The sequence below is a fragment of the Castor canadensis genome, chromosome 9 (assembly GCF_047511655.1).
Source record: "Castor canadensis chromosome 9, mCasCan1.hap1v2, whole genome shotgun sequence".
Classification (NCBI taxonomy): domain Eukaryota; kingdom Metazoa; phylum Chordata; class Mammalia; order Rodentia; family Castoridae; genus Castor; species Castor canadensis.
The window spans coordinates 52418762-52674296 of NC_133394.1; the positions used below are offsets into that span (position 1 = coordinate 52418762).

General features: G+C 38.2%; 1 protein-coding gene and 1 pseudogene across 2 annotated transcripts; one reads left to right on the forward strand and one right to left on the reverse strand.

Annotated features, from left to right (window-relative positions):
* Nucleotides 1-17157: 17157 nt before the first annotated feature.
* Nucleotides 17158-204200, reverse strand: Synpo2 (synaptopodin 2). 2 transcript variants are annotated; one of them, XM_074041625.1, is made up of 5 exons: nt 203893-204200; nt 53881-54032; nt 49650-50458; nt 45188-47370; nt 17158-20869 (listed from the first exon to the last, which is right to left on the reverse strand). In XM_074041625.1, exons 1-5 carry the CDS (start codon nt 203995-203997, stop codon nt 20330-20332), a joined length of 3789 nt encoding a protein of 1262 aa, XP_073897726.1. In that variant the 5' UTR covers nt 203998-204200; the 3' UTR covers nt 17158-20329. The 2 variants fall into 2 exon arrangements, with proteins under 2 accessions (XP_073897726.1, XP_073897727.1); XM_074041626.1 differs by lacking the exon at nt 203893-204200 and adding an exon at nt 170602-170761.
* On the forward strand, nt 84682-109562 carry LOC141411030 (signal peptidase complex subunit 2 pseudogene; annotated as a pseudogene).
* Nucleotides 204201-255535: the final 51335 nt, after the last annotated feature.

Below are 255535 nucleotides of genomic sequence, written 5' to 3' on the forward strand. Positions count from 1 at the left end.
ATTCTGCTTGTTTTTGAAAATCCATAATAATTAAACTCTTGTGAATTTCTGCTTGTCATCATCCTGTTGAAAGACTCACATCATTCTTCAGCTTGAACTATTTGTGTGGGTCTAACACACTAGCAATTTCCTGATTATAGAGCTGCTTTAGTTAGTGTGAGTTACTATTGTAGTCAACTCTGGCATTTTCTGTTTTACACTTTTAGAAGCACACATTATTATACATCTTCCATTACGATGTTCTTCTTCATTTTATGTTTCTGAACTTGGGGAGAATTTCAGAATGGAGATAATCATATAGTGCCACATAAAACCATCCTTCAATCACCAATGACATCACCTCTGTCTGTAAAACAGGAAGGGAGGAGAGAGGTTAACATGGGCCATGTCTGGAACAATGCTGGCTCCAGTCTCAAATCAAGCACCTTAAGGATGGAAATGGACTCCATAATACAACAACATTAATGTTTGGAAATGGCATTGTACCAAAAGTAGGCTAAGATTGGCATTTTAAATCTAGCAGATGGTAGTTTACAAAAACTCTATAATCAGTTCTCAGAAGAAAGCCCACAGTGTTGAAGGGAAAGAGAACTTGATCTCATTCTGGGTTTTTAAAACTCGTTTGTATTTCATTGCTTTGTCTCTAGGTTCCTTTTTAGTTTTAATTGTGTGTGAATTTTGAAAACCTACCAAAGATATTCCCATCTTAGATATTAATCTTTGAAAAATAATTTTTGGTACCAAAGCATTTTTGTGGAATTTTTAATTTTAAGTACTTTGAAGTCAAGATTCAAGATTATTTAACAAAGAATAAATTCTTAGATTACATTGCAGAAAAAGAACCTAACCATTCACTTCTCTGAGACCATATTACTTCATCTCCCAAATGCCAAAACAAAAGACTGCTATTTCTGCACTCAGCCTCAGTCAACTAGAAGATAAATGCTCCAAAAACTGTAACTGTATCTATTACTGCTGGTGGGAAGATTGTGCTCAGTGAGCCATCATTTTCCTAAAACCAGACAAGCAGGACTTGAGGGTCACTCAGCATACTTCTCAGTTTTACTGAAAGAGTTTTAAAGAGGCAGCAGCTGGAAGTTACAGTGTGTATTTGAGGTGGAGAGGGTGGAGAGGTGAGAAGAGGAAGCCCAGTGACAGAGAAGGGTAGCAGTGATGGGGATGGAAGGGACCCTTTGGGGATATTCTGTTTTTTTATTTCTTTTTTTTTTTTGGCAGTACTGAACTCAGGTCCTCATACTTGCTAGGCAGGCACTCTACCATTTGAGCCGCTTTGCCAGCCCTGTAGGGGGATATTATGATGTTGACCAATTTATTACAGAGTGTTCTTGGAGGCAAAACATGCCCATCTTTTTATAGAGAGATTATTTTTTATGTTTTATTTTTAATTGATACATAATAATTGTACAGTTTCATGGGGTACAAGATGGCATTTCATATACATATACAATATGCACTGGTCAAGTCAGGATAATAAGCATACTATTCCTTAAACATTATTTCTTTGTGGTGACAACATTCAAGTCTTTTCTTCTAGCTATCTTGAAATATACAATATATGTTATAGCTAATTATAGTCACCCTCTGGTCCAGTGGAACACCAAAACTCATTCCTCCTATATCTAATTATATCACTGTACCCCAAGCCAACCTCTCCCTGTCCCTCCTGTCCCCACTCTGGTAACCACTATTCTGTTCTCAACTTCTGAGAAAGTTGATTTCATGTGGAAAAGTTTGACAGCCTTTTGCATCCTCCCTTCTCCTGTCCAACCCTCTAAAAACTGTCCTTGTAGTGTTTCCAGAGTGAGCTTCTTATGACACAGACTTGATCTTGCCAATCCTTACATAAAATCCTTTAATGGATCCTCATGGCTGCCCTATAGCAGAGTTAGGCAAACACTATGGCCGCTGGGTTAAATTTCGCTGAACGTTGTTCTTTTACAGATGGTGAGTTACAATAGTTTTTACATTTTTAAGTGATTGGAAAAAAGTCAGGACTTGAGAAAATTATATAAAATTCCAATTTCCATGTCCGTGCTGGGAATGGAACCCCAGGCCTCAAGTGCTGTCACACTGAGCTGTACTCTTTATTGAGTCATATTAAGTGGAACTGAAATCCAGTGGTTCCCTAAGCCTATAGTATTCATTATCTGGCTCTCTACATAAAAAGCTTACCTGGTCCTGAGAAATAAAACCTGTTGCTTTTTGATTCATACATTATTAGGCAGTTATAACACAGAGCCACCTGAAGTTTGTCAGTACTTCACTGTAGGAAGTGGCCTTCTTCTAAGCTATATTCACCTCTACCTCTACTCAGCCTTTAAGATGCTGCCACAAATTATTCCAGGAAGCTTCTATGAGGAAGCTTCCACACACCTATCCTCTCACCCTAAAGGTTAGATGCTTTTTGGCTGTGTTCTCGTGATACTCGGTGCATAATCCTAGCAAGTTCTTGCCTCATTATATTGTACCCTCTCTTGGAATTGTAAGCACCTTGGGGACATAAGTCACATTTCATTCACTAAAATATTCCTGGCATTAAACACTCCCTATGGCACCCCATAAATAAATAATAAAAGATTGTTGACTGACTGAGTCAATGAATGAATCCACCTCCCCCTGACAGTAGGCTGCCACCAGAAGGGTGTTGTGTGCCTTGTCAAAAGTAGGAGACTCTAAAACTGGGTGCCAGTGGCTTACACCTATAATCCTAGCTACTTGGGAGGCTGAGATCAGGAAATTTAAGGCCAGGGGAGAGGGGTGTTAGTGAGACTACAATAGCTGGGTGCATTGGCATGTGCTTGTCATCCCAAGCTACATAGGAAGCTGAGATAGAGAGATCAAGGCTAGCCTGGGCAAAAAAAGTTCAAGAGACCACCCCCTGCATATCAACAGGAAAAAGCTGGGCATACTGGTGTGCACCTGCCATCCTAGATACAGTGTGAATCATGAAATAGGACGATCATGGTCCACATAAAATAGGATCACGGTCCAGGCTGACCTGGGCAAAAAGTGAGACCCTATCTTAAAAAATAACCAGAGAAAAAGGGCTGGAGGCAAGTGGCAGAGCACCTGCCTAGCAAGCATGAAGCCCTGAATTCAAACCCCTGTACCACCAAAAAAAAAAAAAAAAAAAAAAGGGAGACTCTAGAAGAATTATAAGTATCTATTTAGTGGTATTCCATTCTCCTTCCTAAACTTGGTGTAGAGTGTATAACCATAGACTATGGTGAGTAAATTTATATTAACTTTCTACATAGGCAAAGGATTTAAGTTTACTGTCACCTGAAGTCCAACTCTACGTATGTTCTCTGTGCAAGGAAAAAAGCCTAGAGCAAGAACAGAATGTTCCATTCATTGTTATACCTGCTGACCATTCATGCTGATAAACCTTCCTGTTTGTCTTAGAGAAACTTAAAAATCAGAGTGATCTTTAATTTTGATGTCTTCACCAAATCCACAAGATTAAAAGCAAATCTTGTCATGGATAACATCAAATAATAATAACTAAGAAAATGCTAAGTTTGGATAGTTTATCCCTAAAGGGAGATTTCCTAAAGTAAATGAAATGCACATTTCATGGAAATATTTGCTGCACAAATATGAAGGTCTTCATGGTAGCAAAAATGTGTGCTTTGTACTAATGACTAAAATTCACTTTCTTGGACTAGGGGTGTGGCTCAAGTGGTAGAGTGCCTGCCTAGCAAGTACAAGGCCCTGAGTTCAAATTCCAGTACTGATATAAAATAAAAAATAATTTTCTTTTTCCTCCCCACTACACCCCATTCACCACACCAACATTTTTTTTAATCTTGGAATTACCCACTTTAAATGTGCTTTGTTTTCAGAATAATTCATGCTATGGTTTGAATGTTTGCTTGCCTCCAAAATTCATGGTAAAACTTAATCCCTAATATAACAGTATTAAGAGGCAAGACCTTTTAGAGATGATTAGGCTGTGAGGCTCTACACTCATGCATTGGATTAGTGCCTCATAAAAGAATTTGAAAGGGTAAATTCATCCTTTCTACCACTTCTTGTGTGTGGACACAGCAAGAAGTGCCATCTGAGAAGCAGGGAGCAGCCCTTACCAAATCTGTCAGTCCTTTGATCTGGGACTTCTCAGCTTCCACACTGTGAGAAAATAAATGTCTGTTCCTTATAAATTACCACATCCCAAAAATTTTGACATAGCAGCAAGCAAAAATGGACTAAGACAATTCCTTGGCAGGTTAATGATAAAAATATATGATAAATTCATATGAGACTTATTTTTGAGAAAAAAATATTGTAAAAAGTAAAAGCTAAATTTATTTCTTGAGCGAAATAGCTGTAGATTTTCTTCATACTTTTGATTTTCTTTTCTATATGATAGCATTTGAGATCTTGAATAGTTAATTTTTATTTATTTCTCAGTGTCTTCCTTTTTATGAAAAATGAGAAATTCAGATATGTTGCTTATTCAAATATACTGTGAAAGAACCAATTGAGTTTCCATTACAGATGTAAGATTTTAAAACACCATAGCCTGGGCTGGGGGCATGGTTGAAGTAGTAGTGAAAGGAATAGGAGGTCTCAGCGGGCCCCAACCCCCTTGTTGGAGAAACCAGTACCAAACATCCCATGTAGATAAGATAAGCAATGCGGCAGGGCTCAGTTAGGGCATATAGAATGTGGGGAATGTGAGCGGGGGGTACATGCAAGATGTGAAGTACGTGCAAGATGTGAGGTACGCGCAAGATGTGCTCTGCCTGCTTGCCCAATGTTGATAACGAAAATATGCATGCCACCGCGGTCTATATAAGATTTCCCCTAAAGAGGCTCAGGGTCGTGTTTTCCTAACCGGTCCTGTGTGTCCGTGTGGGAGCTCGACCCTGGCTAGCCAGCCCAATAAACTCTGCTTTGTTGATTGCATTCATGCCTGGCTCTCTGTCTCTCGGGGGAATAGGATTCCGGGTCCTAACATTTGGAGGCCCCAGCGAGATTTCATTTTCTCGAGAGACAGAACCTGCCTGCGAGAAAGCAGGGGCGATCCCAAGTCCTAGGCATTGGGAGGGGATCCCAGACCCTCATTTGGAGGAACTTGAGTGTTCCATTTGGGCCGCGGCGGGGATTCGGCCAATCCCCAGGGAGATTCATTCTGGGAATCTCGCAAGGAGGACCACAGGGTCCTATTGGGAGAGGCTTTCCTCTCATTTGGGCTCGAGCATTTTAGGAACCCTGGCGCCAGGTGAAGAACTAATTGAGCTAGTCGACCGACCACCCGTCAAGTGGACGCCTTTCAGCCTGATATCCCAGTTGGACGGTGAGGAGGTTGAATGGGGTGCGCACCAGTGTGAGAGAAGGACCGGTCCGAGCGAGTGCTGGAGAGTGTTGTGTGTGTGTGGAATTATTGTTGCCTTTACCCTTTTTGTTCTATCTCTCTTGGTGTTTGAGTCTCCTTCCACAATGGGACAGGGACAAACAACCCCAAAGTCTCTGATCCTTTCTCACTTTCCAGAAGTTAAAGAAAGGGCCTTAAATGCGGGTCTGGTCATCAAGAAAGGTAAGTTCGACACCTTTTGTTCTGCAGAGTGGCCCACCTTTGGAGTCGGGTGGCCCATTCAAGGTTCCCTCTCCCTAGACCTGATCACTAAGGTTAAAGCAGTCATTTTTCAGCCAGACAATCGAGGCCATCCAGACCAAGTTCCTTACATTTTGGTTTGGGAGGATCTGGTGAGGAACCCTCCCCCTTGGTTAACAGTTTTTCTGACCCACCCCTCCAGTTCGGCCCCCGGGGCTAAAACCCCAGTCGCGCCCGCCTTGGTCATAAAGGAGGAAGAAAAACTTCCTCTTCCCACCTTGACCGGTCCTCAAATTAGGGCATCTCCTTCACCATCTCCGGTCTTACCAGAGAGTTCCCCCCTTTACCCATCCCTCGCAGGGGCAGAGGAAGATCGGCCGCCTCCATACGTGACTCCCCCTGGCCAAGCCAGTGCCCTGGAGGAGGAAATTTCCTCATCCTCCTCAACAGGACTGGCAGCAGGAGGAGGAATGGGTCGAAGACTTCGCCCCCGAGGGATCCGGGAAAGGGAGGGGGAAGACGGGCCCCCCTCATCAACACAGGGGGAGGAAACTGTCCCTACACTTCCAGTCCGGATGGTGGGCCAAGGGGGACCAGGAGGAGGGCAACAGTTTCAGTACTGGCCCTTCTCCTCCAGTGATCTATATCACTGGAGGACGCAGAACCCGCCCTTTTCTGAAGACCCCAAGTGTCTCATAGATCTCTTGGAGTCCATCATGCATACACACCGTCCCACTTGGGATGACTGTCATCAGCTGCTCAATACTCTTTTTACGACGGAGGAACGAGAGCGCATCCTCAACGAAGCAAGAAAGAACGTCTTGGGGGATAATGGGAGACCCACAACTCTCCAACCGGCCATAGACGAGGCTTTTCCCCTACACCACCCTGATTGGGATTTCGGGACCGCAGAAGGTAGGGAGCGTCTTCGGATCTACCGCCAGACTCTTATGGCCGGTCTCCGAGCGGCCGCCAGAAGGCCCACCAATTTTGCAAAAGTGAAAGCAGTCATTCAAAGGGAAAACGAAAGCCCAGCCGGTTTCTTAGAGCGCCTCTATGAGGCATACCGTCAGTACACCCCTATTGACCCTGAGGCATACCGTCAGTACACCCCTATTGACCCACACCGGTCTGCTGTGGTACTCTCATTCATTAATCAGGCAGCTCCAGACATTAGGAGAAAACTCAATAAACAGGAAAACTTAGGGGAGATGACTATAAGGGAAATGCTGCAGGTAGCGGAAAAGGTCTTTACCGCTAGGGAAACTCCAGAAGAAAGGGAGGAAAGACAGAGAAAGGAAGACAGGGAGGCCCAGGAGAAATTGAGAAAGGAGGACCGGGAGTTCCAGGCTAAGGAAAACCGAAAGCAACAGAGAGAAATGGCTCGTATTTTCCTAGCGGGTGTCCGGGACCAACCCAGGGGAGGGGGCCACGCCAGGACCCCGGATAAGGAACACTGTTTTTACTGTAAGGAAACGGGGCATTGGAAGAGAGAATGTCCTAAGTTAAAGGGAAGAAGAGGGTTTGGAAGGAGACCGGGGGAAAACAGGGAAAGGGAACGAGCAGTAGAGCAGGCCAGAGTCCTCCTAGCCGGAGAAGAGGACTGAAGGAGACGGGGCTCAGACCCCCTCCCCGAGTCCTGGGTAACAATGCATGTGGAGGGGAAGCTGATGGGGTTCATGGTGGATACCGGCGCCCAATATTCGGTTTTAAACAAGGCACATGGACCTTTGAACAAGGCATGAACAAGTGTTGTTCAGGGGGCCACTGGTACGCAGTTATGTACATGGACTACCAAAAGAAAGGTGAACTTAGGAAAACACCAGGTCACACACTCCTTCTTGGTCGTCCCTGAGAGCCCCGCTCCCCTGCTCGGACGGGACCTACTCACCAAAATAGGGGCCCATATCCATTTTGAACCAGATGGAATAATTGTGACTGATCGAGAAGGGAGCCCGATTCATGTCTTGTCCCTATCATTGGCTGACGAGCATCGTCTGTTTGAGAGTCAACAGGAACCAGGAGGGGACATGACTCATTGGGTAAAAAGATTTCCCACGGCCTGGGCAGAGACTGCGGGAACCGGCCTCGCCAAACACCTCCCACCCGTAGTTATACAATTGAAGGCTTCTGCTCTCCCCATTCGGGTGAAACAGTATCCTATGCCTGAGGAGGCCCGAAGAGGCATAGCCCCTCATATCCACAGGCTAATAAAGGAAGGAGTACTGCGGCCTTGTCAGTCTGCCTGGAATACTCCTCTGCTCCCCGTCCGAAAGCCGGGAAGCGGGGACTATAGGCCTGTGCAAGACCTACGAAAGGTAAACGAGCGGACGGAGGACATTCATCCCACCGTTCCAAATCCCTATACCTTGCTCAGCCACCTACCCCCCTTGCAAGTATGGTATACAACCCTTGATTTGAAAGAAGCTTTCTTCAGCATTCCATTGTCAGAAATTAGTCAGCCGCTATTTGCTTTCGAATGGCAAGAAGATGGGGGCCAATCCGGACAGCTCACTTGGACCAGACTGCCGCAAGGATTTAAAAACTCTCCCACCCTGTTTAATGAGGCCCTGAGCCAGGACCTGGAACCTTTTCGTCGGAGCCACCCACGAGTCACTCTATTACAGTATGTTGATGACTTACTGCTAGCGGCAGAAACCCGAGAGGAGTGCATCAAGGCTACTGAACACTGCTAACGGAATTAGGTGAGCTGGGGTATCGGGCAAGTGCCAAGAAAACTCACATCTGTAAAAGGTCAGTGACATATTTGGGTTATCGGATTGCAGATGGGGCAAGATGGCTGACTGATGCCATGAAACAGACTATTCTGGCTATCCCATCCCCGACATCCACTAGGGGGGTGAGAGAATTCCTGGGCTCCGCGGGGTTCTGTAGACTCTGGATTCCAGGATTTGCGGAAATAGCCAGACCCCTATATGAGGCCACCAAAGAAGCTCCAGATTGGAGTTGGGGAGAGAGAGAACAACAGGCCTTTGATCAGCTAAAAGACGCTCTTTTGCAGGCCCCTGCCTTAGCCTTGCCAGATCCTACAAGACCATTCACTCTGTTTGTAGATGAGAAAAAGGGGGTAGCCAAAGGAGTCTTGACCCAACAGCTAGGTCCCTGGAAGAGACCAGTGGCATACTTTTCCAAGAAATTAGACGCAGTAGCGGCAGGATGGCCCCCCTGCCTCCGCATCATAGCGGCCATTGCCGTGCTGGTGAGAGAAGCCGATAAACTAACCTTTGGACAGGCCCTCTGGGTAACGGCCCCTCACCCGGTGGAGGGAATCCTTAAACAACCCCCTGGGAAATGGATGACGAATGCCAGGCTCACCCACTACCAGGGGCTCTTGTTGGATTCCCCTCGGATCACATTCACAGATCCCGTAATCCTGAACCCTGCCACCTTGTTGCCTAACCCGGAACTGCAGACACCTGTCCATAACTGCAAAGAATTCCTCTCCGAAGTTACACAGGTACGGGCTGACCTAAAGGATACCCCCCTGTCCGGCTGCAAATTAAACTGGTACACGGATGGAAGCAGTTTTTTCCAAGATGGAGCCCGAAGGGCAGGGGCAGCTGTAGTCGACCAAGAAGGAAATACGGTATGGAGCAGTGCCCTCCCACCCGGAACATCAGCCCAAAAAGTGGAATTAATTGCCTTGGCAGAGGCCCTGGAGAGGGCAAAAGGAAAGCGAGTCAATATCTACACCGATAGCCGCTATGCTTTCGGTACCATCCATGTCCACGGGGCCATCTATCGTGAAAGAGGATTCCGCACAGCAGAAGGAAAACATCTAAAGAACCTAGCCAAAGTCCAGCGTCTGTTAATGGCAGTGGAAAAACCGAAGGCAGTGGCAGTGATGTATGTCCCAGGCCACCAGTCTGCCAAGACGCCGGAAGCTGTCGGTAACAACAGAGCAGATCAAGAAGCAAAGAGAGTAGCAATGGTGAGTCCTCCCACGGAGACAGGGCAACCTTCCACGGTTGCGGCTATAGACGTGCCGGTCCCAGAGCTCCCTCCGCTACCCCCCCGACCAGAATACTCCACAGAGGATTTCACTTGGATGAGAGCCCACTCCCCCTTTAGAGAAGGGGAAGACGGATGGAAAAGCGACTTGGAAGGCAAGTTAATTCTGCCTGAAAAACTTGGACGATTCCTGTTGGCTAACTTACATAAGTCCACCCATTTGGGGCGGAGAAAATTACTAGACTTGTTGACATCTGCGCAGCTCCGATTTCCGAACCAGACCATAGCAGTCCGCCAAATTGTGGAAGATTGTGCCAGCTGCACAATCATGAAACCAGGACGAAGGGAGGGGCACCATACAGGTACTCAGGAACGGGGGAGGGCTCCGGGAAGAAGTTGGAAAGTGGATTTTACTGAGGTAAAACCGGGAAAGTTTGGGTACAAATATTTGCTGGTATTCATAGATACCTTTTCAGGCTGGGTGAAGGCTTTTCCTACAAAGAAGGAGACAAGTCAGGTAGTGGCAAAGGCTTTGCTAGAGGAAATCATACCCAGATATGGGGTGCCCGAGGCAATTGGGTCAGATAACGGTCCGGCTTTTGTTAGTAAGGTCCTGCAGGGACTAGCCCAGACTATGGGGGCCAATTGGAAGCTACATTGTGAATATAACCCCCAGAGCTCAGGGCAAGTAGAAAGGATGAATAGGACACTAAAGGAGACTTTAGCCAAATTGGCCCTGGAGACTGGCGGTGATTGGGTGACGCTCCTTCCCTTGGCCATCTTCCGAGTCCGGAACTCCCCTTATGTCCATGGGCTAACTCCCTTTGAGATCCTGTATGGGGCTCCACCCCCCATCATTCAGAGGACCTTAAGCCCAGAACTAGGTGATCTGGCCCCAAATTACCTGACCATGTTGCAGGCTTTAGCTAAAGTGCAACAACGGATTTGGCCCTTAATTCAAGCATACCACGCTGTTAAGAGGGACCCGGCTCCGGAACATGGCATAGTCCCGGGTGACATGGTATGGGTTAAAAGGCATCAGTCCAAAACCCTAGAGCCTAGATGGAAAGGACCTTATGTTGTACTGTTTACTACCCCTACCGCCCTCAAGGTCGACGGGATTGCAGCATGGGTACACCATTCCCATGTAAGACGGGCTCACCCTCCGGAGAAAAAACAGGAAAATTGGTCCGCACGGAAGCATCCAACAAACCCACTCAAGCTCCGGCTGATACGGGATGCTCCGAAAAACGAGAACACTCCAGATGCTCCGCAGCCCTCCTAGAATGGGATTATCACCTGGGTCCACTACACCCACATCAGACCGGCAGATCCGGTAGCTATGAAGAAAGGCTTCCTGCCAACAAGAAGGGTGTCCCACCACAAGGAAAATTTTTTCAAACTCAAACTTCATACTGGACCTCGGTAACTTTATTCCTTTTTCTAACCCTGTCCACCACTTGCTGGGGGCATACAAATCCACATCAACCTTTTAACCTGACCTGGATGATTGTAGATGTATCCACAGGAGACATTCTTAACCAGACCTCCAAGGTGACCCCTCCCAGCACCTGGTTCCCAGAATTATACTTTGACTTAAGGGCCTTATTCACTGGCAGGGGACAATAGGATTTGCGCCAAAGTTACTTCTATGTCTGCCCCGCTCCCCAACCCAACCACAGAAAAAAATGTGGAGGAATCGCAGACTATTATTGTAAGTCATGGGGTTGTGAGAGCTCAGGGGATATATGGTGGCCACCCCCCAAACAGGGGGACCTTATTCAATTAAGTAGAGTCTCTCAATCTGGCATTACATACCACCAACCTAGACCTATAAATAAGGGATGCCCAACTCCCCCCAATTGTAATCCCATTATGATAAATTTCACTGATTTAGGAAAAAAGGCAACGAATTGGGAATTGGGTAAATCCTGGGGAGTCAGACTCTACAAAACAAATCATCCAGGAGCCCTTTTTACTTTGCGGCGTGTGCAACAACCAGTCTCTACTCTAACAATAGGCCCTAATAAGGTACTTTGGCCACCCTATGTAAAGCTACCTCCCCGACCTTCCACAGCTCATCACCTTCCCTCAACCATAGCCCAGGCTAATGTTACAACTCCAAGACCATCAGAAACCAGCCCTCCCCTGGTGAGGCCCAGTCTCATGACCAGATCTAAAGACCCCCTCTGGGAGCTAGTGGGTGCTGCCTTCCTGACGTTAAACCACACCAACCCTAACATGACTAACTCCTGTTGGTTATGTTATGATGTGAGGCCCCCATTCTATGAGGCAATAGGGCTAAACACCACTCACGATACCTCATCTGAGGAAAACCCTACTCAATGTTCCTGGGGAGACCGTAAGAGAGGTCTGACCATACAGCAGGTAAGCAGCCAAGGAACCTGCTTAGGAAAAGTGCCAAAGAACAGACGGGACTTATGTACTGTTATTAACGCCAGTTCTACCTGGGAAAATGCTATTAAATGGGTAATTCCAAAGGACAATGGGTGGTGGCTATGCTCGCGGTCTGGACTCACCCCGTGCCTATCAACTAAGGTGTTTAACAGCTCTAAAGAATTCTGTGTTATAGTGACTGTGCTGCCCCGCATCCTCTATCATTCGGAAGAGAGTCTATATTCATACTAGAATACAAAAATGGTTGAAAAAAGGAAAAAGAGAGAACCTATTTCCACAGTAACTATTGCTACCCTACTCAGCCTAGGGTTAGCGGGAGCAGGAACCGGCATAGCTTCTTTGGCCACCCAGTAGAAAGGGATGTCTTCGCTGCGTGCAGCCATAGACGAAGATATAGAGAGAATAGAAACCTCCATTAGCCACCTAGAAAAATCCCTCACTTCCCTGTCTGAGGTAGTACTTCAAAACCGACGAGGTCTGGACTTGTTGTTCCTCCAAAAGGGGGGACTATGTGTTGCTCTAGGGGAAGAATGTTGTTTTTACGCTGACCATACCGGAGTTGTTCGTGACTCCATGTCTAAACTTCGAAAGAGCCTGGAACAAAGAAAACGAGAAAGAGAGGCCAGGGAAAGCTGGTTCGAGTCTTGGTTTAACCAGTCCCCATGGTTGGCTACCCTTTTATCTGCATTGGCAGGGCCAATAATAATCATCCTATTACTTGTTACCATAGGACCCTGGATTCTAAACCGACTTATGACTTTTGTCAAAAGTCGAATTAATACTATCCAACTTCTGGTCCTCCGCCAACAATATCAGGCTCTTCATCCCCTTGAGAATGATTCCTCAATTTAGGCCGTAAGAAAAGGGGGGAATGAAAGGAATAGGAGGTCTCAGCGGGCCCCAACCCCCTTGTTGGAGAAACCAGTACCAAACATCCCATGTAGATAAGATAAGCAATGCGGCAGGGCTCAGTTAGGGCATATAGAATGTGGGGAATGTGAGCGGGGGGTACATGCAAGATGTGAAGTACGTGCAAGATGTGAGGTACGCGCAAGATGTGTTCTGCCTGCTTGCCCAATGTTGATAACGAAAATATGCATGCCACCGCGGTCTATATAAGATTTCCCCTAAAGAGGCTCAGGGTCGTGTTTTCCTAACCGGTCCTGTGTGTCCGTGTGGGAGCTCGACCCTGGCTAGCCAGCCCAATAAACTCTGCTTTGTTGATTGCATTCACGCCTGGCTCTCTGTCTCTTGGGGGAATAGGATTCCGGGTCCTAACAGTAGAACACCTGCCTAGCAAGTGTGAGGCCTTGAGTTCAAAAACTCTAGTACTTCCAAAAAAATGCAACACCATAACCAGAAAACACTGCAGGTTATGAAACTTCTGCCACCTTTTTTGGTATTTTCCTTATCACATTCATGCTGGACACGGTCTTTGGTTTATTTCTGCGTTTAATTTGGGTTGTTTTATCACAAAAGCAGAATAAATTTTCCTCATTTTACTCCTCTACTATCAACTTTAAAAAAAGGATAGGGAATTTATTTTCTTAATAATCCTAACCATAGTTACTAAAGAAACAGAAACTCACAGAGATCATCTGAATTCAGGGGTAAAGAGGTATTTAAGTAATACAAAAACAAATAATTTCAGGGTTCACAACATGGTGCTCTGAAGTAAGATGATGTGGTGTGCTGAGTGCTTGGAACTGAAGGATATTAGAAAGGCCTCAGAAGCAGGACCTTTCTAATCTATTGCCATACTGACTCCTGCTATTCTCTGATCCTGGAAGGGAGTCATGGAAACCAGATAATGAGAAAGTCAAAGAAACTAGGACCCCGCCCTCCTCAAGTAAGCTTTAAAACCAACCTCAGAAGGTCACTCCCTTCTCCCTTGGAGTCTGATTCCAGAGGGGTCCTGCTTTCTAATAGAAACGCTGTATTAAGAAATGTTACTCAGATAGGCCTTGCTGTTTCTCCTTAGTCTCTTACCCTTATTGTTCAACAATCTAAGCATTAAAAATTTGGGTCTTTGAGTCTTCATCTCTGAAAGCTTCTATGTCATATAAAACTTTGATTAAATGAGTCTGTTCAGTTTTCTCTTGTTAAATTCTCTCTTGTTGTTTGAGTGTCAGTGTGACATTTACGATGGGTGAGGAAAAGTAATATCACACTTTCCAGCCTCTTCAGTGACACATTATGGAAAAATACCTATTCCCCTTTCATTTTAATTCATTTATTCACTTTTAAACTCTTATTCTTCTTTGCCCTTTGTACTGGTCTTGCAGAAAATGATGATATAAATGAGATATAGATCAATAAGAAAAACTACCAAGCCAACCTCTTGAAATGAGGCTGGTACTGATGGGTCAGAGATCAACTCTGCAGACTCCCTCAGGGTTTTGGAGGTTTTTGTTTATTTATTTCATTTGTTTTTGAGCCAGGCTCTCACCATGCAGCACAGGCTGACCTCAAACTCTTGATCCTCCTGCCTCAGCCTCCTGAATGCTAGTATCACAGGCATGCCATGCCCTACCCAGCCTTGTGCTTTAGTTTTCTACATTGCTTTAGTAATGGTTGCTCCATCCAAGTGAGGGCAGGGACAGTATAAGGATGGCACTCTACTTCCAACCTGTGCACTGGAGCCATCCCTGTGTTGAGGAAAACCCCCTGAGGGATAGGCTTGCAGCTCAATTGTCTACATGAATAATGTTTTTTAGCCAAGGTGCTATGGAAGAAAGGCTGTGCAGAAGATCCCTTGATCCCTCTGTCTGCTCAAACTGATGTAGGAAAGCCTCCTCAGGGAGAGTTTGGCCTAAGATTGCACCTTTGCCTACATATAATCTATTCTAATTTGTTTGGCAAGTTAGGGCAAATTTCACACTCATATTATCATGGTGTGGTGGTCCTGCTCTTACAGCTTTTCACACTTTCAAGTAAGAAACATGAACTGTGAAGCACTGTGGAGGTGAGTCAAGCTTTTTCATCTTGGGGAGGTGGGGGTAGAAGCAAGTTTATGAAAGAAGGTGATAGGAAAGTCAAGGTGAACAAGGGTTCAATATAGCCAATCTTCTCTATGGCTGTAGAGAGGGAAAAAGATGTCAAAGCAAGACACATGGGAAACATTTCCTTTTTAGATACCCTTCATAAAATCTCTTGATTTTTATAAGGGACAGGGATTGCCAGATCCTTTCTAGAAATACAAACTGTCATGTTTTATAAGGCTATAAATAATGAAATGCCCTTTCATGGAAAAAACACTTTACTAAATTGGAGAAGTCACAGATCTTGTAATTTTCCAGAACTGAGAAGGAAGCACTTTGTATTAAATAATTCTGTTATTATAAGTACTAGAGCAATTGGCTAGTCTTGAGGTGTTTCTGTTTCTGAGGATGGAACTTTCCTTGCCCCTGGTCTTCCTGTTAGCTCCACATGGAAATGATGTAGATACCTGCCAACCCATTCTGTGCTTTCTTTCATTCTAACAGCTACCTCTCAGTGTGCTTGAAATTTGTAGTATAGTAAGCAATAGGGGCTTTTTGTATAGCCTTAGCATCTTAAAGCATGCTAAGTGGACCCTCCACCACTAAGCTACATCCCAGCCTACTATTTCTGAAGTCATTTAAATCTTTAAAAACACTCTTTGTTCTTGAAGTATGTTTTCAAATGGTGGCCTTTTGAAAAAAATTTTTTTAACCAAAATACCAAAAATAGTCTCATAGAATTTCCAAAAAAAAACAGTGTTGAAAAGCTGTGCTATATGATACTAATTGGCCAGGGACCTTATATTCTTGCCGATAGTTTTAATATTCTGTAGAAAAAGATAAAGTCATTTAAAATAAAGTTTTACATAAACTAATGACTCCAGTTTAACCTACATCAGTCTTGTGCCAAATAACTGGAAGTATTAGAATGCCAAAACATGGCAGATTAGAGTGAGAGTCTAGTGGTTTTAGAAATTCACCAACATGTTTTCAAGTCCAGTTTTAGCAAAGAGCCTCTCTAAGTCAGTTTAGCACACCCCATGGGTCAGCAACGGTTCAATCTCTGGTCAGAAGGTTTCCAAATTCTTTGTGTCCCACATGGAAGCATCCAGGCAGGACACATGGATTTAGTGAAGTTTTTTAAAAGTTAGGGAAGGGAATTCCAAAAGGCCATTGGGTAGAGGGGCAGGTGGAAGCCAGAAGCAGAGAGAAATTCTTTCTTTTTTCCTGGTGCCTTTAAAACTCAAGCTAACCTATGAGAAGGGAAGAACCTGGTGATTCCTCACCAACCATAGTCAATGAGTGGGGAGGGGCATGTGTGGTCCCTGGGCCAGGTGGGGATGGTTTGAATTGTCCCTGAGCTAGGGTGTGAATAACCTACACACATTTACAATTTAAAAACGGATTCAGAGACTACCAGGGCTCAAGCCTGTAATCCCAGCAACTCAGGAGGCAGTGATTAGAGGATCGTGGTTAAAAGCCAGCTTGGGCAAATAATTCATGAGACCCTATCTTGAAAAACCCAATCCAAAGAAGGGCTGGCAGAGTGGCTCAAGTGGTAAGAACACCTACTGAGCAAGCATGAGGCTCTGAGTTCAAACCTCAGTGCTTCCAAAAAAAAAAAAAAAAGGCTAAGAGAAAGAAATACAGTATCAAGTCATATAAATTCTAAGAGTCCTGAAATATCTCTAAGTTTAGCCTGCCTCACCCCCATTCTAGTTACCTGATCAGGCCCCTCATTTTCCCACATCCTCCAGAAGATACTTGATCACCCTGGCCTGTCTTTAGCAAGAATCCTGTTAGGTTGATTTAGCCAGAATTCCATTCTTCATTGCCCCCATATTGCCTCTTAGTAATTTTCCACCACTTATCTCACTGTTCCTTGACTCTAAATTTTCACTTGCCCATACTACATTTGGAGTTGGGCCCAATCTCCCTCCACCATGGCAAGACCCACCAGGTAGTGTCATGTACACCTACCACATGGTTCTGAATAAAGTCTTCCTTATAATCCTTTAATAAGTAGCACTGAATATTTTTTTTTCTTTAACAATAGTTAAAATGTTGCCATGCCATATGAAATCCTTGTGATGTGATATGAACAATTAAATTTAAAAGTATGTAGTAAAGAGGAGTAAATCTTCTTTGGAATAAAGAGTAATTCAAGACCATTTTTTATAATGAAAAATGAAAAGGCTCCTCAACTTGATTTTCAAGTAATGTTTATTACTAATATAATTTTCATTTTTAGTATGCATCTTTCCAATACAGTCTTTTGGGATAAACAGAAGTGGAAGCATCTCTCTAACTAGCAGGAAAACACAGTCTTTTTTTTAATAGAAAAGTGTGAACCATGTAGTAGTTATTTCTACCTTGAGTAGAAGTCAATTGTGGAAATCTACCTTTTCTTAAAAAACAATTATCTTTGTAATTCCTATTTATTATAGCTAAGTCTATTTGATACAATTTTTAATCCAGAGTCTTAAATCATTAATACAGATATATGACTAAGTCCTAATAAGGTAATCGTTTCCACAGTGTGCAATGGTGCCAAAACATGAGACATAGTCAGAGGTAAATGGACTAGAACCTGTTCATCCATAAAACTCAAAATACAAGACAAAAGTTCACACTTTCTGTACATGCAATGAGAGAAAATGCCAAATTAGTGTCTCTGTGACTGACACAATCTACTTTTAGTGCAGGTTTTTTCATACACAGGAAAGCACAAAACTCAACCTATGTGATTGCTTCTAATTGAAAAATGTGATATGCATTTACAAAGCAACAACTTTTCTCTACAAGTGCTATTATTTAGAAGATAAGATCGACTCCCTTTATTTTTGTGAAAACAAAAGTGACCTAAATCTTCTCACCTGTAAGAATCAGATCTGAGTGTGGCAGGTGTCCTGTCTCAACCATTAGATTGATTGTAAGCTTATCATTTTCAAGTAGACAGGAGAAAAATATCCACAGTACACTTGGTGATGATATAACAATGGCACTTTTGCTTTTTAGAATATTATCTGTAAAGTATAACTTCTTGGACTATTGATTTTTTATAAAAACGTACGATGTTTACTACCATGCCCTTGTGAATAAAACATGTGGAATTTTCCTGCCATGTATTATCTTTATGTTTAAAATAAATTTGGGTAGGTCAATACAAATGATAATCTTGATATAGTACAAGCAAAGAAGGAGAGGTGTGTTCTATAATGACATCTATGCTTAAAACATGTGCTTCTATTTTGGGTCTAGTGAATTTTAGTAAATAATATAATGTGTATCAACTGATGGAAATAATGACTAGCACTAGTTTTAAAAAGCAACACAGTACAATAGGGTACAAGCAAATAAAGTCTCTACTGCTAAATCCCCTGTCTCTTAAAACATTCCAACACAGAATGATTTGACCTCTATAATAAATTTTGAACCAGTAAGGATTTTATGTGAGGGATTCTTAAGACCTTGCTGATGAACTAACCCATACACCAGACATTATTTTTTAAGATTCTGCAAAAAATCTTGGAAGCCAGTAATTACATCTTACACTTTGAGAGAATTAACAGTATATCAATTTAAGATAATTTAACAATAAAGCCTTAGAAAGTATTCATGTTTTTCTGTTTTGAATAACTAAATAAATTAACATCTGGGCTCTTTCTATCCCTAATAGAAATTCTTGTGATTTCTTCTATTTTTTTTTTTTGTACTTCCAAGGTACAAAAAAATCACTGTAGTTTTTAAAAAAGTTTTATTCTATGAAAGATACCATCATAATGATGAGACTATCATAATGATAAGATGAAGAGTTAACAAAATAAAGCAAAATCATCACATCTTAAAAGCTAAGAAAGTTTTGAATGCTCGAGAATTTTTAAAATTTAAAAATATTTTTCATACTTTCTTATGAGATAAACTACTTTGAATTTCCTTGTATCTAACATTTTGTGGGTCTGGCAGTAAGAAACAGGTCTGAGTGTTTCATGGTCATGCTTAACAAGGCCTGGGGCCATGGGATGAATGAAGCAGCAGTTTAAATTCCTTTGAACACCCTAATGACAACTTTCTAGAAGAGCACCACTTGCTGCATAAGCTCCTTTGGCATGTTTTTGGTAACCAAGAAAATGATCATGAGCTACAGTTGCACAATAACCAGCATATTCATCTACCATTTCCTTAATCCATGAGTACTTTTTTCTTCACATCAACCCTCACACAATGTAACACATAACATAAAACCTGCCTCCCAGAAATTCCTTTTGGGACTTTTATTGATACATGTAATGACACTAATTACCTAATCCACTCCTAAACTTAATCTGATACTTATGTGATGAACAACCAAAACTAACAATGAATCAAAGTTCATTCTACTAAAATAGCAGGTTCTTACAATATCAGAGTTGTCAAGGATCTAAGAGATTAGATAATGCAATTTTCTCATTTGACAAATGAAGACAACTAAACCCAAAGTCTAGTCCTGTCTCTGGCTGCTGGCTTTAAATAGATCAGAAATAAATCCTATACCTAAATCTTTCTGTTTCCACATATAATACCATTTACTCCAAAAGTCCATCTGAGTTGTATAATAGTCTTATTCTTATGTATTTCTTTCTTTCATTCTTTCTCTTTTTGGTGGTACTGGGGTTTGAACTCAGGGCCTCACACTTGCTAGGCAAGTGCTTCTTCACTTGAGCCACAGCCTCAACACTCATGTAAATTTCTTTCTAAGAACTTTTGTATTTCAATTCTTTAGAAATATCAGAATTAGACTTAAAGTGTTTCAGTAGATATTTAAAATAACACCAAAGAATTATTATTTTTTAAATATAATTGGTACACTTGGTATATTCTCATTAGAATTCCCCTAATGTTGACTAGGGGCATGGCTCAAGTGGTAGAGCACTTCCCTGCAAGCTCCAGATAATGAGTTCAGACCCCAGTACTACAAAAATTTTTTTTCACTAATTTTGTATTTCTTGCTATGTAGCTAATGATATTTACCACAACATAGTTCAATAATTCCTTCCGGGATTAAGGCACATATTTAAAAATACTTGGTTTCACTTTAGTTAAGCAGTTTAGTTGCATAGATACCCTTTATAAATTGAATTAAGATTTTGAATTCCATGTAAGTGCCAGAACATCAGTGCAGAAAACAAATTATTTCTTCTAAGAAATTCTCTACTCATTAGAAGACAAGAAAGTGATTCTCACTCATATACATACATACACACACAAACTCAGATAAATGACCTATGAGAGTCTACCAAGACCAAAAGTGGGTTTAAATCTATTAGGAAAGTAAAGAATCCAAAACAACATTTAAAAGAAGAAAAAAATAGTTGTCTCAAATCACTTCTTCTAAATTTCATGTTTGGCGTTTCCATCCCCTTGGGTGCAGGTTATATTTGTAATCACCTACTGGAAGACAGTAATCAGACCTGGTCTCTATGGGCATTATTTCAGAATCATTTCTAGAAGCCTGCCTATAATATGCAAATGGCAGCCGGGAACCATATTGGGAAGTGGTGGATGTGCTATTATTGGCTAGGGAATCAACATTATACTCTTGCCTTTCAAATGAGCCCATGTTGGTCTTCTGGGTTTGAGGAACATAGGATAGTCTCTCATTCCAATACTCTGTGGGCCCTGGAAACACCTTCCTCCGAGCTGCAGAGACCACATTTGCCACAATGGATTCCTGGATGCTTCTGGGTTTGAAGGCATCATCCACTAGGCCAAGAGGAGACTTTGCTGCTGCTTCCCAAGGTGTTGGTCTCTTGATTGCTTTCTCCAGCCTGTCAGTTGCTTTTTTATAATAACTGTAGGCAGGCTGGTATACCCAAGGAGATGTAGAAATTGTGGGTGGGAATGATCTTCCAGGAAGAGAAAGGGAGTGCCCACTCTCCTAAAAACAACAAAAATGTTAATATAGCTCATTCATTTTATTTTGTGCTGATTATTATCATAAAGTACTCATGGCACCATTACTAAGCATGGCAAAAATCAAAGCCCCACAATGCTTATCCCTAAAGCCAGGACAGGCTGCCTCAGTTTGTTCTATTCTCACATTCAACTTGATTCTCACATTCCTCACTTGGCCCTCCTTGTTGCTTTCCCTCTCTGATCCCACAGTTCCAATAGCTGTCATATTTTTCAGGCAAATCCCCCATGGCCGAAGCCCTGATCATCACTAGGAACCACCCTTCTATCAGCCCTTCATATATCACATCTACATCCACAGCCCACCTTCATTCCAGGACTCTCCTGATATAAAATAAACATAACATACAGATAACCCCAGAAACAGGCTATACTAGATTTTTTTCTTTTCCCAAGTGACTTTTAATCTCTTATCTCATTTTGATTGACTGTATATAGCAAAAACAAACAAGAGCTACCTGGATTTAGTTACTGGTATGGTGGAGTGACTGACTTTTTTTTCTCTCTCAAAAATCTATTTATGTGGTGAAGAGCACACATGTCTTTATTTCCTAAGTGTGGTTCACTGCCCATGTCTCTGAGGAACTCACTCTCTACTCATTTCATTTGCATTATATTTCCTTTTATGCATATTACGTTCCTATTTCTTTGAGAGTTTATGTCACATTCTTCTGTGTTCTGCTAATGTGAATACTGAATGTTCTGCTTGGCTAATACACAGCATTATAATTTGTTGAAAGCTCCCATATTGTCCCCTTTTACCCTCTGCCTTTCCAGACTCTGAGCACTGGCTATCCACATTCCTTTCTCATACATTCATTCCCTTTCAAATAGGATTCCCTTAGATACATTCCTGGCCAAAAAAAAGGCAGAGGAAGCCTAGTATTACTGGCTTAGGCCTGTAATTCCAGCTATTTGGGAGGCTGAGATGGGGAGGATTGAGGTTTGAGGGCAGCCAAAGTAAATAGTTCACATGACCCCATCTCCAAAAAAACCAGAGCAAAATGGGCTGGAGGCGTGGCTCAAGTGATAAGAGTGTCAAAGCCCTGACTTCAAACTCCAGTCCCACCAAAAAAAAAAAAGGCAAAGGAACACCTAAGAGAAATGAGTCAACTTTGAAAGTATCAAAATGCTGTGTTTCTTGAACAAAAGCGTGGCATGCTTTAAAATATGTTTAAATTTCAAAAACAGTTTCAACAACTTTTCTCTCTTAACCAAGTTTTTAACTTTAAAGTTAATAGCAACACTTGTATTTGGGTTTTGATTTTTCTTTTCCCACTAGGCACACAAGGGTAGATGATTCATTCTTGGTTTGTGTATAAAGAGTAAAAGAGTCAATAAAATGGATCTTAGTTCTCTCTTTTTAATTGGTAAAATTATCCTGTTATGGTTGAATTCTAGAAAAATTTGTTTTTATTCATCTCTTTATCTTAATCCAGAACTAGTTATAAATCTATAGATTTGGCAAGGATGAAAAAGTGACTTTTAGTCACCTTTAAGGCCTTGGTTTATATTCCACATTTTTAAAGTTTTCAATAAAATAGCATAGATTCCACATCATTCATCTGTTGGCTTCATAAACTTGTTTAACAAAAATTCTATGGAACACTCTTCTGTAAGCTAAAGATACAAAGGCGATAAAGTTGCTGTCCTTAAACACATCATCAGTACCATTGTTAGCTCCCCAGTGGCAAATTAGTCAATCATAGAATGCCAGTTTAGGGAAAAGTCTTTTTATGTATCCTAACGAGAAAATAGGAAAATTTCTAAACTATTAATAATATGAAGATATGACATGGTAAAGAGAAGTTTAGCTGTCTCCCACCATACCTGTCTATATCTTCCCTTTGTCCTTACCTATGGAAGAGGGAGGGAAACACTGTTGTACAGAGACTCTGGGGCAGTTTCAGTTCCAATGACACCTGTAGATGCCTCCAAGTATCTGGTCAGATGTAGCCCCTCAAGGGCCTGCTTTAGTCGGGTCTTTAAAACAATTGAGTTGAGGGGATGTCAATAGATAAAGGGACCCAGGACTCTAGAGAAGTATTGGAGAGACCCTAACTGTAACACAGGTAATTAATGTCACAGGGAAAAATAACTATCAATACACTTGCAAATATCTAAGTAAGTATATAATTAAGCATTATGTGAATGTATACAATGCAATGATAAGACATCTAAAACACTGGCTGAATTTACTTTCTGCTCTTTCTCTCAGTTTGAAAATCTTCAGAAGATTTAAAATTTAATAGAAATGAGAAAGTTCAAAATATTGTTGAGTGGTATCTAATAACAAAGAGATCACAGATTTTTTTCACCTGAGTTATAAATGTTAGTCAAATGAGTACAGAGAAAAGTAAAACTTTGAGGTGTGATATGGAAAGAGTAAGTTAAGGCTTTCTGAAAAGAAATTAAAATTAGCGTTGATGGGGACAATGTAAATAATGTACAATATAAGACTAATCAGAATTGTCACTATGAATCTCCCCCCGTACAACGAATATATCCTAATAAAAAATTTTAGAATAAAAATAGCATTGAATATTAAAACAAAAATCTCATATAGAATATGTATATGACAAATAAAAAACAGTGTGAGTTGTTAGGAAAGAAGAGAATAGGCTGAATGAGTATTCCTTCTATATATTCCTCAGGTTGCCCAACCTGCTTTCACGTTACTTCAGGTGCTAAGAATAGAGGATAAAATTGTAAATTATCCTAGGTTGGAGGTTCAACTGTGATGTATCTTTAGACACATAGTTGTTTCTGTTTGTGCCAAAAATATTGCAGGCATCTAGTCTGTGCTTGCACCTAACCCCCTAATTTTAACGTATTTCCCCAAAGCAGTTTTCGCATCTTGTTCTTCCTTGTCCATGTCTGTCCCAAGACTTATGCTGTTGTCTGCTTGGCTAGTTAACTGAAACCATAAACAGATCCTGATCCAGAAATGACCAAAGAACTTGAAAAATAACAGAGGTGTTTCTTCTGTTTTAGAGTTTGGATGTCTGATGGTGGAATCCCAGTGTAACATTCTGGGTGGTTTGTTCCACAATGGTCTGTATATAATACAAGGAATTAAATTCACTTGATATGAGAGCACATAGCTATAATCAATGTGTTAAATTGGCTTTACCCATACCATATCTTCAAATTGCTTCTTTCTTTTTGTCTTCTGTTACTCTTCAAATTTTATTTAATGAGAGAACTTAGCAGGTCATGTGACACTCTACTTAGTTTTAGGAATAGTTTTATAGTTACTTTAAATTACCCCAACTAGTCTCATTTTGATCTAGAGAGTTCCATGCCCTGTAATAATAAGCTTCAATATCAACTTCAAGTGAAAACTCCTGTCCTTCCCCAGGCAAGGCCTGTTTCGGGAGATTGCCTGCCTCAGAGAAGGGGTAGAGGTTGGCTCCTTCCCTCTTTCCCTCTAATTTTTCTTCCAGCTTACTAACTATGGCCCCCACTAAAACCCAGAGTTAGAGGACAAGGGTGGAAGAATCAAGAGCAGGAGGAAGTTTTTACTTGATTTGATAACATTGTCTTTTGACTTTTCACTGTCGGGGCCAGACAGTCCAAGAGAGGGCTTTCATGGAATAATTGAAGATTCCTGTCACTATGTACACTTTTGCCTGCAGTTTTTGATTCATGACAATTTGTCTCTGTTCTAGGACTCAACTTAAAATTAATTCTGTGATCCCTTAGGAAGCTGTCGCCTTTTAGCTTATAAGTACTAGGACCCAGTGGCTTCCTTGGAGTGCCCCAGGAAATGATTCCACTCAGGTCTCTGTTGCTCCTGGCCTGTCCTGATCCTTAGGGCAACACTCACATCATTTGCCTGTGGGCATGTGACAGCAAAGTTCATGGTTCTTGGCTAAAACAGTCTGTCGACCTCTCTTTCACCTTCCAGGTTTCCTGAGAGTGTGTCAGATCCCAGTCCAATCCATCTTCCACCCATTCTTCTGCAGGGTTCTCACATTAAATTCTCTGAGATGCCACTTTGAAATTCTTCATCTGCAATGATTCAAGATGAAGGGATAGGGCACCTCTCACTACACCTATTCTAAACACCAATGTCTTCAGTACTCTTCTGGAGTACTTCCTCCTTTCAAAATCTGCCCTTCTTGCCACACTCAGACTTCCTTTAGTTACCTGGACCTGGCTGAGGTATTCAAGCATTGTGGAAGTTGTTTCCATTTATTTGTAAAGTCTATTTTTTTTTTTATTTAAGACCTAGTGCTTGCCAGGCAATCTCTTTACCATAATGTCTATATTTTAATCTGGAATTTTATTTTGGTGTGTAGCAGCTCCTGTTAGGAATTTGTTAGGTAAAACTTCAACTTCAATATCCTGTTATGGTAGCATGTCATTTTCAATAGAACATAAAGCTCTCTATTTTTCTTTTTTAAAGTAAAATAGATCTATCCTTTTCTGTAGTTCCTGGTCCCCTATTAACCTAGAAGGTAACACACACGCACAGGAAATTAATGTGAGTCAACTCCCTGTATAGCTATCCTTATCTCAACCAGCAAAAACACTTGTTCCTTCCTATTATTGCTTATACTCTCTCTTCAACAAAATTAGAGATAAGGGCAAAATAGCTTCTGCTGGGTATTGAGGGGGTAGGGGGAGAAGGAGGGGGCGGAGTGGGTGGTAAGAGAGGGGGGTGGGGGCAGGGGGAGAAATGACCCAAGCCTTGTGTGCACATATGAATAATAATAATAATAATAATAAAAGAGTACACGGAACACTGTGAAAAAAAAAGTAAAATAGAGGCTAAAAATGAAATAGAATTTTTCCCTACAAATTAATTTCCAGAAATTTCTCTAATAATTTCCAATAAATATTAGAGACCTCATGCCTCACTTAGGCCTTGCCCAGAGAGAAGAGGATTCACTTCTTCCAGGGCCTCTCAGATGCTTGGGTTGTAGTGTTTAGAAACTTCTTCCTTATATTGAACCACACCTTGTCTGCCATTGTGGCTTTACCCCAGTGGTCCTGATTACATAGAATCATCTACTTCCGCTCCATACAGCTATTCTTACCTAAGATTCCCCTTGAACGCCGTCACTGTTCTATGTCTTTCATTTTATAAACTAAGAAGAAATAACATCTATGGTGTTCATTCCCTCAAGTTTTCTACATTCTTTTTCCTCCAGTTTGTTAAGTCAGAATAATACAGATACAGTATTTTGACCTTCTCAAGTAGATGTATGTACATAAACACTAGAACTAACAAATGGGCTGACTGAAAACATCATTCAAACTGATTGAGGGACCATGTCATCTGGCAGATGTCATAATTAGTATGGCATGTGAAACATTCAGTCTATGTATTTAGAGTTTGTTCTTTAAGTGTCCAATCCATGAGAGTCCATGCCAATCTTTAACTAGACCAGTATTATTCATACAGAAAAGGCTACAAGATTCTCACTAAACTCATGAGTCATCTGGTGTTATATATGCCCACAAAAGGGCTCAACACTAAGCAGGTATTTTCTACCTTTGCCTTTAATGATAGCTAACATTAATAGATTGTTACTGTGTGCCAGAAGAGGGTGCTAACTGCTTTATGTGTAATATTTCATATAATCCTCACAACAACTCCATGAAGTAGACACTATTATTGTCCTTATTTTCCAGAGGACAATGAAATTTGAAGAGGCTAAGTAACTTCCCCAAGGGTAGAAAGCTAATAAGTTTTGATGTGGGGAGTTAAACCCAAGCATTCTCGTATCAGAGTTCTTAATCTAATATTTTAATAGGGGCTTAGACACTGCTTTCACTAAAAAGCATTGACTCTTTACTTGGGCTTACAAGGGTAACTAAAAATAGGATAAAAGCTTAACATCCTTGCCTCCATTTTACATCTATCTTTGCTCTGAGCAGTCACCTTGCTGCCACCTTGGGATCCAGGAAGGCCGGGACATATGAATAAAAATCTTGTGACAAGAGCTAAAACTGCCCCCAGGGAAAGGAACAGCAGAGTCTCACAGGATAGACCCCCCCAACCCAAAATGAGGACAATTACTTAGGATGATGAGGTTGTACTCTGAAGCAGGAGTAATCATCTCATGGAACCCACATTGCTCCCCTCAAGTGATCACAGTGATAATAACTTCTCTGCAACTGGAGAACTAGAACTGAGATAATGATCAACAGGCTATACTTTGACTGGGATTGCTTAATTATGCATACTTCTTTCCCCCTGCCCCAATTCTTCTTCTATTAAACATAAAGCTCATGTCTGTACCCCAAAGATGTGCTGAAGTGCTTACTTTGCCTCTTACCATGATGAGCCTGTGCCATGAAAGAAACCCCTTTTCTCTGCCCTTCACCATTACTTGTCTCTTGATTTGGTGAATTGAGCAAGAGTCCAGACCTGACATGTGGAGCCCCTGGAGTTGGGGCTTCTGGCCTATAACTAGTACTGGAGTATGCTTTCAATGAAATATGAAATTGTTTGAGGGCTGGTGGAATTAGCTCAAGTGGTACAGTACGTACCTACCAAGCAGAATCCCTGATTTCAAATCCAAGTACCACCAAAAATAAATAAATAAAAAAAAAATAAATCCATGAAAACTAAATGGAATGAGATAGTAGAAATTTTAGAAAGAAGCATTTCAATCTTGATTAAATGTGGGTTAAGAGTGACATCTTGACATTTGTCAAAAGAACAAGTAAGTGACTAGTGTGTAGGGAATATAATACATCTCACTTAGATGCTCTTCTTCTACACATTGGGGAGATACATCTGGGACTCTGCATTCAGAAGAAAAGAACAGAAAGGTTTATGGCCTTTCTTAGCTTCACATAAACCATCTTTTCATGTCAATTAAATATTGCTTTATCCATATAGCTTGTTAATTAAGCAGCTTGGTTAGCTTCCTTGTTAAACTGCTTGGTAATCAATTTAATTGGCTGGGAACATTTGACATTTAAAAAGAAAATGTGCCAAGCATAGTGGCGATATCTGTAATCCCAGCACTCAGGAGACAAAGGCAGTAATATTGAGGATTTGAGGATAGCTACATAGTGAAGCCCTGTCTTAAAAATAAATAAATAAATAAATAAAGGAAATATGTCACCTGAGGATGACATATTTTAAAGCAATGTAAATAGTCCTAATAGCTAAAGTTTAATGTGATATAGGTTTTGAAGGTCCAAATATTTTATATTGTAAAGCTAAAAAATTCTCTTGGTTGAAATCCTGCTTACATATGCACTGTAGAGAAAGTGTTTCCAACTGATAAATATTATTTCAACTCATTTGACCCCTTTGTCTCTTAAATACTTAATCAGTAAATACTCATTACAAACATACACTTTTTGATAAGCAGATTTGTAGGGGGTCCAAGATAAGCAAACAGGACTAAACAGTATTTCCTCTGTCTTTTAAATCATTGATTAGAATTTCTGAAAACCAGAGATTCTAGAAAAACACACAAACAGAAGGAAGCAAGTAGGCCACACAAGGTGTTCAACATTTTCCATTTGCCCAGGTGAAAATCTTAGGAGTTGGCATTGCCTCCTTTTCATCTCACACTCCACACCTGTTCTGTCAGCAGGTTTTTCAGTATCCGACCCGTTCTCTTTACCTCTCTCTACTGCCACCATCCTGGGTTCAGCCACCAAGAACTCTTGCCTGGATTATTGCTGTTGTCTCCTAATTGGTTTTTCAGTTCCACCGTGGCTTCCTTTTTTCTCATTGTGCCAAATTATTCTGTGGAAACCTAATTGAGGTTATGACACTCAGTTCTCTAATTAAAAACCTCCTTTGGCTTCTCATTTCAAAAAAGGAAAAGAACAAAATCCTTCCATTGACCTATACAAGACCCCACAAAAATTTCTGAGCCCGCCTCTTACATCCCTAATATCATCTGCCATGGCTCTCTGCCTCTCTCTTTTCCATTCCTTGAACACACCAGGTACACTCTTGCTTCAGGACCTGTAGACTTGCCAGTCCTCTGTTTAGAACCTAATACCCCAGATACCAGTGTGACTCCTACCATACTTCCTTCAGGCCTTCCTCAAATGTCATATGATCACTATTTGCTTATTCCCTTCCTGTCTCAAACTTCCTTAGCTCCCTCCCTCTTTCTTTTCTTACCTTATACTAATCTAACATAAGAAAGGTTTTAATAATCATTTTTCTTCTCTCTCCCCACTTGAAATTAAGGTCTGTCTAAAGGATAAAGGTTTTTGCTTTAAGACATCCCTAGAACAGTCCCTAACACCAGAATGCTTAATAAATATCTTTTGAGTGATAATTTCTTTTTTTTTTTGAATGATGATTTCTATGTCAGGCTGTCATAAGTAGGAAATGTGCTTATCATCAATAAAATTTTTGGTCAGCTCAAAAGATGTAGCCCTTCTTGGACATCAGGTACAGGTGGTAAGAGACACAGAAACAGAACCATAGAAAATGAAAAAGAAAGAAAATAAACAAATTCATTCCCACAATTCCCAATGTATATACACTGGTATACCCCGCCCCCCAGTCATTCATGGTGAGCAAGACACAATTTTTCTAAACAGGTAGAAGATTTGCATTCAGGTCAGTGGAAGTTTGAGAGTTTCAAATAGCTTTGTTCACAATTGACAAGTCTTAGAAAATTATGTATGGATCCTAAGGTGAGCCAGAAATACATTTGTAAGACTTAAAAAAATAAGACCTAAGGAGAAAAAGGTAACAGTGTTAGTTTTGGAAAAAGAAAAAGCCAAATATTGATTTTCTAATTATGTGCTAGCAAGCAGGTGTTAGGAAAACATCTCTTCTGCTAACTAGTTTCCTAGGGTCACTCCCACCTTCAGTTACAACTCCCTTCTTCCCTTCCTTCCTTCCTTCCTTCCTCCCTTTCTTCTTTCTTTCCTCCTTCCCTTCCTTCCTTCCTTCCTTCTTTCCTTCATTCTTTCCTCCTTCGCTTCTTTCCTTCCTTCCTTCCTCCTTCCCTCCTTCCTCTCTCCCTCTTCCTGCCTTCTTTCCTTCCTTTCTCCCTCCCTCCCTCCCTCCCTCTCTCTCTCTCTCTAGTACTGGGGGGTTTGAACTCAGGGCCTTGCATTTGATAGGCAGACACTCTACCACTTGAGTGATACCCCTAGCCCCAATTACAGTTTTCTTGACAGCAGAGCTGTTTAACACTGGAAGAAATTTCAACATAGAAAAACAGGATCCCTTTATCTAGAGGCCTTTAAATAGAGGACAAATGTTGCCTTGTAGTGATCTAGATACAATCAAGTGTGAAGTCAGGGAATGAGGAGACATTTACTGTGTTTTGTTCTAGTGTCTTCATACAACAGTCTCTTCCTCATACTCCCTAAGACTTGCCCTCACACAGTGGATCTTGAGTTTTCTTCCACTAAGTGGAGGTTTTAGAAATTCCATCATAGTACACTTTTACCTAAGAAGATGGAGAAGAGAGCCAATTTCTTTAGGCAGAGATTCACAATATTATTCTGCTTGCAAAGAATACTGCAGAGAATCAGGACTCATAAGCCACATTTTTTAACAGAATAGTAGCCACATTTTAAAATAGTTCCATGAATGCAATGAACAGACTCACACATCAAAATAAGACAAATATTCTTGTTTCATCTCATCTTGGCTCTCTCACTATCTGAGATTAACTTTTAAATTAAATGTCCTGCTCTAAAACAATAGACATTTTTAATGTTTTATTTCAAATTTGAAGGAAATCTCTTTGAGAGAAAGGGCAATGGTTGTGAATGACAGTGGAAACCAGCATATTATATTAAAAGCATATGAACTTGAATGTTGCACAGACCTGGGAGTGATGCTCTGCCTCTCATTTCCCAGAGGATTCAACTTCTCTCAGCCTTAATTTTCTTAGTTGTAAAATAGGCATACTGCTACCATTTCAAGATTGGGGGTAGAGAAGAGATTGAGTTTATAAACTGAATGCCACATAGTCCAACAAATGATTATTTTGTTATTGTGAGAAGACACTGTATGGCTTTAAAGGTGTCCAGAGACCTGGCAGAACCTTTTGTTCAAGAAGCAACTGCATGGGCGGGCTGCTGACCCAGGATAAAAATAGGAAAGCCTTGCCTTTGAAGTGGTATTAGTAGCACACGCCTCAGTAGTGCCCAGCCTGGCCTTCTCCCTCCCGGTCTCCCTTCTACCACCAGAACACAGGCAGCTGGGCTGCCAGGAACCCTACCACTGACCTCATCACCCTGCCAGAGCTGAGTGGCCAAAATTCAGAATTCTTGTTTTCTTTAATTATCTATTATAAAAGAATGAAAATAACTACACTCAATTCAGTGTCTCAAAGATTGACATTAGGGAAGAATCTGTGTATATTTCTGTGAACTCTTCATTTTAGAGGCAATAATAACAATAAACTAAAATGGATAGAGATTTTACTTTGTACTGTTACCTCATTTAACTTTCCTAACAACCCCCAAAAATCTTCATCCTGCAAATAAAGAAACTGAGGTATAGAAATGAAGTAATTTGCTTTAGGCCACACAGCTAGTACTCTATATTTAATTTGAATTTGTGTTTTAAGGCATTAAATCTGCTCATGGAAAGAAATTACTGAAGCAGCAGTTTGGGTTTTTTTTTTTTTAACCCTCCTTTATTTCCAAAAAGGAGTATGTCACTCTATAAATTATAGCTTTCTAAAAATACTTCTGTTAATATAAGCTATGTTCTATTTAAATAGCTGGAATTGCCATTTTTACTTTTTGTAATTTTGGGGGAAAGTCTCACATGTATATATAAAATTATAATTGGTTTGAACATAAAAATAAATCTTTCCAACACATTTCAAAATATTTTCTGAAAAGCTTTCTCTCTCCTCAAAATATTTAGATAGTAAAAGTCATTCATACCATAGGAAAAAAATAAAGAATATAAGTCAAAAGTTGAGATTTCATCAGCTTCTATAATAACAATATTAATTTTCAGAATAAACAAAAAATGTTGATCTTGTGTGAAATAAGTGAACTTTTGATGTTGTAGTAGGTATTTTTAGAGAAAAAAGCCAATGTCTGCACATAGTAAGTACTTAATAAAGGAGTATAATCACATTAGTATAAAAGTGAACAGGCTGCTTACCTTATTTGAAGTATAATTATGACAAGTTAAAACCCATTTAAATGTGCATATGAGAATATAGCTTTAGCAGTCCATAATATGTTAAAAAACAAAGCTAGGCAATCATCTCTCTCCACTGACTAGAAGAAAAGCTACCCTGAATGTGCAGTTACTCCTGGAAGGAAAGCAAGCATAAAAGGAGAGGATGGTTTATAGATTATGCACTTGCTGTTTGCAGGAGAGCTCACCTCCCTTCAGCAAACTTCTCCAGCAAGTGCAATGGCTTTTGCTTTCTCAAAGGAAGATCTTGTCAGCTAAGATTTTAAGAACAAGTATTCTTTTTGTTTTTTCTTTCTTGTTTGTGGGACTGGGGTTTGAACTCAGGGTTTTGCGCTTGCAAAGCAGGTGCCTACTGCTTGAGCCACACCTCCACTCCATTTTGTTCTGGTTATTCTGAGATGTTATCTTGTATACTATTTGCTTGTGCTGACCTTGAACCTCAATTCTACTGATCTCAGTCTCCTAAGAAGCTAGGATTATTGGCGTGAGTCACCAGCACCCAGCAAGAACAGGTATTCTTAAGAAATGTGTGCCTACCATATAATAACCTGGATTTTGCCTTTGCATGTAACATTCTCAAACTTCCCTCTGGTGCATTTTTAAGCCATCCTTCTGTTATACTAAAAATCTCTGGTACAGCTGGTTGTGATGATGTGTGTCTATAATCTCAGTACTCCAGGGTCTGAGGCCTGAGGATGGCAAGTCTGAGGCCAGCCTAGGTTATAACAAGACCCTGTCTCATAATGAGTGAATAAAGAAGGAGGAGGAGAGAAAGAAAGAGGGAGGAAGGGAAGGAAAGGGGGGAGGGAGACAGACACAGAGAGAGAGAGATAGAGAGAGAGAGAGAGAGAAAGGAAAGAAAGAAAGAAAGAAAAAGAAAAGAAAAATCTTTGGCAATCAAAGCTGGTTAATGCTAATGACGGAAGCCCATTAGCAACTACACTACTCTTGACAACATTTCACGTAGACTCGCAGAATATAATACGAGGAAAATAGCTTACTTGGTTTTTGTAATTGTTTTTCTGCCTTTTACATTCCTAAACTTATTCAATGAAGCCTTTGATTCATATCATGGGTCCTGAGAAAATTGCTTAACCCACTGCTCTTTGAGACATTTAAGATTTACTCCCAAGTCATGATTATGTCTCTTTTGTCAAAAACATAACCCAAGAGTGATGTTTAAAATTAGGAATAATAAATCTAACTCTTCATCAGGGAAGGTACCAACAGTTTAAACACAGAGTAGCAAACCATATTCATGCTTAATTCATTAGCCACATCTCTCTGGTCTAAGCGGCACATTTTATTTAAAGATATTTTTCTTGTTTGAGGTAATTTACACAATAATTCCATGTGTATTATTTCGTTTTAGAGACACAGGAATGCCATGAAATAGGTGGGATTTTCAAATGAATGATTATTTTGCTAGAATAGATTTTTAAAAACCACTAAAGAGGAAAATGGATGAAAGCCGATAGTCATGATTTTTCACTATTCAAACACAAATGGGGAATTTAGAAATATCTTTTATCAGAAGTGTCCCAGGTCAATTTCTTCAAAATAAGAAACATTTAATTCACTTGAAAACACTAATCTTACATATTTGTAGTGTGTCATTGATGATTTAAGGGGATGTCTTGTGAGGTATTAGAATACTATCTACTTATCAAACTTTTAAAATTACATAACAATACGTAATTTTTCTCTTGGCACTAGTGTTATAACAGCTGTTGTCTATTGACCTAACTTTCTTAATAGACTCACAAAACTGCAATGTGTAATTACCTAGAATAATATTGCCTGACAATTATAGCAAATTTTACTATCTTGGATATACATTTATTTTACAAATCTCATTTTTTATTATTTCTCTGATCTTTCCCCATCTTCAAGTTTGCCTTTGGTATGGTGTTAGATATTTATTGACTATTCCAAATGCTAAACAATTTTTTTCACTTTCAGTATTGATTTTGTAAATGCACTGATGAATTTACAAAAACCTTGTGAATTAGGTACAAACACTATATCAACCCTCTTAGCTCTTTCGGATGTGTAGTTTTGGGCTAAGATAAAAGATAAATTCTGAAGGTAACAAAATGTCTAGGTCCTCATAAATACACATTAGGAGCAAGAGATGAAAGAGATCCTTCAGTAATGTGCATGTCTGAAATTCTTATGCATCTACATATAAAAAAATTCCTGGGAAAGCGATGCATAAAAGAAGTCCACAGCTTATCTGTTTGTAAAAAGATTCTAACTGATATCAATCAAAATGTTCCTGTCAAGTCTGGTTTGCTCTGTGTCTTAGACTCATTAGACATGGGAGGAGGGGTGACAAGAAAGGGCAATAGAGGGGTGAATTCAGTCAAAGTATCTTATATGCATGTATGGAAATAACACAGTGAAACCCCTTTGTACAATTAATATATGGCAACAAAAATTAACTTTAAAAAGTAACAAAAAATCTAGATAAAGCCTCCCCTCAAAAAAAGGAAAAAATAAATCATCAGATACTCTGGATAGAGAGTTCAGGTTCCCAGGTTAGTGGTTGTTTCCCCAGTTTCATTCTTACTGCTTTTTTTTTTTTCTTTACAGGTAAAATTACTTTTAATTTATTGCATGCCTAAGGCACGGGAGTATTAGATTCTTCATCTTTAAATCTTGCACATTTCAGTATTGCTAAGTCTAATGCAGGTAAATTCCTTTAAAGCTATGATTAGTAGATCACCGATTCATTGGCTATGCTCAGTGACCTGTGTTACAGCTCCACTCCCTCTCACCCACAAATATCCTCTCCTGTTGGTCTTTTCTCCTCCCACTGGTAAACGGACATAGATATATTACAGAACTTCCATATATAACACCATCTTTTTTGCTTGAGAAATAAACTTCAATGGATCAAAGGTTTAAAAACAATGTGTAAGTGGATCAAAGGTGCTGCAGAGAGGACATACCTGTTCCTTTGTAAACTCACATTCAAGCAGCTTTTCACTAGTGTGCGTTTTGTTGATACATTACACTGTTTGCACCTATTAATATTAAGGTTAAAAAAAAATACCAGGATCTTTCCCTGTGACATGTAAAGTGCATGAACTTCCTCTTACTTGTGAAAATTTTAAAGCCCTATTTATTTTCATTTTAAAAAGCTAATTAGCATTCAAAGTGCTTCAGAATTCTCCTTTAGCCTAGATCCCAAGATAAAGAATGTTTTGATTACTGCTAGAGAGAATTAAGTTAGTTATTAGTAAGAACATTTTTGACTGTAGATAACAGGCTCTAGGCACCCACAGCCAAGGGAAGTCATACAATCTCTTTTCCCAGAGAAGAAAAAAAGCCTAGGAACTTGGGACAATCCTGAATCTAGATAATAAGAAATTGTATCATTCTGTTCCTAGAAGTATTTACGCTTCTCCTTGATTAGAGGCAGGGGATCAGATAAAATTAAATCTCAAGGCTCCCTTTATTTTTCTATTTAAAAAGATGAATTACAACCAGCTTCATTATGGCTGCCTGGGAAGACCCTTGAGCAAAGAAGAGAGTTTACTGCCCTCTCCTGGACATTTGGAACAAAGTCGACAAGCGAGTGCTTCAGAGCCTGCTTGCTCCTCTTCAGAGCAGATGCCCTTCTCAATCTGGCTGCCGGCTGCCTGGATGAACAGGCAAATTATTTATGGGGTTTAGAGAATAAAGTTAAAAAGTGTTTGCAGTGCTCACAAGGGGTTCTTCAAAGTGTTATGCACAAGTCATTAGCATCAGAAGCACTTGGAGTGTGTTATAAAAAATCAATCTCTTGGTTCCACTTAGACCTAGTAAATCATCTGGAAGGTGCCAGGGGAATCCTAACATCTCCCTGGGAGTAAAAGTTGGAAAGCTGTGTTAAAACACTATTAAAGCAACCGTTTGCTCAAACAAATGTGTTGGGTTGTAAAGATATCATATTACTTGGTAAAAAACTGAAATTGAAAATAACCAGAGCAAAATGGACTGCAGGTGTTGTAGAGGCCCCTGAGTTCAAACCCCAGTCCCACGAAAACACAACCTACAACAACAAAAGCAAACCAAACAAACAAACCACAAAACACAACCAAATGCAAAACCAAAAAAGCCAAAACCCAAATCGTGGAAGAATTGGCTTCATGCCTTAAATTAGCACTTTATTTGTATTGGTCCAACTTACCCCCTTAGTAAATCTTAGCTGTACAGGATTGTTCTGAGGACATTTCTTTCTAAGTCTGAAATACACCGGGAGAAAAAGAACCAAAAGGCAGAAAATGCAAGAAAGAGACCTAGTGTTGTTTTGTTTTTTTAAATGTAATTAGATGTCACAAAAAGGAAAACTAAACTAAAACAATTTAATCGTTTTTGAAACAAACTATTTTGGATATGGAGAAAAACTTCAGAGACTCAGCTTGTTTTGATTTTTTTTCTCTTTAAGATTAGTCCTGACTTCTGCTTCTGACTCAGATAAATTCTAAAAGTACCAGAAAATCCACAAGAAATTTCCTGGGCTTAAAAGGCAGCTGCAATGTTAAGTCCCTCCCTATACCAGTCTCTCAGTTTCTCAGAACTGTTTTTCATTCCTTGCGCTGGGAGCTGGGAACTCACTCTGTTCAGGCCAGGGTTTCACTTTCTGAAATGGGAAAGTGATCATGCTTTTTGAGCAAGGGATCACTTACTCTACACAGGCCAGGTTTCTGACCCTTTGTCCTAGGACTGAGTTGGAAAACAGCAATGAGGGCAGCAGTGAAGTGTGCCCCATAGGCCAGCCAGAGCTGCCAGGGCCCAACTGTTGCAAATCTGCAAAAGTGGAGTAGTCTCCAGGATGGGGCTGCCAACTACTCCACTGCCTGTGGGACAAGCCTACTGATGCTCTAGCGATTCTGCTAGAGACTTACTCAGAATACCAGCTATCCTATTTTGAGAATATGTTTGATTTTCAAGCATTTTTCCAGGGAGAGTTCCCTTTGCCTTGCTAAATATACCACATACCACCTTTATAATAGAGTCTCAAAGCTGTTGTTAAATTCATTTAAAAAATAAATAAACATTGAACCAATGCTTTTGCATCCTGGTCTCATCTTCATATACTACTAAAACTATGCTAGTATGATGGATGAGCACAAAGCAAAAAATAAATAAATAAGTAATTCACCAGTAAATTGAATATAGAGTGAACACATAAAGCAAAGAGAAAAATAGAGAAGAAACAAAGATCTCTCAATTAAATACTTTTGGGGATAAATTTCTGATGTCAACATGAGGTTTCTGCAGATAACTGCTTCTATTTTTCTATTTTAGTTGTGCTAATCCCTTACCCTGCAATTCATGTTAACAGAAAACACAAAAGAACGTGTCTAATTGTAACATTTCTCCTTGGAAGTTTTTAAAAGAGTAGCTATTGTTTATTGAATGCCATTTAAAATAATATTCACAGCTAACATGTGTTGAGTGCTTTCTTTGTGCCAGACACTGTTTTATACCCGTAGTTCATATTGACTAAATTTTCACAGATGCGCCTACTATTGTCTTCATTTCACAGCTGAGGTTCTGAGGCAAGGAGCAGCAGGATCATTTGCTTAAATTCTCCCAACTAACAAGAGGTGGGGCTGGATTCAGATACAGGCAATGGTCCCCAGAGACCACATTCTTAACCACTACAAAATGTGTCTCGGGGTGCTCAGTGTACTTGCATTATCTTGACTAATTATATGTGGAGTTCATTTGAGAAGTGTTATCTTTTGATTCTCCTAAATTGAATCATGCCTTTTTTTTAAGTAGGACTAGGATTTGAACTAAGGGCTTCACGCTTGCAAAGCAGGTGCTATATACTTGAGCCACATCTCCAGTCCATTTTGGAGATGGGGTCTCATGAACTATTTCCCCAGACTAGCACTGAACTGAAATCCTCTTGCTCTTAGTCTCCCAAGTAGCTAGGATTACAGACATGAGCCACCAGCACCCAGAGCCTTTTTTAACTTACAAATTTTAGGAAGCATTTTTTGCATGATTATTACTAAAATCTGAGGGATTTCTCTTAGTCACTATTCTCTCATTCTCCTTAATGTACCTGGTGAAATTAGCACAGCTCTTGTTCTTTATGAGGCTCGTTAGCTGGAAGTGGCCTATGTTTGAGGTTTTTGATGTAGTGCATTGCTGATATTCATTCATGGATAACCAGCAAAATGCTGAGCTTCCCCTTATCATTTATCAAGTTATAAGCAAATAGGCCAATGGAAATAAAAATTAAAAACTTTCCCCACCCCCACTGTACCATATTTTTAAGTGTCTATCATTTGGAGCTACCAAACTCTAAACTTTTTCTATCTTTTCTTATTTTAATTTAGAAAATGCAATGTAACTTTGAGTTAACAATTCCGAGACATGTGAAACTTACTGCCTCTGACAAGCAATTCCTTTCCACTGTAATGAGAATCTCAGGATCTAGGGAGGGAGTGTAGCCTTGTGATTACAGAATGGCTGGGGAGCTGGACTGCTGGGCCATGAGTCTCAGCCCAACACTACAGACCAGTTCTTTAGCTCCTTTGCCTCCATTGTCTCATCTTAAAGTAGGATGATAAAGTACCTACCTGTACTGCAGTTAGTTTGTGGTATCTAAAATAGTTAACACTTGTAACGAACGTAAGAGTAGGACTCAACACTTAGAAAATCTCTTCCTTAGAAGATGTTTTCATCTTCATAGCTTAAGAAAAGAAAAATTACAAAGTGTAAAAATGTCCTTGCTGGGGAATCTTTGACAGAAATAGTTCTGAAGGGATCTTTCAGTGGGGACATTTTGTGACAACAAGGGTTTGCTGCCTCATGGACATTGAGGGTGACTGCTAGCTGAAAATGGAGAGCATCACTCTGTCCAATCTCAGTGGTAACTTAACCTGAGAGTGTACTTTGAAATACTGGAAACTGGTGACTGCATCACCTTTATTCTGTTTAGAATTATCCTTGTTGAAATGCCTAAAGTTATTATTGGTTTCCTACTAGGCAAGCTGGATGCTGATTCACTACTTAATAAGAAAGTTCCCTGAATTTCATTTAGTCAGAATGGCATAAAGCCAAGGGGAGCCCTTCTTTCATGTAGAGACTTTGATTCAGCTTTATTTTTCTAAATCACACTCCTTCCCATTCCTAGCCCATAGATACCACCTATTCATCCTGAAATAAGAAAATGAAAGAATTTGGGTAACTTACACAAAATCTCTGCTCAATCCATCCTTTTAAAGTTACAAAACTGGTGTTTTTTTCTCAGAGTCTGGTTTTTACTTCCAACATGCTGTCAGAGCTTGTGATGTTATAGCAATCTTATGACAGTGGGGTCCTTCTTAACATCACCCACTGTGATCAAAGCCTTCTGTAAAGCATGTAGGTGCCTGGTGAACCGGTTTGGTGAATATGCAACTAACAGGTGTCATGGTCTGGTAAGACTAGAAACTGTGAGGTCCCATACAACCTGCCTATAATTGGATGTCTGACATATATCTAAGTCTAACCCTAATCTACCACCCTTAAAGTTGGTGATTGTTGGACAAGTTGTTTAACCTCTCTGAGCTTCAGAGACATTATCTATAAAATGGGAAAACATGTTAGTTTTCAGAATAAGTCTGAGGAGTAAATGAAATGAAAGTATAAATGGTTAAGAATGCAGGTTGCAGACTGAATTATGCAAGGTCCATTACTTGACATTGTATGATCTTATGCAAGTTAGTTAGCCTTTGTGCCTCAGAATCCCATCTGTATCCATAAAATCAGGATAGCAATGGTATGTTATAAGAAGCACTGTCAAAACTGATGATCTATAAAGATATCCAGCACAACTCAAGGTTGGAAGTTTTGTTCAGTTACTATTAGCTATCATAATTTTCACAAAACATTTCACACACTTCCTGATATGTAGTAGGGGCTTAATACCTGAACTCTTCTCTCCTACCTCCTGCCTTTCCCATGGGCCCCAGGTGACTGTCTAAATGGCTGCCACAGTTGCCTTCCTCATCCAGCCTCCTGATGTGAACCAAAATGCTTCATTCAAGGTTGTTTGGGGACTTTGAAAGCTTTTTATTTCCCCAATTAAAAGTATCAGAGATTAACTGACTTCTAAAATGTATGGTTAAGATAAAAACAAAACACAGTGCCTTCTGTTATTTACTTTCAAAAACATTTTTCTATTTATTTCTATAATGTGCATTTTTCAACTCAAGGCCAATAACAATTCTTTGATTTTAACATGTTTTCCATGAACAAACCAGTACTAGTTCTTAGGAGCTGTGAAAGCAGGCACTCCACACAGTTCTCTGAACATCATTATATTTCCCACTATCAGGTAGAGGAAGGCGGGCAGTTGGAAAGCAGGTCCCTTGCATAGTTTGATTAGGAGCCCTAGACTTACATTTGAGCAGTCATAAAGCACACCCAATGTAGATAAACATGTCAAAAATGGTGTAACATAAATATGAGGAGATTTAAATGAAAAATTTTAAAGTTACATATATTCATAACCAAACAATGCTTAAACTATAGGACCCTATGGAAACCTAATTTCCTGTCCTCACACTTGAAGTGTACTTTATTAGCTTTATTTGAGAAAATCAGGAGTCTGAGAAATGTCTAACAGGATTTGATTTTGTGTGTGTTTGTGGTACTAGGAATTGAACCCAGGGCATGTGCTAGGTAAGTGTTCTACCACTGAGCTACATTCCCAGCCCTAGATTTGATTTTTAATTAAATTTCTTTTCATTTAATTGCTTCTGAGTAGTTTTGTGATTTTTGGATTACTAAGTGTAAAGATCTGCATACCATAGAAACATAAGTTTTTAAAAACTTAAGAAACTGAGTTTTCCTGATAATGTCAAGGACATGATAGTTCTGATTGTAGAGGAGGATGGAATGTCACTGGCCGGTGCTCACAGGATGACTAATTTTCATTCTTTTGTTAGCACTGAAGAAGGATAAGCAGAGACTGGCCCCTATAGCACTTTGCCTTGTGTTTGGACCCTATGGGAATTCACTAGCCTGATTTATGTCCCCTACGCCAACCCGGGGAGGACATCTAGAGAATTCAATTCTGTTTTCCCACAAGACTTGTTGACTCAGTCAGTAGCTCTGAAGTGTTACCCAACTCTTTGCATCCCCCAGAGTCCATGATATGGAGACACTAGACCAGTGAGGGTCAGTGTTTCTGGGACTGTAATGTTGGTTGTTGGAATTTACATACTTTTCTCATGAACTTATAAAAAATTTTAAAAACAAGCTCAACAACCCTGCTTTTTTGGAGATAATGAACATGCACTCCACACTTCTCTCTGGAAGCATTTAAAGCATTTAGCCTTTCAGAAAACAGTCACATCTGATGACCATGATTTCAAATACTTTAACTGCCTAGCTGATGGTGACTCATGAACAACACCACTGGTCTTCAGGACCTATGAATGTGAATGCTTGAAGTTTCTTTAATATGTAACTGTTTGAAATGATATACAGCAAGATTTTGTCTGGCACCAACAGCCATGTGTGTTCTGCTTTTCAGTGACTTTACTGAAAGAGCCACATGGTCAGTGCCTGACAGTGGCTAAATGATTCTCAGTGTTCTTTAGCTTAGTAATGGCAAACAGGAAACTGGTCTCACATAAGTTAGTGCACCATCTTTAAGTATGAATCACTTGTTTTTGACATTTCAGTTGTGACTCTTGATGCTAGAATGTAAGCTGTGTGATAATACTCAGCTTTCCTACAATGAAGTCAGCACTGCCCAGAATAGTTAAATAATCCCAGTTTATGCAAAGAAACTACTTGTAACTTGGATAGGTTTTCCTGTGGTTAAAATGATTCTTGTGAAGATTAAATGAGATAGCTAATACAAAATGAGATATTTGCTACATGTTATCATTAGTAATTATACTAGGTACATTTTGAAGCATAGTTTTACAAAGTTCACTCAAATATGTCTTATAAAATATAGCCCTAAAGTATATGTTTTACATTATCAGTGATAGTCTAAATGCAGAAACTGTGTCTTTTCCTCTCTCAAAACATAATGTGTCAATTATTGAATATTATAAATAAAATAGTAAATGTTCTAAGATTAAGGTGACAATGTTCAGATTTCCTCTCTCACCGGCTCTTTGATTCAATTTGTTCTCACCTAAGACTGAGGGAAAAATGCTATACTTATATTTGCTTAAAGCCCTTCAATAATTTGGTGACTGTGATTACCTTTGGTTTATAGTCTGGTGCCCACATAAACCATGCAGGGATCCTTGAGATGCTATACTAAAAGCACCTAACATTACATAGTCACTCAGCAAATGATTATTGCTATTCAGATGACAATGCAAACTGACTCATGGGTGCTCTACTCAGAAATCAGGCTAACAAAGAACAAGGAAAGAAGAAAGGTGCTAAAAACTGAACACACTACCTCCCCAGGCCCACAACCAGACAACCAACCAATCCAACAACCTCCACACAACAAAACCAAGACTCAAATTGCAACATGGGTCCAATGGGAGAGAGGCTCCTGTTTCTACTTCTAACCCTCCCGCCTGCCACAGTGACATCACTTCCATACCTCTACCTGAAAGGTGGCACATGCAGCCCCCTGGAGGGGAGAAGAAGAAAAGGAAATCCTCTTTCTCCAGGGATTTGGCTTAGTCCTTCTCCCTCCTGTTTCTGGTATCCCACAGAGAGAGGTCAGACTCTGCTGTGGACATTGATTCAGAAAATTTCTATCTTTCCTCTATAAAGTGGGACTGTATTGTTCAGGATGAGACCTCCATTACCAGTCCCTGGTTGAAACGGTGACTGCATGCCTGACATTTCTCTTAGAAGCATTTGGGAATCCCAAATAGTCCACAGATGATGAGAAGACATAGTCATATTAGTTGTGCTTTTACTCATCAACTCCAAATAGTGGCTCTGCTAAGATTGCCACCTGTCTAACAGGAAATGGACTGAAAACACTTCTCATTCCTACATGCCTCAAACGATTGGATAACTGGAAATTCTTCTGGGTCATGACCACTCTAGGATGCTTTTGAACCAGTGATCTCAAATTGACTACCTATGTGTTCCATGTCTTTCCTCTAACTTATGCCATTCTTTAAATGCTCTGTTAAGAATGCAGAGTTACAAAACCATCTCCTTTTCTGCTTCATCTTACGAAGACTATTTAGATTATTCTGTTAGAAACAATGCAAAACACACAGCACTCAACACACTTCCTTTGTGGGGAACAAGTCATACAAATAATTGTGTTATGTAAAATAGGTTGTGTTTTCTTTTATCTTGCATTAATTTTCCAAATTGATTTCCCAAAAAGAAAAATAAGGGACCAAATTATATCCTGTGGTTGTATTGCCACCAGATGCAATGGGAGAATTTAAAGAGAAAAAGCAAGAGAATCAGCCCCATTGGTCTGTAGCTGACTTAATTCTCTTCTTTGTGTGTTATCTTTCAGGAATACCTAAAGATTACAGATTTACAATGTATGAAGAAATGGATGCTCACAAAAAAGAAATTGAGAAGTTATGAGAGAAATACCAGAGAAATGACTTAGGTCAGAATAGTTCATTCAAGGAAGATTTCTAGAAAAAAATTTGTACAATGAACAGATAAAGAAGAAAGTAACATTTTAATAGGATAGTGAAAAACACAGCAGATTGACAGTGAGAGCAGAAAAAGAACAGGAATACAGATATTTCCAGAGGATTAAAATGGCACTGTGTACCCTCTAACCAGGAAAGTTTTATAGGAGGTCTCTAAACATGTCTCCTGCATGGAGTAGGTGGTTTTCCTTGGAGCTGTCATAAATGAGTTGGAGTTGTCTACATTAATTCATGCTGAATATTTTCCATGGTTGGTCACACTCAGCTTAAAATAGACATGAGAAAGGTCTTCAGGTTTACTTTCAGTAACATTATTAACTTCATAGCCAGCTGAATGACGACATGGTGTATGACCAATCCAAATTTACAAGGTAACCTTGCCTTAATTATCCTGGTCCATCAAATAGAAATAATAAAGTGAAGGTGCAAGAATAGAATTATAAGGACAGTGGGAGAAGCAGTTATCAAACAGCAAAGCACACATAGGAAGAAAATCTGTGAGGTCACTCAGACATGATGTTAATAACTGTGTTCTCACCCTACAGTCTCCACACACATGGGGTTCTTTGTGCTTCACCATTAGCTCCTTGTACTCGGTACCCTTTGGGTCCCAATCATGTGATTTCCCAGGGTAAAACAATAAACATGTGTGCCTTCATCATGCATCCTCCTTTTTATGTTACTCATTACACTGCACTTTACCGCTTACTCAGATGAGGAAAACCAATGTACACTTCTATGGGCAATTGGAGATGTACTCAGCTCCTTAAGTAACTGGGAAGGGAGGATGGGAACCCATCTTTAATGGGTAATTATCTAACCCATCTCTAATGAGTAATTATCTAAGTATAATCCTATTTACTTTAAATAAGCCTTCTGAAATGAGTCTACATGTAAGAATATCTGGCAAAGAAAGTAATACATAATGAGTGCTCAGTAATTATTAAGATCATCTTTCTTACCTACCTCTTCCTAAATTATGTACATTCCAGCAATTCTCAGAGTACCTTCTCTGTGATATCAAACAGGTGCCTGAGGTGGACAGATCTGTCCTCAACAGAGCTCTTATTCCTTTAACACTAGTAATAAAAATAATGCACGACTTTACAAGGAAAATCTCTGTCAATGCATGTTATATTTTCACTACATTTAAACCACTTTTTCACCATGGGAGCACAGCTGTCAGGTTACATAAAGGCTGTGCTCTACTATTTGATAACACTGATCACTATCATTCTTGGGGCTAAAGCATAAGTCCTAAGCATTCTGCTTACCTAATGTAATAGTATATATCTGTTTTGGGATGTTCCTAGATTTTATAAGTATGCAAAAAAGATAAATACATTTTAAGTCAATCTGAGTTGGATTTTTGACTCATTAAAAAGATTATGCTCCTTGGACCCAGATTGGGAAGTGACATACTGAAATTAGTTTGCGAATTTGCTAGGCATTCTTGGGGACTCAAGTAACACTGCAAACAATTCATTTCAAGCAAAGTGGACACTCAGCTTCAGCTACAAGATTACTCTTCCACAACAGATGGTTTCCACACCTGAACAGTGACACCACTTTTCTTGGCTGAAAACTTTGGCCTTGGTGCCACAAAATAAGATGATGAGGCTGATTCTTGCTTTGGAGAGGTGGGAATGCCCACAGGCACTGGGGATGCACTGACTGGTGAGGTGGCCTCTGCAAAGAAGGAAGGCTGTGAGGTATAGGCTGGTACCGAGTACACTGATGAAGCCTGTACATTTGTGGGTGAGCCAACATTCACTGGCCAGGGAGGAAGAGCTTGCTTCATTGCTGGAGCTGAATTGACCTTGACTGGTGACTTTTGAGGAAGGCCATCTTTTGCATCTGGAGGTTGGAAAGTAAACAAAGATGCATTGAGCTGATATGGTTGGTGCTTCATGACATCCAGAGCATTGAGGGGTTTCTTGCCCTTTTTCTTGCTCATTTTGGAGGACTGTGGGCCTGATGGTTGAGACTTGATGGCAGCCAGTGGGTAGGAGGGGGAGTGGATAGGATTGTAGGCCACAGGAGGGGGTGCTCGGACGTTGGAGGAGTACTTCCAACTGGCTGGTAGGGATGGAGTGGGAGACTGAGCCCGGGCAGCATGGGCCTGTACTGTGTCAGAATCCACCACATACTTCTCCATTCTTGACTGCCGTTTAGCAAAGAGCTGAGCTCCTTTCCCACTCATTCCAGGCAGCTCATTGGATGGTCTCCCTGCACCAGTGTGAGTAGCATTCACAGTGGGTGTCGATACCATTGGCTTAGGTGTGTAATTCTGACTGGCTACTGCTGCTTGTGGTCCTTTGAATGGACCAGCCAGGTTCAGTGCACTTGCTGGCCGGGCAGGAGCATAAGAAGGCTGGGCTATTTTGATGGAGGAGACAACAGTGCCCTGTGATGGGTTCGATGTGGAGAAAGCAGGACGTTGGGTTGGAGCCACTCCTGAAGACCAGACTGGAGAAACTGGAGTCACTGGTTGGGAGGATGAGGACTTGACTGCAGGTTTCGGAGCAACAGGAGGTGGGGTCTTTTGTTTTGAAGAGGAGCTTTGCATGAAATTACAAGCCTCTGCTCCTAAGCTGAGGTAGTCTTCCTCGGGTCCCGAATCACCTCCAGCCCCAGTGCCCCGTTTGCCTTCTGAATTTTGAAGAAGTGACAAGAGTTCAGGATTTGGGCTTACTTTGGGCTCTTTAAAAGTAAACATGGGTTTTGTTGTGCTTCTCCTCTTGGCCTCCTGCAATATTCCTGTTCTTTTTGCTGGTACTGCAATCCTCTCATCCCGGGAAGCTATTCGTTCAGATGAATCATAAAAAGCTGGTTGAGACCATGGGGCAGGCTGGGGCCATGGAGGGGGCTGTGCTGGGCTAGTGATTGGACTTGATATCCCTCTGGAGAAACTGTCAGGTGGAGGAGTGACCGCAGAATAAGGTGGAGGAGCAGGGAAGTCAGAGATGGGACTGGTCATGTTGCATGTTGGAGAGAAGGGGGCTGCTGGCTGGTTCACAGCTCCTGGGAAGGGTTTGGCTGTTCTATTCATAGAAATCATCCTTTGGGCCTCTGATGTGTCAGACACTGCACTGAAGCCATTCTGTTGGGGCACATGACCAGGACCTTGGCCCATCTGGATGTAACTCTTGCTCACAGAACTCTGCATTCTCATAGATTCTTCTTCCTTTCTTTGGTAAGAGGTCATGGTTCTCAGGCCATCCAGCTGGGCAGCATCTGGTTCTCTGCCTGGCACCCCACTCACCCTCTCTTCTTCCTTTTGGGCTGCGATCTGATCCATTCTCTCCCTTCTCTTGGCAAACATGAGGGCTCCCTTGCCGGTGGTGTCAGGCAACATCTCCATCTTGTCCCCTCTGTTCAGTTTCTTTTCAATGTCCACCAGTCCAGAATCCCAGTCAAAGTTCACAACTTGTGTGTTATTGTCAATGTCAGACAATAACTCTTCATCCACCTCTGATTCGCTTGTGCCAAGAAATGCAACTTCACAGGTATCCTCTTTGTCGCCTTCTTCCTCCTCGTCTTCCTCCCTCTCAAGCTCTCCCGTACCGTAGCTGACTAGGGTATACTTCCTAGCCCTCCGTCGTCTCTTCTTAAACATCAACACCCCCTTGGAGTTGGGGTTGGGGGCATCTGTTAGAAGGAGGGCAATGCTTTTACATTTAGATTTTGCTTCTTTCACCTGCTTTTCTGACAGGCTTTCACTCCTCCTGAGTCCTAGGGAAAGTACAAAAAGTTTATTGAGTTGATAAATTCAAGGAAACTCTATAGCAAACCAGAAATTGACTCCCCCTGTGGGAAAATGAATATGTGAAAAATTCATACAATTGGGTACTAAATTTTAAAGAAATACAACTCATTTATTTTTTTCTGTCTTTCTTCTTCCTTCCTTCCTTCCTTGGGTATTGAACCTATGGCCTCACCCATGCTAAGCACACATTCTACCACTTATTTCCCCAGCCCCTTATTTCTTTTAAAATTCATACTCATACTAACAAACATATATCTATATATAACAATATACAATGCTCTGTTCCATTTATTCATGCAAATATATTTTATATATATTGTTTAGAGCATGTGTTTCATACACTTATTTTTCTATAGAGTCCTACCCTTTAACATTAAAAATAGGCTAAAGAATGCCAGTTAATAGGATACAATTTGAATTTAAAAAAATATAATTTAATAACATAATATTTGCTGAAGAACAAGATAAGATATACTTTATATTTTCATAATAAAAAATAAAATGTCAGTATAAAACTGTTTCTAAGCATTATAAAAAAGAGGTAGTATGCCTCAAGAAAAATTATCTGAATAAATTTGTTTGACAGTATATTGCTATTTTTGGAATGTAATGCTCCTTTAATAGCAGTAGGAGTAAGTGTAAATCTTGGGGAAATTTAAAATAGATATCATTTGTGATCCTCTTAACTGGTGCAAAAACATATGCAGTAATTAGATCATTTGAAACAAGAGCTTTGCAGTTGTAAAATAAAAATTGTATTTACATTTTTAAATAAATACAATTTTTATTTTACAATTATCAAAAATAAATTGGTGGTAAATCAATTTATAGCACTGTCTACTTATAATCATATTTTAAAGAATATAATTCACAAATAATTTTTAATTCCTCAAGATAGTTAAATGGAAACTTCAGGAAAATTTTTAGGGTCTTATGATGCATTTTTCTTATTTAGCATTTTTATTAACAAACAGACTTAATGGTTAATTTTTAAAGAATAAAATAAAATCAGAGTAAAAATTTATTAAAAAGTTACAATATTCACTGATGATCAAATTTGTACAGAGAAAATAGTTACAAATGTGGCCATTACTTTTTCACTAGTGTTATAGAACTTATTATTAAATTGACAGTCACAGTTGCACAGTTGTTGCTAACTTCACTGCCAATGCATAAAGTATGTGAACACTTTCTTGAAACTTTTGGTACATATGCTATAAATGTGAAGATGGCATACAGATGTTTAAAGTATAAGGAATTAATGGCACTTGCCAATAAAACTACAAATGGTTATGCTAAAAATATGCTTTGAAAGAAACAACAATGGGCCAGAAGGCTTAATGTACTACTTTGAATAACTAAGTTCATTGCTGTTATGCACTATTCATACAGTCAAGTACCTTTACATCCTCAAATGAAATTCCAAAATTTGTAATAGAAAAAAAGTAGACACACATGAAAGAAAACAACAAAAGTGATAACACCTAATTGCAATTCTCATCCTCATTCCTTGTCTGTCATCACTGCCCTAGGATGAAACAAAATGCCATAAAAAGCATTGAATTCCAGTACATTTTATGCATGGGTACATTTAAATGCCTGCACATGGCCCTGGAGACTGACTTCTATGTCTAGAAGGTAGATGAAACACTTTGCAGTCTAGTGAAGACTTACACAACAAAAAGGATCATGTAACTGCTCAGTGTCACACATGTCCTTGTCTGTCAAACACTTCTGCAAGCATCATCAAGCTGCAAAGTGATTTTTTTTCAAAATGAAGATCTGCTTTTAATATCAGTGGTGAAGCCTGGATTTTAAAGACAGCTTGCAGCAGCAGGCTGAACCGTTTTTTAAACTCGGAGTCCACATGACTTCCAATACTTTCTTATGCTATTTTAACATGAAATGTAACAGTCCGAAATCAATCAGAAAAGCCCATTGACCATATTATTCTCTTAACTGTTCCTGTACTATTAGGGATAAAAAGAAGTTCATGAAGAACATTTAAATCTACTAGGAAGTTCAAATTTACTGCTCAATTCACAAACTGGTATTCTTCACAATTTCATATTTGTTATTTTTGCATACATTAATTTTTTAAAGGTAATGAAAAGCTTAAGAAAAATCCTTTAAAAAAAACCCAAAAACACCCAAATACAAAATCGATGCAGGCAAAGCAGCAGTAAAATGCCCCTCAGCTCCCCGTTTCTCTGACAGCCGGCCATAGACCCAGGACAGGACTTACGTGCGTGCCGCGCTCTGTGCTTGTGTGGTCTGCTGTGATCTTTTTCCCAGCGCGGATCTTCTCCCTGCTCTGTGCCTTCTGATGAGACGGCAAAGGAGACCAGAGAAGGAGGTGCTTCTGACTGCCCTCCTTCCACTGGAGAAGCCACACACCCCTTTCCTGCCTGCAGCCCGCACCCTTCCGTCTTCTGTCTGTCAGAGCAATCGAGGATCACTTCCACCCGAGGCAGCCCAGCGTCTCCTGCTCCCCTCCCCTGGACCACTCTCAATTCTCTGCCACTGGAGATCTGGATTATCTTGCTGGACCTCAGAGAAGGGTCCGCTTTCTCATCAGCAGGGACGGAATTTATGTGGACAGTCTTCTCGTGTTTTAAGCTGGAATTTGGGTCGGAAGATTTAGAGTTTTCAGCTCCCTGGAGAGCCACTACGAGGCCACTAGTGGCCTTTTGTCTTTCTTGAGAGAGGGACAGTTGTAGCTCAACCACAGGGCCTGGTAGCCCTGCTTCTGCCTTCTCCCTTAAGACGACTGCTTCTCCCAGGTGGCTTTCTTGGGAATCACAAGTTTGGGGGGCCCTTTGGTAGCTCCGGACGGTTTCTTCTTTTATGATCACTGCACAATCAGAATCACTTATTTGGTCCTCAGCTGGGGGAACCCCACTGACTGGAACAATGTGGAACTCTCTGTACTGGGTCTTTGTGGCTGGACGGATTTGTAGGGTGGTACTTTCCACGAATCCCTCATGTGTTAGATGCTCATGGTTTTTGCTCTCAGCTTCAGAGACCAAAGCCTCACTTATTTCACTAGATGGTCTGCAGACAGAAAAATAATTCCAGACAGTTAAGTCAGAGTGTGTTCCACCTGCCAAAGAATTTTCTGACATTTATGATGTCTAATACATGATACAATCAAATTGTTTCTTCCTAAATGTCAGCTACTGCATATTTGAAAACAGAACCTTAAATATGCTTATTTAAAGAGCTTTCAAATAACGGTTTCTTTAAAGCACAACAAAAATGTTTACAAAAGTTTGAAACTTAAAGTGATTCTAATTCAGATTTTATTTACAAAAAGCACATGTTGTAGTTGCATGAATATCCTTTCTCTGAAATTATTTGGGCATTTCCAAATAATCATGCTTGCTATAATGTGACAAAACATTTCAATGTCTTATGGAATAAGTTTTGGTCTAACCATTATAGTCACATAAACATATCCAGCAACTTCAGATCACTCTTAAATTATGGACAACTCAAGTAATCTTCTCAGAGGCTGTGTTTTTGTTTGTTTGTTTGTTTGTTTGAAAGGAATGAAATAGAAGCTGTTTTTTAAAAACTCTGTGAGCATGTGTTTGGTAATAAGTGGACCCCAGCCCAGAACTCTTGTGTAAAGAGAAATCCTTTCCATGCTGCAATGAATCATTAAGTCATGGAGTATTTATAATCTGAGATGTCTTCCCTTCTTCTACTTGAACTTGGCTCTTACAGCATTTTTCTATTAGGACCCTGAAATCAAACTATTCCTTTATCTCTCATCTAAGGAGCTCAGAGCTGTTCTTATATTTATATCTTATATCCACAATCCTTATATTTTACACTTACCCATCTTCAGTTGGTTTTGCACAATTGGGTTGATGAGAAGCAATGTCAGTTTAAGACTTAAGCAACTTCTTTCTAAAACTCTAACCTCCAAATGCTTTCGGAAGAGAAGTACCACTCACAGAACAGCTGAGGGAGATGCCTTCATTTCTTACGCTTCTTAGTTTTTTGTTTTTTTTTTTTTAGGCAGCAGCAGCAGCTATCTCTGCCCCTTTCCTGCTTCCTCAAAATGCACACTGACTAATGCAGGACTCACCCACTGAGGCGGGGAGTTCCCACTTCTATTCTACTCAAAGGAATTTACCTTAGAATCTACATGAAAGTAGAATTTCAGGCCAATATTCAAAATATTTACTCCTAACTTTGATTTTAACTGCATTTTTGCAAAACAAAACAAAAACTGACAATTAAACAAAATGCAGCTTTCTCTATACAAGTAATCTGAAGCTTCCTGGTAATATAGTACTTAAAACATTATAAGTTTTTAAAAAATATGACAGTAAAATTTACTATTCTTATATAGGAAGTAATGAATACATTCTGTAAACTGTATTTGAGGGAACTAAAAGGTCAGAGAATCTTAATCTAGGAAAATCTTAGGACAGAGTTAGATTAAATCACTTTAAATTATGTTAGCACTCAATTATCAAGCTAAGAGAGTAGTTTCAATTCATTCCTGCTTTATAGATTAGAATACAGGCAAATGGGCCAGATAAATAACAGTTCTTGGTAGCTGAAGTAAAGTGTACATATATATACATATGTGCATATTTATGGATAACAATCATAAAAGCGTGAGAGAAAGATTAAAGCTTTGCTCCTCATTTCTCTTCAGTCTATATAGGCACACACAATTTATGCAACATAGCTATATAATCCTTTATTTTTTAATTTCAATAAAGTTTAAGGTTATAGAGACTTAGTGTTAAAGGAGTTTTTAAAAATAGTCTTACCCAGCCATCTCTGGGCAACAATCCAGAAAAAGTCCAACACTTGTCCTCTAGTGATAGATGACAGTGATATGAGTGAGAAAAATATTTAATTGCAGGAAGCAATGTTCAGATATCCAGAGTGGTGGTGATGATGATGGTGATTATTGCCTTCTGGCTGATTTTAATTTGGGATTTCATTTTGAATCCCTTCAATTATTTATTTATTAAAAACTCAAAGTACTTGAAATAAAAATAAAATAGTCATGATTCTGCTTATTAAAAGTAACTGAGAGCTAGACCATTTCTTTCTGAAAGTAAACAGGTACCTGAGATGCAGCTTTAAACCACCAAGGATTTTTCCCAGAGATAGCCATCATAATCAAAACAAGAACTAGTAGAAGATGTCCTAGACAACAAGTATGTTCCAGAGAAATTGGCCTCATTATGTCAGTAAAGACATAAAAAAGGAGAATAAATTAGAAAAGATTGTTTTCCCCATTTTGTGTATGACTAAACCTTTACAAAGACGGAAGTCTTCAAATACCTCACAGATTTATACAGGATAATGGCAACAGTGGAGCCACATTTGGCAATATTCCTGTTAGTTTCCTTTAAAAAGTAAATGACAGCTTTATAAATAAGTGGGATCTTGAGAGTTTGATGATTAAATATTTAGAAGAGAGACTCTAAGAGTATGTTAGATTTTCTTTTTATATGTATTTTTTTTATTTTTAAAAATTCATTTATTCACATGTGCATACATTGTTTGGGTCATTTGTCCCCTCTTCCCCCTCCCCCACTCCCTCCCCTAGATTTTCTTTATTGTCACAAGATTTGGATAATGGTGAATTCATTTTTGTGTAGAAATGAAACCATATGGAGTGATTAGCAGAAGGGTGATGCTCTTTGTAGTATTTCTGCAGAGCTAAGGGCAAATTTCACAGGGCCTTGAGATTCTGTTTCTGACATCTCCAGAAATCCAGAGTTTTTCCTTCTGGATTCATTATAATTCAATGGTCAGGGTCTCAGTTACAAAATCAGTATGAACTGCACTATGACTTGTACACTGTAAAACTGTAAATGCTATATTTTTTATGATTGCCTTCAGTGTTGTTTCTTTTGTTTTTATGTTTAAAAGATTTTTTCTAGGCATCTGGAATAAAGATTTTGTTGATACTCAAATATTGGTTTTACTAGAGGTCCTGGCAAGCATAAATCTGGCTGTTTTTAAGCTTTTTGTTCGCTTGGCTTTGTTTTTTTATTTTTCCACTTCTAGGTATCTTCTTTCCATGAAAAATTATTGTATAGGTCAATGATTTAACACTTAAATAATTTTAATTTATCTGGAAATCTGGGAATTACAACTGAGTGATCCCAACTTATCAGGAAATCTTGATCTTTGAAGAAAGTATTAAATTATGCCCAATGTACCAAACTTTCTTAGAAGTGGCCTAAAATGCCTGTGATTTTCAACAAGGTGCTTGAAACAAAGATTTTCAAGTTAATTCTCCATTAATTAGAAAACTCAGTTGAATAGGAGTGTCTGTTTTTCAATAGACACTGTTGTATTTCTTTTTAACTATCTTGATCTTCTACAAAGCACCCTCAACACCCTTATAAATCATATTATATATGTAGTAGGAGCTATTATCATTCCTACCTAGCTTCAAGAAAAAAGTCTATACTCTGACAAATGTGTTTTACCTCTTGATGAGCATCTGGAGGGAGTCTGTTATGCTTTCCATGAGCTTGATGACTTCAGGGTAGGTGAGGTCTGCACAAGGGTTTCCGTTAATGGATACCACTTCATCTCCCTCACACAGCCCAGACCTGGATGCTTTGCTCTGGCTTCGAATCTGAATAGAGTTAAAAAAAAAAAAAAAAGGAAGCATAGTTAGAATGACACACTTGTAAACACCATGTCTCCACTTCTGAGAGATAGAGTTGTAAATAGGTCTACAAACAGTAAAACCAGCTCTGGTTTTTAATTCACCTGTTAACTTATAAGTTCATCTTAATTCTTTCTGTTCCTGAATGTGTATGTGTGTGTGTATGCACACACTACTTATTATTATTTTTTAAACATCATTATTTAATTCATAACACAGGAATAGACAGGAAAAGGGGAAAACAAATCAATGGGAAGTAACAAAAATAAAAGAATAGGGAAGGATGGGGAAAGACATTAGATGTTTAAGTTGATCACACATTAAAAATAATTATTCCACATTGTGAACTTTAACCCAGTCAGAAAGGAACTGTTTTCATTGAAATAAAATGTGACGCCCCTCCCATTGCCAGGGAAGATGGAACACTGTGATCGTAAGAAGAAGATGCACAACAGGGCACCCAGTTTGAGGAGGCAGCTGTACAAATAAATAAATGAAATGATGAAAAACATCAGATATCAGGAGGAAATCATGCATTCAGGATATTAGGGAGTATGCCCAAGATAGAAATCCTTGATTGAAATCGACTTTTCAAAACATGGTTCTAACCAAACTTCAGCAAAAAAAAAAAGACAGTATTTCACAAATAATAAAAACAGCCCTTCTCTCAAGATTGCATCATATTCTAACACAGAATGACGTGGTAGAACAACTGCATTAAAACCTAGGGAAGTTCGGCAGAGTAGAACTGCTCTGGCAGAGGGTTTCTGCCAGCTCCTTTAAGAGGAGGACCTGGGGGCTGATGTCCTGCATAATGATTGTGGTAAAATGTGCTGATTATTCTCCATCTGCCTTTCCAGGCCATTCCTCAACCTCCCCTGTGGTTTAAAAAGGAATGGACTCTAGAGACCACATTGGCTAGGCTTCCTTGCACTCTGGCTCTTGGTGGGATTTGTCAACAGGAAGCACCCGAAAAAGTTCAAAGAGCAAGAGGAATGAGAAGTCAGGGTACATGGTCTCCCTGCTGGATCTGCTGGTCACGATTTGGCAATGGCTCTGGTCTTTGGTGTAGAGAACCATAACTCGTGGTGGTCTGCTCCTCCCCCGTTGCCTTCACTCTGGTTACATTTCAATAACACATACTATCTTATGGCATCTCTAGGCCTAAGGGTTAATAAGAACTTCCTGCTCTTAATCTCTGAGTTCCTAGGTACTTTATTATCATTTCTTGGTTCCCTTGAGTCTGCTTTTTAGTCCCTGCATTACATTATCTTGAAGTAATTCTCTGAGTATGCCATGTATTTCCTGCTGGTACCCTGAGTGATACTAATGTGCTTAGATTTCATTTCATAAGTTTAATTAATCTCAGTAAGCTAAGTGTCATGATCATACAACCTTGAATATAAGAACACTTTAAGCATACTGTCTGAGACATTTTCTGCTATAAAGGTCTCTCTCTCTTATTAAAATAAGATTCAAACCTTGGTTAGCAGCACTTCTGGAAGAATGTTTTCCTAGTCAGGCTCATGTCTGATTAGGCATGAAATATATTTCAATTTATCTCTGTTAGATGCTCACTAATTTCTGTTAAGGTCTTACTGACAATTAATATTAACTGATAAAGGTTTGAATTTAGTATCTCCAAATACGTTTACATTTTAAATGATACTCTTGAAAGCAAAGAGCCAAAGCAATGGTGCAATTGAAATTTGCGGTGATCTAGTTAATTTATTTCTTGGAGAGCCCATCCTTCTACTGTAATAAATTATAATCTATAGAAAGCTTTCCCCTTTTCTGATGAATCAAACTCATTACTTTTGTGGGGAAGAATATATTAATATATTTCCAAGGCTATAAAAAGACACAAAAGCAATAAGAAAGAAAAAAAATAAGAAAGAAAATATTTACCTGATTTTGAAAATATCAATTAAACTGAGTATGCCATTTATTTTGTTTGTCTTACATGAAATATTAAAATGAAGGATCACAAAGAGTTGTTAGTAAGTCAAGAATAAAATGATATCGAACGATGACCAATTAAGATTCTAGCTATTTGTTCACTTTCATTGAAATATATTTATAAAATAAAATTAGATGAATAATAAAACATCTTTTTGAGGCATAAGATAGATCATTCGATGGAGTCAGATGTTCTAGTACCCAAACTAAAAGTTTATCCTTTGGAGTACCAAAGAGGTTTTATGTTCATGAAAACTTACACCCTAAAAATAATGTGAGTAAAGTTGGCATGTCATGCATACAACTCATAGAAGTACTCAAGAAAGGACTAGAGAATACAAATGTGTTCACTTCCTATACACAGCACACACACAAGAAACTTGTTAGGTATCAGGTGCCAGTGGCTCACGTCTGTAATCCTAGCTACTCAGGAGGCAGAGATCAGGAGGATCATGGTTTTAAGCCAGCCCAGGCAAATAGTTCACAAGACCCTATCTTAAAAAACTCTTCACAAAAATAAGGCTAGTGGAGTGGCTCAAGGTGAAGGCCCTGAGTTCAAGCCCAAGTACTGCAAAAAAAAAAAAAAAAGAGAAAGAAACTTGTCAAATGAAAAGTAAAGCTATTAAAAATGGTACTTAGTCTACATCTTATAGATGTTTTAACATATCTCCATTTATTTTCTGAACTTTTTATTTTTTTGGTGGAATGGTGAGTGTTCAATGATGCCGAACATTAAAACCAGGGCCTCACACATGCTAAGCAAAAGTTCTACCACTGCGCTACACCCTTAGCCCTCTATTTTCACCCAGACTTTGGGCATTATCTCATTGTAAAGTGTAGTTCATAAGGTAACGTTTTACCTCTCTTTTCCTCAGTAATTACACATTTCATAACAGAAGGATGGATGAAAACAAGCTTGTTTGTTATATTTCCCAACACAAATAATAAAATTTGGGCTTAGCATTTACTAAGCTAAATTTTTTTTAATTTATAATCACTATAAAAACACTATATGGAGTATAAATGTGCTTCTACTTACACATGTGCACAGGTGAAGTACCATCACCTTCATTTTGTAGATAAGGAAATTAAGAAGCAGACAAGGTAGGTACTTTGCCTAAAGCCACACAGCTGAGACCAGAATTTGAACTCAAGGACTCCTACTCCAAGCTTATGTTTTTAACTGCTACACAAATCCCTCCCCGTCAAGGGTCTCAATGCTTGCCTTAAATCCTGGAGTGAGGACAGGAAAAGGAGGGAAGAGTATATGTAACACAATTGGCATAGATGGTGAGAGAAGTCAGGGAGGAACGAAACCAACTGGTGATGAAAATGTGCCTGGTGGTTAGGGAAGACAGGTTTGGTTTCTTTTTTTCTTCTTTATTGTTTTATAGGTGCATGTAAAGTATTCTTTTAACATTTAAAATGGAAAATATTATGATTCAAAGTGTTCCAAATTCAAAATTGAGTATAATTATCTTTTGCAAACTATAATTTAACACAACAAACCCGTGTAAGCTCGTAGTCTAATTCCTTTGAGAACACTCCTTTAGAGACTTCATTCCATAATAGTGCATCGGACCATGAGGGAATTGCTGTCCTTAAAATATTTTATTATCTTTCAGTGTTTCTCAATTTAATCAAACCGTATAATTAAGAAATACAGATTATGTAAATATTTACCAAATACTGTTTCAAATTGATTACCACTCTTTGATCTGTGCCAGAAAATATTTACTTTACTGCAAACAAATAAAATGAAGAGTTAAGACTTTGCTAGGAAATTTAACATTACTTGTATTTATAGAATAAATTGAGAAGAGTTCCAGCTATGCTATTTAGTTTCATGAATAATTCCTTGGCAAAATGGAAAAAAATCAAAACCCCCTTTTCTATTATTATCTCTTCATTTCCAAGTCTCCCAGAGCTGACTAGAAAGCAGGTAGAACTGAATTCTCATAAAGCCTCATGCTTAAACTATTTTTGTGTTGTGTATATGGCATATGAGCCATGTCAGCCTGCTGCCTATAAAGCTAAATTTTATCTCAGAAATGCATTTTCATGTATAACTCATTAATAAGTCCTCTTGGAGTAAATGCTAGGACAGAGATAATCTTTTTCTTAAATTCTAGTACTCTACTGAAATACATGAAAAAGAAAGAAAAAATAGCATAAATCTGTTCTACCCCATATAAGAATAGTCTCAATACATACAAGAAAGTCTTAGGGATCTGGTGATAACTAAGAAGATGAGGGAGATGACCTCAGACAATAATTAAAGTTTCAGAGATTAAATCTTTTGAAGGAAACCATGTAGTCTATGATCTAGTGGCTCTTTCTGAAGCTCCAGTCATTTCTCAATTTTCTAATTCAGGCACTTGGCAAAACTTCTTTCTGCCTATGTGACTAGGTTTATTAAGCATTCTCTTACCCCAGCTGGCTCTTAAACCAAAGCCCTAAATAGGTGTGTACTCTTCAATTGACACCAGAGAAATGGGTGGAATGGTGATTGAGAGACACAGCAAGAGCAATGATAATGAAGCTGAAGTTAGAAGTAAGAAACTATCCAGAGCCTGAACTCCAACCTCAGCCCATGGTGGTATACCTTTCTAAAACCAAAGCCAAGTTCACCAGTTGCCAAAAACTTGTGTTTACAGTTGTGCAGTGTTTCTAAAAATCAATAGCAAATATTGACACATCATTTTCTACATGAAAAGGAAAAACACAACAAAGATGAAAATACAATGAAATAAAAGAAGATAATAATAAGCCAGGTAATATGTTTTTTTTGTAAGAAGCAAAAAGCATCATGGACAGCACAGAAATTCAAACAATAGAACAGAAAAAAAAACTTGAGAAAATATCCAGAATGTGGTATGAATAAATAAGAAATAAGACTAATAATTGAGTAAACTGACTGTCAGTGGGAGAGATTGGCAACAGTGTGGATTGGATTCCTTCACTTCTGTCCCAAACTTCTAGTATACAGGGTATATTGCAGAGGCTGGAAGGATAAAAGAACATTTCTCAGACTCTTTCAGCTAGGGTTTGGAGTCTACAACAGTGCCAACACAGCAGGTGCACCTGCAAGAAATTTGTGTTTGGAACAGAGTGAAGCAGGGAGTGACATTATTCCTGGAGGCATTCATTTTTGCTGGTGCAGATCTGGTCAATGATTTTACTCTGAGTTCAACACTTCTACTAATGGCTTCTTAATCCCAGATCATAATTAAAGTATGTGACCCTGGACTTAGCCATGGTCCCAGTGTCTTCTTGGCTCCTTGGTTTCCTGATTCTGGCAAACACTGTTAATCCATTGGGTAGCCAATTCTATAGTGTTGTTTGAAATCACTCCTAGGAGCTTTTCCTATAACTGCCATTGCAGCTTTTCATACAGTTCTATAAGCACCTATTACATTTTTTCTGCTTGAAATAACTTGAGAGTTTTCTTGTTTCTGCAAATGAACTCTGAACTGATATATAATGATAGAATTAAGGTCAAATATAGAAGAAAAGAGGAAAGGCAACTATTTCTCAAATACAGAAAAGAATGGAACAGGATATAGAGGCTGATTATTTCAAGATAAAGCAGGAACTTATACCAGATAATTGTATAAAGCCATCATCTGCTGAGAATAAAGGAGGAAATGGAAATGAGGATTAAAACTTTACTGTAAAGGAAGTTTTGAAAAGCCATTAGAGAGTGCATACAAGGAAACCAACATTTATGGAAATACTTATAAGTAAGAAAGTGAGATGATTTTTCAACATGCACAGCATTTCTTAGACAAATGTCTCAGACAAAAAGGAGAGTAGATGATTACTAAAAGGAAGCAAGACTTTTCTCTATTAAAGCATTGATTGATAAATGAAACCATACTCAATCCATACAAATAATTTGTCTAAATAATGATGATAAATCTTAAACTGTATGTTCAAATCAGGTCACAGGTTCAAATGCAAGTGGACACTAGGGTTTTTGGGGTTTTTTTTTTTTTTTTTGGTTATTCTATTCTCAGTGCCTCAATTCAAGCTCAAAATTTTGCTCTCATGTTAGGACTGCTTTGAACCCACAAGCTTTCTTGTTGTCAGTAGTTATGTTCGGATATTGGACAAAAGTTTTCTCTTTGGCTAGTTGTCTTTACCCCTAGAGACCAAGTCTCCATAAAAGTAAGAAGCATTCCTGGTAGCAACTTTGGACAGGTTCCTGGAGTAATAACTGTCTGAGGGAATGAGAGCCCTAATCCATGAAGCTGCATACTTAAGAAGCTGCATACCAGCGTGACTCCACAGGCAGAAATGATGCTGCAACTTAACTGCTATGAGTTGTTACAAAGCAGCCACCACAGAGCTAGAAATCCAACAAGTACAAATATGGAATGGTATTCACTGCTTTTCTTTCTTTCCTAAGAATGTAAACATCCTAGCTCTTTCAGAAAAAAAAAAAAAGATGGATCAGAGCCTATGTAGGACATGTCCATGTCTACTTTTTTTTTGTTGGGTTAAATTAAGAAAAATTGCACCAAGACTTTTGAACTATGACGGGTAAAGGCAAAGAAAGCACCCAGCCCATTTTCGGCCATCTTAGGGTACAGACATGAGCTTTAGCTTTAAATAAACAAAGAATTAGGGCAGGGGACAAAAGGTATACATAAATACTCCCAGTCACAGGTCTGATTGGTCATTATCTTAGTTCTTATTCTTCAGGGGTTCCAGAGTTGTTTTCCAGAGTGTGGTATCTAAAGCTGTAATCAGATTTGAGGCATTGTCACATTCATAAAGGTAAGGAGCTAAATTAGAATCCATAGCTGAAGGTCCCAGGTACTTTTCTTCCATTGGTCTTTTTTACAAAAATTGTTTAGCTTCACATCTGATTATGTTTCATGTACCCCCAAAATGTATCTGTCTGGAATGCCTCATTTTTTTCACAGCTCTAGACTTTTATTTCTTATATTTGACTAAATTATATGAAGCAATTTATTCTTCTATTTTGCTTATAAGTAAAACCATAGAAAAGAAAATTAGATGTAACATGAAAAATGTCCCCCAAATGACAAGAAGTACAAACTTTTAAAAATATATAAGTTCTATTATTTTACACAGGACTTGAAGTTATTAGTAAACTGGAGATCTTATCCAAGTTCTGTTACAACTCATGTGACCTTAAGCCAGACATTTAAATTCTCAGAGATTATTTTCCTTATCTGGAGAGTGAAAGAATTCCCTTCAGATTCCTGATTGAATGCCTTGTTGCATTATAATTAATGCAGACATACACACATACAAGATACATTATGGTGCTTCCATAGTAAGGATCACATAACACTGTTATTGAGGTTTTCATTTAAGAAGTGTCAACAGGGGGGATTCCAAGATGGTGGCTACAGGTAGGAAGCAGAAAGCGACCCTCCTATAGTGAAATCTTGGAGAGACGCTGGAGACACACTTTGCAGGCATAATCACCGAGAAAAGGCATAACTTTGACCCCTCCACATCTCCAGCCAGTGCAGAGAATCTCCACTTCACGTTAAACGGAGAAATGAGGAGGGCCCCCGGAGCCGCCAGTGGCCGGTGCCCAGACGGCTTGGGAAGACGCGGACCAGGTGAGCTTCGCGGTACCGCGGTACCCCACAGACAAGCCTGGGCCAGAGCAGCATAGCCCCCTGGACAGACTGACCTCCACCCGGGAAAAAAAACAGAAACTGAGTAATAAGCAATAAGAACAGTTAAGACACGCTAGACACGCTGGAAAGAGGGTGGGGTGCCCTGAGCACTGAAGATTGGGGGGAGGGAATCCTTCCTGGGACTGTAAATAAACAAGCCAGGCAGGCCGGAGAGCCTCTGGTGGGAGCAGGGTGCGCACCCAGCAACCAGAAGCGGGGAAGCTTGTGAGAGGAGGGAAGACCCACTTCCCATGTGAACTGTAAACAAACATGGCGGCCAGCAGGAGCAGCAGCACCGCCCAGTAATCAGGAGCAGGAAAGCTTGTGAAAGTGGCAGTGGGAGGAAAACTGCACAGGAGAGGGGGGAAGACCCACCTCCCACATGAACTGTAAATAAACATGCAGGCCTGACAACGCGGGGGCAGTGTCACCTTTCCCAGTGCTTGGAAAGGGGAAAGCCTGTAGCAGAGGCTCCCGCACAGGAGAACTCTAAGCAAACAAAGCCTGTGGGGCCAGGTGAGTGCTAAGCTCGCCCCAGAGATCTGCATAAATAATGCCGCCAGCTACAGGCTGAGAGCAGCAAGCAGGCAAGCCACAGTTGCAGATACCACTCTCAGAACTGTCTCCAGATGCTTTTTTTTCTTTTTCTCCCTACCTTTGATGAGAGAACAACCGAATTACACCTGCAAGCCGAAAAACTTACTGAAACTGTATTGCATTTGAACTGGGGACACTTGGTGGGGCTTTTGTGTGTGTGTGTGTGTGTGTGTGTGTGTGTGTGTGTGTAGTTTTGTTATACTTTATGCATCCCCTTTGATGAGACAACTACAGAACAACATCTGAGGCACCAACTCCAGGACTGGAGATTGAGACGGACACCCAAATTATTAAGACTGAAACTGCATTGCATATAAACTTGGAAGTTTTTTGTTTTGTTTTGTTTTTTAATTTTCTATTTTCCATTTTATTTTAATTCATTTTTATATATAGATATTACTTTCATTTACTTATTTTTTAATTTTTATCTTTGATTTTCAATCCTCTCTCTGTCTCTCTAATGTCTGTTCAGCTTACTGTCGATTAGTACACTAACACTCCATTTATACCTTTGAAACTCTCTTGTCTGATACCTTGTTCTGCTTTCTCCCTCTTGTCTGTATATTTGTTTTCCCCTTTTCTTTAACTTCTTGCTTTCCATCTCAGCTCACTCTTCCATTCTAAATATTACCATTGTTATTATTACAAGCTAGAAAATACTTAATTACACACAGTACAGGGACAGTAACAACACCAAGGACAATGACGGGAAGACAGAAAAAACAGGGAAACCAGTTTCCCCACAGCAAAAAATTAGTACAGGAACCAGAGGGGAATGAAGAGAACAGAAACTCAGATCCAGACTCCAACAAAATGAAGATAAACTATGCCAAAGGACCCAATGAAGCCCACAAGAATAATTTAAAAGAAGACATACTACAAGTACTCAATGAGAATTTTATAGAGATGATACTGGATAGGGTCAACAAAAATGTACAGGAGACACTCAAGAAATTCCAAGACAACAAAAATAGAGAACTTGAAAAAGCAAAAGAAGAAATAAAGGAAACCATAGAAACATTGTATAAACACAAAAGTGAAAGAGAGAACACAATGAATAAATGCATAAATGAACTCAGGACAAAAATAGACAACAATAAAGAAGAAAATTGCCAGGATATGGAAAATCTCAGAAAAAAGAACGAAACAGAACTGCAAAACAAAACGGAAGGCCAATTCAGCAGAATAGAACAAACAGAAGACAGAATCTCAGAACTTGAAGATGAAATGGTAATTAAAGGAAAAACCGAAGAACTGTTAATTAAACAACTCAAGACCTGTGAAAAGAAAATGCAAGAACTCACTGACTCCATCAAAAGACCAAACTTGAGAATCATGGGCATCGAAGAAGGAGAAGAGGTGCAAGTGAAGGGAATGCGTAATATATTCAACAAAATAATAACGGAAAATTTCCCAAATCTAGAGAAAGATATTCCCATACAAATGCAAGAGGCCTCCAGGACACCAAACAGACCAGATCAAAATAGAACTACTCCACGACATATCATCATTAAAACAACAAGTTCAGAAACTAAGGAAAGAATATTGAAGGCCGTAAGAGAGAAAAAACAAGTAACATACAAAGGTAAACCCATCAAAATCACAGCAGACTTCTCAACAGAAACATTAAAAGCAAGAAGAGCGTGGGGTGAGATCTTCTGGGCACTGAATGAAAATAACTTCAACCCCAGGATACTCTACCCAGCAAAGCTATCATTCAAAATAGATGGAGCAATAAAAGTCTTCCATGATAAGCAGAAACTAAAACAATATGTGACCACAAAGCCAACATTATAAAAGATTCTGCAAGGGATCCTGAACACAGAAAGTGACACCCAACTTAACCATGAAAAGGCAGGCAGCACCAAACCACAGGATAAGAAAAAGCAAGACAGTAGAGAGTAACATCAAGTTAGGTACACACAATCAAACCTTCAAACAACTAAGACAACTAAATGGCAGGAATCACCACATACCTATCAGTACTAACGCTTGATGTTAATGGACTTAATTCACCCATCAAAAGACACCGTTTGACAAAATGGATTAAAAAAGAAGATCCAACAATTTGTTGCTTACAGGAGACTCATCTCACCGACAGAAATAAGCATATGCTTAGGATGAAAGGCTGGAAGAAGATTTACCAAGCCAATGGCCCCCGAAAACAAGCAGGAGTAGCAATACTTATCTCTGACAAAGTAGACTTCAAACCTACATTGATCAAATGAGATAAAGAAGGACATTCCATACTAATAAAAGGGGAAATAGACCAAAAGGAAATAATAATCATCAATCTGTATGCACCCAATGTCAATGCACCCAATTTCATCAAACATACCCTGAAAGACCTAAAAGCATATATAAACGCCAACACAGTGGTTGTGGGAGACTTTAACACTCCATTATCATCAATAGATAGGTCATCCAAACAAAAACTCAATAAAGAAATCCAAGATCTAAAATATGCAATAGATCAAGTGGACCTAGTAGATGTCTACAGAACATTTCATCCAACCTCTACACAATAGACATTCTTCTCAGCAGCCCATGGAACCTTCTCCAAAATAGATCATATCCTAGGGCACAAAGCAAACCTCAGCAAATATAAGAAAATAGAAATAATACCATGCATACTATCTGACCACAATGCAGTAAAAGTAGAACTCAACAACAAAAGTAAAGACAAAAAACATGCAAACAGCTGGAAACTAAATAACTCATTACTTAATGAAGAATGGATCATCGATGCAATAAAAGAGGAAATTAAAAAGTTCCTGGAAGTCAATGAAAATGAAAACACAACCTACCGGAACCTATGGGACACAGCTAAGGCAGTCTTGAGAGGAAAGTTTATAGCCATGAGTGCATATATTAAAAAGACTGAAAGATCCCAAATCAATGACCTAATGATACATCTCAAACTCCTAGAAAAACAAGAACAAGCAAATCCCAAAACAAATAGAAGGAGAGAAATAATAAAAATAAGAGCAGAAATCAACAAAATAGAAACCAAAAAAACCATACAAAGAATTAATGAAACAAAAAGTTGGTTCATTGAAAAAATAAACAAGATTGATAGACCCCTGGCAAACCTGACTAAAATGAGGAGAGAAAAAACCCAAATTAGTAGAATTAGGAATGCAAAAGGGGAGATAACAACGAACACCATGGAAGTCCAGGAAATCATCAGAGACTACTTTGAGAACCTATATTCAAATAAATTTGAAAATCTAAAAGAAATGGACAGATTTCTAGATACATATGATCATCCAAAACTGAACCAAGAGGAAATTAATCACCTGAATAGACCTATAACACAAAATGAAATTGAAGCAGCAATCAAGAGTCTCCCCAAAAAGAAAAGTCCAGGACCTGATGGATTCTCTGCTGAATTCTATCAGACCTTTAAAGAAGAACTGATACCAACCCTCCTTAAACTGTTCCAGGAAATAGAAAGGGAAGGAAAACTGCTAAACACATTTTATGAAGCCAGTATTACACTTATCCCAAAACCAGGAAAAGACACCTCCAAAAAGGAGAACTATAGGCCAATCTCCTTAATGAACATTGATGCAAAAATCCTCAACAAAATAATGGCAAACCGAATTCAGCAACACATCCAAAAGATTATCCACGAGCAAGTAGGCTTCATCCCAGGGATGCAGGGGTGGTTCAACATATGAAAATCAATAAACGTAATAAACCACATTAACAGAAGCAAAGACAAAAACCACTTGATCATCTCAATAGATGCAGAAAAAGCCTTTGATAAGATCCAACATCATTTCATGATAAAAGCTCTAAGAAAACTAGAAATAGAAGGAAAGTTCCTCAACAGTATAAAAGCTATATATGACAAACCTACAGCCAGCATTTTACTTAATGAAGAAAAATTAAAACCATTCCCTCTAAAATCAGGAACCAGACAAGGATGCCCACTATCTCCACTCCTATTCAACATAGTACTGGAATTCCTAGCCAGAGCAATTAGGCAAGAAGAAGGAATAAAAGGAATACAAATAGGTAAAGAAACTGTCAAAATATCCCTATTTGCAGATGACATGATCCTTTACCTTAAAGACCCAAAAAACTCTACTCAGAAGCTTGTAGACATCAATAGCTATAGCAAGGTAGCAGGATATAAAATCAACATAGAAAAATCATTAGCATTTCTATACACTAACAATGAGCAAATGGAAAAAGAATGTATGAAAACAATTCCATTTACAATAGCCTCAAAAAAAATCAAATACCTAGGTGTAAACCTAACAAAAGATGTGAAAGACCTCTACAAGGAAAACTATACACTTCTGAAGAAAGAGATTGAGGAAGACTATAGAAAGTGGAGAGATCTCCCATGCTCATGGATTGGTAGAATCAACATAGTAAAAATGTCGATACTCCCCAAAGTAATCTACATGTTTAATGCAATTCCCATCAAAATTCCAATGACATTCATTAAAGAGATTGAAAAATCTACTGTTAAATTTATATGGAAACACAAGAGGCCACGAATAGCCAAGGCAATACTCAGTCAAAGGAACAATGCAGGAGGTATCACAATACCTGACTTCCGACTATATGACAAAGGAGTAACAAGAAAAACAGCATAGTACTGGCACAAAAACAGACATGAAGACCAGTGGAACAGAATAGGGGACCCAGATATGAAGCCACACAACTATAACCAACTTGTCTTTGACAAAGGAGCTAAAAATATACGATGGAGAAATAGCAGCCTCTTCAACAAAAACTGCTGGGAAAACTGGTTAGCAGTCTGCAAAAAACTGAAACTAGATCCATGTATATCACCCTATACCAAGATTAACTCAAAATGGATCAAGGATCTTAATGTCAGACCCCAAACTCTTAAGTTGATATAAGAAAGAGTAGGAAATACTCTGGAGTTAGTAGGTATAGGTAAGAACTTTCTCAATGAAACCCCAGCAGCACAGCAACTAAGAGATAGCATAGATAAATGGGACCTCATAAAGCTAAAAAGCTTCTGTTCATCAAAAGAAATGGTCTCTAAACTGAAGAGAACACCCACAGAGTGGGAGAAAATATTTGCCAACTATACATCAGACAAAGGACTGATAACCAGAATATACAGGGAACTTAAAAAACTAAATTCTCCGAAAACTAATGAACCAATAAAGAAATGGGCATGTGAACTAAACAGAACTTTCTCAAAAGAAGAAATTCAAATGGCCAAAAAACACATGAAAAAATGCTCACCATCTCTAGCAATAAAGGAAATGCAAATTAAAACCAAGCTAAAATTCCACCTCACCCCTGTTAGAATAGCCATCATCAGCAACACCACCAACAACAGGTGTTGGCGAGGATGCGGGGAAAAAGGAACCCTCTTACACTGTTGGTGGGAATGTAGACTAGTACAACCACTCTGGAAAAAAATTTGGAGGCTACTTAAAAAGCTGGACATCGATCTACCATTTGATCCAGCAATACCACTCTTGGGGATATACCCAAAAGACTGTTACTCCAGAGGCACCTGCACATCCATGTTTATTGCGGCGCTATTCACAATAGCCAAGTTATGGAAACAGCCAAGATGCCCCACTACTGACGAATGGATTAAGAAAATGTGGTATCTATACACAATGGAATTTTATGCAGCCATGAAGAAGAACGAAATGTTATCATTCGCTGGTAAATGGATGGAATTGGAGAACATCATTCTGAGTGAGGTTAGCCTGGCTCAAAAGACCAAAAATCGTATGTTCTCCCTCATATGTGGACATTAGATCAAGGGCAAACACAACAAGGGGATTGGACTATGAGCACATGATAAAAGTGAGAGCACACAAGGGAGGGGTGAGGATAGGTAAGACACCTAAAAAACTAGCTAGCATTTGTTGCCCTTAACGCAGAGAAACTAAAGCAGATACCTTAAAGCAACTGAGGCCAATAGGAAAAGGGGAACAGGTACTAGAGAAAAGGTTAGATCAAAAAGAATTAACCTAGAAGGTAACACCCACACACAGGAAATCAATGTGAGTCAATGCCCTGTATAGCTATCCTTATCTCAACCAGCAAAAACCCTTGTTCCTTCCTATTATTGCTTATACTCTCTCTACAACAAAATTAGAAATAAGGGCAAAATAGTTTCTGCTGGGTGTTGGTGGGGGGAGAGGAAGGGGGCGGAGTGGGTGGTAAGGGAGGGGGTGGGGGCAGGGGGGAGAAATGAACTAAGCCTTGTATGCACATATGAATAATAAAAGAAAAATGAAAAAAAACAACAAACAACAAACAAACAAACAAAAAGAAGTGTCAACAGTATAAATTTGTAAGTATTTTGCATACCTTTAAGGCAAGAACATTTGAGTAGTAGACAATTGGGAGAAAAGGTAATGATTATTATGTCTTCACAAGATTGGTAAAATTGCCACCACCCCAGCCATAGGACATACTGAAAGGTATGGGTACAAGAAAGTACAGACTGGCCAGTGCAGGGGTAAGGGGAAATCAATCACATCAGAAAGACTGAGCCCTTTCAGGGGAGGACTGTTTACCTGTTTGCTTCCAAAGCTCTAATAACCTGGTATCTGATTTAGGCCATCAGTATTTAACAGCCTGTGACCAAAAGTAGCAATTCTAAAACATTTTGTTCCTAGGAACCATTTGCACTCTTAAAAATGACTGAGAACAACAAAAATATTTTGTCTTGTAGGTTGTATTTATTGGAACTTATCATATTAGATATAGAGAATGAGAAATTATATTTTTTGTTTATTAATGGACTGGGGCATGGCTGAAGTGGTAGAGCACTTGCTTAGCAAGTGCAAGATGCTGAGTTTAAACCCCAGTAGCAGCAAAAATTTTGTTTATTCATTAACTTTAAAACAACAATAAACCCACTGCATTTTGGTATAATTAATGTGTCTTTATTTAAAATAGACACCTAAAAAACTAGCTAGCATTTGTTGCCCTTAACGCAGAGAAACTAAAGCAGATACCTTAAAGCAACTGAGGCCAATAGGAAAAGGGGACCAGGAACTAGAGAAAAGGTTAGATCAAAAAGAATTAACCTAGAAGGTAACACCCACACACAGGAAATCAATGTGAGTCAATGCCCTGTATAGCTATCCTTATCTCAACTAGCAAAACCCCTTGTTCCTTCCTATTATTGCTTATACTCTCTCTACAACAAAATTAGAGATAAGGGCAAAATAGTTTCTGCTGGGTATTGAGGGGGGGAGCGGGAGGGGGCGGAGTGGGTGGTAAGGGAGGGGGTGGGGGCAGGGGGGAGAAATGAACCAAGCCTTGTATGCACATATGAATAATAAAAAAAAAAATAAAATAAAAATAGTCATGTTTTTCTAAAAAAGATAACTTATTAGAATAGTGGCATTGCTTTTCATTTCTTTAAATGTCTTCCATGTCTGAGCTTAGTAGAAGACAGCGAGATTCTCCTATATCCTTCTGTATTCAATCTGTTGTGATATGTTATATTGATTGAGGTATATGAAGAAAACCAAGCCTCATAAAGATATATAGTTGTAAAAGGAGGAGTACTGGGCTGGGATGTAGCTCGGTGGTACAGCGCTTGCCTAGCATGCGTGAGGCCCTGGGTTCGATCCCAGCACCAAAAAAGAAAAGACAAAAAAAAAAAAAAACCTCTCCCCAAAGGAGGAGTACTTTAATAAGCTCTAAGATAATTTTGGGTATTCTTCTTTGATACTAAATTAATCTCAACAAGTCATAGTTTGTAAAAGTTGCAGTGTGGAATCTGAAACCATAGCAATGAACTTTTTATATTCTGTTGCATTAAAATCTGTTGATTGATTTTACACTTTGAATGGTATTTTACACATGCGTGATTTTGCTGCATCATGCATTGGTCATTCAAAAAACACTGATTCACTGAGTTTTACAACCCTTCCAAATGTTGATACATTTCATTACTTAGTGTCATAAAATCACATTCCTTAATATCACCAAGGATCTCAGAGAAGGTGGTAAGTATTAAGAAGTTGTCAAATTCACACGGGCAGATGAAAGTTTCTCAAAGTTCTAATTTTCCCTTGGATGCACAAATATTGTCAATTGTTTTTCCTTGAAGTGACAGGCTTACTTTGCTCATTTTCTAGAAAATGTCTATTGCATATGAAAATTTGAATAACCACAGTTTGTCAGTCATTTTTAAGTAAAAATAATGTTCCATGAAAGCAAATGACTAGTTCAGCTTTCAATTCAAACACTTGTACAAAAGCTTCCTTGAGATAAACATTGTATTTCAATATTCAGCCAAAGTGCTTTGTGTGTAATTTTCATTTGTCACACACACAGAAAATATTAAAAAGATGCACACTCCTAATTTAATAAAATTCAAACTTTCACTACTTCATCAAGGATATCCTTATGTGAAACCAGCATCTTGCTTTCTATGTCAACTGTATAACAGTAAGGAATACAGTGACTCCTAGCACAGTCAGGTGTCATTGCCTTGAATGACAAAAGTGCACCATTGCTTTTGCACCATTACAGGGCAAATGTTAGCACTGTGAAAAAGACAATCTCTTGACATTATAATCAAAATTGTTTGGGCTTGAAAGCATCTTAAAAACTATCAAAAGTCTGTGGACCATGTTTTGAGAGTCACTGATCTAAGCAAACAGGGATTCTATGTGCTGAGCATCCTTGGCCTCTTGGTCTTCTGAGTTGGAGAAGAGGATGTTCCATCAAAGGCAATCCAAGGGCAAGGAGAAGGAAGAATGACCTGAGGGAGAACTGACAGAAACCAAGGCCCTGGATTCCATCATTACTCCCATCCCCCCAGTAGAAGAAAACTGAGTGCTGAGAGGGCATGCCAAAATCAACCATGAATTCATTTAAAGAATATTCTGGTGATCTAGGGAAAATGAGGCAAACAGTTTCAGTCCAGTTCTGGAGATTCAAAGTCCTTTTGGACAGCAGAGACAAAGGGGAGAAGAAAATCTTCTCTGTGTTGGAATGTCAAGTGTGCTTTGGAAATAGCTCCTATTCAGTTTCCAAAGTGCTGGTTAGGGCTGGTGGAGTGGCTCAAGTAGTAGGACACCTGCCTAGCAAGCATGAAGCCCTGAGTTCAAACTCCAGTACTGCAAAAAAGAAAACAAAACAAAGGCTGGCTATTTGAAATTCCTTGAGAGCAGATATTGCAACACAAAGATCTTTGCATCTTCTACAACATGAAGTAGGTCTTGCACCTAGTAGCTCTGTTAAAGTAAGTGCTGAACAAATCACAGTATCAGGCAATTTAATTTTGTTCAAAAGTCTATCTCCACCTTTCTTAGTCCCCTGGGCTATCAGGCACTCTTAAACATATTACTTTCTATTCATTCTTCTTCATAGTCTTGTTATATAGAATAATTATGAATAAATAGTGAATTCCTAATATATTCAGTAAAGGAATTGGTTCTATTGAATGTTGGTCTCCAGGAGTAACTGAGTTTTCCCCAGTAAAGGCAACAGTTACACCATGACTTAATAATCAGCTCTACAGCTGCTCCTGCCAATCACTCCCTGCCTCCTTCCTTCATCTGGACCATGAAAGATAAAGTCACAGGGCAATCAGTAAAACTTGAAGCAGAGTGAGGCACTGGGGCAGTGGCACCGTGGCAGATGCTGCTGCACCTCACATGGGTTGTTTGTCTTGGCATGTTCATGGGAGTTGAGCTGGGCAGTGGGAGAGACTTCCAAATTCTGTACTTCAAGAAGGGAAGCCAGGATCCTGTCAACAGCTCTCTGGGTTCATGCAACTGTTTAAGGGATGTATGTTAAAGCCAGCCAACCTCCCTGCCATGACTGGCTACTAGTTCTCTGATTTATTTCTGATTGAGAAAACTCTGCATGAACATCAAGATCTTGCTTAGCAGAGCCTGGGCCAGCACCAGCCAAGGAGCACCTTCAGAGGCAGGCACGAACCCCAGTCCCTCTCTTCACTCAGGCAGAAGTCTGTGCAAAACACATGTTGGAAATGTGACTGGAGCACAGGCTTTACTTATGTTTCCTCATTTGAGTAATTAGTTAACTATATTGTATATGAACAGATTGTCATTTGTGTGCCAGACAGTGGTATGGGCTCTGGCATGCCATAATCAATAAAGTCCTCAAGAGTTTTTATTCTAAGATTGATAAGAAAGTAGATATTTAAAATGATAACTTCCATAATTAAAGTAAGCAAGGTGTGCAATGGGAACATATAGCAGGCTTCCTGAAGAAGGGGATATCTCCTAAAGCACAATAAATAGTGGTTGTGTAAGGAAAGGGCAAGAAAAGTGGAAAGACAAAGACATAGTACCTGGCCATGGAGAATGCTAGGTCAATGCTTCCTGGATGAACTATGTTCACAACACAGTAACACCTCCCATTAATTCTACAGCATCTAAGGCTGAGGCATGACCCCAGTACTGCAAAACAAACCAAAAAAAGCTTCAACATTTAGAAGAGTACTCAAAACAATTACTGTGCAGGTGAGCTCACAGAAGGTAACTTACAAATGATTAGAGGAAAAACTCCATCCTGGATACTCAAAGTGAGGTTTCACAGACCAGTAGCCTTGGACTTACCTGAAGGCTTGTTAGAAGTGCAGAGTCAATTTCTGCATTTAAAAAAGATCTCAGGTGATTTTGATGCACATTATAGTTTGAAACTGTGTTGTACTGAAAGCTCAAAAACCATTGATGGCCTACTAGCATAGTGGTTTATAACTTCTGGTCAATATCAGACCCTCCTGAAGGGAGGTGTCTTTCAAAATGCAGAAACCCAGTTTTATTCCCCTATCTTCGTGGAAACTGAATCTCAGAAGTTGGAGCCTGTGCACTTGCATTTTAAATGAGCTTTCTCAATTATTGACCCAATAATTGTGTCAATTATTTGAACAATGTACATTATTTCTATACAATACTTTAAGGAGGTATGTTGGGAGCTAGCCAAATGTGTGTGTGTGTGTGTGTGTGTGTGAGAGAGAGAGAGAGAGAGAGAGAGAGAGAGAGAGAGAGAGAGAGAGAATCAGATTTTTACTGCTTTAGTGAGTGAGTTTCCTCCATGCAACTATGTTATTAACTATAGAAATTTAAATAACTATACATTTCGAGCAGACAGGATGATGAATCTATGATCATTATTTTATGATTTTTTGCATGGCCTTTGAACTATGAGAAGAGTTATTCTGCAAAGATGGAACAAAGCTGTTCCAAAGCCAAGGCCCTCTGGGTGAAGAGTGACAAACAATGTAAGCTAGCGTGCTGCTGAAGACCGGTCACCCATGTGGAAAACTGGAACATAAATTCCATCCCTAAGTAGATATGTGTACAAAAAGAGAGTTCTTCAAAAATATTTTGTACAGTGCCCATCCATACAAACAACCTCATGTGCCATTTGATAATACTGGTGCTAGACACAAAATACAAATATAACAACACATTTAAATTCTAATCTTAACTAAAATTTTTGTTAATTTTCTATCTGATCACAAAATTTATCATGGTGAAAACAAGGGGTTTCCATTTGTTCTTGATTTTCATTTGATATGATGAAATTTCAACTTCCTCCTTATTACATAAACCTGAAGCAAAGAAATGGAATTACCAAGTGCCTTTTTTATAGAAAAAAATGATGTCCACATTAATTAAAGTAGCTATAAATAATATGGCATCTTATAATAGTGGAAGAAAGTAGAACTGGCAAATGGCACATAAATATATTAAAGTATTTTAGTAAGAGTTAAAGCTCAGTATAAAAACATTTGATTTAACTCAAAAAGTATACACAGCCTATATGAATTATACTTCTAAAGGAAAACAGCCATATTAATTTCTTAAGACAACAGTCTCACATATTTAAAGTGTTTCTAAAACAAAATTTAAGAAATGTTGAGTCTCTCACTAATAAACAACTTGGATTTGAATGAAACCATCAATACTCTTTTTCAACTGAATGGTTTGGTAGCCGTCTTTCACAATAGCACACCATAATCTTTGTTACTAATTAATCTCTTTTATACTTGCTAAGACATTTCATTTGAAGTTTGTTTCAGAGAATATAAAGCCTGTGCAATTTAAACCAGTGTGCATGTCTATGGCTACACCACCCTGAATGCGTCAGATCTCATCTGATCTTGGAAGGTAAGCAGGATCAGGTCTGGTTAGTATGCAGATGGAAGACTGCCTGGAAATACCAAGTGCTGTAAGCTTTTAAAAAAATGCGCAAATAAATAAGTAAATAAATAAATAGATTAAACAAAACTCAATGTGCATGCAAGTTTTCACAGCTCATTTCATTTGGTTTCAAAGGTATTCATTCATTCATTCACCAAGTACTGAGTACCTCCACCAGCAGGTACTGTTCTAGGTTTTGCCCTCGCAGGATAGACTCAAGAAGAACTGGGTTCCATCTTACAAGACTGGTTATGTGGCATGCTTTGAGGATCACCAGGACCCACAATGAGGGCACTAAGCTTATCAGGAGAGACTTAATTGAACAACAGATATGTATTAAGCACCTAGTATGTACAAGCTATTATGTATGGTGAGATCTATGAAGATGAATATGATGGAGTTCCTGAACAAAGACTCAGAAATGGAAAGCTGTTGCGTTATCTGCTGATTAAGTTTCCTATTTGTGTTTCATTTTTTTGTCTATACTCCCCTGTTTCTGGAAAATAATAACGTATCTTACGAATTCTTCATGAGACTGAACTTATAATACATTCTCACAGGTTCCTTTATTAACACATTTATATATATATATTTTTTTTGGTGCTGGCAACCGAACTCAGGGCCTTGCACTTGCCAGGCAAATGCTCTTCCACTGAGCTAAATCCCCAACCCCAACACATTTATATTTGACATGTCAATATTCCTTGACATAAAATACACATGACAAAGTATGAGAAGCCATTAACATAAGTCAGATGTCCTCTCTGTTCCTTGCTATCACTGGTAGGGAAGAGTTTAAATCTATTTTAAAATGGGAAAGGATGTGATCGGATCAAATGTGAAGTGACGCTGTTGGCACTGAGAGCTCAGACAGAAGCATGAAGACTGAGGCCAGGGGTGGCCTGATGAGGCAATGCAGATTTGGTTCCCAATGGTGGAGTTGTTGACTAATAAAATGGAGTTGCTGACTAATAAACTGTCAACTGTACATTGTGAAACCTAGATTTTCATATGCCACCTAAGCTATGACTTATGCCATATAAGGCTTAACAATATGAAATTAAGTACTTTATGTGGTCCCTATTGTTTAATAATTTTAAAGTCAAACTCTTGGGAAAAAATGACATTTTAGCACTTTAATTTTACTTTTTAGCATTTCAGAATGATCCTTTTCCTTCCATGTGCTCTATTTCTTTTTTTATTGGTGATATGAACAGTATGTCTTCTCACATACTTTTGTTCTTTTTGTTTTAGGAATTTTCTGGCTCTTTAACAATTTTTAAACTTAAAATTTATTTTAAACTGGCACATAAAAACATAAAATTATGCATATTTATTTTCTGCCTTGTGATATTTCAATACAGGTATACAATGTGTATGTCTAATGTTTAAATTAGATTAAATATAAATATATTTATCTTCTAAAACATTTGTCATTCCTGTTTTTTTTTTTTAAACAGGGTCTCACTATGTAACCCAGGCTGGTCTTGAACTCATAATTCTCCTGTCTTAGCCTCCCAAGTGCTGGGATTATAGGCATGTGCTATCAAACCCAGCTCATTTTATTATTTATTTATTTATGGTGAAAACATTTAAACTCCTTTTTTTCTAGCTTTCTGAAATGTACAGTGCATTATTGTCATCTATAGTCACCCTACTGAGCAATAACACACCAGAAGCTCTTGCTCCTATCTATCTATAACTTAGTTCCTGTTAACCAACATTTCCCTATCTCTCCATTACCCTCTTCTGGCCCTAGTCTCTCCCAACCACTATTCTACTTTCAACTTCTATGAGATCAGCTTTTTTTAGGTCTACACGTGAGTGCAATCACATGGTTCTTATCTTTCTGTGTCTGGCTTATTTGACTTAGCATAAAGTCCTCCAGTTCCATTCATGATGTTACGGATTACAGAATTTGATTCTTTTTATGACTGAATAGTATTTTATTGAGTATATGTACCACATTTTCTTTGTCCACACAAGAGTTACTGAACACTTAAATTGTTTTCATTTCTTGGCTGTTGTGAATAGTGCTGCAGTAAACATGGGAGTGCAGATGTCTCTTTCACATCCTGACTTCATTTCCTTTGGATTTATGTTCAGGAACAGGATTGCTGGATCATGTAGTAATTTCATTTTTAATTTTTTGAGGAACCTTATTTCTGTTTTTCATATGGCTGTACTAATTTACATTTCCACCAGGAGTATGCAAGCATTCATTTTCCCCACATCTTTGCCAGCATTTGTTATCTTTGGCTCCTCTTTATTTATCTTTTCATGCGTATGTGTGTGTGTGTGTGTGTGTGTGTGAGTGTGTGTGTGTGTGAGTGTGTGTGTGTGTGAGTGTGTGTGTGTGTGTGTGAGTATATGTGTGTGTGTGTGAATGTATAAAGAAATATTTACAATACTCGACAATAGAAACCATGTCTTTCTACCTGGTTAAAGAGCCAATACATTGCCTAATGTGAAGTCCATTACCCTTAGAAGATCCAAATGTAATCATACCAACAGTGAAACAACAAAGCAAATAAGGCAAGATATTAAGTGGACCTGAAGAAATATGAGGTAATTTAGGATGACTGTAAAATTCTTATAAGCATACTTGGTTGATAATAAATGTAGATTGAAAGATAAATGATAATTATGGAGACAATGTCTGCCTGCGATACCCGGTCTACAGGAGATGACCCTCTCATAGTTAAATAGGAAAGCTATTAACGTAATGGAGCAGCCCCTACCAGATGTAACTATGGCTACCAGATATATCCATTATAAAAATAAAATTTAACGAATATTATAAAGAAAATAAAGAAATAAGCATGCCCGTTTGAGGATCATCTAAATTTCAATTTATTATCTTCTATATAGATATTAGTGATGCTTACTAGCTCTTTAATTTATTAAAGGACTGCTCCATTATGTTAATAGCTCTCCTACGTAGCAATGAGAGCGAGCGAGGGTCATCTGTTGTAGCCAGGGTATTATAGACATTGTGTCCAAAACTAACATTTATCTTTCAAGCTACATTTATTATCAACTCCTTTTGTATTCACATTACTTTTGATGGGATAAATACCACAAATCATGAAGCTATCATCTCTTTGTTCCCAAAGTGCTTTCTTTATTTTTTTTTTTTTGTAAGGCAGCTATAGTTTATAATGAAAGATGTCTCTCAGTAAATCCCCAGGTTTCCTCAGGTGTTTCTGGTGTTTACTATCAAAGAAGTAGTATCAGGGCTTCAAGTACCAGGAGAGCTCAAGCATCCTCTTACCCTGCACTCACAGCTTCCTCTTTCCAAGGAGGCAACTTTGCCTTTTGGGTGCCCTGGTATCTCTGGCTAGACTTTAGACACCTCAGTTTTTCTGCACTCATGCAATGTGCGCCAGTTCATTTTTTTCCTGATGAGTAATTTATCATCTTTGCACAATAGTTAAAGTTGCTGAATGCTCCAACTAGATGTAAATGTTCCTAAGACTAGCTTGATTGCTATTTCAAAGCAATCATTTCATTGTTCTCAGCAATTATTTGCACATGTTGTTTTTCCAAAAGTGCATTTGTATTTTCCATTTTCAAACTTTCCTCAATTATAAAGAAAGGTAATTTTGAACAATTTCTACAAAGAAGCTAACCTGGGAACAGTGCATCTTAAACCAGGAATGGAGAAAGTCAAAATGCAACACAATTACCATACAGAATTCCCCGAAGACTCAAGAGTATGTAAGAATGGTTTCCTCTAGAAGTAAGGGTGGTGGTGGCAGGGCAAGAAAGAGGAAGAGTAGTTAAATGATGATTTAAGAAGACATTACAGCCTCCAATACAATTACTTATCCCCTACAACCAATAAATGTCCTTTGTTTGCCCTACAGGACACCAGACACAGTTGAGGGTAGATGCACCATATGGTAAATATCAAGTGAAAGATTAACTACTGAATTTGGAGACACCCTTCCCCCAAACCAGTTCCCTATCTAAGCTTCCAGAACCCTGGCAGCTGGACTTTATATCCTTCTGGAAGGAGATTAGAAGATTCTGATTAACCAGCCAATAAAAATAATGAGATTAAGGCTTTGCCAAGAAATGGCTCAGCCCTAGCCTGATCACCCTATAGTAAGAAGAAAGCCAAGGAAAGCAGTCTTCTAATCTAAAGGAAAGTTTCTACTGTAAAAGAAAGAAACCAAGAGTAGAAAGAAATTGTAGAGACTATACTGGGAGAGTAAAACAGAGAAACATTATCACCACTATCTCCAGAACAATATCAATTCCTTAAAACAGAGAAGAGATAATATAAAAAAGCATAAGAAAGACACCTGACAATTAAAGCTAGTATAGCAGAAATGAATAGCTTAGTAGAGAATTTGGAAGAGCATGATGAGGAGATGGTTTAGATTTTCATAGAACCTAGCATGTTTGAATAGTAAGACAAAGAGATGAAAATAGGAGAAATAAAGCTAAGAAAATCAGAGAATATACACAAATTGTCCAATGTCTGCATAAGAGTAATTTCAGGATGAAAAAACAAAAACTGAGACAATGAATCACCAAATAAATAATTCAAGGAAATGTCTTGAAGGACAACTGTTTCTAAATTAAAGGAGCTCACACAATAGATGAACATACACTCAAGCAATGTACTCAACCATGAAATTTCATAAAAAGAGCTTACAGAGAAACTAAAGCAGATACCTTAAAAGCAACTGAGGCCAATAGGAAAAGGGGAACAGGTACCAGAGAAAAGGTTAGATCAAAAAGAATTAACCTAGAAGGTAACACCCACGTACAGGAAATCAGTGTGAGTCAATGCCCTGTATAGCTATCCTTATCTCAACCAGCAAAAACTCTTGTCCCTTCCTGTCATTGCTTATACTCTCTCTACAACAAAATTAGAAATAAGGGCAAACGAGTTTCTGCTGGGTATTGAGGGAGAGGGGAGAGGGAGGGGGCGGAGTGGGTGGTAAGGGAAGGGGTGGGGGCAGGGGGGAGAAATGACCCAAGCCTTGTATGCACATATGAATAATAAAACAATAAAAAAAGGAAAAAAAAAAGATCTTAAAGCTTCCAAGAGAAAATGTTGTATTCAAGACACCAAGAAGCAGAACAGTTTTGAACTTCTCAACAGCAATACTGTTAAGAAGATAAATAATGAAGCTAAAATAGGGACTATCTTCAAAGTTTGAGAAAATATTATCCTCAGCCTATAATGCTATATCTAGCTAAACTATCAAGTGTGTGAGGATAGAATAAAGACGTTATTAAATGTGCTAGGCCTCAAAAATGTAACCTTTATTATCCTACTTTAAGAAGCAATGACAAAAGTGTGTCATGAAAATGAGGAAGAAAACCAAGAAAAAGGGAGACATGGGATATAGGAAGTAAGGGATCTAACTGAAGAGAGAGGGAAGAGGATTCTCCAGTGTGATTATGAAGAAAGAATCCAGCAAGATGGTTGACACCCTGCAAAGAAAGCCACCAATCCAAATTAGAGGAGATTAAGAAACAATAGAATTTTATTCATTCATAAAGAAAAATAAAATTTTGTAGCTTGCAGGTGAATGGATGAACTAGAGAACATCTTAAGTGAAGTTAGGCAGGTTTGGAAAGACAAAGGTTACATGTTTTCTCTCGTATATGGAATATAGATGCAATACAAATACAAGCATTATGTATACATGCATATGTATATATATACATATATATGCATTATATGCATATATAACCTGCATATATATGTATATATAACATGTTTCCAAACGTGGAACAATTAGAGGAGACTAAGGGAGGAGAAAAAGAAGAAAAGAATGGTAGAGACTGAGTAATATTGAAATATATCACATCTGTTCCTACAGGACACAATGAAACACACTCCAAACTGTTGAACTATGCAGGGTAAGGGGAAAAGGGTAAGGAAGAATAGTGAATTAGGGGAGATGGATTTAAGCACAATGTATTTATAGGTAAAATATCAAGGTGAAAAATTCCCATCGAACAATGAACAGACACTTAAAAAATGAAGGACAGGAATGTAAAATAGGTCATGTAAAGGGAAGGGTACTAGTGGTGGGGAGGGTAAATGAAGAGGGTAAAGGAGAGTGAATATGGCCGATATATTTTTTATACATGTATGAATATGGAACATTGAAACCTGTTGAAGTTATGTTAAGAGGGGGAATGGGGTAGAAGGGAGAATGATGGAGTGGATAAACCAAACTAGGGTATAATATATGCATATATGGAAATATCACAACAAAACCTTCTGTTTATCATATACTAATAAAACATTTAAAAAAGCCACCTATCCAAATTAGAAGAGGTCAGAACACTCTAGGAAAGATAGCTCTGAAATAATTATATTGAAGAAGTTACTGATATATTTTTGAGTATCTGAGAATATTTAGACAGATAGTGAGAGTTTAGGAATAAATTAATGACAAGTACTTAGGCAAATAAGAAGGAAAGACAATTGTTGATTCTAAGCAGAAAAAGTATTGTGAAAGAAAGGAAATGGTAATCATGTCTACTACATGTCTTAGTAGACTACATAGTCTACTACAATCTGTGCACCGAATATTAATTCAATGAAAACTTTATACAGTTACATTGGGTAGATGGCATGAAGGCAAAGGGGAATGACATGAGTGTGAGTGGGGAATGGGTGGAGGAAACAGCTGAATATTTGTCTTCCATAGTGGAATGCCAATGGATAATATTTACAACTGAAAAAATTTAGAACACAGCCAAAGTGTTTATTTTATTTATTTTTTGGTGGTACTAGGTTTTGAACTCAGGGCCTCACGTTTTGATAGGCAGGTGCTCTACCACTTGAACTACACCCCCATCCCTTTTTGCTTTAGTTATTTTTTTCGGATGGGGTCTCGCATTTTTGTCCAGGGACAGACTCAGACCATGATACTCCTATCTACACTTTCCACATAGCTGGGATGACAGGTATGTACCACTACACATGGCTTATTTGTTGAGATGGGGTCTTCTAACATTTTGCCCAAGCTAGTCTCAAACCATGATCCTCCTGAGCTTTGCCTCCCAAGTAGCTGGAATTACAGGAATGCCTTTCAAGCATTTAGTTTAGAGAGAAGAAAGAAAAAGAGCCAAATGTGTAAAAAAAAAAAATCCCCTTGGGAAATCTTTGACAGTTTTGCATAATAATGTTCTAGAACTATTTGATTTTTTTAACTACATATATATAACTTTGATAAAACTAAAATTTTAAAAAATCATGGCTTTTCCAAAATTCTTGCATTTTTATATTGTTTCCTATGTATATTAGATTTGAGTAACCTGTGGGTTTAAATTTAAACTCTGTAAATAAAATTTGTCTTGACTTATGAAAATTCTGTAGAATATTAAAAAAAATCTATGGGCTGTGGGTACAAAGGATCTAAAGTGACTTCCCTGCTTCTTTCGTGAACAGTGAAAATAGGTACTGAAGGAAATCATTAAAGTGCTGTTTTCATCTCAGTCTCTGTCTTCAGCCTAGAAGCCACTATCAAATCATAAGTATATATGAGCTTGTGTGATTTATGTATGAGGCGCTATGAATTTTATGTAAGATTCTGAAATGGAACATTTTTTTCTTTCTCTCTTCCTGTTGTTCTGTCAACTGATCCGTTCCTTTTTGAGCTCTACAGGCAGATGTGTGGGCTGGGGTACCTACACATCCTGAGAGGGACCACAATCCACTGGATGCATGGTGATAATGGCACCCTGAGGGAGCGAAGCCAAGGAGAAGACAAAAGGTGGATATGAAGTGGGAGAGGGTTTTTGCCTCTTGAAAGGAAAGTATGAGAGTTAAAAAAGCTGTGTGGAATAAAAATCCTACAATGGAGAGCTCAGATACAATTCTTCTTCACTCTACTCCCTTGAAACCCTAGACCTAACTGACCTAAGTCCCAGTGAGTATTTTCAGGTGCTTAGAGATTTTCTAGACTTATGTCTCAGTAGAGGTTGAGAGAGAAGGAAAGGAAGAAAGAATAATAAAACCATAACTGTCTCTGCTAATGATACAACTGAATTCTAAAAAGGAGAATAAATGTTCTAATTCTTTCAACTTGCCAATCTTTGCTCCTTCCCTTTCTCCTGAAATCCAGCCCTGGCAATGCAGACAGTGATGAGGTCATAGACTCCAAAATATGGCCATGGAATGAAGGTGCCAGCACAAATTTTAAACACCATTTCAGTAGCACACCACATTGCCAAGAAGGGAGTCTTGTGCAATGCAAGCGACTGAAGCTGGCGCTATTTTACTAATCCAGGGTGGTGATCCCTAGGGTTGCGTTTCGTGTGTGTGTGTGTGTGTGTGTGTGTGTGTGTGTTCATGTTTGTGTGTATGTGTTCCTTCTGCATTGCGTTTCGTGTGTGTGTTCGTGTGTGTGTGTTTCCTATTTTACAAGGCAGTCATCAGGAAGTCTTTTTCAGCTCAGACACACAGGAAGGAAAGTAGGAGACAACTTGGTACTAAGACTGACTCTGGGGCTCGCACCTGTTAGCCAGGTGTTTGATATTAGAAGCAAAGAAGGGTTGAGGGAGAACAGGTCCTCTGATCCTGAGGGGGAGAAGACAGCTCAGTGGGTTACAGGTGGTCTTCCTCTTTAGCAAGGGCAACTCTGCACACCTCTCATGCCCTCCCTGGGTCAGCTTCTTGCTTGTTATCACTTCCTTAAGCGCTAGACCTTGGTACCTGACAGGACAGACTTGAGGGAGTGATAACTGCTCAGCTCGTCCACATTGCATTGCCTTGCCTTGCAGCCAGTGCTTCCAATTTGCTTCCTAGAAGAGGCCCTGCCTTCCCAGATACACCAGGGTCTGGAGTTCCGTTCAGTTTAAAGGGCCATTCTCCAAAGCTCTTTTACTCCATTTCTTTGCAGGAAAAAATGACATCTTGGGCTAAAATATGGTGGTATTTAGCATCTCTACTTAAAGATCTTTAAGAAGTACCAAGAAACAGGGCAAAATCCTGAACAAAACTGCCCTCTCTCTGAGTTTAGACTGTCCTGTGTTCCCCAGAACATCTAGTATCTTCAAATTGGTCTTAGCCTTCAGGTCAGTTTATCCCTCAGACCTACTGGAAGGAGAGTGGAGAGAGCTTGGAATTGACTTCCTCCCTGAAGCCCCCTTCCCCTGATTATCCTTCCATACTCTCCAAGCAAATGTATTTGGAGTCTATGAACTCAGTACAAATAACCTAGAACCTTTCTTCTGGTGCTTTCTATTTGAATTATTGGATAAGGTGTTATCTCCCCTCCTAAATTTTATCTTCACAAAAACATAAACCTTGTTTTAATCTCCTTATTATCCAGCAACAGATATACAGTTTGCTTTACATATGCTAATTCTCACAATAACACTCAGATGAGGGCCTGATGAGCCTATTTTTCAGAAGACAAAATAAAGTCTTTGAGCTGTTATGTGGAGTGCCTAAGATCATATTGTCAATAAGTGACCAGTTTCACTGGTGTTTCAATTGGAACCTGTGCTCTATGAGCTCTGCTACTGCTTAGAAAGAAGGGAGGAAAGAAAGGAGAAGAAGGAAGGAGAGAGGGAGGGAGGAGAGAAGGAAGGGAGGAAGGAAGGATGGAAGGAAAGGAGAATGGGAGGGAGGGAAGCTAAGAAGAAGGAAGGGGAGGGAGGGAGAGAGAAAAGAAAGGGGGAGAAATTTAAGTTTAAAATCTCAGGCTTTGATCCATTTGTTGGAATAACTCACAGGTTAAAAGAGTTGCAGAGTTGTGAGAAATCAAGGAAATTACATGTGAACCCTTTATTTTTCAGAGATAACAACTGAAACTCAGACAGGTTACGATCCCTGTTCAAGGTTGTAGCGCCAGTGACCCAGCTAAAACTCATATAGTCCTCAGGGGCCTTGATTCCCACCTAATGGTCTTTTCTATGTAAGGCATAAATTTTGAACCAGCCACTCAAAAATCAATATATATTTCAAACAGGATTGCACATTTAAAACGTAGACATGCAAACTTGTTTGCTTGTTTAAACTTTTGTTTACTAAAGTACTTGGGCTCCTAAGGAGCAAAATTGCCCTTTCTAAAAGTTTTCTTAACTCTCTGCTTAGACCTCGTCTAGCACTTTTGAACAGCTCAAAGGCACTAGAGTCTAGAATACTGACCAAGTCAGTGATGGCGCATTAAATAAATACCTGTATCAGCTCAGAGCCAGGTAAGCTTTCCTAATTAACTGACATATACCTTCAGAAGAATGTCAGCAAGCATGGCAGTTGGCCAAGTCCTAGGTGAGTCCCAAATCTAAGAGTGAAACCTTATGCTTCTATAACTCTGTGCTAATACCTTCCACTCATACCCTGCAGGATCTAGCCCTGTCTCCTCTAGGAAGCCCTCCTCTTCTTGCTTAGCTGCCCCGGACACTGTGGCAGGAGTCAGGTCAGTTAAAACTTTTGCCAAAGGAAGACAGGGTCTTGCTTTCTGAGGCCTCACTCTCAAATCAACAAGTTCCATATGAGAACAGAAATATTCAAAGTTACCTCATATACATGGACCAAGCTGAAGCCAGAGCAGCCCAATGGAAGGTACTAACATACCTCGGGAAAGAATGTGTCTTTCTGAACAGGCCTGTCCAGAAATAGAAATTAGAAAAGACTCAGAGACAAACAGTGCCCATAAAAGTACTGGCCAGGAGAGAAGGCATCTGGACAAGGACTTGGTCTGCCTGTGCAAATAGCAAGTGCCTTCTGCTGTGGAGGTATGCACTGGGGGCGGCGGTAGCCCAGTCTCCACTCCCACACTTTCTACTGGTTCCACACTTACAAATGGAGCATTGCTTTATAATTTTGTTCTCAAGGGAAGATAGAGCACTAACCTGAAAATGTACATATTTTAGACATGTGAAAGGTTTCCCTTTCCATAAAGAAAGAAATCAGAATTTTAGCTTAAGATGCCTTCACTGTCCTCAGGTAGAATGAATTAGTGTTCTAGATCTGATTACTCCTTGGATAATAAAAAGATTGCTTTAGAATATGCTTAATGGAGGGTCAGGCTCTACACTGTTCCAGTTACAAAGTTAAGGCCATCTTGAGAGTCCTTTATTAGCCAGTCAGTCAGCCTTTTCTACCTTGCCTCTTCTTCTAAATTTCAGTCAAAATTGACTTCTTAGCCTGAAAACAGTGCTGGATTATGGGCTGGTAGGGTGGCTCAAGAAATGGGATGTGAGATTCCTGAGTTCAAACTCTAGTACCAGTCAAAAGAGTCTGGATCATATGTGTGTTTAGACAGCCATCTTTAGTACCAGCATGAAAAAGAGAATGGATAAAAGCAAGGTAGAAGAAAGCATGATTAAGCAGACAGAAAAATAATATAAGGCATTTAGAAAACAAAACCATCACTGTTCAATAGAAATATGTGAACCACAAGTGTAAGGCACATGTATAATTTTACACTTTCCAATAGCAATGTTAAAATATAAAAAGAGACAGGTAAAATTCATTTTAATAATGTGCTATATTTTCATATATTCAAAATACTTCCCCTCAAAATGTTAATATAAAAATCATTAATGAGAGTGTTTACATTCTTTTTTATCTTATGTCTTTGAAATCTGAGATGTTTTACACTTGCAGCACATCTCAATTTGAACTAGCCATAATTCCAGTTCAGTAGGTACATGTGCCCATGGCTGTACCACTGGACAGTGCAGAGGCAGATAATAGATGATGAGGCAATGACTGCAGGGTGGAAGGGAGTAGAGGAGACATTTGTAAGATGAATTTGGCAGAAATTGGGAGCTGACTTACGTCAACCATGAAATACTAGGTGAATATAAAGTTTCCTAGCTTAGAAAACTAGCTGGATGGCAATTTTACCAACCAAGTCAGGAAAATAAGATTATGAATTTAGAGAAAGTAAGATAGTGAATTTTTTGGGTCTTACTGAATGTTCGGTGTGTGTGTGTGTGTGTGTGTGTGTGTGTGAGAGAGAGAGAGAGAGAGAGAGAGAGAGAGAGAGAGAGAGACCTCATGCCTAGAGTGTATGGGATCAGACAAACCCAGGTTCAAATAAATTCTCCTTTACTGAACAAATTATTTAATCATACATTTTCAGGTTTTTTATTTGTAAAATTGGAAGTGATATACCTAGATGGATTTTTTGAGAGAAATAACTGACAAAATACATATAAAACACCCAATAAAAAGATAGGTATGTCATTAATAATGGCTGATATTATAATTACATATATTGGGCTTGGAGAGCATAATACATACAACTTAGAACATATATTTCCCCTCAAATATCTAATAGTGCTTAGTATAATTCTGTCTTTTTAAAGAAGTGACTTCAATTCATTTTAAATATTTTCACATATGAGAACTACAGGCTAGGATCAACCTAACCCAATAGCTCCAATAACTGTGGAATTTAAATTATGAGACACACTGATGAGTGTTCATGGCACTTAGACTCTGTGGAGAATTGTGCTGGAAGTCAGATATCTCGCTCTTACCTTTAAGAAGCCTGAGACAGCAGACTGAACACATCATGAGAACACATTTGTGTGTATATTCTTTTATTAGTTTGAGATAAAAACAAATTGTAAATAAAGTTATTTATCAAAGAGCTCTTGTTATTTGTTTAAAATACAAAAAAAATTAATGGTAGGGTCTAGGCATAGCACATCTCCTACTCAGATAATCTCATTCTTAGATGAGCAAGCATCTGAGTTAGAAATCAAAAGCCAAAATTTAAACATTAACTAATTCAAACCTTAAACAAGGTTTGCTCTTGCATTTTTAGACTTAGTTTTCAAAGAGGTGATGTGAAATATGCACTATTTCCTCACAAATCTGTCAGTATGTGACAGAAGTTTCCATTGTAAATGGGGTTACATTTTACCAAAACTTTGGTTTTTTCTAGATAATAAGATGTTGGGCAACCAGTTAGCATTCTCTGTGGAACTAGAGATTGAACTCAAAGCCTCACAAGAACACTACTACCACTTGAGCCAACTCCAGTCCTTTTGCCTTAGTTTATTTTTCGGATAGGGTTTTGCTTACTTTGTCTGGGCCAGTCTTGGACCATCATCTTCCTACTGCCACCTTCTAAGGAGCTGGGACCACAGGTGAGTGCCACCATGCCTGGCTTGTTTTTGTTTTGCTACCTCCCCCGACTCTTCCCAAGCTGGCTTTTACCTACAGTCCTCCCATCTCCACCTCCTATGTAGCTTGAATTACAGGCATGAGCCACTGCACCCAGCCCTAGCACTCAAACTCTTATGCTCCCCTAGCTTATATTTTGAATCAACAGAGCTCCTACTAAGCCACCAAGTCAATTGTCATTTCACCCCTCAACACTTTAAATTACATTTTGGTGGCAGGTGTCCCCTTTTCAATCAGGGATGAAGTAATAATAGACATAAGGCTTTGAGTGCACAGACGATTGAGTCTTCTCATCTCAGTCTCTGGCAGAAGACTCGCTTAGGAAACCTCTCCTCTACAAGATGTTCCAGTGGCCACATACCTGCTTTGTCCTACAAGTGCAGCAGATGAGTAACAAGTGCATTTATAGATTTTGTGGAGCTCCAGCTGTCGCTGATGTCAGCATTTTCTGCTAAATTTGGTATCTCTTTAGCTATCTGCCTCTTCCCCTGAGGAATTCCAACACCATCAGCAGGGTCCAGTGGCCTGAGAAGGCCACACTTCAGAGAAAGAAATTAGATTCTTATAAAGCTACTTATCAGAGGGAGGACTAATATGGTGGTAATAACTGAACCAGAGGCCTCCTAGAGGGACCAAATGTTTGACAAGAACAAAGGGAATGATCATTCTGTAGACAGTACATGGGACTGGAGATTGGACTTAAGCCCATATCTCCCTTAGCTTTATGGGCAAGCCTAGGTGAGGCACTAATCATTCTGTCTTTCTATCATTGTTAGTTCAGGGATTAAATTTCTTAATGGAAGACATTTCAACCCATTGGAAAATATCTGAATATTTGAGACTCCTTTAAAACTTAGAAAATTCAAAAAAATATTTCAAATGTAGAAAAGAAAAAGAAGGAAGAGGAAGAAGAGGGGAAAATAGAAGAGGAGGAGGGAGAAAAGAGGAAAAAGGGCACAAGTAAAATACTTGAGGGGAAAAAAGATGGGAGAGAGAAAAGACTCTGAAATTATTGATATAGATTTTCAAACAGCCATCTAGAAACACTTTCCTAAGCTGTAGGTTATATAGGAAAAGAAATCTGTGTCCTGAGAGTCTACAGACTAAGATAATTGTATTTGAGGGATAAAATGGAGGAAGGAGGGAGGTTGCTTGCTTACACATAAGTATTCAGCAAGTGGATGCATGCAAAAGTTGAGTGATAAGATATCAGAAGATGCCATAAATTCATGAAGACATGCTAACAAGCTGTACTTGGCAATTTGATCCAATGGAATATGTTTTTCCTTTGAGTCTGAAACCAAACAAAATCAAGGAGGCCTCATAAAATGAGACAAATTTGTTTAAAGGAAAGTTTCCAAATAAATTTCAATCCATTAAAACAATGTTTCTGAGTTTCATTTCAGGGATGCAAAGGTGGCTGAACATATGCAAATCAATAACCATAATATAACACATAGAGTCAAAACCAAAACCACATGATCATCTCAATAGATGCAGAAAAAGCCTTTGACAAAACTCAACATCTTTTCATGACAAAATCTCAGAAGAAACTGGGAACAGAAGGAATTTACAACAATATAATAAAGGCTATATACGACAAACCTTTAGCCAACATCATACTAAGTGGGGAAAAACTGCTATCATTTCCTCTTAAGTCAAGAATGAGACAAGGGTATCCAGTTTGCCCACTAATCTTCAAGGAAGTGCTTGAATTTTTAGCCAGAGCAAGAAGGTAAGAGAAAGAAATAAAAGGAATATAATAGGAAAGAAAGAAGTCAAATTATTCCTATTTGCAGATGATATTATCCTATACTTAAAGGACCCTAAAGACTCCACCAAAAACCCCTAAATCCAATAAAATAATGTTTTTCTTTAATAACCAATCCTATATGATCAATTGTGTTTACTATTTCATTTCCACCCTGTGAAGGACATTTTCCCTTTAAAGAGCGCACACACACACACACACACACACACACACACACACACACATATCCTTCAGCCTCTTCTTTTTTAAATTAATTCTTCAAATCAATGTTAAAATGGATTAATTAAATTTTTACCTCATGTTGCTTTGCTAGTCAGCCACTGGTTTCTCATTAACTCCCATATCTATTATTACCTCACAGCTCTACTCTGCTTGGTTTTGTAGTTCTCTAAACTACAAAGCAAGTATAGTTTTATTTAACCACCCAGGATCTAGAGTGGAAGAAATGCTTTCTCTATGGTCAGAACCAGTCTGAATAGCAAGAGAATCTGAAATTTATGAAGAGGAGCTCCAAACTTGGTGAGCAGTTTAGAAAGCAGTCTAAATGAGGAGCTCAGACACAGGCTTACAAAATTAGGTGGGCTTGGTGACCCAGGTCAGGAGTTCCAAACCTATGAGGCAAGTAGCAAATCCAAGGGCAAAGATTCCAGATCAAGTGCATTTAAGAGGTTGCTGTTGGTGAGTAGGTCATGGAGAAGGGTCACATGATCTTTGAGGTCAAAACTGTCTTATAATAATAGTAAGATATGATTTGCCCTTCTCACTCTTATGAGAATACAGGGAAGTTTTCCAGAGTCTGCAAGATATGCAATGGCACCCTTACCTTGATGGTTCATGGAACGTATGTCTCCCAAACTGAAAGCTCATTGTCATCTTGATTCTCCCATTGCCTCACTCTATATGGTATCACGTCACGATGCTCCTCCCTCAGCATGCTCTCTCATTTCTGGTCCTCCCTGCCACAGTCTCAATTTCAACCCTTCCTCAGCCTGTTTTAGCAAACTGCCATTGATCTCTTCCTCTCCAATCTCTTCACTTTCCATCCTTTCTCTCTCATAATCAAATCATGCATCCACATTTCCACATAAGAACCTGTGTAGGGTCTTTCTTGTGCACGTAATTAAATCTAAACATCTTCACTTAATGATACAAGCAAGACCCTCTACCGTCTGACTCCCATCTGCCTCCCTAGGCCCATCTCCTCCTCTTCTCCTTTTTTTCTAGCCTGGAGTGCAACCACAATGAAGTTCTCCTTATTCTTACTTTTTCTGCTTTACACCTTTCTGCATGTAGCTCATTTGGGATCACCCCCTGCCAAGAATCCTTTTGTAATGACCTTCATTAAATGCAATACTTTCTCTTTTTTATTCTATCCTTTTTTCACTTGCTCATCCAAGTCCTTCCCTGCTTCAGGGCAATTGTGCATGCTATTTCTGCCTGTAACAGCCTTCTTCCACTTTTTGAATGGTTCAGCTCCTTCTCACCCTTTGGCTCTTGACTGATATCAGACAGATGTTCTCCCAGCCTCTTTCATTACAAGCACAGTTGTTAGAGCTACAATAGCCTCTCCCTTGGCTCTGTCCAAGTGCCATTCAAAACATCAATGGCTAAGGAGACTCAATAGACAATGTGCACCTCTTCCTCCTTTCTCTTCTCCTCCCATTTCCCCTCTTTCTCCTCAAGTATAGTCACTACAGTCTTAAGGATTTCCACACTTGTACAGAAGGTTCAACTTTGGTAAAAACTCGTCTGGAGGAGCACACAACCGATGGTTATGACGAGGAGCAGGTCATGCAGTTCCCTTCCTAAATTAACATAAAACAAAACAAAAACCAAGATATACATACAAAAAAGTCATTGATCAGGGTGTAGTGGTGTCTGCCTGTAATCCCAGCTCTCAGGACACTAAGGTAGGAGGATTAAGTGTTCAAGGCTAGCCTGGGACTGCAGTGAAACCCTGTCTCAAAAAACCAAAATCAAACAAGCAAATAAACAAACAAAAAAGAGTCATTGAATCAGGCCAGAATGAGGCTTTGGAAATTGAATTTAGTCCTGTAACTGAAAAAAAAAAAAAAAGTCCTGCAACCAATGATCTTACCTGCCTACTTTTGTATAAAAACTTCCTTACAGGCTGAGTCTCTTGCCAAAAATCCCGAAATACATTTGACCAACACAGTTTTCCACCTCAGTCCAGTGCTCATCACTACCGTGAGCGTTTGTTTGAATCTTTTCTATCTTTCCCTCTGCAAACAAAGCTTCATGAGAACCAGGATCATGTTTGTCTGGTTACCATCATCTTACCCCTAACGTCTGGCACAATATCTGGTACATTAGTGAGCTTTACACACTTTTGGAATAAATAATTAAAGGGACTTATTTATTCTCCAAGGTCAAAATAAATCAGGTCCTGGGTGAAGTCTCCCTCCCTTTATCAGGAATCAATTGGGTTTTGCTTCTGTGCACTCCCAACATTGCCCAGCCCTCCATTCCAGAGGAAGGAATCAGGAGAGTCTACCATACACACAGTGTGAGATGTTACTTACATGTTTTTCTTGTTTCATTTTTTCAACAATCCCATAAGATAGCTACAATTACTCCTGCTTACAGATTAGGAGATAGGCCCCCAAAACCTAAGTCATACAGCCAATTACAGATGGCAACATCTATATTCAAAGCCAGCTCCTTATCCTCTATTGAAGAACCCTTTTTCATTATATCACACCACCAATACATGTGGTATCACACTATAACACATGTAGTATTGTGCTTGGTGTCTTAATTGATCTGTTTATAGGTTTGTCTCAACTTTTAAGGCAGAGATCATATATATTATCCAACTTTGTATTCATAACACTGAGCATGCTGCCTCCCATACCATATTTAACATCTAAACTAGGGAATCCTAGTTTAGTGTAGATGGGAGGAAGGGAGGGAGGGAGGGAGGGAGGAAGGAAGAAAGGAAGGAAAGAAGGAAGGGAGGGAGGGAGGGAGGGAGGAAGGGAGGGAGGAAAGAAGGAGAGCCAGTCTATGATGGACAGGGAACTTTGCAGCCTCAAGGCTTACCCTCAGGGACTCTTGGTGCTGACCAAGGATGCCCCAAGGAGATTTTGCTTGTATCCTGCCTGAACACAAGCTGGGACTTCTCTATCAAGTCCCTGACAATTGATTCACCTACTTCTTTTGTTTCTGACACAAGAATCTCAGATAGCAAAAGCATTTGGCTTCTGTCTGCCTCATAGGGTATTTCTAGCTTAGTGAATCAATGAAATACCCAGGGTGCATGACTATATGACATACTTCTTTGAAATAAAAACTGTTTTTCCTTATTTGCAGCTGAAGTCACTGCTAGCAGTGACTGTCAATCAACAAGGTGAGATCATGACTCTGGCAGATTCTTTTGGGAAATCAAAAATAGCATGCTCTCGGTTTTCAGAGGTTCTCAGGCTTGCTGGGCAGATATGATCACGCATGAAACAATTAGAGAATGGTGCAAACAAGTTTAGAATCACATGCCAGTTTGAGTCACAGTTTGAGGCCCTGACTCCCAGTCTTAAGCTTGGCAAAGCTTTAGCTCATCCTTGTCCACTTTAGAAATCTCTGTACATGCTGTTCACTCCCCTAGAAGCTGACAACCTCTTTTCAAGATATGGGCACAGTGTCTCAGCTTCCAAACATACTTGGGGATTTCTGGCAAAAGGACCAGGCTAAAGCCTGAGATGCAGCCTGGATCAGGCTAAGCTGCCTTTTGAAATCCACAACCTTGTGTTTAAATCTAAAAGTAAGCAGGTAAAATCATTGGTTCCAGGGCTTCAATTCAATTTCCAAAGCCTAGCTCTGGTTAATTCCATGATGTGTGTGTCCCCATCGTGTTCATCCTTTTTTAATCAAGGAAGTAAACTGTAAGACCTACTGGTGCTCATAATAAACACAAGTTGAGTGGTTTTCCAGAGAAATCTTCATCAAAGTTGAGCTTGCTATCAAAGCATGGAGTGGAGACCCTCTGCACTTAAGAGACTAGAGATGACTTTGGTGGGATGAACCTTAGCTGTGGCTTTTGCAGACATGTCTGGCTGGTGTTTGGGCACAGCCAAGTGTGAGGCTCCTGCAGCTCCAATAGCTGCCCTATGGGGCATTCCAGAGGGTCGGCCCTTGAAACTGTCCATCATAGTTTAAATTGAATTCCTATCTTCTCCGCAAATGAAAGCAGTGGTCATTTTTTGGTTTGCGAATAAAAGTTCAAATTCTCACAGAGTTTTTACAAAATAACTGGTTAACACAGAAAATATCCTTGGAGCTCTTCTAAAGGAAATGCTGGATGTACTCTCCCAAACTTCATTTAGAAATAAAACAGAATCCAAATGTTCTGCCCTGTAGTCCAAAGCAAGTCCCATTTTTAGAATGAGGTTTTACTCAACCTGCTGTATAAGGCTGTACTAGGAACCTCTGCTTTTAGGGAAGTTTTCTGCTCTTCCTTGGAGCGGGACTGCTTCATTTCATATTTTTTCCCTCACCATTAAGAACTTCTTCCCAACCACAGAACAAAAAAAAATCCTGAACTCAATCTAAAGGTTTCCTTTGAAACACAACAGTAAGCCGGGCGCCGGTGGCTCATACCTAAATCCTATAACTTTGGAGGCTATGGTCAGGACTGTAGGGGTACAAGGCCAACCTGGAAAAATAGTTCATATGACTCTATCTCTAAAATAAACAGAGCAAAATGGACTAGAGGCATACCTCGGTTGTTTGAGTGCCTGCTTTGCAAGCACAAAGTCCTGAGTTCAACACCCAGTCCCACCAAAATAAAATGAAATAAATAAAATGCAACAGTGTATAATATGAAAACCTGAAATAAAGCAAGAACATACACAGGTTAATGTTCATATAAATTAAGGCTAGAGATACTGGCAAATAAATATAATTTATACAATATTTGCTTAGCTGATTAAAATAACTCTTTACTCATGAAATAGTGTATGACAATTGAGTCAATATGTGTAGTATCAAAAGAACTTTGTGGTATTTGATTTTTTTTGTGGTACTAGGATTCGAACTCAGACCCTACACCTTGAGCCACTCCACCAGCCCTTTTTTATGTTGGGTATTTTTGAGACAGGGTCTTGCAAACTTTTTGTCCAGGCTGGTTTTGAACTGCGATCCTCCTGATCTCTGCCTCCTGTGTAGCTGGGATTACAGGCGTGAGCCACCAGTACCCAGCATTGTATTTGATGTTCAATTCAAATTCTCCCATTTATGGCTAGGGTAATGGCATAAAGGGTAAGAGCCTGCCTCGTAAGTATGAGGCTCCGAGTTCAACCCCAGTGCTGCCAGAAACCAACCAAACTGTGTGCCTTTGGCAAAAATGACACTTTTAGCTAATATTTATTAAGAAATTGTTACTTTGAGCACTGAGCTAAATACTTCATTTATTACCCAACTTTTCTGAGTTTTTCCTTTTGTAGTTATGATGACCATACGTAGCTTATGTGTTATAAAGAATATAGAAAAGGCATGTGGAAGACCTATACCTAGAGTAGATGATTATAAAAATGGAACACAGTAATAGCACTGCTAAAATAGCACAGAAATAGTGGCAATCCTTATTCTACTTTAAGCTGCATCAGTACCAAAGGAAAAACAGGAATCTAGAAGCAGTGATTATGGCCTATTTTAATAAGTGAAAGAAGTAAAAATGAAAAATAATTCATGCAACACTGTCTTCACATCAAAGCAAAATTCTAGAGGATGAGAAAACGCATATTATCCAATTTCTGCTTGGTGCTGTTTGAATGGGACACTCTATGTTGCAATTCCCATGAATGGACAACAGCACAATCCACTGGATCTTTCTGGCCTATTCAGAGATATTGATAAAGGAATCTTCAGGGGGAAAACCAGTAGCACACTGAATAGCATTTTGTTTCCTGGTCCCTCTGATTTAGCCCAAGGCATTTACTTAATGGCGAGATGAGATGAAAAAAGGAAAAGCACATTCAGCATTCAGCCTGAAATAGAGTCTGGAACAATGAGGAGGTGAGATTACTAGCCAACATCTTTCTCAGTAAAGAACTGTACCCTGTACCACCCAGGGTGGCTTGAACTAGTTCTAAATACAGTCTGGAAGTCTGAATCATGGATTAAACCACAGACTGAAAGATAGTGAAAATGGCCACATATGGCTATTATCATCTCTCCAACTTGGGATGGGCCAGTGACGCTTGCCATAGAAACATTTGGTACCACCAATGTCCAATCAAGATCATGGTCAAGTTTTTGGGATGCTTTTAAAACCACATGAAATATAAGAAGGAAAGAAAATCTAAAATGTTCAGACCTTATCTGGTTTGTTCATGTCTGTTTTTGGTAATCTATGATGTTTGAATTCTGTTTTCAGTACTATGAGTGACCTGGAAGAATGTGTACTAATCCACAAGACTCTCTTGGCACAGAAATTCCACTTTTAGTTGACATTTCAAAGCACATTGAACTTGTTTTAAGCTTTGGCTCATAAAAGAGTAAGTTGGCAGAAAAAAATAAAAGTTTCAACTGGATTTCTGAGTTGTACATTTATGATTGTACTCTGCAATATAATGTTGGAAAATAAATAAAAATGTAAGTGTTAGGAAATGTATACTGAGGCATAAGAGCAGTCAATAGGCTGATTAGTTTTAGAAAGGATTGGTGGGTAGAGGGTGAGTTTAAATAATAATCCTAACCTATAAAATGATTTCAAATTGTGAGAATAAAGGCCATTTATGCTGAGGATTGGGGCACTGAGTATGTATAGTTTGATGGAAGAAAAAGGTTTTTTTCATAGAGTTACATACTTACCTATAGAATTTCTAATTTTTATTTAATGGAAGTCTAAATAAAACCCATCAGAGTCAGAGGTGCAACAAACCAAGATTGCTGAACAGTTATTCAGATTGGAGGACTACATGGCTGGCCTATACTTTGTCTTCTTAACTTTATTACGGAATTCTGGAGTAAACTGATGTTCATGTAAAATATAGCTCAGCACCCTGGTGTGACCATAAGGCAGCCAAGGATGGATGACATGTCACAGAATTAGATCCTAGATCAGGGATAATATAAGGACACTGAGCCAGGTTCTGCACAGAGCCCAGCTCAGCCAGCAGATGTTAAGTAAGGTGCTTCTAGATGCCTGACCAGTATTCAGTAAATTCTTGTTGATTAATTGATTGACTTACTGATTGACAATGTGGTCACTGGGAATGCCAAGTTGGATGACAGGGCTTTTGACATTAACTTTATTAATATGTCACACCTTATGCAAGTGTCAACATTTTCCTGCTATAGGATCCTCATGTGTACAACACAAAGTATAATCAGTTGTCTACAGCAGTTACCAGGGAGAAGAGAAGACCAAAAAAAGATGAGATTATTGTTAAAGTCTGAGGCACCTTCTCCAATAAAGAGGGAGCCATGCCAGCTTCTGCAGGGAGTCAGAGCCTGACAGCTGAGCTGTCAGCATCTGAAAGGAGAGACAGAGGGCAAACTGCATTCCAGAAGCATGAGGCACTGCCAGGGACAGGGACAGGGCTGGGCAGCAAGGGTGAAGGACTGGCAGAAGCTGAGGAGCATTGAGCAGTCAGCAGGCTGAGGAACCCTCAGGGATTCTGTGCCTCTAAAATTTCCCCTCAGCCCCATGGCATCCTATTAAATCAGCAGTCCTTGATCTTTCCTGAACATACACTCACTTGGGACTCTTGTTTCCATTACCCAGGGCTCAATCCTCTCCCAGAGACCCTGAACCCACAGCGCTCACAGGAGCCCAGGAGCTTGCATCTTAGCAAGTACTGCACCTGCTCCAGTAGCAATCTGTCTCCCACCGCTGAGAAAAACACAGGCAAGAGGGAGCCCATTATGCCTTGGACTTCTTTGTGACAATGACAGACACCAGTGATGACACAGAGATGTCACTGGACCTCATCTTCACACAGTCCAATTTTAGATTTCTCAGTGTCTTAAGAACCAATGACATTCAGAAAGCATTTACCAAGTACTCATCATGTGAGAAGCATTAAACTAAGGGGTGAAAAATATACATAGATTAGAATGGTTGTGTGCACAGAGAACTTCAAACCCAGGATGACTTGGGAGAATCATGATGTTTTGAGGCCAGGAAACTCACAGGAGGAAGGAGTGGTTCACAGTACTGGGATCTGGAAAAGCACTTTGAAATCAGAGCCAGTGAGGTGAGGATAGGAGGAAGGCAGAGCTTCATTTGGGGTGAAGGATACCATAGGCAAAGACTGTTTAAACATAGGCTTGGAAGCCTAAGAATCCACATTAAGGTCATGGGACCCATCCAGCCTGTGGAGCATGTGAGGTTGGAGACAGATGCAGAGCAAAAAAGAAGAGTAGGCCAGACACGGTGGCTCAAGCCTGTAATCTCAGTTACTCAGAAGACAGAAGATTGTGGTTCAAGGCCAGCCCCAGCAAAAAAGTTTGTGAGACCCTATCGCAACTAATAAAAGCTGGGCGTAGTGGTACATGCTGTCATCCTAGCCCTGTGGGAAGTGTAAATAGGAGAAGTGAGGTCCAGGCTGGCAGGGTATAGAGAAAGACTGTATCTTAAAAATAACAAAACAAAGGGGGCTAGACGCATGGCTCAAGTGGTAAAGTACCTGTCTAGCAAGCTGAGGCCCTGAATTCAAACCAGTCCCAGTACCATCAAGATAAAAGAGAGAGTGAGAGCGTCAGAGAGAGAGAGCACTAGAAAGGTGGGTGGTGGCCCCTCTTTAGAAGGCTTTGAATGACAGAATGAAGGTCAATTATGTTCTGAAGGAAATGTGCATAGGATTTTCAATAGAAGAGTAACTGCAGAGGATAGTTTGTTCATTTTTCTTTTTTTTTAATTTTTTTTTTCATTTTTCTTTTATTATTCATATGTGCATACAAGGCTTGGTTCATTTCTCCCCCCTGCACCCACCCCCCTCCCTTACCACCCACTCCACCCCCTCCCGCTCCCCCCCTCAATACCCAGCAGAAACTATTTTGCCCTTATCTCTAATTTTGTTGTAGAGAGAGTATAAGCAATAATAGGAAGGAACAAGGGGTTTTGCTGGTTGAGATAAGGATAGCTATACAGGGCATTGACTCACATTGATTTCCTGTGCGTGGGTGTTACCTTCTAGGTTAATTCTTTTTGATCTAACCTTTTCTCTAGTTCCTGGTCCCCTTTTCCTATTGGCCTCAGTTGCTTTAAGGTATCTGCTTTAGTTTCTCTGCATTAAGGGCAACGAATGCTAGCTAGTTTTTTAGGTGTCTTACCTATCCTCACCCCTCCCTTGTGTGCTCTCGCTTTTATCATGTGCTCATAGTCCAATCCCATTGTTGTGTTTGCCCTTGATCTAATGTCCACATATGAGGGAGAACATACGATTTTTGGTCTTTTGAGCCAGGCTAACCTCACTCAGAATGATGTTCTCCAATTCCATCCATTTACCAGCGAATGATAACATTTCGTTCTTCTTCATGGCTGCATAAAATTCCATTGTGTATAGATACCACATTTTCTTAATCCATTCGTCAGTGGTGGGGCATCTTGGCTGTTTCCATAACTTGGCTATTGTGAATAGTGCTGCAATAAACATGGATGTGCAAGTGCCTCTGGAGTAACAGTCTTTTGGGTATATCCCCAAGAGTGGTATTGCTGGATCAAATGGTAGATCGATGTCCAGCTTTTTAAGTAGCCTCCAAATTTTTTTCCAGAGTGGTTGTACTAGTCTACATTCCCACCAACAGTGTAAGAGGGTTCCTTTTTCCCCGCATCCTCGCCAACACCTGTTGTTGGTGGTGTTGCTGATGATGGCTATTCTAACAGGGGTGAGGTGGAATCTTAGCGTGGTTTTAATTTGCATTTCCTTTATTGCTAGAGATGGTGAGCATTTTTTCATGTGTTTTCTGGCCATTTGAATTTCTTCTTTTGAGAAAGTTCTGTTTAGTTCACATGCCCATTTCTTTATTGGTTCATTAGTTTTGGGAGAATTTAGTTTTTTAAGTTCCCTGTATATTCTGGTTATCAGTCCTTTGTCTGATGTATAGTTGGCAAATATTTTCTCCCACTCTGTGGGTGTTCTCTTCAGTTTAGAGACCATTTCTTTTGATGAACAGAAGCTTTTTAGTTTTATGAGGTCCCATTTATCTATGCTATCTCTTAGTTGCTGTGCTGCTGGGGTTTCATTGAGAAAGTTCTTACCTATACCTACTAACTCCAGAGTATTTCCTACTCTTTCTTGTATCAACTTAAGAGTTTGGGGTCTGATATTAAGATCCTTGATCCATTTTGAGTTAATCTTGGTATAGGGTGATATACATGGATCTAGTTTCAGTTTTTTGCAGACTGCTAACCAGTTTTCCCAGCAGTTTTTGTTGAAGAGGCTGCTATTTCTCCATCGTATATTTTTAGCTCCTTTGTCAAAGATAAGTTGCTCATAGTTGTGTAGCTTCATATCTGGATCCTCTATTCTGTTCCACTGGTCTTCATGTCTGTTTTTGTGCCAGTACCATGCTGTTTTTATTGTTATTGCTTTGTAATATAGTTTGAAGTCAGGTATTGTGATACCTCCTGCATTGTTCTTTTGACTGAGTATTGCCTTGGCTATTCGTGGCCTCTTGTGTTTCCATATAAATTTCACAGTAGATTTTTCAATCTCTTTAATGAATGTCATTGGAATTTTGATGGGAATTGCATTAAACATGTAGATTACTTTGGGGAGTATCGACATTTTTACTATGTTGATTCTACCAATCCATGAGCATGGGAGATCTCTCCACTTTCTATAGTCTTCCTCAATCTCTTTCTTCAGAAGTGTATAGTTTTCCTTGTAGAGGTCTTTCACATCTTTTGTTAGGTTTACACCTAGGTATTTGATTTTTTTTTGAGGCTATTGTAAATGGAATTGTTTTCATACATTCTTTTTCCGTTTGCTCATTGTTAGTGTATAGAAATGCTAATGATTTTTCTATGTTGATTTTATATCCTGCTACCTTGCTATAGCTATTGATGTCTACAAGCTTCTGAGTAGAGTTTTTTGGGTCTTTAAGGTATAGGATCATGTCATCTGCAAATAGGGATATTTTGACAGTTTCTTTACCTATTTGTATTCCTTTTATTCCTTCTTCTTGCCTAATTGCTCTGGCTAGGAATTCCAGTACTATGTTGAATAGGAGTGGAGATAGTGGGCATCCTTGTCTGGTTCCTGATTTTAGAGGGAATGGTTTTAATTTTTCTCCATTAAGTATAATGCTGGCTGTAGGTTTGTCATATATAGCTTTTATAATGTTGAGGAACTTTCCTTCTATTCCTAGTTTTCTTAGAGCTTTTATCATGAAATGATGTTGGATCTTATCAAAGGCTTTTTCTGCATCTATTGAGATGATCAAGTGGTTTTTGTCTTTGCTTCTGTTAATGTGGTTTATTACATTTATTGATTTTCGTATGTTGAACCACCCCTGCATCCCTGGGATGAAGCCTACCTGGTCGTGGTGAATAATCTTTTTGATGTGTTGCTGAATTCGATTTGCCATTATTTTGTTGAGGATTTTTGCATCAATGTTCATTAAGGAGATTGGCCTATAGTTCTCCTTTTTGGAGGTGTCTTTGCCTGGTTTTGGGATAAGTGTAATACTGGCTTCATAAAATGTGTTTGGCAGTTTTCCTTCCCTTTCTATTTCCTGGAACAGTTTAAGGAGGGTTGGTATCAGTTCTTCTTTAAAGGTCTGATAGAATTCAGCAGAGAATCCATCAGGTCCTGGACTTTTCTTTTTGGGGAGACTCTTGATTGCTGCTTCAATTTCATTTTGTGTTATAGGTCTATTCAGGTGATTAATTTCCTCTTGGTTCAGTTTTGGATGATCATATGTATCTAGAAATCTGTCCATTTCTTTTAGATTTTCAAATTTATTTGAATATAGGTTCTCAAAGTAGTCTCTGATGATTTCCTGGACTTCCATGGTGTTTGTTGTTATCTCCCCTTTTGCATTCCTGATTCTACTAATTTGGGTTTTTTCTCTCCTCATTTTAGTCAGGTTTGCCAGGGGTCTATCGATCTTGTTTATTTTTTCAAAGAACCAACTTTTTGTTTCATTAATTCTTTGTATGGTTTTTTTGGTTTCTATTTCGTTGATTTCAGCTCTTATTTTTATTATTTCTCTCCTTCTATTTGTTTTGGGGTTTGCTTGTTCTTGTTTTTCTAGGAGTTTGAGATGTATCATTAGGTCATTGATTTGGGATCTTTCAATCTTTTTAATATATGCATTCATGGCTATAAACTTTCCTCTCAAGACTGCCTTAGCTGTGTCCCATAGGTTCCGGTAGGTTGTGTTTTCATTTTCATTGACTTCTAGGAACTTTTTAATTTCCTCTTTTATTGCATCGATGATCCATTCTTCATTAAGTAATGAGTTATTTAGTTTCCAGCTGTTTGCATGTTTTTTGTCTTTACTTTTGTTGTTGAGTTCTACTTTTACTGCATTGTGGTCAGATAGTATGCACGGTATTATTTCTATTTTCTTATATTTGCTGAGGCTTGCTTTGTGCCCTAGGATATGATCTATTTTGGAGAAGGTTCCATGGGCTGCTGAGAAGAATGTATATTGTGTAGAGGTTGGATGAAATGTTCTGTAGACATCTACTAGGTCCACTTGATCTATTGCATATTTTAGATCTTGGATTTCTTTATTGAGTTTTTGTTTGGATGACCTATCAGTTGATGATAATGGAGTGTTAAAGTCTCCCACAACCACTGTGTTGGCGTTTATATATGCTTTTACGTCTTTCAGGGTATGTTTGATGAAATTGTGTGCGTTGACATTGGGTGCATACAGATTGATGATTATTATTTCCTTTTGGTCTATTTCCCCTTTTATTAGTATGGAATGTCCTTCTTTATCTCGTTTGATCAATGTAGGTTTGAAGTCTACTTTGTCAGAGATAAGTATTGCTACTCCTGCTTGTTTTCGGGGGCCATTGGCTTGGTAAATCTTCTTCCAGCCTTTCATCCTAAGCATATGCTTATTTCTGTCGGTGAGATGAGTCTCCTGTAAGCAACAAATTGTTGAATCTTCTTTTTAAATCCATTTTGTCAAACGGTGTCTTTTGATGGGTGAATTAAGTCCATTAACATTAAGTGTTAGTACTGATAGGTATGTGGTGATTCCTGCCATTTAGTTATCTTAGTTGTTTGAAGGTTTGATTGTGTGTACCTAACTTGATGTTACTCTCTACTGTCTTGCTTTTTCTTATCCTGTGGTTTGGTGCTGCCTGCCTTTTCATGGTTAAGTTGGGTGTCACTTTCTGTGTGCAGGATCCCTTGCAGAATCTTTTGTAATGGTGGCTTTGTGGTCACATATTGTTTTAGTTTCTGCTTATCATGGAAGACTTTTATTGCTCCATCTATTTTGAATGATAGCTTTGCTGGGTAGAGTATCCTGGGGTTGAAGTTATTTTCATTCAGTGCCCGGAAGATCTCCCCCCACGCTCTTCTTGCTTTTAATGTTTCTGTTGAGAAGTCTGCTGTGATTTTGATGGGTTTACCTTTGTATGTTACTTGTTTTTTCTCTCTTGCAGCCTTCAATATTCTTTCCTTAGTTTCTGAACTTGTTGTTTTAATGATGATATGTCGTGGAGTAGTTCTATTTTGATCTGGTCTGTTTGGTGTCCTGGAGGCCTCTTGCATTTGTATGTTCATTTTTAATTTATAAATAATATTTAGTGTTCACCTTAAGCATCATCCTTAATAGCTAATATATTCATAGCACAGAACAGTCAAAGAATAAGGTGATATGTCATGTGAATTTCCCCTTTCTTCCATCCTTGTCAGCCAGTCATTTATCTTGGAAGCAACTTGTGCTACTGATCTCTTTTTGTGAATAGAACTGTTTGGGAAGATAGCTAATGGCCAAATGTTGGTTGGGTTAGAATGAGGAAGAGAAAGATTAAGGTCAGAGACATGAGCTTGGTGATCACTTAAAAAATCCAGGTGACATACACACTGACAGTGTGTATATTAGGGAGAATCTGAAAAGATATTTTACCATCCTTTAATTTCAGCATCCAATCAATTTATAAAGGTGAATTACGAGTCAAGAATGACTGAAATCTTGACTGGAGTTAGGAATGGTAAAGAGGAGGAATTAGTTTGAGACAGAAGAAGGCTGTGCAGGAAAGATGAACTCATCCGTCCTACTTTGGAAATTTTTGCTGCAGATATAGGACACAGATGTAGAAATGACAAATATTCCATTGGAAGGTTAGGAACATAGCTTGGAATATCCTGAGAAGTCAAAGCAAAATGGTGATGATGTTGTTGGATTGAATGAGCTAAGTAAAGATGAATGCATAGAAGATGAAAGGGCTGAGTACTGAAGAAGTCCCCAATTTAAGGAGCAACAGACACTAAGGAGAAATGGCAGAGAGTGAGTATGTGTGTTACTGAATCTGGGGGAAGAAAGACTTCCAAAGGACAGGGCTGAAGGGTTTCAGGTCAGTGTCTCCGTTAGGGATGAGATGCATTAAGAAAGAATTGCTGAATGGAATACTCTGAAAGCAATAGGTATAGGCAAGGACTTCCTTAATAGAACTCCAGTAGCCCAACAACAAATGGGACTATATGAAATTAAAAATCTTCTGCACAACAAAAGAAAGGTCTCTAAACTGAAGAGACCACCCACAGAGTGGGAGAAAATATTTGCTAGCTATGCATCAGACAAAGGACTGGTAAACAGAATATACGGGGAGCTAAAAAAAACCTAAGTCCCCCCAAATTAATGAACCAATAAGTAAGTGGGCAACTGAACTAAACAGAACTTTTTCAAAGGAAAAACTCCAAATGACCAAAAAACATATGAAAAAGTGCTCACCATCCCTGGCCATAAAGGAAATGCAAATCAAAACCACGCTAAGATTCCACCTCACTCCTGTTAGAATAGCCATCATCAAGAACACCACCAACAACAAATGTTTGAGAGGATGTGGGGGGAAATGAAACCTCATATGACTGCTGGTGGGAATGTAAGCTAGTACAACCACTTTGAAAAACAATATGGAGGCTTCTTTAAAAACTAAACATAGATCTGCCATATGATCCAGCAATACCACTCCTAGGGATATTCTGGAAGGAATGCAACTCAGGTTATTCCAAAGGCACCTGCACATCCATGTTTATTGTAGCACTATTCTCAATAGCCAAGCTATGGAAACAGCCAAGAGGCCCCATTACCAATGAATGGATTAAGAAAATGTGATACTTACACACAGTGGAATTTTATTCAGCCACAAAGAAGAATGAAAATTTGTCATTCATAAGTAAATGGATGGAACTGGAGAACATCATCTTAAGTGAAGTTAGTCAGGCTCAGAAGGCTAAAAATCACATGCTGTCTCTCATATGTGGATTATAGACCTAAAACATGACACGGGTCATACACTAAGGGAGAATGCACACAGGAGTAGGGAAAGGGAAGGAAACCTAAAACTTGAATGTGGTTTATGTGCTTACTGTAGAGGAGCAAATATAGTAATCTTAAACTGGCCAAGGCCACTATGGGAAAGTCACTGGGAAGTAGTGAAGAGGTCTGACAGAGATCAACCAATGAGGGTTTCAATTCACAAGTACATGGAAGCAATGCTAGGAATGTCTCTGTATACCTGTCTTTACATCAAATTAGCAAAAACACTATGTGTTTCTTATTATCTCTTATGTTTCCTCTTCAACAAAATCAGAGAAAAAGAGGGCAAAACAGGTTCTGCCTGGAAGTGGAGAGGGGAGGGGTTAGGTGGCTCAAACAATGTATACACATGTAAGTAAATGTAAAAATGATAAAATTTTTTAAAAAAAGAAAGACGTGCTGAGAAGAAGTCATTGGACACCTGGGATGAGGAATCCCAGTGAGGGGGAATTCCTGGAGAGTGGTGAGAAAGAAATCTGGTGAATGGCAGAAGAGGATGAGGGACAGAAAGGGCAGTATAGTAAAGGACTTTTCCCATAAGTGTAGGAAAAAAGTTGAAGGGAAAAGAGTGGCGTTAAGGAAATGTCTGGAAGAATGAGATCTTGGAAGGGACTGAAGGGGATGGGTAGGGGTGAAATTTGAAACAAGGAAAGAAAGCTGAGGAGTTCACACTAATCACTTTGGCCATCTCTACAAAGCACCTAAGGTCATCTCTGTGCTCCAGAGAGAAAGAATTTAGACTTGGAGGTTTACAAAAAATACAGAAACAATCTGATAGGATATTGACTTGGGATGAGAAAAAGGATTTTCAGAGGCATTGAAGATACAACTGAGACTCTACCCAAGAAGTTACTCAAGCTAGCTTCTTCTAACTCCCAAATCATTCCTCAGTGTCCTCCACCCTCCTCACCTCCATCTCAAAAGGACTTTCCTTAAGGTTAAAAGTTTGACCTCTTTGGAAATAAGCTGGGGAAAGTATTAATGAAGTATCATATTGTTTCTGTGATCCATATAAAGAAGCAGAGGCTGGAATGCAGACTACAGCCAGGATTCTAGAAACCAATTATTGATCTCTGTTATTTAAATAACTTATGCAATGACAGTTGGAAAGAAAATTTAAGTGTCTCTACCACTCTAGGCTCATCAGCATGATTTGCTTATTAGCACTCTATGTAAGCTACAAAGGGTATTTAGAATGTATTGGGGGTCAGTGCAGAATGGAGTCAGGACCCTTCTTGAAAGGAAGACCACTGCTGGTATGTCTCCAAGAACAGGGCACCATCCTGTCGTCTGTCTTGTTCCATCCCTTATCTTCTCACACCTATTCAGATTTACTCCAAAATATGAAAGAAAGGCAGAGAGCCAGCTCTCCTACCTAGAGATGTTATAAGGGGCTGTAAGAGCACAAGACCTACAAAACATACTCATGATTTGGCCTCCAGAATTAATTGTGGGATATATTTTAGTTTAGATTTTTTGTTTCTATATTTTTAATAACACTCCAATTCATGAAATAGATCTTCCTTATATACATGGTTTTCTCATGCCTGCCTCAAGCAATTATGTTATATAAGAAAACTATATAAGCAGATTTAAAATTAGACATTTATACCTTCATCCTTAAATTTTAGATGACTACGTAGGAGTGTTTTCTTATTATTTTGGTTTTATTCCCAGAATGACTGTGATGTGTAGGTGAAACCCACACTGCCTATTTTCTCGTAAGGCCACATAAGGGTTGATCAAAACATGCGCTTCTAAGGTTACACTGCCCCCAAGTGGACAAATGTGAGGATAGCCACTATATATATATATTTTTTCTGTATGCAAGCTGGGTTTCCATCCTGACCTGTTTGACTAAAGCATTAATTCATCAACTGAAAAAAAAAAAAGTGCCAACTGGAAGCACATAATTATTAAAGGCATAAAGGACAAGGAAGGATTTATCTCCTAATATGTCCCCCAAAGACAGTAGTGAAATGGTCTACAGCAATAAGCACAAGCTTGTTTTTGCTAATTATAGCATGATTAGCTGCCTGTATGTGGCCATGAGGACTAGGATATGGGATATAATTTCAAATGGCTCCTTGTGCCTGTGGGGACAATCCTCAGCTCCTGTAGGGCAGCCACCCTATCAGAACTTGTGACCTCATGTCCTATAAGTAAGGATGTACAGTTGTTTGGAAAACTGCATTTGGGGAACTTTTTCAAGTCTTACCATGTGGCCAAGACTCTGATGAGGGAAGTCGGTAATATGATTACATTAATCACAGGGCTGCTGCACGAGGGGGGTATTGATGGGATGCGCTGTAATGGAGCTGGGTGGGAGGCTCTGCTCTAATTGGTCACCAGCAAACCCCTCTAATGCCTGTGATTAGCTTCCTTGTTGTTTATGGAGAAAGGAGACTGTCCAATCACGGGATCACAGCTCAGGATTCTGATGGGTTCTTCTTTGCATGGTGATGAGGTAGGCCAGTTGTTGGTCTATTAGGCTACTCAGCTGGACAGCCTGTTGTGGCACAGGAGGGCCAGATTAAAATGTATCTAGTGCTGCCCTTTGTGGTTTGTTGGCTTGTTTACAGTACTTTGGATGGTGATTGTGATTCCCCTTTGATAATAAAAGATTTTGAGTAAGGAAAATGCTAATTTTTCTAAGCTTCTCTTGGGCACAGAGATGAACTAGGCCAGTCCAGTGAACAGAAATGTCTTGTTTAATAGTGGTTATCTGGTGTTGTGGGGCAGGCTTTGAAAGGACGCTGTGCTTAGAAATCTGGGATCTTGAGTCAACTCTGCCACAAACTGATAATGTGACTATGAGAAAGTCACTTGACCTTGTGGGGCTCAGTTTCCTCATCTGTGTAGTGTGACATTTGGCTCAGATCACCTGCTTAGAAAGGGGATGTCACCCTACAGAGTAGGATGGGTCCCAAGAGGTAGGATCCATTTTTCATCCCCCTTTCATCAAGACAGATGCACTTTCATCCATTTTGTGAGTTGGACTTTGAGAACTAATGAATTAAATTGTCCGTATGTCCTTCCTTTTCCAGATGTATTAGGGAAGATACTCAAATGATGATGGTAATACTTGTTAAAGAAGTCCATAGTACCCTTAGAGAATAGGTCAAGGAAAAAACAAAGTAGAACTTACCAAGTGAACACCAGATGGCTCTACGGATTTGACAATGCTCAAAAGTGTGGTTTTACTCTTCCAGCAAAGCCAGTCAAAAAACGGGTGGTTGCAGTTGAGATATGACCTGAAGAAGTCATGGGGGCATTTACTTTACCTTGCTTTTGGGGCACCTTTCACTTTAGGAGAGGCAGATTTTCACATAATTAAGGACAGAGAAACACTCAGAAGATCACACAACAATTTAAACACAACTCACAAGAACATGGGACTGACTATGAGTTTCTCTGAATCCACAGGGCTGTGTAATGTGTGTGTGACAATTTAAAATTTTTGTTTTTGAAATTTCTTTTGTTCTTTAAATTTATTATTATTTTTATCATAGTTAGCCAAAACTGTGTGTACTAAATCCTTGAATAATGTGGGATTGCTATGTATTATAAAGTCTGAGTAGGCTCCTTAAAGGAAAATATATTGAAAAGAGTTGAAAATCAGGATTTTCAGAAACAGAAAAGACATTTCACTTTTAGTATGTAGATCATTATGAGTATCAGCCATCATTAATAAAATTAATGTGATTTACTTTCATTAGGAGGAAGTTTTTCCTTTAAGTAAACTTAAAAACAAGATATGAAGTATTTGCAAACTTATTTCTCAACTCTCAAAAGTGTTTTTCCACCACAGTTTTAAAAGATGGTACAAGTAAATTATTTTGAGTTCCAGTCTAAACACCAGACCATGAAATATCCACTATTCTGGCTCAAGTATCCTTAGAAATTACAGAAAAAACTTCTTTTATTCCTGGTGTTTTCATGTCACTATCTGTAATTTACATTTATATGGAAATTGCAACTTACAAAAGTTATTTCTGTAACTGCAATTCATAGTTGTATGAATTTCTGATATCTAATTTATGCTCCCCATAAATACTTAATAATTTTCTGGAAATAGTATAGTATATTCAGGGAATATTCATCCAGTAAAAAATTTTTATTGAGCACATATTATGTGTAAGACATTGAAGAAACAATGTGGGAATACAAAGATGGACCAGATACAAGACTTTTCCACACAGTGCATGCAGTCTAGTAAAGTGCCATGTGTATAAACAACTACAAAATAAGGCAGTAAATAGTTACTATTTGGAAAAGTTCAAGTATGTGGAGAATTTTGGTCTAATTGAGGGTTGCCTCACCATCTGTACCATCATCTGTTTCTTTGCCATAGTGGCATTGAATTGGGATTATATGCACCCTTTTCCAGAATCCAAGCCAATCTGGTTCTGTGCATCATATCCTATGTAGTGATGATAGGTTTTCTGACTGCTTATACCTCATGTAAAGAGAAGAATATGTTTCTCATGGCCCATAAGAAAGATCCTATAGGGATGGATCCTAATGATATTTGGCGGCTGTCTTCCAGTCTCAAAAGGTTTGAAGACAAAGTTATCCCGAAGCTGACATCTGGGTAAACAAAGCAGCAGCAGGAAGCCAAGTTCACCAAGTCCATTGCTAAGTTTGTTTACCACAGCCAGAATATAGGTCATGAATGCATATGAACTTGAAATATCTAGGTTCCATGACAGTCTTGCCACAGAAAGAAAAATAAAATAGACAATTCTAAAGGGAAAAAAATAAATTGGACAAGGGGAAAAAGATTAGACTGCTATACATAAAAAGGTTACAATCATTTTTATACAAATGGACTAAAGATGCGTGTGTATGGTGTCAGGAGTATTTAGTATGATATATACGATATGTTTAGCCTTAATTAGTCAAAAAATCATTAGCATTATTTTTCAAAGCAAAGAACATTTTTAAAAACTGAAAGTGAAAAAATATCTAGAAACAGGGAGATGTTATTGAGCACAGATAATCATTACCCTGTAAATGAGCCTAAGTATTTTTTCTATTTTGGCAAATCATTAGAAAAGTAAAAAATTCACTAAACATAGATATGCAGTCTATAAACAGAAGAAGGTAATGTAAATTGCTCTGATTATTCATAAGTCAACTGTTGACAAGGATGATTGTAGCCAAAATTTCCCTACAAATGGTATTCATGCTTTTCTTGTCAAAAATATTTAGTGCTATTTTCTTCACTTTTTAAAAAATCATGCTGTGGATTTTAGATGTAACTGGACAATTAGAGAAAAAGACCATTTAGAATTCTAAGATTTAAATGAAATGGTAAAAAATGTCATCATTAAATAATTCATAAGCTACAAGTTGGACACTTGCTAAGAATGCAATTTTGGGCTAATTTGTGGGCAACTGAGGGAAAGAAGAGATGGCTTATTCCTAGAGTCTTTCAATTTAGTTGAACAAATCTGGCTAAGGAGGAAGGGGAAACTAAAAATCAAATTATAATACTGTAGCCCATTGACATTTTCAAGGAATTCAACCAGAAACCTTAGAAAATTTCCAATGCATAAATTTCACAACAATGTATAATCTTTCCATAAAATACTCATGCAGCAGCAATTTGACATCATCAAATCTAGGTTGGCCTATGTATGGTCTCTGATCTGCTAGATTCACTCACTTTGCTACCTCAAACCAGCTTTGGTGAACCCCTGACTAGTAGTTACGTCTTTATAAAATTATAAAGGGCAATGCCAAGGAGTAAAGAGATTGCTTTTAAAAAGTTAAAATTGGGATAGTTAGTACTGTACATGGTCAAGTACCAATTAATATGATACATTCCAAAAGGGACTTAAAGAACAGAAAGATATTTAAAAAACAGAGTTAATATTTCACAGAAGAGGTAGGATTTTGTTGAGAATGAGTTGTGTTCAGGATTGGAGAGAAGAGAAAAGAGAGAAGGAAAGAGGGAGGGATTCCACTGGACCTGCCATACCTAATTTCCATCCTTTAGAGCTTCTTTGCCATCAGTAGGCTCGGCAACACTTCAGTCACTAGGTTCAATCCCGTCCTTGGGCAGGAGAAACTTCAAAAGCTCTGACAGAGGGCAACGAACCTACTAAGTGGTAGGCTCTATAGTAGGTACTTTGTTTAATTTTCACACCAAATCTGTCAACTATTATTTTCCCTATTTTTATGTTTGAAGAAATCAAAGCCTACAAAAGTTAAGAAATTTATGTATTATTATATAGCTACTAGTAGGCGAATGAAATTTAAGTCCAAATTCTTTTGCTATAGCAGATTTCCCTCTGCATGACGCTGTCAATGGTAAAGATAGATTATTAGAGTTGAACCATGTGGAAAACCATTTTAAATGCCAGGGTGAGACACTTGGGTACAATCTAGTAGTGATGAGAAATTACTAAAGGTTCATAAGCCCTTTGGGAGTATGAGTCATGGTACAGAGTGGACTGTAAGGGAGAAAATAAAAGACAGGGGAACTTGGAAAGAAACCTAACTGTGCAAGCACAAAGGGATGTGAGTCTGGAATCGAGTTATATGTGATAACATCTTGGAAGCAGATAGGAAACACTATTTGAAGCAAAACTCTAGACTCAGTGAAAGTATGATATGTAGAAAAGCAGAAGTCAAAGATGACTGTAGAGTCACAGAATGGTGATGTCATGGGTAGAAGCAAGGAATCTAGAAAGGAAATTAAAATTTTGAGGAATAAACCCTAAAATCCAAGCTCTCTTTCACAGTTTTCTGAAACATTGATTATATTTGAAGATGTTGTTAGCAAGTATTAAGTGGAGGGATGTGTTAAAATCAACTAAATTGTTGAAATGAGACTAGAAAACAGAGATCAGAGCTAAACATATCAACTTGGGAGAGATGTGGAAGAGGACACAGTGAATGATGTCTGAGATAACTTGTGAAGGAAATCAAACTAATCTGGCAGGAAGGCCACAGTTTTATACAGTATTCTTGGTCTAGGCCTCCACAGACTACCAGTCAGCAATTGGCAAAGACAGGCTGACTATTCATAAATATAAAATTTGCTATATAACTTGGCTCTTAAAAGAGCTTCCTCTATAACTAACATGGAACCTCTAGATCCGAGACCTCTGATGAAACAATGACTATGTGAGTGTCATAGTTTGGATCTGGAATGTCTCCCAAAGGCTCTTGTATGAGCATTTGGTCCCTAGCTGGTGGCTATTGAGAGGTGATGGAATCTTAAGGAGGTGGAGCCTAGTTGGAGAAAGTAAGCATTGGGGGTGTGCCCTTGATCAAATATAACAATTAGCTAAGTTTAATTCTCATTCTCAGCTTTCTAAGATTGATATGTGACCTAGATATGTAAATTGTGGATTTAAGTTTGAAATGGGAACAATAACATGTTACTTACCTTTCTGTGAAGAAAGAGGAATCTTAAAACAGATCAACGAAGAGAGAGTTTTTACTTTTTAAAAATATGTTCAAAAAAGGATTGGATTGCTTATTTTAGCATAGTTCTTTACACTTCCATGTTCAGTAGCTACTAATTGGTGCAGCCTACTTAACTTCTATGTAACTTCAGGACCAAGCCAGGCTTCTTTTAGTTCTGAGTCTAATTAAAATTCAAAATTGTGGTTAAGAAAATCAAAGAAGGAATTTAAAAAATGTGGATATTTATGGGGGGAAGGAACTTTTTGGATATGAACTGACATTTTTACCCAACAGTATTCTGAGTTCAGTAAATCTCAATGCCCATGGATTTTCATTTCCAATGAAAATCATGAAGCTTAAGAAGTACATGGAAAGTACTTGGAAAGATGCATGTTTATATTTCACAAAGGGAAATTTTTATGGTGGTTAGCCCAACCTGACATGCACAGGGATTAACCCATCCTAAATCATCACAGTGACAGAAATCACCAGACATCATTGGCACCACACTGTCTTGGTGTTCACAGGGTGTGTGTGTGTGTGTGTGTGTGTGTGTGTGTGTGTGTGTGCTTCTACACATGTGTAATGCACAGTATGCCTCACCATCAGTGAGCAAGTCATTGAAGAAATGAAGGCCTCCGATAGTATATAAACTATTTTCTGAAATGCAGAGAAACTCTATCTGAGGTACTATAATTCTCTTCTCTGAGATAAATTTAAGAAAATAAGTCATTTTTATTCATTGTGACAACATTTTCAGCCCAGTGAAAAACAAGAGCTTTTAGATGATTTGTCCATAGTCACACAGCTAATGGATGGTGGAACAGAGATTCAACCCTACCACTGTTTCACTCAAAAGTTCAAATGTTCTCTACTGTAGTTGCAGCCTATAAACAAATGGTATGAGAGACCTGTTCAAACTATTCCAGGAATGGGGGAAGGGGGGATAAAGGAGAATGATGGAAGGGGTGAATTCAACTAGTATGTATTGTAAGAATTTTTGTAAATGTCACAATGTACTCCCAGCCATATATAGATATATATACACACTCATATATATATGTATGTATATATACATAATATATTTCAGATCCCATGATATCTATTTCATTACCAAAGAAAGGCACTGAAATTATTAATCATATTATGATCAATAAACTGAGTCCCAGAGACATTTTTGTAGCTTGCCCAAGGTCATGGGGCTAGTTAGTACATGGGAAAGTCAAGATTCAAGTTTAAAAATGTGTGACTTAAAATGTTAGGCAAAGGGCTAAACTTCTGCAACTATGCTATCTCTTTACACCTGACAGCAATCCTAGGTGGGAAAAGGCTAGAAGTGATGAGAAAAATTGTAGTCAGTACCTACCACAGATTTGCTAGGCTCACTTATGAGTTAGTTCAGACAAATTAGCTCCTACATTTTTTTTGGAGAAGGTGGAAGAACAGAGAAAAAAATAAGGTGTTTTATTTTCCAAATGGAAACTATAATAGGATCACATTTTGCTTGGCATCTCAAATTTCTTTTTACATACATAATTAAATATTCTCTTTCTTCCATGTTCTGATGGGGATAGGAGAACTCCTATGTGAGAATTTCTGAGGAGAACCATGTAAATCCAGAGGTATTCAAGACTGTTTACAGAGCACTATGAAGCTCCCTGGACTACACTGTGAGGTCTCCCTGTGTAGGGTAATTTGGTGTTAGGGAAACCATTATTTTGCTTTTCATAGTTTCTACAAAGAAGGATCACAGATGGAAAAATAAAACATTTCTAAATCTTTCCTGTCACTCTTTCCCATGGGAAAGTAGCAAATTTGATAGGTGGGAAGCTTGGACACCATTGAGCCACTATTTTTACAAGGACTACATTTACTGCTTTAAAAAAGAAGTAGGGTCAATCTTTTTTTATTTTATTTTTTTTGCTGTCTTAGAATAGTTGTGCTCAAAGGCAGTGGATTCACTGTGCTCTATACCCAGGTGGTGAGTAAATCTCCTCCACGTAGGTCCAGACAGGCTTCTCTTCTCCAGGCTGGATTTCCGGTCTGTGAATAAATGCTAATTGCTAGAATATAAGGGAGTGTCATTTTAGCTTTATGCATAATTCACACTGTCCAGTCCACCTTTATTATGAGCAAAATTGGTAATATCAAGTTACTCACATATCCACTTTCTAAAAGAAAAGAAAGTGAGATGTATGAGTGCCACCCTAAGCCACCAATGAACATCTGAGGCCATTGGAACAGTTATCTCAGTCCTCCACTATCTTGAAAACATCAGCATACCATAGCATCAACAGGATTGGCTCCCTATTCTTAAGAGTCAGGGATTTGCTCTGCTTTTTTGTTTGCTGTTAGTTTAAAAGACACATAATAAAGATCTGTCGATTGTTTGGATTAAGTTATTAAACAGCAACCCTACTGGAGCTAAAACAGGCTGCTTCAGGTGCTGAGCAAATCTCAGAAATTAAACATAACCATCTTCATACCAAAGAATAACACATTTGAAGATAGAGGGAGAAAAGGAAGAGGGACAGTGCTTATGGGACCTTTTATTGCTGCCAGAAATTGTTCCCAAAGCCATCCCACCTTTCTGATAACCCCATGAGTGTTGTTCTAATAGCTGCCGAGTCCAAAAAAGCAGAAGGTCACTGATGTCAAACAAAATAAATGAAAAGAGTCCATGTCTTCTGAAATTTATATAGAGGTATTTCCGTGAAAAGCAAAGTGATCTTTTGGGTTAATTGCTCTTTCATTCATTTATGGAAAATGAGTTGTAAAGTATCTACCGTACCGGAATTCTCCTGGGTGAACAGTCCTCTCTATGTTGATGTATCAAATGCTTCTGAGATGGACGGAAGTTTTAGAAAGGTAAATGTGGCTATAGATCAAACCATGTTCTTTTTGTTGTTTTTTGGGTTTTGTTTTAGATAGGCTCTTGCTATCTCAAACTCATGATCTTCCTGCCTCTACCTTCCAAGTGCAGGAATTACAAGTAAGCACCACCCATGCCTAGCTCAAATCATGTTTTCCAAACCATCTTTACCAATAATAAAGTTGATTTTTTTAGTTTTATATTTAACTCTGGCTCATTTCTCAATTGGTTTGGAATTTAGAAGAGGAAGAAGAAGATGTTTAATTATTTTCCCCTAAAATTTCGCAACACTTATTATGCAAAAAAACAATTACTCTCATAGAATTTATTTTAAAAAATATTCTTAATGTAGCAAGTTTTTGATAAATATGCATATGGCTGCTCATTTGGAGGTGAATTATAACTTTTTTGGTGAAATATCACTTATTTTTAAAACATGAAACAATTGGTAGAAATGCTAACAAAAAATTATCTTAAATAAGAACACTGCTTCTTAAAAAAGTGTGTTGAAGCAAAATTGAACTGCTTTGTGGGAATGTTCTATTGCTTGCACTTAAGCATTAGATGCTTAACATAAGGAAGGCTTGAGTGCTGTCATAGCTCCACTTATATTTATTTAGTATTAGTTATTGGGCTTAGGTACCATTTCTGCTCATTCTCTAGGATTTCTGCTTAATAATGATATGAAAATTTAATAACCAACACTCATGAACACCCAACACTTAATAACACCCCAGAATCCCTGTACAACAAATGTATCCTAATTTTTAAAAAGCTTTAAAAAAAAAAAAAAAAAACCCCAGAAGACTAGAAAATCCTGACTCACAAGTACATAGTGTTTATTTGGTTTCAGGCCATTGTGACTTTGTCTTTGGGATTTTCCAAACTGATAGTGTTATCCTTGAAATAGGCCAGTGAACATTAATCATGACCATAAATGAAAAGTTGGCCTTCCCCAATCAGATGTTAAAGATGAGGCCTTCTACATCCAATTATCAATTTAGAACAGCAGAGGGCAGTGAAAGCACTGTTAGCTGATATTGTAAACCTTCAATTACAATCCGGAGAGAAGCATTATATTTCCTTACAACTACTTAAACCAAAAGTATGCATGTAAGAGCATTTTTGGAGACATCTAGAACCTTTACGAAGCACAGTGAAATGTCTACTTAGCATTTCCAGGATTTGTAGTTCAATTTAATGAGAAAGATGTTTTAGAGAATAATGCTACGTTATAAACTGGATCAAAAATGTACCTATATGGTGTAGGAAATACTAAAACAGAGGTGACCCACCAGACACAGAATATTGTGTCTCTATCACTATAGGATCTACAAGCTGCAAGGGCCCCTTGAGGCCAACCAGCAATCCATGTCCTTAAAAGGACCTGAATGTCACTGGGCTCTGAAAGCTAGACTCAGGCATGGTGTATTCCACACTGTGGTCTCCTCATTCCTCTCCTTCAACACGGTTTTTGCTTGCTTCTTGCCACCTATAGTTAATAATACCTAGCGGTTAGATTTTGTCCTCTGATTTTTTTTTGTTAGGATTCATGGTCAGGGAATTCTCTCTCACCTAGAAAGTGAGCAGTGGTCACAATCATTGTGATCATTGCCTCTGCAAAAGTTTGTTTTCACTGGTGGAGTGGCTCAAGTGGTAAAGCACCTGCCTAGCAAGCTTGAGGCTCTGAGTGCAAACCCCAGTACCACAAAAAAAAAAAAAAAGTTTGTCTTCAACTTTGAAAGGAGACGCTTCTGCAGGTAAGAAGAAAATAAACTTGGTTATGTGCTACATTTGAAATTAAAATTTTTTTTTCTACTTATAGCAGGCCAGGGTAAACTTTGAACTCTTCAAAAGTGAGACCATTACTCCCCTACTCTGACTCCTGGATTAACTAGAGGACACTGTTCCTTACAACAAAGCCAGCCTCCTTCCTTCTTAGAGTACCCAGCACTGTATCACGTTCAGAAATTTTACTAAATGAGACAGACAGTGCTGATGGGTCCTATTTTTATACAATGGAATTCTACTCCGTCATAAAGAAGAATGAAATTTTGTCATTTGCAGGTAAACGGATGGAACCTTAGGTGAAGTTAGCCAGGTTCAGAAAGCCAAAGCCACATTCTCTCATAAGCCCAGTACAAATATAAGCAATATTATGAAAAACAGATCATGCTAAGGGGAGGTTACTAAAGAGAGAGGAAAAGTAAAAGAAGGAAATTAAGAAGGTGAATATGCAATAGCCAAGTTATGGGAACAGCCAAGATGCCCCACTACTGATGAATGGATTAAGAAAATGTGGTATCTATACACAATGGAATTTTATGCAGCCATGAAGAAGAACGAAATGTTATCATTCGCTGGTAAATGGAAGGAATTGGAGAACATTATTCTGAGTGAGGTTAGCCTGGCCCAAAAGACCAAAAATCGTATGTTCTCCCTCATATGTGGACATTAGATCAAGGGCAAACACAACAATGGGATTGGACTATGAGCACATGATAAAAGCTTTAGCACACAAAGGAGGGGTGAGGATAGGTAAAACACCTAAAAAATTAGCTAGCATTTGTTGCCCTTAATGCAGAGAAACTAAAGCAGATACTTTAAAGCAACTGAGGCCAATAGGAGAGGGGGACCAGGAACTAGAGAAAAGGTTAGTTCAAAAAGAATTAACTTAGAAGGTAACACACATGCACAGGAAATCAATGCGAGTCAACTCTCTGTATAGCTATCCTTATCTCAACTAGCAAAAACCCTTGGTCCTTCCTACTATTGCTTATACTCTCTCTTCAACAAAATTAGAGATAAGGGCAAAATAGTTTCTGCCGGGTAGCAAGGGGTAAGGGGGGGTAAGGGAGGGAGCAGGGGGGTGGTAAGGGAGGGGGCAGGGGGAAGGGGGGAGAAATGACTCAATCATTGTTTGCACATATGAATAAAATAAAAATAAAAAAAACAAGGTGAATATGGTTGATGTACTTCCTATAAAAGAATGTATTTAGAATTTTTAAACCTGCTGAAATCACCATAAGAAGGAGACTAAGGTAGAAAGGGGAAAAAACAGAGGAGATGAGAACCAATTTTGGTTATGATACATTTATACATGGAAATGTCACAAGGAAACTCCTTGTATAGTTACCTTAAACAAACAAAAATGATTTTCAAAAATGGAGAACAAGAATGTAAAACAGGTCTTGTTTGAGGGTTGGTACCAGTGGGAAGAGTGGAGGGTATAAAGAAAGGGTGTTGGTGGGTGAATATGGTGGAAATAAGTACTTATGCATGTAAATGGAAAAATGAGACCTGTTGAAACTTTTCCAGGAATGGCGGAAGTGAGGATAAAGGAGAATGATGGAGGGGGTGAATTCAACTTTCCCCATGGAATTAGGGGTTCAACATCAGTGAGTAGACTGAGAATGTGTGCAGTAAAGCAATCTCTAGGAATCCCAGACAGTGCTGTAACAGTTACATTGAAACTTCACCTCTGGACTTTGTTGATCTATCTGGAGCCTAGAAGGTCTGGTTGGCATTAGCAAGTTTGAGGGCTTCCAGTGACTTTCTCCTGACCCTGCGGCAGCTCTTTCCTTCTTTAAAGAACACACAGCACACTAAACCCCTGGCAGGCCCTTTTGCTTTCATTTTCCCTAGCTGGCTTCTCAGCATGAGCTTTGTTCTAAGTTTACAGTCTTAAAGCAAGCCAAGGGCCAGGCTGAAGTCCCAGAGCAAATTCCTCCAAGGCCAAACAAGGAAATGCTCAAAGATCCGTGGAAACCCATACCCCAGAACACGACAGTGTCTTACTTGAAAGTTAATTCCTTGGCTGATACTATTTTATGGATTAACATGCAACTTCGTTGTATAGTGTATCACATTCTCTAAGAAAGTTTGAAAGTATGTAAGTGAATGTTTTGAGTAGACTACACTTTTTAGTTTTTAAAGTACAAAGGGGTTTCAAGGCAAATCAAAAGAAATACCTTTTATAGAGGCTCTGTTTTTACAAATGTTAATTAAAATGAGATATGTTTTATGATTTCTTGAGGACAAGGCTAATAAGGGAATTATCCAGAAGTATGCCAAAAACATAAGGAAAAACATGGACTCTCTTTGTACAGAAACTCTCAGGCACTGCTTTATGACCCACCTTTCCCCAGGGGCAAGTCATTCTTTGGAAATAACCATAGATATAAGTGCCTCCGTTCTGCTTTTAGCTGGGTTGGCAGAGAAGCCACACAGCCTCCAGCCAAGGACTGAGTAGAGCTTTGTTTTCTGGTATGATGAAAGTGTTACCACCCTGCAAGGATTAGGCTCTGAGAAGAAACTGTTGGCTTGGAAACCTGAAGACAGGATTTTCAGAACCCTGGCTTTTGCACACCCCAAACAAAAAAGGGAAATTTCTTGTTTGGAAATCCTAATTTCAGGGGCAACAGACAACAGTAGAGAAAGAAGGAATGAAGAAAAGAGGAAAAAAGGAGGCAGACTGTATAGACAGAGGGTTAAAAATTAGCTTTATGTTAAAACTCAGTAGCTGAGTTTGACACCTAAGCCTTTGTTTTCTGAAATATTTAGAATAATAATTCTCACCTGTTATAAGAGTATTATAATTCATTAAGTTAATCTTTCAAACCACTCAGTGCACCCACTACCTGGAACAATCAAGATTGCTCAGTAAAGGTTAGCTACTATTACTGTTATTTTTAAGTAACTGGACAAAAAGGAACAAGATATACCCACTGTGAAGAACAGTCTGTTAAACATTACTATTTTATTAGTAAATTATTTAGAGCTTTATAAGAAAGAACCCCCTCTTCAACTGGATTCAGGTACCATAAAATATTTGTAAGTCTAGTCAACCTATGTTTTCATAATCTATACAATTTGGGATAAAGTAAGCAAAAATTTGTTCAAGTTGAACCATAAATAAGGGAAACCAGTGGAGGGAGATTTTCACTCACCAAGCCTTGCATCTGGCTCTGGGTTACATCATCTCAGAAATGTGTGTGTGTGTGTGTGTGTGTGTGTGTGTGAAAGAGAGAAAATAAATTCTAGTAACAGTAGTCCTGAGTTCCCATCCCAAGTCCCCCAGCTTCTCCTGCCATGCCCTGGCCTTCCTTTTTCAGGCAGATTGCAAAAAAGCCTCTCCCCTGGGATCCACATGGGTAGTAGGTACCAAAGAAGAAGTACTCTAGTGCTCTCTTTCTCTCTAGCCTCTCCTGCCTATCAACTCCACTTGGAAATGGAAAAGAAGAGGGAGGCTCTGCCTTTTCTTCTCCTTGTAGAGTTTGTATGTCAATTCTGCTTGAAGTTATTGCTTGAGCATTGAGGTCTGCAAATCACAGGGAGAGATGACAAATGAATTATCAAACACACTAGTTTTTCATACCAACAGCCCAAATGAATGTTGGAGAATTTTCTACCCAATTGTTGCCATTGAATTCCTCTGTCTAACCGCTCTCCTATGATCCACTTTTGCTAATCCTGCTTGTCCTGTCAGATGCAGCTTTCCAGGTTCTGAAATGGTCTGCTACCCCAAAATAAGTAGTAGTCCCTCTGTTTCTTCACAGCATCTTGCATATGCTTCCTGGAATATAAGTTTATGGGACAGGACCTATTCCCACCTTATACAATTTTATTTCCACTGCTCAGAACAGTGCCTGACACAAAGCAGATATCCAATAAATATTGTTGAGTGAATGAAGAAATGAACTCTAGTCCATGTAAAGGAGAGGAGAGTACTATGGGTTCATAACTACCTTCTAGAGATAATAGAGAGTACATCTTGGAACATGGAAGGCCCCATTGCCTGAGCACTAGGATGGATGTAGATGTGAACAAAATAGGCTTGGATTTGAATTATGAAGATGCATTAAAAAAGAATAATTCTCTACAATAATGAGCAAGAATCTTCTAGAGATGGGGATGAGAAGAAGGAAAATGGGACCAGAAGGAGATGACAGAGAAGATTTGCAGAAGCCTGGGTACTCTGTGGGATGAAGCAGACAGGAGAAGGCCTTGAAGTGAAGGGTCAAATAAGCCCATAACGGGAATGTGCGCGGTGTCATTGAAGTTTATTACTGTGTTCTCCCATGACCCAAACTCTCTCAGTTTGTGTTTTTACAAGAAGACATTATCAGTCTTGTTTTCATGATTCTTTGTATGGGAGGCAGAGGTGTAGATAGGGGGTGAGGGGGAGACTGAAGAGAAGGAGCCATGTCCCAAGCTTGGATGTATGCCAGGACAGAGATAAAAGAACAGCTACAAGATGCAGAGTGCCTCAGAAAGCAGGAAATCTGTGGACGACAGATTCTGGGGAGCAGGGTTTGTCCTCAAAATGACAAGAAATAGGAGTTTCGTACTGATATTAGCCGGATCTCAAGGGGCCAGTAGGTCCCAGCTAACATCTGGGACATATTATGTTTTTTACATAAGGTTAATCTTTTCATCTGTGAGACTTTTGAACTGTGAATTTCTTGAAGACAGGTGTCTTCTTATTTGTAAGAACATCTGCATCTCCAGCACAATGTGTAACAGACAATAGTTCATATTTATTGAGTGAATACATGAATGGCTATGTCGTAGATTTTCTTCTTTAGGAACCATTTAAAATTAATGAGAAAATATCAAGTGGGAGAGGAGGAAGGGAGAGAGAGGGGGAAGGAGAGGAGGTGGGAGAGGGGGAGTGAGAAGGGAAAAGGGAAAAGGAGAGGGGAGAGGAGAGAGGGGAGAGAAAGAGAGAGATAGAGATGAGAGAGAGAGAGAGAGAGAAAGAGAGAGAGAGAGAGAAAGAGAGATTTAGTATGAAACCCTAATATATAAAACCTGAAGATTTCCTCAGCTAACATTTTTTTCCTTATCTCATTTTTTTAATCTATCGTTTTCCTCTTCTATAAAATTTCCCTTGGCACCTGTTCCATTTGCTAGAACTAGGTTGCTTGTGTGGAATTAAAGCCTGGCTAGTGTGCTGGTGGGTAACCCTCCTCTGCTGCAAAGGCCACACTCATCCTAACAGACTCAATTCCTTCAGTGAGAGCCAAGCATCATGTCACTGGGCCAGCACTTGGTTAGGCATCCTCACTCGGTTAGACATCCTTACATTTCAAGGATAGAGCACATCCAGAGCAGCTCTGGCCTCCATGCATAGTTTGCTTAGAGGCAGTGACTAAAGAGAAAGATGTTTGCCAGGGCTTTATGTAGAAAATTTGAGGCAAGATATAAGGCCAGAGGATCTGAGGTTGCATCCGTACAATCAAGGTTTTACAGACTATAGACATAAGTCATAACATTTAAAATATCAATGAAAAAGTCTCAGGTGAGGCCAGGTGTTGTGGTGCACATTGGCAGTCCTAGCCTTGGGAGGCCAAGGTAGGAGCATCCTGAGTTCCAGGTCAGCATGGACTACACAGTGAGACACTGCCTCAAAAAAAAAAAAAAGTCAGTTGATCCCCATTTTCCCGTGTATTTGATCAATTTATTGGAGGAATTAAGGAAAATCTGATGCATTAAAAAAAACAGTTCAAGATTTAAAATAACAATTTAGACCTTAGGCCAGGTCTAAATGCATAAAAATGCAATGTCATTAAGTTTTCCTTACTATTACATATTTATTCAGCATTGAAATAGCAATTACTGACAACATAGATCAGCAAGTCAGGCAAAATGGTTACTTTGTTAGTCTGGTGACCTATGTGAACATGACTATGACCTTCAGTTAGTCCCACTTTTTTTTAATTCAAGATAGGGCCTCACTTTATAGTCCAGGCTCACCTTCAGCTCATGATCTTCTTGCCTTGGCCTCCAAAGTGCTGGGATTAAAGAGATGCACCACCACACTTGGCTTTTAATCCACTTTTGAAATTGTAGATAGGATGAAAGTTTATTTATCCTGTAAACATTTCAATAAGACAGAAACCACTGGTCTGTATAGTCACTGTGATGATCTAATAGGATAGATTTTTGCTCAGGAAGCCTGTGCAAAAATTTACTCTCCCAATAAAGATTTTATAGAAGTGCCTCTTTAGTATCAAATGCAATAATTGAGTTCACTCCTAGATATGTTTACCTTTCTTTTTTTCTGTCAGTACTGGAGTTTGAATTCAGGACCTCACACTTGCCTTACCACCTGAGCCTCACTTCCAGCCCAGTTATTTTTCAGAGAGGGTCTCCAGGTTTTACCCAGGCTGGCTTTGGACCAAGACCTTCCTGCCTATGCTTCAGGAGCAGCTGGGATTACAAGCATAAGCCACCTTGCCCACCTTCTTTGTTGAGACAGAGTCTCATGAACTTTTTGCCTGGGTTTGCCATGGACATCTCCAGATCTCAGCCTCCTGAGTAGCTGGGATTATAGGTGTGACCCATTGTGCCCAGCCCACATATGTTTAACTCTTACTCTCTACACTCCTTCAAAAATGGTATCTTCTCTCTGCATGCTATGGAAAAAATATACCCCCACAAGGCAAGCTCAATAGTGTATGGATGCCATTTAGTTCTTACACAAGGACACACCCACAACTTAACTTGGTCCTCAGCTTACTTGCCCTCAAATTCTGGACCTTACAGATGGTTTGCATTCCCCAAGGCCAGGATTGTGGCTAGTGGGTGGTAAGGAGAAATGTGCCAGCAAAATGTGGATAAGCTCAAAACACTATTTCCAAACATGGACATGACACTGGATCAGTTTGGGGCCGATGGAAGCTTTTGCCAGTTCTTAATTTTGCCATTATTTCCCTTCCAGATTTCCCAACTACTCAACACAGGATGAAGAAGGACAAACATGACTTCTATTTCCCACACTTTGGAGTTACTAGAAGTGATCAAAATTTTCCTAATATCAAAGAGATATTATAAAAACTAGGAATCTGAGGATTATTCTAAAACTGTTCATAGTTAGGGAAATTGTATAGCAGGGTTAAAAGTTTTAGAAAGTCCGAAGAGAATATTTTTATTGTTATTTTATTATTCCAAGTGTTCCCAACTTTGTCTCTCTCTTTGTTGACTTTTTTGTTAAATTTATACCTAAACTAATTTTTACTTTGCCTAAAAATTTTCAGCTATTCACTGACAAGGGGAAGAAACATCTGCCCTAAATAAAAAAAGCACAAAATATCAAAGGTGCCTTCACAATACTTCCTTAATAAATGGATTTTCGTCTATCATTCTACAGCTTGGGGCTTCAGACTTTGTTTCATTTTGTTCACATATTACTTTTCTAATCATTTTTTCTCTATTTCCTTTGACAATTCCTCTTTCTCCTCTAACTCCTACCAATAGGTTCTCTCCAGCAAATCCTTGCTTTTCTCTCAAAAGTGGTATCCCAGTGAGTTCATCTGTGCTAAGGAATCATCCAGTGCCTCTATATGGATGCGTTAAAAACTGCAACCACATTAACAGCCAGTTTTCCGCTAACTACTACCTGAAAGCTTGTTCTGTCTTCAGAATAATAGGCTGGATAGAATCACATCTCACCTACAAATAAAACAGGTTGAAAATCCCAGCTATTCGTCCTGTTTGGGAGCTATTCCCTCATACTGACACATTCACCACATACTGGCAATTGATAAGGGCTAGAAATAAACTCTCCTTCCTGGTATATTCTTCATCACTTTCAGTACCAAACATTTTAGAAGTAATTAATTATCCTTTATTTCTTTCCATTTTTATGTCAGGGATTTGACAGATACTTATTGAACATTTACTCTGTGTGTGGTACTAGTCAGGCAGGTAAACAACAAGAAACATGAAAGACGTTAGAAGATGAATAATTTTGAAGGGAAGAAGCTAACAACACATCACATATAAGATAAATTAAACTACCAATAAGCATTGTATAAAAGCATCATATATCAGAATCACTGAGCATCTGGGAATAGGAAGGTGGAGGCTAGTTTAGTAAAGGTACTTGGAGACAATCTTTCAACTGATGCCTGAGTAATGAAGATGAAGCGATGCAAAGATTTAGGAAAAGTATGGTCCAACCCAAAGAGAAAGCATTTTCAAAGGCTCTGAGGTATGGAGTATCTTAGCATGTTTGAGAAATGAAGTAAAAGCTAGTATGGTTAGAAAGTGGTAAAAAAAAAAATGAAGAGTAGAAGGAGATGAGGCCGGAGGACAAGGCAGAGCCAGCTTATGGAGTCTGTAGGCTGGCATTTTCTCATTATTGTTCTCATCATTATTGACATTTTGGGTCAGGTGATTCTTGATAGGGGATAGCTCAATAGTATCAGAAGTTTAGCTCTACCCACTACATGATAATAGCCTCTCCCCAGTAGTGACAAACAAAATTGTCTCTAGATATCACCAAGTGTCTTTTGAAAGAAAAGTAGTTCCCAGTTGGTAACTACTGTCACAGACAAAGGCAAATGTGGGTATGATTCTAAAGAATGGGAAACAACTGGAACATCTTAGACATGGAGTGATGAGAACTGAGTGACATTTTAGCAAGTTTATGATGGTTTGGCTTTTGTGGAGATAAGAGTAGAGGCAGAGATAAACTAGAAGGCTATAGTGGTAGCGATGGATTCACATGGTAACCAAGAGGATTCATGTAGAAGTTAAGTAGAGGGTGGTGAGTGGAAGAAAAGAATAAGCACTATATTTAGGTTCTCTCCTGAAGCTATGAAATAGTTGAGCCTAAGCCCAAAGGCTGATGATAGTGCCATTTATTGATAAATAAGACTTGAATATTTGTGAGTGCAAAGGTTGGCAGTCAAAAATTCTCTTAGTGACATCAAATTTGAGGTGTCTCTTCAATAACCAAATTCAGGGGTCATGTAGACAGTTACATACATGAGCATAGTGCTCTGAGAAGTCAGGATTGGAGATTTAAATTAGTGAGTCATCTATCTGATGGAATTTGAAGATGAGTGACTAGATGAACTGTCTAGTATTAGATCCTGTGACTGCTGTAACAAATGTTTACAAACTAATGACTTAAAACAACATAAATTTAATATCTCATAGTTCTGGAAGCTAGAAGTCCAAAATCAAATAGTTGGCATGGCTTCACCTCCTCTGGAGAATTTCAGAGGAAATCCATTCCTTGTTTCCTCTAGCTTCCCATGGGTGTCCATAATCCTTGACTTGCAGATTGATAGCCATAGCATTCTACCTTCAGCCTTTGTGGTCACTTGCTTCTTCCTCTTCTGTTTATGAAAACTTCTGTCTTCTATAAGGAATTTGTCAATTGATTTCAAATCCACTTGAATAATCCAGGAATTGTTCATCATAAATTCCTTAATTAAGCCTAAAAAGATGTCTTTTCCCAAATGAGACAACATTGTGAGAGTTAAGATGCAAATGTATCTTTTTGTGGGTCACCATTCCACCCACTGTAGCTAGGGAGTCAATATAGAGGGAAAAGACAAAAGGGCAAAAGACAGAGCCTTGGAGATTCTGACAGACCGGACGCTGGCGGGGGAGGAAGAGCTAGGAAAGTACAGCTGTGCAGTGCAAAGGTGACCAGAAAGAGGGTCTGACATTCATTTTTCTTTTTTATCTCCTGATTTCTTTTGTTCTGGATTCACCCCAGAGTATGTATAAAAAATACTCCTTAAATTGAAATGAATGTTTATGGAGATCTTCTTTAAAAGCACATTGTTCATGCTATTTAACTGCCTTGGGATTGTTGGACATGTTCAGGGGTAATCACCCACACATTTCTTGCTTTAGGTGAGCACATGGAACAAGAAAGAGAGAGGAAAAATAAAAATCTGTTTTATTTTATGCCAAGTTTTTAATATAACAGTAACCATCACTCTTCTTATAATTCTTCATTTTTGAGCCCACAAAAGGCTAACATTTGAAACCTATTTAGCAAATTCTCTGGAACTTGCAGCAAACTTCCAAAGTTAAAGTTAGGTTTAAAACCTCCATGATTGGTCAGTGAAGTGAAAGGGGGTGGGAGCAATGATTTGAGGAAACTGCTTTCCTCTGTTGTCCTAATATGGTAATAGGAAATTTATCTTGTTGGGGCAATTAATCCTTCCTTCTTGGGGGAAGTAAACTCATAGCTATTTCATTAAAATAAATGATTCAGTGCAACCAGAACTTAGTCAATGTGTTTCAGCTTTTCTTACTGATGAATAAACATCCTGAAATCCTTCGAACAGAAATACATCAAGTAGGGTCAAAATGCCATCTGTTTGATGATATAAAAATGTATACCTTGGAGAAACACATTTTTAATCAAAGTAAAAGTGAAGGTATGACCTAAAAATGCAGTAACACTTGTCTTCTTCCACCCCTGACATGTTATGTGGGCCCCCCTTACTAGCTGCAAGGGTACTCACTGTGGGACTTAACCCTCAAAAACTAGGGGGAAGTCATTGGGGAAAATTTCAACTTTTCTTCTATTCAAATTACCTTGTTTGTAGAAGGAAAATAGTGACCAAAGCTGTGTGTTTCTGAGATGATGGAAGACTGCTTGAGGAACTGCAAAGAATTTTCTAGTTTCCCTTTGTTCACAGAACTGTAGGCAAGCTATGGAGCAGACTTATTCAAGATCCTTGTCTCATCTACTGGAAATGAATTCAGAAATTGCAGCCTTATGCTTATGAACCTCCTCTCTCCTTTTCCCTCTCTCACGCCTATCTACCTTAAAATCCTATGGGGTAAACAAAACTGCTTATACCTACTGGCCTAGGTTCTTGAGCCTCCCAGGCAAGTGTGAGATATGTGAAATAATGGAGTATTCAGTTGGCTTATTTGGTGTACAAAGCTGAATAGGAGTATATTTTATACTTAGAATCAGAAGATTTAAAGTTATAGAACATGTCTTAAAATATTTGTTATTAAATTACACTTGCACCTTACCCATACTAACCTCTCCCCCTCCACCAACACACGCACATGCACACACACACACACACCAGATATCCAAACCAATACCTACCTATGTGGATGGACTAATGGGAATGTGGTGAGGCACCTATTTTTTAAGATGTGAAAAGAATGAAAACAAAGCCCACTCTTCAAGAATGCTAGGGGTAAAATTAAAGCAAAATGGCCATCAAGGAGTTTCCCAGCCCAAAAAATGATGCATAACTTCCCAAAAGTCAAAAGTTCAATAAGCAACTCTTTTATGTGACTAGAGGATTAGCTCATCTCTGCATTGTATTCTCTGCATGAGCGGAGGTGTATTTTGGCAGGGAAAGTGGCAGCATATTCTTGGCTTTTCCCATTAGGAGCTGAAGGGAGTGAACAGCCATGGGTTCCAGTTCAGCCACTGTGACCTTCTCATTTTATGACTGGAATAAGACCTTGCTCTTTGCTGAGGCCTTCTCTATCCATCTGGAAAACACTCCTTCACATTTGTTGTGAGGATGTGTACTAGCAGATCTGGAAGGACTTTGAAAAAGTTTGAAGATGCAAACCATTTTATTGTATGGTGAAAGGAATTGTGAATGAGACCTCTGATACTATTTAGGAACTCATAGTCCTTCTTTCCTTTCTTTCAATTCCTAACATAATAGAGTAGCTAGCAGATATTTAGTGTATCACATGAGCAAAGGATTTAACAACCATCTTTGATAAAGAATTATTACTTCCATCATTACAAGTTAGGAAAATAAAGTCAAGATGATTCAAAGGCTTTCAAAATAACAATTGTGTTATACAGAGGAGCTGGGGTTTGAATGCAAATCTGAGTTCCAAGCATATTTCTACAGATGAGGTCCTACTGGATGAAGACTAGAGAGACATCAAACATGGCCCTTGATTACATGGAGGCTGATGACAGAACTCAACCCATCTCTTCTCTTCACTGAATTCTCTAGAGCTGTTTAAAGTCAGAAGCCTCCAGTAAGTCACTGTCATGGAAGGTCATAATGACCTTCCTTGGGAAGCTACCTGTGTTTGTAGGGAATGGCTTTTCCAAAGACCACAGTTTCAAAGATCTGTCATATGGAAGACATTTCCCAGGACTCTCTGGGGATCTATTATGGAAGCTCATAGCATCTTGTCACCACATGACCTTTTTGTGTCTATTCTCCATGTGCTAAAGAAAAAAAAGTTAGATCTACAGATCAGAAACCATTTTATTTTATTGTATTACACTGGCCTCCATCATTCCCACCAAACTCTCCTCTTCCCCTTGTGGTCTGAATGAATAGGAAGAGCTTGATAAGCAGGTAACTGATTGTCTGGCTAGGCAAGACAAGATTCACCCAATAAGGAATAATTTTAATTTTAGCAAAATTAAAATAATTATAAGTTTAAAGAATGAAGTTATAACTATAGTTATATCTATCAATGCTGTCATAATATGAGTGTGCATACTCAGTGATCTTTTCCTGTGTTGTCATTCTCTATTTTCTTTCTGCAACTTTTGAAACACTGACCACCACTTGCTTCTTGAAGCCATGAGGTTCCTTGGCTTCCATGAAGATTGGTTTCTGTTTCTCCATAGCCTCTACTGAAGGCTATGTTTTCTGTTTCCCTCCAAGGACTTTTCTTCTACTTCGTATCTCTCACATATGGACTATGGACATTTCCTAAAGCTGTATCAGCTTCCAAGTTCTTCTCAAAATCAGTCCTCATCTAAGAAGATGACTTCTAAGTCACTGTCTTCACACCTCCAATCTCCCTCTCCAGAGTATCTACTTTTCTTTCCTCTTCCTCTTTTCTTCTTCCTCCTTCTTCTTTTTTTTTGTTTTCTTTTCTTTCTTTCTTTTTTTTTTGAAATAAGGTCTTTTTACATAGCTTAGGCTGACCTCAAACTTGTGATTCTCTTGCCTCAGTCTCCTAAGTGCTGAGATTACAGGTATGCTCCATTTGGATTCCATCTTACTGTGTTACTCAGGCCTAAAACCTTGAAAATAACATTTGACATTTTCCCTTAGGTTTCCATTCTTACTGTCTTCCCCTTTTTGATAGTTCTAGAATTGATGCTTTCCTTTTTATTTATTTAGCTCATATCTATTGAATTCTAGGACAGCATCTTGAAAAATGCATAAAACCTACCTGTGGGTAAGGCTCAGCTTACTTTTTGTTATCCTTTTTATTTGTTTTGCACATGGTTGCCAGATTAATATTTTGTTTACTTTCCCAACTTTGTTCCAGACCTCTTAAGACAATTCTCTATATCTATGAAATGAAGTCCAAATGCTTATCCTGATAACCCATCCTTGTAACATCTGGAGTAAAGCAACTTTTCTAAATGCATCTGTTTTTCTCTACTTAACCCCATTTCTCTGGTCTTCCCACAACTTTCCTACGACAACGTTTTTACCTCTTGGTCTCTGAATATTGGCTCAAGCCATTCTTCCTGCTTAGAATCCTTCTATTCTCTGCTTCTCTCACCCAACCCTTTCAATTCAATTCTCTTCCTAAATATCTTCCCCTGGTTACCTCAGTCCATTGTAAAATAATCAAAGAAGTGCATTCCTTATTGCTGTCTTACCCTGATTGCCATGCCGTCTGTTGGGGGATACTTCAAATAGCTGAATTGAGTTATCACTTACATTTAGACCTTCCATTATATTGTACTCTCTCTGAGGACAGAAGCAGTTTTTCCTGGTATTAAAGAGCATGATGTCTTCAGCCATATTGTCTGAGTGCAAGTCATTGTTTTTATCTGTATGACCTTGGGCACTGTAATTAATTATGTTTCAATTTACCCATCTGTATAAATGAGGATATAATTATACCTCCCACATATACTTCTTATAAGAATTAAATGAATAAATATGAATAAGATACTTAGAACAGTGTCAGCACATAGCAAATGTTCTGTAAATGTTAGCTATAATTCTTACTTACATGTTACATAGACATATTAGACAATGGTTTTCAGACAGATCTGAACATTTTTTCACACTTGAGACATACCTAGTCCCTAAATGGTAATGATCAGTCTATACAAAAGGGCGCTTTGTATGACAATGTGTGTGCACTTTGGGAACGGACTCTAGGATTGTCCCCATGAATAATTTTCCTGGAATTAGAAAAGACAAAAAGGAGAAGAAATAAATAGAAGACAATACCCCATTGTTGAATAATGAAAATATTAAAAAGGCAAATTAGTAGGCACATTGACAGTTTTTAAAGTACCTTTATTTTGTTTTAAAGATATTCACAGATTAAAAAATATGATTTTATGAAAATCTATATATTTAAATCTTTTTAAATGCTGAAATTAAAATGAAGTAAACCCTATATATGAAGAAGAGCAAGAGCAATTGGTAATGCTGAGAAGGTAGGTGCAGAATCTGAGTGGAGAATGGTTCCGTGTAGATGGAGATGGGCAAAGCATCAGAGCAGAGATGGACAAAAACTTGAAGGAATTGTGGCCCTCTCTGGGAGTGGGCAGGTGAGAGGCCTGAGGAGTGAGTGACAAGGGCTCTGTTCCACCTTTTGATTCTGATCCATTCCCTGCCAAAGGATCTAGTTTTGTGACAGAAGATATTTATATGAAAGGACCAAGAGAGGTCAACATCCTTGTTTTTCCACATAGTTCATCAATGCCCAATTTCAGGTTGGCTTAGAATGTTCACATCGATATCTTTGGCAATCTATATTAATTCCTAGGAATCTCTAATATGCATGATTTCATAGTTATACATGCAAATTATGAGAAAAAAACAACAGATGTTCTATATGTTTTATAAGATATACAGGTGTTCCATACGATCTATGTTCCATATGATACAAAATGTTTAAAGCCTCCTACTGTGCACAATAATGAGTAATTTTTAATCAACAAAAGGAAGGAGTTGGTTGGAGAACAGTTGGGTCTCAATATGGTTTAGATGAATCAACCAAACAATTTAGCAATTGAGACTGGAGATACAATTAACAAGGCCTCATTCTCTGTGGAGGACAATTGCCTTACTTGATTACTGGGACTGAGAGACAAGAATGAGAAAGTCTAGTTTAGGTCAGCCTCTCTGAATCTCCCTGACTCAGGGGACCCCTTGCTCAGGATGTGTTCTCAGCTAGTCCATGTGACAGATTTACAGGAATGGTCTCCCCCTGTAGCCTTGCATGGCAATGCAAGCCCCTTTCTCCTCTTGGAACCGTAACAAACTATCTTTGCAGCAGTAATTGTCTCCTGATCTGTTGGCCTCACCACCCTTAACAAAATCCCAGATACATTTAAAAACTATCCTATGCTCTTGAAAGTAGCAAAAGGTTATACATAGTCATTGATATTTTAATATACTTGTTTTTTCTGTGGACGTTATATTTTGTTTTTTAGTTTTGGTTTTGTTTTCACTGCAGTGTAAGATACGGAACCCAAGGTTTCACCTAAGCTAGGCAAACTCTTTAGCACTGAATTATACTCCCATTCCTCTGAAAGTGTTTTATTACAAATTAATGAAATGACAATTTTCTAGAATTCTTTTATGATATTATTGAAAATAGAATGTGGAGGTTACTTTCCATTAACTTTTAAAAAAAATGAATGTTATATTTTTCCAAACTGGATTAAATACATCTATCTAATAATTTTTAGAGTGATATTTGTAACCACTTAATGCCTGACAGATTCAAATGGAATTTTTTTGTTAGTTTCATGAAGATAGTAATTTTCATTAGAAAATATTTCTAAGAGGAGTTGAAGTCAGAATCAAGTAAAACTTTAATTGAGATGTGGGTTCTGCAGGAAAAGTGCAGGGTGATTAGGATTAACTCAACCACCTAGACAGAAGCACATCACTAGGCCATCAACACTCAAGGCATTTAGAAATGCTATTTTCTTACTAATATCTACAGGAGGACTCAACTAAATTTCCATTGCATTTTGGAAGAAAGTCAGACTACCAAAAACTAACAGCAATCTCACAGGGTTAACATTTTTATTTTTCTTTTTCATTATTTCTTATGGAATCTTTTTAGGTGCTATTTTTCTAATCACCATCTCCCCGGTGAAATATCAATGCTGTAGATATGCTGTACAGTGGCCTTTGAATGACCACAAACCATGGTAATCATCGAGGTTTTCATCTTCCCTCCCAGGAACCAGTTTTCATGTCCTTGGCAGACCACATCACCTCCGTGACCCCCATAGGTAGGGCTATCAATGCCTCTCAATGCTGGCTTCACATTAGAATTACCCGGAATATTTTTGTGTATTTGTTTGTTTGTCGTATTTTTGTGACGGGGTCTCACTATATATCCCAGACCGGTCTTGAACTAGCAATCCTCCTGCCCAGCCTCCCCATGCTGGGATTACTAAAGTGCATCATCACACCTTGCCCCTGGACAGCTTTTAAATGTCAAAGTCTTAAAAGATTTTTATTCAATTTTTCTGGAGTGGGACTCAGGTTTTGTTGTTTAAAAACCCTCTAATGGGTGATATTAAGAAAGATGATTTACTACTGGTAAGAAAAATGCAAAGTATTCATTCAATGCTCTGAGTCAGTGAAAGGTTAACTTAATAACGTGAAATGGTGTTGGTAGTTTTCCTTAAGTGTAGATTGATACACATCAGCTCTTTCACACTGTAATAAAACTTAAGTATTTATATTGAGTCTCCATATAGATATCCAGGTAGGAGATGGATGTAGGGGAGAAAGTATTTGTGGAATAAAAAGAGAAAGAAAGATCATGACTCCAGGGTAGGGCTACCTGAAGGAGAATGGCTGTCTAGTTTGGGGACAGCAGAGGGACATTACCTAAGGCTAAAAGCACTCGCCAGCACCTTCAGTTTGCACTCTGCTCCCAGGAGGGCCAATGGGGGAAGAATAGGAGTCCTAGTGTAGTCCTAGGACTTGCAGCATCAGCAGCAGCATCTCAGAACTTGTTAGAAATGTAAAGTACTGGACCTTGCCCTTGACTTACTGAACCAGAAATGCAAGGGAATGGCCACAACCTGCATCTTAACAAGTCTGTCCCAGAGGATCCTGACACATGCTAAGAAGATCACTGTGGTAAGCGTGGGTTTTGAGCATCCCCACGCCCCAGCTACTTCTTTTCTCCCTTAGGAAAACTTACTGCTGGACTTGAAGTATGGCTCAATTGGTAAAGCACATGCTTAGCAGGTGCAAGGGCCTGAGTTCACATCTCAGTATCGCCAAACAAGCAAACAACAATTAAAAAAATAAAACTTTACTGCTCATTTTTAGCCTATGCTTGGCTAATTAGATCTTCCTGTGAACCAAAATACTAACTACCTTGATCTTGACTGGAGGCATTGCAGCTGGCCAGATGCACAGCCTGACTGGCAACAAGCAGGAGGCCAAGCCTTGCCCAGGGCAGATAGTGCAAGAAAGTCACCTTCACTGTGGATGACATGTGGGTGGTGCTGGATCTTCCAGGCTATTCAGGGTTTCCACAATGCCCATGTTGGAATTTGATACTGGCTGAGAGGCAGTGTCAAGGCTGTGAGGCTCCAAGCAACCCAGATTGGGTTGGGAGTGTGGGGGCCTGTTCTCAACCATGAATGTGACCTGGTATGGCTGCAGGCACAAAGGGCCCTTGTGTCCATCACCTGTGCAGTGTTGACCTGGGCTGTGCTGAATGCCATAGTGGCCCATTGGTGATGATGGGCTTGGGAATGATGAGGGCATCCTGTTGGCCCTCGTCGGGGATAATCCTCCGCCAACTCCTCCTCAATCTACCTCCAGGGGAGAGCTAGCGCCCACTTAATCATGGGATCCTCCAGGGAGGGCCCATCCATTTTTAACTTCTTGTTACACATTTCTATAGAGGGAAAAGAAGAGCTGAGTTTTTTGTTGTTGTTTTTGTTTTGTTTGTTTGAGGTTTTTTGGGTTTTTTTGCTTATAAAGTTAATGAATCAAAGACATTTGCTTTTAGATCATTATGAACATTTAAATTTTATGTTTTGCTGGAAATTTCAAACAATAATCAGATCCTCAAAACTAGTGTGACATTAAACCAAGACTATTGTGATACGGATATCCAGTCTACTTGTTATTATTTAAACCACATCATTTCTTGAGTTACACTATCCTTTTAAAGTTAGACACACATACACAGGGTTATGAAAGCATTTCCTAGCACAACTTAAAATTCCCACATGCCAGAATTAAACCACTCCATTCCCTTAAGCTTGTTTTTGTCGTTATTTTAATTTTCCATATGGCTCAAAATTGCCTTTTAGCAAGGGAACAGATTCAAAAGCAGAAGTGTGATGATTACTTCTCCTGAGATAAGCTGACTTTATTAATGTAATTCCAATTCCACCCTAACAGGGAAAGAGAAATGAAGATGACAGAGGATATCCAGCGGAGTTTGGGGAGATTAACTTATCTCAAATGGTTTTATTCAAACTTAAGATGACTGGAACTGAAAGTCATTCTTTCTTCTGCCCTTCAAGAGGAATTTCTGCTTGAAATAAGGCTCAGATTGTTGATGTGAACATGCTTAGGAAATAATATTGCATGGGAATCCAGACATAAAAACAAAGTACTGTGTCCCATTAGCCCTGTAACTGGAAGAGGAAAGCTATGCCATGTTGCATGTCTCACTGTCCATAAAAGGGAATATAACTCTGCTGTGACCTTATTGTTCAAATATACATTGTGCCTGATGTAAACCATTTCTCCATCTGGCTGTCAAAGAGATAATACAGAGATGACAGAAGTTTATCACCAGAAACTCTGAAGTTCATAGAATTCAATCTGTTTCAAGATGAGTTAAACTGACTTGAAGCCAAGGAACAGTGTAATCGCTTGTAAAACCTAAAACACCAGTGAAATATTCATCTTGATAGAACAGAGAGATAAGGGAGAAAGAGTATTTGTTTCAAAAATGTTAGCTGTGACTTCAGAAAAGCAATCTAACTAATCTGTTCAGTGAAACAATTGGTCAAAGTGATTGACCTAAAAGTCTAAGTTTGATTGATTTTTAGAGAAAACCAGAAAGCATTTTAATTAATTACTTTAAAAATATTCTTAGCATCCTGTGAAGTACTTTATATGACATATTTAAAAAAACATGCTAAATTCTTTTATGTCTTGGATTTGAAATATTAGAATGAAATTATGAGGAGATTAACATACTTGAGTATAACTTTCTAGGATTTTTCAAGCTCCAGTAATATTATTGAAGACATAAAATGTACCAATTCTAATAAAGTTTAAGGAATAAAAGTGATAACCAATTGCTTTGATGTTACAGTGGAATGAGCAGAAAATGAGCACATATTGTGTGGGATCCACACAGAAAGCAGAGGCTGACCCAGGATCTGATTACCACATGGTGGAACCCTTCAAGAGTTGTTCTCTTCTTTTTGGTGGCAGATTTCTAAAACTCACAAGAAGAACAAAAAAATCGCTGACCTCTCCTAGTCATCTGTCAGCTGTGTTAAAAATAGTACCAGTGCTCACAAAATAGCACATCTTGGGTCCTCATTTTAGTAACTAAGTGTTGTTTTTGTTTGATGTTTTACCTTACTTTCTAAACTTTCAAAGTTAGATCTTATGCAGAAAATAAAACCATACACATTGCAGCAGAATACATATTTTTAAGGTTATGACATCTGTATCTACTTACAGTATTTTATGTGGGTAACTTTCTAGATTGAAGCCCCTTTCCCTTCCTTTTTTCTTTCAATCTGTCTCTGGTTAGGTGACCACATGATGTTGATATACTTTTAATTGAAATGCCTAAGAACAGACACATCTTAGCTTTTCCTAATTGTATTAAAAAAGTATTAAGTTGTTAGTCAAATAGCTGCCCTCAAAACAGCTGTAAGAGAAACTGCCATGCCATCCTCTTTCCTATCTGCATAACTCTAAAAAACCTCCTTATTGAAGGTTTGCTTTGAATGTTAACTTTCAGCTAAATTCTAACAGAATGCATCTTTCAGGCATTGTGTACAATTGTTAGATACTCCATAAAAGTCACTGGAAAAAGTTCATAAGTTAATTATTTCCTTGCCTAAAGACATTCGTTATCAAAATACATCTCCTTATGAGAAGCAAAAGAAATGTGATGAGCATGAGAGATTAAACATGTGAAATCGTGTCGGTATTATTGCCGTCATATTGGTTGTTATTGCTTGGTGAAACGTATATTGAGCCATCACTAGAAAATAGAATATCCCACTCCACTTGACTCAGCAGCGTAAAAGTTGGTGAGTGGCTCAGTGCAATTTTGGCTAACTTGAGTGGCTGTGCTCCTTCCAGTATAGATACATTAATTTTCTTTATTGTAGAAAGCTACTATTTTGTTTTCACTGTAGATATTTAAAAAAAATATTGGATGAATGGCTAAGAAATGGGGAGTTGGAATAAATGTTTAAAATTGCCCAGAACTATGGAGTTTTCCAGGAAGAACTACTTTCAGTTTTAAAATCAGGACACTTCCAGGCAAACTAAAATGAATTGGTATGCTACTGGGAATAGAGTGCAACTTTATTTTATTAGTTCTCCTTTATGACATGAATCTGTTGCAAGTATACTTGATGTGCACTTGATTTGACACTAAAAAAGCCATCCTAGATTAGGTCTATATGGCCGAAGCAAAGCTGACATCTGAGGAAAGGACTTTAAGATGATATAATTCCTTGCCTAATCTAGGAATTCCCAGATTTTGAAGTATGGTATCTCACAGCATAAAAATTAAACTTTATCATAAAAAAACACAATGAATCTGTTCCAAACAATCTCACTCTAAAAAAGTTGATTTCACATAAATTCAGTATTACTTCCATATATGTACATGATACTGAAAGCAATTTGACAATCAAATTACTTTTACAAACATTCACACTTCAGTGTAAGCATTTCTCCTGAAAATGGTCACCTGACAGACTACACACTTAGTCTGATGATGGTCATTTGGCATAAGACAGTTCTTAAAGTGCTGGTAGAATTACTTTAGAGTTGACTCTATTTAATTTATAGCCTGTTCTCAATTTTTTATGAAAAATATATTAAGAACATGGACCAATTTTATTATTTATTCTAGTAGGTCCAAACAAATTAAATTTTTTATCTAAAATCAAATTCATATCTCAGAGGATATTAACCACAACTGATGATGTTGAAAAGAACAAGATACAGGCTGTAAAGACAGTTCTGAAAAAGTATGATGATACTGCTTTGACCAATGTCAGCATAAGAAAACTTCAATATTGAAGAAAGCAACTTTAGAATTATAAATTCTATGTAATTATTTCCTTCTCCCACTTATACTAGCTTGAAGTCACACCTTGTAATTGTCAACTAAAAAGTTTATCATTTCAGTTTTCATCTTAAACCAGGACCCATACATCGTCATACTATGTCTCAATCCACTTAGATTTCCTTTCACAGTGTTTGCTCAAATTCTAAACCCCTTCTTGTAGAAGGTGGTTTGCATTCTCCTTTGATAATTACCTGACCTCTCAGGGCTTCTGTTTTCACTTCCAAGATATCAGCTAGTCAGCTTGTAGTTGCCTCATGGAAGAGTCTGGTTGGTTATGTGAGGTCTTTTTAGTTAAGCTTGTCAAGCACATCATCCTTAGCAAAGGTTTTTCAGCTTCAGCATAGTGACAGATAGGATAATTCTTTGTTTCGAGGAGCTGGCATGTGTATTGAAGGATGTTCAGCAGTATCCCTGGCCTCTACCCAATAGATGCCAGTTGTAACAGTGAAAAACATTTCCAGATAGTGCCAAATGTGCCCTGTAAGGCAAAATTGCCACCAGAAAAGCACCACAGGCTGACACAAAGAGCATAGAATTGTGTTGTTTTCTTTGCAGCATTTTAAGTAGTACACGTTATGCTGAGTTAAATGAAACTTCAATTAGTTTGAAAGAAAAAAAAGCCCTCATACTTAAAGCAAATGAAAATATATTTTAATTAATTAAGTGGCAAAAAAATTTATATTAAGAAAAAATGTGCCTTCTAGATGAAACACGAACCATAGATGCCAGGCAGAAGGTTGTCCATTTATTCTGTTTTTTTTTTCTGCTAATGCTTACTGAGCATGTGTCAAGTGAGGGAAACCATGTCATGCCCTGAGGCTACAATGGTGAACAAGACAAGATGCCTGCTCTTAGGGCATCTATAATTTGCAGGTTTGGGATATGTAAATAATACAGTCAGATATGTATCATACCACAACAAGTAGTAGCATAGTGTATCAATCATGTTTTTGTTTTCTATAATTTATAATGCTTTGACATCTTCAGGGGAAGGCTTGCAAGCTGGGGAGAGAATGTCCCTCCTAGGGCTGGTTAATTACTAAGATAATAAACAATTTGCCTTCCTGCACTCTTTCAGATACAAACCAACCAGTTTTGAAGCCTTATCTCCAATCATTTCCTTTACCTACCTCTTCCTAAATCAACCCAAGGCAACTAAGGACAGCCCCTAGTTCTAGAATGATTCAAACTAGCCAGTCCTAAGCTACTTCTAAATACTTTGCCTTGTTTAGTGGAAACACAATAAAAGCTATGGTCTATGTCTTCCCCTAGCTCTTCCCTACCTTCTGAATGGTCCTGGTGGGTGCTTCCTCATATGACTCTGCATGGTGTGACATGCCCTCTTCTCTTGGGAATATAAGTAATAAAAAACTTTCTTTAGTGGCATCAGCTTCTTCATGTCATCACTCCGTCACCCCATAATTAAAATCCTATTGCATAATCATTGAAACAGCACATAAAAAAGGGACCCTATCCCAGTCAGGTCCAAAAAGAGCTTTCATGATGAAGAATTAAACTCAGTGAGATGAATACTAGGGATTATTCATCCAGGGGAAAATGAAGGTATAAATGGCCAGAAGAAACAAAGTTGGAGTAGGAGAGTGGCAGGACAAATTTCTTCAGTGTTTATCTTGAAGGCAACCAGTAGCCATTAAGTATTTAAATCAAATGAGTAACAAGATTTGATCATTTTTGTTAGGGCCATCTCTTTGATTATAGTGAGAGGAACAGGTCTTAGTGTGCCAAGAATAAGAAAGAGAACAGCTAGTGAGTTGTTGAAACAATGTAGGAAAAGATTGATAGTGTGTAAAGTGAAATTGGTGACTGGAAATAAGCAGAAGTTGATAAATTTGAAAGATGTTCAAAGTGAAGAACTGAGCAGATCTGGTGGATTGAAAAAGAGGAACAAGGAAGAATCCAAGGTTTCTGGCTTAAGAAAATGGTTCAGTGTGTCTGGTAGTATGTTTCACTGAAATAAAGAAACTATGAAGAGAATCAGAGCAGGGGCAAGATTGAACTTGACATATCTACTGGACATTAATGGTGATATGTGCAATAGTCAGTTGGATATGATGGTCCGGAGCAGAGAAGAGAGGTGCCCTAGAGATAGAACATTTAAAAATTACATCTAAATGATTTAAAAGTCATTTACAAGGAATGGTAATTAACAGCAGCCATAAGATGATACTGGAGGAGACACATGAATGATAAGAGAAAAGCCCAGGTCAGAGCCCAAAAGAACATCAGCATTGGTAATTAGGGAGGAGCCTGAGGTGTGGGTGACAGGAGAGGCAGGAGGAAAACCTTTGCCTGGAATATTCTCTCACTCTTCCATCTCCTCTAGCTTCCTCTTCTTCATTTAAAAAACCATTCTGTCCAGATTCTCTGTTAAAGTATCAGTCTCCAGCATTTCCTCTTTTAGTGTGTTTTCCCTGACTACCAATACATAATGAAGTCAACACATGCTTATTTTGGAAGTATTTCTAATGTTTTCTACATTCAGCTATGTTTTGTACACACAGGTGATTAAAAACAGAATTAGGGCCACACCAGTGGCTCACACCTGTAATCTTAGCTACTTGGGAGGCTGAGATTGAGAGGATTGCAATCCAAGGCAAGCCCAGGTAAATTGTTCACAAGACCCCATCTCTAAAATAGCCAGAGTGAAACAGACTGAAGGTGAGCCTCAAGTGGTAGAGTTCAAACCCCTGTACCCCATCCCCCCAAGAAAAAAACAGAATTAGAAGGAATGGGCACATACTCACAGAGTCTCACAGAAGCACTGAAAGCTTAAGTGTGAAAGAAAAGAAGCTAAAATGCTTCCTAGGCAGCAGTCTAGTATTCTTTAGTGTAATTGCCAGCACGTTCACAAATGTTAACACAACACACTTCAGAAAGTGCAAGGTATACAACAATACTGTCTTTCAGGATGCTAAATTATGACTGGCAAAACTCATAAGTAAGTCAAAAGCGTGTATAAACTTTTAATAGACTTTCTAATACAGTGGTAATTATTTTTAGTTTTTAAAACAAATATGGTGTAAATTTTAGAAAGATTCAAAATGTAATGTGATTATGCATTTCAGCTTAGCTTCCAGTTACCTGGAATTCGTGCATCATATAGACTGGCTCATGATCCAGTGACAGCTGTGGCTGCCATATGTGGAGAGGCATTATTTGAATTCCAAAACAGAATCTCTTGATCTCATTTGTAAACTCAGGAAGACAAGGTTTCTTTAAAAGCATGTAAAATCTAACGTAACATTTCCACCCTTTGGCTCCCTCATTGTTATCAATATTTCTATGTCAGGGTGTGTGAAAATTTAAGATTTCTACCAGTGTAAATTCCCTCTCTGTCCTTATAAATGTGCATTAGTATATTCTGTTGTCCTGTGTAGTCAGCATGAGCTTCATTGCTACCAACGTATGACTGTGTTCTTAGACGTTAAAATAATGCTCGCTCAAAAAATATTCCTAAATAGGGCACGATGGTTAAACTGGCATTGCTATAAATATTACAGGACCAAAGTGTATTTTTGTCTTTAATTCTGTATGCCAGACGCTATTAAGCCAACTGTTGATACACAACGTTTTTTGTTGTTGTTGTTGTCAAGGAGAGTATGCAGCTTCCTTGGCCCTATTTTAAATTCTGTGCCTCATTTCACATAAATATTTACCCAAAGGAAGGTGTCTGACAGTGAAAATCTATACACCATCATAATCCTTTTTACATGGAGCTGTATTTTTACTGTATAGACTCACAGAAGCTACAAAAAGCTTTCCTGTGGAAATTCTACTGTGAAGAGTGAACACAGGGGAGGAAGAAAAAAAGGGGAGCATTATCATTAACTCTAAAGGCTGAAGTTTATAAAAGAATATGTCATCATAATGAGGCCCTTCCTGCTTTCTCTATGTTTGAAATATGCTCAATTCAGCAATCTCAGTAGAAAAAAAATAAAAATAATAGTGAATTATTTTATAAAGCATCTCAAAGTACTTCTATATCTTCTAAAAATTAAAAATATTCAAGCTTTTTTTATTCAACCTCGGAAGCAGAGACACAATTATATTAGTATGACTAACTGGAAATATTTCACAATGAAGAAAAAATCTTAGGCAGAAACACAGTGAAGTTATTGGTTAAAAACATTTTTGTGGTACTGTTCTACCTCACATAACAATAATTAATCTAGAGACTTCTTAGAATTATTCAAGAAATCAATATTATTTCCTAGTGACATTTACCTATAGTAAATAATATCTTAAAATAGTAACAGTACAGTAATAGCTGGTTGAACACCTGTTACATGCCTAGCACTCTAGTTAACCTTGTTCATGATTTTGTCGTTGATCCTTGCAACAATTCCATTAAAAAAAGTAATGCTATTACATCTATTGTACAGGTGAAAAAAAACAAACCTGGATATTTTGACATCCCACAGCTGCCAAGTGAGGGACCAAAGATTGAATCACAGGCAGTTTGGCTATACCCTGGAGGTGTAGTTTTGAGCCAATCTGCCTCTGGACTCTGGTCTACTGTGGGAGGCACATTTCAAACTCTCCAACAGTACACACTTAAGTGCTTTGGAGGAACATTAGAGAAGACCTGTAGAGAATATAACATGGGGTCCTACACTGGCCTCAAATTAATTATTAGTAGGATTTAGCTTCATGAAGAAATAAGGGATGCTCCAAGTGGGGAAGAGGACATGGGCAAAGCCCCCAAGGCAGAAAGGAATTTGGTCTAGGATGAAAAATGAAAAGATATAAGTATATTTGGGATGTACTGGACAATCAAGAGAATGGAGAAAGTCTGCCTGGACATGCAAGCAGGACCTGTGAGGGAGTTTGTATTTCATTCCAAGCACAGTGAAAAGCAACTGAAGAGTTTTGTGTAGGACAGGATGAGTCTATTTGCATTTTAAAGTCATCTGGCTGTTGTTTGGAAAACAGATTGGAGGATGGAAAGAGACCAGTTTAAAGGCCACTGTAGAAGTCCCAACTTCCTAGTAATGATGTTTATAGTATCAGGGACAACAGAGCTGGAATGAACAGACTGTGCTTGAAGTGCCTTGTGAAAGTAGGTTTGATTTATAAGACTTAGTGGTAGACTGGATGGAGAGACAGGCATTCAGGACACCTCCTTCCATGTTGTCATTAAATCAGTGCCCAGCTCCTTCCATTTCTCTTGTGTCTGAGTCCTTTGCAGAGTTAAAAGCAGTATAAATATTCCAGGAAAAGGAGAAAAGAGGAACACTATGGACTTAACAGTACTGTTATTGTTAATGATATTAGATTTTAAGTATAGCTGAATTTCCTCACTGTTTTCTACATGGTAGTGATAGAGGAGGGTGGACGAAATGGAAGAATGCTGTCCCCCATCTGCTCCCTCCCTGCTCCACCTCCTAGCCTGAACAGCTGCAGGGCCATCTGTTTGTCAAATTTTCCTTACAAAATGCTTCAAGTTGTGTATGCTGGGAGGTTGTCACTCTGATACAGTCACAGTAAGGAGAGAACCAAGAGTTCAGATTACAAATAATATCTGAACAAGGTCATTTTAACATAACACTTTCTTTTTATTTCTGTAAAATAAAATAAAAATAATTACCTTAAAAAACCAAAATGGTTCATACATATAATTTGGCACTTACTGATTAAAACAGTGGGAATTCATAGAATTTTAAGAAATCAAATAGCAAGCATCTGACAGCAACAAAAAAAAAAGCAATTAGGCCTGATATTAATAGCTAGAGACTGGAAAGACAATGTCCCAAAACATATATTTTGCACACATTCTGGCTGTGGACACAACACAATCATTTTTGAAGCTGGCTTCATCTACAAAATCCTGTTAAGGTCATTCTATACAAGATTCACTTCCTTTTCCTCAATCTTCTTCTACTCACACTTATAGCAACAAATTACTTCTGAGTAGCCACAGTGGGAGTCTCTATGTCAGTACCATGGAATTATATTTCTGAGGTTGTAATTAACTAACCAGAATTTATATAAAGAAGAGTAGCCAAAAGAGTGGAAGATGTCTTACACCTTTTAATATTAAGAATAGATGATGGAGGGTGTGCCTAAAGAAAAGAGACCAAGGACGACTACTGCAACTGTTTTAATATGAGTTAGAAAGGCTGTGATGTGGAAGAATTTGAATTTATTTATTGTGGCTAAGTATGACAAGAACCAATGGAGGAAGGACAGAGAAGCAATTTTTTTAAGGGAAAGCCAACTTATACTCAACATAAGGAAGGCCTTTCCAAATAGAACTGTTTAAAAATCCAAAAAGTTATCTCAGAAAGTAGTGGGTGGCTCATTGTCACAAGTGGTACCTGCAGAGAATAAGTAATCTTTTACATAAATGTCTTATAAAGTTAATCAGTCAGAAAGGCATTTGGTGGAAGATTCTAAAGCTTCATTCTATTTCTAAGATTATTACTTATGACTCCAGTATCCATTCTCATAATTCTAACAGCCACAAATTTCTATTCAATGATTTGTGTAGTTCATTGGTATCATGTCATGGTTAGAGGGATGGGTGTTTGGGTAAACTAAGATCACTATATAGGATGTTCACACAACAACCAAATCATCTAATGACACATTTCTTGGAATGTATCCCATCACTAAGCAAAGTATGACAATATTTGGTGCATTCCATTTCTCTGGCAGCAATGATTGGATCAGGGTAGACATGTAACAACTCAGTTCTGATTACTAGGGAATTCTGGGACAAATATTACTCTCTCCATCAGCGATAGATAAGAAAGCTTGTAGCTTCTGCTATCGACTGGTAGTCATCTCAGAACACAAGGAGAGAGATTGCCTAAAGTGACCTTAACTAGGAAACCAAACAAAAAGCTGACAAAAAGCCCTGGGCTTGGTCACATCACAGGATCAGCAGATCAACCCTCACCTCAGCCAGTTCCCCCAGTGGACTTTTCCATTACTGGAGCCAAGGAATTCTCTTTTTGATTTAAGCGTTTTGACTGTATTTTTAACACATGAAACAAATGATTCCTAACTCTGATTCTTATCCAAATATGTCTAGAGTTACATCTCTTCTCACAAAGAAGTGAAAAAAAACCTAACTGCACTTTGCAGAGAGGGGTCCACATAAGCAACCAACACATTTCTCTAACACTAATTTCTGAATGGCATAAATCTCAGTTTATGTCAAAAAATTAGTTTTTGTAACCATCACTATCTCTTAAGAAAAAACATGTTAGCCATCATATATTTTGCACACATTCTGACTGCAGACACTTTTCATCTAAAGCTTTAATAAGGATTAAAAACAGATTAAGTGAAAATCTTTCATCCTGCATACATAAACCTAATCCTTCTTCCTCTTTGCAGGCCTACTGTCAATGAAAAACAAACACTTAATAAGCAATTTAGAAATCCAAAAGTGTTAATGACCTTGTGAGTTGGTTAAATTAAAGGCATGAATAAGGAGGGATCCAAAATGGGGACTGGAACACAAATGCAGACTGTGTGAGCTCCAGGAATCAGGGACCTTGCTGAGATGCTGGAGACAGGTTTGGCTGAGGCAAAGGACCAGGGAGAGCTGAAACTTCAGCACCCTGAGCCCCTAGTCTGTGGAGAGCTTCTCCACATCATGATACACTGAAAGAACAGGTGGGCCACCACCATCCACTTGCAAGCCTGCCAGACCTCCTCCCGTTGGCCCACCAGGCTGCCACCCTGCCAGGCCTCTGCCCCACCGGCCTGCTGGCCTGCTAGGCCACTACTCACCGGCCTGCTGGGCCACCACATGCCTGCTGGCCCACAGGCCCACCAGCCTGCCAGGACACCACCCACTATCTGCCACAGCAGGGCTCCAACACCACCAGATGCCAGCTCTAAACCTGCCTAGGAGATGCAGACAAACAGGACAGGATGCTAAAGGAGTAACACCAGAACTACTAAGACTGAAATTCTACTGTTCCTGAATGGGGATTTTTTTTCTTTTTTCTGCTTTTCTTTTCTTTAAGTGTTTGTTTGTCTTGTTTGCTGTTTGATTGTCCATCATCTCTCCCTGTTGATTTCTTTGGTTCTCCATTTTTTTCCCTTTCTTTTTCTTCTTTTTCCTCCTACTTTCTTGGTTTTATTAATATTACTATTGTAAGTTAGCTAACAATAAATTATACATAGACCAGGGACATAAACAGTACCAAGTGGAATGATGGGAAGACAAAAAAGGGATGGAAACCATTCTCCCCCCCAAAATAAATTAGTACAGGATTCAGAGGAAATTAAGAAAATGGATACCCAGATCCACACTCCAACAAACAAAGATAAACTATACCAAGGAACCCAACAAAACCCACAAGAGCACCCTTAAAGAAGTAATCCTGCAAGTAATTAATGAGAATTTCATAGAGATGTTACTAGACATGCTAAACCAAAATGTACAGGAGGCACTCAAGAAATTCCAAGACAACAAAATTAAAGAATATGAGAAAACACAAAAAACAAATAAATGAAATCATAGGAGCCCTAAACAAAAACAAAAATGAAACAGAGAACACCATAAATAGAGATAAATGAATTAAGGATGAAAATTGATGTTATTAAAGAGGAAGTGACCCATGATATAGAAAACCTTAGAAAAAAGAATGGGACAGAAATACAAAACAAAATGGAAGGCCACTTCAGCAGACTAGAACAAGCAGAAGACAGAATCCCAGAACTTGAAGATGAAATGGTAATTAAAGGAAAAACTGAAGAACTATTAGTCAGACAACACAAGTCCTGAGAAAGGAATATGCAAGAACTCACCTACTCCATCAAAAGACCAAACCTAAGAATCATGGGTATTGAAGAAGGAGAAGAGGTGCAAGCAAAAGGAATTAGTAATATATTCAACAAAATAATAACAGAAAATTTACCAAATCAAGAGAAAACTATGCCCATTCAAGTACAGGAAGCCTCCAGGACACCAAACAGACTTGACCAAAATAGAACTACCCCACGATATATTATCATTAAAGCAACAAGCACAGAGAATAGAGAAAGAATTCTGAAGTCTGTAAGAGAGAAAAAACAAATAAAATACAAAGGTAAGCCCATCAAAATCACAGCAGATTTCTCAATGGAAACCTTGAAAGCAAGAAGAGCATGGAATGAGGTCTTCCGGGCACTGGATGAAAATAACTTCAACCCCAGGAGACTCTACCCAGCAAAACTATCATTCAAAATAGATGGAGCAATAAAAGTCTTCCATGATAAGCAGAAACTAAAACAATATATGATCACCAAGCCACCACTACAAAAGATTCTTCAAGGAATAATGCACACAGAAAGTGAAAGCAAACAAAACCATGAAAGGGCAGGCAGTACCAAACCACAGGGGAAGAAAATAGAGAGTAACACTGATTCAGCTACATACAATCAAACCCTTAAACAACAAAGACAACTACATGACAGGGATCACCACATATCTATCAATACAAACACTGAGTGTTAATGGACTTAATTCCCCTATCAAAAGACACTGCTTGGCAAACTGTATTAAAAACAAACATCCAACAATCTGCTGCCTACAGGAGACCCATCTCATTGACAGAAACAAGGACTGGCTGAGGGTGAAAGGGTAGAAGAAGATTTACTAAGCCAATGGCTCCCCAAAACAGGCAGGAGTAGCAATACTTACTTCAGACAAAATAGACTTCAAACTTACACTGATCAAATGAGATAAAAAAGGACACTTCATACTAATAAAAGGGAAAATACACCAAAAGGAAATAACAATTATCAACTTATATGCACTCAAAGTCAATGTACCCAATTTCATCAAACATAATCTGAAGGACCTAAAAAACGTATATACAGTGGGAGTAGGATACTTTAATATCCCCCTATCACCAATAGATAGGTCATCCAAGCAAAAAAATCAATAAAGAAAGTATAAAACTAAATCATACCATAGATCAAATGGACCTAGCTGATGTCTACAGAATATTTCATCCAACCTCTACACAATATACATTCTTCTCAGCAGCCCATGGAACCTTCTCCAAAATTGATCATATCTTAGGACACAAAGCAAGCCTCAGCAAATATAAGAAAACAAAATAATCCCATGCATTCTATCTGATCACAATGCATTAAAACTAGAACACAATAACAACAGCAACTACCAAAAAAACCAATTAAAAAAATGCAAACTATTGGAAGCTGAACAACACATTGTCCAATGATCAATGGGTCATTGATGAAATAAAAGAGAAAATCAAAAGTTTCCTGGAAGTTAATGAAAATGAAAACACGACCTACTAGAACCTATGGGACACAGCAAAGGCAGTCTTGAGAGGAAAGTTTATAGCCATGAGGGCATATATTAAAAGGTCAGAAAGATCTCAAATCAATGACCTAATGCTACATCTCAAACTCCTAGAAAAACAAGAACAAGCAAATCCCAAAACAAGCAGAAGGAGAGAAATAATAAAAATAAGGGCTGAAATCAATGAACTAGAAACAAAAAAACCATACAAAGAATCAATGAAATAAAAAGCTTGTTCTTTAAAAAAATAAGATTGACAGACCCCTGGCAAACCTGACAAAAAGGAGGAGAGAAAAAACCCAAATCAGTACAATCAGAAATGCAAAAGGTGAGATAAACCATGGAAGTCCAGGAAATCATCAGAGACTACTTGGAGAACCTATATTCTAATAAATTTGAAAATCTTGATGAAATGAACAGAATTCTGGACACTTACGACCATCCAAAAGTGAACCAAGAGGATATTAATCACCTGCATAGAATTATAACACAAAATGAAATTGAAGCAATAATACAGAAAAGAAAAGTCCAGGACCTGATGGATTCTCTGCTGAATTCTATCAGATATTTAAAGAAAAACTAATTCCAACCCTCCTTAAACTGTTCCACTAAATAGAAAGGGAAGGAACACTGCCTAACTCATTTTATGAAGCCAATATTACTCTCATCCCAAAGCCAGACAAAGACACCTTCAAAAAGGAGAACTATAGGCCAATTTCCTTAATGAACATTAATGCAAAAATCCTCAATAAAATAATGGCAAACTGAATCTAACAACACATCCGAAAGATCATCCACCATGACCAAGTCAGCCTCATCCCAGGGATGCAGGGGTGGCTCCACATACACAAATCTATAAATGTAATACATCACATTAATAAAAGCAAAGACAAAACCCACTTGATCATGTCAATAGATGCAGAAAAAGCCTTTGACAAGATCCAACATGGTTTCATGATAAAAGCTCTAAGAAAACTAGGATAGAAGGAATGTACCTCAACATTGTAAAGGCTATATATGACAAACCTATAGCCAACATCATACTTAATGGGGAAAAACTGAAATAATTTCCCCTAAAATCAGAAATGAGACAAGGGTGCCCACTATCCCCACTCCTATTCAACATAGTATTGGAATTCCTAGCCAGAGCAATTAGGCAAGAAGAAGAAATAAAAGGAATACAATTAGGTAAAGAAACTGTCAAAATATCCCTATTTGCAGATGATATGATACTATACCTTAAAGACCCAAAAAACTGTACCCCAAAACTCCTAGACATCATAAACAGCTATAGCAAGGTGGCAGGATACAAAATCAACTTACAAAAATCATTAGCTTTTCTATACACCAACAACAAATTGAGAAGGAATATATGAAAACAATTCCATTCACAATAGCTTCAAAAAAAATACCAAATACATGGGAGTAAACTTAGCAAATGATGTGACTGACCTCTACAAGGAGAACTACAAACCCCTGAAGAAAGAGATTGAGGAAGACTACAGAAGATGGAAAGATCTCCCATGCTCATGGATTGGTAGAATCAACACAATAAAAATGGCTATATTACCAAAAGCAATCTACATGTTTAATGCAATTCCCATCAAAATCCCAATGACTTTCATCCTAGAGATTGAAAAATCTACCCTAAAGTTCATTTGGAAACACAGGAAACCATGAATAGCCAAGGCAATACTCCAAAAACAGCAATGCTGGAGGTATCACAATACCCGACTTCAAACTATATTACAAAGCAATAGCAATAAAAAAAAGCATGGTACTGGCACAAAAACAGACATGAAGACCAGTGGAACAGAATAGAGGACCCGGATATGAAACCACACAACTATACCCACTTTATTTTTGACAAACTTGTCAAAAATATACAATGGAGAAAAGACAGCCTCTTCAACAAATGTTGCTGGGAAAAGTGGTTATTCATCTGTAAGAAACTGAAACTAGATCCATATCTATCACCCTGTACTAGTATCAACTCAAAATGGAGCAAAGACCTTAATACCAGACTCAAAACTCTGAAGTTAGTACAGGAAGGAGCAGGAAGTAATAGGTATAGGCAAGGACTTCCTCAATAGAACCCCAGCAGCCCAGCAACTACGAGAAAGAATGGACAAATGTGACTTAAAACGCTTCAGCACAACAAAAGAAATGGTCTCTAAACTGAAGAAACCACCCACAGAATGGGAGAAAATATTTGCCAATTATACATCAGACAAAGGACTGATAACCAGTACACAGGGAACTTAAGAAACTAAACTCTCCCAAAATCAATGAAGCAATAAAGAAATGGGCAACTGAACTAAACAGAACTTTCTCAAAAGAAGAAATTCAAATGGCCAAAAAACACATGAAAAAATGCTCCCCGTTTCTACCCATAAATGAAATGCAAATCAAAACCACACTAAGATTCCACCCCAACCCTGTTAGAATAGCCATCATCAAAAACACCACCACCAACAGGTGTTGGCGAGGATGTGGAGAAAAAGGAACCCTCACACACTGCTGGTGGGAATGCAAGCTGGTGCAACCACTCTGGAAAAAAACTTGCAGGCTTCTTAAAAATCTAAACATAGATCCACCATATGATCTAGCAATCCTTCTCCTGGGGATATACCCAAAGGAATGTGACACAGGTTACTCCAAAGGCACCTGCACATCCATGTTTATTGCAGTGCTATTCACAATAGCCAAGTTATGGAAACAACCAAGATGCCCCACTACTGATGAATGGATCAAGAAAATGTGGTATTTTACACAATGGAATTTTACTCAGCCATGAAGAAGAATGAAATCTTACCATTTGCAAGTAAATGGATTGAACTGGAGAACATCATTCTGAGCGAGGTTACCCAGGCTCAAAAGACCAAAAATCATATGTTCTACCTCATATGTGGACTTTAGATCTAGGGCAAATATAGCAATGTTGTTGGACTTGGGTCACATGACAAGGGGAGAGCACATGCATGAGGTATGGTGATAGGTGGAAAACCCAAATCATGAAAGCATTTGATGTTCCCACTCCCGAGCAACTAATACAGAAACCTTAAAGTGACAGAAGTCAACATGAGAAGGGGATCAGGAACCAGTGTAAAGATCAGTAAGAGATTAATCAACATGAGTTGTAACACATTTGTACATGGAAGCAATGCTAGGAATCTCCCTGTATAGCTGTACTTATCTCAACTAGCAAAAATGCTATGTCTTTCTTATTATGCTTATTTCTTCTCTTCAACAAAATTAGAGATAAGAGCAGAATAGGTTCTGCCTGGACGTGAGTGGGAGGAAGAGGGTCAGAGGGTAGGGGTAGGGGACAGGGAAAAAAATGACCCAAACAATGTATGCACATGTGAATAAATGAGTGAAAAAAATGCATGAATAATTTCCTGATTGTCTTAATATTTGGTTACTTATTAATACTAGAACTTATAAGAATCATAAATGAGTTTTCATGCTGTTTTCAAAATTTCATAATCTTGGTTCTTTTCATTCATATTATCTTAACTAGGTTTTACCATCTTTTCAACTGTGCTTAATTATATATACATATTTAAAATGAACACCACAGGTATATACTGAGGCTAAGTATTAGCATCAACCCTGATGCCATGATAGGACCTGCCCAAGCTGTGGTCCATTGGTGTGCTGAGGATATTGATTTTTTTTCCCTCAGTCCTCAGGGCAGCTGAGCAGGGCCTCAGGTAGACCAAGACCTCCATGAGTTGCCTCTTGTCTGGAACAACCTTGTATGTTTACCCAAAGTACTATAGAAATAATTTTGTTTCCTATATATGGCATCACAATAAAAAGTCCAGTATGCACCATCAGAAATAACATTATTTAAAGGTGCTACCATATTACTTTTTTTTTTAAGTGATACTGGGGTTTGAACTCAGGGTCTGTGCTTGCTAAGTATAGCTTATTACTTTTTTATTGTACTGAATATATTCCAACTTTGGAAACCTATAATAAGTATTGTTTTGCTAGTATATTAGTAAAAACTAAGGATTTTCTTTGGATTTGAATTAAAAAAATTTAAGAAAACCCAAAACTTACTTTCTTTTTCAGCATTCATATAAAATATCTTCACTTGTCTTTTTCTCTTGATAATTATTTTTATGTCTTTTTGCTTGGTGTTTCTCCTAAAAAGTGGGTTTTTGTTTGTTTGTGTGTGGTACTGGGACTTGAACTCAGGGTCTACACCTTGAGCCACTCCTCCAGCCCTTTTTTGTGATGGGTTTTCTCGAGATTTGCCAAGACTGGCTTTGAACCATGATCCCCCTGATCTCCTGAGTAGTACAGGTATGAGCTACTGGCACCCAACTTAAAAAGTGAATTTTCACTATAAAATTGGTTTTAAGATAAAATTGTAGATGTTCAGGGTAGAGCATGTTTCCTTTCCCCATTGTTATTCATGGACAAGATTCCTATAGCCAAGAGAAGAAGGAAATGCTATTGCAGGTCCCCTGTTAGGTCCTTAAAATTTTTGTAAGGGACATTCCCTAATGAGAGTTCTTGTTCCAATATGATGATATCAGTTAGCTATCTATCATTTTTCTATCATGTTCATCAACAATGGTGCTTAACACTTCCAGTTTCAAATCCAGAATACCAATTCTTACACAGGTGTTCTTACATTTGACATATTTGGGCAACTACTAACCCTAAACTTAGTGTGTGCTAAGTTCTCATGAAGGCTTTTTATTTAACCAGAGTAAAAGAATCAATTTACTATAAAGTTTTCAATTTAGGTGTTTCTTGGTTAATGTAAGCAAATACCAATCTAAGCAATGTAGGTTTTATAACTAGTAGAAAATTACTAATAGTAGAATTATTTCAGGATGCTTATTTTAATAGAATCAAATATCTTGTTTTATTAACAATAACCAGTCAGACACAAATAAGTCAACAAGCTCAAAATTCTGCTTTGATTTTGAAGGCAGGGATGGGAAGCTATTTAGAGCACACTTCTGAACTAGAACCTTCTTCTGAATCCCACTTTAAATGGAGGCTTCCTTATTCCTGGTGAGGTCAATGTCCCTCTGTCACAGAATGCAGGTAAGTCAAAGAAAATGCTTTCATTTATTTTCAAACATCCTGAGAGCTTTGAAGCAAAAAATTCTAACTTGTTAGAAGCATATTATTAGAAATCTGCTTGGAAACTGCACCATTTTGGTTAGAAGAAAAGATGCCTGCTGAGGGAAAAGATGAAAAGAACATGGAGGAACATGAAATCAAATGGCTTATAGCAGCTGGCACACTGCTTGTCCTTCACTGTCCACAGTCACAGCTTCCAGAATGTGTGACAGAAATAGGAGAGTTTAATGCAAGTAGAAAGTTTGAGGAGCAAGAAGTATTTAATTTAGAAAAAAAATTCAACTTGCCAAATCAAAATTAATGCCTGAGTTTCACTAAAGAAATAAACAAATATTCACTGGTTTTTAAAATCATTTATAAGGTTGACTGTATACTAGGTATTCCATAAAAGCCTGATAATCTGAGGGAAATCTCAGTCAAAGAGCTATTGATTCAATGAGAGAAATGAATGGAAAGAGATTCATCATATACAGGGGGAATAATCGATTGGGTAGAGCTGGTTTCTGAGAATCCAGTATTGCACAAATTTGCTTGCAGAATTTTCTGTGCCTCCCTTACTGCATGCTACTTCTAATCTATGCACAGAAGTGGATTCTTCATACCATTTAGATTATAGAGGAAAGGAGAATTAAGGATTCATTTTGATATTGAATTATTTTTTCCCTTCTAGGTGAAGTCAAACTCTCAGGATAGATGTCATATGTATGTAAACATTTTTACAATGGAGCCTACCATTTTGTAATTGTTCAATAAATATTAAAAACAATATAGTCTAATGAGCCTGGGCATCTGGGGAATTAAACATCCTCATAAACTGAAACAACAGCTGTGTAACAGTTTATCATAGCAAGAACCCAAAGTGTTCCTCATCCCAGCTTGCCATTTATAGTCTGAATGTGGATAAGTAACAAAACTTCAATCGTCAATTTCATTGTTTATGAATTCCTTTTTTTTCAGGTTTATTGTGAGAATCTAACAAACTATATTTTACTTAATAAAAATGTCTTGTATGGTACTATACCTATCTTTATTGAACATGGGTCTAAGATATTATAGTATTTTCATATCTTCATTAACACAACATAATAGATAAAATTCAATATTCCTTATAATAATAAAATTCTCATCATAGATAGCACTCATTTTAGATTATAATTCAGTAAACATTAATTTCAGGATCACCTTGGGTGAAGAATTTAAGTCAAATGCTTCCTTTTCAAGATAACTGTTAATCTAATACAGGTGATAAACCTAGATATAACTCTTCATTTACTGAAAAAACATTTATTGAATTCTAAATCATAGGGCCTATCCTGGACTCTTGGCTACAAATAGGAAAAACCCTGCACCATGACTTCAAGGAGCTTGTATTCCAATAAGAAAAGCAAAGTTAATTTTTTAAGCTGCAAATTACCCCCCCTACAACACATAAATACCATGAGGATATATGCACAGCATGGTTGAAGACTGGGTGAGAAGGACATGATGGGGAGGGTATAGTAAGAAAGTACTGAAATATGATTAACAGGAATAATGGATGGGGTGCTCAGGATCAAATTTACGTTAAAATTCTAACTATGTGTTGTTTTCCCAGTTACCTACTTTCTCTATTAGTTTCCAGATCTGTAAGATGGGGAAAATAATGTCTTCCTCATAAGACTTTTATAAAGATAAAGTATTAGCATTATACCTGACACTCAAATGCTCAATAAGTTTCACCATTGTTAACACACATATGCCACATGGTTATTATCTCTGCTTGACCGCCTAGTAAAATGTTCTATCCTTAGCAGTTTCTTTTTTTTTTTTTTTTATGAGAGAATTCTAGAGAGGTAGATGTGGTTCAGTGAAGAGATTAAAGTTCCTCTCTATGAGAGGTGATCTACTTAGTAACAAGTTGCTTCATCATGTGTGAAGCTGGCCTTCACTGGAGAGATCCAAGCAAGGGTTGGGTGGTCATCTGCAGGGTATTCCTGCATTGATAAGAAGACTCAATGGCATTGATAGCTTTTTTTTATTGTTTTATTATTCATATGTGCATACAAGGCTTGGGTCATTTCTCCCCCCTGCCCCCACCCCCTCCCTTACCACCCACTCCGCCCCCTCCCTTTTCCCCCAGCCCCTCAATACCCAGCATAAACTATTTTGCCCTTATCTCTAATTTTGTTGAAGAGAGAGTATAGGCAATAATAGGAAGGAACAAGTGTTCCTGGTTGAGATAAGGACAGCTATACAGGGAGTTGACTCACATTAATTTCCTGTGCGTGTGTGTTACCTTCTAGGTTAATTCTTTTTGATCTCACCTTTTCTCTAGTTCCTGGTCCCCTTCTCCTATTAGCCTCAGTTGCTTTTAAGGTATCTGCTTTAGTTTCTCTGCATTAAGGGCAACAAATGCTAGCTAACTTTTTAGGTGTCTTACCTATCCTCACCCCTCCCTTGTGTGCTCTCGCTTTTATCATGTCCATAGCAGTTTCTCTGTAAAATTTTAGTTACAATTCTACTGAATCATTGTTATGAACATTAATCTAAAGATGTTTGTCATTGTAACATCTATTCCAGTAATATAATATTGGATACACAGTTCTGTTTGCTTGCCGTCTTAGTTCTTTGCATCTTTCTTCTAAAAGCAGAATATAGAAAGCAAATACATGCATCCATGGTAAATCATTTGATTGAGGGCTCTAATTAATGGAATTTGACTTAATCTAGATGAATATGTCTATAAATTATAATAATCACAGTGTATTTTTGTTTGTTTTTAGTCTTCTGAGATAAGATCTCACTATGTTGACCAGGCTGGCCTTGAATCCTCATGCCTCAGCCTCCTGGGTGCTGGGATTACAGTTTTCCACAGAAGATTGTAAACTCTATGAGGAAGGAACTATGTCTGTTTTATTAATTGTTTCTTTGCCAAGTTTAGGAAAGTGCCACATAAAGAAATCAAGAAAAAAAGAAAGAAGAAAATAGAGAAAGGAAGAAGAGGACAGAAGGAAAGTAAGAAAGGAAAGAGAGCACAAGGGAGAGGAAAGAAGACAAAGAAAACCATACAAGCAAATAAAATAAGATAAAGCCAGTTTAGTGGATACTTTTTATTTGCAGTAAAAAATAAGGAACTGACCAATTCTTTGGACCTTTTCAAATTTCAGTGTGTTTAGATTTGCTTGTGTAATGGTGTTTTTATGTATCTAAATTTATAGCAACATAGCGAGACTCTGTCTCAAAAAAAAAGTGTCTTTATTACATTGCAAGCTCTGTGGCAACTATCACACAGGACAAGAGCACATTGCTGAGGAATGTAACTCAGCTAAGGAGCAGCCCAAGGTTTCTGAAGCAGTTTTACATTTCATTATGCTTGCTTATAATTTGCTGTGTTACATACCATGTACACATATAAATATAAAAATGTAACACAGTCAAACTTTGCTTCACAGTACCCCAAGACAACTAGGTTTAGGCACTTAATAAGCAGATTAATAAATACACTAATCTCATTTAGCAGAAATTTATAAAATATAAGAACAAATAGAAGAGGCTTAAAGGAAAAGCATCTTTTTCTATACGTGTGGGGATGACCTGAGATTTTTTTTGAGTGATGTCTAATCTTTCTGAAGATTAAATTAAAGTGTCATTGCAAACATCTGGATGTCATTGAAACTGGTCTGGAATTTCAAGTCTTAAACCATCTGCTAGGACTTAATAAGACCTATGCCATCTGTTTTTTTTAAGTTTAGTATGGAAGGACCTACTTAAATGTAGTTCTTCCCACAAGAATTAAATGCAGGACAGCAAACTTTCTCAAAGATCAACACTTCTGACTTCTTCGGAAGGTTTTTTCCTTAGTGTAATCAAAGATGACTGTTTTCCAACTGCTTTCTAAAAGTTTGATCCTGACCAATTGGTGAAGACACCCTTACATGGAATGATTAGTTCTGTCCAAACAAACCTCTTACCATAAAATATCAACACTTCTTTCAGGGTAACACATCAGCTATTACTGTCCAGTTCTAATTTATTGTGCCTACTTGCCTTCTTGGGGAATGGCAGCAGGCCAGGCAGGAACTTCAGGGCTTGTTTGGAACTCCCTCTGGGTTGCCTAGCAAACCTACCATCATGGGAGCCAATGGGCCTGGCTTCTGTAGAGCCTGGGCCTGCTGCAAGACATCCTCCTCCACCCAGGATAAGCTCCAAGAAATATATGCACAGATGCACATATTTAGTACAGTGAGTTATAAAGTCAGGAGTGAGGAGAAGTTTAATATCTCTAGGTCAATACAGTTTCCTGTACAATGCTAGCACAGCATATGTAAGCAAGATCCCTTTTCCCAAAGTCAATCACACAGATGAGTACAGTGAGTTATAAAGTCAGGAGTGAGGAGAAGTTTAATATCTCTAGGTCAATACAGTTTCCTGTACAATGCTAGCACAGCATATGCAAGCAAGATCCCTTTTCCCAAAGTCAATCACACAGATGAATTTTCCAAAAATCGAAGTTCATTCTGTCTATCTTCCTTTCTATCTATCTATCTATCTATCTATCTATCTATCCATCTATCCATCATCTCCAGTAATTGGATATATAACAAAGGTTAGATCTGCAGTCTGTTCTACAGAACATTAGACACACCTTACTCTCCGAAATTCTGCTGTTCTGGTTATATCTTTTCAGTCAATTTTAGAGAAAAGATAAGCTCTAGAATAATAGCACTAAAAGCAGTCTTTTTACTGCACAGTAATGCATAAAGCGAATTCAAGTTTCTACATTCATAGAGGTAAAATGTACTACTATTCTACAGCTGTATAGTGAGAAGAAACAGCAAGGCAGGCACTGTACCACTTCAGTCACACTGCCAGCCCTTTTTGCTTTGGTTATTATTGAAATAGGGTCCCGCTTTATGCCTGGGGAGGTCTGATCTAGGATTCTCCCTGTGTAGCTTGGATGACAGGCACACATCACATAGCAATTGGCTAAGATGGGGACTTTTAAACTTTTGCCTGGACTGGCCTCAAACCATGATCCTCCCAATCTCTGACTCCCAAATAGCTAGGATTACAGGCTTGAGTGTCTAGCCCAAAGAGAGCTTTTTGACAATTGTATTTTTCTAGTAGAGAGGATTAATGTTTCGAAAGCTAAGCTTCCCCACTCCCACCATCTCTGTCCTGCGATTTCAAAAGATCTCTGGAAAGAAGCATGGTCGCAGAAGAAATACTTGTCTAGAATCAGGAGACTTGAATTCTAGACCCAGCTCAGATTCTGTCTGGTTGTACAGTTTTGAATAATTCATGTTACTTTCAGGAACCTCAGTTTCCACATCAACCCAAGAACATGACTAGTCAAGGCGATCTTTAGGGTCCTTTCTGATGTCTTGTCAATAATATAAATAAAAAGAATTCAGCAGCACAGCTACTAGGTAGGAAATAATGGGTAAATACCCAAATAATGGCAAATTTGAGAGTTTTTTTCTAAAGCAGAAACTACCTTTGGCAGGAATTTCATCTTGTTTTTCTGCCCAACACCTGGGCAAGGGTCAAGCAAGGCTGTCCATATTGTGCAACTAGTAAGATTGACCAAGGGAATTAATTAACCCTTTATATAAGGATTTGGGGTTTACTGAGAAGGAGAAAACTCTAGAAAGAGAGTGAGTGATGAAGGACAGCATGGGTCCCTGAGTGAGACTCTAAGAAATCAGCCTCTATCTATGGAAAGGGGTGCTCCCGGGAGGTGCTAACAAAGGGTAACAATGCTGCTCCAGGGTCCAGGCAGTCAGTAAAGTAAGACCCATTGTGGGGCGTAAGCATCCTCACTCTGTGTGGATGAAAAGCTCTGGAGGAATGGACTTGTCTCTTCACCATGGGGTTTCGGCAGACTTAGGAGAGCTGGACAACATCCTGCTCTTCTAAGAAAAAGCACATTTGACATATGATCATAATTTATATTTGTTACATTTTATGACAGCAGTTTTTTATTTTATTACAGCATTTAACAATGTCCCTCTTCTAAATGATTATATTTTTCTTTTGCTTTGATTGCTAGAAAATTTGGAGGCCAAATTGCACCCTGGCTGCCAGGGACACTGTGTGTTACACAGACCTGCACCATACAATTCCAGTGGCACTAGCTTCCTTTTTGATAATGTGCCATCACTCTTAACCAAAGCAGAAAGAAATGTTCCTTTGGTCACTTTTATTATTTCTTCTCCCACCTCTAACAGATCAGCAAAACTTCCCACTGAGTTATCCCAACATTTCTTACCCATGCCCTAAGGCAGCTGCCATAATACATATCCTTGTGGTATTCCATGGCTCCAGGAGCTTTCCAGAAACTCCAACACATATTAAAAAGCAGTATTTTTCCCCTCCCCATGAGTGTTCAAGAATTATGCAAATAAATTTCTTTTACTTCCCCCATGCTGGGGATCAAACACAAGGCTTTGTGCATGTTAGGCAAGCACTCAACCCCTAAGCTACATCCTTAGCTTTTGATTTTTTGAGACAAGGTCTTCTTAGGTAGCTGAGACTGGCCTTGAACATAGGATCTTCCTTCCTCCATCTCATAAGCTTGGAGATTTCAGTCCTTTATCGGTTGCCCCTATTACATCTGGGCCTGTGGCAAGGCAGTACATCATGGCAAGAGTACATGATGGAGTAAAACTGTTTACCTCATGGCCAGGAAGCAAAAAGCGGTAAAGGAAGAGGCTAGGGTGCTGCTATCGCCTTCAAGGGCACACCTCCGATTACTTAAAGCCCTCTGACTAGTCACCATGTCTTAAAAGTTCTCACCACCATTAGGGCTAGGTTTTAATGAACTTAAAAGTAATGAAAATTGCTATGAGAAAGCTGTGGAGTTCAAAAATTTTAAGCCTCTATCCTCACAGAATAGCTTTAATGGACAAGAAAAAAACAACAAAGTTTACAAATCCTGAATACCAGGGTTCTGTGTTAAAGTACAAAGACTGAGATATAGAAATTATAATAAACTGACTAGCAAAAAAAATGCAGTAACCAGAGTGGGATTTGTGGAAGGAAAAAAATGTCAATGAGTTATTTCTGAGGAAGCTGAGCTTTTCAGTCCAACAGTTTGATGTTGGCGTACTACCAGTGGTGAGTCCAAGTAGTATATCACTCCTGAAGGACTGCACAAGTTACTAACTCCAGGCAATTAAGTAATATTTTATTTTTGGTTCTTTTCCTACATCAAGAACTTTTCCCATCCTGTGGGACTAGAGAGAGGAAGGAGAGGAAAAAAGAAAGAGAGTGAACAATATCGAAATATATTACATCTGTATAGTAAGATTGCACGATGAAATGCACTGGAAGCTGTTGACCAATAGAGGGTGGGGGAAGGTTAAGGAGAATTAAAAAAAAGGAGATTAGACTGATTCAATTATAATATATTCACTGGTGAAACACCATGGTGAAAACTCTTTGAACAATGAATATACACTTTAAAATGAAGGACAGGGTTATAAAACAGGTTCTGTTAGGGGTGGGTAATAGTGGGAGGATGAGGATGAATGGAGAGGGTAAAGGAGGTTGAATATGGTTGATGTACTTTGTGTACTTGTTTGAAAATAGATCAATGAACCCTGTGAAATCATTTTAAGTAGGGAGGGAGGGTAGGAGAGAGATTGATGGTATGGACAACCCCAACCTAGGTACATTGCAAGCATATATGGAAATGTCACAATGAAACTTCCTATACAACTAATATATGCTCATAAAAGTGTTAAATTTTAAAAAGTAATGTTTCCCGTCCTAATGCCCAGTACACATCTTTTCATTTTTATGGCACTGGTATGATGATAATATTTTATATTTCTTGGTGCCCTCCACCAAAATAATTACAGTGCAAATGCAAATTCTAGCAAAGCACTGCATTATAAAATACAAAGAAATCAACAGTGCAGCCTTGTGTGTTCTCCATTCAAGGAGAAGGAGTATCACCCTCACTCCAGGAATCAGGTTATTGGTCTACTATAGAGATTGTGTGTTAGGTTTTATGTGCCTAGGATGCTAATTTTCAAACAGTTTTTCAAATCCAGTAACATGTTAGCAATTCATCTCAAATGCACAATATTTGTGTTTTTATATGTGAGAGTGACAGAAATAGCACTGGAGATATTCCCTGCCCAGTGGCCTAAAGGAAACTATGCATTTAAAACAGCAGAGGGCTAGTGATGTGGTGCAGTGGTAGGGCACTTGCCTACCATGTGCAAGGTCCTGGGTTTGATCCCCAGTATCTCTAAATAAATTAATTAATTAAATAATAAATAAAACAGCAGAGATGCCAGCAGGACAGACAGACTGCCCAGTTTCTAAGAACTGAGCTCTACTTAAGCCAGAGAAGACATAATCTGAAAGAAAACTTCTCCATGTCTATATAGGTGCACAGTACATCTCAGGACAAGGCTTGGTGGCCCTGTCAAGTGCCTAAAGGCAAGGCGTGGATGGACAGAGGAAAGTGGGGGAAGTACCAGCACACACATCCCAAGAGCAACACTGACTAAGGTCCTGGCCTCCTGTGTTCTGAATCCCTGTTGCTTACTCCATTGCCAATGCATGGGAAATAGGTCCACCCTCTAGGAAGCATATTATTGCTAAAGAACTAATTCATGGCTTTGTTTCATTCCAAATGACAACATCTAAAGGCCATGCCAAAATTAAAGGTTCTGTATTTCTCATTAGAGTTATACTACATGACCCTCTTCTGCCAAATCTAGATGTCCATGTTCAGGAAAAGTGGGCAAAAGTTTCCTGCAGACATGCACAGTCCTGGAGTAAAGTATACCTGTTACAAAAGGGATTGCTTTTTGATAAGTCTGTAGCTTTGCATTGATCTGCACTTAATCTGCTGGGGAATGCTACACACCCACACAAGCCACCTGGGCACTGCCTTTCATATTTAAATCTTTGATTTACTGACAGATGTGCAAAATCTGATATATCTAGACAGCTCCTGTCAACTACATATGTATTGAAATACAAATTACACAGCAGCTGAGATCAGCATTAATTGAAACTTAGAATAACAATTCCCTCCAGACTTTTTAAAAACACATGTTGCCACATGGCTTGTTTTAGCCTGTTGAGATGTCTGTCTTTTCCTTATGCAAGGATCATTTCATATGGACAGTACAGGAGGCTGAGAGCACAAGGTCCACAACAATGTTAAGAGTGTATCTTTCCATGTGTTTGCAGGCTGCAGGCTTTTCCTAAACTGCACTCAAGCCAGCATCTATATCCTAGGACAGATGACACGAGTCATTTAGCAATTTCATCTGTACTTACAGCTAGGACGAAAACTCAAAGGTCAATAACCTGGTTCTTAGACTGTCTGTTGCTTATAGGTACAGTTAAAACACCCATTTTCCAAAGCTGCCACCATACTGTGTTTATGACAGACTTTTTCCCAAAAAATACATGCAGGGCACCTGGATATCACAGTTCATCATATATCCATGGCATCTGTTATTTTATTTAGAATATTTATGTCATGCTTTTAGTGCAGATATATAATTAAAGATATACTCATGGATAAGGCCAGTGATTCCAATGAGTTTGGATGATATGTGTAATATGTGGGGTATTTTTGACAGACTGAGCCTATTAGCTGCCTGGGATCCCAAACAGGACCCTTTTCCTAGGAGTTTAAAATATAAGACAACCTTATATTTCTCTATCCTATTATAATAACCTTACGTTCACAACTACCAGCCGTCAGGAAAATGCTGGGAGTTAATTCCAATGAAAAGGATGTTGACTTAATCCTCCTTGATTTCATTAACGAATACAGTATGTCACTTAGTATGGAAAATATGTACATATTATTACTATGTAAGTAGATAAGAGTTATTTTAAAAGAAAAGAAGGAAGAAAGGAAGGGAGGGAGGGAAAAAAGAAGGAAGGAAGGAAGGAAGAAAGGGGGTAAGGAAGGAGGGAAGGAAGGGAAAAAAGTGTTTAGAGCAATACCTACTGACTGAAAGTAAGCCAGGTATTTCCTCAGAGAATTCTGGGAGCCAGGGTGCAATTTGGCCTCCAAATTTTCTAGCAATCAAAGAAAGCAAAGAGAAAAATATGTTTAGAGGAATGAAATAAGGAGCACCACAGACAATTCACATTTTTACTTCCAGAAGGGATTATTTACTAATAGGTCTTTGATCAAGAAGCCAATTCTCTTTTTCCTCTAAAAGTTAAAGATTTCTTTGGAGATTTAGTCCTGGCCATTCTGAACAGATGTTTACCTTGGACAGCATCTGATTAGGATTTGGTAGTAAGGATGAATAACAAAAACAACTTGAGAGACACAAATCTGCACATGGTTAACTGGAATATTACTCAATGACTAAAAAGTCACACTGAGTACAATGACACATTTCTTAGGTGAGTTTGCCTTTGACCTTCCCTTCTTCTTTATTTACTTAACCATTCCATAAGACTATGCTACACACTAAGGTTATGAACATGAAAAGGATGAAGTTCCAACCCTGGGGTGTTCCCAGGGTAGTGAGGGAAGCAGTCACCTAAGCAAATGATTGTGAAACAATGAGTGCAATATGCAGAGTATTATGAAAACACTGAGAGGAGGTGACTAACTCAAAGCCAAGACAGGCTATATGGGGAAAGTGACAAAAATTAGCCAAGTGGAAGAGGGAAATGGTTGCATATTGACGGAAATGTAAAAGTGAAGACAGGATGTCAAAGAAAAAAGTCTATCAATCAATCAATCTATCTAAACTATCTACGTATCTATGTCTTTGTCTGTCTGTCTATCCATCCATCTCTCGATCTATCTATCTATCATTCTATCTATCCATCCAGCCATTTCAACATATCAAGCATAACTATCAGAAATTTGGTGTTGTTGAATCTTGAAGCTCAAGTAGTACAAAAATAAAAGGTTAGAAATGATATAATTGATTAAGAGTTATTTTTCCAAATTAAAGTGCTGTGGCATTGTTACTGGGGAGATGGAGAAGCACCAAAGAGTTTCAATCAAGGAAGAAGCATGGGCAGATGTGTGCTTACACATCAGATTGGCTGCCAGGTAGAGGAAAGATTTGAAGGCAAGAAACAGGTTAAAAGTATACATGTACACACCAAGAGCATAATAATGTAATAGAACTTCAGACAATAAAAATAATGTCCAAGGAATGGCACGTACAGTGAGAAGACTGGGGTCTGACCATGAAATCCTAAGAATATCAACATTTAGACACTAAGTAAAGAACTTAGGTAGACCTTAATAATAATCTTCTCTGGCCAGAGGAAATCATTCTTTTTTAAACTTTTTTTAAATTTTTGAATTAGCATACATTAATAATACAAGGAGATTTCCTTGTGCGAATTCCATGTATGCATATAGTGAACATTAAACAAGTTCACCTCCTCAGAGAAGATATATTTTATTAAGCCCTTTCACCCACCTGCTGCTTGGTTATTACATGGTTGGTGTACAAAAAGAAAGATTTCATGAGGATTGTAAAAAAAGTATTAATTTGTTTTAAGATTAATTTCAACCTCAGCAAAGTTGTTCCTATGCTCAATTTTAATAAAGTTGGAATATGGAACACATTTTTCTTATATAACACTAAAACTTCAAAGAGATGTTTTTTGATGGTTACATTACAGTTTAGAGAAAGACTAAGCAAATTATTTCCTTTGCTTTGTTCTATGGTGGATTATTTCGTCCCTAGAGCCCACAGTTCAAGACAGAACAAGTACCTGGTGTTATGCCCTTTGTAGGTGTCAAATACTCCTGTGTCGACTCTAATATATGTGTAGCTGGATCTTCAGATAAAATTTTTTTCCATTACATGGGTGATCTCACCCACTCCAATTACTTCACCACCGGCTGTACAGATAAGTTCAAAATCCTTCTCTTTTTCCCAAGCTCTGAGTTCTTGTGCATAATGGCCTACAACTCTGGTTGTTCTCCAGGAAACTCATACTTCATACACACAACAGGGAATTTCCTCATGTTTCTCGCACCCTGTTCTTCCTCCTACAGCCATTGTTTTTAAGAATGACTCTGAGGGAGGAAGTAAATCTGATCAAAGCACATTGTATATATGTCAGAATGAAAATTATTATTCTATGCAATTAATATACATCATTTTTTAAAAAGGAAAATAAAAAGAATGACTCTATGTGGGTGTGGTGATGCACACCTGTGATTCCAGCATGTGGGAGGTTAAGGCAGGAGAACTGAGTTTGAGATTAGCCAGGACTACATAGTGACACCCTTTCTCAAAACTAAAAAAGACTATAAAAATCTCAATTTTTCAAGTCATCCCAGAGTCCTCTTTCCCCTTTACCATTTTCAACATCTCTCCAGCCACCTTATCTACCAGCTCTAATTATTTTGCATGGATAGTATCTGTGTCATTTTTCCTACCTCTCATCCCTATACTAGAACAATAATCTTACAACTGCTCTCCCAACCTTCAAGCTCTTACCCATCCCATACTTTCTCTGTGTCATATTATTTCCAAGATTAAACATTTCAGATGGGTTCCCAGCCCCTTTATTAAATTCCAACCTCTTGTAGGAATTGCAAATCCCTCCATGGTGTGGCTCCTGTCTAACTCCTAACTATATCTTCTGATGCTGCTCTCACGCTCAGGCTGTCCCACACAGATACTCACTGGGCTCTGGCTGTAAAAATCTTCTGCACTCAAGAGATTCTTAACAGACTCTGCTGGTTTACACCTTCTACTTCCTGAGGAAGTGCCTACACCACTTCCCATGATCCTCTCCTCCACCCTTCCAGATACCTTCCTGTATTTCAGGCTCCGGTTATGTATTCTGTCTTCTAGAAAACTTTCTGATCACTGCTCTACAACCTCCTTTGTGCCTCCACTGTCCTCTACCCTATGTTTCTATAGTCACAACTACAGAATCTTATACTTAAGTGGGTCACATATCTGCCTCCTCTGCAACAACATGATATTTTGGAAGAAAACAACTTGCATTCATCTTTGCATCTCTGAACCCTACTTTGATTCACTGCAAGACCTTAATTGATATTTGTTGGCATCAAAAATAGATTAAAAAGTCAATATGCAGATGAATAAACTTTTCTCATTCAGTTAGGAAGAGTGAATAGGCTAAGCATAGTAATCACAAAAAGATTTTTAGCTCAAAGTTAAACTCTCATCAGTTCCTGGCAGTGGTACAAACTTGAGAGATGAGGACGTTCAATCCAGTCCTGGAAGAATGAGTGCAATAATGTATTAGTACTATCATGCTAGTGCCTTATATTTGCTCTTCCTCACTTAATATAAGTACGCAATAAGGAGGCCCTGTCGAGTGAGTGAGTATTGAGCATTCAGTCAGTGAATATGTTTGAAGATCTCACCTGAGCACAGGTGAGCCATTGTCTGAAAAGTATCTACTGATCAGGAGCACCATGCTAAACATGGCAAAGCACATTTCTGTTAGAATTTTAAAATATATATTCATTAATGTAGTCTTAATGTTAGCCTGTGCAATCTGGTTGATACAATATTTTTTTAATGTGTAAGTTGACAGATTTGCAAACTAGAGTAGTTATTGTATTACCTTTGAAATACTTGAATTAGAATTGTTATCACTAACATAACCATATGTCACATGCATTTGGCAAAAATATAAAAATTAGACTAGTTTAAAAGGCAAATATAAATTCTGAAGTTTGGGTTAACTCTTTTTTAAAGGAGCAACTTATTTTATCTACAAAATAGGTTCAATAGGGTGTACTCCATAGATTTCCTTTTAAAACAGGAGTTTTAACATAGTTAATTTGGGTCCATTTCTCTATAATTTTATCTGAATGCTATATGAAGTAGTGCTGCAAATGAGTCACGGGATAACTATTCCCAGTTTATGGCCAATTCTCTAGAGAAGCAAAGGAAAAAAGAAACAACAGCCTTTTAAGGAAATCAAACTTATTTCTAGTGATAAACCTCTTTCCATTTCTAGTTGAACATAGTCTCAACAACCAAAGAACAGAAAATTGTGAAATATTAAATAAAATACATTACCTAGGATAAGCCACTCAGCTAAATACATCTGTAGGTTTGTTTAAAGTTTTCTCTGTACCACACTCTATCATATATAAGCAAACTATAGAAATATACACACCTGGGCCCATGTGAAATGTCAAAAAGACATTTCTATTTCTGCAAATACTAAGACATCTGGTTGCAGTTTAGAATTATATGATGACTACTTTGTTATTTTTTTCAGAAGTTCAACAAAAGAACATTCAATTTCTAGGAAAATTTTATAGCATAGCATTTATAATGCAAGAAATTTGCATAAAAACCTGAATGAGAAAGATTGTTCAAGGCAGATCATGCAGCAGGCACCCTTCAACAAATTTCCTGCTAGAACTCAAATTTGAAGGGGAAACTGTAATTCTAACTCTTCTCACTTTCTGAATTTGAAAAATGACAGAAGGTAAAAGTTTAGTATGGAGTAACTGGATATTTAGCTATTTCTCCAAATATTTTGCAATCGTTTCATTCTCCTCACATTATAACAAAATATTTCTACCACGAAACTTTTTTGTCACTGTCTCAGAATGGACTAGAGAAATGACTCCTGATATAATTAAATATTTCTTTGGAAAGCCAAGTAATGGTGTGTCTGTTCAGTAACACTAAGTCATTCTGACAGCTTGAGATGCTTCATTAGTGTTGCTGCCTGGAAGTCATATATAAGACAGGACACACAGACATATGTATACACACATATCCACTTAGTACAAAACTGGTTTCAGTTTTGACTAAATTGTTTCCTACTTCTCTTATCCAAACAGCAAAGCCACAGCTGAAGAATTCAAAAATTAAAACAGTACATTCTCATTTACTGAGTTGCAAAATTCTGATACCATTATTTAGCCAGGAGGGTATAGTGGTTAAGTTCTCTGGAGCTGAAGAGTTATTTTTTAATGCATTTTAAAAATAAAATTACTTTAAATTCCCACAATGATTAAAACAAAGTTTTAAACACAGCAGAAATGCTATAGAATTTAAAGAACAATATTATTTTTTAAAAGTTAAAAAGTTCATTATAAAACATAAGCAGTAAGATACAGTGGAAAGTTTTAAGATAATAATTTAAAAGCCCAAAGATCTATAGTAAATATAAGAATATATTTCTAAGACCTTGGCATAAGTAAAAGAGTTCTATAACAAGGTCCAAAAACATTAACAATAAAAGGAAAAACAATGGTAAATCTGATTACAATAAAATTGTTTTTGATCAAAAGAAATCTTAAATAACACGAAAACAGGTTATGATATTGATAGGTCATTCACTACATAGATAACTGACAAGGTTTAATATGAAGAACATATAAAGAATTTGTACTAATCAATAAGAACACGATGATTTAATAGGAAAATATTCTAAGAGATGAACAGACAATTCACAGAAAAGAAAACACATACTCCCAATAAGTACCTGAAGAAATATTCGACTTACCTGGTGGTCATAGAAATTCAAATCAAAGCCAAAATGAGTTACCATTTTATGCAAGGGTAAAAATTCTACCACCCAGTGTTGAGAAGACGTCCTGAAGGGATCCTGGGCCGCAGGATCCCTTATACATTATTGGAGGAAGTACAAAATCATGCTTCAGTTTAGAAGAATTTGGCATTTTTTCCTACACCTAATTGCTTACAGAGCCATGACACAGCAATTCTGTTTGTAGGTATACACTAAAATAAGTTTTCTCCCATGTATAGCACAAAACATGTTCTGATAGAACTGTTCACAAGAACAAATACTCAGAGCAGCCCAGGTGCCCATCAACAAGAGAAGAGTGAGTAAACTGTGGGGATTCAATGAATGGAATATTATACATCAGACAAAACAAATGAACCAGAGTTACAGACATATTGGATAAATCCTAGCGATTATGTCTTAGGTGGGAAAAATTTCTCCAAAGACTACATATAGCATGATACCCTTTTTATTTTTACAAAGCTAAAATAACCAGAATAATACTACTTCTTTGTCTGGAATAAATACTCAACAAAACTATATAAAAAGAAAGGCAAGTATTGATGAAACAAAATTCTAGATGATGACCTCAAGTGGAAAAGAGGTAGCATGATATCTACTGAGGATGAATGTCCATAATGTAAGACATAGGGCGTTGTCTTAGTTTTTGTTGGAGAATTGGGTTTACATGTATTTATAATATTATTAAAATAACTTTAAAAATGTGCTATGAGGACTGGTAGAGTAGCTCAAGCAGTAGAGTACTTGGCTAGCAAGCATGAGGCCCTGAGTTCAAGTCCCAGTACCACCAAAAAATGTGCTATGAACCAAGAATTATAAGTATTGAGTTCTATGCCCCTTTGTCCAAAAAAAAAAATTAAGCAAATTAAAAATTCATGATCTACTCCTCAAATGCTTTAAGAAGGCTTTCAGGTAATGAAAAAAGTCATTTGTTTTTCTGACCTTTTGTAGAACTTTTTTACATTGAATGTTTTTCATTATGTAAAGAGTACTTCCAAATATCAAAATAAAAAACTATGTATAAACATAAGCATATTAAGCCCCAAGTTCAGTGGACTCTAATTCTTTCCAACTTTTCTGAGATTTCTATATGAGGAACTACTATGTCTTTTTGACATACAGTCTTCCTCTCTCCCTCTCCTTCCAATATTCTTAGAAACACTTTACTGGACCATCTTCTCCCTTAGGAGCCATCTTGATTCTTATTTCCCTGACAATCTCATCTTTTCCTTCTTTTCTTAACTGCCAAACCTTGAATATAGAAGCCAGACTTGTGTCTTCCCTTGTGCTCCTCTAATTCCTAGTATTTCTCAACCATCTGCTATGTGGCTTCCATTCCTACTGTTTTGTTGAGAAAAGTTCACCAAAACCCTCCGAGGTGTCAAATGCATGGTCTCTTACCATCCTAGTCCTTGAACCCTGCAGTATTTGTCACTGTGAACCCACTCATTCAAAAAAACCTTTCTTAACTTACCAGAAACACTTACCCTCTTTGTATCTTTCTAGTGACCTCACTTGAGAGGCAAAAGAGAATGACTTTTAAATCCTGGCTCTTCTCAACTTCTGAGTTAATCAGCTAAAGAGGTTTAAATGTTAGTATTCTTTAACTTTTTCTCTGATGGTTTAGTAGCAAGGTCTTCATCTCGGTCTTCCTCATAGAGTTTTTCTTTGTCTCTGACAGAAAGACTTCACACAAATGACAGAAAATGAATGTAGAGATCTAAATGTTATCCTAGTAACATAACAATGAACTTCTATGCATGCACACAGAAAACCAAATATAAAAAATGAAGGCTCAATAGGGACATTTCAAATTCTATCTGACTGACTTTTGTATTAATACCTAATCCACTGAGCTTAATCCAGTATTTATTAAGCACCAGACTTGAAAACGGTTTCAGAAGATTCTCCTCTCCACAGACCTCCTGCCATTCGTTGGGCATCTGTACTCCCATAGTACCTGTACCCTTGTTTACATTACTCCCTAGGTCTGGAACATCTCTGTCCAGTGTGGACATCGTGGTCTAGTTTGAATGTTAACTCTTCTCTTTATTGATCCCTAATGCTACTTTGAAAATTAATTTCTTCATGATTTGCATTTTACAATCTATTGTAAATTCCTTTCTTTACAGCTAACACCTTGTATAGTAGTTATACCTCTGCCTGTTGTGTGGATGTTTAAGTTCCTTAAGAACAAGAACAATGTCTTATTCAACCCATAATCTAGCAGAGCACTTCACATAAAACAAATGGTGAATATATGATTGCAGAATTAAAACAAGCATTAGAAACTGATGCCAAAAAGTAGTTCCAATCCATAAATATGGGAAGTGTGATTGATTTTTATCCTGAAATAACTCTTCTAAAGGTTATGGACCCAACTTTGAAAATTATATGAAGAAAAATTCTTTAGTGAAGTTGAAGTTACAAACAAAAATGGTAACCACATGTTTAGCAAAACATTTCATTTCCTGATAATGTCTGACATTGTTTTTATAACTGCTGAATCTTCTCAGTATTAATTGATACTGAGCTTGGCCAACTAAAACCCTGAAGACTTACTTTTCTGAATTACTTCCTGGCTGGTGTATTGATTTTATAATATTGGTAATATTTTATTGATATTGACATTATTTTATTAAACACAGAACTTTGGATGTACTGTCTGGGCTAAGGCGTTAAGGTAGATTTGTTCCATTAGAAGATGTATTAGAGGAAAAGAATGAATAGAATTTTTAGAAAAAAAAATATTTATTTGAACAGCTGTTATAGGAAGGCAGAGTTTGAATCAGTAAGTTATGTTGGTGGAGTGGCTCAAGTGGAGAGCATCTGCCTAGCAAGTGTCAAGCCCTGAGTTCAAACTCCAGTGCCACCAATAAAAACAAAGAATGACCTGTTGAGTAAGTAGAAGTTATAAGAAGGAAGATTTCACCTAAATACAAAGACAAATTTTCTTTGTGTACTGGTGACTAAGAATGGTCACAAGATCAGAACAATTTTTTTTAAAGATTAGTTGTGTAGCTATTATTGATATAAAAAGTCCTTCATATATGGGCAAATTATGTCAAAAGAGATGTCTTTTTCCTGCTTCCTGCTAATCAGGGAGGCTCACACCTGTAAACCCAGCTACTTGGGAGGAAGAGGTTGGAGGACAGTGAGTTCAAGGTCAGCCTGGTCAAGTAAGGGATACTCTATCTTAAAAAAATAAATAAATAAAAACATAGGATTGAGGCACAGCTCAAGTGGAAGAGTGCTTGTCTAAGATCTCTTTCAAACTCCTATGTTTTTATGATCTCATTAATGCTTTCCATGTATTTCAGTTGTTGTCATTGTGCAACCAATTTATTTTGTACCTAAACTTAATCTTGTCAATTGGCTTAACCTGTTAATTCATGTCTATACCTCAAGGACAATTTCTCTATTAAATAAGTCCATGTGCTCATTGTATTTAGATCTATCATAGAAGGAGGAAAAAAGGTTCTTGGCTAAAAATGGGATATGTACGGCTGGGGGCATGACTGAAATGAGAGAGTGCCTGCCTAGTAAGTGCATGACCTTGAGTTCTAACCCCAGTCTTGCAAATAAATAAATAAATTGGACTTGTAGACAAAATAATGTTTCCTTCACAGCTCCTCAGCTCCTAGAATTAATGATCTAAGGTGTTTCTAAATGTAGGTCCCTCTTAACTCTTTTTAAGATGGTATGAAGGCAAGACCTTCTCTGTGATCTGTCCTGCATAGCTTTCCTTTGACTCAAGCACAAAGATTTCATGCAAGCTACAAAGAAAGAGTGTGGAGTTTTTAATTTTATCATCAGAACATGCCAGGAAACATTTTTGCATACATTAAGAAAATAAAACAATAAAAGAAAGAATGAAATGATCAGGCACCAAGAACACATTGGTATTTCCACTCCAGCTACTTAAAAGGTGACAAGATTCAGTAGAAAAGCAAATGGTGAAGCGGGGGAAATAAATACTGAATGAATATCAGACATACATCTGGAGTTTATAAGAAAGGAGCAGAGAAATGCTTTGTGACTGGTTCATATTAATGGATAATGGAGATAGTTCAAGAAGTTATAATGCAGGCAGTTCCTAATTAACCATGATCAGGGATAGCCCAGAATGAGCTGATATCTTGATATCATTGACAATTCGAACATAAGTTTCATTCTCCCTCTGATTGGATTTATCCTTCCTTCTGTCCTTCCTTCCTTCTCTTTCTTTCTTCCTTCCTTCCTTTCAGTCTCTCTCTTTCTTTTTCTTCCTTCCTCTCTTTCTCTTCCTTCCTTCCTTCCTTCCTTTCTTTCATTTGCAGTGCTGAGGATTGAACACAGTATCTTGTGCATGCTAGGCAAGCACTCTACCACTGAGCTACATCCACAGCCCCTAGATTTTCTGAAATAAAAATATTTTCTTATGTTTTCTTCCTCCATAATACATTCAAGCTGGTACCAAGTAGTAAAAGATCTGAAGGACAGAGAATAAATTGGAAATTCCAAGATAGACCTCTTGATATTTCTTGAGGATCTTTTATGTGCAAGAAATCATCAGATAAAAGAAATTCTTGTTGACCTTAAAGGGATTACCAGTTGTGGGGTGATAAAAACCTCACTTGAGAAAAATCAAAGTAAGTAACACTATATGACCAAGCACCAAATGCATTGGCATTGGAAAAATTTAGAAAATAAAGCACTTGTAATAGAGGAAGAATTTATGAAAACAACTTGGCTTGAACTAAAATATAAAGTATGATTGAGAAAAAAAACACTAGTTACATTTAAAAAAGATTTATTATGCTATGGTCCTTTAACCTAGCTTAGAACGGTTATCTACATTCATCTGTCCCCCCACCATCGACATGCTAAGTATTTTTAAATAATGTAGATTTCCCATGAAATGCTCAATGTAGTTGGTTAAAAATCCTCTAAAGTCACCAGTCCTTAAAAGTTATTTTTTTATTGTTGTTGTTTTGGAGGTCAGTGCACTGGTTTTCCCTGCCTGTCCTATCAAGTAGCAGAAACTGATGAGACAAGGTAAGCACACCATATCTCCCCCAAGCGCACACACCATTAAACAAGTAATTTCTAAGCATTTGTCCTTATGAAAAGCAAGAGATTTTGAAAGCTGTACAAATCACACTCTCTGGTACAATAGTCCTCTCTTAGACATGAGTGTAGACTGGTTATTCAAGGTCAGAAGCAAATTAGGGGAGATGAGGAAAAGCAAAATCCCAGCACAAAAACGGAAACGCAAAGCTGTCATCTGTTTTGTGCTCTCCCCCGACATCTTCCTTTCATCACACCTTCCTGTCATGAGAAGGAACTGACTGGTTCAAAGGAAACATTTGAAGTTACAATGCCAGCTAGGAGAGACAGCACGTCAAACTCGGCACCTGAAGCAATCTTCAGCTAAGACAAGAGCAAAAAGCAGCAACATGTGTTGTTGCAAAGATAAGATCCAAGATTAAGCACAGCAACCCAGGAGGGACTGGTAAACTTTCATATTTTAAGTGGATTGATGATTTGTGGGTCATTGTAAATCACAGACTGTAAACTGAACAGAAATAAAAGGGAAGAAGGGAGCTGGGTGCCGGTGACTCATGCCTGGAATCCTAACTACTCAGGAGGCAGAGATCAGGAGGATCAGGGTTCAAAGCCAGCCCAGGCAAATAGTTCAAGAGACTTCATCTCAAAAACAACCAAACAAAGGGCTGATGGAGTGACTCAAGGTGTAAGCCCTGAGATCAAGCCCCAGTATTGCAAAAAAAAAAAAAGTGAGGGGGAATAGGGGAGAAATTTTATTAAGGCCATCTTTCTTCCAAAAGTGGGGGAGATCAGGAACACATTGTGAGTGATCAATAAATGCCATTGTGTAATTTCTGTCATCTCATTTGTGATTATTTTAGTTTGCAGATAGCCTTTGGTACATGGACACCAACTTCTGGCAAAAGTCAGAGATAAAGACCCAGATCCTGTTGTGGGAATCGTACACACACATAGAAGCATAATCACAATGTCCCCGGGCAGAAACAGTTAAAGTCTGCTAGCTCAGAAGCCCCAGCAGCAGCTGCACACCCTCTACCCCTCCTCTGTGCTCAAAACAAGTTCATTCACACATTTCTGACCAGCCTTCCCAAGGATGTCACATCTAGCTATGCATGAGAAGAAACAACCAGAGAACACCTGTTTACAGTGTGGTGTTCCACATTGTCACCTGGACTCTGGCACAGCAATGGTCTGAGATTCCCAAAGAATAGTTCCTGCAACTTCCACCTCCATTTCTACTGGAGGAAAAGGTTGTCCCTGGGCAAGGCCAGGAATAAGCATCTTCATATCACAGGGTCTCCTCTTCCACCCACCCCCAAACATATCAAGTCCTATGGGTCCAGCACATGACTTTAGCCAAGGTTCATTCAGTAGCAGCTCTGTTACCACCACAAAACTCAACTAAGGACCATGGAAACTGGACAGATGTCCACATGTGTGTCAGCTCTTACCCTCTGGATGAGTCATAACCCTGAAAAGGGCTTTATCTCTCATATTAGGCATACCTCAGGGTGAATTTATAACCATAGCTACTTTTCTTTATGTCTGAAGAATGTTTGAAAGCATGCATGAGCCATGTACCCATACCTCAGCTCAAAGTCACTCCTGTGGAACTGGATGCCAGCGAGGCTGTTGAGCATGACTGAGGCCCCCCTCTGCAGTGCTGGCAATAGAATAGTGGACCAGAAGGTGGCTGCTCCTTTTGGTGTCAGACTAGTCTCATATTTTAAAAAATGAGTTATTTTGTTCCTTCATCTAAAACCCAGCTATGTCAGACAGCTTTAAATAACATTACAACTAAATTAGCTGGGCATAGTGGCTCATGCCTGTAATCTAGTTACTTGAGAATCTGAGATGGGGAAGATTGCCCTTTGAGGCCAACCCAGGCAAGAAAAAGTTCTCAAGACCCTATCTCAACCAATGTTGGGGCCTGGTGGTATCACCTGTCATCCCAGCTACAGCACCAAGCATAAAATAGGAGGCTGGCCATCCAGGAAGGTGTGGGCAAAGAGTGAGACCCTATATCCAAAATAACCAGGACAAAAAGAGCTAGAGGCATGGCTTAAGCTGTGGAGCACTGCCTAGCAATTGTGAAGGCCTGAGTTCAAACCCCAGTAAAACCAAAAAACTAAGTAATATAAAATTCATTGAAAATCAAATAGAAGTTTTATCAATCTGTGAATTGAAATTAAAAACAGTCATAAGACCCAAATTTCAAAGATGTTTCCTAAAAGGAGAGCCTTCTCCTGAAACTGACCCTATAATGTTAAAAGAAAACAATATTACAATGAATTCTTAATGATACTTCTGTGCACAGCTTGATCATGTGTACAACCAGTGTTCACATACATACCAAAGGAGAGATATCAGAATTTAATTTCTGATAGTTTTTTTTCACTTATCTGACCATCTGTCTTGATAATCCAAGGAAAGCAGCAAACCCTGATTTCCTAAGCATTAGTACCTTCATGGCCATTGCTTCAAAGACACTGATCATATATATGAAAAAATACTATCCTGAAATAGTTTGGAAATGTAGTAGAATTGAAACATGAACTTTTTTTCTATAAAAAGTTGTCTTTTCAAGATGTTTTAAAAGTCACAAATCACTATCAAAAGGTTTCAATGCTTAAAAATGGAAGTATATTATCTAGATTAATTGATCTCATACTTACTTATCGGCCAAAAAGGTCTACATTTGCAGAAAGATAACAAAAAAGAGAAAAGTCTGTATTGGCTAATATAATAATGAGTAACATGTACATGATAAGAAAAATCTTTTTATGTACAATAGTTGGCCACAAATTAATTCACATGTCCTTTGTTTTCGCAAAAATAAAATAAAGGAAATGAGTTTTAAAAGTCATTGTCTAGCACATTCTCATACTAGCAACTCCACCTTGAGAGATTTCTGCTAAAGGAATGCTCGGGTAAGGACACAAACGTATTTTATATACTTCTGAATTCCTCTTAGCACTATTAGTAATGGTTAAAAATTTAAATAACTTATGTATCCAATAAAAATAGGTTAAGGAAATTATGGTTGATCAATATCATAAATACTGCACAGCCATTAAAAACTGTGTTGTAAGAGGCTGAAGGCATGGCTCACATGGTTAAGCTCCTGCTTAGCAAGCATGAGGCCCTGAATTCGAATCCCAGTGCCATCAAAAATCCCAGCTGGGTGCCGGTGGCTCATGTTTGTAATCCTAACTACTCAGGAGGCAGAGATCTGGAGGATAGCAGTTCGATGCCACCCCAGGCAAATAGTTCCATGAGACCCTATCTTGAAAAACCCTTCACAAAAATAGGGCTGGTGGAGTGGCTCAAGGTGAAGACCCTGAGTTTAAGCCCCAGTACTGCAAAAAAATGTGTGTGTGTGTGTGTGTGTGTGTGTGTGTTTTAGATCAGTACTCATTGTCATGGAGAGACATCCAGTATATGCTGTTTAATAAGAAAGCATGATAAGGACTGGGGATGTGGCTCAGTGGCAGACCATTTGTCTGACATGTCTGAATCCCTGGGTTCAATCCTCAACACCAAAAAAAAAAATTCTTTTTACATGGAATTGGACACAAGAATGACTATGCTGGTTCATTCCAAGGATGCAGGGTTGGTTCAACATATACAAATCAATAAACGTAACACAGAACATCAATAGAAGCAAAGACAAAAACCACACTATCATCTCAATAGATGCAGAAAAAGCCTTTGATAAGATTCCACACCATTTCATAATAAAAGCTCTAAAAAACTAGGAATAGAAGGAATGTACCTCAACATTATAAAGGCTATATATGACAAACCTACAGCCAACACCATACTTAGTGCGGAAAAATTGAAACCATTTCCCCTAAACTCAGGAACAAGGCAAGGATGCCTACTCTCCCCACTCCTAGTCAACATAGTCTTGGATTTCCTAGCCAGAGCAATTAGGCAAGAAGAAGAAATAAAGGCATACAAATAGGTAAAGAAATAGTCAAGGTATCCCTATTTTCAGACAACATGATCCTATACCACAAAGACCCCAAAAAACTCCACCCCAAAACTCTTAGACACCCTAAACAGCTTCAGCAATGTAGCAGGATGCAAAATCGACTTACAAAAAATCAATAGCCTTTCTATACACCAACAATGAACAAATTGAGGAAGAATATAGGAAGCAATTCCATTTACAATAGCCTCCAAAAAAATCAAATACCTAAGAATAAACTTAACAAAGGATGTAAATGATCTCTATAAGGAAAACTACAAACCACTGAAGAAAGAGATCAAATAAGACTACAGAAGGTGGAAAGATCTCTCAGGCTCATGGATTGGCAGAATCGACATAGTAAAAATGGCTGTACTACCAAAAGCAATCTACATGTTCAACGCAATTCCCATCAAAATCCCAATGACAATCATCACAGAGGTTGAAAAATCTACCCTAAAGTCCATTTGGAAACATAAAAGACCATGAATAGCCAAAGCAATACTGAACAAAAACAGCAACATTGGAGGTATCACAACACCCTACTTCAAACTATACTACAAAGCCGTAGTAATAAAAACAGCATGGTTACTGGCACAAAAACAGATATGAAGACCAGTGGAACAGAACAGAAAACCTGGTTATGAATCTACACACCTAGGTCCACCTTATTTTTGACAAAGGTGCCAAAAACACACAATGGAGAAATGACAGCCTGTTCAACAAATGTTGCTGGGAAAAGTGGTTATCCACCTGCAGAAAACTGAAACTGTCTATCACCCTGTACTAGTATCAACTCAAAGTGGATTAAGGACCTTAATATCAGATGTGAAATCTTGTACAGGAAAGAGCAAGGAATACTCTGGAAGCAATAGGTATAGACAAGGACTTCTTCAGTAGAACTCCAGCAGCCTAGCAACTAAGAGAAAAGATGGACAAGTGGTACTATATGAAATTAAAAAGCTTCTGCACAACAAAAGAAATGGTCTCTAAACTGAAGAGGCCATCCACAGAGGAGGAGATATATATCAGACAAAGGACTGATAACCAGAATATACAGGGAGCTCAAAAAACTAAACTCACCAAAATCAATGAACCAATAAAGAAATGGGCAACTGAACTAAACAGAACTTTCTCAAAGGAAGAAGTCCAAATGGCCAAAAACACATGAAAAAATGCTCACCATCCTTTGCCATAAAGGAAATGCAAATCAAAACCACACTAAGATTCTACCTTATTCCTGCTAGAATAACAAGCATCAAGAACACAGGATATGTTTTAAAAACACCTTAAGAGCAGGCTTCCAGATTCACCTGCGCCCCTTCATGATTCCCTTTGTATTTCTCTTCATTTACTTTTAATAAACTCCCTTTATAACCCCCGCAAAAAAACACCACCAATAACAAATGCTGGCAAGGACGCAAGGGAAAAGGAACCCACATACACTGGTGGTATGAATGCAAGCTAGTACAACCACTTTGGAAAACAATATGGAGGCTTCTTAAAAAACTAAACATAGATCTGCCATATGATCCAGCAAAACCACTCCTAGAGATATACCCAAAAGAATGTTACTCAGGTTATTCCAAAGGCACCTGGACACCCATGTTTACTGCAGCACTATTCACAATAGCCAAGTTATGGAAACAGCCAAGAGGCCCCACTACCAACAAATGGATTAAGAAAATGTGGTATTTATACACAGTAGAATTTTATTCAGTCACAAAGAAGAATGAAATTTTGTCATTTGCAAATAAATGGATGGAACTGAAGAATATCATCTTAAGCAAAGTTAGCCAAGCTCAGAAGGACAAAAATCACATGTTGTCTCTCATATGTGGATTATAGACCCAAAAAAATGCATGGGTCACACACTAAAGGGAGAATATACACAGGATGAGTAGGGAAAGGGAAGGAAACCTTAAACTGACAGAGGCCACTGTGGGAAGGGGACCAGGAAGTAGTGAAGAGGTCTGGTAGAGATGAACCAATTTGGGTTGTAATACACGTGCATGGAAGCAGTGCTAGGAATCTCTCCATATAGCTATCTTTATCTCAAACTAGCAAAAATGCTATGTTTTTCTTATTACTTGTTATGTTTTCTTTTCAACAAAATTGTATACAGTGGTGGAACAGGTGCTTCCCAGAATGGGTGGTGGGATAAGGTGGCCCAAACAATGTACACACATGTGAGTAAATGTAAAAACAATAAAATAAAAAGAAAATGACTGTGTTGATGTTTGTGCATAGAGAGAGGACTTCAGAATTTTCACCAAGAGGTTAAAAATGTGTTATTTCTGGCTGGTTTGATTTTTATTCTACTTTTATTCCTTTCTGTAACGTTTGGATTATTTTTACAACAACATCATTTGTAAAATTCAAAAATGAAGAGCATTTTCAATTTTTTAATATAGACCTTAAAGAATCCATTTGTGAAATAAAGCCATGGTTTGATTAAAAGTACTACACTGGGAGAAATGATCCAAACAATGTATGCACATGTAAATAAAAGAATAAATAAATAAATAAATAAATAAAAGGAACCTGGACCTTCTGTCTGCAAAAAAAAAAAAAGTACTACACTTCGAGACATAGAGCTAAATTAATCAAGTCCAAGTATACCAATGGATCCCCTTTCTGTGTTTGACACATTTTATACATATGTTACTCTTTAAGTAAATTTAAAGGACTTTAAGGAATAGATGAACAATATCAAACATACTGCTCTTCTGTCCAATTAGAATGCTTTATAGAAGTGAATAACTGGTTCAGAATATTGCAGTTTTAATAAAGGAAATGAATGGTATTATTCTGTGAGATAGTCTGAATCCATTGTCTCTCTGGGATTTCTAGTACGGGAAGAAAAAACAAAACTTAGCTATAAATCATGTTGACTCAAGAGTTTGAGCAAAGTAATTCAATTTTTAAAAATATCAGTTATGTTTAAATGCAGGAATTAAAAATGATGTTTTTAGAAAAAACTGATTACATTTGTGTATTCTAGTGAACTAACTTATTATTTGGAAAATTAATAAGGAAAAGAATCAAGCATTTAATTAAGGAATAAGAAGCATTATAAAATTCTGAATTCAATAGCAACTCATGCCAATATCATTTTAAGTATTAAAAAAAATCTAGTGAAAGTATATGTTAAATTAGTAGCATTTGAGAGTTTTTGTTTTGTTTTTTAAAATAAATATGCCCTGGAAATTGTGGCTTGAAGAAATGCAAGTAAGATTTCTGTACTACATAAAAAAAATTAAAGTTTCCAGAAAATATGTCTTTATTTTTCAAATTAACAGAGAAAACATGGCCATTTATGGGCATTTTCTTTCACTTATTAAAGTCTTGATTTAAAATAGACTGTAACCAAAAATGAACCTTAAGATTTTCTATTCCAAGTCTTTCATTTTATAAATAGAGCAGTTGAGCACCATTTAGTTTCAGTGATGGAGATAAAGTAATGAAACAAAGTCAAGACAGACCTCTTAGGTCTCCTGAGTCCCATTTCAAACAATGGTCATCTTGTTACTATGTAAGACCAAATAAAAATATGAACATATACACATGAAAGCATTCATGACACTTACCCTCTAAATACATTTCTCATTTTTTTAAAAAAAAGCATAAGATTAGCAGAGCATGTTGGTGCATCCCTGTCATCCCAGCACTTAGGAGACAGACAGGAGGACTGTGACCTCAAGGATGGCTTGGGCTATATAGCAAGACCCTGTCTCAACCCCTTCCCCCAAAAGAAAGCATAAGGTAAAACCTCAGCAAAATCAGGCTTTTTGATAGTTACCACTCTTAGACTAAGATGAAAAGACATACATTTATTTATTCATTCATTTATTTGGCAACCTTTCAGTAAGTATGTTCAAGTTTGTTTTTTCTTTTTTTTTTTTTTTTTGGCAGTACTGGGGTTTGAACTCAGGGCCTTACACTTGCAAGGCAGGCATGCTACCACTTGAGCCACTCCACCAGCCCATCAGTAAGTATGTTCAAGTATCTAGTTATATATGTATGTGGCTCAAGTTAAGCATCCACGCTTCTATTTTAGAAGATGCCAAAGACATGACTTTCAATCTGAAAGAAGAGAGTGAGAACAGAAGTGTGAAAAACTGAAACTGAATTTGCAATATCAATAAGAAACAAGTCTGTTTGTCATAACATTAGCTATATCAAAATAATAATATTTTTGTTTAAGTGCAAAATATAAGAAAGCATACCAACGATAGAAAAGGCATTGACACCGTGGGCCCTGGTGAGAGTGCCACTTTGTTGGTAAGGTGTCCTTGCTCCCAGCTGTGCTACTCCTTCCCCTCCCCACCCCCTCCCTGCCCTTGACCTTTTCCTGCAGCCCTGTAGCAACACCATCCATCTCCCAGCTCCTACTTGTCTTTAGCACAAAATATGAATTTCAACTGTGTTCTTGTTCTCAAAGGTTCAGATAAAGTTTATAAATAAACTTCACACAAAATGTATTTTTTAATTGAATGCAATTTTATATGGTACAATGAAATGAGGTAAATAGAAAATAGAAACACCTCAAAGGAGCTTCTGTTTTCTCTCCTTTTTTTTTTTTTTGGTGGTGGTACTGGGGTTTGAACTCAAGTCTTCACACTTGCTAAGCAGGCACTCTACTACTTGAGCCACACCTCTAACCCTTTTTGCTTTAGTTATTTTGGAGATAGGGTCTCACTTTTTGCCCAGGCTGACCTCAAATCACGATACTTCATTTTTTGCTTCCCACCTTAGCTGGGATGACAGACACGCACTACTGTGCTCAGATATTGATTGAGATGGGGATTTGTAAACTTTTTACTTGGGATGGACTTGAACTGAGATCCTCCCAATCTCTGCCTCTCAAGTAACTAGGATTATAGACATGAACCACTGGCACCTGCAGGGTATCACTATGTAGTCCAGGCTGGCTTCAAAATCACAATCCTCCTACCTCTGCCTCTGGAGTGCTGGGATTACAGGCATGCATCAACATGCCTGACTGAGTAAAGTGCTGGATTGTCAAAACACATTCCTGGAAAATCCCACAATGCCTGGGGTGAAATAACTTTCCATATTACTTCATCTCATCCTTGAATTAATAGATCTAGTATGTTGTTACTTTTCCATGATGAATAGTTGAGACTTAATGCAGAACTTCCTAGTCTCTCTCTCTTTCTTTCTATCTCTCTCTCTCTCTCTCTCTCTCTCTCTCTGACAAACACACACACACACACACACACACACACACACACCAGGTATCATTCTCTTTCATTTATGGATAAAGCAACATTAGATTTGATGTCTTTATTTACCTGGAAAGCTATGAGGAAACAGAGGAATACAAAGAACTAGATAAAGAATAAGAGACTGGAGTCAGTGAAGACAAAGAAGGAATTTTCCTTCCCAAAAGCAAAGGGTCAGAGTAGCGGAGGTAATGAAGAGCATTGTGGAATGAATATCAGAAGGGGATCCTTAATTGAATTTGTGTCTGTTCTTAGTCCTGGGTCTGCAGCTGACAGGCCCCATGGTAACTTCGTCAACATAAAGCTACGGGGTAATTTTGGCATGGTGGGGCAGGAATAGAGATGGTCGGAGGATGGTGTGCAGAAGGTCCCCTCCCTGATGACAGCTTGGCCTCCAGATGAAACTTCAGATCTCCATTTCCCCATCTGGCAGGCAGGCAGCCAAAAGACTGGAGACCCAAAAATGGATCACTGCATTTTGGCTTCCTGCAGCCGCCAGTGGATGTAATGCAATATTTACAAAATTTAATCTAACAGAAGTCACGCTGAGTACCATCCAATGGAAAATGTTATGTTTTCATGAGAGAAAAAAATAATAACGTTGACTTCTATGGTATTATATGTCTCTCCTTTCACAGGTTTTGTTTTTCATTTTAGTTTGATCTTGACTGGTGAAAATAACTCACTGTTGTTTGAAAAGCTAGAAACACCAAGGAGCTTAATATATTATCGTTTGCCTAGAAAAAGCAGCCTTATATAGTAATAACATCTTCTAAATGAGAAGACTAGTGTGGGGAGTAGAAAGCCTCGCTAGCCTTTGCCGAAGGCCCTGGCACAGCAGTATCCTGACTATTCCAAGATCAGTGTCCTCTATTTACCTACCAGGGATAATTTATTTTCTTTTATATTTCCTAAGCACTTGAAATGATTTGCTCTCTTCATGATGATTTCCATATGCTGTTTCCAATTAAAGGGTGATGGGTTATTCAGTAAGTTTTGGGCAACACTCTGAAACTATTAAATGCCACCTCACAGGAAGAGACCCCAGGGGCTGCAGAAGCCCTCCCAATGATATCCAGGACTCACAGCTTTGACATCATAGAGGATGCCTAAATAAAACTAGAATAACCACAAACACCGCATTTGAAACTTTTAAAAACCTTGAATGTTTTCTGTGTGCTAAGTAGTTTTCATGCATAATTTCTAAGCCCAAAAACAATCCTTGGAAATCAGTGCTATTACTACTCCCATTTTACAACTGAGGAAACTGAGGCACAGAGACTCATGCGATTGAAAGAGTTAAAGTAGGGCTGGGATGTAGCTCGGTGGTACAGCGCTTGCCTAGCATGCGTGAGGCCCTGGGTTCGATCCCAGCACCAAAAAAGAAAAGACAAAAAAAAAAAAGAGCTAAAGTACACTCTCTCTAAATGCAGCTCAACAGAGTTATATGCAATCAATTATAGCTTGAGGTATTTTCTTTTAAAAATCTGTACTGTTTTTAAATGGGATAATCACTTAACTTTATTTGATCTTGTAAAATACCTTAAGTTGATTAAACTCCATGGCAACACACTGTTGATTAGTAATTGATACTGCACATTCTATGATTTGTTGTACTAATCAAAAATGAAAAGTTGCACTGCACAAAACAGTATCACAAATTGTACTCTCTGGACTTTGTACTCCTGATTTTCATTTGTATATTTGAACTGAAGAAAATAAAACATGCGCATAAGACAGTTCCTTCCTCCTCTAATTAGAAATACAATAAAGCTGATGATGACAAACCCTTGCTGGTTGAGTACTTGTGTACAGGCACACTTTTTAATGCCCAATCCTTACAAAGTCTCGCAAGGCATATAATTGTCTGATTCTTTGGGTCTCAAATTCTTCACTTGCATAAGTAACATTCCAGTTTTTTTTACCTACAGAAACAGCAAATTCATTACATAGAACCCCACTTTTAAAATGAGGAAAATAAGGCTCAGAAAAATGTGTTTAAAGCTACAGTCAGTAGATAGCATCACTGAAATGCTTTTGTTCTTTTAATGGATTGGCTTCCAAACAATATCTAAATAAAATCATCTCATTTCTAAGGGAAAATTGAAATTAAGAGACTAAAAAATAAAATAAACATTTCTTTGCTCTAGGTCTGACACTGGGTCAAAATAAACAGGGTCTGTGTATCAAATTCTCCTCAACACTTTTAAATTCTTCTTCTCTCACTGGAAGAATAAATTTCAGAGGAAGAGGAAAGATTAATACTATTTTAGCCTAACATATTCGTAAGAGGTACGGTGATTGTTCATTTAAACAAGTGTTCTAGAGGCAGTTCAGTAAGCTGCTAACATTATGAAAAGCTGAAATGGATGAAGAAGAAATGCAGAAAACACCATTCAAAGTTGTTGTCATAGAACCAGGATGTAAATCAATTAATGATGGGGAAATAACCACATAGCCAGGGTTCCTAAGAGAGAGCTTTTCATTTTTATCACTGTGAAAGACTAGAATTCTTACAGCAGTTTCTCAGGGAAATATGTACCAGCTACCCTGTTCTTTGAACACAACAAGCACACTTCTGTCTCAGGGTTCTTGTACTTGTACCTTAAGACTGGAAGGCTCTTCTCTAGCATATCTACCAAGCTGATCGACTCTTATGTACATGTATTTTCATTTGTAAAGTGAGACAAAAATGAGCTCGAACATTTATTCTACTTTGACACATGGTTTGAAGTGGTACTCTGGTTCAGTCTGGTCTGTGGGTCAGAGTCATGTATTCCAGACAGTTCTCACAAAAAAAGATGACTTCCCAACATGGTAGTGAGAAAAGAGGCTTTCTCATGCATTCATTCTCTTTCAGCACTTTGCAATATATTATGTTGTACTGTGACTGATTAGGTAGATTCTATATTATTATCTAATTTCAACTAAATCAACCCTCACAAAATGACTCATTTTTTTTTGTTATAAAACATTTAGAAGCTAAGCTCCCTCCAGCCCCCAGTATTGGAGATTAAACTCAGGACCTTGTACTTGCTAGGCAAGCCCTCTACTGCTTGGGCCATATCCCATCCCTGGACTGGCCAAGAACCTCAATTCTCCTACCTCTACCTCCCAAGTACCTGGGGCTACAGGTGTATGCCACCAGGCCCAGCCCTGAAAGAAGCTATAATTAAAGATAATACATTTCAAGCACAGATGAACAACAAAAACATGGTAGAGCTGATCCTTTCTGTTTCCAGAGACACTCTTCATCAGCAATATTGTGAGATTAAAAACTATGACTGTAAAGTAATCTACATGTTTAATGCAATTCCCATCAAAATTCCAATGACATTCATTAAAGAGATTGAAAAATCTACTGTTAAATTTATATGGAAACACAAGAGGCCACGAATAGCCAAGGCAATACTCAGTCAAAAGAACAATGCAGGTATCACAATACCTGACTTCAAACTATATTACAAAGCAATAACAATAAAAACAGCATGGTACTGGCACAAAAACAGACGTGAAGACCAGTGGAACAGAATAGAGGACCCAGATATGAAGCCACACAACTATAACCAACTTGTCTTTGACAAAGGAGCTAAAAATATACGATGGAGAAATAGCAGCCTCTTCAACAAAAACTGCTGGGAAAACTGGTTAGCAGTCTGCAAAAAACTGAAACTAGATCCATGTATATCACCCTATACCAATATTAACTCAAAATGGATCAAGGATCTTAATATCAGACCACAAACTCTAAAGTTGATACAGGAAAGAGTAGGAAATACTCTGGAGTTAGTAGGTATAGGTAAGAACTTTCTCAATGAAACCCCAGCAGCACAGCAACTAAGAGTTAGCATAGATAAATGGGACCTCATAAAGCTAAAAAGCTTCTGTTCATCAAAAGAAATGGTCTCTAAACTGAAGAGAACACCCACAGAGTGGGAGAAAATATTTGCCAGCTATACATCAGACAAAGGACTGATAACCAGAATATACAGGGAACTTAAAAAACCAAATTCTCCCAAAACTAATGAACCAATAAAGGATTGGGCAAGTGAACTAAATAGAACTTTCTCAAAAGAAGAAATTCAAATGGCCAAAAAACACATGAAAAAATGCTCACCATCTCTAGCAATAAAGGAAATGCAAATTAAAACCACACTTAGATTCCACCTCACCTCTGTTAGAATAGCCATGATTAGCAACACCACGAACAACAGGTGTTGGCGAGGATGCGGGGGAAAAAGGAACTCTCTTACACTGTTGGTGGGAATGTAAACTAGTACAACCACTCTGGAAACAAATTTGGAGGCTACTTAAAAAGCTAGACATTGATCTACCATTTGATCCAGCGATACCACTCTTGGGAATATACCCAAAAGACTGTGACACAGGTTACTCCAGAGGCACCTGCACACCCATGTTTATTGTGGCACTATTCACAATAGCCAAGTTATGGAAACAGCCAAGATGCCCCACCACTGACGAATGGATTAAGAAAATGTAGTATTTATACACAATGGAATTTTATGCAGCCATGAAGAAGAACGAAATGTTATCATTCGCTGGTAAATGGATGGAATTGGAGAACATCATTCTGAGTGAGGTTAGCCTGGTCCAAAAGACCAAAAATCGTATGTTCTCCCTCATATGTGGACATTAGATCAAGGGCAAACACAACAAGGGGATTGGACTTTGAGCACATGATAAAAGCTTTAGCACACAAGGGAGGGGTGAGGATAGGTAAGACACCTAAAAAATTAGCTAGCAGTTGTTGCCCTTAACACAGAGAAACTAAAGCAGATACCTTAAAAGCAACTGAGGCCAATAGGAGAAGGGGACCAGGAACTAGAGAAAAGGTGAGATCAAAAAGAATTAACCTAGAAGGTAACACACACGCTCAGGAAATTAATGTGAGTCAACTCCCTGTATAGCTATCCTTATCTCAACCAGCAAAAACCCTTGTTCCTTCCTATTATGGCTTATACTCTCTCTACAACAAAATTAGAAATAAGGGCAAAATAGTTTCTGCTGGGTATTGAGGGGGGGAAAGGGAGGGGGTGGAGTGGGTGGTAAGGGAGGGGGTGGGTGCAGGGGGGAGAAATGACCCAAGCCTTGTATGCACATATGAATAATAAAAGAAAAAAAAACCATGACTGTTAAACCACATGTGATAGTTGGTAAGAGATTCAAAATTATCAAGATATAGGAATAGGTAGAAAACCCAAAACATGAAAGTTTTTGATGTCCCCACTCCAGAGGAACTAATACAGAAACCTTAAAGAGACAGAGGTTTACATGAGAAGGGGATCAGGAACCAGTGTAAAGATCAGTTAGAGATGAATTAACATGGGTCGTAACACATGGGTACATGAAAGCAATATTAGGAATCTCTCTGTATAGTTATCCTTAACTCAACTAGCAAAAATGCTTTGTCTTCTTTATTATGCTTGTGTCTTCTGTTCAACAAAATTAGAGATAAGGGCAGAACAGGTTCTGCCTGGAAGTGAGGGGGGGAGGAGGGAGAGGGTGGGGGAGGGAGGAAGGGTGGAGAAATGACCCAAACAATGCATGCACATGTGAATAAATGAATAAAAAAAAGAAGAAGATTGTTTGGAATTTGGATTGATATTTACTATTGTTATAGAGGAACCGTGCCTTATGTCTGCTCTGTGACATCAGCTAGTATAAGCATGAAGCAAACAGGATTCGGATGACACTTTAAGAACTAAGCATCCAGACCATGAAAACTTCTAGATTTGATTTTTTTCAACAATGGTTGAAGTCAGGCAATACTCAATTTAAAACTTTACAGAATTTAAACCAAATGATAATGTGTAGAAAGAGCATCATGAATACAATTAAAAATGGTTAAAATTTTTTCTTCATTTACTAAATTTTCTATAATGAACAGGTATTGCTTTATAATGAGAGCATTTAAAATTTTTAAAACATTTCCATAGACTGTGAAAGCTACAAACAGAAAAGAAATGAATGAAATGACACATATAATATTAACATGACATTGTGTTTTATGACAAAGCTTAAATAAACACAACCACCACTAATCCAGCATAAATTAGATGATAAACATACTAAAAACAGCTCCCGTACAGTGGCTTATGCCTGTATTCCTAGTTACTCAGGAGGCAGAGATTAGGAGGGTAGAGGTTATAGGTCAGCCTGAGCATAAAGTTAGTGAGACTCCATTCTAGCTACGTAGGAGGCACAACTAGGAGGGTTGCCCTTTAAGGTCTGCCTGAGCAAAAACAAAAGACACTATCTGAAAAGACAAAAAGAAAAAGAAAAAAGTTCTGGGCTCATAGCTCAAGTGATAGCAAGTATTAGGTCTTGAGTTCAAACCCCCTTACCAAAAAAAAAAAAAAAAGTTAAAATAATGCAGTATGGCAACAAACCAGTATTTTTCCAGCAAATGTTATTAAAGATGAAAAAATCTCCAGGAAATTGGCATAAATAATAATAGAACAAAATGTATTGTTGGAGGAGGATTGCTGTATTGTTGGTAAAAGAGCAAATGTTTGTGGTATGTCTCAGCCGATGATATTTTCTAGATTGTATTTTAATACTGAAATAAATGAACTATTTTTGAAAGGGTGCCAATAAGGAAAGATAGTGGAAGGAAATTATGAATATTAAATGAATGCTTTGATTTAAGAAAATCAACATTTTATAGAAAAACTGTGTAAATAAAGTCATTGATGGGCACCTGTTTAAACAGAAATTAAGAACAAAAAGAGTTCAAGGTTAGGTAATGAATGTGCCTCACATCAAACCCACTTAGTGCACTATTTGTGGCAAGCTCATGAAGCCAAGTCATTTGAAAAGGGAACAAAATTGCTCAGAATGTTATCAATATGTTTATTTTATAGAACATTTAAGCTACACCAAAATCTTTAAGACATGTTGCAATGATATACGGAGTGATCAGGAAAAGCTTGCATATCATATGAGAATTTGTACCACTAAAGTTCAATAATATCTCTTCCAATCCTTAAAAGAATTGTAGATCTCAAAGATGTTTCAAGATTTTATTTAACAGGAAAAGCATATTCTAAATGTGTTTACCTTTTCTGGGATGAGTAGTGGCTCTCGGTCATTGGGAACCTGACACATATTTTAGAATAATAAACACAATGTGTCCCTTAACAATGAATTTCTTTGAAGCAACTTTTTAAAACATTCTGAAATAAAATGTTTTGAAAAAGAGTTGTTAAATATGTTTCTATAATTAGACAATATTCCTGATGGAAAAATAGTAAGTATATTATTCTTTAAAATGTCATTTCTGCACACTTAGCCAGAAGAAAAAAAATCTAATCTATTTTCATATCTTCCAAATAAAAAGTACAGTGAGATTTTAACACTAAAAGATAAAAATATTTCCTATTCAAATTTGTTGGCAAGAATAAGACAGAAGAAAGACAAAAAAAGAAATCCACTGGTCAAATTATAATAAAAATACTTGCATTATTGCAATGAGAATGAAAAATGGCTATCAGCTGATGATGTGTTTCTTCAATGTGCTTTTACAGACGCTGAAAGATTATCTTCATTGGCTATGAAGTCTATTAACTCAAGCTTTGAAATAAAATTTCATCAGACCTTTGATTCATTATACCCACAAATTCACATGGAGATTTCAAAATCATAGAGTCTGTAAGTCACATTGTTCTCACTAACAAAAAATCTCTTCAGTGAGATTAAAAACACCTTTTGCATTGTCAAGAAAGTAAAATAAAAACTAGTTTAAAATATTTTTATGTTATTTTTAATGTTCCTTAAATTTTTCTTTTTGTTATTTTTTACACTACAGTTAAAATAGTAGCATAGTAGTTCAAGTACATATGTATGTATACTATATTTCATGTTTATTGTATGTAGGTGGGATTTGTTCAGAATTGTTTGACTTTACAGTCAAAACATGTGGACAGCACTGTCCAGTGGAGAAACAGAAATATGAGTGAAAGTTGCAGCCAGAGGCAAGGAGGCATAGGTGAAATGTGTGATAATAGGACACAGAGGAGCAAGGCCTTGCCTCTGACTGGAAAACCTAGTCAAACCTTCCAGTAAACTGACTTTAGCAGACTCTTACAGAGAGAAAAAAAATTCTTCAAGTATTTTAAGGTAGGTGCTAAGGAAGGATGAACAAGTAATTATAGCTACAGACATAAGAAGGATGAAACAGTAAGAAACACACAGTACTTTGAGAGAACTGTAGTGTTTCCAAATGGCTTAATGCACTTCTGGAAGAGTGACAAGAAATGGGGTTGGACAATTTGGGAGATCCCAGATCATGGAGGGCTCTGAGTGCCTCATCAGAGCTATTAGCCTAGGAAGAAGCCACACTTCAGGATGGCAGCTAAGAGCATGAGTTTTGCATCAAACTGAGTTCTGTCCTCATCATGCCAATTACTAAATGTATTACCTTAAATTGTCTTAATTTCTCTAAGCCTCAGATTCCTCATGTGTCAAAAAGGACCACAGGGACATTATAAATGAGATAATTCATAGAGCAACTAGCAAAGCGTCTTCACATGACGAGACAAAAGCAACAATATGGGTACTTTGATGATGGTGGGAGGAGCTTTTGTATTTTAAGCAGTAACAAAATAGTGATTTAGGGGAAAAAAATCTCTCTCTCTATAGCACAAATCTGTGGAATGTGAAACTGTAAAGTTCCAAAAACAAAGTCATTTACAATAACTATAAAAATACATAGGAATAAATTTAATCAAAGAGGTAAAAGATGTCCACACTGAAAACTATAAAACATTAATTACACAAATTGAATAAGACAAAAATAAGTGGAAGAGTAGCCCATGTTCATGAATTTTAAGAATTAATATTACTAAAATGTTTATACTGCTCACAGAAATCTGTAGATTCAGTGTAATTCCTATCAAAACATCACTGACATCCTTCACAGAGATAGGAAAAACAATCTTATAATTCCTATGACCACAAAAGACCCTAAATAGTCAAAGAAATCTTGAGCAAAAGAGTAAAGCTAGAAGTACCACACTACCTAACCTTAAAATATACTACAGAGCTAATGTAATCAAAACAGTATGGTACTGGCATAATTATAGATCAATGGCCTAAAATGGAGAGCCCAGAACTAAATGAGCACATTTCTCACTGTATGATTTGAACATTCCCTCCAAAACTCATTTTGAAACTTTATTGCCACTATGATGGCATTGGATGATGGGACCTGTAAGAGTTGATGAGGTAATGAGGAATCTGTGCTCATAATTGGATTCAGTCTGCTATCATGGTGGGTGGATTCAGTCTGCTATCATGGTGGGTGGATTCAGTCTGCTATCATGGTGGGTGGATTCAGTGTCATCTCAGGAAAGACTTTGTTATAAAAGCAAGCGTTCTCTCTTTCTTCTGCCCTTTTACTTGCTCCTGGGCTACCTTGCCATGTGATGTTTTCTACCATGTTTTGATACAGTAAGAAGGTTATCCCCACATGTCAACACTTTGATATTAGATTTCACAGCTTCAAGAACTGTGAAAAATAAATTTCCTTATAAATTACCCATTCTATAGTATTCTGCTATAGGAACATAAAATGTCCTAGACAACAGCCAACTGATTTTTACAAAGATGTCAAGAACACACAATGAGTAAAGGACAGTCTCTTTAATAAATGGTGCTGGGAAAACTACATGTACACCTGTAGAGGAATACACCTGGACCATTATCTCTTACCATATATAGAAATCCATTAAAAAATGGATTAAAGACTTAATGTAAAGCCTGAAACTATAAAACTACTAGAAGAAAACCTAAGGGAAAAGCTGCATGACATTGGACTGGGTAATGATTTTTTTTATATAATCACAAAATCCCAGGCAACAAAACCAAAAATAGACAAATGGTATTATATCAAAGTAAAAAGTTTCCTCGTAGCAAAGGAAGCAATCAATGGAGTGAAGAGACATCCTACAGAATGAGAGAACAAGTTTTTTTAAATCACACATCTGACAAGGGGTTAATATTTAAAAGGGTGAGAAAAACAATCCCAAAGTAAGAAAACAAATAACTCTGATGAAATACGTATAAAAGATGTGAATACACATTCTCAACAGAAGAGTACAAACGGCCAACAGGTATATGAAAAACTGTTAAATAGCTCTAATACAAAGGAAACGCAAATCAAAACCTCAATGAGGTATTATTTCACTCCTGAAAGGTAAGTACTGTTGGAAGGATGTGAAGAAAAGAGAACTCTTACTCTCTATTGGCAGGAAGGTAAACTAGTAAACCCATTATAGAAAACAGTATGGGGTTCCTCAAAAAACTAAAAATAGAACTGCCATATAATTCCACAATCTCATTACTGGAGATATACCCAAAAGAAATGAAGTCAGTAGATCTGCACTTCTATATTTATTGCAGCACTGCTCACAATGATCAAGATATGGAATTAATGTAAATGTCTTTTTTCAATGGATGAATAAAGAAAATATGGTCTATATATACAATGGAATACTGTCCAGCTATAAAAAGAAGAAAATTCTATCACTTGTGACAATGCTAATAAGCCTGGAAAATATTATGTTAAGTCAAATAAGGCAGGCACAAACACAAATACCATATGATCTTACTTATATGTGGAATCTAAAATATTTAATGTCATACAGAGTAGAATGGTGGTCTTCAGAGAACAGGCTGGCTATAGGGGAGGGGGATTCAGGAGATATTGGTCCTAGAATATATAATTTTGCTTAAATGGGTGTAGTAAGTTCAAGAGATCTATTGTATAGAATGATGACTGTAGTTACTGATGATATATTGTAGTTTCAAAAAACCCAAAGGGAGTGGATGTTAAGTGTTTTCACCACAAAATTTTAACTATATAAAGTAATACATTTGCAAATTAGTTATATATAGCCATTCCATGATGTACATATATTTCAAAACAGCATGTTGTAAATGATAAATATATTTGCTTTTAACTTTAAATTTTAAATAAATAAATAGAAGTTAACGGGGAATGTGTGAAAATGTGATATTTGTTTTTTGGAGTATGACTTATTTCACTTAACATGATGATCTTCAGTTCCATCCATTTTACTGCAAGTGACATAATTGCATTCTTCTTTGTTGCTCAACAATATTCCATTAAGTATACATACCACATTTTCTTTATCCATTCTTCATTCGATGGACATCTAAGCTGATTTCATAGTTTGCTATTATGGATAGTGCTGCAATAAACATGGGTATGCAGGTGCCTCTATTTATGCAGACTTACATTCCTTTGGATATATACCCAGGAGTAGTATAGCACTAAGAACAAGAAAAGTAGGCTTCTTTTAAGGAATCACAAAAATCTCCCCATCCTGGTCTGTTTAGATAGCTGTTTGCTGGGTAGTCGAACTACACTAGACTCAAAAGAACTTAGAGTAGGAGATAGAACAAAAACTCTGAGATCAGACTCTCTCCATAACCCTAACTACTCGTGTGACCTGGGGAAGTCACTTAACCTCTCTGTGCCCCTAAAACAGGGATCTTAAATGGAGCACCAGAGTTCTCTGCTTATATTTAAAAGGTGATTCAAAAAATGCTTGGCATCTTGTAAATATCATACACAAGTTTCTGTTAAAGGCAATCAGAAATTTAGGGGAGAAATAACATCCACTGACCAGATTGCCTAGGGACAAAAATAATCTGTGTCCTAAAAGGGTGAAATTCAATCCAGATAAATTTTGATACAAGGATTGAAAGGAGGAGTATTGCCTCTGTAGAACTGGGTAAAGCACAAAGCCACAGCTCTCATCCATTGTTTCGTTCAGAATGCACCAACACTGCTACCAAGTGCAAGAAGAGACGCTAGTTACTAGTCAGTGGGATTATAAAAACCAAAAGCCAGTGGACAGGAAAACAATTATTTGTCACATAATTTAGAGATATGATTTCTCATTCACAATGTTTCAAATGATAAGTCTGCTACATATTTATTACACTTATCTGAAACACTAAATTTCTACACTAGTTAACAAGAACTGTACCAATGATCTGCCTCATGCCAAGGGGTTTCACGCAGGTTTTTGAAGACATTGACAGATTTGAAGACAAATCTGGCCGTTGATGTATTTTAAAAATAAGAAAAGAAAGGTAGATAAGTCAGAAAAATAAAGAATGTAATCATGTATATATGATTATATATATGTGTGTGTATGTGTGTGTGTGTGTGTGTGTGTGTGTGTGTGTGTGTGTGTGGTGTTCTCATTGAAGTGGTCAAATATTCCCCCAAAGAGAAAATTTTATTTTGTTTCTCTAATGAGACTTTTAACTTCATGAAATTGCTTACTGTCTAGGATTGTTTGAAGAAAGATTCATAAATTCTCCAATTTCTTTTACAAACCTGCATGGCATTTTGTTTCATGAAGAACTCACTAGAATAAACACAACAAACTTCTTCAAGTTCATACATTTTTCAAATTTATTTAAAAATAAATTGCTTTTTTGCCCAGTCTTATTCCTATTACACATGAGTTTGAAGATACAACTCTTGTAATATTTTTCCCTCAGTCCCATTAAAAGAAGATTTTTTTTTGGTGGTACTGGGGTTTGAACTCAGACTTCACACTTGCTAGGCAGGTGCTCTACAGCTTGAGCCATGCCTCCAACCCTTTTTGCTCTGGTTATTTTGGAGATGGGGGTCTCAATTCTTGCCCAGGCTGGCCTGGACCCCAATCCTCCTATTTTCCACTTCCCACTGTTGGCTGGGATGTCAGGTGTGAAGCTCAGCTTCTTCTGTTGAGATGAGGTCTCACAAACTCCCCCCCACACCCATCCCGGGGCTGGCCTTAAACCACAGTCCTCCCGATTTCAGTCTCCCAAGTAACTATCATTACAGGTATGAGCCATCAGGCACCCAGCAAGAGAAGAAATTTTTATTATCAATGATTTTAAGGACAATTTCAGATTTGGTGAGATTTTATTTCATACAAATCCTGTAACAAAGTCATTGCAATTTTTAAAAGTACTAAGGGGTGGTGGGTTCTCTTTACAGACTGATACAGGACAGTGGCATGGTGCCCCTGGTAGAAGGAAAGAATTATATTTGACTTAGAATTCTTTTATGTAATTTTTTTAGAAATAATAAATTTTTTTCAGAATCAGTTTCTTTCATCTATAACCTGTTATCAACGCAATTGGTATTCAAAGAGATGACGTGTTATATACATATTTTACAAATAATTTTTACTTCCCACTTACCTTGGTTCTGGTGTACCCACTAACCCAACACCTCCTCCTCAAGATTCCTCCCTACAAGGTTGAGAATGCAAAAGGAACTTCTGAAAAGCAATACATGCAGTGAAGACACTGTATGTATAAATTTTCAGGCCACAAAAATAAGTAAAAAATAAAGAGATGCTAGAGACAAAAGAAAAAAGAGAAAGTGATGACAAATTAACACTCTTGGAAGTTTATGAGACATATGGGAAATATTTTTAGCCAAATATATCAATTAGCATATATACTTGAACACTACTAACTGACAGAAGGAAGTTAATTATTCTGGAGTCCTATCTATTTTTTTAAATCAGTACCATGAAAAGTATTATCCAGTTGTGTATAATGTGTGTGTCACAATGACATTGCATGATTTGCTTATTTGCCAGGCAAGGATCATTGTGTGAAGATTATCATGGGAGGTGGCTGAACTCGAGCTGTCTTGCCAATATTCTACCCAGAAAGGTCAAATTCTAAGCTGGAAGCTAAAGGAAAGCCTCTTGATGAACTGAGTCACGGGGCATAGACAGGATACAGAAGACACTTGGGCGTGAGTCTGATTTCCTGTATTAGGGAATATGCACTCGTGAGGCCCTCTAGGGCTCCTGGAGTAAAGCACACACTTGTCCTAGCATTGAGACATCAGCCACTTTGGACTTTAATGCATTCATGAAATTAACCAGAGAAGTACAGCAATCAATGAAAAGAAAAATGCTACCCCATTCAGTTATAAATAAATACACCCATTTTCCTTTCCCCTCTACAATATTTCCTTCTTCCTTCAACCTTAGAATAGATAGGGGAGGTGGGTAAAGAGCAAATAACACCCTCCTCCCTGTGCAATGTCTAGAGTCACAAACCTGGATATGGTGTTTAGGAAGAGAATTTAGAGTCAGATATTAGATGAAAGCTTTAATGGACTGGATTGTTTTAGTAAGTAACCAAAAGTCACCAGAAGTGCATGGGATTTGCCCAAAGTACTATTAAGGGAGAGAGTTGTCCTTTATCATGGTTGAAACCAGATATAGGAAGAAAAAAATGTTCTGTACTTACAACTGGATGAGTAGACACTCCTCAAAATAAATCAGTTACATTACACAAGTTTTTATTATCAATCACATGTATTTGATGTTTAGTCTTGAAAACTTACCACCAACTCATTTGAATCTATTGTTCCTAGGCAGAATTAATGAAAATCTGACTTTGTGTTTAACAAGAAATGTTAACTACTCCTATTTACTTTTGTTGTTGTTTTTAATGCAAATCAATACTTTAGCAACCTAGATGCACTTTGTTATTAAGTACACACATATTTTCAGCTGTCCTAGAGAGGTGCTTCTTGAATACTAACATCAGGGTCTAGAACCCTCACTGTCATAACTACTTGAATGTTTATTGCAGATATTAAAATAAGATGATGATTGTTGTTTTTAGAGAACATTATATTGTTCTCTCTCTCTCTCTCTCTCTCTCTCTCTCTCACACACACACACACACACACATGCACATACACACACACACACACACACACACACATCTCTGTCACCCTGCATCATTCTCCAGTTTTATCTTCCCATCATCCCACCACTACTACTACACACTCTCATCTTTAAATGCACTTGGTAAGCCAGCAAGACCACTGACAAAGAGAAACTACCAGGGAATAAATGTAAACTGCCAGTCTCCCTTCTTACAAGCACCTCCAAGGTTTACAATGATCATTTGGAGCATCCCAACACCTTCTGTCCTCCTCTCTTCCCTTCAGTCCACCTGTCTTGGATTCCAAAAGGGAAAATCCTCCCACTGCTAATTATGATCTGTTCACAAAACCAAGAACTCAGACAACTCCTTGGCCTTTCTCTGATCCTCCTCTTAATTTGGCTAGGAAAGGGGCAAAGGGAGGAGTTGAAAGGACATACGGTGTCCTCCCCCACCTCAGTAAGCTCTGTGGGGACATAGCTGGCCTCAGTTGTCTGCAGCAGTGGTTGTGAGTGTTGTTGATAAATCCTGATATCAGGTCAAACATCAGACCAACTAAATCAGGGTTGGACACAGGCTGTGATTCTTTTGCTTTTCACAAACTTTCTTTCTGGAACCACCTTAACCTTCCTTCACCCTCTTAGGCACCTGTTTCTAACAAGGAGGAAAGAGAAAGATAAATGCAATCACTTTTTGTAGGTTAACCTCTGGCAAGCAGCTTTGGCTTTCTGTGACTCCATGTCCTTATCTTTAAAATGAAGACATGTTTTCATACATACTTCTTAGATTTTGAGAAACATTTGAAGAGCTGTTACCTGCAAAACACTTGGAATATTTTCTACCATGTGGCTAAAGTTGAATAGGTGTGCGATGTCTAGTAATGGGTTCATGCATAAGTCAATATTTTATTTCTTTGCCATTCTTTCAGTAAACAGTGATCTGTCATCAAACATGTAACTTTAAAAGAAGGATTTTTAGAGTTAGCATTTGCTTAATAGTTTTATCTAGTATGCATTGACTGCTTTAACTGTACCTCACTTTAAATTTTCTAGAAAGGATTCAAAATCAATTAAAACTTAATCAACTAGGCATATTTTCTAGTAAAGTTGTACTAGATGTGTAACTAGTAAGAAGCTCAAACATACACATTCAAACACATTAAAATTCTTTTTTTTCCCCTATTAGAAATAGCTGTTTCTGGAATTCCTCTATTTGAAACATTATAGAAACCTCATTGGTGGTGCTAGGGATATAAATTATATCATATGATATGTGCTTTTCCTAAAGACTATATTGTTACTCAAAGTTTTAAGGTGTGTATAACAGTAAGAGATAAAAATTATTAAATCTATTTTTTATCTCATGAAATAAATGATTATAATTTGTCATCTCAATTTTAATAATTACTTGAAATTTTGCAATAAATTTAATAGGAGAATAAGGATTAAAGATACTTATAAGATTTAAAGAAAATGCTCAAACTGTATTAAAACATGTAAAGGACAACCTGAGCTTTTCTTTGTTTGCTATTTTCAAAATGTGAGTTTATTTTTAAACTGTGAGTAAGATTTGTTTCCAAAACAAAAATTTCTCCCCATTTCTTTAAATGAAGATTTTTCCAGTGATTTGGCAAGAGAATGTCCAGAACATAACCACATCAGTGCATGCCCCAAAAGAGAGTTTTTTTTCATTTTTTCTTTTATTATTCATATGTGCATACAAGGCTTGGTTCATTTCTCCCCCCTGCCCCCACCCCCTCCCTTACCACCCACTCCGCCCCCTCCCTCTCCCCCCTCTCAATACCCAGCAGAAACTATTTTGCCCTTATTTCTAATTTTGCTGTAGAGAGAGTATAAGCAATAATAGGAAGGAACAAGGGTTTTTGCTGGTTGAGATAAGGATAGCTATACAGGGCATTGACTCACATTGATTTCCTGTGCGTGGGTGTTACCTTCTAGGTTAATTCTTTTTGATCTAACCTTTTCTCTAGTACCTGTTCCCCTTTTCCTATTGGCCTCAGTTGCTTTAAGGTATCTGCTTTAGTTTCTCTGCATTAAGGGCAACAAATGCTAGCTAGTTTTTTAAGTGTCTTACCTATTCTCACCCCTCCCTTGTGTGCTCTCACTTTTATCATGTGCTCATAGTCCAATCCCCTTGTTGTGTTTGCCCTTGATCTAATGTCCACATATGAGGGAGAACATACGATTTTTGGTTTTTTGAGCCAGGCTAACCTCACAAAAGAGAGTTTTGTAAAGTGAAATGCTAACATTCTTTTTATATGGATATCTGTGTGCACATGCGCACACACACACTTTTCTGTTTGAATAAATGTGTTTCAGGAATGATCTCTTGAAAATATACTTTGCAGAACAGATTATCCTATGACTCATATCAGAAATATTTGTTTCCCATTACATATATATAGAATATAAATTTAAATATGTGTAGATATTAAAAAACTAGGCTGGAATGTTTTGAAACAGATTGTATGTATGTATTAAAATAGCATAATGAAACTCACTAAACACTGTAAAAAGGAGAGGGATAAGGAAGGGTGAATAAGAAAGAGTGAGTAATAGAGGGGACAAATTTGATCAAAGTATATTATATGTATGTATACAAATATCACAATGAAACCCATTTGTATGATTAATATATGCTAATAAAAGTATAATATCTACAATTGCAATATCAGCTATTAAAACAAAAAACAAAACAACAAATAAGCCTAATGTTGCTAATTATTTGTATTTGAATTTTATGGCACTGAATTTCAATGTCAATAAAAATTTTATTAATATTTCTATTAACAATCTTTAAAATATGGGGTATATATACAGTTCAGTCAGCCTGCCAGGCAGATGTTTAAACATCTCTCAAAAGTGACTAACCTTGTCACTAGAAAGACATTTACTGGGAATCATAACATATTAAATTTCTGATCTTCTTAATAACATTAGACTAATTTTCTTTTGCTAGCTCAGCTTTTTGTAGAATTGTGGAAAATCTAAACAGTTAAGTATTTTGCAACAAGTCAAAATTTGTTTTTGTCTATAGAACTTCTTTGTAGTATTCTCATTTTGAGGGGTATGGTTCAAACACTGGTTGAAGTTTTCTTTTCTTTGAAAATATTTATATTTTTTAAATTCTGAAAATTAGTATTTTGTATCTTCTTCAAAACTGTGAGCATTGTATTTAACAACATCCATCTTCTACTTAGGCTTTCTGCCTCTTTTCCTAATGTCCTCCTTCTTGGAAGTGACTCAGCCCTAACGAGTTAGAAAAATCTATGCCCAAGTGACATTCACTTCACCTTGAACTCAGTGGGAGACCATTACTAAAGTTTGTCTTATCCAATTGACTTAGTATATTAAAGAGCTTTAAGGGCTTTGAAAAATAAATAATGGTAGTATAAGAAATCAAATATAGTAAATTTGAACTAAAGATAAAAATAGAAGAAAATGGGCATTGTCTCTAACATATAGGGAAAAGGCGTACTATTCTCTCTCTCTCTCTCTTACACACACACACACACAAATTGAGGCAAACATTCAGATGCTTTCATAATGACATTAAAAATATATAACCTTTGGCATCACAAATTATAAAATTATATAATGGGGAGTGCTGGGGAATGAACCCAGGGCTTTGCACATACTCTACCATTAAGCTATACCCCCAGTCCTACCAATCTAGAAAATTGAAGCAAACACCTAGACACTTTAATAATGATCTTTTAAAAACCACAAATATATTGCTTGGGTATTTTAGGAACAATGATTTGGGGAGCGTGCTAGACTAGATTATTTGATCCTCACACAGCCTAACAACCTCTCTGAATCCTAGCCACAAGAGAGGCCACCAGCAAAGAAATGTCTCCACAGTACCCTTTCCTAACAATTTGCTTCTGTTCAAAGATCACCACAAGGTGGTTCTACTTTGAAATGAGCACATTTGGCACATTAGAGAAGTCTGGAAAAAAGGCACTATCCACTCTGTTCTTCAGACCTAGCTGTCAAAAAGCCATTGCAGAATAACAGCTTTCAGCCATCTCTGTTTCCACATTTCAATTAACAGGCAAGTGATTCTAAATTGTGTGCTATTAGAAACATAGAACACTTGAGAGAGATTGAACTTCACAGATGGTACAGTCTAATTTGTTCCTAATTCTCTACTTTCACCCCACTCAAAAATCTTGTCTTTACACACACACACACACACACACACACACACACACGGCAGCTGAGACATGACCAGTGAGAGATTTGCCTGAGGGCCAGGCTGTAAATTAGATCAGAGCTGGAATTAGAACCCAAATCTCACTAACTGGAGCCAGCCAACCAACTACTATTCTGGACTCACAGCAAGTTCACTTCAGTCTCCTGAATTCTACAGATGCTTAATTCGGCATCCAGATTCCATCTGAAGTAGCCTGCTACTGACTCCTAACGAAACTAAAGGAGGCCACCTTTTTGGCTCTTAAATCACTCTCTCTGCCAGTGCCAAACTGAAGACTCAGGAGAGTTTCTTAACCTCTCTGGGCTTCCTTCTCATCTAAACTTAGTGATTTGAATTGGAGAGCTCTGAGGAACTTTCCAGCTATAAAAACTCTGCTTTTCATCTTTGGTTCAGGCTCCACTCTTGATGTCTGCAGTCCTCACTGGGTGGCGGGATTCTACAACCAGCCTATGAAAGGATTTTCTGATGGATGCTGGAGAGGAGAATATTTCAAAGAAACTCCTTTCATCACATGGAACTTTTTAAAAAAATAAAATCCCAAGGGAAAGAATAACTGTGAATCACAGACTGTTATATTTCAGAAAGATCTAGAGCCATTTTGAAAATAAGCATAAAGCAGGAAATTAATCTCTTATGCCCTCACATACACTTTTATACAATGCTACAATTTGGCAATAAAATCAGGTTAAAGTTTATTTACATTGATGTATTTTTTAAAATTTATTTTGGTTGAATGTCAATTAGAAAATAGCACATCTTCTTGAGCACACCGGCAGTGTACTAAGCTAAGAAGAGCACACCGACCGTGTACTAAGCTATAGCAGCAAAACCTTAAAACATCTTAAATAATTATTAGATGCGTTACAAAGTTAGTCTTAATTACTGCATATTTCAAGTATCTGTAAATTTTATTTTGAGTTCATAACCAGATGATACAAATGCCAAAAGTACAGTACTTGGATTTTTGCATTTACTTGTCAAATCCTTAAAAGGCTATTCTTTTCAATAGATTTTTATGGCATTTCATCATACTTTAAAAATTATTGTCCAAAATTGGCCTTTCTTGCGTGCTGCATAATAAATGTCACCACCAACACTTTTATTGGAGTCCCCAAAATATCCAAGTTATGCTGAGCTGAGCCATTTCTCCTCTGCAGGAGCCAAGTAAAATGGCATGAACCAAGAACCCAACAGAACATTCTAACGTTGCCTGGAAGAAGCTCCCCAATGTCATGCTGGTTGCCTGAAGATGATTAAGCTCCTCTTCAGCTGATGAATATGACACTCTCCCCACTCGCATTAACTGCCAGTAGATTACATAACCTATGGTACACATTACCCTGCAAAGTTTCCTTAAAAGCAACCCACACCGTAAATAAATTCGACGTCAGCACCAAAAGCAAATTAATACATAGACGCACACATCAGAACTCACACATCGAAACCATCAACAGGTTGATATCCCCTCCTTGCGGTGGGGGAAGGAGCAGCGATCACAGACAGCTCTTTCTCGTCCTTACCTTAGCAACTTGTAAAGGCTGCTTATGCTCCTTGCCACCTTGCAGTCTGAACCCCCAGGGCGCCCCTCCAGTCATGGAAATGCAGATAAAATCTCCAGTGCCCATTTTTTTTCCTTTTCAGTCGGGCAGCATGAAGCGCTGGAAAAGGCAGGCAAAGCTTGGGTGCGGTTGAGGATGTGCGGGAGCTCCACGCGCAGGCAGAGCACAGGACGTGGGGCGCAGAGCTCCCTTGCTGCCCGGCTGCTGCGCTGCGGAGAATTCGCTCAGCTAATGGGATCTTTCACCAGGAGGCAGAGGCACTCGCCAGCATCCAGAACACAGCCTACTCTTGCGTCACCATCCTTCGGTCAGCCCACCTTCAAAGCAGCCTCACCCACAGGAGAAAGTCCCCGTTTGGGAGACGACGGGGTGGGAGGGGCGCAAGAAGGGAGAGCAACATTTCTCTAGCTTCCACAGATCAAATCCCAGCTCTTAAAAAGAAAGAAAGATTGAAAAACTTGCGTTTAATCGTTCTATGAATAGCAGAGGACACATGAAGGTTTTAATCTCCATGCCGGGAGTGACATTCTAAAACATGAGCTCTGAGAACCTAACTACTAGAGGATTAGATTTCTCTAAAATAAATATTTGGAGATTTGCCACATTGATGAATGAAGTAGACAAGAGGGAGTTAAAGGGAGTTTAATTATTATTTTGCTATCTTCAGTCTGCAGAATTAACTCCAAGAGGAAATAAAAGAAAGTAAAAGCATTTTTAAATGTTTCCTACTCTGAAAAAGTACTTTTCTGAATTATGATGCATGTTCAGAGAAGAAGGGATAGAGGGATGAAGGAAGGGAGAAGGCGAAAGCAGGGAGGAAGGAAGGGAGAGAGAGAGAGAGAAAAAAAACAGTTTGAGGTATTTTAAATTTAACTATGCTCCATTTTATTCCCTTCTTCTGAACTTCTTAAATCCAATGGTCAATCAGCTGTATATAATGTCACCTACAAATCTCTTTTTCATAGTTTCTCATCAAATGTTCTGATCTGCATTGTCTAATATGAAAGTAGAGTTTATGTGTTCCAAAGTATTTTACTGTTTTAAATCTGAATACAAGCTACCAAAAATATACAAATGGAACATTTTAATTCCTCTATAATAATTTCATTTTCCATAACACTAGCCCACATGAAAAAGAAGGGCTGGGAAAGTGGGTTGGTGTTACATGTGGTACCAGACAAAGGTGCCTTCCAAACACTCTTATCTGTTTTAGTACTGGGAAGCACTGCACTGAACACTTAGGTAGCCTCTGCTCCTCAGAAGCCAAGGGTGTCACATGATTTCAATTGTATCTCATCCTTGGAGAACTGTTGGCACAGTTGAAAGTCAGGAAGGCTAGAAATTCACCCTAAATCTCTTCAGAAAGGTAAATAGACTTTTCTTCAAAAATTTTCTTTTAAAAAAATGTTACAATGACATAATAAAGTATGAGCTCTGAGAGCAAAAGGAAGTAAAATAATTTTTCACATTTGTTGTTTCTACTTTCTCTTGTCTCTGACTCCTCTGCCCACTCTAGTCTGGCTTCTGTCCCAACAACAGGAAGAGCTCCTGGCAAAGACACTTCTGACCCCTTTGTTTTTATGTCACACTTGATACTATTGACCATGTCCTCCTTAAATTACTTTCTCCCTTAGACTTTAGGACTCTTGCCCTTCTAGCCACGTCTTCCCTGTCTTCGTTGGCAGATTCTTTGCCTCTACTCATCCATTAAATGTTGGTGTTCTTTAGAGACAACAAGTCTTCTTCTCTTCTCTCTTTCTCTCTCTCTCTCTATACCATTTCTGTGGGTTCGCTCATTCAGCCTGAAAATCCAGTGGTCCCCTACAGCTTCAGATCTTTCCTTAACACCATGCCAATATATTCAACTGTCTGTGAAACCTATTTCCATTTATCACAGAAACCTAATACTCAGTATATTAAAAATGAAGCTAATTATCTCCAATGCTACTTCTGTGTTTCCCATCTCAGAATAATCAACTAACCATCACCTTTCTCTTATGCCTGGTTCCCTTCAACTCTGTTTTAAATGTGTTACACTGGAGATTGGAAGTAAGCAGCCATAGTGTGACCAAGTCTGAGAAAACTGCAGGCTCCAATCCCAAATGAATCAATGCCACCATCCCTCCACCTCCAGGCTTCTAACTGTGCAAGAAAAATAACCTGTTATTTTAAGTTGCTATAAATTGAGTTTATTGAGGGCGGCAGTACTGAGATTTGAGTTCAGGGCTAGGTAGGTGCTTTACCACTTGAGTCACTTCACCAGTCCAAGCTTATTATCTCTTGCAGATAGCACATGTAACTGCCACATTCAGTCAACAACTTTTCCCATTTTTTATGAAGAACAAAGGAATCAAAATTGCTATAATAATTTATTAAAGATTTACTCTGTGCAAAGAATTTAACATCTAGTATTTTTCTTTCTTTTGGTGATAAGGGGGTTTGAACTTGGCACTTCACACTTGATTGTTAGGCACTCTACTTCTTGAGCCATTCTGCCAGCCCTTTTAGCTGTGGTTACTTGGAGATAAGGTTTTCACTTTTTGCCCAAGCCATCCTGGACCACAATCTTCCTATTTTAAGCCTTCAACCATTGCTGGGATGACAGGTGTGCATTCCCCACACCCAGCTTTTTTTCAGTTGAGATGGGGTCTTTCAAACTTTGTTTGCCCCAAATGGCTTGGAACCGCGATCCTTGGGAGATCCTTGGGATCTTCCAAGTAGCCAGGATTACAGACATGACCCACTGGGGTCCAGCCCACACATGGCAGTTTATTTATTCACAAAACACCATGCTGGTAGTTTTTAGTGTATTTCTTCTATTGGTATTTAATCAAATCATAGATCCTAAGTGGCAGAGACAGGATTTGAACTATGTATGTGTGTGTATGTGCATGTGTGTGTTGAGGATCAAACCCAGAGCCTTGCACATGTAAGCATGCACTCTTCCCCTCTACCACTGAGACTTAAAATATCTGTTCTAAATCATTGCTATTCTGTATCGTACACCATAAATCCCCTTAGTCTTATTTTATGCATCTAGCTATCCATCAATACCTATGGAAGCAACTTCTAAACAGATTGCAGATCTGCTCATTCACTTCATTACCACTGCCATGTTTACTTCTATCTCTAGGCTGGACTGCAACAATCTCCTAACTGTTTTCTCTGCTCCAGCCTGGTCTCTACACTCAATTCCTCTTTTTTTCTATAGTCAGGATGAAATTTCTAAAATATGGTATCTGTTTGTTTCTCTTTCTGTTTAAAATCTTCAAGAGCTCCTAGAATAAAGTCAAAACTCTTTTACGTAGATAACACTTTCTGCTTCCCAATTCCCATTTCTCCTACCTCCTTGCTCACTGTTCCTCACCTGGAATTTTATGATTCAGATACAGAATTACTTTTAGCTTCTCCAGCTTGCTTTGTTGTTCCATCTGCTTAGGCACTTCTCCAGCCTATCTAGTCCTCGCCCCCACACATATCATCTGATAATCCCTACTCACCCTTCCAGCCTCAGATTAGATATCGCATCCCCCAGATATCACTTATCCCCCCACTTCTTCCACAGGCTATCATCACTCTACACTTTCCCTGTCATTTTAATAGCTGCTTACATTGTCTGAAATCTATACTAGATGACTAACTCTGTGAGATTGGGGATCATTTCTGATTTATTCAGAATGGTATCCCAAGTCTAATAAAGTTCCTACCAAATAATTGGTGTTCAATTAATATGGTAGAAAGAATAGGTAAGATTTACTAGAATTAAGATAAAAAAAAAAGAGAACCAAACTTTCTAACTTATTTTCATTTTATTCACTTCATTTGACTTGGAAAAATCTTATATAGACCAACATTCTTAAATTATGCTACATAGAGACCATGTGAAATAGGTAGTGGCTACCTCCCTACCTGAAAATTCCCTCCTCCTTGGTTAGTCAATATTGGCTTTGTTAAAATTTGTCCTCCCACCCCAGCAGCATGGAGGAGTTGATTAATCTCAAGTAATCAGAGAAATCTTTTCTCCTTAACAAACAGAACAGTCAGGAATGAGTACAAAACCTAGTCCTATGTGAAGGAATTTCCTTTGGCTCCAGTGATTAATTCACACATGGTTCAATCACAGGAACACCCACGACTTTTCTGGATAGTTGTCACAGCAAGACCTCTTCCCCAGAGGAACTAATAGCAGCCAATGGGGGCATAACACTAAATTATGCTGGGAGGGACAACCTTTCACAGTCTTCAGTGCTCTTACATGTCTTTAGGGTTGTGTCAGAATGCAAAGTCCTGGTGTCTCTTTTCCTGAGCCATTTCTCAGGGTATGTTTGAGGCAAACAATCCTGAGGGATGTCAAGATCTAGAACTGGGACAAGAGCAGGTTGAGAGGAGATTCTTATAAAAGCAGTGGATTCTCTAGGATTGGTGTTCCTTAGCAGTAATGTAAATCCACATGTCCACAGCATCTATCTGGATCACCTGGCTTTAATCCTATGGGGACTGGGCAAAATGAGCTGATGTAAACAGACTGATATTTTGCTGATTGAGGTACCCTGAGTAATAAAGTTCTTTGGGTCTGACCCAGAAGTTACATATCTTCTTTCATATCTCTGAAATAGCATAACTTAGTAGTTTGAAGAAGAGCAAAGTCAAATCCCAGGCACATCAGGGTGAAACAGTCATTGATAGAGAAATGGAACGAGAGATCTGATCAGATAGCATATAAGCCTGCTCTTGGATTTTAAGAATAAAGGTAAGAACAAAAAGAATTTTTTTCTAAAGAAATAATGACTTTCTTTTGACAATGATCTTCTAGGACTACTGCTATGCATTCAAATGATTGAACTATCTATATGCATAACACAGGCCGCTTCATTATAGTGTTCATCCCTTCACCCAAGTAATTACTCTTTCACAAATAATTACACCTCTCCCCATTTTGACAGCACCATATGATTTCTGGATCTAACCTGAACTAAAGGGTGTATTACGAAGCCAAAACATCACATTAAGACTCACTCTAGCCAGGTGCCACCTGTAATCTTATCTACTCAGGAGGCAGAAATCAGGAGGATCATGAAATCAGCCAGGGAAATAGCTCAAGAGACCCTATCTTGAATATGCTCAACACACATATACACACACACAAACACACACACACACAAACACACACACACACACACACACACACACACTCTCAAAGCCTGGTGGAGTGACTCAAATGGTAGAGCCCCTGGTTAGCACACATGAGGACCTGAGTTCAAACCCCAGTACCACCAAAAAAAAGGTTCACTCTAGGAATTGATGACATAGTTCAAGTGGTTGATTACTTCCCTACCATGCACAGACCCTGGGTTCAATCCCCAGCACCAAATGTACACACAAAAAGACACATTCTATAGTAATTTAACATTGGCTACCAATACCTGGCTCATGCCTTTTTGTTATTTTTCTAATACAATTTTTCACTAAAAAAGAGACCATTATTTTCTATTTGATCTGATGTCTATCATTTCTTCCTAATTACTCAAAGGACTTCTAGAAGTTACTTTTCATTCTGAATGAAATAGTAGATCTTTTGGCGGGGGGGGGGGCAGGAATAAAGCATTCTAGTAAAGGGGTAAACATTATTATGAAATTGTGTGAAATTTAGAATGACCAAACTTAGAGTGACATGCCAAGGTGTCAATATCCAAACCAAACCAAGGTCTGCATTTCCCTGTGGGCCATTGATCTTCCTGCTTATGTCAGAGACTTTGGTCCTGTGCCCAAGGCTCCTGTCATAGTCACTGCTACAGTGTCTATGAGTGTTGAACAAAACAAAAACAAGTGTTCCTGTTATTAAAAAGATTTTATAAAAAAAAAACTAGCAGGCATTTTAAGACATTAGTTTACATATTTATGTGAATTCAGTTTGAATAAATTACCAAGTGAAAACCACACAAATTAAAGTTCCATCAGCAAACACAGAGAGTAAAAGTTTCGTTTTCAAAAAGCACATGATTCCAAAGAGACTGCCATTGAGGAAGCACCATGCTTGCTTGGGGTGCATGGAGTTCAGTACTGTACTGCACATGGTTTATTCATTTCTCCTATAATGCCTCTAACTTCACTAAAGACATGTCATGTTGCCCTTCAGCAAATCTCAGATTTTCACTTTATCAATTCAATATGCACACTCATTTTTACCTTGCTTTCAGGGCACATTTGCTTTTCTTTTTTTGGCAGTACTGGGGTTTGAACTCAGAGCTTCACACTTGCTAGCAGGCATTCTATCACTTGAGCCATGCCCCTAGCCTTTTTTGCTCTGGTTATTTTAGAGATAGGGTCTTGCTTTTACCCAGAGACCTGGGCCACAATCCACCTATTTAAAACTTCCTGACATCTCTGTGATGACAGGTGCACACAAACATATCACCCAGCTTTGTTTTTCCCCCATTGAGATGAGGTCTCAGAACATTTTTCACCTTGGGTAGCCTGGAACTGCAATCTTCTAGGTCTCATCTTTCCAAGTAGCTAGGATTACAGCTGTGAGCCACTGGTGCCTGTCCACATTTGCTTTTTGGGAGGCTGATTTTCACAAAATTAAGAGCAGGGAAACACTCAGCATGTTGTACAACTATTTAAATACAATTGACAATAACTGGGGACTGACTGAGAACTTCTCTGATCCACTGAACTGGGAAATGCATGCACAAGCATTCAAAGATTTTTTTCTGAAATTTCTTTTAAATTTTTAAAAATTTTGACTGTACTTGTTCAAAGCCACATGTGATAAATCTGCGAATAAGGCAGGTAAACCTGACCTTTGTATTGACCATGAAAATATGTGGTGACATGGCTCTGTATTTTAGGACAGTGAAGATGGAGTTAAATAAAATATTAGAAAGAATAATTTTAGGCATTTGATTTTTTTTCCCCCAAGAGAGTGAAGGGTATTTGTAACATCGTGGACTGAAATGGCAGTGTCGTGACTCCTGATGTTTACTGACAATGGTTTGCTACTTTATGATTTTAGTAATAAATATTGCATGTTTTGTATTTTAGGTAGTGGTAGATAATCTGAAACAGAAAGAGTAAGACAACTTTTAAGAAGACTGGAGGTGTGGCTCAAATAGTAGAGTACCTGCTTAGCAAGTACTAGGCCCTGAGTTCAAACCCCAGTACCACAAAAAAAAAAGGTAACTTTTAAGGAAAAATGTGATATCAATGAATTACTGAAGATGAGATTTACATGGCGGTTTCTATATTTTAAAACAAACAAATACATTTTTGTGGATCATGATCATTATTTGGAGCTGTCATCAAATGATAGCCCTAAAAGTCAGTTTTAACATTTAAAGTTTTGAAGCAATATATTTTGTTGTCATTGTTCCATTTTTATTTTCCTCCCATAAAAATGCATGAGATGTAAGATTATGTATATTAGGGAGAATACCAAAACAAACATATTATAATCTTTCTACATGATCATTGTTTATGGACTGAAACCCCCTCACTGTGTACAATTTAATATATGCCAATTCAAAAATTTAAATGAAAAATAAAATGTACAAGGCCCTGAGCTCAACTCCCTGTACTGCCAAAATAAAATAAAAATAAATATAAATAAAATGATCATTGCTAACCTGTAGTATGAAACATGCTGCTTTGATTTAATTGCTGATAGCAGAACTTTCTCTTATGTGCTACAAGACACATATGCAGATAATGAACATGGTTGTCACCTGCTGACCCCATAGGGCCTGGTGGGACTGGAGTATTTGTGTTGTTTCCTGGAATGCCTGTGAGTGAAATGCCATCTGAGCAGGTGGAGCATGCAGCATTCCAGTGGGGAGAGAGAGCAGTGTGAACGAAGATGCCTTCATGGCCCCTGGAAGCCCTTTCTCTGCTATGCAAGAGGCCTCTCCGCCCTGAGATGAGAGACTCCTGCTACTACCAGTGGTTTGAAGTTCTATCACAGAGGTTCTCAGAGCTAAGGCACCCTCATCAGCACCAATTTGCTTTACACAAAACCCAGAGTTGCTTTCTTGCTGAACCTCAGAGCATATAGGAATGTATTATCGTGCTCAGGCTACCAAAACAGAGGGCCTCAGTGTGTGGCTTAAGCAACAGAATTTCACTTTCTCACAGTTCTGGAGGATTCTGAGATCAAGATGCCAGGAGGTTGGTTCCTTCTTGGCTTATAGATGGCCAGCCTCCTCTGTCTTCACCTAGTCTTCCCCCTCAGACCTGTCTGTGTCCTAATCTTCTCTCATTATAAGGAGATCCATCATATTGGATTAGTAGCCACCCTACTGATCTCATTTTAACTTAATTACCTGTTTAAAGATCTGTAGCCAAATACAGACACATTCTGAGGTACTGGGGGTTAGAACTTCAGCATATGAATTTGGGAAGACAGTTCAGACCATAACAGGGATGGAGAGCACACAGACAGCCAAGCTGCCAGTTAGGTTCATTCAATGCACAAAAATAAATAAAATGTACATGACAGGATAATTTTTCAGATTGTGATCATTTTATTTGTTTTTCAGATTTTCCCTTTCTTCCTATTTCAAACAAGTAATCAGACCCTTATAATACCCTTGTCTCAGGCACTTTTGCTGAGATACAAGGCCATAGCAGTAATTCTTAGCTTTGCAAGTTCTAGATTCCATGAAATCATTATGAAAGGTGTCCTAGAGGGAGAGGTATGTCCTTGAGGGAAAGGAGGGATTTGATCCAAAGAAGGATGGTCTGTGGGTCTCTCAAATAGTGTGGCCCACCATGCTGCAGACAGGGAGATAGGGCAAGGCTCTAGGGGAAGTGCTACAGGGGCTTAGAAGGAAGACTGAACACCAAGAGCTTATTGGTGTTCAGCTCTACCACAGTTTCTCCGCTGCAGTTAAATTCCAACACCACAGACAGTTCAGTCACCAGAGAGAGTGAATGACAGATAACCTAGTAGTCTGTTGAGCCCCAAGACCTGTGCAAATCCTGCTGTCTTAGTGTTTTCAGGCTGCTGTAGCCGAATACCACAGACTGGTGATTTAAACAGCAGTCATTTATTTCTCATAGTTCAGGAAGCTGGAAGTCCAAGATCGAAGTACCTGCAGATTCAGTGTCTGGTGAGGACTTTTCTTCATTTGTCAATGGCTGTGTCCTCATTGTATCTTCAGATATGTTAGAGAGAGACAGAGAGAGAGACAGAGAGAGAGAGAGAGAGAGAGAGAGAGAGCATCTCTTTTCAGTGTTTGTCTTCTATAAGGGAATAAGCCCATTTAAGACTTAATTATATTTCAGGTGCCATCACATTGAGGATTTAGGCTATAACATGAATTTGAGTGGAAACACAAACATTTAGCTCATAGAATCTGATGAGGAAAGAGCCCTACACACACTTGGATTCACTCTTTCACCAATCCAGTGAGACGAAGGACTAGAATTGGAGTAAATTCATTGAAATGATAAAATAAAGCCAGGCACCAGTGGCTCATGACTGTAATCCTAGCTACTCAGGAGGCAGAGATCAGGAGGATTTGCGAAACCATATCTCCAAAAAACCTATCACACAAAAGGCTGGAGGGGTGGCTCAAGGTGTAGGCCCTGAATTCAAACCCCAGTACTGCAAAGAACAAAAAAGATAAAATAATCCTTAAGCCAATTTAAGAAATACCTGTGTACTTTCAAGTTTATAATTTGTTCACTCATTCAAAAGGCATCTGAACAAGTGAATGCCAGGTGCTTGTTTAGGTTCAGATGATGGATCTCTGAGTAGGTAAGAATCCTACTGCCTCAGAAAACATATCTTACTGGAGAAGCCAAACAACAATTAAGCAAAATGGTATCCCAAGGAAGTGAGAGCTAACAAGTAAATAAATCAGGATGATGTGGCAGAAAGTGGTAGAAATAATACACATAGGGTCATAAGAAAAAACCTACCTAGACTGAGACACAAATGATGAGGAGACAATTATACAAAAGGCAAAAAGAATGGGAGGAGCTTCCATAAAGCATGCTTTGTCAACACAAAGAATAGATGAAGGTTAGCACAGCTGAAGTGCAGTAACTTCTGATTTCCAGAGCACCCTTGAGTAGGAAGCTGGTGAAGATGAAGCCCCCTCCTGAGGCCTTGGACGAGACACCAACATGTGTCCCATATACCTTTGGAAAATTTGCCAAAGTAAAACACTTTATGCCAAATTTGGTTGTTGTCTATTCTAACTTTCCCTGTATATGGTGCTGGGGCATCCAGGAGTATTTTTGGAATTTAACTAAGGGAAGAGTGAGTTGGGGATTTGTTCACTTTTTTTGTGGTTGTCAATCACATTCTGTAAAATTACTGTCAGTTGCCCCAGTGAAAGACGAATGTTTTCCAGGCACACTCCTACCACACATGTTGCCAATCCACTTAGTGTAGAAACATTATAGGGCAAGGCCGGAGGTCTCAGGGTGACATCAACCCATTCTAAGGTGCTGACACTATCAGCACTCAGGAGTGAGGAGAAGTTGAGGCTGAGATGTGCAGAGCCACAGGCCAGTCTGGGGAAAATTCTCCCTACCTCCAAACATAAAGATTGTTACTGAAGATTCATTTTTTAATGAGGTCTTGTTTAACACAAAGGGTTTCCTTCCAGGAATATTCTTCTAATGCAGTACACACAATTAAAAATGCACCATACATTTTTGTGGCCATGATGAGGAAGAAAATTTATCAGAATTCTTATGAATTTATGGGCACAAACCTGCAGGCATGTTGCAGTGACTGCATCTGTAAGGGAAATCATGTGTGTAATCCAAGAACTAGTAATCAAAAACTAACTTGGATAAATCATGCTAGAGGACAATGTGAAAATTACAAAATCATAATCACATAAAATAATGGAATATTCAACCAAGAAAACATGGAGAAAAATAATGTATCAAGTGGGTAAGTATACTTTTATTTATTTCAATTTTGTACATTTTGTGGTTTATGGATATTTGCAGCATTTATCATCTTTTTAAAAGCTTCTAACTTTTGTTTTATTTATCATCATAAATACTCAATTTTCATTTCTAATTTTACAATTGTAATTTGTGTGCTTTTGCTTAAAGGCCTCTGCTTCCACTGCTAAATTTTTTAAAGTTTAGACATTCCTGGTCAGTGCATTTATAATAAAGAGGTACACAGTAGGGAAATTAAGCAAACACTTAAATAAACAGCAAAATGACCTTATTTAGCTGCAAAAAAGAGCCACGATCCAGTTATAGGACTTGTTTTAGGATATATTCAATGCAAAATTATACCTCATAGTATTCCATCTTATAGGTTGCTCACAGGATCATGAAGTAGTACAGATAACATTATAATTTTGAACAGAGCTACAGAATGAGCCAGGTAACCATGCTGGGATTCCATCTCCATTTTCTCAATTCCTACCTTCTAGAATGGTGCTTGAAGCCTATACGAAGCTTAGCAATATTTGCCACCAAAACAACTGACCTCCTCCCAGTTTTGAGTTTTGTCTGTGGTACCGCACATCCAGATCAAATGAATTGCTGAACAGATATGAACTAGGGAGAATTCTTTTCTGCCCTTCCAACAGAAGAACCCCTTGAGCTTCCAATACGTCCCATGAACCAATTTTCTGGGCCCAGAACTTTGAGTAATTTTCATGCAATAACTCCTCAGTAAACACACATGGAATGAAATTACATAGGATCAATTGAATTAAATAGAAATATAGTAAAAGCAGACTTAAACTCATTAAACATGGTTTCAACTTTATTTCCAGATTTCAACTTTTATTCACCAATGGGTAGAGTGAAAAGAAACAATTATATTTTGCATCTTTGATAACTCTCTCTTTGAAACTCTGAAGTACTTACAAGAATTAAGCCTCAACAAGTAAGTGCCAATTGCTAAACTCTCCAGAGGGAGAGGAAGACAGTCAGTCAGGTCAAACATGTCTCTTGAAATCACAATGGAATTAGCGAGAAAACAAGCACGACACCAGAGCCCTCTAACCACATCACTGTCTCACAGAAAATTATATGGAGGTCACTTAGGCCATTTCCCTGGCAACACATTCAGGGGATTTTCCTGCATTTTGTTTTCCAGAACCTTGCCAACTCTGGCCTTAAATACCAAGGGATAGCATTTCCTTCCATTTTCCCTCTTTCTGATTTGAGTAATTACGCTAACATTTAAGTGATTCAACTGCCAGGAAGAGTTTATCTGTAGCTCTAATTATAACTTCACATTCTCTTATTATTTCTAGCTATACTCTTTTTATAACCATCTCTTTCTTCCTTTCCAGTGCTACACTAGTCATGATTAGGATTATTAGGAATAGGGCTGTCATGTATGAAAAAAATCTCTTCTCTGTAATGACTTAAAATATCTTTGAAAAATTCTTTTTTCTTTTTTTTTAACTTAGAAGATAGATTTGTTTTCAAAGCATCGGAGTGATATTTGAGACAATCATCCATTCTTTCAGATTGTTGTAGAATTTTAGGAAAATGTGCTGGGCCTTGTGGTGCTGGGCCTGGTGGAGCAAGCCTGTAACTCCAGAACTCCCAATACTCAGAAGGCAGAGGTAGGAGAATCCCAAGTCCAAGGCCAATCTGGGTTACATAAAATGTCTTAGGAAGCAAAAAAAGAAAGGAGAGAAAATGCAAGAAAATTCTTTGAAAGGTTCATGACTGAAAATTTGCACAAATTGACAATTAAAAATACAATGTTATCCTGTCATTATAGGAAAATTTAATTCAATGAGATAGCTCAAGTATACTGTTTCTGATATCCTTCATTTTGAAATGCATATTGTTTATTTATTTATTAATTTTGGGAGTTATTTTTTTTACAGTTATGATAGCCATATATCTATTTAATTTTATTCTTTCTTTTTGGTTTATTTATTCATTTATTCATATGTTCATACATTGTTTGGGCCATTCCTTCCCCCTGCCCCATACTGCCTCCCTCTTTCCCCTATCCCTCTCATATCCAGGTAGAACCTGTTCTGACCTCTTCTTCAATTTTGTTGAAGAGAAGACATAAGCAACAATAAGAAAGATCGAGTTTTTGCTAGTTTGAGATAAGGATAGCTATACAGAGAGATTCCTAGCATTGCTTCCATGCACAAGTGTATTACAACTTGCATTGATTCATCTCTACCAGACCTCTTCACTACTTCCCGGTCACCTTCCCATAGTGGCCTCTGTCACTTTAAGATTACTACATTGGCTCCTCTACAGCACGCACATCAACCACATTCAGGTTTTGGGTTTCCTACCTTTACCTGCTCCTCCTGTATGTCTTCTTCCCTTAGCATGTGACCCATGTCCACTAATATTACTGCATTTGTTCTGGCTCTAAAGTCCGTACATGAGGGAGAACATACAATTTTTGGCCTTCTGAACCTGGTTAAATTCATTTAAGATAATGTTCTCCAGTTCCATCCATTTACTTGAAAATAATAAGATTTCATTCTTCTTCATGGCTGAGTAAAATTCCATTGTGTACAAGTACCACATTTTCTTGATCCATTTGTTGGTAGTGGAGCATCTTGGCTGTTTCCCAAACTTGGCTATTTTGAATAGCACTGCAATAAACATGGGTGTGCAGGTGCCTCAGGAGTAACCTGAATTGCATTCCTTTGGGTATATCCCTAGGAGTGGGATTGCTGGATCATATGGAAAGTCTATGTTTAATTTTTTTAAGAAGCCTCCGTATTGTTTTCCAAAGTGGTTGTATTAGTTTACATTCCCACCAGCAGTGTATGAGGGTTCCTTCCCTCCCCGCCTCCCCCGCTGCATCCTCACCAACACATGTTGTTGGTGGTGTTTTTGATGATGGCTATTCTAACAGGGGTGAGGTGGAATTTTAGTGTGGTTTTGATTTGTATTTCCTTTATGGCCAGAGATGGTGATCATTTTTTCATGTGTTTTGTGGCCATTTGGATTTCTTCCTTTGAAAAAGTTCTATTTAGTTCAGTTGCCCACTTCTTTACTGGTTCATTGATTTTGGGGTGTTTAGTTTTTTGAGCTCACTGTATGTTCTGATTGTCAGTCCTTTGTCTGGTATATAGCTAATGAATATTTTCTCCCACTCTGTGGGTAGTTTCTTCAGTTTAGAGACCATTTCTTTTGTTGCGCAGAAGCTTTTTAATTTCATGTAGTCCCATTTATCCATCCTTTCTCTTTGTTGCTGGGATGCTAGGGTTTTATTGAGGAAGTCCTTGCTTATACCTATTGCTTCCAGAGTATTCCCTGATCTTTTCTGTACTAGCTTCAGAGTTTCAGGTCTGATATTAAGGTCCTTGATCCATTTTGAGTTGATACTAGTACAGGGTGATAAACATGGATCTAGTTTCAGTTTTCTGCAGGAACATAACCACTTTTCCCAGCAATATTTGTTGAAGAGGCTGTCATTTCTCCATTGTATGTTTTTGGCATCTTTGTCAAAAATAAGGTGGGCATAGCTGTGTGGATTCATATCCAGGTCCTCTATTCTGTTCCACTGGTCTTCATGTCTGTTTTTTGTGCCAGTACCATGCTGTCTTTATTGCTATTGCTTTGTAATACAGTTTGAAGTCAGGTAATTGTGATACCTCCAACATTGCTCTTTTTGCTGAATATTTCCTTGGGTATTCGAGGTCTATTGTATTTCCAAATGAACTTTAGGGTAGATTTTTCAATGTCTGTGATGAATGTCATTAGAATTTTGTTGGAAATTGCATTGAACATGTACATTGCTTTTGGTAGAATAACCATTTTTACTATGTTGATTCCACCAATCCATGAGCACAGGAGGTATTTCCACCTTCTGTAGTCTTCCTTAATCTCTTTCTTCAGAGGTTTATAGTTCTCCTTGTAGAGGTCGTTTATATCCTTTGTTAAATTTACTCCTAATTATTTCATTTTTTTGAGGCTATTGTAAATGGAATTGTTTTCCTATATTCTTTCTCAATTTGTTCATTGTTGGTGTATAGAAAAGCTAATAATTTTTGTAAGGTGATTTTGTATCCTGCTACATTGCTGAATCTGTTTATGGGATCTAGGAGTATTTGGGTAGAGTTTTTTAGGTCTTTGAGGTATTGTATCATGTTATCTGCAAATAGGGATATTTTGATAGTATCTTTTTCTATTCGTATTCCTTTTATTTCTTCTTCTTGCCTTATTGCTCTGGCTAGAAATTTCAGGACTATGTTGAAGAGGAGTGGGGATAGTGGGCACTCTTGTCTCATTCCTGATTTTAGGGGAAATGATTTCAGTTTTTCCCCATTAAGTATGATGTTGGTTAATAGGTTTCTCATATATAGCATTTATAATGTTGAGGTACATTCCTTCTATTCCTAGTTTTCTTAGAGCTTTTATCATGAAGTGAATCTTATCAAAGGCTTTTTCTGCATCTATTGACATGATCAAGTGTTTTTTGTCTTTGCTTCTATTAATGTGCTGTATTACATTTGTAGATTTGCATATGTTGAACCACCTCTGCATCCCTGGAATGAAGCCAACTTGGTCGTGGTGAATGATCTTTCTGATATGTTGCTGGATTTGGTTTGCCATTATTTTGTTGAGGATTTTTGCATTGATGTTCATTAAGGATATTGGCCTATTGTTCTCCTTTTTGTATGTGTCTTTGTCTGGTTTGGGGATGAGTGTAATACTGGCTTCATAGAATGAGTTAGGCAGTGTTCCTTCCCTTTCTATTTAATGGAACAATTTAAGGAGAATTGGTATTAGTTCTTTAAAGGTTTGATAGAATTCAGCAGAGAATCCATCAGGTCCTGGACTTTTCTTTTTTGGGAGACTCTTTATTGTTGCTTCAATTTCATTTTGTGTTATAGATCTATTCAGGTGATTAATGTCCTCTTGATTCAATTTTGGATGGTCATAAGTATCTAGAAATTTGTCCATTTCTTCAAGATTTTCAAATTTATTGGAATATAGGTTCTCAAAGTAGTTTCTTAGGATTCCCTGGATTTCTTTGGTGTTTGTTGTTATCTCCCCTTTTTCATTTCAGATTTTACTGATTTAGGTTTTTTCCCCCTTCATTTTAGTCAGATTTGTGAGGAGGTCTGTCAATTTTGTTTATTTTTTCAAAGAACCAGCTTTTTGTTTCATTGAAACTATTTCATTAATTTCAGCCTTTATTTTTATTATTTCTCTCATTCTGCTTGATTTGGGTTTTACTTATTCTTGTTTTTCTAGGAGTTTAAGATGTAGCATTAGGTTGTTTATTTGAGTTCTTTCTGTCCTTTTAATATATGCACTCATGGCTGTAAACTTTCCTCTTATATGCTTTGTCCCATAGGTTCTGGTAGGTCGTGTTTTCATTTTCATTAACTTCCAGGAACCTTTTAATTTCCTCTTTATTTCATCTATGACCCACTGATCTTTGAAGTTCAGGTTGTTCAGCTTCCAATTGTTTACATATTTTCTCCTGCCATTTTTGTTGTTGAGTTCCAGTTTTAATGCATTATGATCACATAAAATGCATGGGATTATTTCTATTTCTTATATTTGCTGAGGCTTGCTTTATGCCCTAAGAATGGTCAATTTTGGAAAAGGTTCCATGGGTTGCTGAGAAGAATGTATGTTGTGCAGAAGTTGGATGAAATATTCTGTAGACATCAGCTTGGTCCATTTGATCTATGGTGTGATTTAGTTCTAGAATTTCTTTATTAATTTTTTGTTTGGATGACCTATGTATTGGTGATGGGGGGTATTAAAGACTCCCATTACCATTGTGTTGGAGTCTATATGTGCCTTTAAGTCCTTTAAAGTATGTTTGATGAAATTGGGTGCACTACTGACATTGGGTTGCATATAGGTTGATAATTGTTATTTCTTTTTGGAGTATTTCCCCTTTTATTAGTACAGAGTGTCCTTCTTTATCTTGTTTTATCAATGTAAATTTGAAGTCTAATTTGTCTGAGATAAGAATTGCTACTCCTGCCAGTTTTTGGGAGCCATTGGCTTGGTAAATCTTCTTCCAGCCTTTCAACCGAAGCCAATATTTGTTTCTGTCAGTGAGATGGGTCTCTTGGAAACAACAGACTGTTGGATTTTCCTTTTTTTTTCTTTTATTATTCATATGTGCATACAAGGCTTGGGCCATTTCTCCCCCCTGCCCCCACCCCCTCCCTTACCACCCACTCCACCCCCTCCCGCTCCCCCCCCTCAATACCCAGCAGAAACTATTTTGCCCTTATTTCTAATTTTGTTGTAGAGAGAGTATAAGCCATAATAGGAAGGAACAAGGGTTTTTGCTGGTTGAGATAAGGATAGCTATACAGGGAGTTGACTCACATTAATTTCCTGAGCGTGTGTGTTACCTTCTAGGTTAATTCTTTTTGATCTCACCTTTTCTCTAGTTCCTGGTCCCCTTCTCCTATTGGCCTCAGTTGCTTTTAAGGTATCTGCTTTAGTTTCTCTGTGTTAAGGGCAACAACTGCTAGCTAATTTTTTAGGTGTCTTACCTATCCTCATCCCTCCCTTGTGTGCTCTCGCTTTTATCCTGTGCTCATAGTCTAATCCCCTTGTTGTGTTTGCCCTTGATTTAATGTCCACATATGAGGGAGAACATACGATTTTTGGTTTTTTGAGCCAGGCTAACCTCACTCAGAATGATGTTCTCCAATTCCATCCATTTACCAGCGAATGATAACATTTCATTCTTCTTCATGGCTGCATAAAATTCCATTGTGTATAGATACCACATTTTCTTAATCCATTCGTCAGTGGTGGGGCATCTTGGCTGTTTCCATAACTTGGCTATTGTGAATAGTGCCGCAATAAACATGGATGTGCAGGTGCCTCTGGAGTAACAGTCTTTTGGGTATATCCCCAAGAGTGGTATTGCTGGATCAAATGGTAGATCGATGTCCAGCTTTTTAAGTAGCCTCCAAATTTTTTTCCAGAGTGGTTGTACTAGTCTACATTCCCACCAACAGTGTAAGAGGGTTCCTTTTTCCCCACATCCTCGCCAACACCTGTTGTTGGTGGTGTTGTTGATGATGGCTATTCTAACAGGGGTGAGGTGGAATTTTAGCGTGGTTTTAATTTGCATTTCCTTTATTGCTAGAGATGGTGAGCATTTTTTCATGTGTTTTCTGGCCATTTGAATTTCTTCTTTTGAGAAAGTTCTGTTTAGTTCACTTGCCCATTTCTTTATTGGTTCATTAGTTTTGGGAGAATTTAGTTTTTTAAGTTCCCTGTATATTCTGGTTATCAGTCCTTTGTCTGATGTATAGTTGGCAAATATTTTCTCCCACTCTGTGGGTGTTCTCTTCAGTTTAGAGACCATTTCTTTTGATGAACAGAAGCTTTTTAGCTTTATGAGGTCCCATTTATCTATGCTATCTCTTAGGTGCTGTGCTGCTGGGGTTTCATTGAGAAAGTTCCTATGGTTTCCTTTATTTCTTCTTTTGCTTTTTCAAGTTCTCTATTTTTGTTGTCTTGGAATTTCTTGAGTGTCTCCTGTACATTTTGGTTGACCCTATCCAGTATCATCTCTATAAAATTCTCATTGAGTACTTGTAGTATGTCTTCTTTTAAATTATTCTTGTGGGCTTCATTGGGTCCTTTGGCATAGTTTATCTTCATTTTGTTGGAGTCTGGATCTGAGTTTCTGTTTTCTTCATTCCCCTCTGGTTCCTGTACTAATTTTTTGCTGTGGGGAAACTGGTTTCCCTGTTTTTTCTATCTTCCCATCATTGTCTTTGTGTTGTTACTGTCCCTGTACTGTGTGCAGTTAAGTATTTTCTAGCTTGTAATAATAACAATGGTAATATTTAGAATGGAAGGGTGAGCTGAGATGGAAAGCAAGAAGTTAAAGAAAAGGGAAAAACAAATACACAGACAAGAGGGAGAAAGCAGAACAAGGTTTCAGACAAGAAAGTTTCAAAGGTATAAACAGGGAGCATTAGTGTACTAATTGACAGTAAGCTGAACAGACATTAGAGGGACAGAGATAGGATTGAAAATCAAAAATAAAAAAAATAAAATTAAGATAGGAATAAAAATAAAAAATAAGTAAATGAAAGAAATATCTATATATTAAAAATGAATTAAAATAAAATGGAAAATAGAAAAACAAAAAAACAAAAAACCCTCCAAGTTCAAATGCAATCAAGTTTCCGTCTTAATAATTGGGTTTCTGTCTCAGTCTCCAATCCTGGAGATGGTGCCTCAGATGTTGTTCTGTGGTTGTCTCATCAAAGGGGATGCATAAAGTAGAACAAAACTACACACACACACACACACAAAACAAAACAAAACAAAACCCCACCTAGTGTCCCAAGTTCAAATGCAATACAGTTTCAGTAAGTTTTTCCACTTGCAGGTGTAATTCAGTTGTTCTCTCATCAAGGGTAGGGAGACAAAGAAAAAAAAAGAGTCTGGAGACAGTTCTGACAATGGTATCTGCAGCTGTGGCTTGCCTGCCAGCTGCTGTCAGCCTGCTGTTGCTGGAGTCGTTGTTTATGCAGATCTCTGGGGTGAGCTTAGCACTCACCTGGCCCCACAGGCATTGTTTGCTCAGATTTCTCCTGTGCGGGAGCCTCTGCTACAGGCTTTCCCCTTTCCAAGCACTGGGAAAGGTGACACTGCACCCGTGTTGTCAGGCCTGCGTGTTTATTTACAGTTCATGTGGGAGGTGGGTCTTCTCCCCTCTCCTGTGCCATTTTCCTCCCACTGCCACTTTCACAAGCTGTCCTGCTCCTGATTACTGGGCAGTGCTGCTGCTCCTGCCAGACGACATGTTTGTTTACATTTCACGTGGGAAGTGGGTCTTCCCTCCTCTCCTGTGGAGTTTTCCTCCCTCTGCCACTCTCACAAGGTTCCCCGCTCCTGGTTGCTGGGTGTGTGCCCTGCCCCCACTCCCGCCAGAGGCTCTCTGGCCAGGCCGGCTTGTTTATTTACAGTTCCGGGAAGGATTCCCTTCCCCCAATCTTCAGCACTCAGGGTGCCCCACCCTCTTTCCAGCATGTCTTTATTGCTTATTGCTTATTACTCAGTTTCTCTTTTTTCCCCAAGTGGAGGTCAGTCTGTCCAGGGGGCTATGCTGCTCTGGCCCAGGCTTGTCTGTGGGAGTACCACATACCGCAAAGCTTACCTGGTTCGCGTCTTCCTAAGCCATCTGGGTGCCAGCGACTGGCGGCCTGGGGGCCCTCCTTGTTTCTCCGTTTAACGTGAAGTGGAGATTCTCTGCACCAGCTGGAGGTGTGGAGGGGTCAAAGTTATGCCTTTTCTCAGTGATTATGCCTGCAAAGTGTGTATCCGGTGTCTCTCCAAGATTTCACTATAGGAGGCTCGCTTTCTGCTTCCTCCCTCTAGCCGCCATCTTGGAATCAAATGGTGTCTTTTGATGGGGGAGTTAAGTCCATTAACATTCAGTGTTAAAATGAACTAACTGAGAAGGAATATATGGAAAGAATTCCATTCACAATAGCTTCAAAAAAAAATACCTAGGATTAAATTTAACAAAGGATGTAAATGACCTCTACAAGGAGAACTACAAACCCCTGAAGAAAGAGATCAAGGAAGACTTCAAAAGATGGAAAGATTTCTCATGTTCATGGATCAGTAGAATCAACATAGTAAAAATGACTACACTACCAAAGCAATCTACATATTTAATGCAATTCCCATCAAAATTCCAATGACTTTCATCCCAGAGATTGAAAAATCTACCCTAAAGTTCATTTGGATACGCAGGAGACCATGAATAGCCAAGGCAATACTCAGCAAAAACAGCAATGCTGGAGGTATCACAATACACAACTTCAAACTATATTACAAAGCAATAGCAATAAAAACAGCATGGTGCTGGCACAAAAACAGACATGAAGACCAGTGGAACAGAATAGAGGACACATATATGAATCCACACAACAATACCCACCTTATTTTTGACAAAAGTGCCAAAAATATACAATGGAGTAAAGACAGCCTCTTCAACAAATGTTGCTGGGAAAAGTGGTTATCCTTCTGCAAGAAACTGAAACTAGTATCAACTCAAAATGTACCAAGGACCTAAATATAAGACCAGAAACTCTGAAGTTACTACAGGAAGGAGCAGGAAACACTCTGAAACTAATTGGTGTAGGCAAAGACTTCCTCAATAGAACCCAGCAGCTCAGCAACTAAGAGAAAGGATGGACAAATGGGACTTCATAAAATTAAAAAGCTTCTGCACAACAAAAGAAATGGTCTCTAAACTGAAGAAACCACCCATGGAGTGGGAGAAAATATTTGCCAGCTATACATCAGACAAGGGACTGATAACCAGAATATACAGGGAACTTAAGAAACTAAACTCTCCTAAAATCAATGAACCAATTAAGAATTGGGCAACTGATCTAAACAGAACTTTCTCAAAAGAAGAAATTCAAATGGCCAAAAAACACATGAAAAAATGATCACCACCTCTAGCAATAAAGGAAATTTAAGTTAAACCACGCTAAGATTCCACCTCACCCCTGTTAGACTAGCCATCATCAAAAACACCAACAATAACATGTGTTGGCTAGGATGTGGGGAAAAAGGAACCCTAGTCCTCTGCTGGTGGGAATGCAAGCTGGTGCAACCACTCTGGAAAATAATTTGGAGACTTCTGAAAAATCTAAACATAGACCTGCCATATATTCCAGCCATCCCACTCCTGGGGATATACCCAAAGGAATGTGACACAGGTTATTCAAAAGGCACCTGCACACCCATGTTTATTGCAGTGCTATTCACAATAACCAAGTTATGGAAACAACCAACATGCCCCACTATTGATGAATGGATCAAGAAAATGTGGTACTTGCACACACTGGAATTTTACTCAGCCATGAAGAAGAATGAAATCTTATTTGCAGGTAAATGGATGGAACTGGATAACATCATTCTGAGCAAGGTTACCCAGGCTCAGAAGACCAAAAATCATATATTCTCCCTAATATGCAGACTTTAAATCTAAGGCAAATGCTGCAATTTGGTTGAAATTGGATCACATGACAAGGGGAGAGCACATATGGGAGATATAGGAATAGGCAGAAAACCCAAAACATGAAAGCCTTTGATGTCCCCACTCCAGAGGAACTAATACAGAAACCTTAAAGCGATAGAGGTTCACATGAGAAGTGGATCAGGAACCAGTGTAAAGATTAGTTAGAGATGAATTAACATGGGTTATAACACATGTGTACATGAAAGCAATGCTAGGAATATTTCTGTATAGCTATCCTTAAGTCAACTAGGAAAAACGCTTTGTCTTCCTTATTATACTTATGTGTTTTCTTCAACAAAATTAGTGATAAGGGCAGAACAGGATCTGCCTGGAAGTGAAGGGGAGAGGGGAGGAGATAGTGGGGGAGGGGAGGAGATGGTGGAGAAGAGGGGCAGGGGGGAGAAATGACCCAATGTATGCACTTATGAATAAATGAATAATTTTTAAAAATTCAGTGTTAATATTGATAGGTATGTGGTGATTCCTGTCATTTAGTTGTTTTTGTTGTTTAAGGGTTTGATTGTGTGCAGCTGAATCAATGTTACGTTCTAATTTCTTCTTCTGTGGTTTGGTGCTGCTTTCATTTTCTGTGTGCAGAAGTCCTTGGAGAATCTTTTGTAGTGGTGGTTTGGTGGTCATATATTTTTTGATTTCTGCTTATCATGGAAGATTTTTACTGCTCCATCTATTTTGAATGATAGTTTTGCTGGGTAGAATGTCCTAGGGTTGAAGTATTTTCATTCAGTGCCCAGAATACCTCACTTCATGTCCTTCTTTCTTTTAAGGTAACCGTTGAGAAATCTGCTGTGATTTTGATGGGTTTACCTTTATGTGTTATTTGTTTTTTCTTTCTTACAGTCTTTAATATTCTTTCTCTATTCCCTGTGCTTGTTGTTTTAATGATAATATGTTGGAGGGAGGTTCTATTTTGGTCAAGTTTGTTTGGTGTTGTAGAGGCTTCCTCTACCTGAATGGGCATAACTTTCTCAAGATTTGGGAAATTATCTGTTATTATTTTATTGAATCTTTTATGAATCCCTTTTGCTTGGACCTCTTCTTCTTCAATGCCCATGATTCTCAGATTTGGTCTTTTGATGGAGTTGGTGAGTTCTTGTATTTTCCTTTCACAGGTCTTGAGTTGTTTGACTAACAATTCTTCAGTTTTTCCTTTAATTTCTACTTTGTCTTTGAGTTCTGAAATTGTATCTTCCACTTGTTCTAATCTGATGGAGTGGCCTTCCACTGTGTTTTGTATTTCTGTTTGATTCTTTTTTCTTAGATTTTCCATATCATGAGTCACTTCCTCTTTAATATTTTCTATTTTCATCTTTAATTCATTTACCTCCCTATTTACAGTGTTCTCTGTTTGACTTTGGTGTTTATTTAGGCCTCCAATGAGTTCATTTTTTTATTTCTGTGTCTTCTCATATTCTTTATTTTTGCTGTCTTGAAATTTCTTGAGTGCATCTTGTACATTTTGGTTACCACATGTAGCATCTTTTCTATGAAATTCTCAGTGATTATCTGCAGGATTTCTTCTCTGAGGGTGTTTTTCTGGCCATCACTGGGTTCCTTGGTGTTATTTACCTTTGTTTGTCCAGGTCAGGATTGGGGTATCTGTTGTCTTCATTTCTCTCTGAATCCTATGTTGAATTATTTTTTTGAGGAGAGTGACTTCCATCCCTTTTTCTTCTTCCCATTGCTCCACTTGGTACTGTGCCATTATGCTCTTGATAGGCTAGTTGATGGTTTTAGTCATCTGTTTTCTTTCCCTTGATTTAAATTTTGATTTGTGGCTGTCTTGTTTCTTAGCTAGGTTGGTGTACTATTTCTTTCCCTGGTCTGGGTGTAATTTAGCAATAGCTAATTCACAGGTTCAATACCTGACCAGTAGTTTAAATGTTATATAAGAGACCCCTTGGTAGTAATGTCTATAAGCAGTAGGAGTTGGGAGGTTAACATTTGTTAGGCCAGCTATAGAAATTTGGGGAGTTGGATAGGGTGGTACTAAAAGGGGGGGCAGGAACTGGGGTGGATGTGTGAGGGAAGCAGTGTGGGGGCTGCTGGCTTACATGGTCCTGTGTGTTATTTGGGATATTTCTGTTGTTGTAGTGGAGGGTGCTTGTGTCAGGAATTGCAGGAGTTTGGGGTTGTTTAAAGTTGGTATAGTAGGTTGGTTAGCCAGTGATGAGTGTGTAGGAGAGAGGGGTAGTCTGGTGACAGGTTGGGGGAGAATGGGAGGGGAAGGTGAGGGTAGGGAGAGAGAGTGGGTGAGAAGGGGCAGAACAAGTGGTTGGGAAGTTGAGCAATGGATTTTAGCACAGGAGAAAGAGGGAGAGTAAAGGAGATGAGAGTAGGGATGAGAAGCTGGTGATGGTAAAATTGATAGTATAGAAAGAAAAAAATAGGAATAGAAATAAAAATAGAAAACCCACAATAACAAAATAAATGAAAAATGGGAAAAAACAAACAAGCAAAAAAAAGAACAAATAACTAACAAACAAACAAAAACAAAAAAAAAAGCTCACCAGGTTCAGGAACAATATAGAATTTCAGTCTTTCAGTTTAAATTCTGGAGTTACTTCTCTGGCATCTAGTCCTGGTATTGTCATATAAGCAGATGTTCTGATGTTGTCTCACCAGGTGATTGGCTTATGAGTAGTGTTTTGTTCTTCTGTCTGCCAGTTAAATCAAAATTGTGAGGTGAAGTAAATTTGCTAGATCATGTTGGGTGGGCAGAGATATTGATTTCCCCAGCTGATAGTTGTGTTACCCTTCAGCTGCAGCTGTTTGGTCAGTTCCTCCCCCAGTGAGGTGGGGCAGTTCAGGTTTGAATTCTTCCCTCAGGCTCAGGAGATCATTTCTGTAATCCAATAGTTGCCCTGCTTTGGAGGTGGCTTTTTGGTATGTTTGGTTGATGGGATTTCCATGCTGGGGGTTTATTTCTTTGCTCGGCCTCCATTCTCTGGGGCAGGTTCAGTGTTCCATTAGCTCCCTCCACAGTCTCTGTGTTATGACAGTTCACTGTTTTTCAATTTTGTGGGACAGTTAGATTTTGGGTGCTGCTCACTGGCTCAGGAGGTGATCCCTGTGATCCACTACCTGCCCTGCTTCAGGGAGTGGCTTATTGCCCACCTGCTCTTGGCCTTCCTGTCTTTCCAGTGTTTGTTTACTGGTAGTTTGTGTTGAGATTAGCTCCATGTCCTTCCTCCTTTCTCTGGTGCATTTTCCGTGTTCCTGCCCCCTCTGCTGTTGTGCTAGATTACAGCTCACTGTTTGTTATTCAGTTTTTTTTGGAGAGGGGGATCAGTTTGTCCAGGGGCTGTGTTGGTTTATTTTCCTAGGTGTGGCTGGGAGAGTTCCATGTGGCATGTGGTGCTCACCTGTTTGTTCTGTCAAATGATGCACAGGTGGGTTTGGAGCTGGCAGTGGTGGCAGCAGTGAGAAATGGCTCTAAATTTTCTCAGTGTAATGTGTTGTGGGGAAGCTTTCCCCAGGCTAGGGGTTCAGAGTGTCAAAAGTTTGATCCAGTTTGGTACTTTATTTCCACTTGATGGAGGAAGGAGAAGAGAAGGAAAGAAAAAAGAAACGAGGAAAGAAAAAAAGTCTTCATGCGGAAGGAGGGTTACCCCAGGGCTGGACCACCTTGCTGGCTGTGCAGCGGGTCACAGCTGTTAGGTGCAATTAAAAGCTGATTTATGGGTCAGTCTTTAAATTTTTTCCTGCACCTAGTGTGATGGCAGTTATTATTTTGGCTAGAGGCAGTCAGAGTTGCCCAGGTGTGGCTCCAACTTCTCAGGGAGCTTTTGGAGTCATGGAGGTTAGGCTTTTTGCTTCTGTACCCTAGTCACCATCTTGTCTCTCTCACATATACATATTTTATACCCCAGTTTGGGTCATCTCCTCCATTATTCTCCCTCTTTCCCCATTCCTCTTCTTAAAATGACTTCAATAGGTTTTAGTTTTCCATATTCATGCATGTATAAAAGGTACATCAACCATATTTGTCCTCCTTTAAACTCTTCATTTAGCCTCCCCTTCTTGCTAGCACCCTCTTCTTAACATGACCTGTTTACATTCCTGTCCTTCATTTTTTTAATGTCTGTTCATTTCTCAGTGGGATTTGCCTTGGTATTTAACCTGTAAATATATTGTGCTCTAACCAGTATAACCTTCTCTATAACTTCCTTCACCCTTTCCCCCACCCAGTATCACCAAACAGTTTGCAGTATGTTCTACTGTGTCTTGTTCTTACACAGATGTGATGTATTTTGATATTATCCAGTCTCTATCATTCTTTTTTCTTTTTCTCCCCCTTTAGTCTCCTCTAACAGTCCCACTTTTGGAAACATGTTCTATATATATTTAGCTGTATATATGATAATGCTTATATTTGTGTTTGAATCTATATTCCACATATGACATAAAACATGCAACCTTTTGTGTTTCTGAACTTGGCTTACTTTACTTAATATGATGTTCTTCAGTTCCACCCCTTTACCTGTGAACAACAAGATTCAATTCTTCTTTATGGCTGAGTAATATTCTATTATATATTACATTTTTCTTAATCCATTCATCAGTTATAGGGCATCTGGGCTGTTGTATAACTTGGCTATTGTGAATAATGCTGCAATAAACATGGGTGTGCAAGTGACTTCATTGTAACCTGATTTATATTCCTTCATATATATGCCTAGGAGTGGTATTGCTGGATCATATGGCAGTTCTATTTTTAGTTTTATAAGAAGCCTCCATACTGTTTTCCATAGTGTTATACTAACTTACATTCCCACCAGTAGTGTATGAGGGTTCCTTTTTCCCCACATCCTTATCAACATTTGTTGCTGTTTGTGTTCTTGATGATAATCATTCTAACAGGAGTGAGATAGAATATGGTTTTGATTTGTATTTCCTTTATGGCCAGAGATGTTTAGCATTTCTTCATGTGTTTTTGGCCATTTGGTCTTCCTTTGAAAAAGTTCTGTTCAATTCATTTGCCCATTTCTTCATTGGGTCATTGATTGTTTGGAAACTTAGTTTTTTGAGTTCCCTGTAAATTCTGGTTATTAATCCCTTGTCAGAGGTATAGCTGGCAAAGGTTTTTCTCCCATTCTGTGGACTGTCTCTTCAGTCTTGTGACCATTTCCATTTTGCTGTGCAGAAGCTTTTCAGTTTCATGTATTCTCATTTGTCAATCCTTCCTCTTACTTGCTGAATAATTGGTGTTCTATTTAGGTGTTCTATATGTTCCAGTGTATACCCTACTTTTCCCTGCAGTAGTTTCAAAGTTTCATGACTTATATTAAGATTTTTGATCCATTTTGATTTGATATTTGTACAGGGTGAAAGACATGGATGTAGTCTCTGTATGCAGATACTCAGTTTTCCCAACACCATTTATTGAAGAGGCAGTCTTTTCTTCTTTGTTAAATTTCAGGTGGCTGTAGCTGTATAGATTTATGACTGCATTGTTTATTCTGTTCCATTGTTTCTCTGTCTGTTTTTGTGGTAGTACCATGCTGTTTTTATTGCTATGGCTCTGTAAAGTTTGAAGTTGGGTATTGTGATACATCCATTGTTGCCCTTTTTCCTAAGTATTTTCTTTGCTATTTGTGGTCTTCTGTGCTTCCATATGAGCTTTGGGATTGAGTTTTCAATTTTTGTGGGAAACGTCACTGGAATGTTGATGGGGTTCAATTTATTATTGAACTCACGGATTGCTTTTGGTAATGTAGCCATTTTCACAATATTAATTTTATCAATCTGTGAGCATGGGAGACCTTTCCATTTTCTGATGTCCTCTTTGATTTCTTTCTTTAGTGGTTTGTAGTTTTTGTTGTAAAGATCTTTCACTTAGGATTGCATTTTTAAAAATCAAATGATCACCCAAATTTAGATAATTAATCTGAAAAGCTGTAACATCGAACCAAACTGTATCATATTTTTGGAAGAATAAAATGTTTTAAAAGTGTATCTTATTAAAAGAGTACATGAAATCCAGCAGTCATTTTACAAAAATTTCAAATGAGATTAAGTCCCTTATTTCAGCCATTTTCTATTAACTGAATAGGTTGGGGTTTGTTGTTGTTGAGGTCACAGGAGAAACTAAGTGGATTAGGTCATTGTAACTTTTTTTCCTGCAAAGCACACACTTTTATTCAAAGTTGAACATGACAGAGCCTGACTTAAACAGAGAGGGCAATTTTCAGTCCAAATGTAAAATCGGATAATGATCGTTAAAAGTGACTTCACTTTCCAAAACCATCCTATCTCGCCTTCATAACAAATGAAATCCAGATGTTGGAATGATGCAAGATACTGTGTTTTAGGCAAGGGAAAACAGGTATATTTTCCAGTTAGTACAGCCCTTCATTTGAAATACAAACTATTTAGTTTCTTTACAAAACTGTTTTACCTAAGGAACACCTGGGCTGTAAATCATTAAAGATTATCAACAGTCTTTAAGAGTTAAATAAGTAAATAATATATACCCCCAAAGTTCAATGGAAACTCAAAACTATAAAATGACACATTCAGTTTCAAGTAATTTTTGTTCACATTCTGGTAAGACTTATAGTGTGGTAATTATGCTTTTGTCACAGAATTAATGGAATGACAAATATACACACATTAATATTCTGTATGTAAAATTAATTCAGTATAACATCTGAATAATGATGTTCATTATTAAAGGTTGTTAAAACAAATCATTAAAAGAATCATTAGATTTTCAAATAGAAGTATACAGACTACCACCTTGTTTACCACAAGCAGGGTAGACAAACACTAGTTTATTTCAGGGGCAATTAGTCTCAATAACATTGAGCTACTCAATTATTTCCCCTGGTTTTTGAGCCTATTTGTGATGCACAGTTGTACTGATTACCTCCACCTCATTTGCCCCAGTCAATGAGGAGGCAGGAAAAGATAACTTCTGTATTTCAGGGTCCATTTGCTTATGAAAGAAACTAGATAGAAGCAAGATAGAAGGCATTCGTATTGTCAAATATAATGTTATCAAATGTATTAAGGATAAATTATATTCTGCAGGTGAATGTCAAAGTAACATGTAATATGTCTAATGTAAAAAAGATACATGAAGTAAGATGAATAAATAACTACTTTTAATAAACATGCAATAAATGTACTCACTTGGTTTTTTATATGCAGGCATGATTGATTTGTACTGAAGCAGTTATTAACTTTGTCTTCTTCTCTTTGTAACAAATAATACATTTTTGCAACATGGGTGGTGAAGGTTAGAAGGGTTTATGACTGGAAAAAAGAAGGAAACTAATAGGAACAGTAAGGAATTGAGTCCATAATCAATTAAACTTTTAGCACTATGATTTAAGCAACCATGCCATTTAACTCACATAATTCATTACAATGTAGAGAGATACAGTATGATATTTTATTGTATTTAGTCATCTGAAAAAAAAGTGGTTCAACTCAATTTATATTTTTAGATAAATTTAAGAAAATTTAAGCATGCAATCATTCAGTTACAACATACTGTATTAGATAACATAAAAACAAAACTCTTGGTTCCCACCTTTCAAGTTCAGAGGTAGAGAAAGGGGTTAGCAAGATGTGGCCATGAGTCACATGAGTCTGTAACTAATCTATGGATTTAGTGCAAAACTGCCATACATAATATATAAATGAGTGGTGTGACTTTATTTCCTTAACAGGCAAAAGCTGGATTTGGCCTGTAGGCTGAAGTCAGTCAGACTAAAGAAAAAAATGTTCAAACTAAATAAATGATTTTTTTAAAACGGTAGTTCTTTGAAATTCTGTTTCTGAAAATTAAGAGATACCTTTCAGCAGAACGAAATCCCATAGAGAACTACTAAAAAAGGTAGATAATTCTTAAAAATCTATGGAAAGTTTTCAGAAGTGCTAAACTAAGAGGAGAGGATTCCAAGCTTCCAGAGAACAGTGAGAAGCTGCAATATGGGCTTTATGAGATTATGTTGCCAGGAACAGGAGAATTAGCAAGCCTTTGTGAATCTGGTGGTGCTACAGCAGTGGTTCTCAAATAAGGGTAATTCTGTGCAAGGGACATCTGCCAATGTGACATTTTTTAATGCAAATTCCTATGGGCATTTACTGAGTAGAGGCCAGAGATGTAGCTAAACATGCTGATTTGCATAGGATAGCTCCACATCTCAAATGATGATTACGCTGGGCACGGTGACACATGCTTGTAGAAGGAGGATTTCAGCAAAAGGCTGGCCATGGAAAAAGTGTGAGACCCTATCTGGAAAACAAACTAAAAACAAAAGGGTTGAGAGTATGGCTCAAGTGATAGAGCACTTGTTGTGAAGCCTTGAGTTTCATTTCCAGTATCAACAAAAGAAAAAGAAAAGATGTTGTACGCCAAAATGTCAATGATACTACACTTGAAAAACTGTGGCCTAGAGAGACAATACTGGAGACTTAGAAACACACACACACACAATACACACATAACACACACACACATACACAACACACACACAATACATACACACAACATACACACAATACACACACACATACAACACACACAATACACACACATAACACACACACAATACACACATAACACACACATACACAAAACACACACAATACACACACACACCATACACACAATACACACTCATCCAACACACACACACAATACACATACACAACACACACAATACACACACACACAACACACACACACACACACACACACACACACACCAAAATTTTTGTCTTTCCTGACTATGGCTCAAATATTTTCTAAAAATCATCTTCTTAAATTCTTACAGCTTCAGTGACGGAATTTATTAAATTCCACACATGAAGGGTCCTGAATCATCTTCACTCTCCCGGGTCCTGGTCCCATCCCAGCCACATTCATTCTCAGCAAAGCACCTTATCAACTGCCTTACCATTTGTTTAAGAACATTTCTACTTCCTCCTTTCCACATAATTTTTTCTATAATTTCAGCTGTTTTTTTCCATACTTTAGGAAAGTATGTCTTCTTCATCAAGAAAGTGTCTTATGAGTTCCCCTTTCCTTTATTTAAAAAAAAATCGCTTTTTCTTAATCTTGCCTTCTTGTTTATGGGTTTTCTCCCACCTCTCTCCTTTTCCTGCCAAATTTTTGAAAGCATACTTTATTGTAATCTAGCATTTGTTTCAGGGAATTTCTGCTAACACCTTCTTAGCCAATTCTCAACCATAAACAAAAGGTCTTTCTTCAGCTACAATACTTCACATTGTTTGAAAATCTCTCATGTCCTTCTGTGTCACTAACCTGATTCTGTCATCTTTTTTGCTGCCCCTTCATCATTCCATCTGATAAATATGCCCCACAAGATTTTTATGCCCATATGCCAATCATTAAATTGGATCTCTTGGTTCCCATGCCATCCCCACATACTTGACTTTATGGTGCCTCAGCCCAGATCCTCAAACCACCTTTTTGCTTTGATATGTTCCATCTGTCAACAGAAGGAGCTGGAGGGAGCCTGAGAGGTCAGAAATGGGGGAAGGGACTTGTGCATACCTGTTCCCTGTTCCTTTTGAGCAACAGTGGCAACAGCTAGCTCCAGTCTGCAGCTGGGGATTTAGTACTTTCTGGCATGCACAAGGCTCTGGGTTCAATCTCCCAGCACTGCTAAACAAAATAAAAACAAAGACAAGACCCTAAATACAGCAGTATACATCAAAAACCAACACTTGCCCCTAAGGGGCCAGCATCAGCCAAGCACCATCCCTTCCCTAGAAGTCTGACCTGGCCCCCCAAAGTCCCATCTTCAGATTTCCAAGTTTCACTAATCCCACCTTCTTCCTTTTGTGCCTCTACATGTCTGGAGCTATGTGGGGGGCTGCTTCCTGCAGTTACTACCTCCAATGATGCCTTGATGGGCCTATTCACTTCTTAAATTTTAATAATAGGACTAGTAATAAATAGCATAAATATTATTTCCACTATCATCATATTTATTCAGCAGGATAATAATATAATCTGTTTTCATTTTTGACTATTTGGCCCTTACTTATTCTCTAGCTAACATAAAGGGTATATAGAAATTTGGTGTTCATTTGGTATATTGACACTAATCATGGGGAGAGAATCTACTATTACTTTTGAGGTTGAGATGCTGATAAAAACTTAGAGACATCTAAAATCCCTTTATGTTTATGAATGTGTTTATATGTCATAAGAAGCCAACATGTATAAGGACATATTAAAACTTGGCCTCCAGGGCTTAACAAAAAAGTCAAATTTACCCTTCTTTGCATCCAGAATTGCCTCTACTACTTGTACCAGGATGTGGGTCTGTCAAACAACTGGCTAGGGGTTCTTCACTCCATCTGGATAGAAATCACAGACAGGCAAGGGGCAGCTTCTTTAGTGCTGACATCTCTGAGTTCCAGAGGCTCATAGTTAAGCTTTCAAATCTTTAAGCCTTGAGAACTAAAGGTTTATGACTCAAAGGTTTCAAAGATGGAGGGTTATTGCTCTGGGCTTAAAATACCAAGAGCCACTAGAGTTATGGGTTTCTTTAACCTTGGCATCTCTCAATTCTTCTAGTGATCAGGATTTACAGTCCTTGTAGACTCTTTATGCCCTACAGTCTTTCTGCTGTCTTTGCCTTGGTGGCTCTCTGGCACTCCTCAGCCACCTCCTCACCACCACTACTGGAAGCTCCAGTGTCTTGTCTCCATTCATTCTTCCTGCTGCCCACCCAATCTGCTTATTCATGTGAAGACCATACATAGGCAAAGAGACAATTTCAGAGAAGCCTTTATTGGGGCCTAATGTTGCAGCACTGGGGTAAGGGAGGTGTCAGTGCTCAGGAGAGAAGACTAACTCCATGAGACTGGAAAACTGTCTGCTTATATAGCTACAAAAGGGACAAGACACACTTGTGCTCACATTGTAATTCCACCAATCACAGCATGATTTCCAGTTCCACTAATGACAGACCTTGTATAAGGACCCATCACATAAGCACAGCATCTTCTGTCAATCACAGCTTTTTGGTGAGTCCCTGGGGAGGCACTCCTCCTCTTCCCTGACCTTGTCGAAGACTGCCATTACCAGGTCCAGAGCAGCTGCGAAGGTGGCAGCTGATGGCCAGTCATAAGAAGTCACCAAGGCTTGTAATAACTGAACTGAGCTTCCCAGAACTAGTGCAAGTTTTCTGAAACTGCCATGATTAGAGCAAGTCTTCCTAAAGCAGAAGTCCAGGCTCTAGCAGGGCAGCTGGAGTGGAGTCTCCTCAGAGCCATCATGGAGTACACTAAGTGGCTAGGCTGTCATGTTGATAATCTAGCTGGTCTGACCAAAAAGGGGGGCTGCTCCATTGACAGCTCCCCCAAGATAGCCTGGCCAGAGGAAAGTGTCTGATAGCTAGGTCAATCAAAGCGTCAAATTGTGGTGTGTGTGGGGGGGGGGGCAGGAATAACAGCACAGCTTATTTGAGGAAAAAGTAAATACTAAAGGGTATTTATAATAGAGACCTAACATTAACATTCTTAACAGTATTTAAAATTGCTTCACATACTCCAGAGGGAGTGTTTGGTTCTTCCATCTGTCTCAGGTGGTTGTGCTGGAAGAAGTTTGAAAGGTTGAATGAGAGAGGATGTTTTAGTGACTTATTTATAAACCTTGATGAAATGAGCACCTTTGGTATAAACTTAAGGGTATCCACAACCCTTGTCTCAGATGCAGTAACATTATGCATTAATGACTTCTGACTTTTTTTGCAATTCTGGGTGTATTAGTAACTACTAATATTTGCTTATTCAGGTTTGCTTGTTTTTTTTATGTTACTTCCAAGTCCCCAGAAACATGACTATTCAAAGAGAGGTTCTATGTATTGTAACATCATAGCAGAACCTGTTCTTCATTGTCTTATAAGGCTGGTGAAAAGGGAGTCAAGATTGGAAACCCTGAAACTGGGCTCTTAACATTGATTCTGATCCACCTCTACCGTTCTGCCTTGTCAGCCTACTACTGCAAAGACAGGCATCCATGGAGAAAGAGATCTTTAGGCTTAGAAACAGGAAGGTTAGAAGCATATTAAATCTGTCAGCAAAATAAAAGAACAAAGTAAGAGTCCATCAAAGTTTCCAGGCTTTCTAGCCATATCAGGAAATTGTGAAGGAACAACACGCATTAAAATATTGAAAGATACTGAAATATTAAACTTTGTAATTTTCTTAGTCTGATTTTTTTAAGACTGTCTCACAATAAATAATAATAAACTCTTAAATGCAAAGTATCTAATATGTTTTCAGGGCAGCAAGGAGTGAGGGAGGCAGGGGTGAGAGAAACAATATCATCTCTGCACACAGCCTGAATTATCAAAAGGCCAATAAGCATTAGAGAAGATGGTAACAGTGTTAGGAGGATTAGGAAGAAGGCAAAGCTCTCGGGCTTGTACAAGGGGAGGAGATAAACGTAAGGAGAACTGGCCTAGCATAAAAACTAACCTGAGAATTTAATGGTCAGGACACCCTATGCTTCTCAATAACACGGAAGCAGAATGTGCGAATAAAGCAAGAGGAATGCAAGTCAAACAAGAAACGGCCAGCACTTCTTAATCCCTGCAGTCTTATTGTGTCACTGTTTCTCCTTAAATTTTTCTTTCTTATTTTTTTTACTTTTTAGCAGTAGGGAGTTTGAACTCAGGGCCTCATGCTTGCTAGGCAGGCAATCTACCATGTGAGTCACACATTCAGCCCCCAAATTACTTTTTGGATAACCCCAAGCCCCTTCAATAAAGCTATTCACTTTCCTTATAATAAATAAAAAATATTCTAAATGCATCTTATGATGCATTATTATGATGTTAATAACACTTACTCAAATAAATATTTCTAGAAAAATCTACATGGCTCTCTTAGTATGAAAGCACTCTACTCAACTGAGCATTAAGTCCAAGCTTGAACTTTGCAGTGAATTTCAGAGCTTTTATCTAATGTTCATGTTACGTTCTGTGAAGAAATTTAAAATCTTAATAATTTCCCAGGGTCCTTAAAAGTTTGATTTAAAAAAAAATTCTATCTTGTTTCAGTGAATCATATGCTCTGTATAGTTCTTTACTGGAAAACTCAGAAATATTTTTTAATTGAACACTTCTACTAACAATGCCTGTTCTTAACTTACAGTGTCTTGCCTGACCTTGGGATTGTCATTTACAGTTGGCCCTCGGTAATGCACAGATTCTACATTCAAGGATCCAGACAACAGCATATCAAAAATATTTGAAAAAAATTGTGTCTATTCTGAACATGTACAGATTTTTTTTGTAATTGTTCTTTAAACAACACAGTATAACAACTATTTACACATTGCATTACATATTACAAGTAATCTGGAGATGATTTAAAATGTACAGGAGGATGTATATAGGTTGTAAGAAAATATGCCATTTTTCTTGGCAGCTCTGGGGTTTGAAATCAGGACCTTCCACTTGCTAGGTAGGCACTCTACCACTTGGGCCATGCTCTCAGCCCTTTTTGCTTTATTTAATCTTACAATAAGGTCTCATGCTTATGTCCAGGCCACCCTGGACCTCCATTCTCCTATGTGTGCTTCCCATGTATGTGGGATGACAGATGTGAGCCACCATGTACAGCTTTTTATTTTTTGAGATGGGGTCCCGTGAACACCTTGCCGTGGGTGGCCTCAAAACAAAGTCCTCTTGATCTCCTTCTCCCAAGGAGCTAGGATCACAGGTGTCAGTCACCACACCAGCTGAAATATGCCCTTTTGTATGAGGGTTTTGAGCATTTATGGTCTGCAGGGGGTCCTGCAACCAATGTCCTGTGGATACTGAGGGATGACTGTACATATGTAATACGCAGCACTATCGAAATTTGTCCTGTTCTCAGGTTAATATAGCTACTATTTTATGAAGTTTCCTGGCAAAACTGGGCTACTCTGCATATTGTTAATGTACTACTATTAATTCTCTAGAATGAGGATTAAATGACATAAGACTTGTTACAGCGAGTCTGTAATGCCTCTTGATGCCTCAGAAGTACTGTACATTGAGAGTAGGAAGATGATTTTTAAAAAACACTAATTGAGGAAGATAAGAAATAAAGAGCTAAGGCAGTTAGGATTTAGAGGAGAAAAACTATGTGCAAATCACCTGAGGAATTAGCCAATGTTTGTGGAGATAGAACAGGATTTTAGAAGCTTGGTTCCTTAATGTTGAGGAGAGTAATCAAGACATTATAGCAAAAATTTTATGTAAGGGTGGGGTGAGAGTTCTGATGACTCAGGTTTTAGCCCTTTTACACTACTGGTTTAAATATTCTCTTTCATTGTAGGCTTTATGGTCAGTTTGGTGGGATAACAAATGGCCTGAAACTATGCTGGGGACAGTAGAGCAAAATATACTAATAGATTTAAATAGGAAAGAGAGCTCTCAACCTCAGAGATAGGATAGAGGCTGTCTAATCTCTCTGAGAGTGTAAATGATAAAATTATCCTATCTGAGGAGAACAATTTGGGTTTCTAACTTTTGTTCCCCACTCAGAGATACCTTGTGCCTGCATTACGTAAAGATGGGATCTTAAAGCTGCAGTCTGGAGGTAGAAGAACTGCTTCAAGCATCATGCTACAAAAGCAAGTTTGCACCTCTCCTTGAATTCCTTGGAAATTGTGGATCCAAGCCACAGAAAGAAAGCATAGATCTTAGAAAGGCAGATGCTGAGAGCCAAATTCCCTAGCAATCAAGGACAGAATAGGGATGGATTAAAGTAAGCCACAAATGGATTTTTTTCTTTCATTTCCCTTCACTTCCCTTCTCTTCCATTTCCTTGCCTTCCTCTTTTCTTTCTATATTGGTTAAAATAAACCATAAAGAGAAACCTTCCATCTTTGTTCCTCCTCTTGCCTCTCAGTTTTATGCCTGTCTCTGTCTGGGGAGGGGAGTGTGGACCTACATTCACACGTGCATTTTAATATATGTGCATTATAAATATATACCATATATGATCTTGTTCTATTACTTAAAATTGACTTCAAAGTATCCTCTTGAAATAACTTCATTATTTCTTCATTTACTCAATTCTTAAAGGAAGTTGTTTTATGAAATCACAGTATAGATAATGTAGAGAGAGAGTAGGATCATGGAAAAGCACTAGAATTCAGGTCAAGAGATCAAAGTTCTAGTCTCAGATCTTAAAAAAATCGACATGACTGTGACTGTGAACCTCAGCTTGCCTACCTACAGAATGAAAGTATTAAGGAGGATGATCCCTAAGTTTATCTTCCAGCTCTGACATTTGATTATTCTGTGAAATCTAGGCCATGTTAAGCAGAGAGCCAACATTACATAGCAACAACAGGTAGCAGAATAGCTAAAGTATAACAGTAAAGAAAGTAAGGTCAACTTCTGAAATATTGAAACTGTCTCCCTCAACAATAAACTCAACAATAACTCAACAATAACTAAGGAGAAACAAACAAAAAAAGATGATGTTAACAGCAACTTGTAAAATTTATTATGAGTGAATAGAACTAAAAGTAGCAAAGCCAAAGTTTAAGTCCATAAGATCACCAGAGAACAAGTATCATCATTTGTGCTGGGTTACCTTCTTAACCAAAGCTCATAGGTGGAAATAGACAATGTGAATAAAATTTAGAAATTAAATAATGCAATTATAACATTATAGTTAACCCAGAGACACATAAATACTCACTGGAACAGAGTGATAGTTTGGGGATCCCAGGTTTGACAGATCTGGTTTTATGGATTTGGGTTGGCCACTCACCAACCATGGATGCTTGGGCAAGTGAACTATGTGTTCATTATATACAATTTGCAGAAAATGAAATAATAAAGCCTCAATGCAAGAAATTTGAGAATATGTGGTTTTAGCTTTCTAACCTCTATACTAAATGAAAGTGAGCAAGAACAGCTGCTTCTGCATTTGCCTGGTGTTAGTCATGGTTCTCCAAGACAGGAGGTCAATGTTCCAGTCTAAGCTGTCAGGGAGAAAGAGAACTCAACTTTCCTCCATGCCTTTGTTCCATGTAGGCTCTCAAAAGATTGTATGTTACCCACCCGCTCAGTGGAGGCCTGTCTGCCTCACCCAGCTCACCAATTCCAATACCAGTCTCTTCTAGAACCACCTACAGAATCAAATCCAGAAACAAATCAAGTTGACACTTGACATTAACCATCACCCCACCTTCACCTAAAATATTCTCAACACATGCACCAAAGTCATGTCCCTTAAGGGCACAGCCAGACAGAAATACTCATCATCAAGTTTAATATCCAACGTTTCTTTGGAGGTTCCAGTGAGTGAAATAAGAAAAGTAAATTAAATAATTTATAAAAACACTGGAATAACGAAATGCCATACTGATGATGTGGCTTTATAACTATAAAACTCCAAAACTGCAACTTTAAAGTGAAAAGCTTAAAAAGATTTTGATAATTTTATCAGTTACTCATATAAGTACATGTTTAAACATTAATAGCTTTTTATAGGTAATAAACAGAAGAAATAGAAATAAAGAAGCAAGCTCAGAGAAACTAGATAATCATAAAGAATTATGTTAAAAATATAAGACCTATTATGCTAAAAAAAAAAAACCTAACATCTACTATCTTATCGAAGGGCTCAAGTCAAAGGGAAATGTTACTATCACAAAAACATTAAGCCTCTAGAAAAAATAATTCAATGAAAAAAGTTAACTGCTTTCTTGAAATATATCAAATAAAATAAACTGTATATGTTTAAAGTAAACAATTTGATACAGTTCAAACTAGTGAATGTATCTGTTGTCCTTAAATGTATGACTTGTTCCTTCTTTTTTTTTTTTCCTGTTTTATTGTTCAATAGCAGAATGCTCAACATACAGCTTAGTTGCAAGTATTTAGCTGTGTACAGGAGGAGCTAGTATTTAAGTACAAATAGGAGTCATGATTCTTTAGTATAAAAAATATTTAACACAATCTGGGGGGAGATTCCAAGATGGTGGCTAGAGGGAGGAAGCAGAAAGCAAGCCTCCTATAGTGAAATCTTGGAGAGACGCTGGAGACACACTTTGCAGGCATAATCACCGAGAAAAGGCATAACTTTGACTCCTCCACATCTCCAGCCGGTGCAGAGAATCTCCACTTCACGTTAAATGGAGAAACCAGGAGGGCACCCGGGCACCCAGACGGCTTGGGAAGATGCGGACCAGGTGAGCTTTGCGGTACTGCGGTACTCCCACAGACAAGCCTGGGAAGACAGAAAAAAACAGGGAAACCAGTTTCCCCACAGCAAAAAATTAGTACAGGAACCAGAAGGGAATGAAGAAAACAGAAACTCAGATCCAGACTCCAACAAAATGAAGATAAACTATGCCAAAGGACCCAATGAAGCCCACAAGAATAATTTAAAAGAAGACATACTACAAGCACTCAATGAGAATTTTATAGAGATGATACTGGATAGGGTCAACAAAAATGTACAGGAGACACTCAAGAAATTCCAAGACAACAAAAATAGAGAACTTGAAAAAGCAAAAGAAGAAATAAAGGAAACCATAGAAACATTGTATAAACACCAAAGTGAAAGAGAGAACACAATGAATAAATGGATAAATGAACTCAGGACAAAAATAGACAACATTAAAGAGGAAAACTGCCAGGATATGGAAAACCTCAGAAAAAAGAATGAAACAGAACTGCAAAACAAAATGGAAGGCCAATCCAGCAGAATGGAACAAACAGAAGACAGAATCTCAGAACTTGAAGATGAAATGGTAACTAAAGGAAAAACCGAAGAACTATTAATTAAACAACTCAAGACCTGTGAAGAGAAAATGCAAGAACTCACTGACTCCATCAAAAGACCAAACTTGAGAATCATGGGCATCGAAGAAGGAGAAGAGGTGCAAGCGAAGGGAATGCGTAATCTATTCAACAAAATAATAATGGAAAAATTCCCAAATCTAGAGAAAGATATTCCCATACAGATGCAAGAGGCCTCCATGACACCAAACAGACCAGATCAAAATAGAACTACACCACAACATATCATCATTAAAACAACAAGTTCAGAAACTAAGGAAAGAATATTGAAGGCTGTAAGAGAGAAAAAACAAGTAACATACAAAGGTAAACCCATCAAAATCACAGCAGACTTCTCAACAGAAACATTAAAAGCAAGAAGAGCGTGGGGTGAGAACTTCCGGGCATTGAATAAAAATAACTTCAACCCCAGGATACTCTACAAAGCAAAGCTATAATTCAAAATAGACGGAGCAATAAAAGTCTTCCATGATAAGCAGAAACTAAAACAATATGTGACCACAAAGCCACCACTACAAAAGATTCTGCAAGGGATTCTGCACACAGAAAGTGAAACCCAACTTAACCATGAAAAGGCAGGCAGCTCCAAACCACAGGAAAAGAAAAAGCAAGACAGTAGAGAGTAACCTCAACTTAGGTACACACAATCAAACCTTCAAACAACTAAGACAATTAATGTCAGGAATCACCACATACCTATGAATACTAACGCTTAATGTTAATGGACTTAATTCACCCATCAAAAGGCACTGCTTGACGAAATGGATTAAAAAGGAAGATCCAACAACTTGTTGCTTACAGGAGACCCATCACACTGACAGAAATAAGCATAGGCTTAGGATGAAAGGCTGGAAGAAGATTTACCAAGCCAATGGCCCCCGAAAACAGGCAGGAGTAGCAATACTTATCTCTGACAAAGTAGACTTCAAACCTACATTGATCAAATGAGATAAAGAAGGACATTCCATACTAATAAAAGGGGAAATAGACCAAAAGGAAATAATAATCATCAATCTGTACGCACCCAATGTCAACGCACCCAATTTCATCAAACATACCCTGAAAGACCTAAAAGCATATATAAACGCCAACACAGTGGTTGTGGGAGACTTTAACACCCCATTATCATCAATAGATAGGTCATCCAAACAAAAACTCAATAAAGAAATCCAAGATCTAAAATATGCAATAGATCAAGTGGACCTAGTAGATGTCTACAGAACATTTCATCCAACCTCTACACAATATACATTCTTCTCAGCAGCCCATGGAACCTTCTCCAAAATAGATCATATCCTAGGGCACAAAGCAAGCCTCAGCAAATATAAGAAAATAGAAATAATACCGTGCATACTATCTGATCACAATGCAGTAAAAGTAGAACTCAACAACAAAAGTAAAGTCAAAAAACATGCAAACAGCTGGAAACTAAATAACTCATTACTTAATGAAGAATGGATCATCTATGAAATAAAAGAGGAAATTAAAAAGTTCCTGGAAGTCAATGAAAATAAAAACACAACCTACCGGAACCTATGGGACACAGCTAAGGCAGTCCTGAGAGGAAAGTTTATAGCCATGAGTGCATACATTAAAAAGATTGAAAGATCCCAAATCAATGACCTAATGATACATCTCAAACTCCTAGAAAAACAAGAACAAGCAAATCCCAAAACAAATAGAAGGAGAGGAATAATAAAAATAAGAGCTGAAATCAACGAAATAGAAACCAAAAAAACCATACAAAGAATTAATGAAACAAAAAGTTGGTTCTTTGAAAAAATAAACAAGATTGATAGACCCCTGGCAAACCTGACTAAAATGAGGAGAGAAAAAACCCAAATTAGTAGAATCAGGAATGCAAGAGGGGAGATAACAGCAAACACCATGGAAGTCTAGGAAATCATCAGAGACTACTTTGAGAACCTATATTCAAATAAATTTGAAAATTTTAAAGAAATGGACAGATTTCTAGATACATATGATCATCCAAAACTGAACCAAGAGGAAATTAATCACCTGAGTAGACCTATAACACAAAATGAAATTGAAGCAGCAATCAAGAGTCTCCACCAAAAGAAAAGTCCAGGACCTGATGGATTCTCTGCTGAATTCTATCAGACCTTTAAAGAAGAACTCATAACAACCCTCCTTAAACTGTTCCATGAAATAGAAAGGGAAGGAAAACTGCCAAACACATTTTATGAAGCCAGTATTACACTTATCCCAAAACCAGGCAAAGACACCTCCAAAAAAGGAGAACTATAGGCCAATCTCCTTAATGAACATTGATGCAAAAATCCTCAAGAAAATAATGGCAAACCGAATTCAGCAACACATCAAAAAGATTGTTCACCACAACCAAGTAGGCTTCATCCCAGGGATGCAGGGGTGGTTCAACATACGAAAATCAATAAACGTAATAAACCACATTAACAGAAGCAAAGACAAAAACAAAAACCACTTGATCATCTCAATAGATGCAGAAAAAGCCTTGGATAAGATCCAACATCATTTCATGATAAAAGCTGTAAGAAAACTAGGAATAGAAGGAAAGTTCAACAGTATAAAAGCTATATATGACAAACCTACAGCCAGCATTATACTTAATGGGGAAAAACTGAAACCATTCCCTCTAAAATCAGGAACCAGACAAGAATGCCCACTATCTCCACTCCTATTCAACATAGTACTGGAATTCCTAGCCAGAGCAATTAGGCAAGAAAAAGGAAAAAAGGAATACAAATAGGTAAAGAAACTATCAAAATATCCCTATTTGCAGACGACATGATCCTATACCTTAAAGACCCAAAAAACTCTACTCAGAAGCTTCTAGACATCATCAATAGCTATAGCAAGGTAGCAGGATATAAAATCAACATAGAAAAATCATTAGCATTTCTATACACTAACAATGAGCAAACTGAAAAAGAATGTATGAAAACAATTCCATTTACAATAGCCTCAAACAAAATCAAATACCTAGGTGTAAACCTAACAAAAGATGTGAAAGACCTCTACAAGGAAAACTATACACTTCTGAAGAAAGAGATTGAGGAAGACTATAGAAAGTGGAGAGATCTCCCATGCTCATGGATTGGTAGAATCAACATAGTAAAAATGTCGATACTCCCCAAAGTAATCTACATGTTCAATGCAATTCCCATCAAAATTCCAATGACATTCATTAGAGAGATTGAAAAATCTACTGTTAAATTTATATGGAAACACAAGAGGCCACGAATAGCCAAGGCAATACTCAGTCAAAAGAACAATGCTGGAGGTATCACAATACCTGACTTCAAACTATATTACAAAGCAATAACAATAAAAACAGCATAGTACTGGCACAAAAACAGACATGAAGACCAGTGGAACAGAATAGAGGACCCAGATATGAAGCCACACAACTATAACCAACTTGTCTTTGACAAAGGAGCTAAAAATATACGATGGAGAAATAGCAGCCTCTTCAGCAAAAACTGCTGGGAAAGCTGGTTAGCAGTCTGCAAAAAACTGAAACTAGATCCATGTATATCACCCTATACCAAGATTAACTCAAAATGGATCAAGGATCTTAATATCAGACCACAAACTCTAAAGTTGATACAGGAAAAAGTAGGAAATACTCTGGAGTTAGTAGGTATAGGTAAGAACTTTCTCAATGAAACCCCAGCAGCACAGCAACTAAGAGATAGCATAGATAAATGGGACCTCATAAAGCTAAAAAGCTTCTGTTCATCAAAAGAAATGGTCTCTAAACTGAAGAGAACACCCACAGAGTGGGAGAAAATATTTGCCAACTATACATCAGACAAAGGACTGATAACCAGAATATATAAGGAACTTAAAAACTAAATTCTCCCAAAACTAATGAACCAATAAAGAAATGGGCAAGTGAACTAAACAGAACTTTCTCAAAAGAAGAAATTCAAATGGCCAAAAAACACATGAAAAAATGCTCACCATCTCTAGCAATAAAGGAAATGCAAATTAAAACCACGCTAAGATTCCACTTCACCCCTGTTAGAATAGCCATCATCAGCAACACCACCAACAACAGGTGTTGGTGAGGATGCGGGACAAAGGGAACCCTCTTACACTGTTGGGGGGAATGTAGACTAGTACAACCACTCTGGAATATCTATACACAATGGAATTTTATGCAGCCATGAAGAAGAACAAAATGTTATCTTTCGCTGGTAAATGGATGGAATTGGAGAACATCATTCTGAGTGAGGTTAGCCTGGCCCAAAAGACCAAAAATCGTATGTTCTCCCTCATATGTGGACATTAGATCAAGGGCAAACACAACAATGGGATTGGACTATGAGCACATGATAAAAGCGAGAGCACACAAGGGAGGGGTGAGGATAGGTAAGACACCTAAAAAATTAGCTAACATTTGTTGCCCTTAACACAGAGAAACTAAAGCAGATATCTTAAAAGCAATTGAGGTCAATAGTAAAAGGGGACCAGGAACTAGAGAAAAGGTTAGATCAAAAAGAATTAACCTAGAAGGTAACACCCACACACAGTAAATCAATGTGAGTCAATGCCCTGTATAGCTATCCTTATCTCAACCAGCAAAAACCCTTGTTCCTTCCTATTATTGCTTATACTCTCTCTACAACAAAATTAGAAATAAGGGAAAAATAGTTTCTGCTGGGTATTGAGGGGGTGGGGGGGAGAAGGAGCGGGTGGACTGGTTGGTAAGGGAGAGTGTGGGGGCAGGGGGGAGAAATGATCCAAGCCTTGTATGCACATATGAATAATAAAAGAAAAAAATTAACACAATCTGGGTTCTACAAGTATCTGACTTCTAGGCCTTCCTAGCCAAGCTGTCCCACCGGTGAACCCGCCATGACATCAGTACACCTCGCCCTCCACTCATCAAATGTGGAGTGAGGTGCCAATGGTCAAACATGAACACAATGAGCTGCTCCCCATAACTCTCCCCAGCCCTCTAGAGACATGATCTGGCTAGGAAAAAGACTGGAATTTCTCGAAAGTCGGTTGTGGGTAATAGCGGAGCATTCTAGTAGACCCTGGCTCCCATTTCTGAAGAGGGGCACTAAGATGACTTTCTTCAACTCTTTGTAAAGCACCAGGATGAACACCCCACCCAGCCTTGGAGAACGATGGACTTGCTCCCTTGAAAAAGGAAGGTTTTGCTGGTTTATGTCTTGTCAGCAACTTTGTGCCTTCCCATGCAATCTACTTTGTGTCACTGTAGACCTATTTTATTTGCATTTTCTTGTAATTATGTAAATGAATTATGTAATACACTCTCCTTTTTGTCTGACTTCTCTCATTCAGACACTTATTTTGAGATTCCCCCATTTGTTGCATGTAACCGTAGTTTAGTTCTTCATTGCTGAGCATTCCAGTGCATGGAAATACCACAATTTATGTGTTCACCTGTTTGTAGACATTAAGATTAATTTCAGTTTAGGGCTAATACAAATAAAGCTGTTACAAACATTTGTGCATGAGTCTTTGTACGGACATATGTCTTTGTTCCTCTTGGAAATTTAAGTTGTTTAGGAGAAAACTTTTGTGATCTCAACTTTAAAGTTTTTGGGTTTTTCATTTAAGTTTATTTTCCATTTTAAATTTTATGTCTAAGGTAGGGATTAAGGTTCATTATTATTTTTTGCATGTGGGTATGCAATTGTTCCAGTACTACTTATTGAAAAAAACAAGAAAAATCTGTTTACATCTTTGCCAATAGTCAATTAAAGATATATATTTCTGTAATGTTAATCTATTTCCTTGGTATTTTTATCTCTTTTGAGGGCAATATTATACTGGTTTGATTTTTGTAGTTTCATAGTAGTTTTCAGAACAAATATCAATCCTCCCACTACATGACATGAGAAAAATCTCAACCTATAAACAAATCTTGAAAACCAACCCAAACAGGGGTTTTCTCAGGAGGTAATAAAATATCACCTGTTACACACATGCATGTACACACATACATGTACACACACACACACACTCTTAAACAAATCCCCAGTTCTGTTTACTGAACTCATCCTCAACTCCTAGGTGATGCAGTGATTTCTGACAGCTCCTTGGGATGCTGAATTATGTGTGCTTCTGAATATGAGCTTCAGATTCTCCCACCATGGCAGAGACTTACCATGCTCTGTCATCTCCGTCTCCTCCACTCCTCTAGTCTAAAATGAGAGAGAGAACCCTGCCCCCTGATCCAAAGAGCTGCTCTTGACTCTTGTTAGTGTAGACAGGTCTCAGAACTGCCTGTGTAAGGCTGAAGGGCTCTGTCACACGTGGCTGCCCCCAAAACAGGTTTCACTGATGCCACTGAAATAAGCTCTGTCATGAGACCCTATCTTCATGAGGCTAGGATCACCTTTCCAGATCTGACCCAGCTCAATGACTTGAATTGCATAGAGTTTCTTTTTCTCTCATGTAACAGCTCAGAAGAGGACATAGAGTTCAGGATGGGTAGATGGTTCTGGTTTGTGGAGACAACCAGAACTAGGGTTCCCTTTATTTCTTGCCACTAACTCCAAAGGACTGTCCTCATCTGGATGGTTAATTTGACTTTAACATTGCCACAACTACATTCTAGCCTACAGAAATGTGAAGAACTCAATGAAGAAATCAACTTTTTTCTTTTTTTGATGGTACTGGTGTTTGAACTCAGGGCCTCATGCTTGTTAAGTATGTACTTTAATAAAGAGTCACTTCACCAGCAAGAACTCAGGATGACACATTTAAAGATGAGACAAAGAAGGTGCACATATCACATCCACACTCTTCTATGACCAACCCACAAACAACTGTAGAGGAGGCTGGGGCTGCAGTCCCTGGCAAGGAAGCTGCATATCAGCTGAAACTTGTAAGAATAAATGTTCTGGAAAATTAGCAGTCAGTCACAAATATTATATTCTAAAATCTAAATTTCTGATTTTTTAAATTTTATTACAATATAGTTTTGCATAATGGAAGTGGATTTGAGGAAAGAATGAAAGGAAAATAATTTCTTCTTTTAAAAAAATCATAATCCAAGTACTAACTTCAATATGATTTTGAGTCCCATTTCTAATTTTTTGAGACAGGATCTCACTATGTATCCCAGGATGGCCTTGAACAATCCTCCTGCCTCCCAAGTGCTGGGATTACAGGTATGTGTCACCATGCCTAATTCTACTTCTACTTATTTCCACTATTATTTTAGTGATTATCAGGTAACTTTTCTTTCTCAGTTCAATCTTGATAGAAAAAAGGGAAATATTTGTGATAGAATATGACATAACAGGCTTTCAATATTATGAAAAGGAGGGTACATTCCTTATGAGTATTTTGTCACATAAAAATTGGATTTCATTCACTGTGTGTGTGTGTGTGTGTGTGTGTGTGTGTCACTGGGGATCAAAGCAAGGGCCTTGCACATGCTAGACAAGTGCCCTACCACTGAGCTACATCCCCAGACTCTCAGTTATCTTCTCCTAAGTTACTGCTCTCCCTCCTTTTCCACATAGATTAATCAAGAAAATCAGTGCAACACTTAATGTTAATGGACTTAATTCACCCATCAAAAGACACCGTTTGACAAAATGGATTAAAAAAGAAGATCCAACAATTTGTTGCTTACAGAAGACTCATCTCACCGACAGAAATAAGCATATGCTTAGGATGAAAGGCTGGAAGAAGATTTACCAAGCCAATGGCCCCTGAAAACAAGCAGGAGTAGAAATACTTATCTCTGACAAAGTAGACTTCAAACCTACATTGATCAGACGAGATAAAGAAGGACATTCCATACTAATAAAAGGGGAAATAGACCAAAAGGAAATAATAATCATCAATCTGTACGCACCCAATGTCAACGCACCCAATTTCATCAAACATACCCTGAAAGACCTAAAAGCATATATAAACGCCAACACAGTGGTTGTGGGAGACTTTAACACTCCATTATCATCAATAGATAGGTCATCCAAACAAATACTCAATAAAGAAATTCAAGATCTAAAATATGCAATAGATCAAGTGGACCTAGTAGATGTCTACAGAACATTTCATCCAACCTCTACACAATATACATTCTTCTCAGCAGCCCATGGAACCTTCTCCAAAATAGATCATATCCTAAGGTACAAAGCAAGCCTCAGCAAATATAAGAAAATAGAAATAATACCATGCATACTATCTGACCACAATGCAGTAAAAGTAGAACTCAACAACAAAAGTAAAGACAAAAAACATGCAAACAGCTGGAAACTAAATAACTCATTACTTAATGAAGAATGGATCATCGATGCAATAAAAGAGGAAATTAAAAAGTTCCTAGAAGTCAATGAAAATGAAAACACAACCTACCGGAACCTATGGGACACAGCTAAGGCAGTCTTGAGAGGAAAGTTTATAGCCATGAGTGCATATATTAAAAAGATTGAAAGATCCCAAGTCAATGACCTAATGATACATCTCAAACTCCTAGAAAAACAAGAACAAGCAAATCCCAAAACAAATAGAAGGAGAGAAATAATAAAAATAAGAGCTGAAATCAACGAAATAGAAACAAAAAAAAACCATACAAAGAATTAATGAAACAAAAAGTTGGTTCTTTGAAAAAATAAACAAGATCGATAGACCCCTGGCAAACCTGACTAAAATGAGGAGAGAAAAAACCCAAATTAGTAGAATTAGGAATGCAAAAGGGGAGATAACAACAAACACCATGGAAGTCCAGGAAATCATCAGAGACTACTTTGAGAACCTATATTCAAATAAATTTGAAAATCTAAAAGAAATGGACAGATTTCTAGATACATATGATCATCCAAAACTGAACCAAGAGGAAATTAATCACCTGAGTAGACCTATAACACAAAATGAAATTGAAGCAGCAATCAAGAGTCTCCCCAAAAAGAAAAGTCCAGGACCTGATGGATTCTCTGCTGAATTCTATCAGACCTTTAAAGAAGAACTGATACCAACCCTCCTTAAACTGTTCCATGAAATAGAAAGGGAAGGAAAACTGCCAAACACATTTTATGAAGCCAGTATTACACTTATCCCAAAACCAGGCAAAGACACCTCCAAAAAGGAGAACTATAGGCCAATCTCCTTAATGAACATTGATGCAAAAATCCTCAACAAAATAATGGCAAACCGAATTCAGCAACACATCAAAAAGATTATTCACCACGACCAGGTAGGCTTCATCCCAGGGATGCAAGGGTGGTTCAACATACAAAAATCAATAAACGTAATAAACCACATTAACAGAAGCAAAGACAAAAACCACTTGATCATCTCAATAGATGATCCAACATCATTTCATGATAAAAGCTCTAAGAAAACTAAGAATAGAAGGAAAGTTCCTCAACATTATAAAAGCTATATATGACAAACCTACAGCCAGCATTATACTTAATGGAGAAAAATTAAAACCATTCCCTCTAAAATCAGGAACCAGACAAGGATGCCCACTATCTCCACTCCTATTCAACATAGTACTGGAATTCCTAGCCAGAGCAATTAGGCAAGAAGAAGGAATAAAAGGAATACAAATAGGTAAAGAAACTGTCAAAATATCCCTATTTGCAGACGACATGATCCTATACCTTAAAGACCCAAAAAACTCTACTCAGAAGCTTCTAGACATCATCAATAGCTATAGCAAGGTAGCAGGATATAAAATCAACATAGAAAATCATTAGCATTTCTATACACTAACAATGAGCAAACTGAAAAAGAATGTATGAAAACAATTCCATTTACAATAGCCTCAAACAAAATCAAATACCTAGGTGTAAACCTAACAAAAGATGTGAAAGACCTCTACAAGGAAAACTATACACTTCTGAAGAAAGAGATTGAGGAAGACTATAGAAAGTGGAGAGATCTCCCATGCTCATGGATTGGTAGAATCAACATAGTAAAAATGTCGATACTCCCCAAAGTAATCTACATGTTTAATGCAATTCCCATCAAAATTCCAATGACATTCATTAAAGAGATTGAAAAATCTACTGTTAAATTTATATGGAAACACAAGAGGCCACGAATAGCCAAGGCAATACTCAGTCAAAAGAACTATGCTGGAGGTATCACAATACCTGACTTCAAACTATATTACAGAGCAATAACAATAAAAACAGCATGGTACTGGCACAAAAACAGACATGAAGACCAGTGGAACAGAATAGAGGATCCAGATATGAAGCCACACAACTATGAGCAACTTATCTTTGACAAAGGAGCTAAAAATATACGATGGAGAAATAGCAGCCTCTTCAACAAAAACTGTTGGGAAAACTGGTTAGCAGTCTGCAAAAAACTGAAACTAGATCCATGTATATCACCCTATACCAAGATTAACTCAAAATGGATCAAGGATCTTAATATCAGACCACAAACTCTAAAGTTGATACAAGAAAGAGTAGGAAATACTCTGGAGTTAGTAGGTATAGGTAAGAACTTTCTCAATGAAACCCCAGCAGCACAGCAACTAAGAGATAGCATAGATAAATGGGACCTCATAAAACTAAAAAGCTTCTGTTCATCAAAAGAAATGGTCTCTAAACTGAAGAGAACACCCACAGAGTGGGAGAAAATATTTGCCAACAATACATCAGACAAAGGACTGATAACCAGAATATACAGGGAACTTAAAAAACTAAATTCTCCCAAAACTAATGAACCAATAAAGAAATGGGCAAGTGAACTAAACAGAACTTTCTCAAAAGAAGAAATTCAAATGGTCAGAAAACACATGAAAAAATGCTCACCATCTCTAGCAATAAAGGAAATGCAAATTAAAACCACACTAAGATTCCACCTCACCCCTGTTAGAATAGCCATCATCAGCAACACCACCAACAACAGGTGTTGGCGAGGATGCGGGGAAAAAGGAACCCTCTTACACTGTTGGTGGGAATGTAGACTAGTACAACCACTCTGGAAAAAAATTTGGAGGCTACTTAAAAACTGGACATCGATCTACCATTTGATCCTGCAATACCACTCTTGGGGATGTACCCAAAACACTGTTACTCCAGAGGCACCTGCACATCCATGTTTATTGCGGCACTATTCACAATAGCCAAGATATGGAAACAGCCAAGATGCCCCAGCACTGACGAATGGATTAAGAAAATGTGGTATCTATACACAATGGAATTTTATGCAGCCATGAAGAAGAACGAAATGTTATCATTCGCTGGTAAATGGATGGAATTGGAGAACATCATTCTGAGTGAGGTTAGCCTGGCCCAAAAGACCAAAAATCGTATGTTCTCCCTCATATGTGGACATTAGATCAAGGGCAAACACAACAAGGGGATTGGACTATGAGCACATGATAAAAGCGAGAGCACACAAGGGAGGGATGAGGATAGGTAAGACACCTAAAAAATTAGCTAGCAGTTGTTGCCCTTAACACAGAGAAACTAAAGCAGATACCTTAAAAGCAACTGAGGCCAATAGGAGAAGGGGACCAGGAACTAGAGAGAAGGTTAGATCAAAAAAATTAAGCTAGAAGGTAACACCCACGCACAGGAAATCAATGTGAGTCAATGCCCTGTATAGCTATCCTTATCTCAACCAGCAAAACCCCTTGTTCCTTCCTATTATTGCTTATACTCTCTCTACAACAAAATTAGAGATAAGGGCAAAATAGTTTCTGCTGGGTATTGAGGGGGGGGAGCGGGAGGGGGTGGAGTGGGTGGTAAGGGAGGGGGTGGGGGCAGGGGGGAGAAGTGGCCCAAGCCTTGTATGCACATATGAATAATAAAAGAAAAATGAAAAAAAAAAAAGAAAATCAGTG

What these genes read in the sequence shown, in the direction of transcription:
- Synpo2 (XM_074041625.1), bottom strand. Translation starts at nt 203,997, where the DNA reads ATGGGCACTGGAGATTTTATCTGCATTTCCATGACTGGAGGGGCGCCC. An exon ending in GCACAGAGCGCGGCACGCAC is followed by an intron (nt 47,371 to 49,649) that starts GTAAGTCCTGTC and finishes TACTTTCCCTAG; the next exon opens with GACTCAGGAGGAGTGAAAGC. An exon ending in AAAGTGGTGTCACTGTTCAG is followed by an intron (nt 20,870 to 45,187) that starts GTGTGGAAACCA and finishes TGTTGTTTTTAG; the next exon opens with GAGAGTGGGCACTCCCTTTC.